This window comes from Callorhinus ursinus, unplaced genomic scaffold, assembly GCF_003265705.2.
Source record: "Callorhinus ursinus isolate GAN/ISIS: 27379988/994484 unplaced genomic scaffold, GSC_fseal_2.0 scaffold13, whole genome shotgun sequence".
Taxonomy (NCBI): domain Eukaryota; kingdom Metazoa; phylum Chordata; class Mammalia; order Carnivora; family Otariidae; genus Callorhinus; species Callorhinus ursinus.
In genome coordinates, this window is record NW_027397075.1 from 26,008,892 (window position 1) to 26,297,249 (window position 288,358).

Here is a 288,358-nt window from a genome sequence, read left to right on the forward strand (position 1 = left end):
CGGAGTTCTTGTGTCCACTCTGTTAGTTTTTCCCTCTTGCGTGGTTATCGGTTGTCAATAGATACTTCTTGCTTCTCTTGAGGAGACAGTGTCTAGGAATCTACTTTAAACTCATCATCCTTTTAATCTGATATTTAATCTGCTTTGGATCTAGAAGTCACATGACTCTTATAAACATTGTCTCTTAAAAAAGCAAAAAAAAAAAAAATTGCCTTCTGACACAGGGTCGGAAAGGTTTGCCTAAGAATGAAGTGCAAGTCGTTAAGATAGTCATTTTGTCTATTTGGAGGCATTTTGATTTAACTTTTGGTCTTGTTTGTATTGCCCCAAATTGAAGTTACCAGGTAAGGGAAGTGGTTTTAGTGTACATATAATTGAGATCCTGGGGAGATGGTAACAGATGATGGTAACCCACCATCTTACCCTGAGCAACATTATCCTCTTTATTTTATGGAAATTGTAGTTAATATTCGGAATTAATTAGATTGTACAATCACTTCCAAAAACATAGTGCAGTGGTGTATAAAATTTAATAATGCATAAAACTTGTTATGGAAATTTAAAATTTTTGGGCCTAGATGAAATTCAAACATGAATTTTGTATGAAGAAATGAAGCAAAAGAGTTTTGTTAGAGTAATTTGTCTTATTACAAGGGAGAACATCCACAGCATCATTTAAATACTATACCATTCATCACATGCAATGCTTCCCAGCAAACTAATTTAAGATAGACTCCAGACTTGATAAATATCAAAAGGGCGTATTACTGTCCTGCCTCTGCCTGTTTTTCTTTTGAAGATCAGCAGGCTTAGTAAAAACAGATTTTTTAAAATAGGCATTATCATATACAGAGAAGACTGGAAATCATAAATGATGTGAGCAACTTCCCTTGATTATGACAGGAAGCCTGCATATGTAATCTTTGTAGCGAATAAACATCTTCAATTTCTAGTATTATATCATCCAATTCCAGGAAAACATTATCATAATATGAAATAGATGAGAAAGTAAATAGCAATCAGAACTATCTGGCAATGAGAAATACTAGGTTTTTCTCTCTTCTGAGTTGGGGCAGCCTGGCTTAATAAGAAAAGCTGATATAAGGTGGTCCTGGGTTCAAATCTCAATGCCTGTGTGACTTTGGGCAAGTTTCTAAATTTCTCTCAACCTTAGTCCCTCTGAGCATCATGCAGTGGAAATGATCTTTCCTTCACAAGGATGGATAACATTTGAATGAGATAGCATACATTTAGCACTTTCCTCCACCCTACATCCCCTCGGTTGGGGAAACTTGTCTTACACCATTGGTGTACTTACTGGTCCTCACCTCCAAACCCAGCTCCCCTCTTGTATGGATTATCTTTGTAGGGGCCTCCAGCCACCCAGCCAGGAAGCTAGTGGTTGTCCCCTCCCTCCCCTTCCTCCCACTGGTTCCGAATGACTCCCTGCCCCCAATTCTTGTTTGAGTTGGGAGTCAGATGTATCTACTTCGAGATTGCTTGATCTACGCATACTACAAAGTGTGTACTTAACCCACACTGGTGAATGCTCTATAACCTAAAATTTTCTCGAGGGAAGGAATTGTAGTTTTTATCTCTGGAGATGATATCTATGGAACTGAAATAAAATAAAAGAGAAATAGCTCAAAAAAAAAAATCCCTATTTGCTCTCTCCCTATTCCTGCTTATGCTCAAGATGCTGAGCATCGTGTGTGGCTCTGGTGTCACCGGCCTTGCCCCGCCAAGCCATGCAGGTCTGATCTCCGAGGGAATTTCTGGGAGCCTTGTGGGTCTGTCCCCAGCTCCTACTACCACCTGCAGTGACAGCAGCACTGAGAGAGCACTATGACCCCCAGGGCATTCAAGTCTTCTGCCTGCGGTCAAATGGTGAGGGGAGAGGCAGAATGGGATGGATCTCAGATCTAGCTGATGCCAGAACTCACTCACCTTCTCACTGTATTTTCTCCTTTAATACATCTGATCAGGGGGCGCCTGGGTGGCTCAGTCGGTTAAGCATCTGACTCTTGGTTTTGGCTCAGGTCGTGATCCCAGGGTCCTGGGATGGAGCCCTGCGCCAGGCTCCCTGCTCAGAGGGGAGTCTGCCTGTCCCTCCATCTCTCCCCCCTGCTTGTGCTCTCTCCCTCTCTTTCAAATAAATAAATAAAATCTTTTAGAAAATACGTCTGATCAGTTACCCATGGCATCCCCCATTTTATACCCTTTTGTTTACTTAAGCTTCCCTCTCCAAGCACTGCTATTGTTTTTGGTTGGTGCCTGCTAGTCCAGTTCCACACTGAGGTTTTTAATTTGCCAGAGTTGGGCAGAATTCTCACTCTCTCCTGCGTTAAACTTGATCAGAGGAGCACCAGAGCTCCTTGTGTCTCAGTGTCCTATAGAAAGTGTCATAAAATCATCTTTATAGAAAAGGCTGAAAAGAACTTATCAAACTCAACACCCAAAGAACAAATAATCCAATGAAGAAATGGGCAGAAGACATGAACAAACATTTCTCCAAAGAAGACATCCAAATGGCCAACAGGCACATGAAAAAGTGCTCAACATCGCTCGGCATCAGGGAAATCCAAATCAAAACCTCAATGAGATACCACCTCACACCCGTCAGAATGGCTAAAATTAACAAGTCAGGGAACGACAGATGTTGGCGGGGATGTGGAGAAAGGGGAACCCTCCTACACTGTTGGTGGGAATGCAAGCTGGTGCAACCACTCTGGAAAACAGTATGGAGGTTCCTCAAACAGTTGAAATTAGAGCTACCGTTCGATCCAGCAATTGCATTACTGGGTATTTACCACAAAGATACAAATGTAGGGACCCGAAGGGGTACGTGTACCCCAATGTTTATAGCAGCAATGTCCACAATCGCCAAACCGTGGAAAGAGCCAAGATGCCCATCGACAGATGAATGGATAAAGAAGAGGTGGTATATATACACAATGGAATATTATGCAGCCATCAAAAGGAATGAGATCTTGCCATTTGCAATGACGTGGATGGAACTGGAGGGTGTTATGCTGAGTGAAATAAGTCAATCAGAGAAAGACATGTATCACATGACCTCACTGATATGAGGAATTCTTAATCTCAGGAAACAAACTGAGTGTTACTGGAGTGGTTGGGGGTGGGAGGGATGGGATGGCTGGGTGATAGACATTGGGGAGGGTATGTGCTACGGTGAGCGCTGTGAATTGTGCAAGACTGTTGAATCACAGATCTGTACTTCTGAAACAAATAACGCAACATATTTTAAGAAAAAAGAAAAAGAAGAAGATAACAGGAGAGGAAGAAAAGGGGAGTATGTCAGAGGGGGAGACGAACCATGAGAGATGATGGACTCTGAAAAACAAACTGAGGGTTCTAGAGGGGAGGAGGGTAGGGGGATGGGTTAGCCTGGTGATGGGTATTGAGGAGGGCACGTTCTGCATGGAGCACTGGGTGTTATGAACAAACAATGAATCATGGAACACTGCATCAAAAACTAATGATGTAATATATGGGGATTAACATAACAATAAAAAAAATAAAAAAATAAATAAATAAAAAAAGAAAAGGCTGAAATTCATTAGGTATGCCCTAGTAAGTCATGGGGCAGGGCTGGTATCTGCTCTGATGGGTTGCTTGTCTGTTCTGTTTGGTCAGTGATTGAACCAAACTGTGTGTAAGTATATTTAATATCCCCTCTGCTTCCAGCGCTACCTCTCCACAGGAATCTGCAGATGAGTGCTCATGGGAGTCTGAAGCCAGAAGTTTAATCAAATCTTGTTGCCTTTCCCCTTGAAAGACCAAGATGGACTTGGATGTATAGTCAAGCCATCAGTACCAGAGTCATTGAGGATAGTTTTTCTCCCAGACGTTTCCTTAGACCTTTAAGCAAACAGGTGTCTGCTGATCCATCTCACTCTGCTAGATATGTCCAGACACGGCTAAACATGAATGGTATGCAGTCTGGGCTCAGTCTGAAGGGTCCAAATCACTTGATTGTAATGAGAGGGGAATTGGCATCATGGTTACTTTACATTTCTGGTTAAGTAGTAATAGGGAGAAACTCCTTTTGTATTAAAAATCTTCTATGCTTATGATCTTGTCAGGCTTTGTCATTTAGTTTTTATTTTATATATTTCAAGGTAGGTCACTAGTTGCATACAAATTCATAATTGTTATAGCTTCTTAATGGATTAGCCTTCTCTTATCACGTATATTTATTCCTTTTGCCTTGAATTCCAGTTTTTGTGATAACAATATTGCTAAATAGCTTTCTTATAAAAGACTTCATTCATGTTTTCTTCTAGAATTTTTATTTTTATTTTTTACATTTAAATCTTTGAACCATTGAGAGTTGATTCTGGTCAAGGTCTGAGGTACAGACCCAATTTTATATGTAATATATATTAATGCATACACACATGTATTTTGACTTTTTTTTAAAGATTTTATTTATTTATTTGACAGAGAGAGAGACAGCGAGAGAGGGAAAACAAGCAGGGGGAGTGGGAGAGGGAGAAGCGGGCTTCCCGCGGAGTAGGGAGCCCGATGTGGGGCTCGATCCCAGGTTGCTGGGATCATGACGTGAGCCAAAGGCAGATGCTTAACGACTGAGCCACTCAGGCGCCCCTGTATTTTGCTTTTGAAATATATATATCTGTACACATACATATGTACAGATTGTTATGAAGTCTCTTTCCCTCTCTCTTTTGCTGTTTAGTAGTTTTGTGGTTACCATACCCTACCTGCCAGGTCTCTAGTCCACACCTGGGTCTTCTGATGGTGGTTAGGGGTACCTGCCAACATTAGAGAAATCCAGGGAGCAGATCTGTTTACTTCCGGGTTGCCAGGTTGTGTCTTGGTCTTCCTATTTGGCGAATCCTCAACATCCTAAAAAGCCATAGCCTCAGGCAGCAGGCAGGAAGCAATTCTATTCAGCCTCCATTCACAAAGGTGTGTGGGAGTGTGAAATGACACAGGTAGAAGGTTGCTCGTTGTGATTTGTGAGTAGTAGGGAACTTTGTAAATGGCTTGTCCAGAAAGAGAGGAGGAGGGGCGCCTGGGTGGCTCAGTCGTTAAGCGTCTGCCTTCGGCTCAGGTCATGGTCCCAGGGTCCTGGGATCGAGCCCCGCATCGGGCTCCCTGCTCAGTTGGAAGCCTGCTTCTCCCTCTCCCACTCCCCCTGCTTGTGTTCCCTCTCTCGCTGTGTCTCTCTCTGTCAAATAAATAAATAAAATCTTAAAAAAAAAAAAAAGAAAAGAAAGAGAGGAGGACTGGTTGAGTAAACCACAGTTCACACACACGATGAAGTACACACGGTTATAAAAAAGATGAGTAAAATCTCCATGTCCTGACAGGGATGATACAGGTAGGTAAAAAAAAGCAAGGTACAGAACAGTAGAGATGGTATGCTATCTTTTGTGAAAGAGAAGGAGAGAAATAAGAATTTAAATAGTTGTAAGAAGAGATGGATAAGGATAAGCAACAAATTAATATAAATGGTTTCCTAAAGAGGAGGAGAAGTGGGGACTGGGGCAAACATGGGAATTCTCTGTATCACAAAATGCTGTAGTTTTGAATTGTGATTTTTGTAAGATGTATCTGTATAAGATGATTTATGTAAGATAAAATTATAACAAAGCCCCACCAGATGCAAAAGTTGTGTGTGTGTGTGTGTGTGTGTGTGTGTGTTCTGGTTCTTCCTCTCTGCGGCACTAAAACTCCAGGCACGGCCACAGACTCACTCCTGGTTGGTATTTCTGTGCCCTTCCTGATTCACGGAAATGATAACTGCCTTTGAATGCATTTCTTTTTGGTTTTCAGTTTTGTATTTTATCTATCATTGCTGGATATCTATAGCAGAGGAGATGCTTGGATGTGTGAACCTTCTATGGCCATGGAGATCTTTTTCTTCTTGTTTTAACCCTTATGATTGAGAATTCCTTTAAAATACTTCTTTTCCTGCCATAGAAAGTCTAGTATACTCAGAATAATTAAATATTTCTTGGATGATGAACCATATTAGAATGGAGTTTTTAAACCATAAGTTTAAATGTAAAAACCATATTTCATAGAATTTAAAATGCCATCGATTGTAAGATATGCCATTATTTTATGTACCATTAAAAAATGCTGCCAATTAAACTATGATGCAATGTTTTGTTACACATCCTTTGTAAGATGCATCTTGATTTCAAAGATATTAAAATGTGAAAAAATGTGCATCTTAGGGTAGATAAAATATAGAGTTATAAATATAGACTTGAAAGATAAAAAGGTCGAATTAAATGTATACTCATCTCATAGAAAATATGGGTTGGGGCACTTGGGTGGCTCAGTCGTTAAGCGTCTGGCTTCGGCTCAGGTCATGATCCCAGGGTCCTGGCATCGAGCCCCGCATCAGGCTATCTGCTCCGCGGGAAGCCTGCTTCTCCTCCCACTCCCCCTGCTTGTGTTCCCTCTCTCACTGTGTCTCTCTCTGTCAAATAAATAAATAAAATCTTTAAAAAAAAATGGTTGGGGCGCCTGGGTGGCTCAGTCGTTAAGCGTCTGCCTTCGGCTCAGGTCATGATCCAGGGGTCCTGGGATCGAGCCCCGCATCGGGCTCCGTGCTCCGCAGGGGGCCTGCTTCTCCCTCTCCCACTCCCCCTGCTTGTGTTCCCTCTCTCGCTGTGTCTCTCTCTGTCAAATAAATAAATAAAATCTTTAAAAAATTTTTTAAAAATAGACTATGCCCAGCCCCTGAGCTATAACCTTAAGCATAAAAAGATGACAAAAAATAATGAGGACAAGACGGACCACCCCTTGAATAGTTTATACTCTAGTGAGAGAGACAAATGTAACAAACATAGTCTGACATTGGCGGGGAAAGTGGGACGGAAGGTGTAGATTTGGGGGTTGTCTTCAGAGAGTTTCAGAGAACAGCGGAAATTGTGGGGCTAGATAATGACATGAGCCAGGCTTGCAGTAATGAGGGGAGGGACAAGGGCAAATCCTTGGAGAGTACCTATATTAGATGCGAAGAAAAAGAGGGTCCAATGAGGAAAACCAAGACATGTTTAGAGAGATAAGAGGAGAAATTGGAGAGCAATTTGTCCCTGAAGCCAGAGTTAGAGAGATGGTTGTAAGAAACAAGGAACAATCACCATTGTCAAATTGCAGAGAGATGGGGCAGGATGAGGAGTGAAGATGTTATCAGATTTGGCAGTTAGGAGGTCATCAGTGACTTCCAATAAAGTAATTTCAGGAAAATGATTGGAGCAGATGTCAGACTATAATGAGTTGATGAGTAAATGCAGGATGAGTTTATCTTGAAAAGCTTTTGAGAAGGGATAGGAAGAGGCAGGAAAAAACAGGAAGGGCAGAAATGGAATCCATGAATGCAGAAAAAAAATAGGCACCCAAACTCATGGAAACAAAGCAAAGGGCTGAATGTCTAGATGTTGGCTGAATGTCAGGATGGGGAAGCAGATGGCCGCCAAGGCAGAGAGCAAATGTGGGGGCCTAGAGAGGAAAGGCAGAGAGGACAAGGGATCAGGCAATCTTTGGTTCAACTCCTAGCTCTGTCTCTTACTGTATGAACTTGGGCAAGTTACTTAACCTCTGCCCTTCACATATTAAGAAAGAATACCCAGAAAGAAGACAGACACTCCAAAAACACTCCTACAGTAAATATGATACATTTCTCAGAGTTTTTTTTCTTCTTATGATTTTAATGTAGGCTGATGACATAAGTCCAAAGCATAATTCTAGGAAAGAAGACTACAAGGGGACAAAATGATGTATTTCAAGTGCACAGCTTTCTGACAGTTCAGCTTTTAAGAGTATCTAGTCTAGGGTTGGAATTACAAATGGATTTCATCTTGCATGCCAGTGCTGATGAGATGCCAATGACTGCCCGAAGCCCTGGTTGGGCAGAATCGTGTTTGAGTAAGAGTCTAGGCTCAGCATAAGAAAGGCCTATGGATTAAAGTTGGAAAGAGGCTTGGAAGGAATGGTAGTAAGAGTAGCATCACGAATTTGCTGACCCTGAACCAGAGGGGGAAAATGGGCTATGTATCCATCAGATAGTTTTCCATCAATGATATTGAGCTTTTTGATAAGTATTGACTTGTTAAAAACTTCAGTGTACGTTCTCTGAGGAGTACAAATACTCTACGTTATACATTAAGAGTAGAAACATAAATTGCAGCAGTCAGCTTCGGCCAGTAAGTTTGACATCCTCTTATGAACGTTAATATATGTGATCGGAATATATTCATTCATTTAATAGAAGCCCTCTCCACCTGTTCAAGGTAGAAGACCATGGAGGTATCAGAAGCAAGATCAAAATCTTCCCTGGCAAAACTCCTGGGTATGAAGTAAGACATGGAGGAAATGGAGCTTAAGCTCCTGGTGCTTCATATACAATGGCCATAGATCATTTTATTTTGAGAACTTTTTGTAAAAGTTACTGTTGCCAAGCTTGCTTTACTTCAATGAAGTATCCATAGCACATGCATCTTTAAGCAACGAAGCAGTAAATTTCATATGTGTATATAACCAAAAGCAGCGATACCATGTTTTCAAATGAAACCTTGTCGTAAACTCCAATATAGGTAAAGCAGAGCCTTCCTGGCTAAAGAGGAGGTAGAGGGTTGGTTTTCATCCCACTTTAAGGGGCATGGAAGCCTCTGCTATAAGATCAATTAGTTATGAAACGCACCCCCAGGTCACTAAAGGCATTAATTTGCTCTATTAGAATGATAATCTTTATGAACAGCAAAATGTTGGAGCTGTTCATAAAAAAAATGACAATTTTTAATTTAGTCACCTAGCATAGTTACAATCATTAAAACACATCCCCCAGAGCCTGGATTCTTCAGTCTTTTAACATAGCAGCACCAAGACTTAACTTCAGTACAAGGAAGGCGTGCCAGGCCCGGGTCTAGGCTTCTCTTCAGCCCGTGAAGAGGATTGGACTTGTTTCTTGCTCCCCACATGGCCTGATCTCTTGAGAACAACATCACTCTACAGCCCAGAAACCCTGGAGGAATTTCGATCTTGGCATCTATGTTCCAGACAACAGGAGGGGAAAAAACGGAGAAAAGAAGAAGGAACTTGCTTCTTGTAAGAGCTCTTCCAGAAATCCTATCCAGCAATTCCTTAAACTCAGTAGCCAAAATTTAGTCACATGGTCACACCTAGCTGCAGAGGCTTATGTGGTGCACTTAGCAAGATGGACTGACATCTTCCCATTCACACATCACTACTGTTAATAAGGAACATCCAGTAGGAGTAACACTTTGGCAGACTTACTATCATACCCTTGACTACTTCTATACCTTGTGTGTGTATACATATGAATAAAACCCCATGTATAGATTTTTGTTACCACCAGCACAATCAGGATACAGACCAATTCCATTACCCAAAAAGTCCTCTCATGTGCCTATCCCTTATAGTTGCACCTTCTCCCACCATTACCTCCTGGCAACCACTGATCTATTTTCCATCACTGTAGTTTTGTGATTTCAAGAAGGTCATATAAATGGAATCACAATAGTAGGATTCCTTTGGGACTGCCTTCTTTCACTCAGCATAATGCCTTTGAGATTCATTGAAGTTGTTGTACATGTCCGTAGTTCATTCCTTTTTATTGCTGAATAGTATTCCACAGCATGAACGTACCCCTGTTTGTTTATTCATTCACCTGTGGAAGGACATTTGGATTGTTTCTAGTTTTTGGCGATTGTAATAGAGCTGCCATTTATGTATGTTTTTGTGTGAACATGTTTTTATATATTTTTATTATGATGAGATTACATACAAGGACATTATTTGTTAATATAGTCTCTTCCCACGCTGAAATATATGAACCTGCAGGATTTTGCCTGATCCAAAGCCAGCAGCAGACTATCACAGTTAAGAGTAAGCTCCTTACCTGTATATGACTCGCAGCTCTCCTGTTTAATAGTGGTGTGGCTTTAGGCAAGTTACTTCACATCTCTATGCCTCAATTTTCCCCATCCTGAAAAAGTGAAACACCTGGCAGTATCCCCACATTGGTTCCCTGCCCTGTGGACTGAGGGCTATTAGAGTGGGAAAGGCCACATGGAAGCCACTAGATCTGCCTCTGTCAAGGAAAATAATACACCCAAAGCAACACTGCATATTGGAGGGATTGCAGAGATCAGGGCCACCGTCAAAGATCTGGAAGATGCAGGGGTGGTCGTTCCCACCACATCCCCATTTAACTCTCCTATGTGGCTTGTACAGAAGACAGATGGATCTTGGAGAATGACAGTGGATTATTGTCAAGCTGAACTAGGTGGTGATTCCACTTGCAGCTGCTGTACCAGACGTGGTTTCGCTGCTTGAGCAAATTAACACATCCCCTGGAAACCGATATGCAACTCTTGGGCTGGCAAATGCCTTTTTCTCCATCCCTGTCAGTGAGAACCACCAGAAGCAGTTTGCTTTCAGCTGGCAAGGCCAGCATGACACCTTCCCTGTCCCACCTCAGAGGTGTATCAACTTCCCAGCTCTACGTCATAATTTAATTCATAGGCATCTTGATCTCCTTTCTCTTCCACAGGCTATCACACTGATCCATTACACTGATGATATCATGCTGATTGGACCCAGCGAGCAAGAGGTAGTAACCACTTTAGACTTACTGGTAAGACCTTGGTGTGTCAGAAGATGGGAAAAAAATCTGGCACAAATTCAGGGGCCTTCTATCTCAGTGAAATTTTTAGGGGTCCCGTGGTGTGAGCATGTCAACTTATCCCTTCTAAGGTAATGGGTAAGTTGTTACATCTGGCCTCTCTTACAACCAAAAAAGAGACACAATGCTGAGGGGGCCTCTTTGGATTTTGGAGGCAACATATTCCATTTGGGTGTATTATTCCAAACCATACCCCAAGTGACTCAAAAAGCTGTTGAATAAGAAGACTCTGCAATATGTCCAGAGTGCTGCACAAGCTTCTCTGCCATTTGGGCCATAGGGTCCAGCAGATCCAACGGTGCTCAAAGTGTCAGTGGCAGGTAAGGATGCTACTAGGAGTCTTTGGCAGGTCCCAACAGGTGACTTGCAGCTCAGACTCTTAGGATTTTAGAACAAAGACTGACATCCTCTATGGATAACTCTTCTCCTTTTGAGAAATAGCTCTTGGCCTGCTACTAGACCTTGGTAAGGACCTAATGCTTAACCATGGGCCATCAAATTACCATGAGACCTGAGCTGCTCATCACCTGACTCATGAGGACGGACGCCACACTCCAAAAGAACGATGTGAGTTTTCTAATTTATACAGACAGAAATCTAGGGACCATGTGTGGGAATGGATATTAAAGGTACAGGATAATGGTGGAAGGAACACAAAGTGACTTCTCAACCTCCAAAACTGTATAAGCGAATTCCTCATAACAAATCTCTTTCATATATACAGTTGCTCCTTGAATAACATGGGTTGGAAGTGTGCAGGTTCACTTATACATGGATTTTTTACCATATACTACTGTAAATGTATTTTTTCTTCCTTATGATTTTAATGGCATTTTTTCTCTAGCTTACTTTATTATAAGAATACAGTAATACAATATATAACATACATATACAAAATGTGTTATTTTATATTTATTTATAATACATATACATATAACATACAAAAAAAAAGTGTTAATCGACTGCTGGACTATTTATGTTATTGGTAAGGCTTCCCCGGTCAATGGTAGTCTGTTACATTTTTGAGGGATTAAAAGCTATACTTGGGCTTTCGCCTGCGTGGGGGGTCAGCAATCCTAAACCCTGCCTTGTTCAAGTATCAACTGCAAAATGAAAATCACATATATATCTCCTACTGGTTTCATTCCTCTGGAGAACCCTAATACAGGCAAGTTATGCAACATCCCTACGTCTCGATTTCCTCATGCTGGAAAACTGGGATAAACACTTTCTACCTCCCAGAGTTGTGAGGATTAAAAAAAAGAATTGATACACGGAGTTTGCTGAGGTCAAAGCAGTGTTTTATACATTTTTGTATTTTTATCACCTAGTAAAGTTTCTGGCAGAATGCAGATGCTCATAAATATTTGTTGAATAAATGACTTTATCAATTTTTAAAATAATCCTAACAAATATAACTGTATTATTCATTATTTTTTATTCAGCAAATATTTATGAATACCTACTATGCCCAGGCATAAATATTTTCATTAAGAGGAAAATGAATCATTGATACAGACTATTTTAAACTATTTTTTTCCTCACAGAGCTATTCTTCCTTAAATAAAAATTCATTCCATGAAAATTTCTTTTTATGGAAATGAGATAAAGAATGAATAGCACATGCATTAGCTCCAATTACTTTCTGAAAGTCATATTAATTTACTTTTTGAACTAAAGAGCAAAACAAAGATTAAATAGAAGATAGGAATTTAAGTAAAAGTATTCAGGTTCCTTTTCTTAGTGGAGGTAATTTCAAATTCCTTGTCCTCAGAGCAGGGGCAGGTAATTAGCTGTGTTTCAAATAGGTTGATGATTTTGAAACTTCCTCCATGGTAATGCCGGTGAATCTAACTTAGGCTATATTTCCGGATTAAATGCAACATGATTGAAATTTGCATTTCCTTAATGGAGGGTGGTGTGGCTTGAAATAATTAGATTATATGGTGGCCCAATTATTTGGTTTGAACAGTCCTGCACACACCCTAAGGCTTAATTACCATGAATAAATCAATCCCACCCCAAATTCATTGGCTGTCACTGACAATAGCTTCAACTGTACTTACACAGGGTAAGGAATTCAATGAGGAGGCTAAGACCCGTGATTAAAACTCTAGCCGTTAGAATAACCGCTGACTCTCTTAGAGATCCGTTTTTCTTCAATGTAGAATCTGCAATTCTCAATTTAAACTTTACAGTCATTTCTCTCTTCAAGACAGACTATCTAGGATTGACTTTCTTTTTTATTAAAGAAATATATTTAGGTAAGCTCTACACACGAGGTGGGGTTTGAACTCAGGACGCTGAAACTGGCGTCACATACTCTACCCACTCTGCCACCCAGGCGCCTCCTTTCTTTTTTTCTAACTTTGCTTATGAGATAGGCTTTTCTTTTCACACTTAAAAAAAAAACTGGAAAAATTTTAGGTTTTTTTTTTAAAGAATTCGTAAAGTAATTAGAACTGGGTCTTGTTCAGAGAAATTTACCATTAAAGAAACCTTAGAACACGACTGAAATAAAGATATTTACAATAGAAACGCCTACTATTATATTTGCTCTGAGAAACACAGCAAAGTAAAATTCTGGATGAAGCTACTGCTGATTTCGATGTTTTTATTTATTAGGTCATCAGTTTCCAGTCGCTTTTAAGTATGTTCCTAAGCCAAAGGAAGGGGAGCGTGCCTATCCATGGACGAGGGAATCGGCTCTTCGTTTCGATCGGGTGAGCGGCAATCCAGGAGCAAGAAAACCCCAGGGAGGGTAGGGGCGGAAATTAGCAACTTAAACGCCCAGCTCCGGAGAAGGCGGCCGGGTATTAGAAACAAGTAGAGCAGAAGAGATTTGGGGCTAATTAAAACCAGCACAAGACACTCCCCCTCACGTTAGCCGGGCCGGGTCTCCAGCATTTGCAGAGTTGGGGGCGTGGACTAGTTAGGATTCAAATTTAAAGCGGGACGCCCGCGCAGAGCTCAGCAGGTGCCTCCAGCCCTGCTCTCCTCGGCGGGCGTTTCCGCCCCTACCTGCCCACCGGGCCGGAAATTACCTAGCAGGGGAGCTGCCCCTCCTTTGTTGTCAGCGGTTCCACAGCGCGGAAAGCCTTAAAAAGTGCGCAGCGGAGGAGACGCGGGGACTGGTCCGCCCACGAGAACTCTACGCGTTTCCACGCTCTTGGCCGCCGTGTCCCCTGCCCTTCCTTTAAAATGCCACTGTCCACTGGGGGGACGTCGGAGTAAAGCTGGCAGGGCAGTGAGGCGGGAAGAGAGGGAGGATTGTAAGAAGGGACGAGCACTTAACGTACTACACGGGCTACGCTTCAACAAGGAGCCCAGGGGAGGTAACGCATGCGCCGCCTGCATTTCAGGCGCGTGGAGAAAGTTGCGCATGTGCAGAGCCGAGAGAAAAAAATGCAGGGAAGGGGTGACTGGCAGGTTGAGGGCGCTTTAGCTACTGAAGAGCCACAGCGGCCAGGAGGCGCGTGCGCAGAGCGCCCGAAGGGGTGGGGCTCCTCCAAGGGGTCGGCCTCGCGCGCCCCCTGGCGCGCGCCCGGGGAGAAGAAGGAGCGGGAGGGGGCGGAGAGGAGGGAGGAGGCACGGAGGGCGGGAGGGGGGAGGGGAGCCGGAGCGAGGGAGGGTTTATCGACCGGGCGATTTTGGTTAAAATATTCAAAATGGCGGACGGAGGAGCAGCGAGTCAAGATGAGAGTTCAGCCGCGGCGGCAGCAGCAGCAGGTAATCATTACAGCATTTTACATATTCATATTCATACTCAACCCCGGCTCCCGCTGCCCCCCCCGCGACTTAGCATAATTTATTAGTACTCAGGATTATTATAATTAACGGCGGGGAGATGGGGGGCCGGGGAGCACGGAGCCCCCGCCGGGCGCCGAGCGGAGGGGGAAAGAGGCTCGGAGCGGCCAGGCGGAGGGGGAAGACAAGGGGTAAAGGGGGCTGCGATCCACCGCCCTCCTCCTGCCCCCGGCCCACCCCGCCGCCGCTGCTCGCCCGCCCGCCCGCCGGCACCGGCCCTCCTCCTCCGCCGGCCGCCGCCGCCTCCTCGCCGCGGTGCCCGAACCCGAGCGGGTCCGCGGCGGGGCCGCGGGGCCGGGGCACAGGGAGAGGACAATAAAGACATTTTACATATTCATAGCCGCCGGGCCGGCGGGGCGCGGGCGGGCGACCCGGCCGGGCGGGCGCGGGGTTGGGGGGGGCGTGGAGGGGGATGGAGGTGGTGGAAAGCACAATGCCGGGGAGGCGGCGGGGCCGGAGCGGACCCCGGCGGCCGGACAGCCAGACGTGCCCCCCCCCCCCCGCCCCGGGACAGGGCCCGGGCGGGGGAGGGGGGCGCCCGGGGAGAGCGTCCTGCCGGCGCCCGCGCCCCGCAGCCGCACGGGGGTCGGAGCGGGGCTGAGCCCGGGGGTCACGGCCCCGGGCACCTCGGCCGCGCCCCGCCTGTCCCCCGTGTGGCGGCCTGACCTGAGCCAGGCCTGCGCTCTAGGTGGGTAGGGGTGAGCGGTCGTGGGCGCTGTGAGGTGGCCTCGGGGCGGCGGGGTTGGGGAGCCCGCGCAGGGGTCCGCTTCGCCCCCTCCGGGGCGGACAGGGTTGAAAGGCGGCCCTCGTGGAAAGTTCCCCTCGGAGGGGGATGTCCTCTGGGGCAGCCCCATGTGCTCTGGACCATCGGTCAGCAGTCCCTGTAGGTCCTGGAAAAGACCCCTCTCCCTCGTGGGTCGTACTTTTCTCCGGGGAGTTGGGTTGGAGGTGCCTGGCGTGGTCTGATCTTCCTCGCCGCCCTGCCCCTCCCCGCGCCCCCGCCTCTGCGCGCGACCCGGACGGACGCGGCCGGGGGCCCTCGGGGGCCTCTGGCTCCCAGGCCCCAGAAGCACCCGGAGGCCTCTCAAGAACTAGGGTGTAGGGGGCTGCCCTCTTGCCCCTGCCCCAGAAGCGGCCGGCCTGACAAGTTGATAATATTCTAGATTTCCCCTCTCCTGTTGGGAGTTAGGTAAGGGCGGGGATCCCCCTCCCCGGTTCTGTGGTGGTGGTTTCTTGCTGGGTGCTGGGTCCTCTTTACTCTCTGCTTAGCCGAACCTCTCTCATTTGAATAATGTCTAATTCGGGGAGGTTTATATTATTGAAATGGCCGCCTGGCTTTCCCCGCCTCTCATGTTTAGTAATTCAGACCTTTAATAACAGCCACTCACAGCCCAACGCCGTGTTTATATTTTACATTCGCCCCATGTGCTTTTGTGGTTCGATATGATTCTTTTTTTTTTTTTTTCCTTGGCAATCCACGGGGCTCTGAGATCAAACCCAGGCTGTGCTGGGAAGAGCAGGGGGAGAGCTAGGCCTTGGCTCCTCTAGCAGTTGCCTAGGCCTCATTCTCTGCCGCTTGATTTATTTACTAATAACCAAAATGACTTTCCCCCACCAACTTCCATACACATACCCGTCCTCCGCGGGCAAAACAAACCCTCCTGGGGCCTTAACCAGCATTAAAGCAGCTCCTAGCTAAGCTTCAACTCTGTCGTGTTTTGTTTTCCCTTAAAAAGACTTTCTTATAGTTTGCAGTAATGTTAGGCCTAAGGAAAAAAATTTTTCTCATTTTCAGAGGCGAATGAAACCTATTTTGATTTAATACAAATAAATCACTTTAGTGATAGTTCTCCCCTGCCCCTTGGCTTCTACCTCCAAGTTAAACGCTTTCAGGCTTTGTAAAGGTCTGCAGTATTTGTAAAACCAGTAGGCTTTTTTTTTCTTTCCTAGGAGTTGTAGAGTAAGTGTTTTAGAAATTCCAATTAACAGCACTTTCAGAATGTCTCAGTGCTGCATTTCCTTTTCAGCTTCTTCATTCTGATTTAAAATAGGGCTGATATTAATTTTGTGCTATACCTGTCAAGGTTTGCTTATTTTACCAGTAGCGCTCCTAAAGACAGAAAATGGGATTGTGTTTTGAGTGTTTGTGTCATGGTTAAATGAGGGAACATAGAAGAATAAACATAGGCATTATGTCTACCCTGATCTTGGAACTTATTCTCCTCCCAGCACACCCACCTCTCTTGAAGTTGTCAGAATTGATTTTATGTTTTATGTAGAATTAGGACAGTTGGTCTATGAAAGTTAGGCTAACTTTTATTATTTAGAAGAAACAGTAATTTTCGTTTTTTGGTCTTTCCCTTCCTTGGTAAACTTTTCTTTCCTTTTTATTTTATATAGTTTTAGTGTGTTTTTTAAAAACATAGTGTTGTTTCTCATTGGTGTTTTTTTTTGTTTGTTTGTTTTTTACCCCTGCTAGTAAAGTACCAGAGAAGTGTTATTTAGCAGGGATGTGTTAAACCGCTGAAATTAAAAGGCACTTTATGGTCAGTTGCTAGGTACATATTTTGGGAGACATTAGTCTTCAGTTTAATTTGTAACAAAATTGTAGATTTGATGGGCTAACAGCAAGCCAGTTTCACATTACCATTTCTCATCATTTTTCCTCTTTCACCTCCAGTAGGCAGGCCCTGAATGCAGCAGGAAAAAAATGTGTAGCTTTCATGTGAATGTTCAGGTGAATGACTGCTTTGGAGACCTGAAGCATGAGGTCGAATGGACACAAAGCAGTAATAAGATTTCATGCCTTAAATAGCATATGTTTTTGCACCCGATTCCCAAGATGTGGTCAAACTGATGATGTCATTGGACAGAGGACAAGGTGCAGTTAATTTGATTTATTGTCCTGAGGTGAAGTGTAGCAGTGAAACCTTCTCATAGGGAAACCATTTATCTCGGGACGATTTCCTTTATAGCTGCAATTTAACCACTACCGAGGCTGTAGATATTTTATCCAAGATGATAAAATGTACACTGCATTTTATAAACAAAATTCCACTGTTAGAATTTTTGTAATAGAGAAAAGGATGAGTATTGTTAACTAGCCTTATATTTTGGTTGGCATTCCGTGCTATTGTAAAAATTCATTTCCTCAAATTCTCAGAAAAAGATTATGGGTTTTAAATAAGTATAATCATGGAAGGGATCAATATAAATGCTTATTTTAGAGAGGTCCTTTGTGACCTCCCAAACTCAAGTAAGAAGCTGCCAGGCTAAAGAAGGGGAGAGATCATTTGCCTTAGAACCTATTTCAATGAGTAAAGTGAAGTTGAAGAGAATGAAGGCTATATATTCTTTTAGGTTGAAATTATAGTGTTTAAAATAAGGTAGATGCTCATAAGAAAGCATGTGTTTTGCAAACAGTTTTTTAAAAATAAATCGAACTTCTTTTTGGACAGATTTGTGTATTTACTTTGTTTTTGATTAGTGATTTTTAGAATTATGTTGTGAGGTAATGATTCCACCTATGATTTCTGACAGAAGACTCCTTTTAGACATTTTTCATCGTAGTTTTTCCCAGTTTATCTTAAAAGTGCTGATTAAAATGCTCTGGGAATGTTGTAGGATACTGTGCTTTATCCCTAAGTCTTCCAAGCTTGATACAGAATTTTAGATTACTTTTAAGCCTTAGTAAGTTTATAATCTGCCTGTCTCCTTAGGCATCTGTCAGGCGGTTTCTCACAAGTTTTCAGAAGATCCATTGTCACTTCCTTCTTAACTTGCCCCACCTATTAATTATAATGGTACTTTTGAGTTTAGGTCTTGAAAATTCATGTGACAGCTGACCAAATGTTTTTAATATCTGAAAGGACCATTCTGCTGCCAAGCTATCATTGTAAAGTAACTTTTAACATCTTTCCCCAACTAATTTCTAATTCCTTTCATTTTGTCATTGTCAAAAATCCCGGTAGTCAAGGAAAAGCAAACTGTTACTCAGGTTTAAATTGTATAGTATTCTGCCATATTTTTAATTTACTATTCTCTGCATCGATAGGCAGCATAAAGCAGAAGAAATAAATGTGTTTTATTGCTGCCTAGATTGAAGTAATTGTTAATCTGTTATTCATCTGGTCATTGGATTTTGGAATAAGTCTAGGGCTCAGAATGTTAAATTGCTCTTACCAGGCCACCAAAGATGTGTAAAGGAGCCTTGAATATCTTAGGCCAGTGCTTCTAACATGATAGAACTAGAAATTTGAATGTTATCTTTCATATGTATTTTGCATTAAAAATGAAATATTTGAAGTTTCTTGAATCTGAATTATTTGATCTTGGATTTAATTGTGAGTGTCTGTGTGTGTTTAAGTTGTTTTTAAAATCGGTCACTCACTTTCGTGAATGTGTTTTCTTTGTACTAGGAAGACTATAATATTATGTAGTGGTGATTGCCTTATTAATGGTTTTTTTTTGTTTTGTTTTTTGTTGAAAATCCACAGCTCTAGTCTTTGCATATAAGTCTTTCAAGCACTATTAAAAATAATTTTCTTTTAAAATAATGGTATATGGCTGTCATTAACTTCCTTTTATACAACAGTATTTGTTCAATTACACAGTTTTTGTGATTAGTAAATACTTACTAAGAAAGTGCAGTTTTAAGCAGGATGTGTTTTCCCAATGGAAGTGATTATGTTTAGAACTATTTAAATAATTGTTGTTTCCTGAACGGAACAAGTCACAGACAAAACATGCTCCTTTTGGGTCATTTATGTTCTTGTTTCTGTTTGTCTTTTAATGTTAAATGCCTGAGCGAACATGCTTATTACTTATTTCTTCAAGGAAATCCAATGCTAGGTGTTAGAGTCCGGATTTGGTTATTATATTTCTGTCTTACTTGAGTGTCTGTATCCCTTCTGAATGAATTCTTCCGTCCTCCCCCTCCTCTCTCTTTTAGGAAACTCTTTGGGCAGGGATTTTGCTTAATTCTTTTATTGTATTGCTTAAATAAGATAAATATCTTTTTGAGGGGAATCAGAGTTGAAAGAGGTAATGATTACAGATCATAGAGAAAAGCAGTTTCCTTATCCATCTTCTGCTCAACATTTTTGCACATTATTGACATTTTGTGAATAAAGATAATAATTTTGTGGATTTATATTTCTTCTTAGGTTATTTACACTGATGTGTTATCTAATTGTATCCATGGAAAGAGGCAAGCTTAGGATGCTCCTGCTCCGCCATCTTCCCAGCCTCCGTCCTATATTTCTTTTTAGGAATAAATCTGTTTTATTTTGTACTGCAATATTTCTACGTTCTAAACTGGCTGTGAGCCCTTATACACTCTTTCAGCAGTAATAACAGTGGGACAAAATAGCATGAGTGGAGCCATCGCCTGACTTTCTGATCCATTTACAATATATTTAGAATTTGGAATATGAGAATTATCTTAAGTTTCAGATACTCTGATTTAAAGAAGCTCTTTACGTAGTGTGCGTGTGTGTTTTTACTAGAGGGTGTTACTGAGCATTTGATAGGGTTGTCTTGTTTGTGCTCCCTGGCTGATACAGCTTCTTTGTTTTTTGTTTTCCAATTAAGCAAATACTTAAGTTTTCACTGTTGCCTAGATTTTGCTGACAAGGCTATTAATGAGCAAAAGAAGAATCAGTAAACCTTTAGATTTATCAGATTTTTTTTTAAGTACGGTCCAGGAAACGATATTCATCCAGAAAAGGATACATAATATTAATTAAAAAAAAAAAGACAATGTGAAAAGCACAAAACTAAGCTCAATAAGAGTATTGGTAGTAGCTTTACTTAGTCTGCAATGCTGAAAGGCATTGCAAGTACAGTTTAATTTGTCACATGATTTATTTCATAATTCTCTGTAACTTTATTAGTTTTTATGTTGGAATCATAACTGTAGTATATAAAAAATCAGTAAAATAAAAATTATGGTAGTTTTTTTTTGGACTAGTCAGCTTTCTCTTTGCAATAGAAGATATAAACAGGAATGGCTGGGAAATGAACATTATGTTTTTTGTTTAATGTGGTCACAAATAATGGAGTTGTGCTGACTGGCTTTGTAACTTATGGACTGAATATACTTTTTTAGAGAAAAGTGACTTACCTATTTTCTTGTTTTAGTACACTTATTTTAATGGTCTGCTTAATGAAAAAAAAGGCTTTTTTTTTGCTGATTCATACTGCAGCAAGACAGTATATTATAATCAATCTTTTAAAAACAGTTATTTAATTGCTTACAAAATATATCTGCTGTGTACCCAGTCTTATGCCAGTTGTCTTTGGGGATAACAAGGGAAATATAAGACTCTGTTGTGGAGGAGTTGGTATGTTTTCTTAGCAGGGAAAATTAAAAAACAGTGTATGTAATTATATATTAAAATATGTAGCAGATAAAAATGTTCAGAGTAGAGATCAGGGTGTGTCCAAATTTGTAGGAACCAAAGCATCCTAGAGCCGTTATGGCTGGAAGGCAGTGTAGATACTATCTATCCTAAAGCCTTTATAGATGAGGAAATGCTGTCACGGTGGTGTAGTGTCTTGCCTTCAGTCTTAACTCTTGAGTTAGGCATCAGAACACAAGACTTCGGACTTTCTAGACTCCTCCTCCCTACACCCCCAGTCTCTCCCTCTATACTACATTACTGCCAGTCAGAGAAGACTTTAAGTAGAAGATGAGTCTTAAAGCTGAGCTTAAGAAAGGCAAAAAGAATTTGGAGGAATGGGAAGACAGGGAAGCACATTGCTGGGGAAACGTTCAGGATTGTAGATAAAGAATGAGGCATTTTTTCTATGTGCAGGGAGGCTTTTGGAAGTTTTTGAAGTAAGGAATCCTGTGATAAAAGTGATATTTTAGGATTAATATGGTGGTGTGCAAGGTGGTTGGAAATAGGAAGCAGAGACCATCCATGGAAACCAGTATATAAAAATTGAGGCATGTGGTTTGTTGACTAATTGCTCTACACACTGTTAGAGATACAAACAGGACAGTTACCTGGCCTCAACAGGCTTTCAGTCTAATAATGATATTATAAAATAGGGAATCCACAGTACATATGTTGAGGATGTTGTCCAGTTAATCAAACAGAATAAGGACCTTTAGAAGAAATTCTTGCCAGGTCTTTATATTAGGAACTATTTTATTTCTGACCAATGGTTTTGTTTTTAGTCTTTTGGACACTGGATTGTCTAATTGACGTAGTTTCCTTTTAATCAGCTGCAGCGTTTAGACCGAGTTATTAACCTGAAAGGTGAGATGGGTAATTATGGTATGCGTTTTTCTTAGCCTCCTCATGCCCAGTTCCATTTTGTGTCCTTTTTTTTTTTTTTTTAAAGATTTTATTTATTTATTTGAGAGAGCGAGAATGAGAGAGAGAGAGCACATGAGAGGGGGGAGGGTCAGAGGGAGAAGCAGACTCCCTGCTGAGCAGGGAGCCCGATGTGGGACTCGATCCCGGGACTCCAGGATCATGACCTGAGCCGAAGGCAGTCGCTTAACCAACTGAGCCACCCAGGCGCCCCCATTTTGTGTCCTTAACTTTTGTTTTATATTTCTTTTATTGCTTCTGTCTTTAAACTCTTGTTATTTTGTGTTTCATGTAGGCTGCCTTTATGTCCTTTCTGGAGCAAGGCAGGTGTAAATAAAATAAAATTACCATCACCATGACATAATGATAATGTCTGTATTTTTATAGTACTTTAAAGTTTATAGCAGCACTCTCATTTTCATTACCTCAGTTGGTCCTTTCAGGCAAGTATTATTACACCCATTTTATAGTTGAGTAAAATAAAGCCTAGATTAAGTAACTTTCACAAGGTCATGTGCTCAGTAAGTACAGTGTTTGGGGAACAGCAGGACTTCCAGGTTAGTTGTTCCTTAGGCTGTACAGTGGGGAGTGGTGGAAGGTAGTTTGGGACTGTTCTGGAGTGCTCTGAATACTCAGCTTTGGTGGTGTAGGAGTTTGGATTTCTTCTGCTAGGCAGTAGGAAGCCATTGAATTTTTTTTGTTCTGGACTAGCCATGATAAAAGCCCTTAATTTTAAGTGTTTAGCAGCTAGTTAGAGTCAAGAGGGATGCTAAGGTTTTGAACTTAGATTACCAAGAGCAGTGCCAAATGAACAGAGGTAGGGAGGTTGGAAGAGGGAGCCATTTGGAGAATAGGCAATGAATTCAATTTTGGAAATGTCATTTGAGACATGATTGGGTGGATATTATTAGGTTACAAATTCATTGTGAAGATCAGAACAGTTTTACTGAACTAAATGTGTAATAAACATACAAATACTAGGATTGAGATTTGTGCTCATGCCACTATGTGTGTGGACTGAGCACTGAGTCTGAGCATTGTAAATCTAGACCTCTCATTTTGACTTTGCCACTGACTTCTGTGGTTGTTTCTCTCAACAATAAGATGGTGATAATACCAGTGTTAGAGCGATGCTGTGGGGAGTAACAAATTGATAGCAGAAGCATTTTTAAAGTACTGTAAGAGTTTTTCTTACAGGAGCACAAGAGTAAAATCAGTGATTTTATTACTTGTGTTGCTGTAGAGAAGGAGAAGCTTTAGCTTTAGATTGATTCTGTGGGGCACCTTACTGCAGGTTGTACGCTTCCTTGTGCAGCCAACACCCTGGGAGAGGGAATACACTCCCCTGCTACTCTTCTGAAAGTTTGGAGGTGGAGGTGTTGCATTGTAGCAAACATAAACTTCTGTTATCTAGCCCCCATCCCTGCCTATGCATTCTTATCTTATGCTACTTCCTTACAGAGCATGACTCAACAGTTCCACCCAGGAAGTCCGCTTATATAGGCCCACCACAAACACAGTTTCTTTTAGCAGATTTAATTAAATATTTTTAAAAATCTACCTGAAACTTTGTGTTGAAAAGCTGTTCTGGGAGGGTGGCTGTATTTTAGTCTCATGCTTGTTTTGGCTTTTTTTCATCCTCCCTCCTCACCCCCTATGCTCCTGCTCCACAGTCCCCATCCCAGTTTGAAAGTAAACCCACCAGGGCGCCTGCGTGGCTCAGTGGGTTAAGCATCTGCCTTCGGCTCAGGTCATGATCCCAGGACGAACCCCTTATCAGGGAGAGCCTGCTTCTCCCTCTCCCTCTGCCTGTCGCTCCCCCTGCTTACATACTCACTCACTCACTCTGTCAAATAATTAATTAATTAATTAATTAATAAACAAACCAACCAACCAACCAACCCACCCCACTGTTTTGGTCAGGCTGGCATTTGGGATGCTCCACGAGACTGTCTGCTCACACTGTCCCCTCCTTTGTAATATCAGTGTGATGTGGTATAGTGAGTTGACAGATGTGGGTTCTAGATCACTAATTAGCTTTGGGACTTTGAGACAAGTTACTTCACTGATTTTTTTCCCCCTTCATATTTGTAAATAAGAGAGTTTTCACACTTTTATTTATTTATTTATTTTAAAGATTTTATTTCTTTATTTGACAGAGAGACACAGCGAGAGCAGGAACACAAGCAGGGGGAGTGGGAGAGGGAGAAGCGGACTTCCCGCTGAGCAGGGAGCCGGATGTGGGACTTGATCCCAGGACCCTGGGATCATGACCTGAGCCGAAGGCAGCCGCTTAACGACTGAGCCAGCCAGGCGCCCCTAGTTTTCACACTTTTAAAAGTCATTGGAGTTCTTTTTTTTTTTTAATTCTTTTTAAAATGAATTTTAGGCAGAAGCTTATTGTACAAAAGGTAAGAGTGGAGCTCTTCTGATTGAAATAGTTGTCAGGGGCAGGAAAAGCAAGCATCCTCCCTCTGTTTTCCATTGTGGCCCTTAAGGCACTTCCACAGGATCCTTGAGGACTCCTGCTGAGCACACTGTTTGAAATCTCTTGTCCTTGTTTATCATAAAGGACCTATCTGTTATTCTGTCTCCAAAAATAGCTGATCTCTCAAGCCTTTGCTACTGTCCTAGTTTCTCTGAGTTTAGCACTTAATTTGTGTTCATTTAGCTAATTCAGCACTTCATTATACACAGTCTTACTTTCTTCTCTAATTGAGTTATATAAGTAAATCTTGTCTCCTCTAAGAGCTTTGAGAGCAAGAACACATTGCTAGGGACAGAGTAGACATTTAGCAGATAATGCTTGATTGATTAAATTAGGAGTTCTCAGTCTTTGCTGGGATAAGAATCACCCTTGGAACTTTCTCAACATGCAAAGGCTCAGGCCTTACTCCAGGGTTTTTAATACAGTAGAGATCTGGCCATACCTAGTTTAAAAAAGCTTTACAAATGATTCAGTAGCACTGAATGATTAGGATAATTTAAATTAGGATGGTTGCATTCCAAGACTATTGCTTAGACTGTTTTGAACCAGCGGTTCTCAATGTACCAAAAAGGCTCTATAGTGGAAAGACAAACAGAACTAGGAAACCTAGGTTCGGGGTTCCTGGGTGGCTCAGTTGGTTAAGCGGCTGCCTTGGGCTCAGGGCATGATCCTGGGGTCCTGGGATCAAACCCCACGTCAGCGGGGGCTTCTCCTTCTCCCTCTGCCTCTGCCCCCTGATTGCGTGCGCTCTTGCTCTCTCAAATAAATAAAATCTTTAAAAAAAAATGGAGGAAGTTGAAGTCTTCTTTCAATACCAAAATTTAAAACAAAAAACACCTAGGTCCTTATTCTGTTTGTAGCACGTGTAGCTTTCTGATGTCTAACTTTTCTGGCCCGTAAGATTCTCATGGATAAATTATGGATTGTTTTCATACTTTTTTTTTCTTTTTAAGCTATGGAATTCTTCAGTACTATCTTTTGGGTGAAGACCAGTAAACACAGATACTTTGAGTAGCTTGGCTTTCATCTAGATACCATTTTAATATATATACTACGTATATAGACTGATGGGGTGCTTTGGTGGCTCAGTTGGTTAAGCATCTGCCTTGTCATGATCCCAGGGTCCTGGGATCGAGCCTTGCATCGGGCTCCCTGCTCAGCAGGGAGTCTGCTTCTCCCCTGCCTCTCCCCTGGCTTGTGCTCTCTCTCTTGCTTACTCTCTCTCTCAAATAAAATCTTTAAAAAATACATAGACTGATAAATTATTGAACACTACATCTGAAACTAGTGATGTACAGTAAGTTGGCTAATTGAATTTAAATTAAAAAAACAAACAAAAAACCCCAAACAAAAAAAGAATATAGAGCATGATAGACTTGATCCTATCTTAGCAATAGAGCTCACATGAGAGAGGTAGTCCAGAAAGGTGGTATTTAGATTTTAAACTTGAAACGTCTTATTAGGATGTGAATGAACAAGGATAGTAAGCTTATCAGGAACTGTAATAGTTCTCAATGTGAGCATGAATTGGATTATAATTAACCAACCTGACTGGTCCTTCTGCATTCACTTAATTCAGTAAATATTTATAGAGCGTCTTTTATTCCTTGCCATTTACCCAATACTGGAAATAGAATAGCCAGTAAGATGGATACAGTTTTTGCCTTCAAAGTTTATAATCTGTTGGGCAAGTCATACATTAAATAACACTGTTCCTACTTAATTGAATAAAATATGGGAAATCCAGAGTACTCTGAGTAAGATACAGCCAGAAGCATAAGATATCTTATGGAAACACCTAATCTGGACAAGAGGATTTGGGAAGGGTTCCCTAAGGAAGTGATGTTTACACTGAGACATGAAGGATGAATGAAAGTTAATCAGTCCAAGGCCAAGTAGGAAGTAGGATTGCAAATGTTCTAAGCAAAGGGCACAGTATATATACATTACTCTTGAAACTGGTGAAAACACAGCACTTTCAAGGAACTCAAGTTTGGTCTGTCTAGTCTAGGAAGACTAAGATTTAGCTGAAGAGCTGAAGATGATTTTATTATAAGGCTATTTTTATATGATCTTTGTCCTTTTTAATGGCCAAATACACAGGCAAAATCTGTGGAAGAGATTTCATACCCTCCACCAAGTGTATTAATTTCCAGTGACCATAATAACATTTATTAAGTCTTTGTGCCAGTTACAAAATGCTTTATATGCATTTTTGCATTAATCTTCACCATGGCCCATGAGGTGTGTGTGGTTGTCATCCTCATCTTTCACGTGAGAAAACTGTAGTTTAAAGAGGGTAAGTGGCGCATCTAGGTCTCTGACCTGTTTTGATTGTGGCAGTAGGCAATTAAGAGAATTATCATGCTCTTAACCAGTAAATTCTGTTTCGAGTCACTTGGATGATGAAGTATGTACCAACTGTTTATCCTTAGTGCACTTACACCGTTTCCAAGCCCAAATTGTATGGTCTAGAGCCAATTTTATATTCATCTCTAGCTTGCTATTTGGAGAGATGGACACCTGATTACTATATCTATTGTTAACTTAGCTTTCAGGTATCTCCAGACGTTGATTATTAAAAATATTTTGCAGGGTGCCTGGGTGGCTCAGTCAGTTAAGCATCCAGCTCTGTGCTCAGTGCAGAGTCAGCTTGTCCATCTCTCTACTCCTCCCCCTGCTCTCTCTTTTTCTCTAAAATAATAAATAAAATCTTTAAAAAAATATTTTGAAACTGTACAGACTGCTGAATCCGGTAACCCATAAATTCTGAACAATTTGGATTTCTGTTAAGAATTTAAAACTGAAGCTATTTGCAGATGTTAACATTCAGATAATTTTTATTTGGGGAATTGTTTATTTTATATTTTTTCATGACCCAGTTTGCTACTTAGGAAATTAGGACTTACACTGTTGCTTATTATTTTGATTAACATGTCTTTAAAATATTTTACAGAGAGGGAGGCAAACCATAAGAAACTCTTGACTTTAGAGAACAAACTGAGGGTTGCTGGAGGGGAGGTGGTTAGTGGGGATGGGCTAAATGGGTGATGGGCATAAAAGAGGGCACTTATTATAATGAGCACTGGGTATTATATGTAAGTGATGAATCACTAAATTCTACTCCTGAAAATACTACACTATATGTTAACTAACTTGAATTTAAATAAAATCTTGGAAGAAAATATAAATAAAATATTTTAACATTTAATGAGTTGTGACTTAAAATTGATGTACAGGGAAATACCATGCATTTGTTTACCATTCCCTTTACCCCTTGCCAAGCTGTTACTAAACCAGGGGTGTAGCTTTCAGTTGAGGAAACATGGTGGTTGATCATTGTTTCTGATAAGTTAGTCATTTAATAGTATTGGTGTTCTCAACCATATATACCCTGTTTAGTCTTGTCCAGTGTCACCCTGTTTAATTGTTATGCTGTTTGTATCTGAAATATTTTTCTTTACACTGCCTTGCTGAGAGCCACTCTCCCCCACCCCCACTCCCCTGGTGCTTTCTCATGCAGTCAGCCGAGAATGCTGTTCAGGAAGACTAATATATATATACTTACATACCAATCAGTTAGAAAGGAATTGGTGAAAATCCTTTGATATTATGATAGACATTGTAAACATCACTATAGCCTGGGAAGACAAATTAATAATTTAATGAGTATTGCTGTAAGAAATCATGTTGTGAATTCAGGAACTTAGGCTATAGTGTCAGAGCCATTGCCAGCTCATGATGCTGGAATCTTGTCTTATCAGTAATGTACTGCTATAAGGACCAGTATGATGTTGGTTCAGTTATTGAGCCCCTTTCCGGAATGTGCTCGTGAGTATGTGCAGACACATACCCATTGGTGCATAGTGCATCACCCTGAATGTGCCTGACCCCTCATGTCTGTGCACATAATTTTAAAAAGGAATCGTAGTGTACATCTGTTACGTAACCTCCCCCCCTCCTCTTTTCTTAAATTTTTGGAAGGCTCCCTATTTAGGATTTTTTCAGGCCAGTAAAATAAACAGTTTTTTTTTTTTTTTTGCTAGGTGTAACTTTGGGTAATTTCAAGGCTAACTTTCTTTCTCCCCCCCCCTTTTTTTTTTAAGATGTCTCAACTTTATTTATTTAGTTGAATAACTTCTAGGGGCATAAATAACAAATGACAAATTAATTGTTGAATTATGACTCAGGGTGGCCGTAGCTGATCAAGGGTGATTCTTAGGTTAAACGGAGAGGCGCAGTGAAGTCAGCAAAGGGGCAATTTTTACCTTGTCTTATAAAACTAGAAAATACTGACATGGCTTCAGGTTTCAGTTCTTCAAAACTAATATAACCTGCCATTTTTTTTTTTAAGAGGTTTTATTTATTCATTTGAGAGAGAAAGAGTGCGGGGGGGGGGGGAACGGGAGAGGAAGAGAGAGAAGCAGACTCCCCACTGAGTACGGAGCCCTGACATGTGGGGCTTCATCCCAGGATCCTGAGATCACGATCTGAACCTAAATCAAAAGTCAGACAGTCAGCTGACTGAGCCACCCAGACGCACCATAACCTGCCTTTTTTATCTAACAGTTGTTCATGAGTATTCTTCCACATCTCCCCTCATCCTTTTCAGTGGTTACGCAGTATTTTATTGTATAGGTGGACCAACTAATTTACTTGATCCTTTTGATATGTTAGATTTTTTCCCCATAGATATAAGCATCCATCTATAATGGTGTTTTTTTTTTAAAGATTTTACCCAACATGGGGCTCAAACTCACAACCCCGATTGAGGTGCATGCTCCACCCACTGAGCCAGCCAGGCGTCCCTATAATGTTTTCTTTTTTAAAAATAAATTCTTAGGAATAAGAATTGTAGGATAAAAAAATCATGGCTTTAAAAATTTTAGCTATGGGGACGCCTGGGTGGCTCAGTTGTTAAGCGTCTGCCTTCGGCTCAGGTCATGATCCCAGGGTCCTGGGATCGAGCCCTGCATCAGGCTCTCTACTCAGCGGGGAGCCTGCTTCTCCCTCTCCCACTCCGCCTGCTTGTGTTCCCTCTCTCATTGTCTCTCTCTGTCAAATAAGTAAATAAAAATAAATAATAAAATTAAAATTTTAGCTATGTTGTCATTGTATATTTTTACCTACAATATATATTTTATCTGCAGCATTTAATAGTACCAGTTTCCCCACAAGCTCTTTTAAATTTTTGCTATGTTGATAGATGAAAAGTATTAACATATTTTCATTTTCATATTTTACTGTAAGTTGGGCATCTCTTTAAATTTTTTTTATTTTTCTGTATATTTTTCAAATGTAAAACTGATTTTTTTTTCCTTGTTGTATTGCCCTGGTTCCAGCCTTTCAGAATACTTGTGGTTTTCCTGAAAATTTATAATTTAAATATTCTCTTTCCATGAGTACCTCCCCGTTCTTCCATCTAATTAATTCTTACCCATCTTTTGAGAAGTAGTTTAGGGATGAGAGAAGAGATTGGGTCACCTACTGGGAACTCTTCAACTTCCCTACTCCCTTCCCCATTTCCAAGTCCGAGTCAAGAGTTAGAGACCTTTTCTCTGTTTCTATACATCCTATTCAGCCATCTATGGTAGCACTTTTATTTTTTTTTTTTAAAGATTTTATTTATTTATTTGAGAGAGAATGAGAGATAGAGAGCACGAGAGGGAAGAGGGTCAGAGGGAGAAGCAGACTCCCTGCTGGGCAGGGAGCCCGATGTGGGACTCGATCCCGGGACTCCAGGATCACGACCTGAGCCGAAGGCAGTCGCTTAACCAACTGAGCCACCCAGGCGCCCCTATGGTAGCACTTTTAATTACTGGTGAACTTGTTTCTCTTTTCCAGAATAACCTAAGCTCTGTGAGGTTAAGGACTGCATTTTGTCCCTGACATTTAACTCATGCTTCCTATGTATTTGGTGCCTAACAGGGATGTGTTTATTTGCTTTTTGCTTTTACAAAATTAATTTTACATCTGTTACACCAAACAGCATTTTATTTTTTTATTTTATTTTTTTTTTAAGATTTTATTTATTTGACAGAGAGAGACACAGCGAGAGAAGGAACGCAAGCATGGGGAGTGGGAGAGGGAGAAGCAGGCCTCCCGCGGAGCAGGAAGCCCGATGCGGGGCTTAGTCCCAGGACCCCGGGATCATGACCTTAGCCGAAGGCAGACGCTTAACCACTGAGCCAACCGGGCGCCCCACCAAACAGCATTTTAAACACTGACCTATATAAACTCCCCTAGTAAGATAAAGCAAAGACAAAAGTATCATCTTAGAAACAACACCATCACTTAACAGACTTCAAGCATTATTGCAGTTTAACTTTCATAATTTTGACAACGTAGACAGCTAGTTTTAACAAAGAACACTTAAGCAGATATGACTGCTTTATTAGGTAAGAATTTTACCGACGTTACCTGTATTACGGTGGAGCTGATCTTCCCCAGGCTGTACAGTGCGGAGAAACCTGTGGCCCTTTCCGCTGCCTTTGCACGTGTCAGCCCTGGCATCTCCCGGTCCTGGGGGACTGGTTTGGTGATGCACGGGGGTGGGGGGGTGGGGCAGGATTTCTTCTGAGAGCTTTACGGCGTGGACCAGTGAAGGATAACCTCTGAGATTTTGTATGTGGAATCCTCACCAACCCTGTAAGACCTGGGGACTCTCAGACCCGTGTAGCGGGGTCCAGCTCGCTCCTGGGCAACCCCGAAGGCTTCGAGCAGACGGGCTGGTTTACACCGCGCTGGCCAGGCCTGCCGTGGGTGGTGCCTTAGGAACTGGGCGTCTGCGGCCGCGGTGCCCCGGAACCGCCCGTGTGACCCGGTCTGGCCGGGTGGGCGGGGTCGGGAGCGCGGAGCGGCGGGCCGCCTACCCGCCCCCCCCCCCGATCTCCCCCCCCCCCTTCCCGGCCCGCAGAGCCAAACCTCCTGTGCGTTTGGGAGTGCCCATGGCTTCGTTTCAGTGGATGGCCGCTGCCAGCCGGGGAGGGTCAACAAGTGTTGATGGAGTGGTGTTTTGATTTTCACATTTTCTTCTATTAGTGTATTTCTAGTGGAAGAGGAGAATGAACTTGTATCCTTAAGAGAGCCTGGGGTTATCACAAAATGAAAAAATGTCATGGCCCATGTAATCTAAAATTGGTAATTATGAAGTCTTCTTTTTCGTAACACATTGGTGTTTGTTTTAGATACCAAATATTTAAAATTATACAACTTTGAGTAAAATTTACTTTCTAAGGAGATCTAGCATGTTTATCCTGTGCCTTCGACTACTCTCTCAGTGAACCTTGTTATATTGATCTGCCATGATAAGAAGCACATAGGGAAGTGAAAAGAGCTCTATCTCTGGAACTGGACAGATCTGGGTTGGAATCTTGGCTTTGCCATTTACTGGTTGTGGGCCAATGGGCTAGTTATTTAGCCTCTTTGTAGTATTCTACAGAATAATTTATTTTGTTTAACAAGTTTATGCATAGCATATATTTTCTGAATGCTTAGCGTTTACAAGGCACTCTTCTGAGTTTGTGTTGGTAACCGCCATAGTGCTTGCCTTTATGGAGTATCCCATGTGCCAAGGTTCTCTTCTCTGTGGCTGTTAACACATTTGCTCTCTTTCCTTGGATCTGTAGCTAATTTCCCTTCCACTTAGCAGAGCTTCAGTGACAGCCAAGTCTTACTAATCTGGAACGAGCTTGTATGCAGACTAACCATTGTTTAAAGGAAATAGTGCATTTTTGAAAGAATAAAAAACGATCGGCAGAAACATCTACGTATTCTAAGTGATCTCTCATTGACCCTGTATGGTAATCAATAAATGCTGGCTGTATTTATCATCTTGGTAGTCAGATGCTTTCTTTTTCTAGCCATCTATTAGCTGTGCAGTCAGAGAGAGGGGACAGTTTGTAGTCTGGGTAGGGACTGGTCAGCTCTGGCACTGTGATCTTGGAGAGCAGAATCATACCTCATCCTTGTACAATATGTTCCTTTTAGCACAGGGAGAGTAGTAGAGTGAGCATAAATTTTTACTCTGTGTGCTCTTAAGACAGTTTAATTTTTTGCTCAAATATTTGGGAGGGGAAGGGTAAAGGAGGACTGGAAGGATAATGCTGTTTGGGCAGTCTAGGAGTTTATTTAGACTTGATATACTTGATGGAACTCAACCTAAAATCTTTCCAGTGCTGGATTGAACAGGGGTCTAACCTTCAAGCAAACATGGGGTTCCCTGAGGCATGGGGAACAAGAAATATAAAGAAGCTGACAATAAGGAATAGAATTTAACTTCTGAATAGAGATGGCTCAATAGTGTTATGTGTGAACCAGAGTTGACATAGAGCCATGACAGCATTGTAAAGTCTCTTGGTGGCTAGGAATGATGACAGCAACCTTGAAGGAGAGGTTACCCAGCAGAAACATGATCATGCTTGTTGTGGAGTTTAAATATCTATCTAGATCGCGCTGGGTTAGTTAGAAAGCTGAGTGGTCAGTAGTCTCAGATTGTTGCAAAGCGTAGGGTTTTTCCTAGTATTTGCGGGGTGGGCGGATGCGGGGAAGGGCTCAGATAAGACACAGCTCATGGTAACAATCTGTTTTTCCAGGTAGTACCCTTTTGGACATTTTTATCAAACAGTTTTTATGTTTTCTTTGTCAACTTTAACATTTTTACAGTGTTGAGTGATACCTGTGGAATAATAAACATTTCTAAGAATGGTATATAACCTTAATTATGCAGTAAGTTTGGTTAAGTTTACACATTTTTTTAATTTGCCTCATTTCATTTGTCTAATTTATATAAATAAATAAATAATTTGGGATATTCCCTCATCTTTTCTCTGTACCCCTTCTTAATTTCCCTTCCCTCTTTCCCCAGTTAATTGAGAGTTGGCTGGATTTTATTTTTTCAATCCATACATCCTATTTTCCAAATCCTTCCTCCCCCTTGACTTCTCATGTGACTTTTTAACTGACCCCTTAAATTTAAAAAGACAGTTGTTCTTATGATGCATTAATGCAGACTCTCCATTTGTTTCATTTTGTCCCCTCCCCCCAAATTTAAGGTGTTTTTTAAAGATTCATAAACTAGCAAGAAATGCAGAATAAAGATGTAAAATAAAATGAAAGGCCTAATATAAAAATCTAATATTTGCTTTCAGTGGAGCATAAATATTTCTCTAAACTTCATATTAGATGGTGCAAAAAAAAAAAAACTAGTCCATTTATGCCCATAACATTTAAAAGCAAACACACTTTTGTTTTAAGAAGAGCGCAGTTCCTTGACACTAAGATTAGAAGGAAATTTCTCCTCTGAGGCCCTATAAACAGGACCCCATGTTGTGGAATGATCAGTGGCCTCATTGTAGCCTACTATGGATGCACCAGCAAATTTCGTAATGTCCCTCTATAGGCCAAACATAATCAGAGGACCTCAAATAAAGGCATTTATGTGGTGGAGAGGTGAGGATAATTCAGAACAGAGTCTGAGCTAAAAGAGGAAGAGATTTTGGAATAATTAGAAGGATAGAGGTAGTGCGTATCCTTTAGTCAATCTTCTATAGATATTCCTTTTCTGAACTTTATGTTGAGGAAGGAAGTGTATCTCTTTTCACATTAGTACAGGAGTACTGGCAGTAAGAAGTTTTTTCAGAATAAATATCGGGCTGCACTGGGTTTGAAATTCTGTCTGTTCGTACTTATTATTGAAGGTGTAGAGAGAGAAGGCGGTCTTGTTCAGGAAGACTAGTCGGCTGTTCAGGTGGCCCCTCAAAGGGGTGTTACCACATTGGCAGGCTTATTGGCAGGCCTCCTTCTAACCAAATACAGGATCAGACAGAAATAGAAACAATGCTTGCTGGTGTTAACCTATCATGAGAAATATACTTGCGTGGTGGACTAGAATTGTTGGCCATTCAACAGTGTGTAATCTTGCTTTAGGAGAAGCCAAATTATAATCAGAAGAGTTGCTTAATAACTCTTCCTTGGTCAAGGCCAAGGAAATTAATTAATTATGCTAATGGTCAGGACATACCTTTTCTGCTGGCTAAGGTATATTTTGCCCTGAACGGTGCTGGGCACATCCTGAAAATTTTTCTTTTCTAGGCTTCCTTTTCCTATTGTCAATCCAGGCACTGTCCTCTAAAAACATTGTTTGCCACTGACAGAGAAAACTTGGTTAAATAGTCTACTTAAAAGGTGTTATAAATAAGGGAAAAGGTTGATACTTGATATTTGGATTACGTGTTCAACTCCTCATGTTGTCCTTGTTTGCCAAGCTGTTAAGGCATAGTTAGCTCTCAGTTCTAATAAGTATGTTTATGTTGCATAGTTTTTACTGCTTTGCCACAGTAAAAGAACATAGCTAAAAGTGCTGCCCATAGGCAGCAGTTCAGGGGGTAATTTTAATGCATATGACAGGTGTACACATGCCTCATAAACTGCTCTGGTGGCTTGTATTTTGGCATTGTAGCCAAATTTGATACTCCCATCCCACCTTTTCCTTTTATTTTCATTCCAGCAGGTGCTGGGAATGCTAGAAGCAGATTACATAGCCGCTTGAACAATATGCTTTGAAAAGTGATCACTTTAATGCAGACATGGAAGTTTCCTCTCAGCATTAAACCAGAGTTTAGGAGCCTGGAATGATTGAAATTGACATTAGGTAGAGGGACAGGGTGGCATTAGGGCAGTTGGCTGTCTGTTTGAAAAAAGAATTTGTGTGTCAGGGTCATTCCTTATGCCATACACAAAAATGAGTTCTGGAGAGATTAAAGATTTAAATGTTTAAAGAAAAACTCAGAAAAGTACTAGGACAAAATTAGGGATAATTTTAGTTTAGTTTTGGGAATGGAAAGCCTTTTTGACATGACACACAACTCATAAAAAGATTTGATAGATTTAATTGTGTAAAATATGTAAGGTTCTACCTGCCAAAAGAATCCACAGATATGTATATAATGTGTGGAGAAAATATTAGTAGCCTATATGATAGAGTTAATTTTTTCTTTTTTTTTTAGAAGATTTTATTTATTTATTTGACAGAGAGAGATACAGCGAGAGAGGGAACACAAGCAGGGGGAGTGGGGGAGGGAGAAGCAGGCTTCCCACTGAGCGGGGAGTCCAATGCAGGGCTCAATCCCAGGACCCTAAGATCACGACCTGAGCCGAAGGCAGATGCTTAACGACTGAGCCAGCCAGGTGCCCCTAGAGTTAATTTTTTTCTTAATGTATTAAATGGTCTTAGACATCCAAAATAAATGACAAATACCTCAAGAGAAAAATGGACAAAATGTATGAGTAGCCAGTTCACTTAGGAGTATAAATGTTTCAGTCCTGATTCTCAGCTGCAAAGACAGAAAGATAAAAAATGACTCTTCAAGTCAGAAAGATAAAAAAATGAAAGGATGAAGAAATTGCAAGATGTGTGCTTTGGGTGGGGTAGTGGGGAAATTAACAAGGTAGGGGAAAGAATAGAGTTGAAATGAATTCTGGCAATTATGTAGAGGTAATTTATGAGTGGTTTTATATACTTGGTAACTTTATTGCTTTAAAGGAGGAGAAAAATATTTAAAATCAGGCAGTAGTTAAGTAGTGAAGGGATTCCTGCCATTTCGGACTTATGTGGGACAACAGATAAGTGACTTGGGTTTATGCCTTGCCTGAGCTTGTGCAGTAATTGTTAATTTGTTCCAAGAAAAGTGTCTCACAGATAATTGAAAGTCATCTGTTGTTTTAACTCACTTTTTCTTGTGCTGCTGCACAGACATCTTTAATAAATGCTTCCAGTGTCCTGATGAAGGTACTGTTTTTGTGGTGGTTTGAAGCCCTACCCGAGTTTTTCAACATTATGTTTATGGGAATTTGCATTCTGATTCAGAACTCCACTCTGGAACTTTTGAGTTAGGGGACCCCTTGTTTTGTAATGAACTTGTCACCAGGAGATGGGAGTTAACCAGCAGCCCTCCTTCTCTCCTCGTTCTCACCGGCCAGTATAAAGCAGTAACCTTAGCACAGCATCTCTTCTGTTGTGACCTACTTGTCTTCTCCAGGCAGGGCTCCAAATGGTCTACAGAAGCTTTTTTCTAGTGCCAGCTGAAATAACTCCTTTAAAGAGGAGTCAGAAATCTCCTTGCTTCTAGGTACTGCTGGGTTGTAAACATAGTAATATCAGCAAAGTTAATTGAGCAGATGCAGTGATGCTGTTCTAAGAATTTTAAAGCAAAATTTGCTATAAGTAGATAAGTTAGCAGCAAGTTTTGTTGCTTGAGCTGAAAAATTAATGAACAATTTCAGTTGGCGGTATTAGCTTAAGATGAAATGGTTCTGTGTTATATAAAATAATGTATCAGGTTTGTTTTTAGCTCATGTGCCAGTCACTGTTTTTGTTTTTTGCCTCATTTGATCCTCACCTCAGCACTATGATGTACTTAATGTTATCTGTGTTTTATAGATGTGGAAACTGAAGCACAGGGAAGTTATGTAATTTTCCAGTGTTAATGAGGAATTGATGAACTTAAATTTAAAATAATTTAATAAGAGTATTGCTTCCAGGTTCCAGCTAACTTTAGTTGACTTCCTTATTTGATTGGTTAGGGAAGATATTAACAGCAGAAAATCTGTTATTGTCAATTGCTTTTTTCAAAGATTTGGAAATGAAGTTGTCTGTTGAGTGTTTTTTAGGAATAATTATGCATTTAAGTGCTGCTTACTCCTTTGCACTTGTATAAAGTATTGTGGACATTAATTGTGGATGAAGTAAGAAGCACCAGCTTTAATACTTTTTGTTTGGGGCATTGAGGTATCAATTCTGAGTTGTTCAGCTTATCTAGTGACAAAGTAAATGCCATGAATGCAACTTTCAGCACTAAAACAGTGATAGAAGAGAAACAGTAGGACATGGACATCTTTAAAACGTATGTGTGTGCCAAGCTTTATGTCTGGACCTCTTGGAAGAGCTGTTTGCCCTTGATAATTCTGAAAGACTGTTAAAACTGGTATTTGAAAAACAGAATGAAAAGCTCATGGTGTAAGAACCCAAATCACAGAACTTTCTTACACTGGTGACATGTCAAAACAGTAAATGCTTGAGTCTATCTCAAAAGATGGTCTGAGCTATAGAATTGACTGGATTTTGTCCTGAGATAGATGAGAAAAACAAATGGATGCTTTTTTCCCATAGCTTAACTTTTACTTATGTACCCTTTATGTAAAATTACTCCAAATCAGGAACCACAACGTAACTGATGTATGTGGACCCAACTTTTCATATTTGGAATTGTTACTTGTTTTTATTATCATAGTAAGAAAAAATGAAGAACCTTCATGAGTTTGTACTAATTGTTTTGCTGTGAATTGAAACTTTAGATATAGTAATATATTTATGATATCTGCTTTTGATAGGATAAATATCTCTACATGAATAATCAATTAAGAAAATGGTCTATCAGTCATATTTATTAATGTGCAAACATAATCTCTCTCTTTCTCTCTCGTTCCTTAGTATCCCAAAATGAATTCTTTCTTTATTTGTGTTGAATTTTGAGGAATTGTCTCTGAGTTGAGAAAAGATCTGTTATTCTTTAGTGCTTCTATATAACTTACGTTTGCCTGCTGCTGCTTTCATCTCTACTTTATTTTTTAACTTGGGGCATTACTGCATGGTAATTAAGAATACTAGCCCAGGAATCTGACAAATTGATGTTTGAATACCTGACCAGTACCTTTCTTCCTTCAGCAAATATTTCAATGCTTACTATGTGTCAGACATTATTTTAGGCACTTAAAAAAAAAAAAAAGAAAGAAAGAAACTAGGCTCTGAGAATTTACCTGTAAAAATCCTTCCTTACATAGTTATGTTTAGGACTAAATGTGGTAATAATGTACATAAATTGCTAAGCACGTTGCCTGGAAATTGGAATCCAAAAATTTTTCCTGCCCCAGAACTTGTAATTTATATAAGCTCTTTCTTATTATTTTCAGATCTTTTGATGACTTGGAACCTCATGGTAAAAACGCAAGTGTAAACAAGTGCTGTAGTTTTTAATGTGTCATACAAAGTTACAAACGTACAAAGCAAATGATTATCCATATTTAAAAAGGATCCTTTGATTTTAAAATGTTGTCAATAGATAAGCAGTAAACTGTAGAAGGCAAAATTTTCTGATATCAAATAAGACAATAAAGTCAACACCATGTTTAGTGTTATATAACTTTTATTCTTTGCAAAGTAGATTTTATTTTTCATTTTTTTTTTTAAAGATTTATTCCAGGGCACCTGGAGAGAAAAGAAAAATGTTAAGAAAATCATAAGGAAGAGAAAACACATTTACAGTACTGTACAGATATTTATTGAGAAAAAATCCCCATATAGGTGGGCCGGGCCAGGACAGGAGTGGGGGGCCTGGCTGGGGAATAGCCATGTTCTGCAGCCTGGTGGCCTTGGCTCAGCAGGGGCAGCTGCAGGGTGGCCTGAGGCAACAGCAGCTACTGACCTCCAGAGTGGGGTACCGCACCTTGCAGGGATCCTAATATTACATATTTATTACATAGCCGTTTCCCAGCAGCATCTTTAAGGAAATGACACAAACATAACAGGAAGAATAGCAAATGTTATAAAAGCGAAAACATCTCTGAAATTTATCATAGCTGCTGTGAGAACACAAAGCACAATTTTATCGCAGTCATTGAAACTTCATGTCATTAGTAGGAGGAAAGAATGCAGGTACTCAGGGTACTTGATTGACAGATGGAAAAATAGAATCTAACTAACATTGCATTATCCTTGTAGGACCTGAGAAGCCAGAATGCTTGGTTTCTTGTCCAAATTTTGGAAAAGTTTCCACTACCCATTTTGCCACTGTTACTTCCGTGGTCTTAATCTCTATGGGCAAAAATTTCCTTATCTGGTAAATGGGGCCATGATGAAGAAGGTTCTGTCTATCTTCAGAATGTCTTAAGATGCCCTGCATTGGGGTAGAAAGAAAATGAATGACCAAAGCTATGCTAAATCTTGCCATTCAAAAAAGAATGGATATGAAAATTTCATTTTCTCTTCCCAACTTTTCCCTCTTTCAGATCTCTTCCTCTTTCCCTCTTTTGTGTATTGTTTCAAATTTTCTGAAAATATTACATCCCCAGTTGACTTTCAGTTTTGAGCTATATAGTACTTATGAGGCTTCTGTTTTCTTAGTAGCTGGGAACATGGGATTTTGTAAGTTCTCTTTTTTCCTACCCCTAATATGATAATCTAGGATACATACTCTACCATACAGTTAACTTGTGGTTAGGAATTCTGTTGTTGGTCAGTAATGTAAGTATGATAAATCTTTATGACTTATTGGACAAGAAAAGGAAAAATAGCTTGGCTTTGATACATGTTTTACATACATATGTTGAAAAGATGTGCTTAAAAAGTTAGCTTAAACAAAAAGTGCAGGTGCAATAATTACAGCACACAAACCATTCATATTTTGAATGTTGTTTAAATTTTTCTGCCTTCAGGGGTTTTTTTGAGGTTTATGCAGAGAGAGAACAATGGACACTTGTCAGTTTCTGATCACCAGTGAGGGTGAAGTATCAATTTCTGGTATTAGAATGCACTATGGTTTATGGAAGGTTGTGTGGTTGGAAGTTGTATATTTTGCTTTCCAAAGTATGTAACAGTTTTACTTCTTTTAAACCATTATCAGATTTATTTTGGAAAGACTTAGTTGTTTGAGTAATATGTGTGTAAGTTGTTTGAGTAATGTGCTTGTATATTCTGAATTTAGAAATATTGCGGAAATTTGTGTGTGGTAATTCTTTGGAGTGCAGTGCTCTTTAAGGACTTGGGGTAGTTATATCTTCTTAAGAGTTTTAACTGTAGCACATTTTATAAATGATAGACATTAAGTTAGTAGATGAACTTGTTTGCTCTCTTGCGGAACACAATCCTCTAAGACTAGAATAGCTGATTTATTCATTTATTTTAATAAATTTATTTATTTTAATTCATTGTTACCCATTGAATACAATGTTATACTGATTTACATACATCACTTACTCTTAAACCCCCTGAACTTTAATTAGAAAAGGCAGCTCCCATCCTGGAAGAACTCACAATTCAGTTTGGGGGAGGGGGAAGACAGATGTATCAATGGAAATTATAATACCCTGATAGATACTGTGAGAAAGTAAACCCAGTGTGCTCTGGACAAATAGAGATTCACTTAACCCAGTTGTTTAGCAGGGAGGAGGGAGAGGAAGAGCCAGGGGAGATGCATCAAAGAAGACCCAGAAGGCTAATAGAAATTAGGTTGGAGATATGGGGGTCAGGGAAGTCCACTACATTCTCTGTAGTGCACTGGGCACAAGAATATCTAAATAGTATTTTAAGTTTTTAGCTAGAAGAATAGCTAACATTCCATATGCTGCTTATGTGCCAGTCACCATTCCAAGTATGTTCTGTGTATTAACTTGTTTCATTTTCACACCACCCTGTTACATGGGTATTATAAATATCCCCATTTTACAGATGAGGAAACTGAGGCACAGAAAGATGCAATAACTTGTCTAGGAAATAACATGGCTAGGAATTGAAGAGCTGGAAATCAAACCCAGGCTGTCTGATTTCAGAGTTTGGGCTTTTACTATGCAAGAAGTTAAACTATGGGTTGCATTGGAGATAAACCCCTTTTAATTAACTTGTATTTCTGAAGCAAATATATTATTTTCGTAAAGCGTGAAGCAATGGATCCTATCCATTTCTTTCTACTTCTGGAGGAATGTTGGACATCTTTATCTTCTCCTTGCCTCCAAACTTGCCCCAGTTACCAGCCCTCTTAAACCTCAGCGTGATCCAACTTTATTTCGGCTCCCTTGCATAGCAGCCTTTTCCTTCTTTTCTTTCCTTTTCTCCAAGCTTCTTTGAATATAATGTAAACTCAAAACTCTCTTCATCTGCTATATGCCTTTAATTCCCTCCTCCACCCATTGAAATATGGGTTCTAAAGAAAGATTCATGAGGACACTTACTGGATTGTGGAGGACCAGCCTGTAGGGCTGTGCCTTCTATTTTTAATTTTGCTAATAGTGCTTGGAAGCCCAAAGTGTATAAGTGAAGGCAGTCAGATGGAATCTGCCAGGACTGGGAGCTTTGTTGGAATGTACAGCAGAAGGACAAGGAAGCAAAGGAGTGGAAAATATTGACAAGAAAGTCATTAATGGACCTTGTGGTCTCCATGGAATTGAGATGGAAGTGAAGAAAGGAGCAAATTAATGGTCTCAGGGAACATGGAGGGCAGGAGGTCTGCCTAACTGACTTGTTGAGTTGGAGAATAGTAGGTCTTTAATGGGATTGAGGGAGTGACAGATCCAGGAGGAGTGGGGTTGCATTGAGAGAGTTTAAGGTGTTAGAGGAAGAAGAGTTCTGGGTGGTGATGGGGTTCAAGATTTGGCCATAGGTGTGAGTGACAGGATACTGATTCCCTAGGGTGTGGGGGGGCCTTGTGTGTGCAGTGAGCACTGTGATGAGCCAGGAAAGAATGAATGCAGAATTTGCAAAAATGCTCTTTATTATCTCTGCCCCTTGCTAGCTGTTAGATGGAAGATACTCATTTTATTAATGGGGATGTGTTTACTTTTGTAATTGACATTTTATTTTTGTTTGCATAGAATAATACAAAGGCTTCAGTGACAAGGAACATTATTTGTTTGATCAGATTGTTGTGCCTTCTTTTTGGTATATTTCCTAGCGTAACTACTCATGTTAGCAGTATTTTGACCTTATCTGTCATTCTGGGCATCTGTTCTGGCATTTTCTTTCCAAAAATCAAAGAAGAGAAAAGGATATGAGATGAAGATGTGGATGGACACTCATCTTTAGTTCAGAGTGTTTGAATTATGCTGATAGGTTTGGGGAATGTTCACCTGGATCAGGTAGAAAGAAAGCAGTAATCACGGCTGGGGAAATACTGTTTCCTTTTTGTTGTTCTTGTATGTAGATTCTTATCAAAATTTGAATTATGGTGTTTAAATTTAGTAAAAATGGAAAATGATGCTTAATAGTACTTTTATTTTTGAGGATGTCACCACAGGAACATCAGGAAAAAATGTAATCCTATGTTTGAGAGAATTAGTTTATTGTTAGCCTCCCCCCGAAAGGATAGTACTTTGGGATTAAACATTGATGTACATAAGCAACAAAGGTTATGTACACTCTGTTGGTTTTCTATGAGCTTTGGGCGTAACTGTACTTTTAGTGGACTCTGGAAGCCCCCCCCTTTTTTATTTAAATCAACAGAATGCATCAAACCGACTCTAAAAAATGGTTTCTAGTAATCTCACAGAGGAACTGTAAGTGCCTGGAATATATTACATACTTCAGTTTTCTGGTGTACTAGAGCATTATTTTAAAAATATATCTTAACACCCTGTCTACTTTTATTGTAAGTTATTTTATTTCTTCAAATTTTGTTACCTTTCCTACTTAGGTTTAGATTAGATTAAAAATGAATACACAGACTTTATTTTGCTAGGATTCTATAAAAATAAATTACTGTGTTATTTTAGTAGTTTCAGAATTGTGTTCCTCAGGAGATCAGTAAAGATTTAACCAACAACAGTTTCAGATAATAGTGAGATTGATGGGTGTGTGTGAAAGAGAGAGAGGTATTATAAGAAAATCTCATGAGCAGACTATGAGGTTTTTAGCTTTAAAACTAATCTTGAATTCATTTGTACCTCAGAAAATTAGAGACAGTATTTATCAATATTTTCCTGAGTATGGAGAGAAACAGAATTTAGAGAGAGAATTTTAATTAATGCTAGTGGGAAATTTTAATTTTGATTTTCTTTCATGTTCTCTCCATATCAGGTACTAGGAAAATAGCATTTTTCCATTAAAAGGTCATACTTAGAAATTCTCCTGGTTTGACAGCCTGAGCTTGTTGTTCTGACTGTAGGGTGTTTCCTGCTTGACATAATAGGCCTTGCAAAGTGAGTGAAGACATCATACCATTTTTTGTCATCACTGAATATATGGTGTGACAAGCCTCATGATGTATAATGTAAAATACTTTTCTGTATTTTGTCATTAAGAGACAAGTGTGAGAAAATAGATATGACCTAAGTAATATTAAACTTTTCCTGTTTCTTCTTGATACATTGATTATTTAAGTCAAAATGTATTTCTTTTCTAAGGGTTGGCAGTTTTCTCCACGTTTTTAAATGTGCTTTCTTATCTTTTTATGTCATAACAAGATCCCTCTAGATGCTTCTACAAATAAAGGCCATCCTATTTGCTATTAGGATTATCTGAACAGACACCTCTGGAGAGACTATATTTAGAACCAGTAGTTCAGGTTTCATGTGTTAATGTCTTTGCAAATGAGGAGAAGCACAGATGTTTGCAGTTTCTTTGTAGAATATACCTGCAAAACAGCAGTCCGCACGAGTTCCTCCCTGAAAGACTTGAGGAATTCAAGTGTGCTTTTCCAAAGTGCTATCCAAACTTAATTCCTGTGTAGTTTTCCATATTGAAGAAGCCCATGCAGGAATTGCTAATACGAAATTTTGTAGGGGGACCTAAGATTCCCAAATCTGTTTTCAGTGTTAATTTTTTCTCACCATGAAGGGGAACTAGCCCCATAATAATCTCCATTGTTGATAATTTGAGAGCACAAACCAGATAATTATCTGTGTTCTGTATAATTGTGTAGTAATGAAGTTACAGCTTTTATTAGGTTTGGTTTTTTACTTTTTTTGCAAACTCCAAATGCAAGAATGTTCATAACTGAGCCACAAGTGGCCAAATGAATAGTATTTCTGGCCAGTAGAAAAGGTTAAAAAAATTCAGAGTGTAACTGCATTTGATAGTTTTCTTGCTCACAGCAGCGTCACGATAACGTGGATGACTAGTTTATAGTTTTCATTCTGATATGTGTTGACACTAGAAAAAAAAAAGCACATATCCCTCTAGGATGGCATTTCTAATATTTCTTATGCCAAAGACTGCTGGCTGGCATTTTGCCAGGAGCTTTGGGTATTGACTGATTTATGTATATATTTAATTCAAATTTACATAATCTAGTTGGGCCTTCGGGTTTTTAAAAAATGGCCTTGTTTTATTGCAGTACAGTTTTCATTACAATGCATATTTTTAAATGGACTGGCCCAAAGAGCCCGTTATGATGAGTTTGCTAATGAAATATGTCTGAAACTTGGACAAACTTGATCATCAAGGGACAAGTTCACTTATGAGGCCAAGAGTTGCACTTCAAAAGGGAACCTATAGTACTTACTTTTAATGGTTTGAATTATGCTTTTATCTCTCATCAGCCCAAGAGTTTGTATTTGAGGGTCAGAGACACAACTTTTAGCCTCTGAGAATTTACTCTCTGTACAACAAGGTGTCATTTTTTTCCCCCACTAACATGTTTCATCCTTTATTTTTCTAGGTTTTTTTTACCCCAGAGTGAAACTTGGAACTATATTAAGGATTTTTTTAAAAGATTTTATTTATTTATTTTAGAGAGAGAGAGAGCGCATGTGGGTATGAGCGAGTGTGAGCAGGGGGAGCAGAAGAAGGGGGCAAGCAGACTCTGCACTGAGAGCGGAGCCAGATGTGGGCCTTAATCCTGAGATCATGACCTGAGCCAAAATCAAGAGTCTGTTGCTTAACAGACTGAGCCACCTAGGCACCCCTATATTAAGGATTTTTTATTTTAACGAAATACATTTCCTCCTGGATTTTTTTTTTTTAACTTGGTGCTAGGTTTGTTTGTCTCAGTGTTTCTGGAAAAGAATAAAACATATTGGCTGAAGGAAATTTTAATGTCTTTGCTGTTACTATTTCATTTTTTCCTATTTGCTCTCTGCTTTTATGATGCAACTAGAAAAAAAAAATAAGGCAACTTTTTTTTTTTTCAAGAGGAAAACTTTGGATAATCCACCTCAAACCAGGAAAATGCCTTAGTGTTCTTTAAAAACATTTTATAAGAGGGGCACCTGGGTGGCTCAGCTGTTAAGCGTCTGCCTTCGGCTCAGGTCATGGTCCTAGGGTCCTGGGATCAAGCCCCACATCGGGCTCCCTGCTCCGCGGGAGGCCTGCTTCTCCCTCTCCCACTCCCCCTGCTTGTGTTCCCTCTCTCGCTGTCTCTCTCTCTGTCAAATAAATAAATAAAATCTTTACAAAATTTTTTTATAAGAATATTAATCTAACTTAAAGGTTATAATGGAATACAGATAAAACTTTTAGTAGTCTCCATTCTCTTTAATGAAACTTTGAGCACCACTGCTAATGTTCTTTAGCGGCAGTGTACCTGAGTCTCAGCTTCCTGAGGGCAGCCACTCTCCTTACTAATATACCCTAAACTAGTGTTTGGCCCTGAAAGTAGGCAGAAAATATTTTTTAAATGGGATTTGACATAGGGGGTAATTCTGGTTCTTTGGGTATTGCCTAATTGTAATTCATAGTAGAAGCTGTGTTCCACATGTATCTTGATTCTTGCTGCATAGAAAGCTAATTCAGAAGACAGTATTAATTTTATTCATCTTTAAAAAGCAGCAAGTACTCCTAATCATAGAGGACCTTGGAGCTAAAGTCAGAAACATTGGTCCTTGGTTTCAGCAGTTGAGCATACAGGATAACATTCTGTTCTTGATTATCAGAGAAAAAGGTGATTCAGGTAATTTCTTCATCTCTCTCTTTCCCCCTCCCCCTCACCCAGTGTATGAAAATTTGTATAAAAATTTTTATTTAGTTGGATGCCTGAAAATGATATGTTATGGTAATTTTCTTCCATTGGGTGATTTTTGGTAACTGTAATTCACAGCAGTGTGTAAGACTTACATTCTATAACATTCCATAACATTTATTGTTTCCCTACTGTCAGGAACAATTTGAAGAACTGGATATATTTAATAGGAAGTGTTTTCCTCAATAGATTATCATGTGTAAGTGGTTTTTGCCTGGAGAGATGGGGGCACGTAACATTAACTGCTTCACTTGAAGCTTTTTCGTAAGTATACAAGCCTGGGCCCTAATTCTGGTTTGGTATGTTTAGTGTGGTGTAGATTCAGGCATCTGTTTTTTAGAGCTTTTCAGATGATCCTAAGGCATGTTTGCTTTTGAGAACTATATTTACCTGCAAATAGGTGAGTGCAATAAGTTGTTATAGGTGCTGTATTGGGTATAGTGAGGGCACAAAGAAAGAAGAGCAGGTACCTCAGGAAAGGTTTCAAAAAAGTAGAAACACCTTAGCTGAATCTTGTTCTCCCAGGTGTTTTAGAGTAGGGGGAATGCCTTGAAGCCACAGAGTAGCCCAGGCAAATTCCAGTCTGGAGAGCACTGTGAGCAGAAGGGCTGGTAAGAAACAACTGATTAAATTTTGGAAATTGCAGTAATTGGCATGATTAAACTATAAGGTGAAGATGGTAAAAAAAAATAAGATAGTTTTTGTACTGCCAGAAACAAGGAGACATTAAAAAGTATTAAAAAAAAAAGAAACCCCAAACAAAGTATAAAGAAGGGAGAATAAGACTTAGACTTGAACTTTGGAAAGATACAGGTGACAGTATGGAGCATGGATATTGGGGCAGTGGAGACTGGAGGTGGGGTGATGGGTTAGGTACAGTCACAGCAATTGGGCCAGAGTGATGGGAGAGAGGCCTGTGTTAAGGGAAGGGGGTTGTAAGCAGCTGGGAAGGAAGAGGATTGGAGAAAAGAAGCTAAGGAGGTGGAATCTTTGACAATTTGTGGCTGATTAGATTTAGGAGATGAGGAAAAGAAAGTGATTTCTCACTTAGATGGAGAGTATGGATGATGTGCCAGATATCAAGGGGAAGGTTTAAAGGGCTCATTACGTTTTGGAAGAAGATAATGGGGTGGGGATATAGCCAATGGGAGGGGGGAGAGAAACGGCAATGGAGCCTCAGTGGAGGGATTTACCTTGGGTAGGAGAAGGTGTAAAGAACATCTGTTTTGTGTGGAGGGTCTTACTCCTTCCCACTTTTAGTCCCTCCCTGATGGGTGGTGCCAACTCTGCTTTGGCATTTAGGGTTGTGTTCTCCCAGGCAAGTGATCAGTTCAGGTGGATGGTTTCTCAAGTAAAGTCAACCGCAGCTTCTGTTTTTTGCTGCAGCAAAATGGGAGGAAGTATCCTTGCTGAACCTAAACCCAGGCTGATGAAAGGCAAGAGGGCTGTAGTTCGTTGCTACCATGTGACGCCCAAGAATAAAGTCCAAATAAGAAGAGAGACAAATTGGGGGAGGGGGAGGGAAAGAAAGAGAGGGAGAGGGAGAAATCAGGTCTTGAAGATGCTGCTTGAGGGTCGGTAATAACGGTCTGCTTCTGGCTGTTCCAGTTACTTGGGGTACCCCCCCTTTTTTTACTCATCTGTTTGTGTTGATAGGATCCTTAACTGATAGAGAAATGATAATGATTTGTTGTTGTTTTTGAGACAGGAGAATAAATGGTGGAAATAGCAGGAATTTTTAGCTGAAAAATTTTTGAACATATTCACACCAAATAACTTTGAGTTCCTAAGTTGAAAACAACTGAAATTAAGTGACTTGTTAAAGATCAAGCATCTGACAAGTAATAGCTGAGACTAGAATTCAGATCTTGGACTTCCAGCTCAGTGATTTTTATACCATATTATCTTACTTATGCTAACAGAAGAGTTAAAAAAAAATGATGGTCTTTTGATGAGCTGCCTGTGGATAAAGGGAGAGATGACTTTTTTTTTTTCCTTTTGGTGATGGTATTTGAAAAACTCTTTGGGATATAGCAGTACAATGATTTTCCTGCTCTGAAGAGCCTCAGTGCATATCTATTGATATATTAGGGTCTGGATACACTGGTTATAGCTACACAAATCTTTATTTTGAGGCAGTCATAATTTTGAGTTGCTTCAGGGAGAGAGATACTTATAAAGCAGTAAAATCCAGTTTGAATGTGGCAGTGCCTTTTCACTGTCTGGATTGCTTGTGGAAAATGTCTCCCTAGGACCTTTAATTTTGTTCCTAAATTTATAACAGAGCCACTTCTTGATGCTATCTATTGCTCAAGGTACTTTTGGTGATAAGATTGTTATTAAGTTGGGTAGGTGAGCTGTAGACTGTGTCCTGCAGGGAGCCATTTATTGTTTTGTACAAGAATAGGTAGTGCTGAGGTATCATGTCTCATTTTGGGCATCAAATGGTCTCTCACTTTAAAATCTGACATTGGCACTACTTTTTCTTTGATTTAAACAGGAAAACCAGCAAATGCTCATATGAGCAGCAGAAAGATAACTTAAAAACAACCTCTTTTGAGGCAGGGGCTCTATTTTATTTGTTCTATGGAAAATAAAAACGAGGAAGAACACTACAGTAACATATATACCTATGTCCAACTGATGAGAAGTAGATGGCAGTTCGGTCCAATGTCAGTTACTATAATTCTTTCCCCTAGAAAAATATCTTTCTTTTGAGCCCCAATATCGATTTTTTGGTTGGAAGCGTTAGAAATATATAGGGCTAAGAATATATATAGTAGCTTCAAATCTAAAGAAATTTGCTGAGAAATAAAATAAAAGCCTTATTAAACACTTTTTGAGACAGAAGAGTATTGGAGAAAATGGAAAATATAGACTATAAATGATTGGCTTTGTAGGAAATATTAAGGGATCCATTTAGACAAGACTTTGGCAACTGGTTGTAATAATGCCATCATTTATTGATCACTCTGCTTAACTCTGTTATCTTATTCAATACACAGGAGTCTTAGAATGCAGATGGTGTTTTTAACCATCATTTTACGGAAGAGAAATCCTGAAATTTAGATTAAATACCTTACCCACCTAAAGCTAAGCTATAAATCTTAGAACTGAGATTTGAACATCGGCATGTTGATTCTCATGCCCCACTTTTAACCAGTATGCTCTGCTGCCCCCAGTCGTATTGTAGCTCCAAAAGTAACCACAGATAAAATTTACCTCATTTCTTTTAAAGATTTTATTTTCTTTTTTGAGAGAGAAAGAGAGAGAAAGCACGAGAGGGGGGAGGTTTAGAGGGAGAAGCAGAATCCCCAATGAGCAGGGATCTCAGTGCGGGGCTCTGTCGTGGGACTCTGGGATTATGAACAGCCGAAGACAGACGCTTCACCGACTGAGCTACCCAGGTGCCCCAAAATTTACCTCATTTTTTGCTATTTCTCATGCCTTGGGTACATCTCCATCTTTTGGGGGCAGTGACTTAAGGGGACAAGAATCAGCAACTCCTCCCCATCATATTTCCTTCGTATTTATTCCTTTTCTGAATGGGATCCTTAGGCACTTTTTGGCATCCTGGTTATTATCTGTCTCTATCCTTTATTTCCTTCATAGCATTTACTGTAAATTGCAAATCATTATATAATTGCATTTTCTTTGTTTACTTTTTGTTTTTTTCCTCACTAATAATAATATCCTCTGTTTATTGAGCCTTTCCTAAGTGGTCAGGTGTGTTCTGTATATTTTACTTCTATTATTATTTCTAACAACTCTTTGAAGTAGATAACAGATAAGGAAACGAAAACACCAGAAGTTTAAGAACTTGCCTCAATGTACACAGGATTCTAAATGGTTGTTGCTCTTACTTGGAGGCTGGCAAACTTCTTCTGTCAAGGGCCAGATGCTGAATCTTTTAAGCTCATTTTGAGGCATTTCAAAAATATGATATAGATACTTTTTTTTGATGTAGATACTCCAATAACAAGAGAAAAAACAAATTTCCGTGCATTTCTAGTTACTGAAATTCAAAACACAGTAATTGAGTAAAAATTTTTGTGACATAGGTCTATTTTTTTTTTTAAGATATTATTTATTTGTCACAGAGAGAGTGCACAAGCAGGGGGAGTGGGAGAGGGAGAAGCAGGCTCCCCAGTGAGCGAGGAGCAGATGCTGGACTCAACCCCAAGAGCCTGGGATCATGACCAGGCATCCCTGATGTAGGTCTGTTAATGAGAATAATAGGATTATTTGGGTGGGGGGATAACATTTCACTTAATTGGGGTTCAAAGTTAGTGTTCCCTGTTATCAAATCAGTTGAAATGTTCTTCTGTAAAAACTATTCTTAGCCTGTGGACCATATAAAACAGGTAGCAGGCCAGATTTTGCCTGCAGTCTATAGTTTGCCAACTCCTGTCCTTAACTTTTACCATGGCACTAACTCTTACCAAGGTGGTGATTCTCGGTCTAGGGTGGGCATTTTAGTTACCTAGGAGCCTTAAATTAAAGGGCTCCAGTCATTATTCTGGGAGCTACAAACACAGTACGAATCCCTGTTTTTATGGAATTAGCTGATTTTAAGTGCTAAGTAGAAAAATAAAGCAGAGTAGGGAATATAGGACAGAGTGTATTGGGAGGATTGTGATTTTAGGGAAGGTCTCTATGGGAAGCTTGAAGCCCCTGTGTACCTCTCCCCAGTGGCATCTTCCTTTCTCCAAACCTGCAGGTAACCATCATTCTTCATACATATATAGTATAACTCTAAACAATGCTTTTAAAACATATATATATATATAGGCACCTGGGTGGATCAGATGGTTAAGCTGCCTTCGGCTCAGGTCATGATCCCAGGGTCCTGGGATCGAGTCCCGTGTCGGGCTCCCTGCTGGGCGGGGAGCCTACTTCTCCCTCTGCCTCTCTCTCTCTCTCTCTGACTCTCATGAATAAATAAATAAAACAAAAAAATAAAACATATATATATGATAAGATATTTTGTGCAGCTTTTTACATGTAATATTATTTATCAAATTTATTCAAATTAATATGTATCACTTTAATCCCTTTATGTATCTGTTATCTGTCACTTTGTAGCAAACCCCCAAGCTTACTGACTTAAAATAACAACCCTTCAATATTGCTCATGAGACTGTGGGTCAGCTGGGTGACTTGCCCATCATGACTAGGCTTGCTCATGTGTGTGTGGCTAGCCACTGGGGCTGGCGCAGGTTTGGATAGGTCAGGGTGCTTTGGTGGAGACAGCTTGTTTCTGCTTCACATGTTTTATCCTGCAGAAGGTTAGCCCAATGTTGTTCACCAGGCAACTGAGCAGGGTAATAGGAAAGGAGAAGGAAGTGTGCAAGGCCTGGAGGCTGAGGCTAGGAACTGGCACATTCTTTTATTAATGCACGTGTCTACTGTTTTCAGTTCTTGGCACTTAGAAGCAATGCTGCTGGGTACATGTGCTGCAAGAGTTTCACTAATGTGTGTATGTGTGTGAGAGAGAGTATGCATGTGCAAATGTGTATGTTCATATGTAAACTGGAAGTGAAATTGTTGTGTTGTAGAGTATGCCCATTTTTAGTTTGACTAGATATTGCCAGAGTGACTGGATCAATTTACATTCCTACTGGTAGTGTAGTTCTCCCTGTTCCACATCTTTGCCAAGAAGTTTTCATTTTTGGCAGTCCCAGTGGCTGTGAAATGGCATAGAGGGTTTAATTTGTATTTTCTTTATTATTAATGAGATAAGCACCTTTTCATATGCTTATTGGTCATTGTGTCTCTTCTGTGAATTGCGAATTAACGTATCTTACCCATTTTTAATTGGATTGTTTTGTCTTTCATGATTTGTAGGAATTTTTTGGATTCCAATCCTTTGTTGGTTTTATGTGTTATAACATCCTTCCCCAGTCTGTGGTTTGTCTTTGCATTTTTAAAAATTTTTAAATTTTTATTTATTTTTATTTATTTTTTGAAAAGATTTTATTGATTTATTTGAGAGAGAAGGAGAGGAGAGGAGCAGAGAGGGAGGGAGCGGGACAAGCAGACTCTGCGCAGAGCACACAGTGCAGAGCCAGAAGTGGGGCTCAGTCCCATGACCCTGAGATCTTGACCTGAGTAGAAAACTAGAGTCAGAAGCTTAACTGACTGCCACCCAGGCGCCCCTGCCTTTGCATTTCTTCAGTGGACTCGTGATTAACAAAAAGGTTTTAATTTTAATACTGTTGGATTTTCAGCCTTTTTTATGCCTTATTAAAAAAACATTTCTTTCGTTCTCCATGTTCAAAATCTTATCTTTTCTTGAAGTTATAAAGTTTGTTTTTTCACGTTTTGGTCATAAATCAACTTGGAATTTATTTTTGTGTATGGTGTGAGGTCAGGACATTTATATGGATTTACAGCTCTTCCAATGCTATTTGTTGAATTCTTTTTCCTCTCCTCTGCTTTTATGCAATGTCAGTTCTGTCATACATTGAGTTTCTATGTGTACATAGGTTCTGCATTTCCTTTAATGTGAATTTCATATATAGTGTCAGGGAAGAAGACCTCCCTCTGGGTCCTTTAAGCTAGACTTAGAATCAAATTGACATGAGACAGATTAACAGTAGAAAATCAAATTTAATAGATGTACGTATGGGGAATCCACAGAGATAGGAAATTCTGAAGGCAGTGAGGCAACAGGAAGTTTCTAGGAGCTAAGGAAGAAGGGAGGGGCCTGAGAAAACTCCTTAGCAAAAAGGTGAATGGATTTGTTGGGAAAATCAAGATTGTTCTGTTACGCAGATGAATGAGTTCCTTGGGTAAAGGGGGCCTCTGTTAATGCTTCTCTTCCTGTTGCAGGCTCTCCTTTCCAATGTAAATCTAGGCAGTTATGGAGAAGGCAGAGTCTTTCCTGCATCTGCTGGGTTTTTATTACTTTTAACTCGAAATAATCTTTATGCCAAAGGGGCGCATTTTGGGGCAGCCTACCCTGGGCCCCTACACAGTAGAAATGCCTAGCTTTCACTTTTGAAGCTGATACTTTTTGTTTACTATGGTAATCCGCCCTCATTTGTGGTTTTGCTTTGCGTGGTTTCAGTCACCCACAGTCAGCCATGGTCCCCAAGCAGATGATCCGCCTTCTGACTTTGTCAGAAGGTCTGTAGTAGCCTAATGCTACATCACAGTGCCTACGTCATTCCCCTAACTTTATCTCATCACGTAGGCATTTTATCATATGGCCTCATCACAGAAGGGTGAGTATAGTACAGTAAGATACTTTGAGAGAGTACATTCATATAACTTTTATTGCAGTATGTTGTTATAATTGTTATATTTTGCTATTAGTTATTGTTAAGCTGTTACTGTGCCTAGTTCTTAAACTTTATCATAGTTATGTATGTATGTAAAAAAAAAACATATCGGGATTCTGTACTACTTGAGGTTTCAGGCATCTGGTGGAAGTGGTGGAAAGTATCCACCAGGGATAAGGGGGGACTGTTAAAATGTATTATTGCCTATGTAGTCCTGACTGAGTTAGTGAGTTAGTGTCCTTAATTCCTTTGGATAATAATAATAGTAGGTAGGTCTTTTGGTTGTTTACTATGTGCTAGATTACTATACTTAGTGCTTTAATGCATTAGTTTATTTGGTCTCATAACCATACAATGAGTTAGCTGTTTTTTGTTCTCATTTTAGAGATGAATGAACTGAGGCACAGAGGAAGCCTGGTTAGCTGAGATTATGAACCCAGGCCAGCTGGCCTGAGGGTCTGAACTTTAAACCACTAGCTCTCTCTCATTTGAATGCGTTTAAAAAGTGACTCTTCTAATCTGAAACATTTGAACAGTGACTTCAAGTCAACTAATTACTGATGTTTAAGGAGGTACTTTTTAGAATGAGTCAGACTGGGGCCATAAAATTTATTGTAGTTTGTTTTTAAATTTTAATTTGGCTTCTAGAGGGGAGGGGGGCTGGGGGGATGGCCTAGCCCGGTGATGGGTATTAAGGAGGGCACTTATTGAATGGAGCACTGGGTGTTATACGCAAACAATGAACCATGGAACACTACATAAAAAAAAAATTAATTAATTAAAAAATATATATATTGAACACTTTTACAGATAACTTTTTATTATTTTCATGGAACAAACTCTCAAAATGTAATTGTTAGCTCTAAAATAAAGAACATTTTTATGATTCTTTAAAAAAAATTTTAATTTGGCTTCCTAAAATGGCCCTCTTTGAGCTTTCCCTCTTTCCCTTCACATTGCATGTGAGGAAAATGTAGAACATTATTTTTTTCTGTTTTGGAAAATGTGTTTTCAAATTTCTGAATTTTACATCTGAGGGCTAGTAGAGGACTTCTGTGTGAAGTGAATGGGACCAGTGAGCATGTACAGTTTTAGGTCAGAGACCCGGTGCTCTTCATGGGTTATTATTATTTTTTAAACCAAAATGTGGGAGGATATGACTGTTGGAGCAACCCGAGGGAACACATCGTTTTGGGTAGTCTTGCCTCTCCTTGCCTGTCTAGCTAAGCCTCTCAGAAGCATTCTTCGTCGGGGCTAGCCAGCCTGCGGTCCCTCCATCCTAGACTCCCATGGCACCTGTTATCCATTCCAGCTCTTTGGAAATTCATAGTTTAGAATTTAATTGTTTGATAGCACTTTTATTATTTTTCTGATTGCTGCGGAAATTGTCTTATGTTCCTAACAATATTGTAATAAGCTTCTTAGGACAGGGCTGGTATTTTATAGTTATTTGTAATCGTCTGCACTGTCTCTTAGCACAGTAGCTAACTACACTGCAGGTGCTTAATAATTGTGTGTGTGTGTATGTGTTTAGAGACAGGGCGTGGGGGAGGGCCCGAGGAACAGGGAGAGAGAGAATCCCTCGCAGCCCAACAGAAGCTTGATCTCACAACCCTGAGATATGACCTGAGCTGAAATCAAGAGTCGGATGCTTAAATGACTGAGTCACCCAGGTGCCCCTGTTCTTTCTTTTAATGTGGCTCAGTGAATAAGACCTGAGTGAGAAAGGGCAAATTTATATTCAACTTAAAATTTTTAAGTTTTATTCAACAAAGATATTTAAATACACGCTTCGTTCAAAGAATTGCAAGAAACAAAAGATAAATCAGAAACAGTTCCTGCCCTCAAAAGGAATAGGCTCTTAGAACAGTTTACAACTTGTAAATACAGTTGTTAATTTTGTGTACATAAGTACCCATCTTTCTTTCACAAAAGGAAGGGGCTAGAAATTATTTATGATTTAATCAGGAAGATCAAACATACAAGGAAAAAATCATTCAATATAAGAATGTAGTAAGTTACAAAGCACTGGGGCTATGGGTGTCTGTAGAAGGAGAAGTCATGTCGTACTTGAGGGGGGCTGGAGAGAGACTAGCAGTAGCACGTGAGCTGGGTCCTTAAATAGGAAGGTAGGATTTTGACAGGTGGATTAGGAGTGGGAGGTGGAATTGCGTTTTGGAAAGATGGAACAATGTAAACCAAGATCTGGTAGAGGCAGAAGCAGCTGGCTGTGTTGGAGCAAAAGTAGTTCAATTTGGCTAGGCTATAGGGGAGTAAAAGCAAATAAGTTGGGGCCAGTTTGTATAGGGTCTTAAATACCAGGCCAAGGTGTTTGGACTTATTTCAGTAGACAGTGGGGAGCCACTAAAGTTTTTTGAGTAATAGGATATGAGCCATGCTTTTGGAAGATTAATCTGGTTGCATTGTAAGTAATGAATGAACGGGAAAATGAAAGTATTTTCCATTGTTGGCCCCTTTTTGTTTTCTGTATAAAATATAATTAAACGTAAGCTTAATTTAGTCATTAAATAATAATGCTAGGAATCTTAATATGTAAGGAGAAATATATATTTGTGTTCTTATATTCAACTACCTTTTAAAACTATGGATTCTAATTAAAAAAAATTTTTTTTTAATGACTGGCATTTCTTTGGGGGCTTCCCCACTGTCAGAAGTAGTTGTTGCATTTGTTTTGTTTTAACGAAAATAGAAGAGAACAAATCTACACCTTTATTTACTTTTCAGTCAGTTTAAATCCTTGAGGGGTACAGCATCACAGGGACCCTGTGGCCAATGGCTTTAGCAGGGAGGTTGCTTCGGAATTTGGCAGGGACCATGCCACTCTTTCCATGAGCACGCGTTCCATTTCCCCAGATTATTCTGGTTTTGTTCAGTTTGCCACCAACAGTCACTTGTGTTGTGCTTTGCTTTGTACACATAAGCACGTCTCTTGCCTTAGATAGAATTCAGTTTCATCTCGAGCATAAACACCTTCAATTTTAAGAAGAGCTGCGTGTTCCCTCTTGTTCTGGAGACCCCACTTATCACCAGCAAAAATGGCCTTGGACCATAGCCTTTCAGACATATTTGTCATTTTAGAAGCTCTATTCCCAACAGGCCTCCACAGGCTCCAAGATGGCAGAAAGAGCAGAAGTACTTGTTGCATTTAGATTCTAATTAAATTTTTGCATTCAGATTCTTCTTCAGTTACTTATACACCACAGAGAGCTTAATCTTCCAAATATACTGTTCTGCTTGTAGCGTGGTAAAGCTCAAAAAGCCTTCAACACCCCTTCATTTGGCCACTGAATAAAGTCTGAACTTAATAACCCAACAGTCAAGGCCCTCCCTTGTCTCTCTCCTACTCCCTGACCACTTCAGAAAAACTGTTCTTAAAACTTTTGTGATTTCCTATTTCTTTGTCTCATTTACTCTAGTTTCTATGACTTTCTTATAGTCGTAAGATTAAAAAAGGGGAAAAGTATGTTGAGGCCCTGAGGACTTAAGTGATTAGATTATATCTGGCAGAGCTGGGATGAAAGCGCTATCATTTGTTCAAAAATTATTTTTTGTACTTGCTAGGTATGAGGTGTTGTGTCACACCTTGAGAATGTGATGGTAAATGAAACAGAAGTGGTCTCTGCTCTCCATAGCCCAGTCTTGAGAGACAAACATTAACCATTAAGTATAATTAAACCAGTGTTATCATTACTAACCAGGGTGGGCCCTATAAAGGAAAAGCCCTTTGGGGTACTGGAGAGAATATAATGGGGGAAAGGGGTAAAGCTAATTCAGAGTGACATGTTGGGGAAGATCTCTTCAAGGAAGTGAATTTTCTAAGCTGAGAATTGAAATGTGAGAGCCCCGGGGATCATGCAAACAAGGCCATGAGTGGGAAGGGCATTTCAGGCTGAGAGAACAGTATGCACGAAGCCCTGCCCCATGGAAAAGAATTTGGGGTAGTAGAGAACCTGAAAGGTCAGTATGGCCAGAATGGATTTTGATTACCGAGAAGTGAGATGAAGCTAGAAAGTTAGGCAGAGACCAGATCTTACAGAGCTGTTTAGGCCATATTAAGGATTTTTCATTTACATGAAGTGCAGTGGGAAGAAAGGGCAGTTGAAGGGCTTTTGAGTTGAGGAATGGCACAGCCCCATTTATGTTGTAAAAATACCAATTTGCGATTAATAATACATCCCAAATTCAACCATTTTTTTTTAAGATTTTATTTATTTATTTGACAGAGAGAGACACAGCGAGAGCAGGAACACAAGCAGGGGGAGTGAGGGAGGGAGAAGCAGGCTTCCTGCAGAGCAGGGAGCCTGATATAAGGCTTGATCCCAGGACCCTGGGATCATGACCTGAGCCGAAGGCAGATGCTTTAACGACTGAGCCACCCAGCCGCCCCGAAATCCAACCATTTTTAACCTTCACTACCCCATTCTGGTCTAAATCTCGTATAAAGTAACTGGTCTCTGCTTCTGCCCTTGTAGCCCTACAGCCTATTCTTGACATAGTCGCCAGTGTTTTCCTTTAAAATATTAGAGCACGGTTCTCCTCTGCTCCAGGTCTTCTAGTGGTATCCCATTTCATGCACAGTAAAAGGCAGAGGAATGCGCCCACCTCAGGGCCTTTGTACTTGCTCTTCTCTTTGCCTAGGATACCTTCCCCCATATCCACATGATTCACTTCCTAACCTTCTTCAGGTCTTCATACAACTGGTGAATCTATCCCTGGCCACTATATGTAAAACCAGATGCCACCCGTGCCCATCCTTCCCTACCTCCTCTTTCTTCAAAACATTTACTGCCTTTCACATATTTTATATTAGAATTTTAAGTTTCCCTAGGTAGAAGATTTTGTAAGAAAATTTTGTGCACTGAGGTATTCTCCGTGCACGGAGTGCCTGGCATATAGCAGACATTCAGTAAATATTAGTTGAATGAATGAATGGAAGGAAGGAAGGAAGGAAGGAGAATGGGTTGGAAGAGTCTAGAGTAAAAGCTGAGTAGAAGCTGAGAGAACAATTAAAGGCTCTTTGGATGAGAGATGATGTTGGCTGAGATGAAGGTTGTGAAAGATGCAGAGAAATGATGGATTCAAGATATATTTTGGATGTGCATTGGATTCAAGATATATATCTGGATAGTTCACAGTTCATAGTTCACTTAACAAATTTAGTATTCTTTCCATTAAACCACATGAAACATAATTGTTAGCTAGTAATAGGTTAGTAACCAGATGAGTCTTTGTCTTTTTTTTAAAGTCTGTGTCCTCTGGTGCTGTCATATTCACTGGTCACTGTAGAATGTGGTGTGAAGATTAATAAGAATTTGATAAATATTTCAAGTGCTTAACGTATTTGTTAATTTTAAAATTGAACATGTGAGGGGCACCTGGGTGGCTCAGTCGTTGTCTGCCCTCGGCTCCAAGTCATGATCCCAGAGTCCTGGGATCGAGCCTCGCATCGTCTCCGGCTCCCTGCTCAGTGGGAAGCCTGCTTCTCCCTCTCCCACTCCCCCCTGCTTGTGTTCCCTCTCTCGCTGTGTCTCTCTCTGTCAAATAAATAAAATCTTTTAAAAAAAATAAAAAATTGAACGTGTGAGACCATGCATACAGAAGTAAAATTAGCATGTGATAGTTGTTTTAGATAGCCTAGGGTAGTGGTTCTCAAATGGGGATGATTTTGCCCTCAGGGGAGCATTTGACAATGTTTGGAGACATTTTTGGTCGTCATAACTTGTAGGGTGGTGCTAATGGCACTAGTCATTGGAGGCCAGGTATGTTGCTAAACACCTACAATGCGCAGATTAGCCCTCCTCCCCCAACAGATTTATCTGGTCCAGAACGGTGGTAGTGCCGAGGTTGAGAAATCCTGCCTGGGGGATTAAAACTTCACTTTTTATGTCAGTGCCAAACCTACAGTTAGTCTGTTACATCCATAGGCTGATACAACTTCTTGTCCATGCAGGGTATAATTAGAATGGTTGTTCTTAACTTTTAAGCGAATGTACTATAACTGACACGCATGCGCGTGTACTTAAATCCAGTTGAAAGCTACGTCTTCAAAATAGTTCCCTTGAAAAGGTTATATGTTTGTTTATGTGATCCTGCCTTTCTTACAGTTGCTTTCGAGGAAATTCTTTAAATCTCCTTATTGGTACCACATTTTCTTCTGAGGGTGAATTTGGAAATAATCCAGTGCTTTCTGAACATACTTTGATGAATAATGAGGTTGTGTAGTAATTTTATTGTAAGATGAAATTGAAATATGACTATAAAATAATCGGTTCTAATGATAGTTTATTTTTATTTATTTATTTGAGAGAGAGTGGGATGAGGGGCAGAGGAAGAAGCAGACTCCCCGATGAGCAGGGAACCCGACCTGCCCTCCAGGATCATGACCTGAGCCAAAGACAGATGCTTAACCGACTGAGCCACCCAGACACCCCTCAATATAGTTTAAAAGTAATGTTTCTTCTAACAGAATATTTTCATCATCAGCATAAACGTATATATTCTCAATTTGAAGAAGAGTAGTTATGTGTGAAAGTTCTAAAATGATTTAAAACAAAAGCTCTGTTTATTAGAATGTCAAATACTAAAAAGATTGCTGTCTAGGATCATGGGAAACAAACATTCTCACATCATATTAGGAAGACAACTTGGCAAGACTTTTGGACAGCAGTTTGGTCATACTATTAATTTTTAAAATGTTTGTATCCTTTCACTTAGGAATTCTACCTTCTAGCCATTAATTTATTGAAACATTCAGACCAGTAAGCAGAGGAACACTTTTATAGTGCTATTTCTTAAAACTTTGCTTCTAAATTAGAAGAAATAGAAACAGCCAAAATATATAGTAACAGCACATTGGTCATTAATCCTTAGTATGTCCTTCCATTGGATTACTACTATACACTACCAAAAAATTTTGATATGGGGACTGACATGAAAGGAGGTACAAAATTATTAAATTGGGGCAGAGGTGTGTAAAAACAGCATTTCCAAACTAGTATGTATGGCATACAATACAAAATTATATATGTAAGATATACATGGGAGAAAGACCTGGAAGAAAAAATACTAGATCTACTAGTGGGAGTAGGGTGGCTTCCAGTATTTCAGACTTAACTGATTGTTCTTTGATGAGTATAGTGTTTTACAATCAGAAAAAAATAAATCTATTTTTTAAAAAGATTTTATTTACTTATTTGAGAGAGAGCGAGAGCGCGAGGGGAGAAGCAGAGGGAAAGGATAGCAGACTCCCTGCTGAGCTCAGAGCCCGATGTGGGGCTCCGTCTCACAACCCCAAGACCATGACCTGAGCCGAAACCAAGAGTCGGATGCCCAGCTGACTGAGCCACCCAGGCGCCCCAAATAAACCAGTTTTAAAGCCGTGATCTCTTACTGTTTTGAAGCAACCTTTTGTATAGCTAAGGATCTTTGAGTCCTGTATTTATATTCATGAATACCTAAAATTGGCCAAAGGTTCCATCTGAACCATTTGTTCTCCATCTGAAGTTATTCACTGGCTTTTAAAAATTTTTTTTAGTTCTTAACTTTAAAGTGAAAGTGTCAGGGGCACGTGGGTGGCTCAGTCGGTTAAGCATCTGCCTTCAGTTTGGGTCATGATCCCAGGGCCCTGGAATGAAGCCCTGGGTCAGACTGCCTGCTCAGGAGGGAGCCTGCTTCTTCCTCTCCCTCCGTTGCTCCTCGCTCGTGTTCTCTCTCTCTCTCTCAAAAAAAAAAAGTGTCAAAGATTAATGTGACTGTTTTGTTTTTTAAAAAAAATCTTAGGTTTTGAAATGTTGTAGAATGCTCATCTGTGTTTATCCTGCAGGTGGTGCTGGTGGTTTTGCAGTGTTTTTGGTACTGTTTATTACTCAAGTAAAATTCCCCTAAACTGGAAAATTATTTAATTACTGGTTCTGCTTGTAGAATGCTGTCTTTCTTGTAATTGTTGAAAATCAACAATTTTATTACTGTTATTTCAAGAACTGTGGTGTAGCAGAAAAAAAATTGTAACAGGTTCTAAGGACATAATTCACTTTGTTCCTTATTTATCTAGGTTATTTTCGTTACAATCTCTGGGAAAATTAAATTTATTTCAACCCTGAATGATATTCTCTAACTCCTTTACAGTTCCAAAACTTCATCAAAATTGGCAAGAGAACTAATTTTTTCAAATGAATTCCTTTTGAAGTTCCCCCTTTCTCTTCTCTTTGTGTGTCCAACTCCCCCGCGCTCTTCTCCCTCTCTTTCTCTCAGTCTGTCAAGTTCAAGAGCAGCTCAGATGCCATGAATTAGGTGAAACACAAAAGGGGGAAAGGAGACCCTTTTGAAGAACAAAGGCCTCCCATTAGGCTGCCATGTTCTTTTTTGACCAAACGTGCCCCCTACATGGTTTCTATTGTTGTCCACATGCCCTGCACATAAGGTAAATACAGTAGATCCTCATTACCTCACGTTTTCCTCCTCTTCCTCCTATGCCACACACAACCAGTGAAGCTTTCGGGCTTTGATGTCTTTAGGCATTCTTATACAGTTGCTTTATCTCCTTTAAAAAACTACAGGGGTAGAAATGGAAGTGGAGAGCAATGCACACCAAGTAAAACCCCACACGGAGAGAAAATTAGCTGATAGAGAAGCTGCAACCCAAGAATCCAGGGCAGGTGGAAGGAACCAAAGATTTTACTGCTATTATTCTTCCACTCTGTGCCTTTAATATCCTGTATTTTTAAGATAATAATTTTGATTTACACTCCCTATAGATTGGTGAGTTAGTTTTTGCTTTCTTTGTCTATATAACAAAACACAAGTGAGAATAAATTTAATTGCTGAGAACAGTTCTTGAAATAATGAGAAGTTCTTGCTAATCTGCTCCTCCTCCTTTTTGGATATTTGCTCTTTGGTGTCATGTAGATGGCTTCACTGTAGGTTTGTTGTCTTAACAGTACTTTTCATTGGGAGGGAACTGAGAAATAATGATTTTTAAAAAGCTTTAAATAGAAAATAACAAAAGGGGTAACCTATGTAGAAGAAACTTAAAATTTCAGAGAAAATTATTGAAATTTCATGTTCTACATACTTGAAATTTAGCCTCCTTATGATCAGGTTGTTTTAATGTTGCTGGCAAAGGTCAGTTGCTTTTGCAAGAAGTATATGATTCTAGATACTTGCCTACTGTTAATCATTGAGAAAAACATTATCAGGTTAGCAGGTCTTTAGGAATGGCCTTAATTCACTGCAAAGATGAAGTATCGGATGTTTAGAGTTTTAGACTATGGTTTGATTTATTTTTATTCTTTCAAAGAAATTTGATAGTAAGTGCTGTGTGGTAGGGTTTAGGGGGCTGACAAAAAGAGATGGAAGAGGAGAACGACGATGGGGAAAGAAAGAATAGTATTTCCCATTTTTTGTATTTTTGAATTAAAAATTGCAATATAGTGAAGAGCAAGGTTAGAACTTCTGACACTGTGTTTTATCTGATGTTGAACTAATGGCGGGCAACTTGTGACAACATATAGTTGAGGGTGTTGTCTTTTAGGATTATAGAAGTCATTCAGTGGAGTAAAAAGAATATTAAAGAAATAATTCCTTTGTAGGGGTGATAGTGCCATTTTATTTTGAAAATTTCATGAGGAAATTTTTAGTATTTGTTTCTTTCCCCACATGCATTCAAATAAAAATACATAGTACAATTAACCCTCCCCCCCTTTTTTTTGGTCCTAAGGATTTCTTTTAAAATACTAAAACCTAATGCACTTGAAGTAAAAAAAACAAAAATTAAATGTGTTAACTACCTGAGGAAATGTTTTGACCTTTAATGGACCCTGGATATTGCTTTTCAGGAACTGTATCCCTTGGTTTCTTGTTTTGGGGGTACAGTAGTTTGCAAGAAATCCTCTGGTTTATATAGTTGACAGCAGAATGAAAGGGAAAGAGCTTCTTGCTTTGTACTGTGTAGGAAATTACCATTTCTGTTGTCTGTGCAGGATGTTCTAAAGATGTAGCCAGGGAGTCTCAGGAGAGAGAGAGAGACTTGCAGTTCTAATCTTTTCTTGCTTTTGCCTCTGGTCATAGGATGGATTGTTTTTCTGCTTTTGTTCCTTGGGGTGGCATCTGTCTTCAGGAGAAATCACTTCACAGGCAAACACAGATTGCTGAACTGTGGCATTTTTGCTGTTAATGTTACGCTGAATTCACTGGGAACCGTTTTAATATAGGTGCATTTAAACACTTGTTATTTATGAATGGGGAGAGGTGGAGAGTGAAATCTCATTCTTTATTGAATGCTTCATCTCCTGCCCGTCACCTTTCAAGAACACAGTTCTGCCCTAGCACATGGCTTTTCACTAATGCCTGAATATTTATGCTAATCTGAAAGATCTGCATCAGGGACTACACATTTACACCCTTTCCACATAGAGAGACACTTAGGAAACTGATCATTTCTTGACACTTTCCAGTTTATGATTGTACCTTTCCAAGTTAGTATTGATTTTAACTTATTTCAAATATTATACTTTGATGTATACTTATAATGTTTCAATTCTTTAAGTAATTTAAGATTTTAGGACTTTGCGGCTTTAAATGTAAAGAGATGCAGGTTTTTAACGTATTATGAAACATTGCCCTAATAGTGATGTTATTCTAACGATAATAATAGTGATTAGAAAAATAATCAAGTAAATAATTTTAAAAATAGAAAAGAATACTTAACCAGGAAAGTGGAGACAGAGCATTTTAAAGTAGTAGATCATCTCTTTTCTTGAGATGCCATTTGAAGAGTTACTGGCAAGATTTTAAACATTAAATATATTTGTGACTAAAACCTGCCTTCTAAAGAATGCAGCCAAGCTGCCACAACCTCACAGGGGTCTCATTGTATAGAACCAGACTTAAATGATGGCTGAAAGAGACAGGGCATAATAAGATTGGTCAAATCTATATTTATTGAAAGATTGAGCATGAAAAGATTTGGAGCTTTACAGTAATTCAATGAAGTAGGATTTATAAAAAATTGCGATGAGTGACTTTTTTTTTCTTCCCCCTGATAAGGGTAGATTTTGATTTAAAAACATCCAAGGGACTGGCAAGCTGTACCCTGGGGAGAGGGATGTGCAAGGAGGGAAGGAATCTGATGAGCTAGGACTTTAGAAAGTTACTGTGGAAGGCTTGGAACTGGGAATGGAGAAAAGAAATTAAATATCAAGAAATAAAATATTTTTATAGACATTTGTAAATTTTTATTTCTGCAAATATTGATAAAAATAACAGGGATGGCATAAAATGGTCCTCTGGCTAAGAATGAGTTTTACATTTTTTGCATTTTTAAATGGAAAAAAATAAGGCCTAATATTTTATGACACATGAACATTATATGAAATGGACATTTCTGGATCCATAAATAAAGTTTCATTGGGGCACAACCACACCCGTACATTTAGTATCACCTGGGTAGTATTCGTGCCTGCACCACTTGGGCTACAGTGACACAGGTGGGTAACTGCGAAGAGACTGGCTCATAAAGACTAATATGTTTGCTTCCTGGCCCTTTCCAGAACATGTTTGCTATAACAAAGGATTGCCTGCAGAATGTTAGAGTGAAGAGTGTAGACTTTTTGCTGAGGTTAGGTATATGTTTGCCATTTGTGTTTGTTTTCTTTGTTCTTGTATGTATTCATCAAGAATCAGTGCTTTTTTTAGTGCGTTGTTTTGTTAATTCTGCAGAATGCCAAAATAGTAAATACAACTCTTGCGGGGGGGGGGGGGGGCTTGATAATACTCCTTATTTGGGAGGGTGTTCTTACTCAGGTTCATTAAGTATGTTCCCTACTCACTAAGATTTCAGAAGATCAAGCCATATTGAGAACTCAGTCTAAACTTCTAAAGTCTGCTGAGAGTTTTGTTGTTCTCTCTTCTTTGGAGCATGGGAGATTCCATTGTTTGAACACCAGGAGAGCTGTTTACTGCTGTTACAAAATAAAATTCAGCCAAGGAAATTTTAAAGCTATTGAAGGATTCATGAATTAGATAGCATCCCATGTAGGGGAACTCTCAGTAGTTGTACAAAAATGGAAGGTTTTTATGGGAAGGAGGATGGGGCAAGAAAGTTATTAACGAAAGGATTGTTCCAGGCAAGGTCACTTTTCCTTAGGGGAAGGAGCAGGTTGTCTTATCATGTAGACTACATTTTCCTTTGGGGGATGGGGAGGAGGACCCTTGTGCCAGATTACCTCACCAGCACTGATCAGAAAATTCCTGACTGACCAGTTATGAGTACATTTCTGGGGGAGGTTGAAACTGCAGTCAGATTAGGTTTTGAGCCTCGACTTGGTGACTTGGCCTAAGTGATGCCATTTTGGGCCTGTTGTTTTTGACACTGCTGTTTATGAAAGTTTGAGATCTTAGATTTACGTACACGAATTTTGCCCCATTTGAGCCAACTACACTGAAATGAGCAATTAATCTTTCTTGAAAGCATTAGGCCTTCCAAAATTTGTAAATCAGGCATTTTAAAATGCATTTAAAGAATTGCACTGTAGACTTATTCATTAAACAGTTGATTTTTCTGGGGCCTGGCTGGCTCAATCTGTAGAGCTGGTGACTCTTGATCTCTGGTGTCCGGGGTAGAGTTTACTTAAAATAAAATAAAATAAAATAAAATTTTAAAATAATAAAATTAAAAATAAAATAAAGCATTGATTTTCCTTTCTCTTGTCCTCTGGACCAGTAACTTCTGTGCTTCCCCTATTATACCTGCTAGGAGGATGGCCCTTGTTGGGGAAGTAACTGGGAGCTCTCCTGGGCTTCTATAGGAAAAGCTAGGGTGACCCATATTATGATCTACTGATTTGCCTGGGTAGAGGGAGTAGTGCAGACAAGAATTTGAACTTGTAGTCCATTTTCTCTGATCCTTCTGCCTTCCTCCCTCCTATCAGCTTCACATGCGTAGGAGAATAAAATTAGAGATTTTGAAATGTCACAGTGAAATAAATTATTGGGTTTAACAAAATTATAAAAGTCGTAGTTAAAAAGAAGTTATTTAATTTTCTTGTATTTCTTCTCTTAAATAATTGAGCCTGAACCATAAGCACATTGTTTATGACTAATCTCTCTGTTAAAACAAAACAAAACAAAACAAAGGTAGTAATTGTAGATCAAAACTCCTGATTTATTCTGAATGACCACCAGCTGCAAATTAAGTTTTCCCCCAACTAGGTTTCTTTTTCTAATCATATCTAAACAGTGACAAGGTTGATATTTTCTTTTTTACTTCTTTTGGTTCATGTTGTATTACACTATGCAGGATTTTAAAAAATACTTTTAAGTTATTGTGCATCTTTTTCCTCATTTATTAGAGCTGTAATCTCTAGCAGGTAATATTTTGCAGTTAATCCAGTGCTTTTGTCTCCTAGTCGTTCCCCCAGCCCCTTTTAGGTAAAGTTTAAGGAGTTTTATAATAATGTGCCTGGATAGAGAATGAAGCTGTCAAAAATCCATATGGCTTATAGAACTATTAATAGTACTCAGTTTGATTATTTTATTTGATTATTTTTTTAAAGATTTTATTTATTTATTTGACAGAGGGTGTGCACAAGCAGGGGTAGCAGCAGAGGGAGTGGGAGAAGCAGACTCCCCGCTGAGCAGGGAGCCTATTATGGGACTTGACATGGGGCTGGATCCCAGGACCCCAGGATCATGACCTGAGCCGAAGGCAGACGCTTAACAGACTGAGCCACCCAGGCGCCCCAGTTTGATTATTTTAGATCAATCCTTTCCCTAATTTTTTTTTCTTGTCCTTCTAGTTCTAACTATTGCCTGAAATAATACCTTTTTTGGTAAATTTGTATAGGAGATGTGGCAGTATTGAAGAGGCAGATTTGATTTTAAATAAGTTACCTATTCATGTTATTTTATTGGACTTGCTTTTTAAAGAGTTTGCTATATGTATTTGGTGCTATGCTCTGCATGAGAAAACTTTTTAATATTTACTTACTACCTTGAGTTTTAACATAGTTAATACATTTGGTAATTAGGATTAACTCTCTATAGACTCAACTGTGCCATCAAAAAGATTGGGGAGTTAAAGTAGTTTGGTTCTTATTTGTTAATAAGTTCAGTTGTGTGTATAAACCATGAATTTTGGTAAAGTTAGTCTTTTTTTACAAATCAGTTTTTGTAAGAATTCTTGTCACTTTTCATTAATGCCAACAACTCCATCTAAGAATATTGGCACTCCTCCCACTTTCCTTTGCAGTCCTTTCTTGTTTTTAGCCTTTTTTCTTGTCTTTTTGAAGATACTCATTTAGAACATGCTGTTTTTAGCCCTCAGATTTGCTGCTGCTGAATTCCAGGGTTAAATTAACTTTAGTCAAATGAATGTAATAATTATAGATGGTAGAAGCACTGTGATGAGACCAATAGTGTTTTCTTTCTTTCTTTTTATTTTTTTTTTTCCTTTTGGAAGTACTTGTACATATTGCAGCAGGAGAGTAAGGTAGGTAGCAGTAAGGAGCATTATCAATTTGTGTAACAGAGGAGTTACAGTATTTTTGTGAGGAGTATAGAGGAATGGTTTAATTTTTATTTTATTTTGTTCTTGCAGTGATTGTCTTGGTTTGTTTGTTTCCTATAAATTATTAGGAGTTTCATTTTACTGTTTGATAACTTCCCTTGATATGTCTGTGATAAAGAAATAGGACTGATTAAACCACACAAGAAATCCAGTCTCATTATTTAATAGCTTCATTTCCTTTTTAATTAATTTTTCTCCTTAACATTTATGTTTATGTGTATTTTTTAAAAGTCATGGTTTCCCCTACTGGAATGTATGCTCTGTGAGGGCACAGGTATTGGCATGTTCTCTGTGCTATCCCCAGCACCTCAACAGTGAACAGAGCTTAGTAGGTGCTCAGAACACTTGTTGAATAAATGCATCTGTGTACATACATCAGAGGCCGTGGTTGGGGGTGGAGGATGCTCTTGTCTCGGAGTAGCTTGGTGAGGAGAGACCATGCTCCCACCAGTAAAGGTTTCTTAACACCAACACCAGGTCAAAGACCTAGGAGTCATTCCCAATAGCCCCTCATGCTCACATGCAAAGTCCTTATTATAGCAAAGTTTGTGTATTTTATATTCTTTAGTAATTCCCAAATCTGCCCATTTGTCCGGCCATGGTCTCTGCGGCCCCCTTCTAAAGAGCAGCAGCTTCTCTGTCTTGCAGTATAATACCAGTCCCCCCAGTCTTCCTTTAACTGATTCTCTACCCTGAAGCTGGGATGATCGCTTGAAAATACAAACCCAGTCATATCATTCTCCTGCTGAAAATTATTTCCCACTGCTCTTAGGATAAAGCCTGACATATCACATGTCTGCTTCTCCAGCCTTCCCTCCTTGCCTACTGCCCTCCCTCTTAGTACTTTAGCCACCAGGTAGGTCCCATGCTCTGACCTTCCACATCCCCTTTTGCCCAGTCAATTCCATTCCATTCTTCAGATCTCAACACAAAGAGAGTTTCCATAGAAAAGCTGCTTCTTGATATATATGTTTTCCTTTTATAGCATTTATCATAATTTATCATTTATGTCTGTGATGAGACTGAAAACTCCCAAGAGGGATGGAACTTTGTCTGTTTTATTCATTGCTGAACTCCCAGTATCTCCAGCACCTGGCACCTGGTAGGTAATTAATAAATAGTGGTTAAATGGGGCGCCTGGGTGGCTCAGTCGGTTGAGCATCTGCCTTCTGCTCGGGTCATGATCCTGGCCGGCGTCCTGGGATCAAGTCCCGCATCGGGGGAAGCGAGCTGCGTCTCCTTCTCCCTCTGCTGCTCCCCCTGCTTGTGCTCTCTCTGTCAAACAAATAAATAAAATCTTTAATAAATAAATAGTGGTTAAATGACTAAAGTCTGTCTTTTCTATAGATTTAAGGTATCCATCCCTGGTCCATAAATTTTACTTTCAAGAAATCTTAGGGCACAGCATAATCTTTTTAGGCCTCAAAGTTAAGGATAATATTATGTTTATCATTCAACCGCAAGGTAGAAACTACCGATCTAGTAAAATCAGCCAATTTCTGAGCTGGACTTGAATCTATTCAGATTGTCTGGGAACTCCATTTTGCCTGTCCTGATGTGTTTCCTAAAAGAAGATATGCCACCTTAGGGATTTTGCTTTAATTTGGCAAACATTTGAGGGCCTATATTATGCCAGACACTTTGCAGACTTTAATCAGATATTTCCCCTTCATTTGTCTTTCTGTGATAATGGAATTTAAAATAATTTTAAACTTAGATTTGGTTTTCAAGACCTCTGTTTCACATGGTTATCTATTTGGGTCTTTGAGTGTGATTCTTTAAACAATGCACTTTATAAATAAAATGTTCACTTGAAAGCTGTTTTTTCACTTGACTGATTAGTTAAATAAGTGTTCTTTAGTTTATACATAATTATGCATGTTAAAGGTATTCAAATACTGTTGGAATAAGGTTTGTGTCCCCAAGTTTTTCTCTTTCCCCTGATCATGATGGTACTCAACCCTTACAGCATAAGCCTGACAGTATTCAATGATCACACATTATATGTAGAATACTGCCCAGGTATTTGGTAGAGGTTGGCAATATGTAACAAATGCCATTAATGGATGAGACTTAGCAAACATAATTGGGGAAAGAAAAAAAAGATTTAACATTGATGAAGAAATTCAGTCCCTTGTTTTACAAATATAATACAACTGCCTTGTGCTCCAAGATGCAGACCAAGAGCTGTTACAAGTTTTCAAATGTAGGTTTATGCTGAACCCTTTCTTTTTCTTGTAGATGTCTTCCCAGCCATGATAGAAGATATATACCAGAGTTAAGGGAATAACCTGTGACCTACCCTTGCAACTCAGATAACTATTGAAATACTTGATAAATTAGTTATAAGAGCTTGAGGAATACTTAAAAGATGAGAAGAGATATGATTCAGAGTTGGGGCAGAAATGCAATTCTTGGTAGAAGGAACTACAGCGTAAATGCTCCAAAGGGAACAAACCAATATTGGTTGCAGTTGGGCAGCGATGAACGGGATCAAGTAGAAGGCTTAGCAAGCAGGTTTCTTGTGTAGGGGAGGAAAAATTTTTCCTCTACCTTTCTAGGTTCTTTTGACTATTACTTAAATTTACATAAGACAGATTAACAGGTTTCCTCTACCTTTCTAGGTTCTTTTGACTCTTAATTAAATTTACATAAGACAGATTAACAGGAGAGAGGCTCCAAAAAGCCAGTGGAGCCTTATATGCATCCTGGCCTAGGGAGATGGGGGTAGGGGTCTGGGGCCTCAAAGCATAGGAAGACAGTTTTGCAGGAAGATGAGAAGAGCAAATGTTTGGTAAACAAATGTTTGTCGTCGGATACCATGGGACACAGAGACGAAGCTGAACGAACAAGCCCCACAAACACCCCCCAGCTTACCATGCCTAGCCCATGCTCTTTGTGGTTGTCCCTAGTGGTAGCTCTCTTCCTGGACCATGCCCTGTACCTTAGAGGCAGTTACAGGGGAGGTAAACAAACAAAACTCTTTCTGAATCTTAAGGGCTTTTCATCTTCAGCTCAAGATAATCCACATGTCAAAGTGACACATTTTGGGGAGGCTCTTTCTGAACCCCTTCACTTGTGTAGAATGAGAAAAAGGTGGTGATTAGTTGGAATTATGATTGGAAACATAGGCTAAGAATTTGGACTTAATAAAATGATTTGTATTTAAAAATATAGTATAAATTTATGATGTTAGAAATAAAACTTCCTCGGTTGGTCTTGTGAAAATAAAAGTGGACATGATAGGTAGCAAAGGTGTTTGACATTTGAGCTTGATTTTTGTTTGTTTTGTTTTGTTTTTGAGATTTTATAGCTGGTCTATTCATTTGGAGAATGTGGAAAAATAACCCTGAACACTTCCCATTAGTGAACATGTTGTTAGGCTCTCAACAAAACAATTTCTGCAGTCATTTATTCTGTGCCAGTATCCGCCAAAATCACTTAAAGGTATTGTTGGGGAGGAAGAATTTCTTCTGCCCATCCAGGTCCTTGTAGCTGGACTAAGAATCAAGTTGACATGAGATAGATTAACAGGAGAAAATAAAATTTAATAGCATATGTATGGGGAATCCACATAGACATGAAATTCCAAAGACAGTGAGGCTTATTGGAGCTAGGGAGAGGAGTAGGGGCCTGAGGGCACAAAAGGGAGAAAATGCATTAATAGGAAGGTGAGGAGATGTTTAGGAAACAAAGGTGTTGCCCTATTGCTCAGATTGCAAAGAAGAATCTTTGTTAATAGCTTTCATGTTGGTAAAACAGACAGTTTTGAGGAGCAGGTAAAGAGCTTTTCCTGAATCTGCTGGGTTTGGATTACTTTTAACTTGAAATAATGTTCATGCCAAAGTGCGCCATCTTGGGCAGCTTGCTTTTGGCCTCTACAGTATGAATAGTAGTACTATGATAGTTACCTTTACAAAGATAGTTGACATTAGGTTTTTACATGACCCTTTCTTTTTCTTGAAGGTGAGTATCAAAGTGTGTTATAAACCAGTTTTGCTTTTCTTTAAAATTATTTTAATTTAGACTTTTGTGAATGTTTGACTTTCCTTCCCTTTTCATTGAGATGGTTTCCTTTGCATGTTCTTTCCAGTCTTAACCTTTATTTTTCAGCCCCAGCTAAGCATAAAAAGGATGATCTTTCTTCTAACTCCTTCCCTGAAATTAACTGTGCTGGATTACCAGCTTCTTAGATATCAAGCAGTCCTCAAGCTAAAGACATTTATTAAGTGTCCATATGTGCTTGCTACTATGCTAAGTGTTGTAGTAATAAAGTAGGAACTCTTGGGACTCACATCTATTAAGTGCTTTTAAAGTGCCAGGTAACACTAATGCAAATCATATTATCAAAGGCATTCATATAAATAGTGTCCCTCTGCCTCCATCCCACCAAGCTAAGTGCCTTAAATGCTTTAAGATTGCATCCCCATAGGAGGAGGGTGGAGTGTTTAGTTTTCATTTGGGTCTGGTTTAGATGAAGAAATGTAAGTTATACAGTTCTCCAGAGGTCCATTTATAGACTAGTCTTACTTAAAATGTACATAAAGTATTTGGGAATACTCCCCCAGTAGCAAAATGCCTAAGATTGCAATTGTCTGAATAAGGAATAGTGGCAAAAGAGCTTATGGTGTGCAAGTTTAAAATAATGTGTTTGGGGAAAATATTCTAGTTAACACTTGTAAGATTATGGTTTTCAAGCTATTGCTAGGGAAGAAAATTGAAAAGTTATTGTTTATTATTATTGCAAATAGCAGATTGATGTACTGTGACCAAAAGACTAGTTCTGGATTCCAAAAGAAAGGTTATTGGAAACACACAAAATCTTTTTCTACTCTTACACCAAAATGATCTCTGTATGTTATATATAGATTTGGACACATTGCTTTGGCAAAGAAGTAAGGTCCAGAAGAGGGATGATTAAGGACCAGAAAGAATAATTGGCAACACTTCAATCTGGATTATTATAAAAATTTAGGATGTTTAGGCATTCATTCAAGCAGTTATTGAGGAAGGACTGTGTTCTACGCCTTGTGCTGGGCTCACAAAAATGTTCTTTGTTGCCTTTGTCAGACAGGTCTGTGCGAACTGTGTCTCACTAATTGTTTTTCTTATGCTGCTATGGGAAAACAAAAGAACAAGAAATACAACACAAATAAAACCTTGAGATTGTATATGATCACAGGTTATAAAATCTTGAATAGGTGGAATAAAGAGATGCAGAGGTGTTTTTTTTTTTTTTTTTTTAAATCAACATTTGGGACACAGGGTAGAGTAGGGTTTGAGAAATGGGCTTCTAGAGTCAGTCTATCTGCATTTGAGTCTTGGGCTCCCTTCCTCTGTGTCTCGGCTGCCTCATCTAAAAACTCGGCTCTTTGGAGGATAATGTATGCAAAGTGTTTAGAACCGTTATTGAACCAGAGTAAGGGCTCAATAAATGGTAGCTATTAATTTGAAGAACACTAGAACTTCGTAAGGATTTGGAGAACTATATATTGGACAAATGAAAAATAAAAAGCACCCCCACGATTTATCAGCCTGTCCTTAAACAAATTTACTGGCAAACTGAAGATCAGATCCAGTGGAGAATGCCTTCCAGGAGAATGTAAATATTCATGTTTTTAGAATCCTGGGATATAATTATGGTGCTTGAGATTTATTAAAAGGGGGTTTTAAGGGTTGTTTGAATAACAAAAGATTGGCCTGCTGAATGTGGAAGAGCATTCCAGGAGTCGGGATTAGTTTAAGAGGAGAGATCAGAGCTGGAAAGGGAAGCACAGAAGAGGACCTTCAGTCTGTTTGTATGGGTCTAGATCAGTGTTCTCAAACGTGGGCACCTTGTCTCTCCGGAGACGTTTGACTGGAGGACATTTTTTATTGCATTGCCCCAAGCTGGGGGGAGAAGGGCACCACTGGCATCTAGTGGTTAGAGGCCTGGGGTGCAGTTAAACATCCTACAATGCACATGGTAGTTCCCATAGGAAAGACTTGCCAAAATGTCAGTAGCGCTGGGGTTGAGAAACAAAGTTCTAGCACAAAGTGTAATAAAGGCCACCTGGTAATAGAAACCTACATTTATAATCCTATCCCCACCCCTTCCTCTGTAAAACAGATAGGAACACAGATTCAGCTCAGGTTAATCTAATTCACCATGATGCATACAAACATCCCTAAAGTGACCACCCTGCTGTCAATATTATCTTTTTTTTTTTCAGTAGATCACTTTATTCCCATTGGAAGACAGTAATAAATTTAGATTAAACATATCAGGGATCTAATCCCAGTTTTTCCATTAATTTCCCATGTGACATCAAGCAAATTATCTTGCTTTTCTGAGCACCCCCATCCCAATTTCTTCACCTATAAAATGAGTATAATAAGAGTTACATCCAGAGTTGATAGAGGGATTCAGTGAGTCAAGGGCAGAAACTCAAATGGAAACAAATTGGCCTCTGTGGTGGGGGATCCCTGGAAAAGGCCTCACAAGATGGGTTTTGTTATCATAGCTTTTATGTCAAAGTTCAAGATTTAGTCTCCAGCCTGACAGGTTCAGAACCCCATTTATCAGTACATGTCTTTAGATAGGACTCTTATAAGCCAGGCTCAAGAATGCCAGTTTGTAGCTTCAAATTGTTTCCATTGCTTGAATCTTCCTCAATCTTCCTGACCCCTAAATGTTAGAGTGCCCAGGACTCACAACCAAACCTTTTCTCTCTTCTTCCTACTCTCATTCCCTGGGTATGTTCCTGGCTGCAGATACCATCTGCAATTTAACTCTCAAATTTATATGTCCTGCTCTTGTCTTCTCCCTTGATTTCAAGTATTTTGGTTTGTTTGTTTTTTAACAGCTAGTAACTTACTGAAATTTCCATAATGCCAGATGCTGGCTAAGTGTTCTGCATACTTTTTTTTTTTTTAATCACAGTATAGTTAACATACAGTGTTATCTTAGTTTCAGGTGTGCAATATAGTAATTCAACAAATCTATATATTATTCAGTGCTCATCGTAAGTGTACTATTATTCTTAAGCCCCTTCACCTGTTTCACCCCCCCCACCTCCCCTCTGGGAACCACCAGTTTGCTCTCTATATTTAAGAGTCTGTTTTTTTGTTATTTTTAAAGATTTTATTTATTTATTTGACAGAGAGAGACACAGCGAGAGAGGGAACATAAGCAGGGGCAGTGGGAGAGGGAGAAGCAGGCTTCCTGCTGAGCAGGGAGCCCGATGTGGGGCTCAATCCCAGGACCCTGGGATCATGACCTGAGCCAAAGGCAGCCGCTTAACCAACTGAGCCACCCAGGTGCCCCAAGAGTCTGTTTTTTTTTTGTCTTTTTTAAAAAATTCAATTAGCCAACATATAGTACATCACTAGTTTCAGATGTACAGTTCAATAATTCACCAGTTTTATATTGTTTGTCTTTTTTTTCTTTTTTCATTTGTTTCGTTTCTTATTCCATATATGAGCGAAATCATATAGTATTTGTCTTTCTCTGGCTGCCTTATTTCATTTAGCATGATACCCTCTAGATCCCTCTGTGTTGTTGCGAATGGCAAGATTCCATTCTTTTTTATGGCCGAGTAATATTCCAGTGTGTGTGTGTGTGTGTGTGTGTGTGTGTGTGTGTGTGTGCGCGCGCGCGCGCGCACGCGCGCGTGCGCGCATATATATGTATATATCACATCTTTATCCATTCATCTATGGATGGACACTTCGTTTTAGTTGCTTCCATAATTTGGCTATTGTAAATAATGCTGTAGTAAACATAGGGGTGCTCTTTATTCCAGACTCGTAAATTCAACTGTTTGCTAAAACTCTGCCATAGGCACATCAACTTAAACATATTCAAACTCCTTCTTTTCCCCTTCACTCCCACATTTTCCCTTCTTGTGCTCCTTTTCCTCTGTAGCACCACCACCTACCTACTCAGGGCTCCAGCTTGACACTGGCAATCACTCTGCTCATCTCCTTCACTTAACTATTAGGATAGTACCAAACCTTCTGTCTTACCATTGTTCATACCTGTTTCTTATCCATTCTCTTGGCTGCTACCTTAGTTCTAGCTTCCATTCTTGCCTTGGGTTCATGTGTTGGTTCAGTTTTCAGATTTAGCCCCTATAACCTGTATTCATACAGCTACCAAGTAAACTATCAAAAAATGGGCTTTTAAAATTATTATTATATTACTCTTGCTTAAAACCCATACAGCTTTAAGGACAAGATTTAAACTTTAAGTTGAGCTGAAAGTTCAGTGTGAGGAACTTGATGATATTGTCCTTGGCCACCTTCCTGCCCTCGTCTCCTGACACCTGTTCACCCTTCACTCTGACCATCTCGTAGATTTGCCATTTCCTGGACTTGTCATGCCTGTCACTCCTCTTTTCCTTCCTGTGTTTGACATTTTCTTTTTTCCTTTATTTTTAGTTGGAGTGTAGTCGAAATGTTCTGCTTTTTCTGTGCTTGTCTACCCCAGTATTCTTTGCTTCAGTTGTTTCTACTTCTTAAGGAAGCCTGCTCCAACTTTGTTCTTGGATTCAGATGTTGCATCTCTTCTCTGCCCCTTTAGCATCCTAGTAGAGAGGCTAAATGCAGGGTTTGCTCCAGAGGCAGACCATCCAGGTTCAAAACAGCCCTGCTGTTTGCTGATTAGGTCTCCTTGGGCAATTTACTAAATATCTGTATCATTCCGTTTTCTCGTGTAAAATAGGAGTAATAATAGAACTTACCTTTTAGGCTTGTTCTTGTGAGAGTAAAGTAGTTCATATGTCAAACATGTGGAATAGCGTACCTGGCACACGTTAACACTTAACTGAGCACTAATCTGTTGTTACCTTCGCATACCTCATTTGTAGCAGATGTTACTGGCACTGAATCACTAGTTTACATGTTCCCTTTTCCACTGCATTGTGAGCTTTTTTGAGGAAGGGACTAAATTGTACTCAGCTTAAGTTTTATTAAAAAATACTTATTGGGCATCCACTAAGTCAGGGATAGTTGGCCAAGTCCAAACTGTGGCCTGTTTTTGTAAGGCCCTTGAGGTATAAGAATGGTTTTTACATTTTAAAAGGGTTATTTAGGGGAAAAAGAAAACAAAACAGATAAAAGTATATAAACAGAGATCACGGGCCCACAAAGCCTAAAATATTTACTACCTCTGATATATTTATTCACAGAAAACGTTTGCTGATGTCTGAGCTGTATGCCAGAAATAGTGATGCTTACATGGGATCGTTGGCTAGATAGGTATATGAGTAGGTTATAAAGATCAGAATTGTGGGTATTTGTGAGAAGAAATGGCAGCAATATTGTGAAAATATGAAAGTCAATGGAGAGGGGCGCCTGGGTGGGCGGCTCAGTTGGTTAAGTGTACAACTATTGATTTCAGCTCAGGTCATGATCTCAGGGTGGTGAGATTGAGCCCGTGCGTTGGGCTCTGAGCTGGGCTTGGAGCCTGCTGAAGATTCTCTCTCTCACCCTCTGCGCCCCACCCGCCCAAAAAAGGAAAGTCAATGGAGAGTCCAAAATAGTTGCTTTCTTATTTGGTAACATGGGATTAGACTGTCTGTTCTTTGATTGTAGAGACATTTTCAGGTCCTCCATTTTTCTATTGTGTTTGAAAAGTTGGATACAAGAATGCTGTTCAAATGCCTAGGTATCAACATGGGATAAAAGACAAGAATTTGCTAGCTCCTATAGGTTGTAAGGATGAAAAGTTACAAGTAGTCTGTGTTTTCCATGAGGCATTCCTGAGCATCCATGCTAGTAAACAAAGAGTACATACTGACTTTGAGTTTAACTGGCTTCATGTATTTTGCTTGTATAGATTTGTAGAAATAGAGCAGGCTGAGTAATAGTAAATTTAAGCCAGATTCTTTAATATTTATTTTCACCATTCTTAGGGACTTTGGCCAAAGCAGTTTACCCTCTATCTTATTTTCTATTTATGGCATTGAAACAAGTTCTTTTCCATTTTATTTCCTTAATGATTCAACTTTCTATTTGCTCTAAATCATGTATGTCTTAAAGCTAATGTCCAATTATAATAAATATTGATTTTTAAAATTAATTTTTTTAAGTTAATTGGCAACCATTTGCGTATTTCTAATCTGAAAGTACCAAAATGTATTTCACAGATTGGTCAATTGCTTTAAATCACACGGTACGTAGTAGTATAGTGAGAGCTAGAAGCCCAGTGCTTTGGCTTCCACACTTTTTGCTCTCTGGTAGACTGCACTGCATCTCCTGCTGTCCTAGCTTAATGGATGTTCTTTGATGGAACTAAGATTGATGCATTTTAATATATGTAGTTCTCACCTCCGTATTCTGATTTGGAGGAAAAACCCTGCTCTAGAACACTGCTTTGTGGAAAAGACTTTACGTCAATATTAGGTTACGTTTTTCTCTTAAAAGGGATTTTTCTTTTTTAACCTAAAATAGGGAATAACTGGATGTTGTTTCATCTTCACTGTTAAGCTATAAAATTTTCCTCCGTGCTACCATGAGCTTTAATACTTACAATGGTATATTCTCTGTTTTAATATTTTTCTTAGACTTTTTCTTTTAGAATTCTGTTAATGCCTTCCACAATAAATATGTGTTGAATTGAACCTGCTGAGTAGATGAATTGATTTGCTTTGCTGAAACACAAATTATGTTGCAAGTATAAAAGAATAACTTGTGGCTCTTTGCTATCTATACTGGGTTCAGTCCTGTCTATGATATTTTCACTGTATTTTTTCTTACTTATTTAGATGTGGAAATTAAATGATACTCTAAATCATTTGTCAGCTGTGATGCTAGTATAAGAGCAGTAAGCTTGAAATTGGAAGGTCAAGTTTGTGCCTTGATTCTGGCACTTTTGGATAGCATTTGTATTAGGACAGTCTGCACAGATTTCCTCATCTGTAAAAGAAAGAAGAGAATAAGGCTTCATAGAGTTTTGTTAGGATTAAATGGGATCACATTTAAGCCTACCTACCACAGTATCTGGTACATGAATAGTGGATGATAAATATTTACCGAATTAAAAAACAAACAGTGCTTCAGGTATATCTTAAGACTATTTTACTAGAGTTTTTATAGAATCACAAAACCTTAGAATTAGAGGGGCTATCAGAGTTCAAGCCCAAGCCTCCCTTATAAGAACTTAATTCCTTCTCTAGTATCCTTGTCAAGTGTTAATTTCTCAGCCACTAAGTTTCTTCTTCAGACAGGACACTGTTGGTAGATTTTCAGGAAGCTGCAGAGTTGAATAAGGCACAGATAATCTTCTCAAGGAGATTGTTCAGGGCAGGCTTCACTGAAGACCTGGCAGTGGGGCTAGCCAGCTCTTGAAAGATGGGTAGAATCCAAATATTTAGAGGGGTTTCTGACTACAGGAGTAGAGGAACAAAGGAAAGGATATAGGGCAGCCACAGAAAATCATGAATCTGAGTAATTCCATTTAATAAGAGATTAGGGGAAGGTAAAAGGATAGTGAAAGGAAAGATTGGAAAAGATTGTGGCCAGATAGTAGAATCCTCGATGCACTGCTTCAGTTGGGCCTCCTCGTGCCCATCAAATGCAATACAGAGAAAACTTTAACTGGAAGTGATATACTCAGATTGATTCCATTTTTAAATAAATGTTCTGATTTTTAAATAGTTCTCCCTTAATATTAACTTGAAATATGTTCCCTTTTCGTTACTTTCATCTCTTTTTTCTAGTTCATTCTCTGTAGCCTTACAGAGGCGATACCTTTCTCATCCCTCATCAAATCCGACACCTGGATTTGGATCTACCTCTAAACTACATATAGGATCTGTCCCTTTTGCTACCATCTGAGCTTAAGCCACCATCATCTCTTCTCTAGATTACTGTCATACGTGGCCCAGAATCAACCAGTAATTTCCATTCCTGCTGTCGTGTTTAGAGCATTTGTCAAAACCTTTGTAGTCCTTCATTCTCAAAAAACTGCAGAGAGCAAGTGCGAATCATGTCACTGCCCTTGATCCTTATTTGCAAAGTTATAGTGAAGATAAAGAAACACTCTGCTTATTCATACTTTCCTGTAGCCAAAGCAAAAATTGCTGAGGTATTGTCATTTTTCACGTGTTCCCTTTGGTTGCTGAATACTCGGAGTGTCTGTTGAAACCAGGGCAGGGAGGAGATGGTCAACCACACGGCAGGTGGGGTAAAAAAGAGCCCTGGCAGTGTGCTCTGGGCTGTGGAAATGCAGAGGAGCAGACAAAACTCACTTAAAGCTCGCTTGTAAAGATTGAAATTGCTTGTTTTAGCAATTAAAACTCTCAGAGACTTCTGGCACTACACTAGGTTATTCTGAAGTATTCTGCAAAATTCCTGCAAATGCCTGTGATATATCCCTTTAACGTTTTCTTGCAAGATTAAGGATATAGGGGATTTCCCCAGGGCCAGTGAAGAAGAGAGGGTATGATCATCTAGCTACTATAGGGGCCTCTGCCCAAGCCACATTCGAGAGCCTTCTGTTTGAATGTCTGAAGACTAGACCCTTCAGGGTGGTGAAATGGAGCAGAGATCACTTCATGAAGTTGTAAGTCTTGAATACCTATACCCATAGCAAAGGGGTAGGCTAGGAAAAAATCCACCCACTGGCAAACTATAGCAATGAAGTATTTTTTAACTTTAGATCTAGGGAGATGTCTTCCTGAGAATTCATACCAGAGCTCTTTTTAAAATACAAATTCCAAGTCTGAATTTATGCCACCTGGGTGGTCTGGGAAACCCAGGAATAAGAAATAAAAGTGATCTTGGGGTAGAAGTGACTCAGTGGGGTAGAGGCAAATATATGGTCTTTTTGAAGGAACGTACTTTCAATCCAGGCTTCTCAGACTCCTCCTCCAGAGCCTGTATCCCCAAATTATAGAACCTAGGAAGGAACAAGCCAACAAAAGAACCAACAATAGAGGTAGACTCTCCCCATCTCCAAGGACCTCAGATTATTGGAATTAATCAGATTTATTATCATTCAAATTAATTTACAAATGTTTTAATAATAAAAAGGGATTGCAAACCTGGGCAAGAAACAAAGTAAAAAATGACAATGCAGATTTGGCAAAGAAACAATTTCTAGAAAGGAAAAAACTAACTGAAATTTAGAAACTCAGTGGACAAGTTAATGGTGGATTACAAACTTTTTTTAAAGAGTGAATTAATGATAGAGCTCAGGAGATTAACCAGATGTAGTACTAGTAGTTACCGATGAAAGACAGGAATGGGAAGGTAAGAGATCTGGAGGATAGGATGAGAAGGTTTAAAATGAATCTAATTTTGGAGTTCAGAGAGAATAGAAGTAGTTCTCAGCTATTATCAACTCAAATACTACATACTGGCTGAGAATTCTCTAGAATTGATGAAAGGCATGAATTCTCAGCTTTAGGAAGCACAATGAAACCCTAAGTAGGATAGATAAAAATTCTATCCCTAGATAAATTATAGTGAAACTGCAGAAGATGAAATATAAAGAGAGAATCTTTAATAGGCGACAGGAAGAATAGATCATTGCTCATTAAGAGCCAGATTTCACAGTACTCAATAGCAGCAATGGAAATTATAAAATGCTGAGAGAAAATAACTATCAACCTTAAAATTTTTACCCAGCTAAACTTTTATTTGAGAATAAAGATGAATTGACATTTTTGAACAAATAAAAACTGAATTCACTCCCATCATACCTTCACTAAAGGAACTTTTAGATGATGTACTTAAAGAAGGAAATTGAACTCAGATGGAAAGACCGAGATTCAAGAGGGAATGAATGGTACGCAAAGATGCTGGTAACTTTACACAACTGTTTTAAGACCTTGGTACATAGTAGATGCTTGATTGACAGATAATTGGTCCATCAGTTTTCCTGAAATAGTGTGCTCTCTTGTTCCTCCATGGCAAAGAGAGGAATTGACTTCTTAATTCAGAATTTTTTAAGAGAAGCTGGAATTTCAACAGAACTCCCAACATGATTAGTCTTATTTTACGAAGTTAGGAGGCGCATTCAGTCTCTTGGATGTGATTTGGAATGGCTGAATTTCTTGAAAGATTTCTGTTAATTAGTTGCAGAGCAAATTTTAATTTAGGTATCAGCTGACTTTACCCTGTGTTTACCAAGATCCTAAATGTCACTCTTGATTTATATTTGAATCTGGAATTTCTACTCAAAATGTTTTCAGATTTTACATCCATTATTTAGAAGACAGTTCCAAATTTATTGTTTCTGAGAACCCATGCTAATCCAGGGAAATCATTAAACATAACAAATAAAATAGAACTTGATACTCTTTAACTGGCCAAGAACATCACAACCAGAAACTACTCTTTCTCCCTTATGGTCCTGACTTTATTTTTTATTTTATTTTTTTTAAGACAAAGTATTTATTTTTTAAGATTTTATTTATTTATTTGAGAGAGAGAATGAGATAGAGCATGAGAGGAGGGAAGGTCCGAGGGAGAAGCAGACTCCCTGCTGAGCAGGGAGCCCGATGCGGGACTCGATCCCGGGACTCCAGGATCATGACCTGAGCCGAAGGCAGTTGCTTAACCAACTGAGCCACCCAGGCGTCCCCTTATGGTCCTGACTTTTAAAAAGTATTTGCGGCACCAAATTTTTTCTAACTGTTGAAATTCAACGCTATCAGTAGTACGGTAGGATTTTGTTAGGAGGGCCAAAATCAATAGATGAATTCTCTCAGCACAGATTTTTCTGTATTTTTGAATTAGTTTCTTTTAAGGAGTTTTGTGGACTTAAGTTGATATCCTTAATCTATTTATTAGACTTTCTAGGCACCATTTATTTATTTAATAAATATTTTTGAGCACCTGTCAGGTTCTCTCCTGCACTAAGGGTGCTGTAGTGAACAAGATGAATAAGGTGCCTGTGCTCAGGAAGCTTGCCTTCTAGTGGGACAAGTAGATGAGTTTTAAAATTATCAAAAGAACATAGGAGCGCCCAGATGGATCAGTCGTTAAGCGTCTGCTTTCGGCTCAGGTCATGATCCCAGGGTCCTGGGATCGAGCCCCGCATCAGGCTCCCTGCTCAGCAGAAGCCTGCTTCTCCCTCTCCCACTCCCCCTGCCTGTGTTCCCTCTCTCACTGTGTCTCTCTCTGTCAAATAAATAAATAAAATCTTTAAAAAAAAATTGACCTTACATTGTGTAGAAATTGATTTTATAATGGTATGAAAATCACACTAGATTGTCATAACTTAAATTCATATCTTTTACTGACACAAGTGTTGTTGCTATAATTTTTACTCTGTTCTGTTTTCAGCCAGTGAACTCAGTAACATTTGGTTGGAAATGTTTGATTTATTTGCCTGCATGTGGTCTGTCTGTTCTCATTTGGGCAATTTTTAGTGACCCCACTGTAATATAAAAACATTAAAATATTTGCTAAACTTAGTTGAAGTATACATCTAGTTTTTTTTACATAGGGAGACAAGAGAGAATGACAAATGATCATAGTCTCTTACACATGGAAGAAACTTTAAAGGCAGTACCCAAAACCTCAAATTATGCTATAGAATTTAAGCATTTAGTCTGTTTTCTTTAGAATAAACTTTATTTCATAAATATCTAGCTATTTAGTTATTCTACATAAATAAGAAACCCTTAAAATCACAGGAAAACTACGTTTTCTCTTTTATGTTGAAATATGCATATATTTGTACCCTTTTGTGAAAAAGTAAAAAACTTTTTTAGCTATTACTCTAATTATAAAGTTCTGATCTCTGGTCCCATGGAGCAGAGTACAGGGCCTTACACATAATAATCTCTTAAAATTATTTGAGTGCCTGAATGAATGAATGAATGGACATTTATTCTGAAGTTAATCTTTGGAGAATAATTACCAATAATCAGTATACTTAAAAAGATAGACATTGATCACTTTTTAAAAAGTGCCTTTATAATATTGTTGGAAAATTTAAGCATTTCTGAAGGGGAGATGGCCAGTGTGAAGAACACTCATATGGACTAAGAATTAGAAAATGGATCTGAATTTAAGCTGTGCCATCACTCACAGAGTATTCTGAAATAAATCATGCAACCTTGCACATAATTTCCTTGTTTGTACAGTGAAGGGATTAAATTGATTGTTGCTAACATTTCTCGTGCTCTAAAACCCTATGATTATTATCCTTTGCTATTTGCAAGAGCCAGGAGAGATAAAGGTTGCCTTTTATGTTAGATTTGATTCTAAATCTAATGATACAGGACAGTGGTGCTTAAACTATTTTTGTTAAATGGTAAGGAAACACTGAAAAAGGTTCAGTGGTGGTATGACTACACACTGTGCTATGTTATGATTAACTGTCACTTTTATTTTCTTTAATGGCCTATACTCTTCATCCTACTATCTAATTTTTCTTAGTATTGAGATTAGTTTAGAACAAACAAGTAGTGTGTTTGTAAGAAGGGGCCCAGCCAGTATGGTAAAATGTCTGGATAGTTTAAAAAAAAAAAAAGATGTCTGAATAGTTGATGGTTTCTAAGTACGGGCTGGTCTACAGTACAGTACATTTTTTTTAAGGTCTTATTTTGTAAGGGTGGGAGGAGGTGCTAGGTTTCTCTCTTTCAAATTAAGCATAACATTCTCTTTCATAGCATGTTAGCATATTGTTGAAGTTTTCTAAAGTGAAAATCTAATCTTTAATAGCATATTCAAGTTTAGAATAGAGAATTTTTGTTTAAGATTTTATTTTTAAGCAATCTCTGTAACCCAACATGGGGCTCGAACACACAACCCCAAGAACAGTAGTCACACGCTGTACCAACTGAGCCAGCCAGATGCCCCAGAATAGAGAATTTTAATAGCCTCATTTTGTCTCCCCAATAGCGTGAGATAGTAGACAATTATTTGAGTGACATTACTGTAGGTGCTCTGGTTTCTTCCTTTGTGGTGGGTAGACTGAAGTCTGGCTGCCCTGGGGAAGGGCCACTGGCATGGGGCTCCTCCAATCTGGCACGCCTGTCACCCTGTCCTAACTTGTTTTCTTTCCAATTCATGTTAGAAAATGCACTCACAAATATTTGTTACCTTATAATTATCTCTTCTCGGTGCTTCTGAACTGGAGAGACAGAGCTAGTGAGGCTTCTCACAGGTAGATTATGCTTTTTTCTATCTTTTTAGTCTCTTCTGTAACAATATTATATGAGAAGGAGGAATGACAATATGGACTAAATCCTAACTCAAGACAGGTTCTTGATCTAATTTAGCTAAAATGTTCCCTATTTATTGATCCTTTTGCTAATAATTGTTAACCATTCCTCATTATTTGGAATTTTTATCTTGACTTTCCACTTTGAAAGTTATTGGCAATTCTAACGTATTTTGGCTTTACTGTCTGGAGGGAGCACTGAGTAAACGGGGTTATAGAATCATCTGCCATTAGGTTAATGCCTTTAGGATTTTCATCTAGGGCTTTAGAAATTCCTGCCATCATTTTTGTGGAGTATAAACATTACCTCAGGGGCCAAAATTATAATACAATGTTTTTTTAATGGCATTCTGTGGAACCAGTTGCTTGGTGGTTGTCATAACCAATGTAATGTGCATGGGTTGTAGAAGGTCTTTCTCTCTACCACGTTGACCAGAAGCCCTTTCTGTCTACCACTTGAACCCCTTAAGGGTCATTGTTAATTTTTTGTTGTAGTTTTCTGATGAATGGCTCAACTATGAAATAAGTAGAACCTATACTAGAGGTATGTTCTAGAGGTACTGCTTTCTACTAAAGAGAGTGTAGAAAGGGTCTGCAGTGGCTGTCATAGTATTAAAAAACCATTAACATTTTTATTTTGTCTCAAAACTGTACAAGTAAAAAATTTGTTTACTTGTACAGTTGAGTCATGAGTTGACAAAGAATTTACCCTACTATTGTATGAGGTTCAGAGCAGAGACAGCATTTTGAAAGTTCATCCAATTAGCTTTTTTGCATTTAGGTAAAATGGGATCTAAATTTGGGCCATATGTAGAGATGGTTAAAAAAAATGCAGTTTTATATTATTCCTGGGCAACCTGAGCTTTGTATCTGGAAAATCTTCCTTTGTATTTGTTTGTTTCCTCTTAATTACAGAACTTTCTCATATTATAACAAATCTTTATATTTAAAACCAGTATCATCAAATGCTTTAAGAAAGTAAATACCTTAAAACATGTTTAATAATAAAGCAATATTACAAAAACTGTATCAGTTGAAACGAAAAAACAGAGATGTATATGCTAAATATTAACCATTTGGTATAAATCTGTACATATATATGTGCCTGTAGGTACAGATAAAAGTGGAATCATGCATATAACTCATCTAACATACTCCTGTTTATATGCGAAGCACTTTACTGTGAAATATGGAAACTCTTTGAACATTACTGACTTCTATCATGAAGGCTATTTTTTTGAAGTATAAGTTAGAAATGTTGACACAAACATGCAAATATATAACTAAATTGATGTACTAAATAGGAAAGAATAATTGAGACTGAAAACCTGTAACTTAATATTGATCATGCACAATGAACAAGACCAAATTTTGGAAATTCCAACTTGTATGTTATATGCATGTACATTAGGAGGTTTGCAGAGTTACCTCTGACATAGGTGGCAACCACATTTCTTAGCAGACTCTGATAACTAATCTAATTATAATTGACGAGCACCAAATTAGTAACTCTTAATAACTTACGTATATGTTATTTGTAGGTTACTTTTAACTTCAGATAGTGGAAACTGAATCTGGCTTCCACACTAGGGAATTGGCTTGGCTCACAGGAGAGACCTGAAGCTGCAAGGACAGCAGGACTGAAGGCTCTCTGTGTTGCTTTGCCCTTAGGTTCTTGCCCTGGTGGTTGCAAAACAACTGCTAGCAGCGGCCAGGGAAATAGGCTTCCTTGTTATAACCTAGAGAAGGGAAAGTAGCCACTTACTTTCTATTAAAAGTGAGAATAACTGTCCCAGAAAGGTCCAGGAGCTCTGTCCTTGATTTCGGCTAGAATTGAGTAATGCTCTGGATTACGGTCTATTCCTGAACAAGTCAGTAGCTAAGGGGATGGGATTGATCATTCAGATTTTTCCCTTGAGCTGAGGTCATTTGCTAAACAGCATTGCCCTTCTCCAAACGGGGAGAGTCGGAGTGGGAACCAGCATGTACTATTAATGTAGTCCAAAGTGAAACCTCAAAATGAATGGAATTAGCAACCGCTGTGAAAAACAGTGGTGAGGTTCCTCAAAAAATTAAAAATAGAAATACTGTATGATTCAGTAATTCCACAACTAGGTATTTACCCAGAGAAACTGAAAACACTAATTAGAAAAGATATATGCACCCCTTTGTTGCAGCATTATTTACAGTGGCCAAGATTAACGTGTAACCCTAAAGTGTCCCATCTTTATCTGCTCATAATGAATGGTTAGAGAAGATGTGATTACACACACACACACAAACACGCACACACACACACACACACACAGAGGAATATTATTCAGCCATTAAAAGAAATCTTGCCCTTTGTGACAACATGGATGGTATTATGCTAAGTGAAATAAATCAGAGAAAGACAAATACTGTATGATTTCACTTATATGTGAAATCTTAAACAAACGAAACAAAGGAACAAACATTCATAAATACACAGAACGAATTGGTGGTTGCCAGAGGGGAGGGAGATGTGGGGATGGGCAAAATAGGTGAAAGGGATTGAGAGGTACAAACTTCAGTTATGAAATAAATAAATCATGGGGACGAAAAGTACAGCATAAGGATTATAGCCAATAATAGCATAATAACGTTGTATGGTGGTGGGTGGGAACCACACTTCTCATGGTGAGCATTGTGTAATGTATAGGATCGTCCATCGCTGTGTTGTACACTGAAACATAACATTGCATGTCAGCTATACTTCAATAATGAAAATTAAAAAAAAATTTTTTTTTAAGTGGGATCAGTTCTGGCCCACTAGTAGCACAAAGACAATACAATACTTTGGCCATCACTGGTGTAGTGAGAGTGGACTGAGGACAGACCCAGGCAGCACCAACATTTAGCAAATAGAGAATGAGGAGCCTGCGAATCAGTCTTCTACTTAAATTTATTTTGTCTTTATTTTTAATTATGAGCTACAGAAAGCTATTCATTTGGCCTTATTTCATTAGTTCTAACAGCATATTTCATATTTGATTTACGTGCTGCCCATTATCTTAAAGGAAATAGGGAAGGAATTATAAATGGTGTACTGAAGTTAAAGGGAAAATGAAAAGTGTATTTTGTAGTACCTGAAGTGTCTAATGAGTTAGATACTAAGGAAGAACTGCATTCTTGTATGCTTTTTTTTTTTTAAGTTCTTACAAGAAGTGAACTATTAACTTTAAGTTCTTACAAGTAGACACTTCAGACTTACCCCTACTTACATGTTTGGTATCTTGGAAAAATTATTATTCTTTACCCTGTGTCTGAAGATCTCAGTGATTAGAAATGGGTTGTGATTGGTAATGGGCTATGAATGGTAGTGGATTGAGTATCTTATGTGCAAGGACCCTCCCCTCCTTGAGTAATCATGAGCAGACACTGTAATTTTTTTTTTCTTGTGCTTGGCAGGTGTAGGAAAGAGACATGATGAACCACTGCTAATCTCTGCATATTTTTTAGGCAATGAGTTAGTAGCCAACAGTCTCAATTCAGGAGCCAGTGAGTTCTCCTTTACATTTTAGTACTATGCCTCACTTAGTTTCAAGGAGTGGGATAAAGCACTGCATTTTCTATTTCATATATCAGTCTTCTCTGAGGTTTGACACTGTAAATCAGTGGTTCTTGAGCTTTACCGTGCATCAGAATCTTCTGGAGGGTTTGTGAAAAAACCAATTGCTGGGCCTCCAACCCCCAAAGTTTCTGATTCAGTAGGTCTGGGGTGGGGCCTGAGAATTTACATTTCTAATAATTTCCCAGATGATACTGATGATGCTGATCCAGGTACTGCCCTTTGAGAATCACTGTTGTGAAAACATTTACGTTTAATAAAAGCAGGGCACAGTCATACTGAATTTATTTAAGAAAGAGATACATGGTATTTACTACTGTTTAGATTAGACTTTATTGTTTTTCTCTCTCTGGTCGTTGGCTATTACATTAGTGACCCACAGGGAATACTCTCTTTCTTTAGTAAAAGAGTAGTTACCTTTTGGTAATTGACATCTCTTAACTTTCCACAGACGCACAGATTATTGCTGCTGGGCTGAAAGCCACTTTTGGACTAGACGAAAATAGTTCGCATTATTTTGCTTGATGATCCCAAAGACAGGATTTTTTTTTCTATTTGTTCTTTCCTAAGATAGCATAATTGTTGCACTCGGTGAGTATTGAAATTTTAAGTGGGTCTGAGGCCAGTACAACGCCTTTGCTCTTGCCAGCTGTTCATGTTTCTATGGAAACTCAGTAGGGGCTAGTAGGATTACTGCTGTAAGGACCACACCTGGCTTATCTGCATCCAATTTAAGTTGGGGAAATTTCAGAAGAATAAAAGGTCTGTAGATGTGACAGTGAACAGCCAGAAAGAGCTTGTCGTTTGTAACCATCATATTGGTCTAAAGAGGAAGAGTTGGGTGGGTATTATAGTTCATGTTTCTGGAGGACTTTGGTGGGTATGCTAAGGTTTATATTTGTTTTGTGTATTTATTTGTCTCATTGTGTTTTGTTTTTGTTTTAGGGATATCCTTTTAAATATCCTAATTTATATCCTTAATTAAATATCCTAACTTTATGATTTTAAAATTCTCTTAAAGAATTTGGAGTACATGTAGGTCAGACTCCTTTTCAAGAAGAAAGAATTTAGTTTCTTTCCAGTTGTATACTGTAATAAAATGTCTTAGTTTTTGACCACCGTTGCAGAATTATGGCAGAATTTTGTGTTGATCTCTACTTTCAAGTGTTATGAGCTACTATAAACCCCTTCTCTCACAAAAGAAGGCAGTTTGTGAACTATTTACATATTTGATTTTGTTGGCACCACTGAACTTAAGCCTTGTCTCAGAGCTTCATAAATGGTTAGGACCATCACTGAATGTATAGGAAAAAAATTACATGGACATGAGCACAGAGTTACAGAGACCTCAGTTACATAAAACTTAGGTGCTTTTCATTAGTAAATTATACCCCTCAGTCAGTTGTACTAGTTTATACTAGTGCTAATTAGTTATGCTAATTCAAACATAGCTACATAGTACAGGTATATGGCAAATAAGAGTCAGTGCATGGACCAACTCCTCTTCCTCGGCTAAGGCTGCTCGAACTTTCTGCCGGTCAGGATGCTAACATTTTCTGGCAAAGAGTGTGCTGGTCAACCAGTGATGGTGAATTTCCATGCTTGTGTATGCCAAGTATTTCTTGTTTTCTAGAGACAAAATGTAATCCTGTACCTTTTTTCAGAATATTTTACAGTGAAAGTAATATATATTGATCTGTCACCTATGAACATATATGTGTGTATATGTGTATGCATATGTATATGTATATATGGTATGTGGATATGTGTATATATAAAGCCAGGTGAAGTAGGTACTTGTAAATTTGGAAGGAGGTGACATATTAGATTTGGGTTTTTTTTTTTATTATTAGTGAAATATACTCTTTAAAGAAAAAAAAGTAGGCTATTTTATTCAGCTTTATGGAAGAGTAGCACCTTATAATACATGTTCCAAGAATTTTCTAATTTACCTCCATGTTCCGAAGTGAGGGCAGGTGCTAACATCCCTATTTTGTAGATGAGGAAATAGGCACAAGAGTGGTGCCTGCCTCCAATCAGTTTATGTTTAGGCAGCTAAACACACCTTGATGGGTAGTCCAGGGTTCCCCACTGTGTGTGATTGTTCCCCCGTAAAGTGTGAGGTTATTTTATACAGCTTACTCAGTCTTGCCTTTTTCTCTTTTTGTATTCATAGACTGGAAAAGTAAGAAGAGCTTTCCTGCCTTTTTAATTACCAAACTACTCTCAGTTTTCAATGAATCAATTCAAAGAAAGAATGCAGTCTTTCTATACCTGGTAAATATTTTCTGCTCATAAAAGCTATTAATTTAGTAGCCTCTGATAAATCCAGGTGTTTATGATGATTGCCTTTGATTCTGTGGAATGACTATAAAAATGACTTATCATATATATATGATATTAACTCTGAAATTTGTTTGATATTTATTGATATGATGGAGTGATGCTTAGAATGCCTGTGCCCTAGCCAGCAACAGAAAATAGTTTAGGATTGGCCCTAGTACTAGATTAGGTTCTGTTGGGTGTGGTTTGTTTTGTTTTGTCTTTTTTTTTTTTTTTTGTCTGTTTGTTTTTGGAAAAAGTTGTGAAGTTAATGCAAATAAGGTACATACATATATTATTAAGTATTCTCTTTATTTGGATAATATTAGCAATAATCCCTATGTGGCAGTTTAATAGTACTTTGTAAATAATAGTTTTACAGAATTAATCTAGTAATCAGAATATTACCTACCTACATTTTTCTATTTTACAGATAACCTAAGTGAAGATTAGAGAGATCAAGTAACTTGCTTAAGAAAGTTCAGCTAGCCAGTGTAGAGTTGAGGTCAGAATTTAGATCAGAGGCTACATATTTTGATTCCTACTCTAGTGCCTTTTAAAGATTCTTATTTTTTAAGTACCTTAAATAAGAATTAACATGCCTAAGACAGTAAACAAACCATAATGACATTTCATATCGGTCTTTGGTATAATTTAAAATGATAATTGTAGGAACAGAGAAGACAAAATGGATTTATATATGCCACATAAAATACTTTATTAACAACAGTATTAACAGCCATTAATTAGCTACCAGGTACCGATATACTTCATTTAAGCCTGAGGTGAACCCTTGGGCGTATTTTGGACCTGTTTTGCAGAAGAGGAAACTGAGGCTTTCAAAGAGAGTGCTAATAGTTTAGGATGTTAGAAGTGGAGTTTAAAACCCAGTTCTCTCTGATTTCAAAGTGCATTAGTAAGCTGTGAAGCCTGTTGATTTTTGGAATTAAAACTTAATCATAAATCCATCCTATCACATGTTAACTGTTACTGATTATGGAATAATTTCCCTTCATAATTCACTCATCCAAAAATCTGAGCATTTTAGATACATATTGAGGTAATGCAGAGAAACCATGTCTTCCTCTATAATGATTTTAACTATAGGAATCATATTAGCTCTTTTTATAATGTGATTTAAAGGTATAGGTCTTATACCCCCTCTAAAAAAGAAAGGTGTTTTTTTTTTCATGTGTCTGTTGGCCAAAATATAAAAATAAAAATAAAAAAAAGAAAGGTGTTTATAAAATATTTGTATATTCTAAACATATGCTTAAACTAAACTAACTAGAGCAAGTCTAAAGATATATTTCCTGTGAGAACATTTGTCTCCGTGTTTTTACTTACTGTAGCTGATCAACAAGCAATGATTATTTTTCTAAAGTATTTTTAAGACAGACGTTTTAAAATTAGTTAAATCTTAATGAAAGAAATCAATGTTACAGCAAGGAGTATCATTCAAAAATTAATACATTTCAAGTGTCTGACTGGCTTGGGATAAATACTTAACTGAAATGAAACTGTAATGATGAAAGTACAAAGAAAATTCCTTTTTTTTTTAAAGATTTATTTATTTATTTATTTATTTATTTATTGGACAGAGACAGCGAGAGAGGGAACACAAGCAAGGGGAGTGAGAGAGGGAGAAGCAGGCTCTCCGCGCGGAACAGGGAGCCCGATGCAGGGCTCGATACCAGGACCCTGGGATCATGACCCGAGCTGAAGGCAGACGCGTAACAACTGAGCCATCCAGGCGCCCCGAAAATTCCTTCTTCTTTAGTAAAGTACCCAGAGTTACCCGAGTTTGCCCAGACCAGGTGTATCTTTGCCTTGAAACCTGACTTATCCCCTGAAACTCACCTTTCCCCACGAATCTTCCACTGATTTACCACCATCATCTGCCTGGCCAAAAGAGGGTGGGAATGCATAGAATGTAGGCAATGAAATACTAAAAATATATTTTATTAGCAGCTCATGTCAGGTAACTTTTATTTCTGGTAATGTGGAGAACTTACAGCAAAGAAATGTAATTTATGTGCATTTTAATCTGTACCATTCAAAATGAGAATTGTACATTAGATTGCCTGGTATCTTTCTATTTTGGGCAGCATATGTTAGGACTCTGTAAAAAGTGAGATACATTGACAAATTTTACTATGTTTTTAGTTAAATTCTTTCTAACTAACTGGAGCTTGCAAAGATGATATGAAACTTATTGATACTATGACATTTTGTGAAGATTACAAAGTCACTTACCTACCTTTATATTACCTGTAGCTACTCCTCATCTGAGTAGAAGGGAAGGAGGTGAGGCGGGGCTGGGGCAGCTAATGTGTATTGAGTTCCTACTCTGTTGGGCATCTGCTAGGCACATTTTGAGAAGTGTAAGAACTACAGGAAGTCGAGCAAAGAGAAGTACTAGGTACAGAATTGGGCCTGGCTTTTGTTTGCATGATCAGTTTGGTAATCCGCCATATTCTTTCATCATCTGCTTTTGGCAGCACCAAATGCTCTTCCTTGGTTTTTTCCAGTGCTCTGAATCACAACTACCTGGGATTGCTGGTTTAGTGCTTATGTGACCAGAAGGGCATCAGTTTTCTGGGGGTTTTGTTTGGTTTTGGTTTTGGTGGGGGGGGGGGGTCAAGTTTTAAATTTTCAGAAAACTATAGTTAACAATACTGTAATCCTTAAAAATTTGCATAGAGGGTAGATCTTAGGTTAAGTGCTCTTGCCTCACACAAAAGTTTTTGATGAAGAAAAAGGAGGGGAGGAAACTTTTGGAGGTGACGGACAAGTTTATGGCTTTGTTTGTACTCAGAGGAGTTTACTTACCTCTAAACTTATCAAGTGGTATACATTAAATATGTACAGCTTTTTGTATGTCAGTTATAACTCAATAAAGTGTTATTTCAAAAAGGATTTCAAAAGAGAAAAATTATACTTCTTAAGTGTTATTTAAGGATTAAAGCATGAGGAAAAATTCAGAAATCAGCCATGTTCAGATAATTGTAACATTACTAAGTTTCTGTTCTTATCATGCACAGCAAAGGTGATTTTGGGGCCTGTGGATTAAAAGTCAGTTAAAAAACATAGAAATGAGGGGCGCCCGGGTGGCTCAGTCGTTGGGCATCTTGGGTCATGATCTCGGGGTCCTGGGATCAAGCCCCGCATTGGGCTCCCTGCTCAGCGGGGAGCCTGCTTCTCCCTCTCCCACTCCCCCTGCTTGTGTTCCCTCTCTCTCTGTGTCTCTCTCTGTCAAATAAATAAGTAAAATCTTTAAAGAAAAACAACATAGAAATGAAAAACAAAAAAAAATGAGAGAGAGTGCTAGCACGAGGAGTGTGACGTGAGGCTTGATCCCAGGACCCTGAGATGACCTGAGCTGAAGTCAGACACTTAACCGACTGAGCCACCCAGGCACCCCAGTAATGGTTACAATTTATTATTTTTATTTATTTTGTTCATACTGCCCAAAATTTGGTCAGTGGGGGGCCTTTCAAACTTCTGTGTCTTTTCCACATATTCCCATAATTCTTAAAGCGCTTCCACTACTAATTTCTTCACCAAAACAGTAAAAGGCAGGAAAGGAAAAATAAAATATAAAGTCTCAGCCTAGAAACAAAAAGCCTCCATAAAGATATAGAAAATATAAAGAACTAAATGGAAGTTTTAGAAGTGAAAACAACAGTAACTGAAATAAAAACTCACTGGATGGGCTCACAGCAGAATAGAGGGGACAGAGTGAACTGGAACACAGAACAGTAGAAATTACCCAATCTGAACAAGAAGGAGAAAATAGAACAATAAATGAACAGAGCCACAGGGACCTGTGGGACTATGACAGAAAGACCACAGAGGAGGAGAGGAGAAAGGGGGCTGGGCTGAAAAGTCCTTGCAGAAAGACTGGCTGAAAACTTCCCAAACTTCTCAGAAGACACAAACCTACGGATTCCAGAATCTGAACAAGTTCCAAACAATGTAAACCCAAAGAAATAAAAATAAAATGTTGGTAAACTCAAAGACAAAGGAAAAATCCTGAAAACAGAGAGAAATGACATCTTTCCCTATGGAGAAAAACAGTTCCAGTGATAATGGATTTCTCCTCAGAAACCATGGAGGCCAAGAGGCAGTGGCATAATATTTTTCAAGTATTGAGAAGGAGCTAAAAATACCAACTTCTGTATTCACCAAAAACATCCTTCAGGAATGAAGGGGAAATCAAGACATTCTTAGATGAAGGAAAACAAAGCATTCGTCTCCAGTAGACCTACCCTAAAAGAATGGCTAAAGAAATGAAAGATGTAGTTTTAAATCAACAGAATATATTTAGGACTTGTGTACCAAAGACTACAAAATGCTGGTGGGAGAAATCAAGGAATATACAGAGCAATGGAGAGATAATACTGTGTTTGTGTGTTAGAAGACTCAACATAGGAAAGATCACTTCTCCCCAAATTGATACACAGGTTTAATGCAATTCCTGTGAGAATCCCCCTATGATTTTTAATAGATAAGATTATCCTAAAATTAATACGGGAATGCAAAGGAATTAGAATAGCAAAATTTTGAAAAAGAAGAAAGTAGAAAAAATCAGTTTCTCTAATTTCAAGACTTATTATATAGTTGTAGCAGTCAAGCCTGAGGATATTGGTGGAGAAACTGACACATTAATCTTTGGAACAGAATACAAAACCCAAAAATAGGTCTGCGCAGGTATAACTGACTAATTTGTGACTAAGGTACAGAAACAGTTGGAGCAAACAGAGGAAGGAAAATCTTTTTGACAAATGATTAAAAACAAAAACAAAAAACCTTTAATCTTCACACTAGGAAAAAACATAGAAGAAAACCTTTAGGACATAGGACTTGGAGCCTAGTCTTAAACATGACACCAGAGGGGCAATTGGCTGCTTTAGCCAGTAGAGCATGTGACTCTTGATCTTGGGGTTGTAAGTTCAAACCCCATTTTGGGAGTAGAGATGACTTAAAAATAAAAATCTTAAAAAAAAAAAAACCAAAAACATAATACCAGAAACATAGCCTACAGAAGAAAAAGATTGATAAATTAGACTTTCCTCAAAATTAAAATATTTTGCTGTGTGCATTAAGAGGAGGAAAAGGCAAGCTCCACAGTGGGAGAAAATATTTCCAAAGCACATATCTGATAAAGGGCTGTTATAGTCAGTATATAAAGAGCTCTCAAAACTCAGCCCTGTGGAGAAAAAGGAACCCTCATACACTCTTGGTGGGAATGTAAATTGGTGCAGCCACTGCAGAAATCAGTATGGAGGTTCCTCAAAAATTAAAAATATAATTACCATATTATCTAGTAATACCATTACTATGTATTTACCCAAAGAAAACAAAAACACTAATTCAAAAAGATACATGAATCCCTATATTTATTGCAGCATTATTTATAATCCTAAAAATCTAAACAGTCCATTAGAAAAGGGAGATTTTTGGGTTTTTAGAAAAATCCAAGAGAATGAAATAGACATGTCACTGAAAAGGATATACAAATGGTAAGTTAAGCATATGAAGATAATGTATTACTAGCCATTAGGGAAATGCAGATTGACACCATTGTGAGATGTCACTACACACCTATTAGAACAGCTACAATGAAAAGTAATAACAATATCAAATGCTGGTATAGATTTAGAGAAACTGGATCTCTCATACATTGTGGGAATCTAAAAATGGTACAGCCATTCTGGAAAATATTTGGAAATTCTTTAAATATATACTTACCATGTGACCCAGCAATATCACTTCTGTACATTTATCCCAGAGAAATAAAAATTTGTTCACATAAAAATATATACACGAATATGCTTTACATATTATAGATGAGAGTCATTTACCAGACATGTCCTTTGCAAGTATTTTCTCCCAGTGTGGAGCTTGTGATCCGTTGTACATCCCAGATACGAATGTTTGCAGCACCTTTTTTGGTAATAACTCCAACCTGGAAACAACTGAAAGTCTCTCAATAGGTGAATGGTTAAACAAATTATGGTACATCCATACTATGGAATATTCTTTTTTTTAAAAAAAGATTTTATTTATTTATCAGAGAGAGAAACAGCAGGAGCGGGGAGAGGGTCAGAGGGAGAAGCAGGCTCGGTGTGGGACTAGATCCCAGGACTTGGGGATCATGACCTGAGCCGAAGGTAGTCACTCAACCAACTGAGCCACCCAGGCACCCCTCTTTTCAGCAGTAAAAAGAAATGAACTGTTGATACACAGAACAACTTGATTAGATCTTAAGGGTATTATGTTGAATAAAATATGCCAACCTGAAATGGTCATATACTATATGATTCCATTTGTATAATATTTTCAAAATGACAAAATTATAAAGATGATGGCAGATTAGTGGTCATCAAGGATTCAGAATAGCCAGAAGGGGAGGAATGGTTACACCTATAATGGGGTAGCAGGAGGGAATTCTTTGTGATGAAATAGTTCTGTCTTATGATTGCAGTGGTGGTTATGTGATCTACCTAAACATGTCACAGTAAAATGACATAGAACTATACATACCCTTTATACCAATGTCATTTGCCTGGATTTGATAGCATATTGTAAGATGTAACCAGTGGGGAAACTGGGTGAAGCCTTTACAAATTCTTATGAATTTCTAACTATTTCAAACAAAAGAGAGAGATTACTGTCATTGCTATAGGATTTCAGAGAAACAAATAGTTGCCTGACAAGGAGGGGAATAGAGGAAGATCTGAGGTCATAACTTTTGAACCTGTCTTTATAAGATAGATAGGTAGACTTTTCATTAGTTGATCCAGGGAGGAAAGATATTGTAGACAGATTGACAGTCAGTAAATGTTTATGAAATGACTGCTACTATACCCTTAATATTATTAAAACGTATTGGTAATGTCTGATTAGTCAGAAGAACATTTTAATTAGTTGAGTGGAGGAATGTGTCTTTAAATTTAGGTAGACTCTAGGATACTTGTTACCCTTGTATTTTCACACAAATTTATGAAACCTGAGAGTAAGAGAGACCTAGAAAGAGAGGACACAAATCACCAATAACATAGATGAAACCTAATGGTTCAAAGGGACGGATGGGAATCATTAAAGCAGCATGTGGTTTCAAATAAAACATAATAAAATAAAAGCCTGTATTTCATGGGTTTAAGAAGTGGAATCAGAAAAAGTCACATTGCAGTTGTTAGAGTAGGAGAACTCTAATATTAGCCAAAGATGTCAAGACAAATTACAGGCTTGTGTTAAAGCTGTGTAGTCACCTTGTTCTTTTACGCCATGGAATTTTCATACTTGATGATTGTGTTTGGATGATTGTTTAATATTTCTTTCTGTTCAGTTGTAAGCATTCTGTAGCTCAGCATTGTGTCCTCAGTTCCTATCCCACTGCCCGGCAGCACCTAGTAAATATTTGTTGAATGTGCTCGTGCATGAAATCAGTGACTTTGCAGAACTCTTTAAACTAGAACAAAGAAAAGACAGTTATAGAAGTAAAGAAACAGGATGATAAGATAGACTAGGGACATGTAGTATGGTGGTAAAACTTTAGTAGAGCTATGTGAAATTTAAACTTTACAACTAAGAAATTCAGGATTGAATTCTATAATGATATGTATACTAAAGGATGCCATAGTGTTAGATTGAGCAGTCGGTGAGCTCTGTACAGCTGTAGTAACGTATGTTGGCAGAAGTTAAGGAAAAGAGCAGAAGTACCAGCCACTTCACTTCATACTAGCTGCTCTCTAGGACTCGTAAGGTTAACTGCTTAAAACACACTGTCTGATGCCCCGCAGTGTGCTGAATGCACTCTTCAGTCTGTGTGTGTCTGCAGCTACTAGGAGACCGGGATGGTCAACAGGATCATTCCTTGTTTGTGCTCCCAAGCCTGTACCATCAGGTTGTACTTCTTATTTTAGTTATACCATTTAAATCATTATCATATAAAGTAAGGAAAAGAACAGGAGGAGATGACGTTTCTGTGAAAACTTAAGTTGAATGTTTTGAAAAGAGTAGATGAAGGATAATTACTAAAAATACTGCTGAATTAGATGTGAAAAAAGAGCTGTAAAATATTAGGGATAAATTATTCTTTAAAAAAGAAAGAAAAAGATTCTGTACTCAGAGTGCTTGATGTGTCTTTTAAGTTCTTGCCCTTTTCTTTTAAAGATTTATTTATTTATTTTCAAGAGAGAGAAAGTGTATACGCAAGGGGGTGGAGGAGCAAAGGGAGAGGGAGAGAGAATCCTCAAGCAGACTCTCAACTGAGTGTGGAGAACAATGCAGGACTCAATACCAGGACCCTGAGATCATTACCTGAGATGAAACCAAGAGTCGGCTGCTTAACTGACTGAGCCACCAGGCGCCCCGAGTTCTTGTCTTACTTTCAAAGCAGTTTTTCAGTCTGTGGGTCATGAAGTCAATTTAGTAGGTTGAAATCAGCAATTAAAAAAAAATAGATTGTATTACATCTAGGAAGGAGCATTGTTTCATGAAATTCTTCTTGAGTTTTTTATATTCTTAATATATATGTAAAATGTGAAAGGCTTGAAAAACAAAGCTTAAGAAATTGAAACTGGAAATATTAGAGTAAGTATTAAGGATATGATTTACCCAGAAGAGGAAACTCAAATTAGTGGATTCAAATATTAAAGCAAAGGCTTTGGTGCACCATCAAAAGATTGGTAAATAAATGCATATTTACGTACTTTCTGTTAACATGAAATGTTTAAGTTATGTATATAATGGTTTTATGATATTTATTTTAAGTTGACCTTTTTAATTGATCAACCAACTACAAATCTCCGTGTCATGGGTAAGAGTTTCAGCATATTTTACTTTACTGATTTTCCTCTCACGCCTCCTTGTTATGTCTCCCCCCCCCCGCCGCTTTCTCTGCCACTCAGTAGTGTGACCTAAGAGCCATTCTCTAGGCCTCACTTTGGTTTTAGGAAATAAAATTATCCCTCAGATCTCTTGTTATTTGGCAGTGCTTATTTGCCAGAATGATAAAATAGATTCTGTCTTGGGTGTTTGCCCACCTAAGATTTTTCGTAAATAGCAGACATTCTGTTTTCTTAGATCTATTCTTCTTAAGCACTGAAATCCCATACTGCAGCCTTAGGGGGCATCATTCACATATCCTGTGATATTCAGTGCATAAGAATAGTGGCAGTGCTAATACCCATCACTTGATTCTGGATCTAAGACATTTCCAGATCCTGGAATATTCTTTCATATTTGAGCATTAGTGCATTATTTTAGACTGTGGGTGATGAGTTTGGGGATGCGTTTTTTTGTAAGGTAACAATTTATAATTCTTGAGCTAATAAAGCATTTTTATTACTGAGAATCTGCCAAAGCAGTGTCATTGTTTTCTGTAAAGAAGCTGGTAAGGAGACTAAAGTCGTGGTAGATTTTGAGAAGAGGTGAAGATTGAAAAGGATACTGGTGTGCAATTGAGATTGCCTAGGAGTGAAAGCAGTGGAGCTAGGAGATGAGAAATCCTACCAAGAGGCAGACAGGAGGTGTGGGGAACAGTTGCTGAGCTGTACCTTCCCGCCCACTGGACTACCTATGGACCAGCTCTACAGGTAGTCCAAGGGGAGCATGTACAGATGGCTGTGCATCTGGCGTGTGACCAGGTTGGAATTTGATAATTTAGGTAGGTAGAGTACAGGCCTACCTCAGTTTGCTCATACACAAAAGATGTATTTTACAAATCTAGTTTGTAATTGACTTGTTATTGTCCTCAGTTGCCTTTCTAATGAGACCTAGACTAGCCCATACAATCACGAGTGAAAGATTACTCTAATACAGAGAGTGTTAGCCATGAAATCTAGATCCTGGAAGGGCATTTCTTCCCCTTTTTAAAGGAAACGTTCAGAGGTGCCTGGCTTGCTCAGTTGGAGGGGCATGCAACTCTTGATCTCAGGATCATGAGTTCAAGCCCCACACTGGGTGTAGAAATTACTAAAATAAGCATAATTTTGAAATGTGTGATTTTTAACTTTGCCTTTCAGCTCCTTTTTATACTTCCATACACTACTATTTCCTACTTTCTGCTTTCTATGAACCCTTCCCCCCGTCCCCCGAGTACAGGTCAACTAAACAGCATTTATTTTATAAGCGTATTTACTGGCCTTGGGGTGCCAGGGTGGTTCAGTCGTTAAGTGTCTGCCTTCGGCTCAGGTCATGATCTCAGGATCCTGGGATCAAGCCCCATATCAGGCTCCCTGCTCAGTGGGAAGCCTGCTTCTCCCTCTCCCACTCTCCCTGCTTGTGTTCCCTCTCTCGCTGTGTCTCTCTCTGTCAAATAAATAAATAAAATCTTAAAAAAAAAAAAGTATTTCCTGGCCTTTTTCCAATGGGAACAATTATTACTACTACACTAATCAACTCCTCAATGAGGTGTTAAAGGAAAGCAGTTGAATTGGATTAATTTATGCCAAAGTGTGAATGACTGACAGCCCTACAAAACTTTCCAGAAATTATTTTCTTTTTCTAAAAGGGTATTCTTTTTAGGTTACATTTTAATCTGATATTTCAGACAGAGGGCCAAATAAAGTGAACGCTTAAGCTTTGTGGGGAAAGCTCTCTGCTCCCTTCTTTTGGATCTAACTTTGCCATGGTTGGGGGAGTACAGGGGAGAGATAGATGGCAGTCAGCCTCCCACAATCCATCTGTAGAGGCCTAGACAGCCTTCCAGTATTTAAACCTGTCTTTTAGAATGTGCAGAGTACCTACATCGAGGGGGCCAAGGAAGGACAAGAAAACTTGTAATCAAGTATGGTAATAAAGTCCGCTGCATGGGTGAGGCTTCCTGTCACTCTGGATAGCTGCATCTCAGCACTGCCTTCTTTTGCCCCTCTTCCTGTTCCTGGAGGGAAGATAATGAATGACTTTTGCAGTAGAGAGGACAGGGGTCCCTCTCTGGATAGCAGCCTATGTGAGTTGGTGAGCTATAGGCCCCCTGCTGTGCAGAGGCCCTGTGGGACTCTCTTGGCTTGAGGGGGGTGGTTATTACACTACCAAGGTCCTGCCCCTGAAAGGGTACCTTCCAGCAAACACTTCTTAGTGGGCTGTGATTGCCTGGCTGCCCCTTCAAGTCATACTTAGCTATTTGTGAAAGGCCAGATTGGTCTAAGAAAGGTAGTTTAGAGGTGTCCACTGCATACAGCATAAAAAGTAGACGGTGAGTTGCAGAGATTGTCTATAATAAGTACAGGCAGTAAATGTAAAATTTTATGAAGGCAAAAGAGGAGGGAAAGAAACATATATTGATATCCACTATATACCAGTCACAGTCATCATTGCTTCTAATATTTTCTCACCAAGTACAACTTGTATAGTCCAAGGCATTCAGAACTCAATTGAATTGTGTATTTTGTCATATAATATAGTCTTGATTGTTTTACTACAAGTGTTGTGAATAAAATTGGTGCTCTTGAAAGAGGTAGCTTGTTTATCCCATGTCGTGGTACCTCCCCTGGCATAGCTGCCTTAGGCTGCATGCTACGGTCGAGTTGGAGAGGCACAGGCACATTGATCCTCCCAGCAGCCTCGAGAGAAAGATATTACCATCTTACAGGTGAGAAAATTAGGGTTCAAAAAGGGAAGGAACTTGGTCTCACCGGTACAGAGTGGCAGCGTAAAATTTCTCCCCTAAACTCTCTCCTCATATGGATTTTGTGATTCTGAACAGCGGAAAAACTAGCAATATAAATAGAGAGCTTATGTAAAACTTAAGAAAGGTTTTTGGTTCTGTTCCTACCTAATTTATTGACTTGCAAAGAAATCTTTTTAAAGGTCCGTTATAGAAGTTTTGTCTTCTATTTCCACATATGCATGTTGAGTTTAATTTCAACCTTAATGTTGGAAAAAAGTACATACATATTTTGGGGACACGTGGGTGGCTCAGTCGGTTGAGCACCTGCTGTCGCCTCAAGTCATGATCCCGGGGTCCTGGGATCCAGTCCCACGTTGGGCTCCTTGCTCAGCAGGGAGCCTGCTTCTCCCTCTGCCTGCCGCTTCCCCTTCTTGTGCTCGCTTGCTCTCTTCCTCTGACAAATAAATGAATAAAAATCTTTTTAAAAAATACATATTTTTTAATAATTAGACACTTGGCATGCTTGAAGACTAGTTCTAAATAAAAAGTTATTAATGGGATAATACCCTGGAGAACTCCCCTTGATTCTAGTGCACCCTTCTGTGTATCTGTACATACTTGACTTTTAAACACAAAATCTTTGTCACCAATTATTAGTGTCCTCACTACACTGAAAACAAGCTGTTTTAATCTGCCTTATTTAAACCCCCCATGCCTAACTACTTCCATAAGTGTACAACTGGGCCACAATGTGTAATAATAGGTAAGAGCTCAGATTTTGGTATCAGCAAAATCTGATTTTAAATCCTGACTCCAAATTATTAGTGTCACATTGAGTAAAGTGCGTTAGCTCACTGTGCCTGTTTCCTTTTTTCCTTTTTTTTTTTTTTTACAAAGAAGGTAGTAAAACCCACTGTGTGGGATTTTTATACGTCTTCTCCTGAGTTGTCTATGGTGATTACAGTGGAATGTCCTAGCATAATGCCTAAAAAGCTTTGGACTGATGTTTTACCTTGTAAATTTACTTTAAATTGAATAGATATATTCTTTAGTAAAGACTACATGTATTTTTTCATATACATTAGCTGAAATTTACTTGAAAATATTAAGTCCATAATTTTTATATGACCCATTTTTTTGATGATTTTTTTTTTTAAAGATTTTATTTATTTAACAGAGAGAGACAGCAAGAGAGGGAACACAGCAGGGGGAGTGGGAGAGGGAGGAGCAGGCTTCCCGCCGAGCAGGGAGCCCGATGTGGGGCTCGATCCCAGGACCCTGGGATCATGACCTGAGCTGAAGGCAGATGCTTAACGACTGAGCCACCCAGGCGCCCCTGATGATTGATATTGTAAATAACAAACTGTCTCCTACTTTAGATTGATTTTGATGGGGTAAGGATACTGGATAATATATGGCATTCAACTAATCTGTTGTTAATTTAGTAGTATGAAAAGATTTATAGATGATGAATTTCCATACTCTTGAAAGTAATTTTATAGCTCTTGCACTGCTTCTGGGTTTATATTGTTGCCTTGTTTTAAAGTAGGACTTTCCCCAGATAGTGTATGTTAATATTTGGAAAATTCCCTATCAGTAGGCTAGCACCATCTTGACAGCCCTGTGTTCTGCTTCTACCTTGCTAATTGTTTCCTTGGGATTATTTGGATTGTGTAGAAAGCTTTTTGCAAATCCTCTTATTACTGAAGTCATTGTTGCCAGCAGGAATAAGATTAAAGGTGCTTAAGTCTGTAGAGTTGTTTCTAATTTGTACGTGTCATTTCAGTGCCATTTTAACAGAACTCTGTCTCCTGTCTTCTCCCTTCTCCCCCGGTACTATCTCAAGTTAGGTCCGAGAAGCCAGGCCATTGGAAGAAATCTCATTTTATCCTCCTAATTATTATGCTGGCACTCAGGAGATAATTTTTCCCTTCATGCACTGCCAATTAATATGCAAATGGGCTGATAAATATTTATGTAATGATTTAAATTATGCAGGGCGTGCTTTCAGTGTGTTCTGTAAATGAATTGTTCGTGGACTTCAAAGTGCTGGCTGCTGTGCTAACGAGGAGAGATTTGCATAAGGCCCTAATCACACGCATACTGATTAAGCTTCATTATGGAAACTGCCAGCTGCAATCTTTGTTTCTATTTTATTACAAAAAGGGGAACTTTTCATGCTTCAGTTGCCTTGACAATGTCAGTCCTGGCTTGGTAGGAGAGGCTAAAACTCCTCTGAGCAACTGAAGTTTCCTTATTCCGTTGAAGATTGCTATGGTGTAACTGAAGTTGTATTTTGCTTCTCCCCCTAATCCACTTTCCACCTCCCACCTTGTTCTCTTAAGAACATAGCACAGATTTGTTAGAACTAGTAGTACCTTCTTTCCCCCACCCCAAACTGCTACCTGTCTCTTCCTTGCTCTGGATTGTCTGAACCTCTAGAAGATTTCACAGCAATGCTGGACTGCAGTGACTATGTTCTAGGTGGGTACCAGCGCAGTTCTTTCTTAGAAGCTTTAATATGGAAATGGCGTGTGTGGGGTTGACTATGCATAAATGCTTAATCGCATATGCAACCAACTCGGGGAGGAAGGAGGGGGGAGAGGTGGATTGAGCAGAGAAGGAGGAAAGCATTTGCAAGGCACGAGCATACTTGAATTTGCAGTAGGTCCCTCCCTACCACTAGCTCTTCTGGTTCCGAGGACATGTTCAGTAAATAGTGTGCATTTTGGAATTCAACTTAGAGTACATTTTTGCTTTTTGGAAATACCTATTGGGCGCATTTCATGTAGTTCTAAAAACACTCTAAATCTGAAACAAGGTATAAAGTGTACCTAAATAATGTTGTACATATTAATCAAAATGTTTTGCATACCTAATGTGAATGTCTTATATAAAAACCAAAAGTGCATAGTGAAAAATAAGGTTGGAGCCATACTGCAGAATGGCTCCCATAAATATTAATGCCGAGGGTAATTGCAGTGGTTACTGATCAGTTTCCAGATTGGAGAAACTATCAACTTTTCCCAAATTTTGGCCGATATTAGCCTTTTTTATTTAAAAAAAAATCAACTTCTGTTCTTCAGAAAACAATTTTAAGTGCTGGAAAGCCTATTTTTAGAGTTCTCTCTATAGAACAACAAACCTTTTAGGAGAGAGGGGTGTGAGGCTTGATTATATAAACTGTCTTTGGTAACTGAGATTTAAAATAGACTGAGACACACTGTGACTCATGGTGGCTCTATTTTGTGTTGATATTTGTCTGTTTGTATGCAAAATTCTTGAAACCTCTTTAGGTTACTCTGGTCACCTGGAGAGTCAGATGATATAAACTCCAGGACTTTGATACTTTAGGTTGAAAACCTTTGCAAGTGATTTTTTCTTCCTATATGTCACTTTTCTTGCTTGAAAATTTGAGGCTTGACCGCTCCCCTCTCCTTCACTGTTGCTAAGGATAAAATTAAATGATAGTTCTGAAAATGTTCACATTGTTAGAAGGAATGACCTAAACTCAAGGCAGTTAGTAATATTTGTATGGCACTATAAAAACCACAATTAAAACAACAAACTGGTGTCAAGAATTCAATCCAAGAACAGTTTGTAGACTGTGTATTAGACTCACATACAGTAAGTTCAGTGTGCCCAGAGAGAAGAAGAACTTCAGATATCAAAAGAGAACTTACTTGTATTTACTCTTTTACATCTGCTATGTTGGGAACTCAGGAAAGAAAAACACCTTTTTAAGTATTTTTAGCATTATATTTTAGAATTAGAAATTGATCTCTGTTATTTGTAATTAACAGTAACTCATTTGAATGGTCTTCACGTTGTTGGAGAGTTAGAATTTTGTTTTATTTACATGTGTATGTATGTGTGAAGTAATTTTGTTAAATGATGTCTCCAAAGCTCGACAATTTAATAGAAAATGCTTAGAAGATTCACACAATATCTGTGACATAATTTTTAATTTAGATGTGTGGAAACTAGGATATGAGTTGCACAAGCACAGGCTCATGACTTGTTAAGAATTATTCCTACTTCTTTGTATAAAAGATATGTTACCCTTTTTATGAATATTAAGAAGTGGTTCATATTTTTCCCACTTTCTTTTAACATTCTAAAGGAAGCATTGAGCAGAATGTATGTTTAATGGTATATTAACATTTGTTGTGATCTTTGTGGACTTTCGTAAGATTTTGGTTAAGTCATTCAGAAAGCTGATTTTCTCTTAAGTTGTTGTACACCTGTTCCTTTCAAACCTTAGTACGCTTTCAGTGACATTTTAATTTTTCTGTACAGTAGACGCAAGGAAGTTGTAGAACTACTCTCATTTATGACCACAGAAAAACAAATTTGAATCCTTCGAACATCTGAAGAACAAACCAAAGATATGATAAAACTGCTTAAGACCATAAGACAAGCATCTGTTTCAAAACCTCTGTTAAAAAAGCTATTATACAGCTTCCAGGTTGGAAATGAAATTTATGGGAGGAGGACTCTTGATTCTCTCTCATCACTTGTGCATTTGGATAAAGCAACTATGGACACCACGGTTGGGACTGATGATTGTTTTGGCTTCCTAGTTAAACATTGAAGCACGTGACAAAATGTACTCTTCGGTGAAAAATCAAATATAATACAGTTTACTTATTCTCAACTAATAATTATAGTTAAATGGTTCTTAATCCAGTGGGGGAAAAGTGGGAAACTTGCTTGATAGTAAACTTGATTACAAATATGCTAAGTTTGGGGTTACAGTAGAAGTAGAATGAAGTATGTATTAAATGTAAATTTAGGTTTTACCCTATTATAAAGGTGGAAGAAAAACCAGACTTGTTCTTGTCTCTTGTATATCTTCTGGGATACCTGATACTGCTTGATGAAAACTTTTTACAATGAAAACTTTCGTTAAAGAGATAACCCTTAAGGAGATAAACCCACGTCTGGAGGTTCTTAGTGGGGTATCAGATAGGTAGTATGTTAGGTGGGTGTGGTTCTGGTTCAATTTGGAGATGATTAGACATATCTGTTATGCCTTGTGGTGCAACTTGTGTACTGGTTTATGATTGAGGTATGAATTTGACATATTCTCACTTTGACACATAGTTTGGGCAGGGAGTAATAAATAAGGAGATTTTTTCTTAGACATGCTTTCTTTTTATTCTGTTAGGTTGAGTTACTGTCCAGTCTTTTAGGAAGATTACCAGTGAATTGTTTTGGTTAGAACTAACCCAGTACCTTTGCTTATGAAAAAAAGAAACTTTATTTGAGAGTAACATGTTTTACTTTGTAAGGTGCTTGGCCCCAGCTTTGTTTCTTTAAAGTATTTTATGCTTCATATTATATTTACTCCATTTACGTGTTAGACTCTATGATAATTTTTTTCAGGTTAGAGTTCAGTTATCTTTGTGAGAAGAACGTTAAAATTCTTTGGAAAGACAGTTTATGTGTGGATCACTTCAGGGTTAAGGGAATCCCGAATTTCTTTCAGATAAACTTTTATTACAATTTCCAATGTTTTAGGGTTGACACTGTCTTTGAACTGTAGAACTGTAACATTGGTCAGTATTCTTAAGCCTTGCCTTTTCCACAATTTTGCCTCCCTAACCACATCCCCAATTTTTAAAAAACCTCATTCACCTCTCATTCATTGCAGACTCAAGAATGAACAATCCGTCAGAAACCAGTAAACCATCTATGGAGAGTGCGGATGGCAACACAGGTAAGAGATGATTCCCAGGCTAGCTTTTTAACTAGCTCTAATCGGGCTAACGGAAGGAACTTTCCATTCAGCTGTGACTTCTGTTTGGCAAATAAGGACCGATTGGAGTGTTGAGTTGTCAAATATAATTTAGTGCTTGCAGGAACTGGTATTGTATTTGTTTAAGATGATTTAGTTTCTTCTGCAGACTACTTCATCTTTTTGTTGCTGTTTATCAGAGAAACTCTAAAGTAGTTGAGAGAATAGTCCTTTAGGGTCAGGTAGTTCTGGGTATGAATTAGGAATTTGTTACTAGCTTTGGACTTTAGGCAGTTTCCCCAATCTTTTGAGACTTTATTCACCTATAAAATGGGGTAATATATTTCATAGGTCATTGTGAGTATTAAAGGAAATGGATTAAGCACAGTACCCCGCTACACAGTTAACCATTCAGTAAAACGTTGCCCTTGTTACAGGTGTTAACCAAAATAGTAAATGTTATCCACCCCCCGCCCCCATTCAGTATAAGTTGTATTGAAGTTATGATGGTGTCAGGAGATAGTTAAAAACACACACCTATTTCTAATATGTTCTTTTATTTGGTAATTTTTTAAAACTTATACTTGATTTAACTATTTATCAGGAGAAAATTAATATCATATAAATGAGAAAACTGAGGCCTCATGAGAGAAAGGTAAATCCATAAAGGATAGAATGTCTCTACAACCCATACTCGTAATTCATTACATTGCTCAGAGGACATTTAACCATGTGTCTTTATCATCTGCCAGAGATGGTGCAGGGACTTCCCCAGTTTCTGGGGAAGAGGCATAAATTAAAATACTCAACTGTGTAAGAAGGGAATTATGGGCAGGGATACCCAGAAAGTAATGGTTTCTAAAGTAAACTCGGTCTTTGACTTGCAGAGAGGGTTGTGTCTGTGACCCATCATTTTAAAATTGGCTAAAAATGGAAGATGGTAAGAATGAGAGTCACTCCTGGAAACAATCTTTGTTTTTCACCTCTACTGGCCACAACATCTTTTTATTTTAAGTAGATGAGTTGAACCAATGTAGCAGTTCCTGCCTACCTATCTTTCCATTTGAAATTGTTCTCTACCTGGAGATATTTTTTAATCTTTTAATCTCTAAAGTGTACCTGTCTCTTTATGTGAAACTGAGCTATGGGGCATCCTGTTGTACTGAACAGGTCACTCAGAACACTCTGAGGCTAGCCAGGTAGACTGCTCTAGTACCTCCTGGGGAGGAGAAAGGCAGCATTCTCTTCTGTCTGGATTGTCAGCTGCAGTCTCATTTTTGTTGTTTCTCTGTCCCCTGTCTGGGCCCTGTCTTGCATTATTTTGTAGCACTGGTCCATCTGCCAGTGCTTTGGCCATCTAGCTTAGGTGTGGGACTTGTTTGCAAAGAGAAACAGGGCAGTAAGTCCCGTCAGACGTTTGGGGAGAATGTGCAGGATGCTTGTGCCCTAGGAACCATTTCAAAGGAGAGGCATGTATTTCTCAGGGAAGAGAAACAGATGATTGAGCGAACACTGAAACTGTCTCTACACCAGACTCCTTGAGAAACCCCTAATAATAGACGTTTCAGTAGCTACCATTTATTGAGCACCTACATTTAATAATCCCCCGATGACATGTTTTTAAAAATCTTAAGCACTGTACCCATTACCTGATTTCAGTTTGAGTTCTTAATGACAGCCCTGTAAGTTAGGTATTATTATTTCAAGGAATAGGAAATCAAGGCACAAAACCAGCCAGGAAATAAAGGCAGAATGAGGGTTTATATCCTGCATACGATTTCTCCCATGAATTGCAATAAAATAAAACGGAAAATTTAAGCAATACTTAATTTCAGGTCTAAAACTATTTTCAAAGCTATATATAAGAGAAATTCTAGCTGAACCACTTGCTAAAACAGTCTTGTGAATTTCTTGACTTGTTTTAATTCGCAGTGCGTGGTGGACTCATAGAACTAAGCAGTATCAATGTAGATTTTTACTTTTTAATGTCTCTAAACTTTAATACTTTTAAAGGCATTTGTTGCCTTTGTAAAATTACAAATTGCTTCCATGTTACAGACCTTTACAATGCACTTGAGGATAACTAAAACCTTGAATGTCAGTTTCTGAAATGTTAAGGGCCTATCACTATGTTCTTAGCATCCCCCACTGATGTCAGTTTGTTAGTTTAGGAATATAAAAATAACTTTGAGTTCCAGTTTGCCTATTAAATTACAATGCTCAGTATATCAGATAGAGAATTACAGTTTGTTCAGACAATTACATGCTTACAAATTGGTTTTTATTTAAAAATAAAACAAACAGACCTGCAGATTGTTTAATTGTAAAGGGTTCTTAATTTCTGCTAGTTGAATAACACGTAAAAGTTTTCAGTAGAAAGAACCCTTAGCGTTGTTTAAAAACTAAAGTCTCACCTTTTCTTGGATTTGGAATACTTTTGTATAGATTACTAAAATTTTTAAATATTTCTGGAAAAATAACTTTGATTCATGACATTTTATGGGGAGTAATACTGTAAAATTATTTAAGATTGTGTTTGATATGCTTCTTCTTTGCCTTTCTCCTGCTAGAGCGATCTATTTGAGTTAAGCAGATAAATCTGATGATGCAGTTTTGTCAGATAGCCCTTATGTGTTCACAGAAAATCAATAGTTTAGGTTTGTCAATTTATTTATTCCTTAAGTGCCTGTCATATGTAAAATATTGTATGTGGTGTTATTACAAGATGCTAGTACAAATAAATGAGATTCCCTCAGTCTTTGAAGAGTTACCAGTCCATTGAGAAAACAGATATACAGGTAAGAGATTCAGGGTAGATTATGGTAATTCAAGAAGAGGTATAGAAAAATATCATAGTGATGTTTCTTTGAGGAAATTTGAGTATTTTTTTCTTGAGATATAATTGACATATAACATTATATTAGTTTCAGGTAGACAACATGATGATTGAATATTTGTATATACTATAAAATGACCACTAAGCCTAGTTTCCCCTGTTGCCATATAAAGTTACATAATATGCAATACAGTATTTTTGAATATGGTTATCATGCTTTAATTGCATCCCCATGACTTACTATTTTATGACCGGAAGTTTGTACCCACTGACCCCCTTTTCCCTTTTTGCCCACCCCCCCAGTCACCCTTCCCTTCTGGCAACCACCAGTCTGTTCTCTGCATTTATGAGTTTTGTTTTGTTTGTTTTGCTTTTTAGATTCCACATAGAGTGAGATCATATGGTATTTGTCATTCTCTGACTTATTTTACTCAGCATAGCTTCAAGATCCATCCATGTTATCATAAATGGCAAGACTTCATTCTCTGTTACGGCCGAGTAGCATTCCATCGTGTACACACACCACATCTTCTTCATCCATTCATCCATGGATGGACGCTTTGGTTGTCTCATCTCTTAGCTATTGTGAATAATGCTACAGTGGACCTGCACATGCATATATTTTTTCTAATTAGTGTTTTTGTTTTGTTTTGGTTTTTGGATAAATACCCAGATGGGGAATTGCTGGTAGTTCTGTTTTTAGTTTTTTGAGGATCCTCCACACTGTTTTCCGTTGTGGCTGTACCAGTTTGCGTTCCCGCCAACAACGTACTAAGGTTCCCTTTTCTGCACATCCTCACCGATACCTGTTACTTCTTGTCTTTTTGATAATAGCCATTCTGACAGATGTGAGGTGATATCTCATTGTGGTTTTCATTTGCATTTCCCTGATGGTTAATGCAGTTGAGTATCTTTTCATGTGCCTGTTAGCCATCTGTGCGTCTTCTTTGGGAAAATTGCCCATTTTTTATCAGATTGGTTTTGTTCGTTTTTGAATTGTGTGAGTTCTTTATATATTTTGTCATAAATTGACCATATGTGCACGGGTTTATTTCTGGACTCTGTGCTGTTCCATTGATCTGTGTGTCTGTTTTTATACCAATACCGTACTGTTTAGATTATTATAGCTTTGTAATATAGTTTGAAGTCAGGCATTATGATGACTCCAGCTATATCCTTCTTTTAAAAAAAAAAGATTGATTGGTTTATTTTAGAGGAAGAGAGCGAGCAAGCGGGGAGTCGGGGGGGAGCAAGAGATAGAAAAACCCAAAGCCGACTTCCCACTGAGCACAGAGCCTGATGCAGGGCTCGATCCCAGGACCTGAGATCGCAACCAGAGCCGAAACCAAGAGTCAGCCTGGGTGGCTTAGTCTGTTAAGTGTCTGACTTTGGCTCAGGTCATGATCTCTGGGTCCTGGGATGGAGCCCTGCAGTCACAGAGCCCTGTATAGCCCTGTGATGGGCTCTCCGCTCAGTGGGGGGGGGGGCAGGGGGGGTTCTGTTGTCTCCCTCTCCCTCTTCCTTCGCCCTCCCCCACTCATGCACAGGCATGCGCTCTGTCTCAAATAAATAAAATCTTTAAAAAAAAAGGAAGATGTACCCCTTTTTCTACAACTGGGGAGAAGGTAGGGTTGAAGAATGACAAAATTGAGGTGGAAATAAAAAGGAAAATGAGGAATAATTCATGTTAGATTTTATTTTTTTCATTTATCATTAAAGTAGTTATCATTTAGGAGGAAAACAAGGATAATAATAACAGCAGTTAAAATGTGTTGAAATGTTACTAGGTATGCATGTCTAGTAGCTTTATTAGGTATGCTTTATATCATAATTGTTAAAATACTCCCATAAGGTAAGTAGTGTTATACCTGTTTTACAGATAAGGGAACTAATTATTCAGAACTGGATAGTAATTTGTGATTGTAAAGACCATGAGTCTTTTCATTACTTTTCATTATCTTACACTGCTTCAAAGATTGAATGAAATGGATTTGGGAGCTTGAGTCGAGTGAATGAGTTTTCCTTAGCTACCTTTAAGGAACAGATATAAATAAATACATAAATAAGATGAATAAGCTTTTTTTGAGGGTCTGGCTCAGTTTAAAGAAAACAAATATGTAGCTCATCTAGCCAATAGGGTATGTGACCGTTTCATAGCCTAGCTTGAAAAGTCCAAGATCACAAGTGAAGAAATGGAAGATTGGATTATTTTTCCAAAATAATTTCCTTCCAACAAAATTATCCATCTGGATAATAGAATAGTAATGATTATTTCTTACAGTTTTTTGGGCAAGGATGCTGCCAAGGATATTGCCCCAAGGGGAAGCAGTAACTCCATTTCCTCCTCCTCCCAGCCCTCGGTAACCTCTGATCTATGTTCTGTCTCTGTGAATTTGCCTGTTGTAGATACTTTATGTAAGCAGAATCATACAATATTTTTTCTTTTGTGTCTGACTTATATCATTTAGCATATTTTCAAGGTTCATCTACGTTATAGCATGTATAACTGAATCATATTCCAGTGTATGTATATACCACATTTTATTTATCCATTCATCTGTTGATGGACAGCTGGGTTGTTTTCACCTTTTAGCTATAACTACAGTGAGCCTGGTGCACAAGTATCTTAGAGTCACTGTTTTCAGTTCTTTGGGCTTCTATGAAAATAACTAGTAGTGAAATTGCTGGGTAAATCAACACAAATTTATTATCTTTACAGTTCTGGAGGTTAGACGTTCTAAAATTAGGATGTTGTAAGGCTTGCATTCCTTCAGGAGCCTCTCTGGAGAATCCATTTCCTTCTCTTTTCTAGCTTCCATAGATCACCTGCATTCCTTGGTTTATGGCCTCTTCCTGTATCTTCAAAGCCAGAAGTGAGGTGTCTTCAGGGCTGTCATTCTGTCTGTCTGACTCCGGCTTCCATCGTCCCATCTTCTTTGACTCTCCTTGCCTCCCTCTTCCTCTTATAGGAACCATTGTGATTACAGTGGGTCCACCCAGATACTGGAGCATAATCTCCCTATCTTGAGCTTCTTAATGTAATCAGATCTGCAGAATCCTTTTGCTGTGTGAAGTAACTATTCACAGCTTCTGGGGGTTGGGATATAGACATCTTTGGCCATTGTTTTGCCTACTACACTACTTTATCCTAAATTAAATCTCATCAGCTGTATTGCAGATAACAATTGGAAGAGTAAAAAAGTTTTATAAACATCAGTAGGAACAACCAAAGCACTTTTTTTATGTTAGAAATATTGGACAAATTTTAAAGTCTTGCTCACTTTTAATCAAAGGGCAGACTTCTTTCATCAGTACTTCTGACAAAGGGTCGTCCACCCTGTGCCTGGGCTCGCGCACTGACAGGGAGTCGTAGTTCTTGGTGCATCTTCTTCTGTTGTCCTACAGCCCTGCTCTCTGTAGTCTGGAATTCTGCCCCTTCGGAGGTCACAGATCGAAATGACTTTCCCTAGCGTTTACAAAATGAAAGCTCTTCTGGAAGTCATTGCAGTATTTTAAGTCTTCTCCATTTACTTGACGTTTATTTTCAAATGCTGATTCATTATGAAATAATTTATTATAGAGTAATAATTAGACTGTAATAATAGTGGCTGTCATTAAGTATTTACTAGGTGTGTTAAGCACTTTGTATAGACTATCTCAGTTAATCCTTGTGACAACCCTATGAGGCACTATTTTTCTCTTTTTATGGATCAGGGAATTGAGGCTCAGAGACGTTTGGTCACTTTTCAAAGGTCACACACATATCTATAAAAGTGAACAGAGCTGTTCTCTTGTCCTTTGACAAATATTTGACAATGTTCCTTAATGTCTTGTTTTCCATGTGCAAGATACTGTACTGAGATCGATCACTAAAGTTGAATCAAATACTGATTTTGTTCTCAGGAAACTTACCTTACAGAGAAAATATGTTGGAAATATAATAGAAGATTCATAAAAAGTATACAGAGGTCCGTGAGACTTCAGTGTGGGGGTACTTGTTTCTAGCTGGGAGGGTGCGGGAAGTCTTTGTAGAAGGTGGAGCTGCAGCTGGACTGAGGGGCCTGACAGGATTTCAGTGTGACTGAGGCCACGTTTATGCTCAGCATGAAGAAGCAGTTAAGCTAAGATGGGAGAAAGACATCTGCCCTAACGTTCTCTGATCCCTTCCACCTCTTCCATCAGGCCCTATGATTTCTCGATCCTTTGTCGTTCTGTCATCCTCAGAATCAGACTTCAGTGCAACCGTTACCATCACCATTAGCTTATTGTTATTTTTGAAAACTTAACCATTGGCTTATTGTAATTATTTTTTATAATTAAGATAAAAATGATATTAGATTTAAATTTTTAAAATACAAAATGTTTTTTTCTGATAATATTTAATTGTTTTGAAATATTAAAACTTATTTCAAAGCAACTGTGACTCACTTATTGATTCATTGGTTTGTGGTCAATTAGCTATAAGTCTTTTTTTCACCTGAATTATGATAGTGCTAAAGCTCCTCCCCATATTCATGATTTTTGATTCTGATGATTTTTTTCCCCAGGATGATGTTAAGATCTTTTCGCAGTTGAAAAGACCAAATAAATTTATTAATGCAACCCAATGTGCATCTATGAAATTGCATTCCAAAAATATTTTATCAGAAGTTTCTAGCAACCAAGGGTATTTGTCCTGTGAGATTTATTAGTGCTGTGGCTGATTTTAGCAAATTATATTAGTAAGAAAGCTTGAGCAGACATCATTTTCTCCAAGAGAAAGAGAAAAGATCCTGAAAGACCAGGGCATCAGTGACTATACCTGCTATTCTTCATTTGAATTAAGATTATATCTTTATTAAATGAATGAAGGAGTGAGTGATCCTTTTGCCAGGAGTAGCCCAATAACAAATACAGAATTTTAAAAGTATCTTATTTCATTTTTTTCATTACCAATAGAAATTTGGAACATTAATAAAAGAAGATTTATTGCTGAAAGGCCACTTATTAAGTACAGATTGTGAGATTATCTATAATTTTCTCCTTTCTCCCTTAGAGGGCAGTTTTGTTTCCTGTCATGTTAATTTTTTGTGGGTTTTTTTTTCCCCAACAAGTATAAAAGAATTTTCTAGCTGTGTTAAACTTTACATTTTACTTGAAGCAAAAGAACTAACCTCATTACTCTTTCAGTTAGATCCATTATATGGTACTCTGGCTTAGAGCAGTGGCAGTGGAAACCAGGGGTCAGATTTCATGAGCATTTGTGGGGAGAGGAGAGGAGATTGAGAAGGGAGTAAACAAACAAGGGAAGAGAGTAATCTAAACTGAGTGCCTGTATTTGGCTTGGGACCGGGATAGATGGAGTGCCGTTCTCTGACCAGGGACTGCCTGAGCTGCAAGTAGACTCAACAACGAGTGATCCACGAAGTTCTGAAAATGCTGCATTGGAGGTGCCTCGTGGTGCCTTGCAGGTGAAGAAGTGAGCAGTTGAAGACGGAGCTGTGTTCATGAGGACAGAAGCCTGGCTGCTTATATAGGAGTGGAAGTACTTAGCAGGGAGGTGCCGCTGGGAAGAGAGTGGAAGAAGCCGGGAAGAGAACCAAGGACAGACCTCTTCCACAGCACTGACGGGCTGGCAGAGGAAGAGGGTCCATGGAGGAGCCCTGCACCATCTGGGAGGTTGGCCACAGGCTGCATTGGCTGTTAACATTCAAGTTAAGTTACAAATTCCATCGTGCTGGCCACACTTGTAGTGCTTCGTAGCCACGTGTGGTTAGAGGCCACCATACTGGGTAGCACATACATGTGACCGATCCAGCACTACAGAAATTTCCACTGGACAGTGCTTGAGTAGACTAAAGAGCAACCATGGAGATGAGAAGTGAATCAGCGACGTTCGTGGAGTTAGTGTCCAGGGTAGTCAGGTCCTGCAGAGAGGTCAAGACATAGGAAGCTTAAACTGTGACCTCTATATTTGACAGTTAGTAGTTACTAGGGGTCTTTTAAATGGTTTTAGGTAAGTGGTAGAGAAAGAAATTGCTGCGGATAGAGAAGTGAATGATTGAGGAAGGGGAATGGTATACGTAGGCAGCTCTCATAACAGAAACTGTGAGAGGCTGTATAGCATAGTGGTTAAGAGCTCAGGCCCTGGAACCAAACCACCTGGATTCAGATCCCTTTCCTTCACTTACCAGTTATGTTACTTTGGGCATATTACTCCTTTCTGTGCCACAGTTATCCTTAGCTGCAAAATGGGAGATAAATAATAATAAATCGTTACATAAAAGTGATATATACATGAAAGCAAGTAGATGTAGATGTATGACTCAGTAAGTGCTCAGTAATTATTCTGAATATGACGATGATGATAGTGATTATATTTTAAATAAAGGAAAGGAAAGAATAGGAGAGAGGAGGTCAAGTATATTTTGTATGTGAAGGAGAGGAACCAGTAGGCGGGAGTGGTACAAAAAGGATGGATGATTGAGGAATCAGGAGTTCCCAAGGAGAAGGGAAGCGTTAGGTTTCTGAACACTGGTAAATGAAGTAGCTTAGAATAGAAGAAGGTCCCCTCCCCTCCATTTTAAGGTAGAGAAATGGGAGAGTGAAGGAGTTAAAGATAGATGCAGATAACACTACAGATAAGTTTGTAGGTAGAAGGGAAGGTAAGAAAGCACTCTAGATTAGGGTTAGGAACAGAGGATGTCCTTGTGATGTTGGGAAAAGGAAACCAGGGAACAGAATGAAAATGCATTTGCAAATGCAAAATAGTCTGGGAGTAGATAGTTCATCCAGATAAATAAAAAATACAAGAAGGATTGAGAGCACAGGGTCCTAATTCAAGCTGGGAACCTTGACATCAGATAAAATCCGAGGACCAGGACTTTCACTGCAGCTTCTCAGGCACTTTGTGTTTCTAAAGAAGGCAGGAAACTACCACCGTTTCGCTAACTCGCAGGTTGAAAATGAGTAAGGAACATTTGACTAGGTGAGGGGGTAGGAGAAAGATGGAGTAGAGTAAATGTTTGGTAAATTTTTCTTTGTCAACAAAACTATTAGCATGCTATTACAATTTTAGAATAAGGACTTTATTTCTGGTTTTCTTGGCCCTCAAAGTATTCCCGTTAGGTGACATGTTTAAGTTATTTGAAAAAGACTTGGTCTGAATAGTTGGTAGGTCATAAGTCATTCATTTTTCTACAATTAAGAATAAAGTCTGTTTCAGTAATACCTTTCATCCAGATAGACTTTGTAACAATTCGACAAACTAACCATTTATGGAAATCTTGTCGTGCATCACTGACGTGCAGTCATCTATAAGGTAGTATATAAAAACAATTAAAAAAATAAAACATATACCATTACTTAGGAAATGAAGAATATACAGTATAATAGCAGTGGACATTTTTAGTAGATATGTAATAGTCATCCATCCTGTAGATGATCTGTAGCATCATTTCTGATTATGCTTCTTGCTTTTGTAGTAGCATAGAACTTTTCCATAGACTTAAGTGGTTTTCTTTCCGAATTTCCATTATCCCAGATTCTTCCCGTTTTTATGATGACTCATGAGGAAGAAACCACCCACCCCCCAAACACACACACACACACACAAATGAACATAAGCTAAGTTTTTCTTGAAGATCTTTTAGCTGTTATTGATGTTAGTTATGTCGCACAGTTACATGACTTTCTGTAAACCTTGTTTAGAATTTGTGCTTGCTCGTTAGGGCGATGTAGTAGCAGGCACAGACATTGTTACTATTTCCTTGTAGGGCATCTGAAGTTCAAGCTATTATTATTGGTAAATTTCACTTTGACTGCCTTAAATTTACTGACAAACCGACAAATTCCACCAGGGTGGCCTCACATTACTTGGGTCTATGGCATAGTTTAAGTAGCCAGTCGGGCCAGTGAGGCTGGGTGTTACAGGCAGGCAAACCCAGAGGGCAGTCAGATTTGTTCTGAGCTGCAGATCGCTTTTTGTTTTTGTTTAACTGAAGTGAATGTATTTAACATAAAATTAAGCATTTAAGGTGAACAGCTCAGTGACATTTAGTACATTCACAGTTTGTGTAGCCACTGCCTCTGTCTAGTTCTGACGTGTTTCCATCATCCCAAAAGGAAACCTTGACTCATTAAGTAGTTGCCCTCCATTTCCCTCTCCCTGCAGCCCGCAACTCTATAGATTTACCTATTCTGGATATTTCATATAAATGGAATCATAGGCTATGTGACCTGTTTTGTGTCCGGCTTCCTTCACTTAGCATAATGTTTTCGAGGTTCATCTGTGTTGTAGTTTGTATAATACTTCATTCCTTTTACTGGCTGAATACTATTCCATTGTATGTACATAATAAAACAACTTGTTTATCCAGTCATCTGTTGATGGACATTTGGATTGTTTCTACTTTTTGGCTATTGTGAGTAGTGCTGCTATGAATATTCATGTCCAAGGATTTCTTTGAGTACCTGTTTTCACTTCTTTTGGGTGTATTCCTAGCAGTGGAGTGGATGGGTCATACAGTAATTCTATGTTTAACTTTTTAAAAAACCACCAAACTCTTTTCCACAGCAGCTGAACCATTTTACATTTCCACAGCCAAGGTAGAAGGATTCCAGTTTCTCCACATTCTTGCCAACACTTGTTATTTCCCTTTTTTTTCCCCTGTTAATAGGTATCCTAATGGGTTGAATAATATACTTTTATTTATTTTTTTAAAATAATGTACCCCACACTTTTTTTTCCAGTAGTGTCTTTGTGCAGCTCCATCTGTATTATGGTCAGAATGTCTTGTAGTAATGAGATGAGCATTGGCTAGTAATAAACTGTGCTTACATCTGAACCATTGAATTTTCGCTTTTCATACTTTGGCGGTTCAGGCCTCACTCTGTAACCCCAGCCCACCTTTCTATCCTAATCTCCCCCTCCTTCTTAGCCATGCTGGAACTCACAGCACTTTGTACCTTTCTTTGAGCAAATACCATATTCTGCCTTGCTTTGTTTGAGGACGGTGACTGTACTTTATTCGTGTTTGTGTTCTACCTTCTGCCATCTTTCTGTAGAGAACTTCTTTATAGAGTGCTAGTGTTTCACATTATAATTATTCATGTTCTTGTCTGGCACCCAGAGCTAACAGTGAGCAACTTTTGGTTATGGCAGTATGACTTGTTTATCTTTGTAAACCAAGGACCTAATAGAATATCTAAAATTATTCGTTTGGATTCCTGGATATTAAACTTGTGTTATAATGTCTTCTACTTCTGGTAGAGAAATGCTTGACGTTTTCCTTCTTCAAATAGCCATTTCCTGTTAATTCCATCTCATCCTCTTTAAGATTCAACCAAAATGTTGCCTCTGAGAAGTTTTCCCTAGCATCACCTTTTCCCTTCCTCCTTAAGGGCCCCTGATGTGTCCCGGTCCCAGCCTGTGTCTGTCTGCTTGCTGTTGGGCCCTTGCCGTGTTGTGCGTACCTTCTTAACGAAACTGGAACCACAGTTGTTACCCCTGCACCCCCACCAGACTCCCTAACCCTTTTTCCTCTCTATTTTTTCATAGCACTTACTTCTATCTAATGTTCAATATTTTTTTCATTTTTATTGTCTCTTTCCCCACACTAAAATGTAAGCTCTATGAAGACATGGTTTCTATCCCTCTTCTCTCCTGTCCTAGCTCGTGCATCTAGAACCGCGTCTGCCACGTAGATACTCGGTGAGGTTTCTTTAACGAGTGAGTTAATAGGCCTGAGAGCTACTTAAGAACAAGGACTGTGTCGTTTTCTTCTTGATAGAACCTCAGCACTTGGCACTCCAGTGCACAGTAAATGTTGAATGTAGCGTTTATTCTTACAGCAGGATCTTTCTTCTACATGATATATTCTTGGTTCTCTTTTGTTGTTTATACCTAAATATATAAAAGCAGAAAATGCACATAAGCAGAAAGAATAGTCTCAGTGCAAATGGGAGATGATTCAGTCATAAATTTCATGTATATAGCCATAACAATAGGTTTATCAAAAAGTATTCCCTATAAAGGTAAAACTGTTCATTTCTTTTGAATTGTAAAGATGGACAATCCTGTTGGTTAAGAAGTTAATCATTTAGGAAACAGCCAAATAATCTCTATGTCAGTATTCCAAAGTAGTCACTATTGAAATAGATTAAAAATAATAAAGGTAGTATAGAGTTGCAGATGGACCAGATTTATAAGAGGAGATCCCATACACTGCAGATTAGATTAAGTTACCAGTTTAATGAGCCAATGATATCAACTATTGGAAACAGTAGAGTAGCTTCAGCACAGGTGTAGTATATTTAATTTAATCCCCTTGTCCCCAACATTCTTAATTGGGTGGGGGTAAGCAGCTGCCTATGACAGTCTCTCCTTACAAGTAGGATTTGAGAAGAAAAAGGGTACCTTGCCCATTTATATATTCAGGGTTTAGGTCTCCACTCAGTAAATAATTTTTGATTCTCCTTTGAAATCCGGGAATATTTACAAATATTTTCAGGGATTCCAGAAATCTCAATCCTCTGTAATCAATCTTTACTCTGATTTAATTCTGTTTGGTGATATGAGTGATTCTGATACTTGGTCTGAGCACCACTGTAACAAATCTATTTCCATGCATTTAGCAAAAGAATCTGAGGCCACTGACATTAGAAAAGAGATTTTTTTTTCCTTTTTAAAATATGACTTCCTTTAGACATAGCTGTATCCTGAAGAGATTACGAAAATATGTTACTATAAGTTTTTAATTTCTGGCCTTAAAGGGTTGATCTGTTTGAAAAATACTAATGTTATGTCTTAAGTAAGGATTAAGTGTCCTAAGTTAAAAACTGGGCTGTATGGGCATTAAGATTTGGGAAAGATTGGCATGCCCGGGTGGCTCAGTTGGTTGAGCATTCTGCTTGATAACAGCTCAGGTCATGATCTCAGGGTCCTGAAATCGAGCCCTGCGTTGGGCTCTGAGCTGGGCTTAGGGTTTGGAGCCTGCTTAGGATTCCCTCTCTCCCTCTCCCTCTGCTCCTCCCCTCCTAAAAAAAAAAAAAAAAGATCGGGAAAGATTTCCAGTTAGATTGGCCCTTAAAGAGGGTAGATTCCAGGCTGCATGTTGAACAATACCTGGGACTTTGAGACATAGAGAAGATGGTGGAGGGCATCTGCATTTGGATCCTACTGTGAGGGTGTCACCTTAGCTTACTCTGTCTCCTCCTTCCTCCCCTCATTCTTCTCCTATCTCTGGCCTTCCCGGCCTCCTATGTTGTGTTTCCTGTCCCATTTATACATTTTAACATTAACATTCAGAGGGTATAGATTTCCATTCTCGTTTATGGAGAAATAACCATAGAAATAGCGTAAATGAGCAAACTGCTCCCCCTAGTTCAGAACTTTTCTGCTTTTTTTTAAAGATTTTATTTATTTATTTGAGAGAGAGAGAGAATGAGAGATAGAGAGCATGAGAGGGAAGAGGGTCAGAGGGAGAAGCAGACTCCCTGCTGAGCAGGGAGCCCGATGTGGGACTCGATCCCGGGACTCCAGGATCATGACCTGAGCCGAAGGCAGTCGCTTAACCAACTGAGCCACCCAGGCGCCCCAAGAACTTTTCTGCTTTCTTTCTGTCTTGCTATTTTTGTTTTCTGAAAATGACTACCTTTTGATTACTGAGAAGATTGTACTATCTGATTTGAGCCCGCCACCTCCCTCTGCTTTATATGTTTTTCTTTCACCCGTCTTCTCCTTTTCATTTGCATTTAGGAAATCACCTTTTCCATTATTATGATCCTCCACTTTTCACTCTTAATTCTGTGTCTTCTCATTTCTTTCCAGTTCCTACCCCATGTTGTTCTTACATCCTCAGTGTATTCCTTCCCACAGACTCTTTCCTCACAGTCTTGAGATACGCATGGGTTTATCAGCCCGCAGACCCTCACCCCGCCCGAAGTCTGTACACCTTTCAACGACCACCCCCTCTCCCTCCCACCACTGCCAGACTTCCTAAAGGAAGGAGCCCCGCCTGCTCACTACTTTGGCTGCATTGCCACCTGCTTTTTCCTTTGCTCCTTGCCATTTGGATGTGTCCTTGAAATTTTACTGCAACTATTCTGTCATTGTGGATGTTTTATTGTTTTAATGTAAATGTAATAATCTTAGAAACCTGTATGTAAACATGTATGTATAGTTTAAGTACTCTTGTGTCTACCACTCTACGAAACAGAATGTTACCATGTCCCAGGAGGCCACTGTAGGTCCATCCTGGTCATCCCTTCTTCCACCACAGAGGTAACAATCATCCTAAATTCAGTGTTAATGGTCACATTGCTTTTCTTTCCAATTTTTTTTCATCTGTATATTTACTATCCTCAAATAATACTTAGATTCATCTGTTGCCGTTATATAAATTGAATCATACTATATTCTGACTGGTTTCTTTTGTTCAACATTATGTTTTTGAGATTCATCCAAGTTAGGCATATGTTTATAATTCACTTTCACTGGATATAATATCCCATTATATGAACATATCACAAGTTTTCTATCCATTCTATTATTGATGGACATTTGGGTTATTTTTAGGCTTTTGTTGCTATAAAGTAATTTTGTACTTACCTCTTATGCATATGCATGAAAGTCTCCAGAGTTTACTTAGTGGTGTAATTGCTCAACTTATTCCAGTGTTACTCAGTACTGCCAGCAAGTTTTCCAAAGTATTTATACTGGTTTATATCACTACCAACAGCAGATAAGAATTTCACAGTCTGGCCAAAACTTGATATTAACCAATTTTATAATTTTAGCCTAAAAAACTTAGTGGCTGTAAAATGGTATTGTATTGGGATTTTAATTTGCATTTCCCTAGTTTCCAAGGAGGCTGAACATCTTTTCTAGTGTTCGTGCACCATTTATGTTTCTTCTTTTGTGAAATTCCTGTTCATTTGTTTTTTTCTATTGGTTTGACTTTTTTTATTGATTGATAGGCGTTCTCTGTGTGTTCTGAATACTGATCCTTTGTTGTTTGTTTGTATTACAAATATTTTCTCCTTTTCATTCTCTTTATGTAGCGCTTTGATGAACAAAGCTTTTAATTTTGAAGTAGTTAAACTTACGTCTTTTCATTTTTTGGATCTTGGCAAAGAAATCGTTTTCCCAAGGTTATAATGATGTACTCTTAGTTTGTACTTCTGAAAATGTAATAAGTTTGTACTTTACATTTAGGCCTTTAATCTTTCTGAAACTTTCCTTCCGTCCTTCCTCTCTTTCTTTTATATGGTATGAATTGTTCTAATTTCATTTTTTTCCCAAATGGATACCCAGTTATCCTTTTATTGAAAACTCCATCCTTTCCTTACTGATGTGCCAGTACTACCTATCACGTTGCAAGTGTCTAAAGATATGTGTGGCTTCCAGACTCTAACCTGGTCTGTTTGTTATTATACTCTAATTATTGTTGCTCTATGATAAGTCTTAATATCTTAATAGTACAGGTCCCTCAACTTGGTTTTTTTTTTTTTTTTTTTTTGGAAAAGCATTTGACCCTTTGCCCTTCTAGTTAAATTTTAGAATCATGGCGCATCTAGCTGGCTCAGTTGGAAGAGCATGTGACTCTTGATCTTGGGATCATGAATTCAAGCCCCACACTGGGTACAGAGGTTACTGGAAAAAAAAAAAAACTTTAAAATAAATAATTCTAGAATCTATCTGTCAATTACACACACACACCCCAACCCTGAGAAAGAGAAGGAAGGAAAAAGAGAAAGAAAATAACTTGTTGAGATTTTGATACGGAATTGCTTTGAATCCATAGTCCAGTTTGGAAAGAACTGATTGATATCTTTACAATGTTGAGTCTGTAAATGAGCATTTATTTATGTCTTCTTTATAATTTTTAAAAATAAGGTTTTATAGTTTTCCACTGATAAGGACTTGCTATAGTTTCATAGATTTATTCCCAGGATTTTATTTTGAAGTGTTAAAAATAAAATTTTTAAAAAATATTTTCATTTGGTGTATAAAAGCAATTTTCAAATAGACTTTGTGTGCTGTAACCTTATTAAATTCTTTTTTTTATTAACATATAACGTATTATTGGTTTCAGAGGTACAGGTCTGTGATTCATCAGTCTTACATGATAACCAGTTGCACATTACCTCACATGCCCTCCTTAATGTCTGTCACCCAGTTACCCCATCCCTCTATCCCCCTCCCTTCCAGCAACCCTCAATTTGTTTCTGGTGATTGAGAGTCTCTTATGGTTTGTCTCTGTCTCTGGTTTCGTCTTGTTTTATTTTTTCCTCTCTTCCCCTATGATCCTCTGTTTTGTTTCTTAAATTCCACATATCCGTGAGATCGTATGATAATTGTCTTTCTTTGATTGACTCATTTCGCTTAACATAATACCCTCCAGTTCCATCCATGTTGTTGCAAATGGCAATATTTCATTTTTTATGGCTGCGTAATATTCCATTGTATTTATATACCACATCTTTTTTATCCATTCATCTGTTGATGGACATCTAGGCTCTTTCCATAGTTTGGCTATTGTGGACATTGCTGCTATAAACATTGGGGTTCACGTGCCCCTTTGGATCACTACATTTGTATCTTTGGGGTAAATACCCAGTAGTGCAATTGCTGGGTCGTAGAGAAGCTCTATTTTCAACTTTTTGAGGAACCTCCATACTGTTTTCCAGAGTGGCTGCACCAGCTTGCATTCCCACCAACAGTGTAGGAGGGTTCCCCTTTCTCCATATCCTCACCAACATCTGTTATTTCCTGACTTGTTAATTTTAGCCATTCTGGCTGGTGTAAGGTGGTATCTCATTGTGGTTTTGCTTTGTATTTCCCTGATGCTGAGTGATATTGAGCATTTTTTCATGTGTCTGTTGGCCATTTGGATGTCTTCTTTGGAAAAATGTCTGTTATGTCTTCTGCCCATTTCTTGATTGGATCATTTCTTCTTTGGGTGTTGAGTTTGATAAGTTCTTTATAGATTTTGGATACTAGCCCTTTATCTGATATGTCATTTGCAAATATCTTTTCCCATTCTGTCAGCTATCTTTTGGTTTTGTCGACTGTTTCCTTTATCTTGATGAAGTCCCAATAGTTCATTTTTCCTGTTTCCCTTGCCTTTGGAGATGTGTCTAGCAAGAAGTTGCTGCGGCCGAGGTCAAAGAGGTTGCTGCTTGTGTTCTCCTCTAGGATTTTGATGGATTCCTGTCTCACATTTAGGTCTTTTCATTCATTTTGAGTCTTATTTTTGTGTGTGGTTTAAGGAAATGGTGCAGTTTCATTCTTCTGCATGTGGCTGTCCAATTTTCGCAGTACCATTTGTTGAAGAGACTGTCCTTTTTCCATTGGATATTCTTTCCTGCTGTGTCAAAAATTAGTTAACCAGAGTTGAGGGTCCATTTCTTGGTTCTCTCTTCTGTTCCATTGATATATGTGTCTGTTTTTAAGCCAGTATCATACTCTCTTGATTACAGCTTTGTAATAGAGCTTGAAGTCCAGAATTGTGATGCCACCAGTTTTAGTTTTCTTTTTCTACATTCCTGTGGCTATTCGGGGTCTTTTCTGGTTCCATACAAATTCTAGGATTGTTTGTTCCAGCTCTGTGAAAAATGTTGATGGTGTTTTGATAGAGATTGCATTGAATGTGTAAATTGCTTTAGGTAGCATAGACCTTTTAACAATATTTGTTCTTCCAGTCCATGAGCCTGGAATGTTTTTCCATTTCTTTGTGTCTTCCTCAATTTCTTTCATAAATGTTCAAGAGTTTTCAGATCCTTTAGTTCTTTGGTTAGGTTTATTCGTAGGTATCTTATATTTTTTGGTGTAATTGTAAATGGGATTGATTCCTTAATTTCTATTTCTTCTGTCTCATTGTCAGTGTATAGAAATGCAACTGATTTCTTTTTTTTTAAGATTTTATTTATTTGAGAGAGAAAGAATGAGACAGAGAGAGCATGAGAGGGGGGAGGGTCAGAGGGAGAAGCAGACTCCCCGCTGAGCAGGGAGTCCAATGCGAGACTTGATCCCAGGACTCAAGGATCATGACCTGAGCTGAAGGCAGTCGCTTAACCAGCTGAGCCACCCAGGCGCCCAAAATGCAACTGATTTCTGTGCATTGATTTTAATTCTGCCACTTTGCTGAATTCCTGTATGAGTTTTAGCAATTTGGGGGTGGAGTCTTTTTTTTTCTTAAGACTTATTTATTTATTTGTCAGAGAGAGGGGGGAGAGAACACAGGGGGAGGGGCACGCAGAGGGAGAAGCAGGCTCCCCGCTGAGCAAGGAACCTGATGCGGGACTCAATCCTAGGACCCTGGGATCATGACCTGAGCCTAAGGCAGATGCCTAAATGACTGAGCCACCCAGGCTTCCCTGGGGTGAAGTCTTTTGGGTTTTCCCCATAGACTATCATGTCATTTGTGAAGAGTGAGAGTTTGACTTCTTCTTTGACAATTTGGATGCCTTTTATTTCTTTCTGTTGTCTGATTGCTGATTGGTAGTGGACATCCCTGCTGTGTTCCTGACCTTAGGGGAAAAACTCTGAGTTTTTCTCCACTGAGAATGATAATTGCTTTGGGGGTTTGTAGATGGCTTTTATGATATTGAGGTATGTTCCCTCTATCCCTACACTGTGAGGAGTTTTAATCAAGAAAGGATGCTGTACTTTGTCAAATGCTTTTTCTGCCTCTATTGAGAGGATCATATGGTTCTTGTCCCTTCTTTTATTTATGTATTGTATCGCATTGATTGCTTTGCGGATGTTGAACCAACCTTGCAGCCAAGGAATACATCCCACTTGGTCGAGGTAAATAGTCCTTTGTTTTTGAAAAGAATTTTTTTTTATGAGAGCAGTTTTTTTTTTTTTTAAGATTTTATTTATTTGACAGAGAGATAGAGAGAGTACAAGCAGGGGGAGCGGCAGAGGGAGAGGTAGAAGCAGGCTCCCCGCTGAGCAGAGAGCATGATGTGGGGCTCAATCCCAGGACCCTGGGATCATGACCTGAGCTGAAGGCAGACGCTTAAGCAACTGAGCCACCCAGGCGCCCCTGAATAGTCCTTTTAATGTACTGTTGGATCCTATTGGCTAGTATTTTGGTGAGAATTTTGGCATCCATGTTCATCAGGGATATTGGTCTGTAATTCTCCTTTTTTGGTGGGGTCTTTGTCTGGTTTTGGGATCAAGGTAATGCTGGCCTCATAATAGAGTTTGGAAGTTTTCCTTCCATTTCTATTTTTTGAAAGAGCTGCAGAAGAATAGATACTAATTCTTTAAATGTTTGGTAGAATTCCCCTGGGAAGCCATCTGGCCCTGGGCTCTTATTTGTTGGGAGATTTTGATTACTGCTTCAATTTCCTTGCTGGTTATGGGTCTGTTCAGGTTTTCTATTTCTTCCTGGTTTAGTTTTGGTAGTTTATACGTCTCTAGGAATGCATCCATTTCTTCCAGACTATCTAATTTGTTGGCATTATAGTTGCTCATAATACGTTCTTATAATTTTTTGTATTTCTTTGCTGTTGGTTGTGATCTCTCCTCTTTCATTCATGGTTTTATTTATTTGGGTCATTTCTCTTTTATTTTGATAAATCTGGCCAGGTGTTTATAATCTTATTAATTCTTTTTTTTTTAAGATTTTATTTATTTATTTGACAGAGAGAGACACAGTGAGAGAGGGAACACAAGCAGGGGGAGTGGGAGAGGGAGAAGCAGGCTTCCTGCGGAGCAGGGAGCCCAATGCGGGGCTCGATTCCAGGACCCTGGGATCAAGACCTGAGCTGAAGGCAGACACTTAACGACAACTGAGCCACCCAGGCGCCCCTTATTAATTCTTTCAAAGAACTAGCTTCTAGTTTCATTGATCTGTTCTACTGTTCTTTTGGTTTCTATTTAATTGATTTCTGCTCTAATCTTTATTACTTCTCTTCTCCTGCTTGGTTTAGGCTTTTTTTGCTGTTCTTTCTCCAGCTCCTTTAGGCGTAAGGTTTGTTTGTGTTTTTGAGACCTTATTTGTTTCGTGAGAAGGGCTTGTAGTGCTATATACTTCCCTCTTAGGACTGCCTTTGCTACATCCCAAAGATTTTGAACAGTTGTCATTTTCATTTGTTTCTATGAATTTTTTTAATTCTTCTTTAATTTCCTGGTTTACCCATTCCTTCTTTAGTAGGACGCTCTTTAGCCTCCATGTATATGAGTTCTTTCCAAATTTCCTCTTGTGATTGAGTTCCAGTTTCAAAGCATTGTGGTCTGAAAATATGCAAGTAATGATCCCAGTCTTTTGGTATCAGTTGAGACCTGATTTGTGATCCATTATGTGATCTATTCTGGAGAATGTTCCATGTGCACTGGAGAAGAATGTGTATTCTGTTGCTTTAGGATGTAATGTTTTGAATATATCTGTGAAGTCCATCTTGTCCAGTGTGTCATTCAAAGCCCTTATTTCCTTGTTGACCTTCTGCTTAGGTGATCTGTCCATTGCAGTGAGGGGGGGGGTGTTAACGTCCCCTACTATTGATTGTATTATTATTGATGTGTTTCTTTAGTTTTGTTATTAATTGACTTATGTAATTGGCTGCTCTCGTGTTAGGGGCATAAGTATTTATAATTGTTAGAACTTCTAATTATAATACGTTTCTTATTACAGTCTTTGGTTTAAAATCTAATTTTCTGATATAGGAATTGCCTCCCCAGCTTTCTTTTGATGTCCATTAGCATGATAAATGGTTTTCCACCCCCTCACTTTCAATCTGGTGGTGTCTTTGGGTCTAAAATGAGTCTCTTGCAGACAGCATATAGATGGGTCTTGGTTTTTTATCCAATCTGATACTCTGTGTCTTTTGATTGGGGCATTTAGCCCATTTACATTCAGAGTAATTATTGAAAGATACGAATTCAATGCCATTGTATTACTTGTAAAGTGACTGTCTCTGTTCCTTTCTGGTCTATGTTACTTTCGGGCTCTCTCTTTGCTTAGAAGATCCTTTTAATATTTCTCGTAGGGCTGGTTTGGTGATCACAAGTTCTTTTAGTTTCTGTTTGTCCTGGAAGCTTCTTATCTCTCCTATTTTGAATGACATCCTAGCTGGTTAAAGTATTCTTGGCTGCATCTTTTTCTCACTTAGCGCCCTGAATATATCATGCCAGTCCTTTCTGGCCTGCCAGGTCTCCGTGGATAGGTCTGCTACCAATCTAATGTTTCTATCTTTGTAGGTTACAGATCTCTGTCCCAAGCTGCTTTCAGGATTTTCTCTTTGTCTCTGAGATTTGTAAGTTTCACCATTATATGTTGGGATGTTGACCTATTTTTACTGATTTTGAGGGGGGGTTCTCTCTGCCTCCTGGATTTTGATGCCAGTTTCCTTCCCCAGATTAGGGAAGTTCTCTGCTATAATTTGCTCCAATATACCTTCTGCCTCTCTCTCTCTCTCTTCTGGTATCCCAATTATTCTAACACTGTTTCACTCCATGGTATCTCTCAAATTCTCCTCTCATGGTCCAGTAGTTGTTTATCTCTCTTTTTCTCAGCTTCTTTATTCTCTGTCATTTGGTCTTCTATATCACTAATTCTCTCTTCTGCCTCATTTATCCTAGGAGTTAGAGCCTCCATTTTTTACTGCATCTCATTAATAGCCTTTTTTATTTCAACTTCATTAGATTTTAGTTCTTTTAATTTTCCAGAAAGGGATTCTGTAGTGTCTTCTTTGCTCTTTTCAAGCCCAGCTAGTATCTTTATAATCATTATTCTGAATTCCAGTTCCAACATCTTACTTATGTCCAAATTGATTAGATCCCCTTATTAAACTCTCTTATTCTAGAAATAGATCATTAGATTCCTTAGGATACTCTATATACATTATCACATCATCTGAAAAGAAAGTTTTGTTTCTTTTCCCAACTGGTGTATTTTCTTTTCTTGTTGTCTGAGCCTTCCAGTAGCTGGCATCCTTATCTTATTCTTAATCTTAAAGGGAATGCTTTTAATGTTACTCTTTATCAAGTTAAGGAAGTTTCTTTATGTTCCTATGCCTAGAATTTTTATCATAAGTGGATATTGAATGTTATCTAAGTATTTTCTTCATCCTTTGAGTCAATTATATGATTTCTCCCCTTTAATGAATGTGGTGAATCACAGTGATTTTTTTTTTAACCTCAAAACCCCAAATATTTTACCTTATAGGATTATTTTTTCTAGTACTATTTAGGATATTTTTATGTATATTTGTGAGTTAAACTGGCATGTATTTTTTTTCCTTTTTTATACTCATCTTTGTCAGGTTTTGGTAGTGAGTTTATGCTGACCTCATAAAATGAGTTAGGAATTGTTTCCCCATTTTCCCCATACTCTGGGAAAGTTGTGTAAGATTGGAATTACTTGTCCCTTGGATTTCTGGAAGCAAACAGAGTAAAATTTTCTAGGTTTTCATTTTTCCTTTTGGGAAGATTTTTACGTACAAATTAAATTTCTTCAAATGCTGTAGGACCCTTGGGATTTTCTATTTTTTCTTGAGTCAGTCTTGATATTTTCTAGAGAGTAGTCCATTTCTAAGTTTTAATTTAATTGGCATATATTTTATTGGTTCATGATATCCTCTTTTTAGTATCCACAACATTTTTTGATTATGTCCTTCTTTCTGTTATCCTTAAATTATTTGCTCCTTCTCTTTTATTTTTTTCTTCAATCTTACTGGAAGTTTGTAAGCTATATGATTCTTTTGAAAGAACCAAGTTGGTGTTTCTATTATGTGTTTTTTTTTCCTATTTCATTAAGTTTTGGCCTTCCTTTATTACTGCCTTTCATCAATTCTCTTTGGATTAATTTCTTTTCCAGTATTTTGTCCTATTCTGTGCCACTTGACAGTAGTAAACTACCCCATCCTTGTAGCTTTCTTTTGCCTGGCTCCTGAAGCACACTAGTCCTGAGGGATTTTTTTTTTCCCCCTCCCTGTTTTCTAACTGCTTCCTCTCTGGTTCTCTTTGTCTTTACATCTCCTAATGTGGGTGCCCTCTTATCTTCAGGCTTCTTTTCTCTATATCCACTCTTAATTGATTGACGTTTTTACTCCCAATTTCAGCTATCACTTCTCTGTGAGTAATTACACAGAATCAGGGGACCCCATCCTTGTATTGGCTCTTCCACTAACTAGCTATGACATTTTGAACAAGTCACTTCAGTTTCCTTAATCAGTTTCTTCACCAATAAAATAAGGAGGTTGGATTCAGGATCTCTGAGGTTCACCTCAGTAACACTGTTCTTGTGGCAACCTTATAGAATCTTTAGCTCTGGCCTTTGTTATTTCTAAATGCCTTCGGGATCACTTTTTTTTTTTTTTTTTTTAGATTTTATTTATTTAACTGACAGAGACAGCAAGAGAGGTAACACAAGCAGGGGGAGTGGGAGAGGGAGAAGCAGGCTTCCCACCGAGCAGGGAGCCCAATGCGGGGCTCGATCCCAGGACCCTGGGATCATGACCTGAGCCGAAGGCAGTCGCTTAACCAACTGAGCCACCCAGGCACCCCTGGATCACTTTTCTTACATGTTTTGGGGTTTCTCAAATTCTGTATGTGTTACTTTAATCTTCTTACATCATTCACCTTCTCTCCCATCCTGTTAATTCTCCCATTTCCTTATTTGGATGTTCTGTTTTCTCTGACACACATTTGGTTTTGGCTCACAGCAACCTTATCTCCCTGTACTGGCTTCAAACTCAAGTCAGATGTGTGCATATGTGTGTGTGTGTGTGTCTGTCTGTCTGTCTGTCTGTTCCCCTCTTGTTTCCTTTTAGCCCAGTTTAGGTCTTTATAATTTACAAGAATGATTTCTATGTGATAGATCCTTTCTTCCATCCCTGACCTTGTGGAGCCTCAGAATTTTACTTAAATAAGTACCTGCTTTTGCATCTTAAATCTCTGTTTATCTGAATTGTTGTCGAGGAATGTTCTTTTACTTTACTAGCTTTGGGTACTATGCATTTATGCATCTCCCCAAGATGGGAGAGCCAGGGCACTTAAATAGTATTACCTGTAGGCCACTATAGTAGACTCTCTACCAGGGATAGAAATCAGTCAGTCTTGTTATAGTGTTTTGTGAGTTACAAGGGGTATATCATTTTTGTGGCAACTTGAAAGTGGAACCAATGTGTAGAATTTTCATGGTCTCCATGAGAGTGAAATATTTGGTTCTGGAAGACTTCCTGTATTGGTGATGTGTTAATCTCTAAGTGCTTGTCTCTGTTTTTCAAAATCTCATCTTCATTTAGCCTTGTGGATTTATGTAATATATATTGAGCATAATTCTCTAAGGATGCACAATTTTAAAATCAACCTAAGTAATGATTTTCTACATAGAAATAGAGAGCAGCTAATGACAAAACATGTAACTTTAAAATAATGAAGCTTCTATATGTGGCCTATGAAAGTGACCCTAATTTAAATTTTATTTCATACTAGTTTCTCATTACCTGACACAACTGTATACCCTTTTAATTTCATTAAATGTATATGTCTAGATAGTTCTTTCATTTTCTATTTATGGGAAGCTAGGAAAAAACCATAAAAGAACAATCACTATGAGGTTTTAAGCAGGTGAAATGTATAGACACTCCTTTTATAATTATCTCAAGGAAACCTTAAATAGTTCTTTTGAGTCATGTAATCTACCTCATTATTCTTATTAAAATGATACATTTGCTAGAAGTTAGTTAGGATATATAATGGCAGAAGTGAGTAGCCATTTAGAAATACTACCTTAAGGTTCTGGCTTATCCTGTCCTGACTGGTGTGCTCCATGTGTGTACACACAGGAGTGAGGATGGGCAGATGGGTTGTTTGGGTGGTAGGAAATGGAAGTTCAGTACCACATTCATGCGCCTCAGTGGTTCTTGCAGGTTCCTGTAGTCTGTTACATTTTATTGAGTACAAGGAATTCTGGTAATTTCTAAATAATATCTGGATATTTTAGTTTGTAAACAATGTATTATATCCTTAAAAAATATTTCTGAATATTAGGATAATATGTCTTTCCATAAATTGGTCCTATTTCTAGCATCAGATTGCAGCATAAGTGGCTAAAACACACAGGCATAACATTTGGAAGATTGTAATTACAGCAGGGCTCTTGCTAATTAGATATATGCTTTAGGATTCAAGAAATTAGTAAAACTATTTTGTTTATCATGTAAATGGTTGTTTTTGCCATCAGATTGTCATATATTAAAAGTATAAGTTAAGAATAAATCATCTTGCAAAGTCACTAGTGAATTTCATGGGCAGAAGAAATCTTGAGAAGGGGGAGACCAGAAGAGAGCTTCAGTTCCTCCTTGGAAGTCTGTCTATACCATTCTTTACATAGTAGTAGTGATAATAATCTCTTCCTTAATGCTTGTAAAGTGCCATGCTTATTCTGACCCCAATCACTGCATCACTTCTGAATTCTGTAACACCGTCTTATGATTAGAAGTCATTATTTATATTTTTGTTTGTTTCTTAAGCTTTGTGTTCATTTACTTGCCCTACAGTCCTCCCTTCAGAGGAGAAAACATTTTACTGTATCTTAGCTTTCTTTTAAATCCCTCTCATCCATGGAGGTACTTAAGAAAGTACTTATACAAAATAGATATCTGATAAATGCTCATGACTGAAGTCGAGTTTGTTTTTAATAGTTACATGCTTTTGCTTGCTTTCTAGGCACACAAACCAATGGTCTGGACTTTCAGAAGCAGCCTGTGCCTGTTGGAGGAGCAATTTCAACAGCCCAGGCCCAGGCTTTCCTTGGACATCTCCATCAGGTAGATGCTCTGCTCAACCATAAGGGAGAGTAAAAACTGGAGGCATGGAATGTTAAGGCCTGGGGAAGTTATTTCAGTATGTGGGACTTTTTAAAATGATTAAAGCCTGGTGCTGATCACATCTGATTGTGTCCTTTTGAATGGTTAGTCTGGATTCTTAGTTTAATTGACTCTATAGCTATTGACCTCACAGCTTTGTGAAAAAAAGAATTCTTTGTTATGAATGGAATGCACTTAACTGGGTTACTGTTTTTGTCACTGTGGGTCTGTGATGGCTCACTGAAGGTAGTAGATTACAGAGTCATCCAAAAGGATGTAGCCACCATTGCCCAAGACCTATGTAAGGCTCTGAGTTCAGAATATGTCTTCATAAAATGTGTCTTCATATGTCTTCTGAGCTCATAAATTCTGTCTTTAGACGACCTGAACTTTATATAAAAGAAGCACCTGCACATGAAATAGGTACAATTTTAGAAAGGTCCTCTAAAGCCCAATTATTCACAAATTCAAAGGATTACTATGCAGGCAGCAATTAGCATCTCCTATACTGGAGTGAGGCCCTAGCTGTGACACACTTTTGCTCAGGTGCGTGACTTTGTGTTTTTCAAAGTAGAGAAACTTCTATATGAAACTTCTAGATAAAATATTAAGATGATTTAGCATCTAAAATAATTTAAGAATATATTATAGAAAACCAAAAATGTTATTTTCATGTCGATTTTCTTCTAAAAACATTTGTTAGGGTCACCTGGGTGGCTCAGTTTGTTAAGCATCTGCCTTTAGCTCAGGTCATGATCTCAGGGTCCTGGGATTGAGCCCCACATCAGGCTCTCTGCTCAGCAGGGAGTTTCTTCTCCCTCTCACTCTGTGCACTCTCTCTCTCTCTCAAATAAATAAATAATCTTTAAAAAACAAAATTAAAATTAAAAAATAAAAACATTTACAGCCTCCAACAAGTTTTCTGGTTTCTTAGAGGAATAACATTTTTGTTAGTCAATGTATGTGGTACATATTAAGCCCCTATCTGGCTTAAATTTGTGATGGTCAAAACGTATTAAAAAATCCCCAAAGGTACATAGATGATATGCAGTCTTTTCTCCATTGGATCCGAATTCTAAGAGTACAACTCTTACTCAGCTCCAAGGCCTCCAGCTGATTACCAAAATCATTGAATCTTCAATATCCCCTAAACCAAAGGACTTTAAATCAGTGAATTTGATATGAAATCATGACATCACTGAATTCTCCATCAAGATGTCAGTCCCCTCAGAATTGCTCACCATCTGATTAGACACATAATTAACATGAATGTGACACTTACCTTCTATTTCTAGCCCTCTTATTGACCAGGTTCACACTCTGACCTTTTCCTTAAAATAATTATAAATGTGTGTACACATATACAAAGTAGATGACCTTAGATCTGTCACCCCATAAGTTCCATGAAAATGGGAACCTTTTCTTATTTATCTTTATCCTAGCATTTTGCAAAGAGCGCAAATTATAATAGATGTTAAGTAATTATTTACTGAATAAGTGAATGGTAAAGTTGTATTGGAATAGAGAGGTAGAAATAATTAGCTCAACCTGTATAATCTCTAAGACATTTATCATAGAGAGGATGACTTTTGAGCTAAGTTTTGAAGGATGTTGGGAGGTAGCTAAATGAAGTGGTAAAAGGATGCTCTCACTTTTTATTTTCAACTTTCTATTTTGAAAATTTTCAAATCTATAGAAAAGTTATAACTATAGAACAGTTTTCAATTGAAAGCCCTTCACTTAGAATCACCAACTATTACTGTTTACTGTCTTTGCTCTGTGTGTGTGTGTGTGTGCATGTGGGTGTACAAACACACATATAAAAAAATGTATATACAGGGGCGCCTGGGTGGCTCAGTCATTAAGCTGAAGCTCAGACCTTCAGCTTAGGTCATGGTCCCAGGGTCCTGGGATCGAGCCCCACATCAGGCTCCCTGCTCTGCGGGAAGCCTGCTTCTCCCTCTCCCACCCCCCCTGCTTGTGTTCCCTCTCTCGTTGTGTCTCTCTCTCTGTCAAATAAATAAACAAAATCTTCTAAAAATATATATATATACATATTTTTTAAATCATTTTAGAGTAAGTTGCAGTCACTGTGACCTTCTACTTCTAAATACTTCATCACATTTTTCCTAAAAACAGCATTCTTTTATACAACTATAGTATAAATTTCAAATTCCAGAAATAATCCATGAGGAGCTACTTTAAGACCTGTAACTGTCCTCTTCCTCAACAAACGTCTCCCCAGAAACAGCATGATTTAAATAAAATCACATAGAAACTTTATCTCCTTTAAATCTTTGTACCCAAAACTCTTTCCTCTGGCTCTTTGGTGGAATTTTTAGCCTTTGGGTCTTATAATTTTTTTTTAAGATTTTATTTATTTGACAGAGACACAGCGAGAGAGGGAACACAATTCGGGGAGAGGGAGAAGCAGGCTTCCTGCTGAGCAGGGAGTCCGATGCAGAGGCTCGATCCCAGGACCCTGAGATCATGACCTGAGCCAAAGGCAGACGCCTAACCGACTGAGCCACCCAGGCACCCCTAGCCTTTGGGTCTTAAACATACTGTCTTTTCAGATAATCCTCCCTTGATTACACTGCATCTAAAATATGTTCTCTGCAAATGTCTAGGTTTGTTTCTGAGGGCTCTTATCTACTAACAGGACTATTAGTTTTAAATAAAGGGCACCATTCTGTTCACTTTAGCTCTGAACTCTATCCTGAGCTCCATATCAACACTTATATTTAACTTTAGGAAACCTTGATGCTGTGTGGTATATCCAAAATGGAACTTATTGGCTTCCTGTCAATGACACTACCATTTTTCCAATCTCTCAGATTTGAACCCTGGAATAATTCATGACTTTTTTCTTTATGTATATCCATTCATTTGCCAGGATCCTATGTAGTACCTTGGAATGCCTCTCATGTTAACTACTTTTTATGCTGACTGCTGCCATTCTAATTTAGGTTTCCATTTATTCTACCCTAGTTTATATTCTTTCTCTCTCAACATAGTCTTTCTTTGTTTTCAAGACATTGACATTTTTGAAGAATACAGACTAGTTATTTTGTATAGTGTTGCTCAGTTTGGGTTTGGGGAGGAATACAACATAAGTAATGCTGTGTTCTTAGTGGATCATACCAGAAGGCACATGTGTCTTTTAATTACCTTTTGTAATTAGTAAATATCTATGGAGAGAGAGTTGACAATATGTAACTATCATGTTATTCCTCAGATTTCACCCATTAGAGCATCACCCATTGATGACACTTGCCAGAATCAGTTATAATTAACATGGTTGTCAAATAATGATTCTTATTCTACTATAATCATGGTTTTAGCTTTCTGAATGCATGAAATGTATTAAATAAATATTATGACACTTTCATGTGTGGTTTATAAGACAGATTCTTTATTTCAGCTATCAGTTTTGAATTATGACTATAGATGTTTTAAAAACTTGACTGTGTATATATATGTAAGGTTTTTACTCTGATATGTACATGAAAATTTTGAAATTAGAATGAGTAAATTATTCTTATTGTTTATAATGATAAAAATAATGTATTAAGTAGCTTGTTCTTATGTGTTCTTTAATACAATGGAAGATGAATTAAGTTTTTAGAATCTAAATGTCCAGTGAACACAAACAGGATGTTATATAAGGAATGCCTAAGATAGTATGGCATGTCTGATGATGCTAGTTTAGTGTGGGAAAACATTTTTAGAAAAGAAATGTTAACAGCATTTTCTGGTGGGAGGTAGAGGAACTGTGAGCTTGTCCATAAAGTTTTAACCCTGTAAGATAGGCCTCTTTGTGTTCTCAGCTCTAACTCAGTGACATGCACGTAGTAGAGATTCTTGAAATACTTGTTGATGTCAACTTATAATGATGGATGTCAACAGTATCAGACTAGAACTTTACCTGATTACTTTTAGGTCCAGCTCGCTGGAACAAGTTTACAGGCTGCTGCTCAGTCTTTAAATGTACAGGTAAGCTGGGTCATGGGATTATGGATCAGTTTTACATGTTTTTACCATATTTTTTGGATTTTTTATAATGAGCATGCAATAATTTTATAATAGGAAATATTTAGAAGTAATTACCTTTTTTTATTACCTGATGTCATTAAGTTCCAAATAATGATAATCATTGACATTAATGAAAATTCAGTTCATATTATGCTACTGTGAATGACAAAAGGTGAACAAGAAAAGTGTACTTTTAGAGGTGGATACGTAAGTTTAGTAAACTGTTTCTAAGTTATACAGTGATAACACATACCTAAACACAAAGCCAGATAAATCTTAATGCCCTTTTTGTTTCCAGATGTCTTTTATTTGTCATTTTATAGTGTAGAGGAAAGAACACTGGACTGAGATACAAAGGTCTTAGGTTTACATTCTCACTCTGCCACTAACTAGCTGTGTGACCTTTAGCAAGTCACTTAACCTCCTGGGGTTCCTTTTCTCTTACATTTATTTAGGTAGGGACGTTTAGAAGCTTGCCAAGGTTCCTCTGTGCTCTAAAATGCTATGATTCTAAGGTTTGTAACTAAACCTGTTATAGTCATTGATGGGCTTCATACAAAATTTTAAAAACAAAATTTAAATCTGGCTACTTTGCTGATACAAACCATATGGTAAAACATGCAAAGTTCAGTTATTACCATAGTTCAGTCAATCTGCTGCTTCCTTTCGTTATAGTGTTTGGGTTACTAACAGTCAAGAGGAGAAAACCCTATTCTAGAAGATTGATTTCAGTGTTGCTAATGACTAAAGACCTTGGGTTGAGCATTCCATGAAACCCAGTGGAATATGGACCTAGTAACACATGGAAGGGAGAAGAGAAGAGAAAAGGAGAAAATGTGACCTTCCTTTCTGAGGGAGAGGAGGCAGAAAATTGCCTTGGTTGCCATGGTAAACTTCCATCCCTTAGAGAGATGTTGGCAAACAGACTGTGTCTCCAGTACGGCGTGTTTACAGTCCTGCCCTGTAATTCTCTCTCAGTGACTGGCAGAATTAATCAGAGCCTTTATGTTAATTAGCCTTGCTGCGGTCCCCAAAACAGGTGGTGGGAAGTATGCAAATCTATGCAGAATTTTAATGTTCTGCATAACCAGTTTTAATTACCATAAAATTTCCCCTTAGTGTCCCTTTTAGGACTGTGTCCTCTTTCCCTCTTGACTGCAGCATTTTCCCTCTAAATTTGTGTGTTACTTGATGGGAGATGCTAAATTTACAGTTATCTTAAATATTAGATGAAAAGTTCTGTAGGTCAAGTAACCAGTCTCTGAGATGATATATAAGGAAGTTTCAGGCTGACCACCAGAATGCATCTCAGAATGTTGGGATGGAGGGTCTAATGTAGAGATGGATTGAGAATGTGCTCTTCCCTTTCTCCTTATTTCCAAAGTTGAGGATTGGGGTTTCTAAACAATCCGGTTGATTTGTGGAGGACCCAATTATTTTTTCTTCTTAAAAGTTGTAATTGCAGCTTCGCTGGCATTGGAACAAAAAGTCTGCACCAAAAACTTGTATTGTGGATAATTTTTCTATTTTATTTTCTACTTTTATGTGTTCCATATTTGATCATTTCTTTTATAGTTAGAAAACAACAAATAATAAATGTGATTTTTAAAGGAAAAAAAGTCTAAAAACTTACTGTGTTAAAATTAGGAAAATACAGAGATGAATAGGAAAGGAAAAGAATGAAACCAGAAAACTCATGACTAGATAAATCCATGTTGTAAATAATTCTTAAAATATGGAGTTATAAGTATAGGTTTTTTAATCAATTATTTGAAATTTCTTATTCCTTCCCACCACCACCCACCCACCTCAGTCTAAATCTAATGAAGAATCGGGGGACTCCCAGCAGCCCAGCCAGCCCTCCCAGCAGCCTTCAGTGCAAGCAGCCATCCCCCAGACCCAGCTCATGCTGGCCGGAGGACAGATAACTGGGGTGAGTCTTCACTGGGAGAATTCTAGTAAGCTTTCTTTGTGTCACAACGGCCACTGGCCAATGCTTCGGTTAGAACAGTTTGCTGTGCCTGGCACTGTTTTCTTTAAGGCATTTTCTATACTGTAGGCAGCTCTGAAAAAGGAATTATCTTTGTCATTCGTTTTCAGGGTATCTTTTCTTACTTTTGCAGATGCTCTAGATAAGCTAAAGACTTCTTTAAACTCCTATTTGGAGTTTAGCTGCTGCTTCATCATGCAGTGGAGTCATCCTGTGATTGAGACCATTACAGTGATGAAATTAGAATGAGATCGGTTTGGAGTTCCGATACTGCTGCAGAGTAGAAGTTAAAGAAAGGACTAGTACCTACAAAAGAAAAACATTTTGTTTAAGTTACTGTGGAATGTTCTCAAACGAAACCTCTGGTCTCCTATCCTGGCTCTGCAGTTTGCTGTATGGGCTAATTACTTCATCTCCCTGTGCCTCAGTTTTCCTTCTGTGAAATGGAGATGTTATCCATGTAAGATGCTATTTCACAATATCATTACAAAGATTAACAATATTTGTAAAACTCAAAGAACGAACGGTGCATGGCACATAACAGTTGATCAGTGTCATTTACTATTATTGGTAATAAATTGGCCTTTATGAATATATTAACTTTTAACTTTTCAGCTCTCTTTGCTCTAAGACACCAAAAATATTTTCCAGTGTTAAACATTTGTTGTTACGTTATTTAGTGGGTAGAAAGGCTAGGAGAGTGGTAAGGAAGAGTTATTTGTTAATTGTTCAATTCACATCACATTAACCCACACAAATTTTTATTTCCTTTATTTTAGTTAAGTATGTCTTGGTAGTGGAAAGGCTCTTTTAAGAATTGTCGCAAAACTATTTTAGAAATCCCCTCAATAGAAACAAACTATAAGAGACTCTTAATCATCGGAAACAAACTGAAGGTTGCTGGAGGGCGGTGGGGGAGGATGGGGTAACTGGGCGATGGGCATTAAGGAGGGCACGTGATGTAATGAGCACTGGGTGTTATATGCAACTGATGAGTCACTGAGCTCTACCTCTGAAACTAATAATATACTATATGTTAATTAATAGAATTTAAGTAAAATTTAAAATAAGTAAAAATAAAAATCCCCTCAATAAAGATTAGTATGTTTATATATTATATAAAATATTTATAATCAAATATACCTTGATAGGTATTAAGTTTTTGAATGGTTTGATTTTGATTCTTATGCCTCCAATGCGCGAATTGTATTGGACCCTTTTAGAAGGAGAGTTGTGCCACTAAGTGAATGCACTTAATATATTCCAAGGTGGGGCACCTGGCTGGCTCAGTTGGAAGAGCATGTGAATCTTGATCTCAGGGTAGTGAGTTCAAGCCCCATGTGGGGTATAGAGATTACCAAAAAAAGAGAAGCTTAACAAAAGAGGGAGAGAGAGTCTAGGATTCCTTCTTGTCTGATCAGATCATGCCACCAAAAGGTAGGCAAAACACACTTACTACTTCGTGTTTGAAATAAGTTGCGTTATGAAAGCAAGTTTAAATCTGCTCTAAATACATCTCCTGTTTTACTCTTTGGGTTTGTTTTGGGTGATAAGTGTCTACAATAGTAAGAGCCATTTGGGATTCCAGGTTCATGTGGCTGGAGCTTCTCTGAAACCTGGGCATTAGGATTCATGTGCATGTAAAGAGAGTGGCTATCACCACCTGTTTCACTGAGATAATGTGTTGGAAAGGGGACGTAAAGTTGCAGAGACCCAGTGCTTTCAATAACAGAAAAGACTGGGTTAGGGAGGGGCTGTAGGGAGCCTTGGAAAAGAAACAAATGGAGCTCATATTCTTTAGTCATATCTTCGGACATAATGGAAATGATGGAATATGGCAGAGATTCATGCTAATGGGAAGCAGCTGGGCCTTATCAGTTCTTTCCGTGGTCAGATCCAGCGTCCTTGTTCCTCATTCATCTGACTAATCACTTGCTGTTCTGTTGGGTGTAAATTTCTTTTCATATCCTGTCAGCACTGATTTCCTTTTTTTTCCTGCTTACTAGTTAATTACTTTTTTGCCTGAACCCTGGGGCCCTGGACAAGCTTGAATGATGAAGTCCAGAGTGAGGACCACCATTTTAATGTAACCGTTCTGCTAGTAATGGCAGCTTGATTGCTGATGAACGTTCTAGTCTCATGCTACCCACATGAAGTTGGGCAGCTAAGGTCTTATACTGCTTGGCTTGTATTAGGGGCCCTTCTCCTTCACATCTTCCCAATTGTTTGTTGTACTTTTGTTCAGCTTACTTTGACGCCAGCCCAGCAGCAGTTGCTGCTCCAGCAGGCCCAGGCCCAGGCCCAGCTGCTGGCTGCAGCCGTGCAGCAGCATTCCGCCAGCCAACAGCACAGTGCTGCTGGGGCCACCATCTCAGCCTCCGCCGCCACGCCCATGACGCAGATCCCCCTGTCTCAGCCCATACAGATCGCACAGGTGAGTCTCTCCTGGGGCTTGGGCACGAAGGGGAGGCAGAAAACGGCAGGTTTCCTTTAGTATAAAATTTACTTCCTGATTGTTAGTGTGGGCCCTTAAAGACCTGAGAAGCTCTAGATCGGGGAAGTATGTGGTAGCCTTCCTTACCACTGCACTAGAAATAATACATTTGTTTGCTTATTTGAGTTGATATTATAAACACATAACTGATTATTTGAATAACTGACTTTATATTAAGTGACAATTCTTGAATAATTAGTTGGCATATTTCTGAAGCAGGGGATTACTGTATTTATTTTAATTAGCTAATTGTGGCGGGCATGGGTTCTTTCATGTGCTCTGCAGTGAATGTTGCCACTCGTGTGAGAGAGGTGGCACGTCATCTCTGCTACAGAGTGATTAACTCCGTGCAGAACTGCATTAGAATGTTGTTTGGTTTCAGTGTTCACATTTTAGGGCAAAGTATCCACAGATGATAAAAAGTTATTTAAGAGGCATAGACAATACTACCAAGGAAGAAAGGTAAATGAAATCCTTTATCTCAAGGAGAGGAAAAAAGTACCAGTAGTCCTATCAGTATGTCATACAAAGAATTCTTACGAGTCTAGTGCTAGACGATGATCTCTGTCCCCCTAGAGAAGACTCAGAAGCGCAGAAGTCAATTTACATCGTAGCTAGAGTTTGACTAGACATTGAAAAAGAGCCAGTTAACTATATGAATAAAGAATAGATGTCAGACTGGGGTGCCTGGGTGGCTCAGTTTGTTAAGCATCTGCCTTCGGCTCAGGTCATGATCCCAAGATCCTGGGATCGAGCCCCACATCGGGCTCCCTGCTCCACCGGAAGCCTGCTTCTCCCCTCTCGCTCCCCCTGCTTGTGTTCCCTCTCTTGCTGTGTCTCTCTCTGTCAAATAAATAAATAAAATCTTAAAAAAAAAAAGATGTCAGACTAATTTTTATGACCATTATATGCAAGCTTTATCAAGATAATGTTTAATTTTGGCCACTTTCTTCATCACCAAATACAATGTTTTTAGTGTGTAAGATTTGAGAACCCTATGTTGATATTATTCTCATAAGATAATGTGCCATGGAAACACACTGAAAATTATGAAACGCTAAGCCAAGATAAGCAAGTTTAGTATGCTATGACTCGGATTTTTATGTGGATATCTATTTTTACACTGATTTCTCAGTTGAGTTAGACTGGTGCTAAATTTAATGAATCGTTATAGATATTTTAATTTATTGATGCAAATTCAAACAGCGCTCTCAATTTTTACTTAAGAGAAAAATCAATTGAATATTTAAAAACTCAACATATTCTTTTCTCGTTTGATTTTTAAAACCCATATTGGTCTTTACATGTTACAACACTCAGCTGTAACCATTTGTTCTGAGGAAATTTGAAACAACTATTGGAAATCAGGTTTGGCCTAAGTCATGACGCAGTAGCTACCCACAGAAATTGTCAGTCCTTATGGCCGCTCCGGGTTTCTTCTTTGTTTCTTCTTTGGGAACATACCCAGGCACACCCTGTTCCAAAGAATGGAAGACTAAAATATTGACTCTTTTTTATTTGGATGCCACAGTTCATCATCTGGGAACCGTATGATTGAGGGAGTTTTGATTTCAGGATCTCTAATCTGTGGTTTAATTCTGGTTTTTAGGATCTGCAGCAGCTGCAGCAGCTTCAGCAGCAGAATCTCAACCTGCAGCAGTTTGTGTTGGTGCATCCGACCACCAACCTGCAACCAGCGCAATTCATCATCTCCCAGACGCCCCAGGGCCAGCAGGGTGAGTGCCTCCCCCGCACCTGCCCACCGTACATGGGGCTATCCTGTGGGGGCTCCTACATCCACTGTTGTCGTTCTGGCCCTAGAACTGTCCGTCAGCACAGTGTTTTTACTACATTTATTCTTAACTTCAAACTCAGTATCATGTTAAGAAAACTACATTTTTTGGTCACACATACCACATGTTGAAGTCGTCCTTTACTGCCTTTCATCTGTTTAGTCACTAGGGGGGAACCAAGAGTTTGGCCAACAATCTAAATGAAATCCTTCAACATAAATTACTTCTAGTATTTTGATAATTTTTCTTGAGAATGTATTTAAAAAGGTGGGCTGGGCATTAAAAGCATATGCTTCTAACAATCATTTGTTTATTCTTAAAGTTTGAGAAGGGATAGGATGTTATATTAGAAGTCGCAGATTTTTGAGTTATAAAAAAAGTTCAAGGCCTTTTAGTGGTAAATATTATGTCACTTCTGTATCAGACAGTTAAGTTCAATCATGTTTGTAAGATTGGTTAATGGAGTCAGTGTAGAGCGATTCAGGGTATCAAGGCTTCATCCCAAGAAACACTAGTGCATCTCTACCAATTCCTCATTATTTCTGTCCTTTAGCCTTCTTCTGCTTGATGGTGCATTCTAAAATCTTTCATTATGTAAATACCTATTCCACTTAATAGATAGCCTGCTCCTTTCATGAACCAGACAATTCTCTGGTCCAACACCTACTGGACAGTTTCTAATGGATTCTGGGTTAAGAAGGTGAGCTCTTTTTAGAGTTTCAAGCTGCTTCTGTATAGAGTACTTCTTCATTTTCATCCATTCCTTACTAAAAGGATTGGCTGATCAGAGAGATTGTCAGACGCAGTATCAAATACATACATCAGTTTTAGTTTAATGTTCCATGTCTTCTGCCCAGTTTGTATTTAACAAGATTGAATTTTAGGCAAATAACATTAAGAGTTTTAAGACTGATAAAACTATCAAGAGATCAGTTGGAAAATTTCACTTCACTTTCTTATTCTCTATTTTGCCATATGTTCAAAGTAATCTTTAGTGTTTCTGACATGACACGTTTTTGTTTTACAGGTCTCCTGCAAGCGCAAAATCTTTTAACGCAACTACCTCAGCAAAGCCAAGCCAACCTCCTACAGTCGCAGCCAAGCATCACCCTCACCTCCCAGGTCAGTTTTCTCCCATTGAGGGTTGCTTTCTCTTGCCTTGATGTTTTGAGGGATTCTTGGACTTTGTTAAATTATAAAAACACAGCAAAACCCCATAATACCCTAATAAAAATAATCCAGATAGTTTTCACAAAGTGATCAAAGATTCAAAACAGGTCTTACCAGCTTGATAAAGCGTTGCTACCAAATTGATGTAGTCTTTGAAAATCTTCAGGGAGTTCCTATTTTTTTATATGTTTATAAAGAATAACTTTGTTAGTGACAAATGAGTAATGAGTTCTGGCTGTTTGACCATACTCTCCTCTTCCCTGACCCCTCCCCGTAGTTGGCAGTAGAGATTACCACTTGCATTAGAAACCTAGTGCCTCAATTAAAACACATCATTGTCCTTTCGCTTTCTCAGAAATTGCAAAGAAGTTCTGATCCTTGTGTTTTCTTTCCTCTCACCTCTAAGATGTTGCTTTAGCTCATTTCTACTAGAGTTAAACTATAAAAAAATGCATATGTGTAGGCATCTTGAGATTTAAGCATTAGATCTAGTTTGTTTTGTAACCAGCTGTGACTTTGAGCATGTCATTTCACCTCTGTGGACCTTCATTTCTTCTTCTGTAAATTAGGTGATTGAACTGACTGGTCCTGAATCCCCCTTCCATTTCAGATTTTCTTTGTCTATAATCTTGGAAGTTATCATTAACACATTGCCAGATTTGACAAAATTCAACATCTGTTTATGATAAAAACTCTTGCAAACTAGGAATAGTTTTCAAACCTTACTAAAGCATCTACCAAAAAAAAAAAAAAAAAGGCCTACGTCATACTTTCCCATTAAGATCAGAAGTAAGGCAAGGATGTCCACTGTTACCACTTATCTGGCTTGTACTCTAGGTCCTAGCAGTGCAATAACACAAGAAAAAGAAATAAAGGACATGTAGATTAGAAAGGAAGATGTAAACCTATCTTAATTGGTAGAGGACATGATTGTCTATGTAGAAAATCCCAAAGAATCTACAGAAAGCTGCTGGAATTAATAAGTGAGTTTAGCAAGAATGTAGGATTAGATTCTTGTAATCAGTATTAAGAAGGATTGCTTGGAAGTTGAAATTAAGAGGAAAAATATTTACAGATAAATTTAACAAAACATTTGTAAGACTTACACATTGAAAACTAGAAAATATTGCTGAGTAAAGTTAAAGAAGACCTAAACAAATGGAGAGGTATAATATGTTCATGAATCAGAAGACTTATGTTGTTAAAATGTGAATTCTTTTCCAAATTGATCTATGGATTCAACACAATTCCAGTCAGTATCCAACAGGCTTTTTTAAATAGAAATTTGCATGCGATTTCTAACATGTGGAATTGTAGAGGACATAGAGTAATCAAACAATTTTGAAAAGTAAAAAAGTTGAAAGACTACCTCATGTCAAGAATTGTTGTAAAGCTATAGTAATGAAGATAGCATGATAATGGCACGTGGATAGAAATGAAACAGAAGGGTAAGTAGACCTACATGTCTATGGCCAACTGATTTTCCACAAAAATGCCAAAGGATTTCAGTGAGAAAAGGAAAGCCTTTGGTTATCCATAGACGCCCCCCCCAAAAAAAGAACCTTGATTTTATTTTACACAATTTACAGGGATTAATTTGAAATGGGTTATGGACCTAACCTTCTAGAAGAAAACTTAGGGAAAAATCTTTGTGTCCCTGGAAAGAAAATGATTTCTCTCTCTCTCTTTTTTTTTAAGATTTTATTTATTTATTTATTTATTTATTTATTTATTTAAGAGAGAGAGAGAGAGAGAGAGAGAGAGAGAGAACATGAGCAGGAGGAGGGGCAGGGGGAAAGGGAGAAGCAGACTGCCCACTGAGCAGGGAGCCCGTTGCCCGGCTCGATCCTAAGACCCTGGGATCATGACCCAAGGGGAAGGTAGATGCTTGACCAGCTGAGCCACCCAAGCGCCCCAAGGTAATGATTTCTTAAATAGGACACAAAAAGGGGTGTCTGGGTGGCTCAGTCGGTTGAGCGTCTGACTCTTGATTTCAGCTCAGGTCATGATCTCAGGGTGGTGGGTCAAGCCCCAGTTTGGGCTTCGCGCTCAGCAGGGAGTCTGCTTCTTTCCTTTTCCCTCTTCCTCTGCCCCTCCTCTGGCTCTCACTTGTGTGTTCTCTCTCTAAAATAAATAAATCCTTTTTTTTTTTAAATAGGACACAAAAAGCACTAATCATAAAAGAAAAAATTAATTTTATAAAAATTATAAATAATTTTATAATTTTATAAAAATATAATTTTATAAAAATATAATTTTATAAAAATTAAAAATTTTTTATTAAAAGAATATAAAGAAAAGGCACAGACTGGAAAAAATATTCAAATTTATATCTGATAAGACTTGTTTTCAGAATTTATAATAAATTCACACAACTCAATAATATTTAAAAAGGGGATATGTGCAAAATATTTGAAAATACTTCACCAAAGAAGAAGGTATGCAAATGCCCAGTAACCATATAAAAAGATGCTCAAAATCATTAGTTATCTGGGAACTGCAAATGAAATATCACTACGCACCCACTAGAATGGGCAAAATTAAAAAGACTATGACAATACCAAGTGTAAAGCAACTGGGTTCTTTTATGTATTGTTAGTGGGGTTGCAGGTTGGTGCAAACACCTTGGAAAATAGTTTGGCAGTTCCTTATAAAGTTAAATATGCATGTACCTTATCACCCAGCACTTCTGCTCCTAGAAATGAAAGCATATGTCCACACAGAGACCTGTATATAAATGTTCAAAGCAGTTTTATTCATCATCACCCCAAACTGAAAATAACCTAAATGTCCAACAGCTAGTGAATAGGTAACATAATTTTTGGCATGTCCATATGATGGAATACTACTCAGCAATAGAAAGAAATATACTTCTGAAACATTCACCAACATGTATAAATTTTGGAAGCATTATGTTAAGTGAAAGAAGCCAAACATAGGGGTGCCTGGGTGGCTCAGTTGGTTAAGCGACTGCCTTCGGCTCAGGTCATGATCCTGGAGTCCCAGGATCGAGTCCCGCATCGGGCTCCCTGCTCAGCAGGGAGTCTGGGGCTTCTCCCTCTGACCTTCCCTCTCATGCTCTCTCTCTACCATTCTCTTTCTCTCTTCATAAATAAATAAAAATCTTTAAAAAAAAAAAAAAAGCCAAACATAAATGACAGCATACTGTATGATTCAGTGTGGATGGTGTTTTAGAAGACAAAACTATAGGGACAGAAATCCTATCAGTGCTTGCCGGGGGCTGGGGGCTAAGGGTAGAGATTGGTGGCAAAGAGCACAAAGGAACTTGTCTGGGGATAGAAATGTTCTGTATCTTAATTGTCGCAGCAGTTCTATGACTATATACAGTTGTCAAAACATCAAACTGTACACTTAAATTTGCATTTAATTGTGACTGTGCTGCATATAAAAATCAGGTTGGAGTTTTGAAAAAAGCCTGTACCAGCAATTCCTTCCTGGCCTCCACGCTGTGCACACAGTGGCAGGGCTGTGTAGCTTCATCCTGACTCCTGCTCACTGAATTCTACTCTACCATTTCTAGATCTGGCCCAGTCCAGCCTGAGGTTTCTGGAGTTGGGGTAACTTATCTGTAACCACCCCACCGAAAGGTACCCAAGCTATTTTTAGTCCTTTATTATTTGAGAGCGGGGTTACTTCAAGCCTGGAGATGAAGTAACAGTGTGATAGTTGAGATTCACCTCTCCCTATCAACCAGTTTCACTGGGAAGCGTACAGCTGCACAGGATTCTAACATGGTTGGCGCTGGTTTGGGCTCCTCTAAAATGGTCAGGTTGAACATTACTCAGTGTCAACAACATTTAATAGAGATGAACTTGGTTGTCTTCATTGAAACAGGATGATAGAGAGGAGCTTACTCCAGTTGTAGGCCTGTGTCATGTCTATTGTGTAGTTTTCTGGACCGGTTGGTTCAGTTGGAAAGAGCATATTACTCTCCAGGTCGAAGTTTGGGGTATATGAAGCATTTAAATTACAAGAAAACTCACAGCCACAGACTCCATCTGTAACCCTGGCCTGTAAGCTCTCACCTGGGCTACTTCACAGGAAGGGTCAACTCAGCAATGATGTTGCAGGTGGCGGTGGGGGTAGGGTGGGGGGGTGGGCGGTGTAGCACCTTCCACTAACAAATACTCACAAGGGCAGATTCCACTCGGCTTGTGAGCAAAACAGAGTAGCCTTGTGTTTGTGTAATAAGGAAATTTAAAATTTTCTTTAAAAGATTATACTACTTCATGTCCCTAAATAAACTTCAGATAGATTTAGATAAATATTTAAAAATATATAGAGGAAGCTAGCAGACTATTAAAAGGAATTTTATCTGAGTTAGAAATAAGTGAAAGCTTTCTCAGATTTGAAGCAATAAGATGTTAGAAAGAAAAAAATAGTTCACCCAAATGACAATTTAAAACCTGTATACACTGAAGAATAAAAGGAAAAAACAGATTGGGAAATCTGTTTGTACTGATACCAAAGATAAAGCCTTAATCTGTAACATCTGGTGAGCTCAGTAAGGATGAGAATAAGGACACCATTAATAGATATATTGGCTATGGATATAAATCTACTGTTAAAGAAATACAGGTAATTATTGACACATGGGAAAAATTTTACTTTGAGTAATAAGAGAAATTCAAATTAAGGCAATAGTGAATGAAGTTCCACACACTCCTTTAATTAGCAAAACATTTTTAAAAACTGCTAACATAATCACGTGGAAGAAACTAGCATTTTATAGTGAGAACCAACATGATGTGTATTTATGGTGTACCCTTTATCCAGTTATAGAAAATCACTTCTGAATGTAGTTCAAAGAACTAATTACAAAGGTGGGAAAAAGAACCATATGTACAAGATATTTCATTATGGTGTTAACTGTCTTAGTGAAAACATAAATGAAAAAAAATGTCTAGCAATGAAGAAATTGTTAAATTAATTATGATAATATCGCCTCAGTCAGCCTTTGAAAATGATAATTATGAAGCAGAGCATAAAATTATATATACTATAATTACAGTTAAAGTTAAGAATGTAGATCCAAGGGAGGGAAGAACCTTTTAGGGGCAGTGAATAAGTTTAGGGCATTGTGTACGGTGACAGTATATATTCATGAATGTATACTTATCTTCAGATTCATCAAGAGGTATACATTAAATATATGCAGCTTTTTTTTATGTCAATCATACCTGAGTAAAAACAAAGTTTGCTGTTTTGATTTTGTGCCCTGTGGCCCCTTCCAGTGTCTTAATCGTATCATAAAAGTTACTCTGATCGGTGAGATGCATGACTTGTTACTGAAGATTTGAAAATTACTTATAACTTGTGAGAGAAACATTTAGAGATTAAATAAACCTAGTGCAACAAATTAAAAACAGGATAAAAGAAAGAAATGTAGGTCTATGGAAAGAAATACACAAAAAAGCTATTAAGTTACTTAAACTGTAGGTGATTTACTTTCCCCTTAAAATCATTTTAATCTTACTATTTTTATAATACTGTGTCATAAGTTGGAGATATAGTGCAAACACATAAACAAGATAGATATGGTCCCTGCTGTTTTGAAACTTACAGATTAAGTGGCATATTTGTGAAATAGATTCTTTAAAATAAAGTCTAATTCATTATGTATGCTCTGAACAAATGTATCTTATGCATATATATATTTGAAAACCCAGATATAATGGTTTCATTTTTGAGTATTTAAGTTTTTTCATGGACTTACATGTTTTTAACCTTAACCGTAATTATAGTCCACACAATTTCACACTCTGCTTTTCTCACTGAGCATCATGTTGTATCTTTCACAATGTTACATGGTCTTCATAATTCTTGATGAATATAGCCACTTCTTTAAGCTGCTCACGTGGGATACGTCCCAATGTATCATTTTGCATGCTTGTTCTCTTCTCCTTCTGTTCCTCGTAACAGCCAGCAACCCCAACACGCACAATAGCAGCAACCCCAATTCAGACACTTCCACAGAGCCAGTCAACACCAAAGCGAATTGACACTCCCAGCTTGGAGGAGCCCAGTGACCTTGAGGAGCTTGAGCAGTTTGCCAAGACCTTCAAACAAAGACGAATCAAACTTGGATTCACTCAGGTAGGATGAACTTAGATGTATCTTAACTTAGATGTATCTCCTTGACTGGGTCCAGATCTGTGCTTTACGTGTCCAGAGAAGCTTCTGAGGTGCAGAAGGCTCCTTGGCCTTGTTGTCACTTAGTTTTAGACTGCAACTTGTTCTTAGCCATTTTCTGCATTTATAAATTTAGACTGTTAATCATATATTCAATTATAAGTTTATGATTTAATGTTAGGTTAAAATCTTTAAGATTTCTCTCAGAACACAGGCCTTTGAAATCATAATTAGACCAATAAAAGTGAGAGTTTAAAAGATTATCTTTGGGGATACTGTAACTATAGTGAGGGTTTTATTTGTAGAACATCTGGTTCTAGGCCTTAGTGCTCTGTCTGTAAGATTCAAAGAGTAAAGATTGCAGGGGGAAAAGTTTGAAAGACTTGTTTAAAAACAGATTTTTGGGAGAGAGATGGGGGCCAGTGGACACACACACACACACACACACACACAAAATAAGCCCAAACTGAAAGTAATTAAACAAATAGGCTGAAAAGCCCAAATTAATCAAAATTCAAATTAATTTTTTTAATGTCACCTAGCAGAGGGCTTTTAATGTGGAATAAGTTTAATGGTTTAAACAGGCATCTGGGTATATAGCGTTCTTGTTCCAAGCACTACCACTGATAACTCTTTGAGTAACCTGTCACAAATAATACTTTTAAAGCAGGAAAAGAATTAAACTGAGTAACATTTATGTAAAATGATATGAGATCATTAGATGAGAAGTAGTTATGGAAGTATAGATTGGATTGGGTGTTTTTATGGAATCAGGAAAAGCCTGATGTTTTCTTAGAATATAATTACTGTTTGAAGATTAAGCCGCTACTTAAACACTATCCAAATTACTTTCAGTTGAAAGTAAAGTAATGCACTACTGTGGTAGATCAAAAACCAGGGATGATATCCCTCTTTTCTCTGTGTTCTTAAGAACAGACTTTAATTCCTTATATTTCTCTGGTAACTTATTTTTGCTCAAAGAAACTAATTACATATTAGGAACATGAAGTGATTTTTTAAGTAGGTAAAATTTTAGAGAAAATGCAGTTATCTTTATGAGGAGTTTCAGTTGTGAAGAAACAAATTACAGTTCATAAAGAGTTCAGTACTTTGAAACATCTCAACGATCTGGCTTGTTTTTGAAAAAGAAAGCTAAAGTTACAACTGGAATGATAGGGTAAGTTAAGCTTGAGTAAGTGTAAGGCTGGTTAGTAAGCAGCTCTTCGGCTTTCAGGCTATTAGCACAGCATACTCTGAGGTTCCCTAGGAGACTGTTGCCTCAGTGAAATGCCAGGGATATTAAGGCTTTTAAAAATCTTTAACTTCTACCCAAATAGTGTTTAGCCTTTCTGTGGCATTTGACTCAACATACTGCTAGTGTTGTTTCTCCTTCTCTCACTTTCTCTTTTATGTAAAGGAGCTTCCTTATGGTCTAGTGCCTTGTGGTTTTACCCTATTATTTGGCATGACTCTTCCTTATTTTTCAGAATGACTTTGACATACCAGTGGCAACATTTTGCAAAATTTAACTGTGTGGATTAAAGCACATATTACTGGTGGAGGACGGGAAAATCAACCTTTGTTTTTAAGTCACCTACCCCTGTTGTAGTTTTCCAAAGGTTGCTTTGTATCCTGTTTATTTATATACACACACAGGGGAAGATAGACATTGAAGTTGTTTAAACAAACAAAAATCCCTGTTCTCTGAGTAAATGTACATGTTAGTAGATGTTTTAAACAGTATTTTTCTCTCTCTCTCTCTTTTTTTTTTTTTTTAGATTTCATTTATTTGAGAGAAAGCGAGAGAGAGCATAAAGGGAGGGGAGGGGCAGAAGGAGAAGCAGGCTCCCCTCAGAGCAGGGAGCCTGACAAGGGGCTCGATTCCAGGACCCTGGGATCATGACCTGAGCCGAAGGCAGACGCTTAACGACTGAACCACCCAGGAACCCCCTAAACTGTAATTTCCTGATTACTTAATTGGTTAAAAGATTGCTACAGATTGTCACTACATAATTGGGAGGCATACCATAGTATAACACTTTTATCACATGTGGTACATTCATTATTTCCTAATTCCAGTCTTTGTTCCTTTTTTCCTTTTGCTCTTTTAAAAAATATCAGGGGCTCCTGGGTGGCTCAGTCAGTTCAGTGTCTGATTTCAGCTCAGGTCATGGTCTCAGGGTCCGGGATTGAGCCCTGCGTCAGGCTTCCCACTTGGTGGGGAGTCTGCTTGTGTCTCTACCTCTGCCCTTCCTCCTGCTCTCTCCCTCTCTCTCCCTCTCTCAAATAAGTAAATAAAATCTTATCAAAGAAAAACATACCAGAAATATTCTATATAGTTCAGATAATGTATGAGGCCACTGCTTAAAACAGTTACTTTCGTGAGGAAGAACCTAACATGGTAGTAACAAGAGCACTAAACTGAGCATATATCAAATTAATGAGAATTAGTATATTAACTGAGGGGCCTGTTGCTTTTTATTCATTTAAATAATTTAGGGGCGCCTGGGTGGCACAGTGGGGTAAGTGCCCAACTCTTGGTTTTGGCTCAGGTCATGATCTCAGGGTCATGAGATCAGGCCCTGTGTCGGGCTCTGCACTCAAGTGTGGAGTCTGCTTAGGATTCTCTCTCCGTCTGCTCCACTCCCCCTCCCCCCGCCTCACTTGCTCTCTCTCAAATAAATAAATAAATCTTAAAAAACAATTTTTTAGATATGAAGTAAAATTGTATTATAAATCTCACATGGATCTGTCATAGTTGTAGTGAGTTGATGGCATGGCTTTATGTCTAGCCACCATTTAAGGCATTGTTTATTTTCATAATGCTGTGATTTTTGATGTGTTATTTTTGTGTACTTACCAATATTGTTAACTTTTCCTAGATATTACAGAAGTTTTTGAGAAATTCTTAGCAAATTATGCAGATACGATGTAAGAAGACATTTATTTTCATCTATTACAGCAGGTCTTATACTCAAAGAATTGCAAGGTTTAGTTGGCCCAGCTTTCTAAAGCTATAATCCAGACAAAGTGGCCAAGACATGAATATAAGTGACAAACAAAGCATGTTTAGTGCCTGCACTTAGTGAATATTTTTTGATTGAATGAAGTAAGATTTAACAAATGTATAGAGATGTCGATATAGATAAACCTGTATCTACAGATTTATTTGTATATAAATATAACGTGTAGTATTTATGCACCGTTCACACTATCCTGGTTCTTTCAGTTTTACTGTAATTGGAGGGAAATCAGTAAGCCGTCTATTCCTGTTCTTCTTAGAGATTGTGTATTCAAAGCTGTCAGTGACACTTTCTGTGACAGTGCGAATGTTCTGCATCTGTGTGTGCAGTACAGTGGCCGCTACCCATGTGTGGCTCCTGAGCACTTGAAGGACGGCTAGTGGTGTTAATAAGGAACGGAGTTTTTAATTTATTTGATTTGAATTAATTTAAGTTTAAATAGCCACATCAATTGAAGTTCTGATATTCTCTGTACCTCATTTTATCATATAGTTTGAACATTTAAACCTATACCTCTGTTAAACTTTAAACTTTTTATCAGAAGTTGCGCACCAGTAAGAAAATGGAAGTTTCTTAAGGATGTTTTTTCCTGGGGCGCCCGGGTGGCTCAGTCGGTTAAGCGTCTGCCTTGGGCTCAGGTCGTGATCCCGGGGGCCTGGGATCGAGCCCCACATCACATCTTCATCTCTGCATCTCTGCGTCAGGCTCTCTGCCCAGCAGGGAACCTGCGCCTCCCTCTCCCTCTGCCGCCCCGCCTGCTGTGCTGTGTCTTAAAAAAAAAAAAAAAAGTGTTTTCCTTTCCTTAACTACCACCTAACGCAGGCGCTAATAAATGTAGTCCCCATCTAAAGGTGGGTGTGGGGTCGGAGAGAGTCAAAGGACTGGGGTAATCCCACTTCAAAGTGAGTGTTGCTGCACTTGTTGGAGGTGGCTGTCGCGTAGTCGCATTGGCTGTGTAGTTCTTGGGACTAGAAATGTTGCCTTTCTGTCCTGCCACTAAGCTAATTGAAGGGAGAGCATGAATCATTTAAACTCCATGAGTTTCTATTACCTGTATAAAATAACTATTAAGATGGGGCTTTTTTCAGCTTTAACAAGAGAGATTCAGCTGGAAGAAAAGCACTGTATACATTTCAAAGGTTGTAGGCTTATAAAGAAAGACATCTTTTGTAATATATTCAGGGGATCATTGTTCTATTGCTATAGGGTTACCAAGTTTCCAGTGCCCATGAAGGTTTAACTAAGTGGGTCAAACCTCTCTACTGTGAATTTCTATCTCTATAATGGTTACAAAAGTAGTCTTTTAGGATACCTGTTTTTGTAACCAACTTTGAAATCCAAACGAAGGGTGGAAATTGATTTTTTTCACTGCTTCCAGAAATACTTTATGGGGGGCAGGAGGAGGGTGCGGGGAGAGTGAGGCATTATTTCTAAATTTTAAAGTGATTTATAGGAAGTTTGGCTGGTTCAGAAATACCTACCTGAAGTTATCTAAACATTTAACATCTATTAACCCTGTAGGTGATACAGGTAACTGCTTTTAAGGATTATTTAAATCATTGTGGTTGCATCAGTTAAGGGGCTTGTTGGGATATCAGCACTATCTTTTGAAACTTAGAAATATTTGATGATTGTTACATGAGGTAGCAAGAAGAGACTCAAAATGGAGAGAACATGGGAGTTAAGAATTTTGTCATAATCAAGGCCTAACTAACAGTCCTCACTGAATGCTGTGCTCAGCTTAAGGCTGGATGTTTTGTGGGACCCAATAAATGGAATGAATGTTGAGTCTTTAGAACAGTTATGGAGCAGCACCCTAGAGTGAAGACTTTGGACATTAGTGAGACAAATCTCTTCTCTCTTCCTCTCCCCCTCCTGCTCTGTATTACTGTGCAGGGCGATGTTGGGCTCGCTATGGGTAAACTATATGGAAATGACTTCAGCCAAACTACCATCTCTCGCTTTGAAGCCTTGAACCTCAGCTTTAAGAACATGTGCAAGCTAAAGCCACTTTTGGAGAAGTGGCTAAATGATGCAGGTGAGTGGATACGTAAGACACTTCCTCACTGTCCAGTGGAGTTTTACCGGAACGTTGTTTACACTTGGGGTTATGTTTCCTATTGCATTATTGGTCCTTCAGAGCATTGAAACTCACTAATGTTGGGAGGATCAATATAAATTATGACTCCATAAATTAGAGAGTAATTCACCCAAATCTAGTAATGACAGTGTACACAATGAGCAATAATTTTTAGCCTTGGAATATTTCTTGTATTTGAGCCAGGGTTAGGGATAGTTGAAGGAAGAGAATAAGAAGTCCTGTGTATTTAGATATACTTAAAAAACAAATTTATAGGTTCTTCCTTGATGAATTATCATAAACTTATTGATCATATTTCTGCTTTTGTTATTAAAAATGACCACATATTTCATACATAAAAAGTTTAGCTGCTAGTTTTAACTTAGGTCTTTTGTACTGAGATATCCTTTTGGAAAATTTGGATTTTGAATCACAGAATCATAGGCTGTGAGAGCTGTAAGGAACCACAGAGATCTCCTAGACTGTGGTTCTCATTGTAGATGGGAACAAAAGTCAGGTCTTTGGAAAAGACAAACCTCTCATACCCACCCTTGGACAGTCTGCTTCCATAGCTCTGGATGAGGCCTCAGCATCTGTAATCTTACTGAGTTCCACAGGTGAGAACATCTCATTTTACATAGAATGCAAAGAAACGCAGAGATGTCTATGACGTGACCAGGGTCATTAGACTATTAAATGACTGAACCTTGTTTAAACTTTAAAGAATTTAAAAAGATATGTGGTAGTGTAAAAAAATGCTGTTTTAATGTAGGTTATGAAAATCCTTCCATGCTTGCTTTTAACTTAACATATTTTGGTCAGTTTTGTTGTCGTTAATATATATATCATATGCATGAATCGTGCTCCACTAACTTGATTTCTGTGTTTTCTTCCTTCTTACAGAGAACCTCTCATCTGATTCAGGTCTCTCCAGCCCAAGTGCCCTGAATTCTCCAGGGCTGGGAATGGAAGGCTTGAACCGTAGGAGGAAGAAACGCACCAGCATAGAGACCAACATCCGTGTGGCCTTAGAGAAGAGTTTCTTGGAGGTTAGTCAAGTTTTTATTTTTCATGTACATGTGATTGTGTAATATTAGGTGCTGTAGGTGATAAAAGATGGACTTGCCAGCCTCAGTCCTTACAGATGCTTATAACATAGTGGAGAACAGTAGACAAAGCCAGTTACTGAACCTCAGAAACAGACCCAGAGTATTGCAGGGTTCAGGAGAGTCCACGCTCACATCCATGTGAGCCCCAGTGTGACAAGCAGCGCCTGCCCTGGGGGACATGGGAACAGGCCGGGAGAAGTGGGAGGAAAACACTGGAAGCAGAGGAAATGCACAAGCAAGGGCATCCAGGGAGGAAAAACCAGGAGGTAGATCTGGCGACACACAAATAGTTTGGTTTGACTAAATTCTAGTGTCTGTGTGCCTAGAATAGTCGTTTGCGACTAGAACACTACAGGCTTTGGAGGTCTAACAGCTGTTTGGCCTCTTGTTTGTTATTGCCCCGGGAAGATCACAGTCAGAGCTTCCAGTAAAATTTTGACTTCTCTAATTTAGAAAAGACTTGAGCACAGTGGAAGGAACATGGAATCAGGAATCTTTATCCATTCTACCACTTTTATTAACTGTGTGGTTGGACAAGTTACTTGATTTCTTATGCTGAAGTTCCTTCACCTGCTATTCCTGCCCCATCGGCTTGTTGCCTACCTCACTGTCCTAGGGAAAGCATGTGCATGGAGCACTGAGAAACTCTTACATTCCTACCAATATATAAAGTTACATTGATTATTAATTTTATCTGAGATTAATAGCCCTTAAGGAAAAAAATAAATATTCAAGAATAACTTATTCTTGGGGCGCCTGGGTGGCTCAGTCGGTTAAGCGTCTGCCTTCGGCTCAGGTCATGATCCCAGGGTCCTGGGATCGAGTCCCGCATCAGGCTCCTTGCTTAGTGGGGAGCCTGCTTCTTCCTCTGCTGCTCCCCCTGCTTGTACTCTCCCTCTCTCTCTGACAAATAAAATTGTTTAAAAAAAAAGAATAACTTATTCTTAGTATGAATAAGTTAATAAATATATGTTCGTTAGAATGATTATCTATAGAAGTTCTTTGTTAAAAGCGGGCCAATATGGTCATATATATCCCAACTTCATTCTCTGATTTATCCCTCCCCATTTGTATATTTATGCCAGTAGTTTAAAAAGTTAAGCCCCCCCCAAAAATTTTTTTTAATTAAAATAATAAAAAGGTATTTCAAAAGATGATTTTTTTCCCCCTTTAGAATCAAAAGCCTACCTCGGAAGAGATCACCATGATTGCTGATCAGCTCAGTATGGAAAAGGAGGTGATTCGTGTTTGGTTTTGTAATCGCCGCCAGAAAGAAAAAAGAATCAACCCACCAAGCAGTGGTGGGACCAGCAGTTCACCTATCAAAGCAATTTTCCCCAGTCCAACCTCGCTGGTAAGGATAAAAAGTGGAGGATGCAAGCTCAAGGACTAATTTTTATAATTTTACAAATGATCTATAAAATAGACTTATTTCATAATTGTAATTTACTGTATATATATATTCATGTTGAGTAAGTATGTATAAATTTGTATTTTAAATGTTACTAAAGTGGGACGCCTGGGTGACTCAGTTGGTTAAGCATCTGCCTTCGGCTCAGGTCATGATTAAGTCGCGCATCAGATCCCCTGCTCAGCAGGGAGCCTGCTTCTCCCCTGCTTGTGTTCTCTCTCTCTCTCTGACAAATAAATAAATAAAAACTAAAAAAAAGATGGTTTAAAAAAAATAAATGTTATTAAAGTAATCTCATGTCATTAAGAACTTACTGATCTTTCTTTTTTAAAGTGAACAATTTTAATTCTTTCCTGTTTCATGGTGGCTCCATTATTCTCTTCTTTGATGTAGTTTATTAGGTTACTCTGTAACTATGGGAGCAGATTTGCTAGATTCCAGTCACCTAAAAAAAATCCTTAGTTGCTTTTTATTCATGTTGGGTTTTTGGGTTTTTTGTTGTTGTTTTGTTTGTTTTGTTTTGTTTGGGGAGGTTGAGGATGAGGGAGAGAATTCAAGCAGACTCCCCACTCAGCACGGATCCGATGCAGGGCTCAGTCTCACAACCCTGAGATCATGACCTGAGCCAAAATCAAGAGTCGGACGCTTAACTGGCTAAGCCACCCAGGTGTCCCTGTGTTCATGTTGGGCTTTAAAGCCCAGTTTATTAAACTTACATGAGGAAGTGACAGTAAATTCCCAGATAACCTTTAGCTCTGAACTTGTATGAATTCAGCCATCTCACATCTTCACTCGCAAACATTATGTGGGACCTTTCATTAATAACCTCATTGAGTAACCTCCACCCATTGCTTTGGAATAGTATTCTAGACTGAGGGGACATGCAGTGGTAATGTACTCCCTTGATCTTAAGGATGATGGCAAATGTGACACTGTATTTCCAGCCAGGATTCCACAGGTGATGAGATTATTGGGTTTGCATTTCTGATCTTTCCTTGTTAATTTGTTTTTATTGTATTTTAATATCATTCTATACTGGGATGCTTTTTAAACTAAAATCACGTTAAGAGCACGTACTGGTTGTTAAGGGAAGGCTGTGGTTGTTGAATGGTTGGGCTTTAATCCTGAAGTTCACGACATAGTAGTTATGAAAAAGACAGTCATTAGATCCGGTTCTGTTTTATGTAGGTGGCTATTTTGTGTTTTGGATTTATTTGTACTAAAAGGAGAAAAAAAGTATTTCTTACAAAACTGTAGAAGTATTTTGTTATTTCAAAAAGAAACTGTCAGCTCTTTAAAATTTTGCTTCACATTCTTTCCATATCATTCATTAAAAACAAAAGCAAGATAGTCATGTCCCCCACATGACCAAAAATAAAAGCAATCCAAGAATCCCTGATTCTCTGATCCTATTGAATAGTTTTCTTGTGTAGATTACGTTGATAATTAGTATAATATTCCTTACTTACTTGGAGTCTATCTTACTCAACAGCATTGAAATTTAGGAATGTTTTTTATTATTTCTTTTTAAAACCTGGGCAAAGCCATTTCTCCTATCAGAGAAAAACCATCTTCTGATAGCAGCCTTTGAACGTATGTCTATTTTCTCAATTCCAAGATCAAAAGATGATTATAAAATTAGTTCCTCTTAGGCCCTTTTAATTCTGTTGTATCTGGAATTTAAAAATTTTTATAGGGAAAATACATCTTCAGTATTGATTTGAATTTTTTAAAAAATGCTTTCGCGTATTTTCATTTCTGACCTCTAGGTGGCACCCACGCCAAGCCTTGTGACGAGCAGTGCGGCCACGACCCTCACGGTCAGTCCGGTCCTCCCGCTGAGCAGCGCTGCGGTGACCAACCTCTCTGTTACGGGTAAGCGGCCGCTGGGCCTCGCAGCTGGCCTGCAGATGGTAGGCGCATGACACGTCTCTCTGAGAATTGTGAATTAAATTGCAAACGAAGGCTCTAAACTAGAAATATGTATTGCTTTTCTTGCAAAGTCGTATATGAAAACCTGAACTCCAGAAAACAGGCATAATTAACTTGGTCAGAAAGAATACTTTCACATAAAGGTTTTCTTACCTGCTTTGTTCTTTCCCACCTAACTCTTACCTTCTGCATTGTTCCCAGACTTACCTTTCAAGTAACTCCTTCCAAACCTTCAGTGGCTACAGCTTTTTGTATTCAGGAAAGCATCCAGATTCATCATCAGTTCCTAGAAGGTTATTAATCTGGATCTAACCTCCCACTAGTCTTTTCTCCCTTCCATCCTCAGCACGCAGGAAGAGTCCATCCATGCCTTTGTAAATATCCCCACTGCACTTCTTTCCGATAGCAATGAAACGACTCCAGCACAGGCATCAGTTCTTTCTAGAAATATTCTTTAGCTTTCCCAGGATACTGTTCATTTCCACCTGCCTGTATTATAAACGATTATATTTGTATACTTTTGTCTTTCCAGTAGATTTTGCACTTCTCAAAAGGTCTGAATATTCTTTTTGCAATCTCAGTGTCTGGTGCCTGACACATTCACTATAAAATGAACAATTTTTTTTTCCTTTGGCCTCCTTTAAACTAGCACATTTCCCAATAGCACATTTAAAATAACTCAGTGTTGTCATCAGAAACTTTTTAGTGATATATGATGAATAAGGCATTCTGTAATTATTCACCAGGTTGATTATGTGCTAGTAAACCCGCAAATGGATTTATGATATTTCACAGTCAAGCTTGAATTTAACCTAAAGTTGAGGAATTTGATTGTCCTCTCATGTTTTCAGTTTGTATAACACTTCTTTGATTCTGTGATCTAACTGAATGGCTTTATATAGTTCTTAAATTTCTAAGTTGTTAGGAAATCTCATGATTTTGTTGATTTATTTAGAGTAGCACATTTTTTTTTTTTTTTTTTTTTTTTTTTAATGTAGGCTTAAAGTAGAGCCCAGTGTAGGGCTTGAACTCACTACCCTGAGATCAAGACCTGAGCTGAGATCAAGAGTCAGGTGCTTAACCAACTGAGCCACCTAGGCACTCCTAGAATAGTGCTTTTCGACCTTTTTGGGTTTTAGAGCTCCTGGAAAATTTGATAAAAGCTTTAAATTTTCCCTTCACAAAACAGACATACCCACAGTTTTTAGTAAAATATAGGGAGGTTCATAAAGGACAACTCCCATCCGTCTCTACCTCACTGGGGACATTTTTGGATGCCTTAGGAATAGAGATCGTAAGTTAAGAACGCCCATGTTTGAGAGTATATAGTATTTAGCACTTCAGCATAGTACGCAAACTGTTGGTGATTGGTTGCTGTTGTTTTGGGCACTAGAAAGTGAAAATCCGGCCTTTAAGGAACTCACCGTCCTCCCTGCCTGCCATCATCTGTTAAATTATAAACTAAACTTTTCCTTCCCAACAAATTATAAGTCATATTATATTAGGCCTAAAGATAACCATCTTTTGCAGAACAATTCCTTATAGTTCAAATAGAACTTAATAGAATGGGTAGCTTTGCAAATTTTCTAAAAATGTGGCAAAAATCTGAAACAGAAGGTAATTTTTAGGAGATACACATACTCAAAACTAGCTAAAAATTTTCAGTTTTTGATGGTCCTAATTGACAAGTGACATTTTCCTGAACTCAGTTGCTCAGCCCATTTATGTGCATTTAATTATAACTGTTTTCTAAAATGTTGGTAACTGGGGTGCTTTGGTGGGTCAGACGGTTAAGCAATTGACTCTTAATCTCAGCTCAGGGGGTTTTTTTGTTTGTTTGTTTTAAAGATTTTATTTATTTGACAGAGAGATAGCAAGAGCAAGAACACAAGCAGGGGGAGTGGGAGAGGGAGAAGCAGGCTTCCCACCGAGCAGGGAGCCCGACGCAGGGCTCAATCCCAGGACCCTGGGATCATGACCTGAGCTGAAGGCAGACGCTTAATGACTGAGCTACCCAGGCGCCCCTCAGCTCAGGTCTTGATCTCAGAGTTGTGAGTTCAAGCCTCCTGTGGAGCCTACTTAAAAACAATAAATAAAAAATAAAAATTGAAGTGTTGGTAACTTTTTTGAAATGAATTTTTTCTTCGGTTCTTAAAAAAATTGAACATTATCAGAAACTCAAATAAGAAAAGTAATCACAATGAGCTATTTTTATTTTGCCTTTAGATCTTTTATATATAGTACAATTCTAATAGTGTTTAGTGTGTCCCACTTTTTTTTTTACTTCTTATTTTATAAGTGTCATCCCGTGTTATAGTTTTCACATTTCTACTTTTGATTTGACCTTATTGTATTGAATGGTTGTATCAGAATTTTGTAAACATTTCCATATAGTGCCATCATGGCTCAGTTTTACCTAGAATGACAAGCTTTTTCAGTTTGAGTCCTGCAAATCTTACATCCCAAGAAACCCCTCAGTCTCTGAACCACATAACTGGTCTTGCTTGTTCAATATTGTATCTTTCATGTCTAGCACACCTCCTAGAATGTAAGATACTCAGTAACTAATTATTAAAGGAATGAAGTTTTCACTATTATAAATAATACTGTAATGAGGACCTTTGTACATACTTATTTTTTTAATTCTTTATTTTTATGTAATTTCAGATTTACAGAAAATTTATAAGAATAGTTCAGAGAAATCCCACATCTCTTCCCTTAGATTCTCCAAATGAGAAAATCTTATGTATTTGCTTTTTCTCTCCTTTTTCTCTTTCTGTTTCCCTTTCTGTATATGTGATGTTTTTCTGAACAGTTTTAAGAGCAAGTTGTGGACATGCTACTTTATCCCTACATCACTGTGTATTTTCTAAAGAACAAGAAATTACCACATATAGCCAGAATACAGTTATCGAAAATCAGGAAATTAACATTGACTCAGTCCTAATATTTAGTAAAAATTCACATTCATATTTTCCCAGATGTGCCAATAATGTCTCTTATAGCAAAAGAAAATCTTAAATCATGCATTGCATTCAGTTACTGTGTCTCTTTAGTCTTCTTAAATTGGGGACAATATGAGTCTTGCTTTGTATTTTAGGACATTGATTTTCTGAGGAATGTAGCTATTTATTTTGTAGATGTGTTGTCTGACGTTTACTCATGATTAGATTTGGATTATGCACTTTGGGCAAGAAGACCACAGAAGTGCGTTGAGTCCTCCTTTGTGCATGATATGGACACACATGCTATTGATTAGTCCCACTACTGGTGGAATTAACTTTGATAATTTTATTAAGGTGGTATATGTCAGGGTTTTTCATTGAGTAGTTATTATTTTACTCTTCAGTAAATGGGGAATTTGAGACTATACAGATATCCTGGGTTGTTTTTTTTTTTTTCCAAACCTTTGCCCACTAGTGTCCATTGATGATTTTTGTATGGATCTATTACTATGATTCTCAAATAATTCTTTCATTTCTTCTACTTTTATTAGTTGCCTTTCAACTGTAAGGATGCACTTTTCCTTTTCCCCTATTTATCTGTCTATATTAGTATGGACTCAGACATTCTTTCTATATTTAGTAAGTTAGAATCCTACTATTACTTTTTATTTTAATGTTCAAATTGTTCTTCATTTTGCCAGTGGGAGCCCCTTGGTGGTGGCTCCTGTGCTTTTTCGACATGTCCCTTACATTCTTTGAGTGCTTCCTTATTTTTTGGCACAAGATGTTCAACCTCATCTTAAATTTTCTCTGCTCCAGGCCTGGAATCAGCCATTTCTTCAAGAATCCCTAGTTCTTTTTAGTGAGGAAAGGTATGTAGACACCAAGATCTAGATGCATTTATTGATACTGTTGTCATTGATGCTAGAACATCTCGATAGAAATATACATAATACATTAGTATGTGTGTTTGGATAGACACATGTAAATTTATTGTTATTGCATATCTATATGCATTTTTCTTTATCTTCTTTTATTTAATATCAGTGAGTTCATACTGATATCTCCAATTCCGGCCCAGCACCCTATAGTTTATTCTTTTCTACCCATACCTTTTTCCATGTTAACTCCCTTCACAGTGACAGTGAGCAACCTGGCTCCTATTATCAACAATATCGTTACTTAATTGCTCAATCCTATAGTAAAAACAAAGTGGTTTCAAAATTGCTAACCCATGCCTCTAAACAGAAAAGGTCTACCAATTTGAGTTCCATATTTGTTTAGAGTTCTTGTCTTTAACCTGAAGGCATAAAGTCCAAATTCTGTGTTCAGAAGTTGTTTGGATTAGTTATTTCTCTATCCTCTTCAGTGTAGTTACATTATTCATTTGAAATTCAGTTTGTTTTACTTGTATTCAGTATTAGTGTTCTTCCTCTCATCCTTGTGATTTTTTTTTAAATATATGAGATAATAGCGTATCATCAAACATTGGTTTCAAAAGTCAGAACTGTACAGAAAGTTCTCTTCAGAATAATGTCATTCCCTTCTGTTGTAATTCTCTTTCAATGACAACTCTAAGCTTGGAATCTCCTCAGGGCTCTGTTGAGGTGAGTAATTCTCACTTCTGTCATAGTTGTCTACTGTGCCCTGCTGGACTCAAGTTGGTTTCCCTACCACCAAATTTCAACCTGTTTCTCATTTCTGCAAGTCTGTCAAAATCTCAAGTCCTCTGGTATCTGTCCCCAGAGCTCTTACTTCCTTTTTTCTTTACCATCATTTGGAATAGGATTTTAGAAATGAAGAGGAAAAAACCATATCCTCAGTTTACCATCTTCTAAGAGAAATCTTGTCTTATTGACACAGTTGCTTTTATTTTCCAGTATTTAGCACAGTGCTTGGCACATTATAGCTCCCTGGTAAGCTTTCCTAGAATAGATATAAGAATGATCATGACTATACTACTCCAGAAAGATATGTGTTCTGATGTGTCTCAAAGACAAAAATTCAACAGCCTTTAATAATCTCAACTAAACATGCTCTGCCCCAATCTTTTTCCCCAAAACATTGTTTCATAATGAACCATATGCAACCCCATACCCATTAGCAATCCCTCCCCTTTGATTCCTCACCCTACTCCTGGCTGGTCTACTCTGTCTCTATGGATATGCTTGTTTTGGACATTTCATACAGATAGAATAATAAATTATATGGTCTTCTGTGTCTGGCTTCTTTCATTTAGTATAACATTTCCCAAGGTTTATCCATCTTGCAGAATATATCAGTACTTCATTCCTTATTTATGGTTGTATGATATTTAAAACACATTTTGTTCATCATGGACATTTGAGTTGCTTTCAGTTTTTGGCCATTTTGAATATTACTGCTGTGAGCATTTGTGTGTAGGTTTTTATGTGGACACGTTTTCAGTTCTTTTGGGTATATATTTAAGAATGGAACTGGCGCATTATGTGGCATACTGGAGTATTATGAACAACTTTATACCCAAAAAAATAAGGCAATTTAGATGAAATGGATAAATTCTGAGAAAGACACAGATTATCCAAACTCACTCAAAAAAAGAAAACTTAAATAGACTTAAAGCAAGCAAAATAAATGAACCATTAATGTAAAGCTTTTCCAAAAAGAAAAGCTTAGGCCCAGATGGCTTTAGCAGTGAATTATATCAGATACTTAAAGAGGAAATAAAGTTAATCTTCAGCTCTCTCTTCCAGAAGGTAAAGGACAGCTCGTTGTATGAAGCCCATATTACCTTGATACTAAAGCCAGACAAAGATACCACACACATACAAAAAAAATTATAGGCCCATATCCCTTATGAAGATACACACAAAAACACTCAGCAAATTTTAGCAAATTAAATCCAGTAACATACAGAAAAGATTATACATCACCACCAAGGGGGACTTATCCCAGGAATGTAAGGGTGGTTTAATAATAACTGAACATCGGGTAATGTAATACACCACAGCAATAGAAGAAAGGACCAGAACCACAGGATCATCTCAGTAGATACAGGAAAAGCATTTGACAAAATCAACACCCATTCATAATAAAAACCTAGAAAAGAAGAGAACTTCCTCACCAGATAAAGAATAAAGGGCTTCTATTAAAAACCTACAGCTAACGGCATACTTCATGGTGAAAGACTGAATGCTTTCCCCCTAAAATTGGGAACAAAGCAAGCTCTTGTAGACGAATTAACATTGTACTAGAGGTTATAGCCAGTTAAAGGGGAAAAATGAAAAACATCCAATTTGAAAGGGGAGAAGTTAAACTCCTTATTTGCATTATTCTGTATATATAAAAATCCCAAGGAATCTGCATAGCAACAAAACTACTAGGACTAATAAATGAATTTAGTGTTGTTGCAGGATACAAGGTCAACATATAAAATCAATTGCATATATACTATTAGTGAGCAGTCCAAAAATGAAATTACAAAAATAATTTTATTCACAATAGCTTCAAAAAGAATAAAGTACTCGGAAATAAATCAAACAAAAGAAGTGCAAGACTTAAACAGTGAAAACTGCAGTTTGCTAAGAGAAATTAAAGAAAGTCTGAATAAATGGAGATAGTCCATGTTCATGGTTTAGAAGACTCCGTATTTTTAAGATGACAGTATTCTCTGAATTGATCTATAGATTCAGTACAATTATAGTAAAAATTCTAGCAAATTTTTTGCAGTAATTATCATGATAAACTCATTCTAAAATATATATGGAAGGGACCCAGAATAGCCAAAACAGTTTTGAAAAAGAATGAAGGTGGAGGGCTTAGATACCCTGATTTCAGAGCATGGTGTAAAGCTAGGTGGTAAAAAGTGTGCTGCCAGCATGAGGACAGACAGTAGTTAATGGAACAGAGTCAAGAGTCCAGAAACACACCTTTAAACTTACACTCTGTTGACTTTTGACAGAGGTACCAAAGCAATTCAGTAGCAAAAAGATACTCTTCACCAAATGGTTCTGAGACAATTGGATGTTCATATTCATGAAGATGAATTTAGAGCCTTTCCTGATACCATGCACAAAACCTAGGATGGGATCAAGGGCCTAAATGTAAGAAATAAAATGTTTAGAAAACATAGAAAATCTTTATGATCTCGGGTTAGGCCAAGAGTTTGTAGATACAACACCAAACACAATCTATAGAAGAAAAAAAATGATAAATTGGAATTTATCAAAAGCAGAATCTTTTGTACTTTGGGAGACAAGAAAATGAAAAGACACCCACAGACTTGGAGAAAACATTATAAATCATATATCTGATAAAGGAACTGTGTCTAGAGCATATAAATAACTCTTACAATTAAATAGTAAAAATAGGGGCGCCTGGGTGGCTCAGTCGTTAAGCGTCTGCCTTCGGCTCAGGTCATGATCCCAGGGTCCTGAGATCGAGCCCCACATCGAGCTCCCTGCTCGGCGGAGAGCCTGCTTCTCCCTCTCCTGCTCCCCCTGCTTGTGTTTCCTCTCTCGCTGTGTCTCTCTCTCTGTCAAATAAATAAAAAATCTTAAAAAAAAAAAAATGTGATTCACTAGGGTCCCTGGGTGGCTCAGTCAGTTAGGCGTCTTTTCTGCCTTCAGCTCAGGTCATGATCCCAGCGTCCTGGGATCCAGGCCCACGTCAGGCTCCCTGCTCAGCAGGGAGTCGTCTTCTCTCTCTCCCTCTGCCTGCCACTCCTCCTGCTTGTGCGCTTGCTTGCACTCTCAAATAAATAAAACCTTACTTTATTTTATTTTTTTTAAAGATTGTATTGATTTATTTGACAGAGAGAGAGAGACAGTGAGAGAGGGAACACAAGCAGGGGGAGTGGAAGAGGGAGAAGCAGGCTTCCTGCTGAGCAGGGAGCCCAACGTGGGGCTCGATCCCAGGACCCTGGGATCATGACCTGAGCCGAAGGCAGACGCTTAACGACTGAGCCACCCAGGCGCCCCAATAAATAAAACCTTTAAAAATAAAATAAAATATGATTCACTAGCTAGGAGAATTTATTTGAAAATTGCTAGTGCTCACATGACATAGTCTATTGAAAAACACCTGGAATGTGGTTGAAGGATGACAACCAGAAAAAACACCTGGGAGTGGTTTCTGGAGTCATATCCTAACCCAGGTTTACTTTACTGCTGAGGATTACTGGGACTTTCTTTGTATATATAGGGGATTTTAAGAGAGTGACACTGAATGGTCTGTCCGAAAGCAGTGGCGGTGGAGAGTGAAAAAAAGCCTATTTTAAATAAGTCTTTGACCTCAAGATAAGGGGTCTTATGGAAATGGACAGTTTCAGAACTTTGAAAGGGAAGTAGTGCCCATAGATAAAATCAGGGTAGATAAGGTGAGAAATTAGGCAAGAAAAGATTGAAAGTACATTGAAATTTCTTAGCAATACAAGAGAAATAAGAAAAGACATTTGCCTTTCTAGATAGAACGAGAGTTCTTACAGGTGTCAAAGTGGAAGAGTGAATCTATCCAACACAGGACGCAGCACAGCATCAGGGGCTCAGAGATACAGAGTGATCCGGTAGATTTAGAACTGAAAGAATAGTGCAGCCGTGACTAATGATACCCACACAGGTGTAGTTGTACTTAGGGACAACAGCAATCAAGAGGGAATTTTATCTGTTTTTGAGAAGGGAGAAAAAGGAGTAAGTGGTCCCTTTTTGATTAGCAGTAAGAAAGATATGTTTGTGGAATTCACTTTGTGCAGCAGTATGGGGGCAGGAAGAGTGGAGTCAGTACTGAAACAGATGATGTCTGATGCTCTCCCAGCTCCATGATGTGAAAGAAACACTTCCTTAGAGTGAAAATGAGAAGAGAGTTGAATTCTAGATGTTCTTAGTATAGACCAAAATGCTCGAAAATAGATTTTAGGAAGACGAAACAATTTTTTAAGAGAGAGTCGTCTTCAGCTTAGTGATAGATTTTATCACCAAAAAAGTTATCTCTTACGTAAGGTCTTTGTTCCAATGTGTTTATGGGTTTGAAATGTTTATTTTGATTGGTCTAGTTCTTCTGTAATGTACCAAGTCTTTTATGCCTCACAGAAGTATTATACTGAAAATTTATAGATGCTTTTTGTCTTTTTGAGTTCTCTGTCCTTAGAAAATACCACTTAGGTTCTGCTTTATATGTATATATGGTTGGTGATACCCTAGAACGTAGTGAGTTTCAGTAAATTAAGTTCCAGCTGGTGCAGGCAAGCCTGCGTTTGTGTTCTCAGGCGTTGACTGAGAACTGACTGGAGAGCCGGTACCATACTGCCTTCTGTAAATAGCGTCAGAACTATGGCTCCCGGGGACAGCTGAATTCTGCTTTATGGCAGGTGCTCTGTCCTCTGCCTGCCTTATGAGTCGTTTCTACTTTGGGCAAAGACACTACATTCTTTTCGTCAGGCTTCCCTTCGTGACTCAACAGGCCTAACCTCTAGACCTGTGCTGGGCACCATGTGGCAGGCAGTAGCTACCTGTGCTTTTTAAGTACATACAACTGGGCCAGTGCAAAGTGAGATGTGCTGTTAAGTGTAAACTATACACCATTTTCAAAGACTCAGTATGAAAAAAAAATACTTTTTTGAGACTGATTGCATGTTAAAATGATAATCCTGTGGAAATAATTTAACCTATTTCTTTTTAATATTTTCAGTAGGACCACTAGAAAATTTTAAATCACGTATTTATTATGTTTCTGTTGGACAACATTGATCTCGAATATTAAATAATTCCAGTGAATGTGTTTTAGTTTTCAGCAGTGATATTTATAATGTCAATTAGTTGTTTGTAAACAAACATTTGTTGTTCTCCTTACAACAAAAAGAAGTTTAGGCATCTTGTTTTTTTTTTTTTTAAGGTCTCTGAAATAACAATTTCCTAGAGCTTCATTTCTTTTCATGCTTTTGTGAGTTTCATGATATCCTTGTCTGTTATTATTTCCATGAATAAGAAAATGTTTACAATAGGCTTTTTGAGAGCTGATTTTCATTACAGAATGGCTACTTAAATTTTTCAATGCAAGGGCATCTAGACATAGGCCCATAGTTATTTTCGTACTATTTCGTACTATTTCTGCAACTATTATTGACATGTTAACTTTAGAAAAATATGTTAACTTTTAGTTTTTCTTGCCTTCATTGTTTTGTTTTGATTTTTCTATAGAGACTACTAAAATTTCTGATTGAAAATGCTTTTCAGAAGCAAGGATTGTTTTGCTTTATGTTTCTTCCCCAGACCAGTTGTATTCCATAGTTAGAGCTTCTGTGATTCTTTTATTTTTTGAGTAGGAAACTGGAAATAGAAAACTGTGTTCTCTCTTTCTTCCCTGGCTGCTTTATTGTGCTTGCCTCTTAAAGCAGGGTTCATGGTTTGGGTTCTAAAATGTTCATTTCCATAGGATCGCTAAACTAGGTTAATAAAAGGACACATGTAGAGGTTATTGGATGGTAGATGACTTCGTCACCATTGAGTCTTAGAGTGTGGCTGAAGAAAGCCACGGTTCCGGTAGAGACACCCCCCCCCCCCCCCCCCCCCCCCCCCCCCCGCACCACCACCAAAGGTCACGTTCTCCTCTGGTTCTCCCTTCAGGCACCACAGACAGCACGTCCAGCAACACTGCCACGGTCATTTCCACGGCGCCGCCAGCTTCCTCAGCCGTCACCTCCCCCTCGCTGAGTCCCTCCCCGTCTGCCTCAGCCTCCACCTCCGAGGCATCTGGTGCCAGTGAGACCAGCACAACACAGACCACCTCCACTTTGTCCTCTCCTCTTGGGACCAGCCAGGTGATGGTGACAGCGTCAGGCTTGCAGACAGCGGCGGCCGCCGCCCTCCAAGGAGCTGCACAGCTGCCGGCGAACGCTGGTCTCGCTGCCATGGCCGCCGCCGCGGGACTGAGCCCGGGCCTGATGGCGCCCTCGCAGTTCGCAGCTGGGTAAGGAGCCTCTCGCCCTGGTCACCTGAGCAACAGCTAGGAGCCCTCCCTGGAGCTACTCGTCGGGGACACTTGACCACCCTCTTAAGTGCCCCCCTCCCCCCGAAAAAAATCTCTTTAAAGCCTTCATCCGTTTGGCACAGGGAGCTCTGTGGTAGCCCCGGGGCCTTGGTCATAGCTGGACTTAAGTCTCTTACTAGTATTTCCAGATGAAGACGCAGAGCTGATCTTCCTGAGTTGTGGGGCCAGGAAGAAAGCCCAGAATTCTCCATTTAAACTCTCTCAGCTGTCTGCTTTCTAATTCTCAGACACAGACAAGAAATAGAGTAGTTAGATCCCCAGTTTTATATTATCAAACATACAAGGATTACTTTGTAAATACATTCCTTTTGCTGGCATTCTTTTGTTTTGGAAAAGAAGAGAATGACGTAATTCAAAGAAGAGTCAGCATGATTGTGCAGGTTTTAGGTTCTGTGTGGATCATACCCTTATTTTGCTTCGTACAAGAAAGCAGTAAGAAACCTTATTCTCATAAGGAGAATAACAAATATTTCCTTATACTGCCCCAGCCGTATTTTCCTTTCTCTTGTCCTTTTGTGGGTATATTGTCAAACTCACAGATGTGCCTACATTGTAACAAAGTGACTGCTCTTTTGGACTTGCAGAGGTGCCTTACTCAGTCTCAATCCAGGGACCCTGGGCGGTGCCCTCAGCCCAGCTCTCATGAGCAACAGTACACTGGCAACTATTCAAGGTCAGTAGAATTTTTCCCCTTACTTAGCTCTTTTTTTTTCTTTCTTTTTAATGAGGGAAGTTTGCTTTGCTAGAGGTGAAGATGGTGGGGAGAGAGAGTTGAATTGATAATGCTAACTGGAGGACCAAGAAAATGTCCTTGTAAAAAAGCTTTCTACAAGCAGTATAGGTGTTCGTTTGTAAGAACAGGAAATATGCTTAGTGTGTAGTATGGTAAAAAAAAAAAAAAAAAACAGGACTCTATGCTGATACTTACCTTATGTGAATAGACTTGGAGGCAGAATTTCCCCCTGATAAATATACCTAAGTAGACATCCAAGACCCATCTCCAGGTAAACTTGACCAAGAAAAAATTGCCAGTCCCCATCCCCACCCCTAAGAGACACATATATGAGAAGGTCCCATAATGAGTTAACCTTGAAGCACATTATGCAGACTTCAGCAATACTTGTCATTGTTAGGTTCTGCCCTTTGTATATCCCCATCAGTATAGAACATATATTCTCTTGGATTGTCTCTTTTCCGAGCCCAGATGGGTCTCTTTTGTCTTTAGCATGCTATCCAGTCTAAATCCACTCATTCTATGTAGGGAAGGGTTTGCCTTGTTTGGCTTCTAAGCTTTGTGTCTAAAGATGCTATGTTATGTGATTCAGGAAGACAATTTGAGACATCACTATACTAATCAGAGAACTTTTTTTCTTAAAATTTAAATGGTTTGTACTTATATGAGAGTTCCTGGAGCCAAAAATAAGCTATTAGCCAACCTCAATTAAGCTGAGTGTTTCATGAATGATAATCTCTACAGTATACTATAGAGAAATGAGTTATAAATCTAATTGATGGTAGGGCTGTAAACCTTTTGTGATACAGGGATTTCTTTTTGGCATAAGATTTGTGATAAATCACTTTTTCTCTTGTGTGAGGGTGTACCTCTGGGCTGTAGTGAGGCTACAAAGGCAGATGCCTTCCCAGGGCACAGCTGACATTAGAACGAGTATTGTCTGGGAAGCTCTACAACTATTCCATGACAGGAAGTCTAGAATCTCAGAAAACGTCAAGCTGCACCAAGTCTCGCTGATCTGTGCTCTTTGTATGACCAGATCCGAAGTCAGAGACCTTCCCTTCAGTCCCCCTTGCTTTCTTTATATATTATGTAAGAAATTAACCACATTTTTAATGCCATTAGAAAACCCCTCAAATCTTCATGTGAAAATATGGTTATATGGGTGGGAGGAGCTTGGAGGGGTTGTCAGAGAACAGAAGAAGGTACTCAGTGAGAGTGCCTGATTATTTACAAAGTTCACCGATAGCTTCTGTGGAGCTTCGACAGACGGCGTCACGGAGAGACTCACTCAGGAGAGCAAGTCCCAACCTTAGCGAGCCCCTTGGGCTGCCTGCTGTCTTCCTCCCTCCCCTCCCCCTCCCCCCTCCCCTCCTCCCCTCCCCCCCCCCTCCTCTGTGTAAGTTGTAGGAATCAAATGTGATGCTTCAGCAAGTGACATAGTAACCACACCTTACACTTTATTTGGTAATATATAATGATTTTAGAACTGAAGCCATTTTGAAAGCTGGTTTTCATCTTGTACATCCTACTTTTTAAAAAGTGCTCAAATTTATGAATAATGCCAGTTAGTTGGCAAAAAGCTAACTGTATTTTTTTTTAATAATATTGTTTAGTAAACTGGTGGACATCAGATTTTCTTTTTAAAGATTTTATTTATTTATTTGACACAGAGAGAGAGAGAGAACAAGTAGGCAGAGAGGCAGGGAGAGGGAGAAGCAGGCTCTCCGCCGAGCAGGGAGCCTGACGCGGGACTCAATCCCAGGACCCCGGGACCATGACCTGAGCCAAAGGCAGCCGCCTAACCGGCTGAGCCACCCAGGCGCCCAAAAAGCTAACTGTATTTTAGTGTCCCAGTCACTATACCTAGTTTGCCTTTTGAATGAATGTGTAAAATCAGCAATCTTCATTAAAAACAAACTGATCGGACTTAGTAAATACTCCTGGGAGGATGAAGTTCTCTGGGAAGTTGAGGCCCCAGGATGCAGCGTGGCTTCCCCCACCTGTAGTGCTTGTGCTCGTTAACTTCATTAGAATACAGCTGTTCAGGCTCTTCCAAAATTATCAGTACACTTCAATTGGTGACAGGCGAGCGCTGGGATTAAGATAAGTCAGTTAAGGGCTGCACTTTTTCCACCTGGGTTGTAGGAAAACAGTACATTTGATGTGCTACTTGGCTTCTCTAGGATGGTTTTAACATTCTCCTTTCTGCCTGTCTGTGGGGCGTTTTGTCTGTAGCTCTTGCCTCTGGTGGCTCTCTTCCAATAACGTCACTGGATGCAACTGGGAACCTGGTCTTTGCCAATGCAGGAGGAGCCCCCAACATCGTGACTGCCCCCCTGTTCCTGAACCCTCAGAACCTCTCTCTGCTCACCAGCAACCCAGTGAGCTTGGTCTCTGCCGCTGCGGCCTCCGCAGGGAACTCTGGACCTGTAGCCAGCCTTCACGCCACCTCCACCTCCGCTGAGTCCATCCAGAACTCTCTCTTCACAGTGGCCTCTGCCAGTGGGGCCGCCTCCACCACCACCACCGCCTCCAAGGCACAGTGAGCTGGGCTGCACGGGGCTGCCACTGGCCTTTTCCACTCGCGGCATGATCGGGCTGCCAGCCAGGCTGAGACTGAAAAATGTGATTGGCTTCCTCTTGCCATGTTTCAACAGCAGGGGAAAGAAGGGAGAGAAGGAAAAGAACACATACCAGAAAAAAAAAAGGATGGAGACAGGACAACATTTGCCTAATTTTGTAATAAAACACTGTCTTTTCAGGATTGCTTCATGGAATGGAAAACTTTCAAACCAAAAATTAAAAAAAAAAAAAAAAAAGCAGAAACAAAAAGTCAAAAACAAACAAACAAAAAAAGAAGTGAAAGGACTACTTATCATTTCCAGCAGTCATGATGACAAGTTAAGGTGGGTTACCAATTCCAATATAGGAAGGAGATTTCTTGTTTGTCTAAATTTCTTTTTTTCTTAAAAAAAAATCATTTTTATGGGTCTGTTGTACAGGCCATTAAGTCATAACAAGGTGTTTATAATCGTATCAATTGTGTTGGGGGTTCCTTTCTTAACTGGTACAATTTAGGCAGGCCTGTATTACTGTATCTCTGTTATTATTGTTGTTGTTATTGTTTTTTTATATATATATATATATATATATATATATATAGTTTGGACATGTTTATCTCTTGCTCCTGGATCCTATTTCAGTGAGCTCCCACACTGTGGGGAGGGAGGGTTTGGGGGTAAGGGGAGACTTAACGTTCTTAACTGCGGGGAATGTTCTTGCTGGTTTCCTTATCCTTGATGACTCTTACAGAGGTGCTAGAAAATTATTTTCTTTTGCCACTTATGCAAGAGGCTTGGTGCAGAAGCTGAAGGCAGTGTGTGCAAACACTCCCACCCCACACACGCCCCCTCCCCCCATCAGGTGGTGCCTTTGGAGCACTTTTGTGTAGGAAGGAATTCCTGCTGAACTGTAGCTCTCACCCCAGATCATTGAATGACCCTGAGGCCCAGACCCTGCGGTGCCCCGGTGCTGCCTCTGCGACTTCCCATGGGGACGGCCGTGCGCGCGGCAGGGCAGGATCTGGGCCCGAAGAGCAAAAGACTACTGCAGACACCTGACTTGGTGGTTCTCCTGATTTCTTATCTCCTGAAAAATGCTCCTACTGTTGGTGTGTTTGTTTGTTTGTTTCCATTTTGTGGAAGTTTTTCATCCAAACTTCCTTTCATTTACTTGGCAAAGAGCGAATTGACTTACGGAAATTGGGAAACTCCGCCCTTCTTTTGTTTTCTGAAGGAACTCCACTAGACTATTGCCATCGATTCTGTATTCCCAAAGAGGTGTGATGAGAAGAGTCTGAGGCTACCACCTTTTCCTCTGGCCACAGGCTTCCTTTTCACTGGACGGCGCGTAAACTCCTCTAACCCTGAGACGCTCCTTGCTTCCCTGACTGGAGAATGCACTTACTAGCTGGGCATGGGGTCTTGAGAAAACCTTTGAAGGACTTTGAGCAGGAACTTTGCACACACCTCAAGTGTCTCCTTGGTTTGTTAGTGATGCTCCAGCTAGGTAGGTCACAATGGCAATACCCGTCTCGCTATACAATGTAGAAAGTGATTAGCTTCTGGAATTGTTTTCAGGGTGTTTCTAGACTATGTAAATGAGCCCATGGAAAGGAAGAGTTTATGGAAGTAGATGAAGAGGAAGGAGGGTAACTTGGAAATTCAGTTCCCCTTTCTGTCAGCATAGTATGATTACAATATCTGTACCAGAACATTTCCCAGAAGACTGGATCTCTGCAGTGTGGCTCATCTGAGCTCCCCTTCGTCTTGGAGGTCAAGGTTCCCATTTGGTGTCTGTGGGTGCTTGCTTTTGTCTCTGGAGGCCCAAGACTGCACTTGCCCCCCCCCCCTCCTTTCGAGCTGGGGTCTGAGAGAGGGTGTACAGGTCATTTTCATTCTGATTGCTCTGCTTGTGTCCTGGAAGGGAGCTGGGAATCTGTATTTGTCTCTTCACAGTGTTGGGAAAGGCAGTGATACAGACACAGTGTGTATGTTTCTTTGTGATCATCCAGGTGGGAGACAGGCACCTTCATATTAAAAGGCCAGAAACATTTTTAGTCCCTTTGTTAGTTTTTCTTTGTTGCTTCTGTCTTCCTGTTTTATTTCACGTTGTATTTAATTATCAACCTAAATTTCCTCTTCTCACCGTTCACCTTCTCTAAAATCCCTCCAAAATCAGTGAACTGCAAGCAGGGAAACTAACAAATGTCCATCCACCTTTTTTATGTGTGGTGTGTTTTTTTTATGTTGTTGTTGTTGTTGTTGTTTTAACTAAGCTTGAACCAAAGTCAATTTTTAGCAAGCTGCTGTACTAATGGACTAGTTTATAACGTGCATTTCAGACACATTGAGGAGATAGATGCTACTGACAATTTCTTTTTTTCATTTGTCTTTATTAATTTTATATAAAAGTTGCTGCTTGTTTTAATCGTTTATGTTGGTAAATTGTAATATCCTCTGGGCGGACATTACCTTGATTTTAACTAGTTTATGTAGTTGGGTGTGTAAATAGAATGGTAGTGTCAGTTACGAGTTTCTCTCCTCTCCATATGGCTATTTCTCTAATGTAGTTAAGTTTAATCTTTTATCCTGACTTGACATCTCTAACTTTAGTGTGTGCAAATGGTTTTAGGGCCATCAGTAATACTCTGGCTGCCCATTGGAACGAGTCCCTCCCCTGGGAGTGGTAAGTTAGGAGGAAGGATTCAGGGAGGGAAATGCTGAGACCCACCATCCTGGATTAGAGGTTATAGCATTAATTTCCCAAAATTGCTACCAAAGGAAGTATAGAGTCCTCAGGGACTCAAACCCAGTGGATCAAAAGGAAGGGCAAGGAAAGGCTGTGCTTGTTGGTTTGTTTTCCTGTGTGGTTCAGAAGATGCTCCCTCTCCCAAATCAGATTCACCGACGGAATTCAATATTTTAAAAGATATTAAGCTTTAAATGTCAGTATGATGGTCTTCTATTCCCTGCCCTGTCTGTATTCTCTAGTCAATCTGGGATAAGGGGATTCTGCCTTTTTGTGTGTGTGGATCACTTTATGAGGATAAACCTTAAACCAGCATAAAAATATGTGTTTAAAAGAAATAAATCCTTAGACAAAGGTAACTTTTAAAAATTTTTCTCATTTTTTTCTTATTTAAAGACAAACTGTAAAATGAAAGGTACATTTGTACATGTACACATGAAACACTAAAACACTTTGCTGATGGGTGTTTAGCTTAAAATCACCTCCCCATCACCACCCCTAGATAGTCTGCTGATCCTACTGCTTCATGACCCAACTTTTAGTCCTTTTTTTACTTTATATTTTTTTATCATCTCAAGAAATGCTTTTTGAATTGAGTGAGTTTCCTAAGCTGAGGTGCTCAGACTTAACTTTTAACCCCCTTATATGGGAGAGTCTAGAAATTAAGGGGGCCATTTGATCAAAAAGTGGTGTTTGGTAGAGTTTCTGCGTTTCTAAGCGGATGGGCCACATAGGTCATCATAATTCATTGTACATTCTTTTCCCCCCCCAATGATTATGCAAATTTTATTTCATCCCCCTGAATTTGGTGAATACATATTAAACCAAAGACTAATTCTGAATGCATTTATGGTGATACTATATTTGCCCATGGTAATGGGCCCTCCCTAGGGAGTGGTGAATGTAATTGAATTCTGCTTATCACAAGCAGTGCAGTTTGGTCATGAACTTTATTTTATACCCTGTGTGAATCTGAAGGACAGAGCAGAAAGACCTAGAAAAGGGCTTCTCATAGGAACAGTAGTAATTGTTCCTAATTTAAGAAATAAGTTGAGTGCTATATTAGTTTAAATGTTTCTGAAATTATATAGGCAGCTTTTTAGAATTAAAAAAAATGTTCATCTCCATTACCTGACACAGTACATACTTCCTTTTATTTATTTGATAAAGACCAATACCATCCCAATTTACTCATCTTATTACTTAAGAAACGGAACCAAAGGAATCCCACTTTCATTTTGTGTAGGACCATACCTATCTGTACTTCATGGTGGCATTATTAGAAATTAACAATCCTTTTTTTTGTTTTAAAGGGAAAATAAGGTTATAATTAAAAGATTTTTAGTGAGATTATCATGCCATTTTGTTCTACATAATTCATTCATTGTTGGGGGAAAAAAGCACAATTATACCTCTTTTTTATATTATTTTGTCTGTTCTCTCTCGTGTAAATGGGAAGGTGGGGGAAACCTAGTCTAGATTATCCAGAAGCACAGACATTGCTTGGCGCAATATTTAAGGTCAGTCCAGTCTTTAACGTTAAATTTTCTATTTAAATTGCTGGGAAAGCTGGGTACATTTGCAGATACAGGAAATCATTGCAGATTTTTAAAGTTCTAACCCTCGAGAGTAAATATTGCAATTAGTGTATAACAAACACTTGGCTTACAGAGGAAACTCTTTGAAGTTCACAGTCTAAAGTTGTTCCCGTCCCTTGTCATCCTCACAAAACTTTCTTCGCCAAGAAAAAAAATAAATCCGTTGAGAGAGGAAGAAAAGGGAGGAGGGCTGGTGGGGAGAAGTCCCCAGCACCAGGGCTGGCGGTGACCTGGACGGTGAGGTGCACCCCTCAGCCTCCTGCTGGCAGTACACTTGGGGCTCAGACCCCTAAGGGGCACCCCACACGTCAGTCCGCAGCTTGGTAACCTCAGTTAAAGAAGAGCCACAATGATTCAGTATGAGATTTTGGCCAAATACTTTCTCATTAAATCAGCATTTAAATCGATGAATTTAAAGTTTATTTATTCCTCAAACCATGATTATTGGAGCTGAAAATGTTAAGAGACCATCAGTGCTAACGGAGAAAATGACCAAAGTCCTGAAATTTAAAGTGATTCCAATGGACAAGAATTGATGGATGACTTTGATCATCACCATTGTGAGTGCATTTGTGTGTGTGTGTGTGTGTGTGAGAGAGAGAGAGAGAGAGAGAAGCCTGTCATGTGTGACATGTTCACGTAGTCATAGCCCTGGCCATTTTGAAGTCATTTTCCATCTTAAAACATATTTGACGACGACACTATAAAATGGTAAATCTTTCTTAGCATTTACCTTCATTTTTGAGAAGGAAAAAGAATCTTTTGCCATTCTTTAAGAAAAATGACTTAAGATCCGCTATTGTGTAGGTTTGCATCATGGCGGACACAGCAAATGTGAGCCTGGACAGGAATAGGATAACCAGACTGCTTTTATCATTTAAGAGCTCATACTAATCCTCTTCTGCCTCGGTCTTTTCTTAATCCAAAGAGATTAAATGGGACACCCCTGAGATTTCCAGGAAGATCTTTGAAAGGATTTCATTAGGAGGGCAGGGAAATAGGTTTTTTCTCAGATTTGTCCAGTTTACACCCAGATTTCCATATGGTTTTTAAGCTGTTGCTTTCTTTGGATCGTCCTTATCCGTGAAGCACTTAGTTCCTTGTTGTGGCTTTTCTACTCTTGGCTCTTTCTAAAAGCAGTAACTTGGGTGAATCTTACTTTGATTCTGTGACCTGGAGCTCCTTTCCCTCTTCCTTCTTTTCCTTTTCCTTTTGAATGGTGATACCTTAATCTGTGAGGGTAATGCTGGTGGGTAACAGCTAGCTTCTGGCACCTTCATAAAATACCTCAGTATAGCTTAGCATTGTTGCAGACCTGGTTTTAATCTGAAAACCAAATAAATAAAAAGAAGAAAACTTTATAAATAGTGGAAATAATCCTAGCTGTAGCATTTAGTTGAACTGATGTTTATTATGATTGATAAACATGATCGATGCTGTATGTATTTGGGATCCTGTTTATAGGTTACAATTTATAGGGTTAGGGAGGGTTGGGGTGGGGAGAGGAGAAGTTGATTATGTTAGAAGGAAAATGTTGCTCATGTGTGTTTGTTTTTCCTTATATCTGTCTTGCCAAAGGAAACTTAATTATCCCTGGGATGGGTTTGGGATTCATTGGCCTCTCTGTGGTTAGACCTGCATTGCAGTGTGTGGTGGTGGCTTGCAGGTCACACATGGGTTGTCCTGGAGGTTCAGGGTCCCCTGAGACATTTACATCCCTTCCTGTGGTCGCCCTTGCCCCCAGACCCTGCCATCCTCTCCTAAGGATTCATTACCTCTTTATGTAGCAAGAGCTTAGGCAAAGGATGAATGTGTGGACATCTGGGTGTGTGGTTGAGAGATAGAGGCAGAAGTAGACATGCGCCATTTAATTTGGAGAGGAAAGATGAGTGCATGATGCATCTTAATCGAGGGAAATTAAAGTAAAACAGTTTCTTTTTGTCACCCTCTGTCATGCTATTGAATGTTGTGCTTGTAGCCCAACATTTTAAAACCCTACTTCCTTTTTTCATACCAAGGCTAATTCTGTGTAGACCAAAAAATGCAAACAGAAGTAAAACCAAACCAAGCAGTTGAAAGCCAACCTGCTTGCTTCACACGTGTGCTAAGGTGTGACCTTTAGGGACTGGTAGGTTGCTGAGATTGAGGAGAGTGTTGTTCTTGGTGGGAATGTGAATGAGAAATGATGCCGGTGTAGGAGAAATTGAAGAGCCCTTTCTGCCCAGACAGACTGTCTTGGCTCCCCATGTTCAGATAAAGACTATATCTCCAAAAAGGTTATTTTTTAAATAAACCATCTATCTCACAGAACTTGAGTGGGATTTGGTTTGGATACCAAAGACACTGCTATGTCACTGTTTATTCTTAGGTTTTCAAAATAGGCAGAGAGAATAGGAGTTAAAGGCTGAAATTTGGAAAAAGCTGTACCTATGTCTCTTTCCTTTTCCTCTCCCCTTTCTCTCCTCCCTTACCCCCTTTTTGAAGGAAGTCTTGTTGGTTATCCTGGCTTTGGAAAAGAGATTGATTTAGTTTCACTCTGCTGGCTCTGTAAAGAAGGATAGAGTTGCTCAGCGCGGCCGTGATGTTCTTAGAATTGCTGGCAAACTGGGAGGAGGGCAAAAGATGGGGGGTAGAATTTTTTTCTTCATTTCCCTTTATCTAACACTTATAAATAGAACCAGTACAGCTTGTTTGAGTTCAGATGATACCTAGACGTGCTATCTCTGTTCTGTCACTTGTAAGGGATAAGCATTTTCAAGAGCAGGATTACATGGAAAACCAAAAGACTTTCCTTTACTCTCCCTTGGAGCTGTATCTTTCCAAAATGGTTTTATACATGAGTTCTAGGGAGTTCAGAAGTTTGTTGTATTGGTGGGACACAGAAAGATGGGTCATTTATTGCTCTCTTGATACTCTGTCAAGAAATGATCAGATTACAGAACTTCATGAAAGCTTTACTAATAATCTAATTATTCTGACGTTACGTAAAAGTGGTATTAATCTTGTGTGACTTTTCAGAGCGCTAGATAGGTTTGTAAGTAGGTGATAGGGATAGTGAAGATAAGAGCACTCACAGACGTTACGGAAAACAAGGTGTGCGTGAGGGAACACCACTTGGAGTGTGGAAGTGAGCCTCCCCAGGCTGGGGAGGGAAGGTGTCCCTGCATCTGCCCGCTCTGCACAGGGCTTTGTCACCTGGCACCACCTTCTGGTTCAAACCCAGGACACTGTCAGCAAGTTCAGACCCCAGAAGTAATTGACTGTAAAAAAAAAATTGAGGTCTGCTGCAAAGTTCCCCCGTGTCTTCTCAGTTTACTGGTTCATCCTTGTTTTAAGTCAGCCACAACCTTACGAAAGCAGCTTTTCAGGCTTCTTTCCTAACCTGGCAGCAGCACTGAGCTCCAACATTAGACCCCGAAGTCCGCAGGCGGGCAGCCGGAGAGAGTGCTGTGTGAAAACAGGGCACATCCAGACACTTCTTTTCACATTGGAATCTCCTTCGAGTGAAATAGTGAGAAAGGACAGAGCCCAGTAGGGGAAAGGTGCTTCCCCCGAGCCCTGCCAGGGTCTTGGAGACTGACCGTACAGCAGGAAAGGAGATGCACTGTCAGAGGCTAACGTGCAGGCGGTTCTGTCAGGAAAGGCCGTGTTGCAGGGGCGTGGGGGGCCGCGTCTCTGGCTCCGGGCTTGCCCAGGTCTGCAGGAGGAGGCCCGGACTTCCCTAACAGTTGAGTGGACTGATCCCAGCCTGGGTGTATTGGAAACCGCCAGCGGGGGGGGGGGGGGGGGGGGGGGGGGGGGGGGGGGGGGGGGCGGGCCGGGGGGGGCCGGAAGGAGCAGAAGACTTGGTGGTCATACTACAGGTTGGTTCTCTGCAGCATCCATGGTGGGCTGCCCCTGAGGCAGAGGCAGAGGCACGGGGGACTTCTTCCAGCTCCTCGCCTCTGCCTGAGGGAGCGCATGTGCAGTACTCAGTCCCCAGGAGGGGGGGGGTCTCCCTCTCCCAAGGGAACAAAGGTCGCCTCCCGCATGGGACCGTAGTTCCGGGTCCTTCCTCTCTGGTAGTGGCTAAGGCTAGGTGAGCAGGTGTGGGGCTGCGGCCCACCTCAAGTCCCGCAGCTGTCATATACCTCATTTCGAACTCATGATTGAGTAACTTGCTTTAACTTCGCTAAAGCCTACAGAGTTGCCAGGTCTGCCCTCCCTCTAAGTAATGTTGAACTCTGGCCTATAGCATCACGGGACCTGTAGCCTAGGGTGGGACCTCCTCCAGCCTCTGAATGTCGCTGCTGAAAAGCTACTGCAAACCGAGGGCAAATTGCAATCTTCTATTTCTTTTTGTTGCAAGGGGTCTTCACAGGTCTCTTAACATCGGCTTTCCCCGTCACCCTGCCTTCAGGGGCTGGCCCTCTCTCCACGCCCCCACCCCGCCCCACAGGTCAGATTTCCCTGGTGGGGTGGAGGCCGTCCCCTTCCTCTCCGAGGCCTCAGGGTTCTGCTTATTTTCAGGACTTTGGGTGGAAGGGAAAAAGACACCAAAGGCTCCTTTAAGCTGACTGCTGCATACACATTTCACTTTTTTTCCTTTGACATGACCAAAAAAAAAAAAAAAATCCAAATATTTAAGTTTTTATTGTTATTAATATTATTATTATTTGACAATCTTGTATCCAGTGGGCTCTCTAGAAGCTGCATCCCCAGCCCTTTCACCTTTTCTTTGAATGTAGTTCCCAACCTTCGATTCCCACCCCCAATGTTGAAAGAAAGCTTTGCCAGGTCTTAATACTGCTGCTATAAGCCAGGGGAGGGTGGTTTCTTTGTTTTGTTTTGTTTTGTTTTTTAAATTTCCAGCCAAAACCAAAGATTCCTTGATGATTGTATAAACTCAAAACAAACAAAAAAACCAAAGAAAAGGGAAGTCTTCAGCATCAATCCAGTCTGTGGCGTCCTGGCATTTAGAGGAGTGAGGCTAGGGGTGGGGGTGGGGCCTCTGACCCACGGGAAGGGCAGGGGGCTCTTTTTTCCATGTTTTGGGGTTCGCAGAGGTGCATCCTCAGTAGCTTTGGCTCTGGCCAACTTGTGAATGTGCCGTGGAACAAATTGGCATTTCAGATTTTCCAGTAGACAAAATGCCGTCACCGTGCTTATCTACCGGACAGCAAACCACGGTACCGCGGGGGCTTAGCACAGGGACTGGGGGGCTGGGGGCTGCCGCTGGACCGCTGGACCCACAGAGTGGGGGGAAGTTGAAGACACTGGTGCAGGCCTGGCTGCTCTGCTGGGTGCTTGGACCTCTGGGGTCATGACAGTGAGTACACGCCAAGGTGCCCTTCTGAGCCTTTTCTCTTTTCCTTGACTGGAACTGCTTGGAAGTGGCTGCCCTGTTTGTGAGAAAACATGTAGAAGGGTTACCACGCTTTTCATTTCTCCTTGCTGTAGTTCGTTTCCTTTGGCAGCACCACTGTGCAACTATGCATTGTATCTCACAACCTTTGTGCTAGGTAGATGCCTGTGACTTTTTAACTTGGGGGTGGGGGTGGGGGGATTGCAAATGAAGGAACTTTTTACATGGATCTTTTTAATCTCAGTTGATTGGGGGAGGGGGGTATTTGGTTCTAGGGTCATACAAGCTCTATCCCAAAGCAAAATCCAAATGTTAATAATATTAGCCTGATGCAGATACCAAAGATGATTTCTTTCCTGCAGAACCTTAGACTTGTGTATTAAGTACGATTACCCAGCACTTGCATTAGTCTAACCTCAGTAATTCCAAAGCTTAGATGTATATTTTGGTATATTTCTGGGATATTAAAAAAAAAATGTCGTTTAACTTCTTGTTTGTTTCAGTGTAATGCTCTTAAAGTCATAGCATGAAAATAACTGAACTGTCCTATTCTTAGTAGTTTGAAATAATAGTATTTTTGTATGTTTTGGGTGTGTCTATGTATGTATTAACATAACAGTTTTCACTGCCTAGGTGTTCATAATAAAAAAGAAAATGAAAAAGTTCTGAGTGTACATAATATTCAGTAATAAACTTCCACCAGGTTCAATTTGGATTGCATATTTGCTGATTACTGTTCCCAACGAGGATTTTGTTTTGTTTTAAAGAGACAGTGATCTTGTTTTCCTAAAGACTTTTCTCTCTCTCTCTCTCTCTCTCTGTCTTTAAATATCTTAACTCCTCCTCCCCCTCTTTTTCTTTTCTTCCTTTTTTTTTTTTAAATATTGATTCAGGGGTGTTTTTCCACTGTTGTCAAGGGAGAGTCATAAGGGGTATTGGCCCCTTGGCCTCCTGAAACTTTTTGTTTTATGTACTTAAGTTTAAAATGTGAGTTTGAGTTCTCTTTTGTGGAAACTTAAGATGTGGTGTAAATGATTCTTTCCAAAATCGTCCAGCAGCTTTAACGAGGCAGTGACAGTTTCTAAGTAGTTGGTTGGGCGTCCTTTTACGTTTCTCCTTAGATCACTTTGCAGTCTGGGTGGCTGTTGTATAGCCTGCCCCAGAGCGCCTGCTTAGCCATTTCCCCTCTGATAGGGGTGTTTTATAAGAATCTGCTGATAACTTGGAGTTTGGGGGACCTTGTTATCTGGTCCCCTGGGAAACACACGTTTTCTTGATTTCAAAAACCCAAAACACAAGCAACTTTACATTTTGGGGAATTAGCTGATGTGCCTCCCAGAGGCCTGAGGGAGGCGGTGGGGAATATGAGCGGTGCTGTCTCTTTAAAAGTGCCCTTTATATGATTCCCCCTCCTGGGGCCTCCTGCAGGGGCTGTAGGCTTGGGAGATTGGGTAGGTGACAGTGAATCAGAACGAAATGGTAGATTTTGTGTAGATGCATTTGTCTGCTGTAATTTTTATATATATATTAAACTTACTGTAACTGTACAGTTCGTTTCTGTTGTAAAACATCATTAAACCATTTTCCAAGTGTTTTCACATTGTTGGAGTTTCCTTGAAATTGTTGTGTTGGTGTTCTGGATGCTTCCCGCACAGGGGGTCACGGAAGCCTTCCAGTTTGTCTTTTCCAGCAGGAGCTCCCAGGAGCCCCAGGCCCCCTGATCATCTCGGTTCCTAGCCCACGCCCACCCTGGGTCCTACGGTGCGTTTCCTCCTGTGCCTCTGGGGGGCGCTGTGACTAGCACACCTCTCCCTCCCCAGACCCTCAGGGCTTAGGGGGGGCCCTGATTCAAGTAGCAGTAGTCTCCTTCACACCCCCTGGGCTTTGTGTGACCAGACACACGGGCCCTTGACTAGTCCTGCAAGAGAACTCTCCAGAGCTCCCATTTCACTTGAGTCTTTGAAGGCAGACCTGGCATTGAACTTGACTTTTCCACATTTACTGTTTACGCTCCTGTGCCCCTCCAGCCTTCCCTGCCACATCCTGAACACCCACTCTCTGGAGTTCTCTGAAAGAGACTAGTCCTGGACTTGGTGTCTGGTTCTCCTGTCGGAGAGAACACATCTTGGCTTAGCTTAGCTCCCTACGGCTTAGACTAGTTCACATTTCATGTCATAATGCAACCTGTTGTCTGAACATTTGAATCTTAAAGTGAATTCTCCACAGAGAGCAAACTTCAGCTTGTTGAAGAGCTTTCGGAGGCATTCCTGTCTTAACTGCGCTGAACCTGTGCCCCGCAAAGGAGGAGACAGCTGTTGTCTCCAAGGCGCTGGCCGTCCCCTACAGGGCCCAGAGTGGGAAGGCAATACCGGCTCTTCTCTCCCCTGCTCCTGCCTCCAAGAGCTCCTCCTCCATTACCATCCACCCCTTCTTGTATTTATAGCTTGTGTGTAAGTTTGGGGGCTTATTTTTAATAGAAATCCTCTGGTAGAGACAGTGGCACACTCACTAGCATGGGAAAGACTTGAGAAAGCAAAACCCATTTGTCAGCCCTAAAGAACAGGGATATAAAGTACTGATTAGATCATTACCCTGCAGTCCTTTTCTAACCCAATTCCTATTGGCATCTGCCAAGCTGAATCACCTACAAGGTGATATGAATAACATCTCTTATTGTTGCCTTTTCTTCTCCAAAAACTAGGGCTTGAAGTTGTAGGACATAAATCTGTAGTTAGACCTCATAGGTTCACAGAAATATCCAGGGCCAGGCCACCAAAATGCATGAGTTATTCATGGACAGAACAAGATTTACAGCTAAACGGCCGTAACCGAACGCCCAGGCCCTGAGTCCTCTTTGGAGCTATCCTCTTAGCCTGAATGGATCATCTGCCCTTTTTGTACCTGCCACACCTGGGCTTCAGTGACTATTCTGTTTGTAAACCAGGAGCCTTGAGTTCTATTCCAGGAAGAAGAAAAATTGATCAGAATTATCCACATTGACTTTAGTGACGTCAAAGTCCTGACAGTTTTGAAACATACTTTGGAAGCTTCCATTTTAATTTACGTACACACATAAAATGTTTTGGTTCCTCAATGCAAGTGAAATGCCATACTTCCTTGGTCCTAAAACACATCTTCATATTTTAACTTTTACGAAATAGGGCTGCATCTTACAATGGATGTTTCTATTAAGAGTGGTTTTTTGTTTGTTTGTTTGTACTTAAAAGTAAGTTGATAGCACATCTTCTACAATCAGTAATTTCCTGGGATGGAAGGAATCCAGTTGTGCTTTGAAGGGAGGACTCCCAGACCCGAGGAAGGGCAGGGACTGGGCAGCCCTAGGGCTGCCTCCCCTCCGCCCCTGCTTCGTTCCCCCAGCTGGCTGCTCTGTGTGGCTGTCTTGCCTGTGATCCAGTAAGTGTCCTCACTCCCCCACCTAGGTTAGCTGCAGCACCCACAGCTCGTTGCTAGCTTTCCTCCCTGTCTTTTGGGTCAGATTCTTGACGGAACTGGGTCCAACTCTTATTTGAAAGCCAGCCATACAGGTCACGCAGCCTGTGGGGTAACTCAGTAGACCTTGACTAGGTCTGAAGTATGAGGCTCACTCACTTTGACTAACAGATGAACCCAACCTCAGGTTTTAAAAAACCCAGTGAGTAGAAGCCAAAGGAGTAGCAACCCAAAAGGGGACATCTGTTGTCTTGGAATGAAGGCAGCTAAAGCTGCTTGCTGTCATTTTCCCATTCCATTGCCTGGTGACCAGGTTGCCTAATTAGGGCCGGCAGGCATTAGAGGTCTTCCTCGCATGAAACCTGCCCTGCTTCCCAGCCCCTTGCTGGACTCTGTCTGCACCCCTTCCCTGGCGGCTCCCCCTCCCGCCTGCCGCCTTGTGGGTCATGATGCGACCTGCGGTGCTTTTTCCATGGTGCGGCCGGAATCCAATGGCAAAATTTTAAGTCCCGAACGCTGTGGTGGCTCTTCTCTGCCCTCCCTGGTAGCTTGCAAAATGCTGGGCACAGAAATAGGTAGGTGCGGGGTAAATATTTGTTGAATGGCATTGCATTCCCCCGATGAGGCCAGGTTTCCAATCGAACGCCTTCTCTTCGAGAGGAGCTACATGTACGCCTAGCAGAGATTCGAGTCACTCCTGCTGGAATCCCAGATGCTCCAAGTCGGCCCCATATTAATTGGGAGCTTGACGAGTTGGGGCCTTTTTTACGGCCACCACATTTACAGACACCCTGACCTAAAGAGACCTCTCACGCTCCAGCCCTCCCCAAACCCTGCAGCCTGAGGGTTTGTGCCGTGGCATCAGCAGCCTGTCGCAACTCCCAGACACCCTCTGCTGCCAGGGGCTGCTCCGTGGCCCTCCTCTGCCGCGTGCCCGTCCTCCCCAAGCTGGCCACGGGACTGGGAGCCCTGCACTCCGGCTGCTTCCCCGGGCCCTTCCCGCAGGTCCCTCCCTGGCCTGGCCCAGCCTGATGCCCGCTTGGCCCCAAGGCCTGGCCGCCAGCCCGGACGGCAGCACTCCCGGCCCCTGGATGCACCTGTGCCCACCTGCATGGCCCAAGGAAACATCGTGCCCTCTGGGAGTCAGCGGTTTCGGCCCATGGCAAGGGCACCAGATGGGTCGCCCCCGACTGAATCACCATTACCTGCTGGACTGCCGAAATAAAGCTCACAGTAAAAGCTGTTTCACCAAATCGTTTATTATGCAGGAGAGTAAGTAAGACTTTAACAAACCCGTATAAATTAAAACCAAGCGGAGCAGAGACGGTCACACATGACACCTTACACAGTACTGTTCCCGGAAGTCGGCCGAGGTGACCCCGGAAGTCAGCTGAGGCGACCCCGGAAGTCAGCCGAGGCGACCCCAGAAGCCAGCCGAGGCGATCCCGGACGCCCTCCAAGGCGACCCTGGCCCGCCACAGCCCTCGGGTCTCTGCAGGTCTGCGAGGGGCCGTGCCTCCTGGGGAGGCCTTCACAGGGACGCTGTCTTTCACTCGGAGTGTGAGGTGAACAAGTGCCTGGAAAGAGTGTGCACTTGCCCCCTTCCCTCGCCCCCACTGTTCGCGCTCTGCAATGGCCCTTACTACGTGCTTTGAGGGCTGTCTGTTCACAACTCGCGTCCCCTGCGAGAGTGTGAGCTCTGTGAGGACAAGCACAGGCTTGTTCATCGTCCGCTCCCCAGAGTGCCCAGCCCACAAACGCTAAGTTCTATGAAGGGGAATGTACGCTCGATTGAAAGAGGGCCCCTTCCTGTCTGCCCCGCACCCCGCCCCGTGCTCTAGCTGAGCCTCCATCACCCTTCCCCTGCTCCCCTGCTTCAGCCGCCCCTGGCTGGGGCTGTCACAGACTTGCACGGCTCTCCCCACCCCCACCCGCCCAGACCTTGCACGGGGAGGCACAACAAACCCCTTTGCCCCAGTGACAAGTGACCTTGAAAAGAGGGCGCAGGTTGACAACAGAAGCCAAATTTACAGCAGGAGCAAAGACACTGAAATACTGACGGAACAATGAAGACTAGTGGATATGTGCTAACATTTGGGATTTCTCTGGGGGCTTGACAAAACACGGACAGAACACGGCTGTGAGAGGAGTATGTACCCGTCTCCCAGGTAAGAGCCCGGGGCCTCCAGGAGAGGGGCCTGTCCACAGTCTCCGAGGAACCACAAGACCCCCAGAAGCCCCGAGAACGGGTGGCACTCACAAAGGACTCCTCGAGGACAGGGCCATAACCCTGGCAGAGCCCCCCTCCCCTCCAGAGTCCGGGGATGTTGGTTTGGAGTTGGGTATGACCAAATGTTAAAATGCAAAGCATCCAATTCATAAGAGGGAATACTTTGGTGGTGGAGAAATAGAAGTGACCTGGGTTATAAATGCTTTATCCTTTGTCTTTAACAATCTGGGCAGGTCTGGCCCGTGAAATGGGTGGTGAAATGCCTGGGGCTGTTAGCGAGGAGGCAGGGTCTGCATGTGGAGGGCATCATAGGTGTCCTTGGTGGCAGTGCTGAGCCCCTGTGAAAGCAAATCAGAAAAGAAAAGTGGGTCAGGAACTCCGTGTGGGCACGAGCCTACCTAGAGGTCAACAAGTGGAACGAGCCCCTCACGCCGCAGGTGGGGGCCTGGACCCCAGAGGGCTGCAGGAGAGATGCACTCTCTGCCCTGCCGGAGGTGGCCTTGGAGCAATTCCTTTCCAGCTAAATTCTTGCCAAATACTGAGCCCTGCTGTGCGTGGGCCTAGAAGAACTTCCGTTTGGACCCAAGAGGAAGGGGAGCACCCTCATCCCTGAACACTGAGCTGGGATCAGGTTTGCTCCAGAGAGTTTGCTGTCCCTGATACCTGGGCCTCCAGGAAGCCAGGACTTGTCACAGGGAGATGGTGGCTCCCTGACCTCAGCCCTCCTTCCCCAGCCTCCTTCCCAGGTCACCCTACTACAGGTATGTTCTTTGTCGGGGAGCAGGCAAGCTGGTCCCAGTCCCACTGGAACATCTCTCCCTGATCCAGAAGACAGATCAAAGCAGCCACACACAGGAACATTCTGGGGGCCCTTTTGACATCATTCTGAACTCGGGCAAGCTGGGCAGCCTGACACGTTGGAGTCAGTCAAGCAAGCTGTGAAGAGCCCAGGGGAGCCAGAAGTAGCCAAATAAGAACCCGCTGGGGATTATATTTTAGAGAAGTAGGCTGGGGATCCTTGGTTTGCATAATTTCTCACACTTATTTGCATACACCAGGCACGTGACTGACTATAACAGCATATCCTTTTTAAAGTTATTGTTTCTCTTGATTTTTTTTCCCTTCAATTTTCCCACCCAGCCACCCATCTTATTAGGTCTGAGGATACAGGGCAGAGCAAGGCTTCTTGCAAGGGCCCAGAGCTGTGGAGGAAGAGGCAGGAAATTGCTTGTGTGGTGTCCTTTGCCTACATCAGCCCTCTGGGCAGTGGCTGCTTATCTGTGGCCAGTGCCTGGGGGCTCCCATGGTCTCCTGGTTGGAGCCAAGTCACGTGCTTGGATGGCTGAATCCCAGGCATGCCCCAAGGCCTTCCTGGCAGAGGTGGCACTGGGACCTCATTTGAGGCCTGGGCTTTTAGCCCTGCCCAGCTGATGGCAAGATCTGGGTGCCACCAAGCAAGCAAAATGGGGGAGTCTAGACTTGATCCCGATTAGATGGCACCACGCAGGGAGGGAAGTCCTGCAGCACAGACCAGAGGCACCGCCTCATCTCTTACCTGGTAAAGGCCATCGTGCCCCTTCCCTCGCCGACGCTGGTTCTGTGGGAAGGAGACAAAAGGGCAGAGAGACATTCAGCAGCGGCTCCTGCTCAAGGCCCTTACTCTAGGGGCCCCCAGAGAGTCGGAGGTGACCGTCTCCCAGCCCGCACCCTTGCCCCTGGGAAAGAAGGGTCTTCAGGCCACTGGTCAGACCTCACTCTGCAGAGAAAGTGAGGACTGGCTTCGATGCGGCCCAGGATTGCTCTGCCCCGCTCATATGCTCAGAGACACCAGAGTCCTAGAATCTGGGCCGCATGGGAGCTGGCCATGTTGCCTGCTGCTTGGAATAAATGGGCCTCCCTGTTGCTCCCGGACTTCCTGGCTACTCCTCAATGCTCACCGGGAATGGCAACCACATAGTGGTAGCGGCTCTGGCTACAGAGTCCACGCACATCTGGGCTCCCCTGTTTACTAGCTAGGCGACCTTGGGCAAGTCACTTCACCTCCTGTGCCTTGCAGGGCACATATTTCTCACTGGGTTATTGTGGGGATGACGTGAGACTACCTACCCAGTAAAGCACTGACCAGGCCTGCTTTGGGGACACGTGACCTACGCAGCCCCTGCCCAGGAGGGGTCAATGCTCTGCTCTCACCATTTGGAAATTCTTAATCTTTTAGAAACAAGGGGCCCTGCACTTCCATTTTGCCCCAGAGTCTTGACACAGCATGGCACACAGTAAGCACTTAGTAATTACTGCTGGTGACAGATTCGACTTGCTTTTTACAAAGCTTAGTGTGTCTTAGAACCTAGACTTGGTTCCTGAAAGAACATCACCTTTCCTCTCTGTCTTAGGTGCTGTCAAGTGGGGAAGAGCTGGGTTACCGTTTGCCCCTGGCAGCTACCACAGGGCCCTCTGTCAGTGATGCAAGGAACAGCTGCAAATGGACGGGACGGAGGCCTATGCAGCAGGCGCGTCTAGAAGGTGAGGGGGGCCTCCCTGGAGCATCCCCACCCTGACCCAATCCTTGGGAATCAGCACTCACCTCGCCTTTTATCCCAATCTCACTGTAGGCCTCCGCCATCTTGTCTTTCTGCAGCGCCTGGAAAAGCAGAGGGCGTGGGACACGGAGTTTACTAATTAATGCAGAAAACTGTGGGCTTCCACACAAGAGGAAGGAGGAAGCCTCTCGACTTCCTAGCTGGCAGGGAGCTCCCACAGTCAGAGTTCCAGTCCTTATTCACACAAGCATCTCTGCCCACAACCAGCTCCAGCCTTACCCTTCTCCTCAGCCCCTTGGAACATTCTCTGAGCTGCCAGCCCTGTGCACTGAGCTGAGAAGCTCAAGTTAGGTTGGGAGATAAAATGTGGAATTCTTAGCCGAAGCACATGAATGTGGACAATGCAAGGGCTCACCTGCGGTCCCCAGAACCACTTACTTGAGCAACTTGTCTCCTTATAGGGCCAATGCCATGGGCTGTGGATCAGCCAGTTGCAGGAAGGAAGAAGAGGTGGCTCTCCTCACAGGAGGTTACCACCTGCAACGGTCCCCTTCAGGGCCGCCCCAGATCAACAGTCTGGAAACCACAACCAGATCCGCACCCAGGCAGTGAGGCTGACCTCCCAGGGGCTTGCCACCCTATTCTCCCCTGACCTTGCTGTCCCCCAGCGCCGTCTACAGGGAACGCCAACAGCGGCCCCGGGGACCGAGGAGGGGGGAAGGCAAGCGAAGGGGCAGTCCTCCGAACAGCCAGCCAGCAGCCCGCCGCTGCAGGCAGCAAGACCGTGAGCCAAGTGGCGCAGGAAGGTGAAAGTCAAGTCAGGCAAAGACTCGGGGCAAGGAGCAATGCCTTCACCCCGAGCCCAGCTCCAGCCTCCCAAGCCCCCTCCCGTACTCACGTTGTACACGACTTCTGGAGGGTTCCTCTTCCTCTGCTGGGAAAGACGAGGGGCAGGTGAGAGGTGGCGAAACAGGGCTCCAGGCCAGGAGAGTTGTAGCACCCTCCCCGCCGCCCCCCTCCTCACAGCTCTACTGTGGCTCCTACTTCTTAGTGCACACGGGCACGCTCCCTGGCACACTGGCCTCACCCCCGCAGGGCCTCCTCAGCCCAGCCTTGCCCGGGGCAGGCCTTGGGGTATCTGCTGATAGCTGGTCCATGTCCCCTGGCAGATACAGCGCCACACGTGTCACGTGGCATTTCTGGCTGAAAACGAAAGGTACCGAGTACCCTCACTTAGAGCAGGGCCAGCCACTGCCTAGCAAGCCCTAGTGACCCCTCCGTCCCCACCCCTCTTCACCCCTCCTAGTCCAAGTAAGAAGAGGAGAGGAGAGCTGAGGCTGGAGGGCGAGGGGCCAAGGAAATGTGCCCAGCACAGGGCTCAGTGTGGAGGGGGGCTGTGGGGGCAGGTGTGACCAGAAACATCAAGGGCCACTGGGCACTGTCAGGAAGCACTGCCCTAAAACCTGGGCAGCCTGGGCCTTTGGGCTGGACCCTACCCTTTTTTTTTTTTTTTTAAGATTTTGTTTATTTATTTGAGAGAGATGGAGAGAGCACAAGCCGGGGGTAGGAGCAGAGGGAGAGGGACAGGCAGACTCCCCGCTGACTGGGGAGCCCGAGATCATGACCTGAACCAAAGTCAGATGCTTAACTGTCTGAGCCAGCCAGGCGCCCCTGAACCCTCTTTATGAGAGAACCCTGCCCTGGCCTCCTCCAGCCTCCTCTCCCCCCCCCCCCCCCAGGCTGCGGAGTTTACAGCCAAGAGAACAGAGCCACTAGGAGCCCGGAGCCAGACCATGCTCCAAGGGGTACCTGGGACCCAGAATTCCTTATCCAATGGCCTTGGGCCCTTCCTATATGGACCTCTTCACCAGATATGTCCTTTTGGGGAGCACACAGCCCCATTGCGTGTGCATCTCAGGGTGGCCAAGCAGTTTAAGGGGAGGTGAGTGGAGCTTGGTCAGGAGGGCCAGAGTGCCACATTCATGTCTGGGGGGTCCCTTGCAATGCAGAATGGAGCCCAGGGGGAAGGAAGAGAAGGGGGTGGAAGGAATGGGGACTCCCGACTGTCCTCAGGCCCCAGGTGCCTTGCATGTCAGGACGGAGTGTGCTGGTGGAGTGGCTGGCTCTGAGGAGCCGTCTCCTGGCTGTCCTGCTGAGCACGCCCACACTCCCACACACCGGCAGAGAGACAGATACCCTACCTGTTTTCCTCCCATCTCAGGGTCCAGGCCTCGTCTCTTATCCAAAACCTCATACTCCTCTCTTCCTCTTAGATTGAGCTCCTAAAACAGACAGGAAAGCGTCAGAGAGGGCTGGGAGGACAGGAGGACTGCGCCAGCTGGACTGGGAGCCCCCTCTGGGCGGTGGCTCTCAAGGAAAGGGGCAGGGACTGGGGTTAGAGTGAAAACTGGTCCATGTCGGTAAAGCATCTCAGAGAACATGCATTACCATGACTCGTGTCTGTGTGTGTGTGTGTGTGTGTGTGTGTGTCTGTGTGTGTGTGTGTGTGTAAATAGATTCGGCCCAAGTCCCATTGCACAGGGAGAGTGAAATCTCTTCCCTGCTGCCCTGCAGGCCGACTGACCCCCCTCCCACCCGCAGCGGGGCCCCTGCCAAGTGCGGGTGGGAGGGGCTCACCGGCCAGGGCACGCTCGCAGCGTCCCTGCGCGGCGGGGACAATCACAGGCCCCATGTGCGTGCCAGAAAACGAAGCCCTGGGGACGTTCGACAACGGGCCGCAGTCCGGCCTGCAGCCAGGACCCTGCCGTCAGCCCCTTGGCGGGCTGCAGGAGGGCAGACTTACGTTGTAGAGCTGGTTGGGGTCCTGCTGGCCTTGGGGGGCGGCCGCGCTCCTGCTGAACTGGAAGAGAGGGTGGGGCGGTTAGAGCCCCGCTCCCCCACCTGTGCGCTGGGCCCATGCGGCCCCCCCCCGCCCCGGCCCCCCAACCCGGGCGGCCACTCCGAGGGGGACGGTGGCTGCACAAGGTCCCAGCTCCTGTCGTGGCCTCGTGCGTCACTGCGTCGCACTAGCTTAGTGCCCTGGAGGACCTGCCCAAGGCGCACACAGCCTCGCTCTTGGCGCTCTTCTCTCCGCCGGAGCCGAGAGAAACGGCAGGATCGTACAGGGGCACAGCATTGGAAACCACCTGAGAGATCATCTAGGACAGCTCTGTTCAAACTTTTAAAAAGGAAATCAGTAAGTAAGACTGTTTTACAAATGAAATCTTTGTGCCAAAGCCTACCATCCAAAAGAGCAATAGGTGGGAGGACTGAAGTGATAACAAGGACCAAGCCGCCTTCCACCCTCTGCTGGCACGGCGACCACCCCCGGCCCCAGCCCTTGCAAGAAATCCAGACTCTGTGAGGCACCAGCTGAAAACCCGTGCTCTGGGCCCACCCTCACGTGCACTGATAGGGACCCTGAAGTTCCCGGAGACAGGCTGGTTCTGCCTCAGTCAGCAGCGGGACAGCAGAGCCTGGGAAGACACCACAGGTCCCCCACCTCCCGCTCTTAGTTGCCTGAAGCTTAAGCTCCTTTCCGGCCAGCGGTAGCCCTGCCCTGGGATGCTGCGATGTTTGCTCATCTGTATGGCTCCTCAGGAGGACACCCAGCATCACACCCTCCCACTCTGCAGGGCTCCGTCAGACACCACCCCGCCACCCAAGGTGCATGTTTGGCTGGCCCCTGCTCTGCCATGGACACCAGGCTCCAGGCACCACCCATGCTTGAGACTTTCCAAGATTAAGGCCCTTCTGAACATCCACCAAGTAGGGGAGCCCGCGCCTTCTCCCCAAGGCCCATGGCACCCACCTTTGCTCTCAGGAACAGGGCAGTGAGAATGATGCCATAGATGAAGAGGATCCCATCCAGCAGGTAGCACAGTTTGGGATCCAGCAGGCCAAAGCTCTGTGCGCCTGTGCCAGGAGATGAGACCGATCAGCCAGGCCCAGGGTGACAGAACATATCCCCACCATCCCAGGGTGGCCGCATGACTGACTGGTCCAGGAAATCATGACAAGGGGGGCTGGATCCATTCCCCACACCCCATCTGACCACAACTTCCCTCCCCATACCCTTGGACCAGCTCTGGGAAAAACCTGCCCTCCCCCAACAGCCTGACATGACACTTGGTGGGGCCACAGATCCTAGGAAGACCGGAAGGAAGCAGAAACTAGGTGGGAAGGTGAAGCTGTCCAGTGGGCACAGGACTGCTGCCTCAGGCCCACTGAACCCAGCTGTGTGTGAACTCCCATATGAACCACGCATTCTGGAAGTCTCTGTAATAAAATACCCGTGTCTGGATGAATGGCACCACCTGAATTAGGGCATGTAGCTCCCTAAGGCCTCCTCGCAGGGAGAGAACAGGATTGAGGTTTGAATGAGATCAGTAATTGGGACTGTGAGAATTTGGGTTAACTCTCCCTCCCTGACTCCCAGTTTCCTCAGTGCCAGGCGCTGAGCAGCGTCTCCCACTCAGGGCAGTGGGGCGTGGGGCTGGGCTTCCCTCCCCGCCCCAAGGGGTCTCACGAGCAATAGACAAAGGTACAGTTGGGGAGCCCCCTCCCAGCTGGAACCTGGCAATCTCCCTACTCACCGGTCCCAGCTCCGTGGCCTCAGCTTCATCTGGCCCTGTCCCCCTTCCTTCCCTCCCCCCCCACACTTATAATTCCCGGGACACACCTTGCTCTTCCAGACTCTGCCTCTGTGCCTTTGCATGCACTGTTCCCTCTACATAGTCTCCCCCTGCAACCCTGTCATCTGGTAAAGTCTGATGCATCCTACGAAATGTGGCTCAGAACTCTGTCTAGCCTGTTCCACCCCAAGTTGCAGGTGAACCCCTAGTCCTCACTGCCATATTACCCTCTGTCAAACTAGTAGTGCACATTTAGCCAGCACTGGCATTTTCGTACAACGGGATTGGGCAAGGAGGTATGGTAAATATTCTGGTTAAATAAAAACATTTTTATATGAAAGCTCACTGCACTGCGAGTGAGAAGACATGGATTTTAGACTACTCCCTACTAGGTATGCGTGCAGCAACTCAGCCTGCATAACGGGCCTAGCCCCTGCCTCCACCCCTGCGCGGAAATGCCGCGCGTGGCCCACAGTGCTTCTCCCAAGGCCAGAGTGCCCCCTGGTGGCCGCCTGCAGCCCTCTATCGGGGCTGTGGGAGTGGATGCCAGGCGCTTGTGCCCTGTCAGCCTTACCAGTGGGTTGACCTGGGGCAAGGTATTCACCCTCTTTCAGCTGCCTCTTCCATTCAATAGGATGAGAACTAACATTTCTTCGGTGTTTACTATGTGCCAGACACCCCTTTAATGCAATACCTTATCTGATCCAACAGCCCCACATAGAAACACAGAGAACTTCAGCTTAGCCAGCAGCAAGCAAGAAGCTGCCCCAGGTTGGTGCCAGGCAGTGAGTCCCCCCTCGCTTCGCTCTCCTGCCCTGGGCCCGGCTCTGCCCACCCTTGTCCAGGAGCGGTGTTTGGGTGTCTCCCCTGCACTATGGAAGCAGGTGATTCCAGGCTGCCCCGGGGTTCCGACTCTAACGGCCCTGAATCCCAATCTCAAACCTTTGACTACCAGCCTGATCCAGGACCCCTTAGGCCCCGGGCGGCTGATCTCTTTGTAAGCTTCCCACAGGCCCTGCTCAGAAACTGCTGATGACCCCGTCACTCAGAGCAAATCCAAACTCCTCATCAAGCTGGGCTCTGGCCTGACCCACCAGCCCAGGCCCAGCTCCCTGATGCCTTCCCCACACCTCCTCTCCTGCTCCTCCTTGAGCGCCCCAGAACTTTCCTGAGCTTGCTCCTCTCCCAGCCTGCAATTGCTAGCACATTCCCTCCACTCAGCATGAGACTCCTAGCCCCCGACCTTTGCCCCTGGGAATTCAATGGCTGATTCTCTGCCCCCCAACAAAACACCCCCCCCCAACACACATAACTCATCAGGTTCTGAGAGTCCCCTCCTCCTAGGCTGTAAGCGCTAGAGACCAATGGCTGCATTTTTTGCCTTTTCCCTTCACCTTCAACAGCAGAGCACAGGGGTGCAGGGGAGACGTTCATTAGATATTGTGTGGTTTTCAGGGAAGATGCTGGGGCCAAAGTTGTCCTGCCCTCTGGCCCTGAGGCAAAGCCACAAGCCCTGCACTGACCACAGGTAAGGGTCCGAAGCCCTCTAGGAGGTAAGCCATCCCCCAACAAAGGCCACCAACGCTGGGGTGATTTTTTTCTTTTAGGACTGGAGAGGAGGTGTCAGCAGCGATTTATTGGGGTGGTTGAAATTCAGGAAAGGGGCTGGGAGAAAATCGCTCAGCTGCCTGTCACATAAAATGAGGACAGAAAAATTACTGGACAGTAAATTTAGAACAAATGAGAAGAAATATTTCTTCCTGTTGTGCAGAGCCAGCACGGGGGGGAGGGGAATTGGTCGCCTCCCCCAGAGATAAGTAACAAGGACAGGTTTTCTTTCTTTCTTTTTAAAGAGCAGCATGATTTTATGGCCCATGACAAGTATGTTGTGTGTGGTTTGGCCAAGGACAGGATATTAACCGCAACACGTTTCCCGGGGTAGGGATCCTCCCTCCACCCGGTCCAGCTGGGCTTGTGCTGAGAGCGAGGGGCCTGAGGAAGTCGGTGATAGCACGGAAAGTTCCACGAGGGGACCCAGGGTCTAATTCAATTAGGTAACTGATTGATGACTATTTCTTGGGCATCTGCTCAATGCCAGGGAAGGCTGACATAGCAGGAGCCCTGGATTGGGTGTCAGGTGGATTCTAGTCCTTCCCTTGCCACTAAGTAGCTGTGTCGGACAAGTCACCTCACCTCTCTGGGCCTCAGTTTCTTCATCTGTAAAATGGTTGGTAATCAGATCTACTTTAAGGATGTAGTGAAAATAAAGTAAAAAAAATGTATCGGTAGATGTTTTTGTAAATTTCTTCCATAAGAACAGTGATGTCGAACAGGCGGGTAAGGTCTTCTGAGTCCCTGCCCTCATGGGGCTAAGGCTACAGCTTACCCTGGGTCCAGAGACTTCCCTTGAACAGCAGATACTTTTCCAGGATGCCAACTCAAAGGCATGAGGCAGAGACACTCGCTCCCTGGTTCCAGCTTCTTCCTTGCACCCTCATCCCCAAGGCAGAGACCTGTTTGCATCCTTCCCCGAGCCACTTGCACACCTTCTCGTATCGCCATCACCTTCAGTCCCAAAGGGAGGTGGGTATTTAACACGCTGGATGGTGGCTGTTTTCCTATATAACTGCAGCTGTTTTCTCTGAGTTCCAGTCCTCAGCCCCAGTCCATAGCACCCAAGAGAACCCAGGGTCTGAGCAAGTGTCCAGAAACACTGAGGGTCTCCCTTAGCCTCTCAGTCCTGGCTGCCCAGTCCCGTCTGCCTCCCGGCTTCTCACTGACTAGGTCTGGGCTGGAGCCTGGGCCAGGGCATGGCCGGGGTGGAGACTCAGTGTGGCAAGAGCATACACGTGCAGCCTTGCACACACGTCCCCTACAACAAAGACGAATATCACAGCCAGACGGACGTGCAGAACGAAAGTAAGGCCTCAGTCCTTAGACACTGTAATTTCTGTGAACTTCTCAACTGTGTGCTACTCAACTGCCTTAAGCCTTGGTTCCCTCATCTGTAAACTGGACACACTACTCCGTATCTCACTAGGTGGCCGTGAGGATTATCTGTTGCAGGTGCCCGACCCGGTGTGTCATAAGTGCTCCGGGTCAGCTGTTGTCACCGTAATTGTTTTTTCCCCCAAAATCACCAACACATTTTTTTTGAGGAAGAAAAGGTCAAATTGTATCAAGACCTTTTCAACTGGGTAGGACGAGAGACACTGATGTGTCTAACCTCTGGGTATTCACAGCTGCACAGCTAACCAGATCCTGGCCTCCCCATTAAACCAACGGGCATTTGATGAGGGGGATGTATTCTGAGCAGTCACATGATTTCCCATTTAGAAAATGCTGCCTTCATATCAGAGAAGTTGTGCTGAGGAGAACAAAGCAACCTAACAATAGCCTCCCAGTGCAGGCCTAGATGTGACAGTCGCCAGGCGGAAGGGGACAGGTCCTATTTGCAAAGCAGGAGCGCTGGGGTAGGATCTGACCCCCTGAGCATTTTTTCATCCAACCTGGACCTCCCCAGGCCATTCTCTGGGCCCCTGCCCAAGGCACACTCAGCAAATCTGGAAATTTATGGGATTTGGCCCCGATTTCCATCCCCACCCTACCCTACCTCACCCAGGTCTAACAGGGGACCCGCCGCGCCACACCCTTGCATCTGGACGGACGTCCGGCAAATATGGAAACTGAAGTCCAGGTGGGCTGGAGCACAGAGAGGTGTTACGTCAGGCAAGCTCCCAGACGATCAGGCCTTACGCATGGGGGCCGGGCTGATGGTGGACAGCAGTATTTTAGGTGATTCCAGTTATCCCAGGGCAAAACACCACCCCGATGACACCTGGCAGAAAAGCAAGCTAAAGCCTCGGAAGAACTGGCCTTGCTCACTCACGTACTCCCAGTCCTGGATACAAGATTAGAACACTGAGGAACAAATGGGGGAGCCTGGCCTGCAGCCTGGCCTTGTCCACAGCCATGAGGACACTGCCCGGCGTGCTTATGGCAAGCCCCATCACAAACACGACATAGCTCAGGACGGCCAGGGCCTGGCTGAAGTGCGAACCTGGGCTCTGGTCCCTTCCCGGCCCCTGCATCACACTGGGAAGTGCCAGGCAGGCACTGATCAAATGGGCCAGTGGGCTACCATCCCAGAAGAAAGCCGCATCTCCCGGCAAGGGAGGGAGAAGGCAGAGAATCCCAGCGGCCCCTCCTCCTCGAAAAATCTTCTCAGTGGAGCTCAGCACATGGCTGGACTTGGCCTCCCGTCCCACAAATGAGACCCTGGGACTCATGGAGAGGACCTGTGGTGGGCGGCCAACATGTGGAGTGGTGTCGGTCATCATCCATGGGAGTTCTCCTTCTCTTCAGAGGGGTCTTCATATCATCCTCGTCAGAAACCTGCTTGATCTCTCCTGGAGGGAAAACCTTCCCAGGGGCCTTGGTCGTCACGGAGTCCTGGTGGGGTGAGGAAGCTCAGCAGACCCCTCAGTCCCAGTGGATCATGATCCACCTGGATGAATGGCCTTCGGTAGGGTGGTGTCTAGTGCTCACGCCCAGTGTAACGAAAAGCACCTCCCCAACAGGCACCTCGGTGACCCGGGCCCCCGCACACCCACTGTCTGCCCGCGAGCCACGTGCAGTGAGTGGACAATGTACCTGAGCCCTGGCCCCAAGCCCCTACCCCCCCGCCAGGCCCCCACTGCTTCACTGGGAGCTCAGGGAGCAGCTTCTTGCTCTGAAGCCCCCCCCCAACCCCCATGTTGCCACCTGGTTTTTCCATGATGCATAATAAGCCAGAGCCTGCCTGCCTGCCAAGTAGTGGGGTACCTGGAACAGGCCACATGAGACGCCCAGAGGAGACTCCATGGCAACCGGAGATGGATCACAGAGTCTCTACCCCTATAGCTCACTGCATCGAGAAAGGTTACAAGTCTCATTAGTGAGAGTAAGCCCAGTCGTCCCTATACACCCTGTTGTCTCTACAAAAGCCCTGAGTTCAGGAAGTTTCCTGGCACTGACCATTCACAGGAATATTTGGCGGGGAGCCCAGAGGGCAGCCTGGGGGAGGCACTTGTTTACAGAGTCTAATTTCTTTGAATGAGGTGTGTTTGAATTGTACTGTTTGTCTCTTGGCCAGACCACAAGCTTCTGGGAACAGGGAAAGCAGGTCTCATCCACCTGGTCCAGCCACGAGGAAGCTGCGAACATACACCAGTGGTCGGCCCCCCTCGAGCCAGCCCCTGCCCCCCGCACACGATCCTTACCAACTGGTAAGGATCCCTTGCACTTGAACCCCAACTTGTACTTTTTAAAATTACTTCCTGTGCCTGATTGAGCTCGATTCTATGAGAGTCCAGAAGGTAGGCAAGGCTCTATCTATTATTGGGTCCAACACAACTCAGTTATAAACCAAGACCAGAGGAGAAAAGTAACTGGCTTGAGGACAGCCGCAGGCTAGGGGCAGCCCTGGGGGGCGTTCCTGGGCCTCCTGCCTCCGGGGGCCCCTCACCTGTGGGTGCAGGGCACAGAGTGGTCACGTAGCCCTGAACTCACAGCCCTTACTGTTTGCCAGGTTTTAACAGGTAGTCCCGGCAGCTTATGGGCTTTTCATGTCTGGTGTCCTCTCCGGAGCAAGCCCTGGAAAGCACAAGCGATACATTTTGGTTTCACTTGCTTATTTCCCCTCCTCACGAGGCGACGTGAGAAGAGAAAGACATAGGCCTTAGAGCCAGAAAGACTAAGATTCGAGTTCTGAATCTGCCTCCTCCTGGCTCTGTGTTCAGGGACTGCTTTGTTAACCTCTCTGAATTTCAGTTCCCTCATCTGCAAAAGGGCTTTAATGAGACTGACTCCAGCGGGTAGTTATGCAGATGCCCGCAAGAACGGGGCGTGGGGGGGGGTGCCCTGCACTGGCAGGTGGCAGGCACTGAACTGAGGTCTCAGGTGGCCTTCTCTGCCACCACAATGGCCTCTTAGGTCGAAGCAGCAGCAGGAGTGGACCAGGGCTCCCCGCCCCTCACTCTTGCCAAGGTGGGGGGACGGAACCTGATCGGCTCCCCAGCTCAACATGGAGATACCCACCTTTCGAGTGTATGAGGATAAAATCAGTTAATGAAGATTCATGAAGTACCTCCTGGCTTCAGGAAAGGGTAACAACATAACTCACATCTGACCCAGCGTACAGAGTAGAGAACTCTTCGCCCTTGCATTATCTGATTAAATCCTCAAAACAACTTTTTTTTTTTTGAGATTTTATTTATTTATTTGACAAAGAGAGAGAGAGATCACAAGTAGGCAGGCGGGGAGGCAGAGGGAGAGGGAGAAGCAGGCTCCCCGCTGAGCAGGGAGCCCGATGTGGGGCTTGAATCCCAGGACCCTGGCATCATGACCTGAGCCGAAGGCAGACGCTTAACTGACTGAAGCCACTCAGGCGCCCCCTCAAAACAACTCTTTATGACATGGGCAGAATTACTACCGATTCTATTTTGCAGACAAGGGAACTGAAGCTCAGAAGGGTCACTCGGCAGGAAAGTTCCCAAGCGCATCTGACGCTAATCCCCTTGTCTTTCCACTTTATCCTGGTGCTTCTGGAGTTCATGTTCTCCAGAGAGCCTCCCACCTTCTGTAGGCATTTCTTCTCTGATACCTTCAGCCTCTGCTTGAATACCCTGGGTGACAGGGAGCTCACCACTCATCAATCACTGGTGGAGAGTTCTCATTTTCAGCGTTGTTAAAAAACAGCTGTGGGGGCACCTGGGTGGCTCAGCGGTTAAGTGTCTACCTTTGGCTCAGGTCGTGATCCCCGGGTCCTGGGATCGAGCCCCGCATCAGGCTCCCTGCTCAGTGGAGAGCCTGCTTCTCCCTCTCCCTCTGCTGCTCCCCCTGCTTGTGCTCTCTGTGTCTGTCTGTCTCTCTCTCTCTCTCTGTCAAATAAATAAATAAATCTTTAAAAAAAAAAATCCAAAAAACAAAACAGCTTTGGTCTTAGTTCTGCCTTCAGAAGCACAAAGAACACAGATTCTCCTACTCCTATAAGGCAGCCTTTAAAAATCTCACCCGTATCCAGCTGGTCTCCCCCTTAATAGGAAAGACTTAGGCATCACAGCAAGAGCCAATCCTTCGGAGGTAGAGGACTTGAGTAGGAGCCTTGGCTCTGGCACTTAACCCTCTGTGGAAGCATTCCATAGCTCTCTCACAGGGTAAGCTCTCAGTACATAGGCGCTCACAACATCCATATTCATCACAAAGACCTCAGTTCAGGTAGGACCAGCCCGATTCCCAGCCGCCTGACTGCCTTTTGCAGCCCTAACCTTGAGCCCTCAGGGCTTCGGCGGCCCAGCCCCACCCCCAGACTCAGACCGGACTGACGATGACATTGCAGGCTGAGAGTTTAGAAAACAGGAAGTCATGTGTGTTCAGGAAGGCAGTGGTAACAGTTTTGGGGTGTCTGCACGGGGGCTAATGCCCAGCTCATGGACCACAGCACCAGGGGCACCCAGACCTCCCCTGCAAGGGGGTTTGCTCCCTTTCATGAAACAACTAGCTTTCACTGCAGCAGGAAAGACAGACACATTGGGTAATGATGATAACCACCAGTAGAAGCAGATGTGAGTTTTCTCATTCAGTCCTTACAGTGACAGTGACTTTGCAGCTGGGGAAACCGAGGCTCAGAGAGGTTCACACCATGCCAAAGGTCTAGAGCCAGGGTTGAGCTCAGGCCTCTCTAGAGCTGTAGTCCAGACACCATCTGGTCCAGAATCCTAGCCACCACTTGGACCACTTACTGACCTTGAGCCACCTCCTGGTCCTCAGGGCTGGGGCAGAGGGGTTCCTTTCAAGGCTGTGGATGGAGTCCTTCCTTCTCTGAGGGTCACACCCCATTAGCAGGTGTGTCTCTGACCCCACACTTGGCCTTCTTTCTTTGAGGGGGCAGGATGCTGAGAGGCCTACAGGATTAACAGGGACAGATGGCCCGCTACCATATGTGAGGCTACGCCGGCCAATCCTGTGGAGGCTGACCCACCTGGAGACAGCCTTGACCTGCAGAATGAGTTTACATAATATATTGGAACCACATAATTTCTTGCTACTCACTTTAATTTGGCACAGCCTCCTCAGCCCCCCTCCCCCTCAAATGTTGAATTTCAAATAGTCATGTTTCACTGTGAAGCTAAATATCCGGTCCTAACTACCTACAGATTTTATAATCCCATAGGCTAGGATTCCAAGGCAAAGGGGAAGAAAGGGAGTTGTTTGATTTCTTAGAAGTAACAGGATTCTGGGAGAATATTTCCCTGCTGCTATTACTACTTCCATGACATTTGTTATGATTCATGCAATAGTTTTTAAAATTTACCTACGATCACTTTTGTTTTTATTTTCAAGTAAATCAACTCATTGTGAAAGTGCAAGAAAGTACAAGATAATCGGAATCACCCATAATACCACATTCAAACACAGCCACTCTTCACCTGATGGCAGATTGCCTTCCAAGGTGTTTGTTATTTATAAATTATAATTATTCTACATAAAAAATTTTTCCCTGAGAAAACCTCTATTTTTTTCCTGTTAGTATTATAATTTAACATTATATTTTCATGTTATTGCACATATTTATATTTCACATTTCCTGCTATTTCATAGGTTTACTGAATTTCCTTTTTAACTGTTGCATAACAATTCTTCCACTACTTATTTACCATTTCTGCATTGAAGGCTGTTTCCAATTTTTCATCAGTGTAAATAACTCTGTGATGAACAGTTTCACTCCTAAAGCTTTCTACAGGTTTAGAATTCAATCAATAAAATTTTGAAAAATGAAAGCTAAGATAACTAACCCAAGAGAAAATTCAGCAAAAGATATAAACAGGTAATCCTTAGAGGCAGAAAAACAAACTGCTGAGAGCATATAAAAAGACCCTCAGTCTCGCTGCTGGTTACCCACTCCTAAAAGTACAAAAGGACAGAGAGAAGGACCCCATTGTTCACGGAGAATCAGAAGGCCTCAGCTGTGAAGATATGTGAAGGAAGCCCCTCCCCCCCACCGCCCCGGCAGAGGACGAGAAGGTGCAAAGGTCCTGTGGTGGCTCCAGGCCTGGTGTCTCTGAACAGCAAGGAGGTAGATGTGGCCAGGGTGGCAGGAAAGAGGGAGAGTGCTAGCAGATGAGGTCAGAGGGTAGGAGGGTGGGGGGAATTAGTTAGAACCTTCTCAGTCAGTGGATTTTACTCCGAATGAGATGGCGAGCAATTGCAGGGTTTTCTCTTTTTACAACAAACACACATTATTTTTGTAGTTTTGAGAATGTGAATAAAATTTAAAAGAAAAAATTAGCCAATTGGAATAAATCCAGTTCATGGTTGCCTTTACCCAGGCACGCCTGCAGGACAGGCCTAAAATCCAGGCTCTGCCGCCAGGATGCCGACTGCCCTGTAAAAACCATCCACAGTCTGTGTTCACCTGAATATAGCAATCTTTATCTCTTCCTGCCCTTGCCCCATAAACCGAGCTATGGTTTGCCCACAGAACGTGGTTTATTTCTACTGAACAGATGCAAATCCCTTCATTCTTGCGCTCTTTCATCATTCAGTAACACATATTCATCACCAGGCTCTTTGAGATGGGCTGAATTGTGTCCCCCCCCCAAAAAAAAATCCATATGTTGAAGTCCTAACCTTCAGTGCCTCAGGATGTGACCGTATTTAGAAAGAGGCCTTCACAGAGGTAATTCAGTTAAAATGATGACCTAGGGTGGGCCCTGAGCCAAGGTGACTGGTTGATCTGGGCAGATCTTATTTATTCCACTTTGCAGATAAAGACACTGAAGGTCAGGGAGGTCCTGAGGTGTATATGTAGCAGAGCCTGGATAAGAGGCCAGGTCTTGCCAGGCCTTTGTTCTTCCTCACACAGCACACAGAACCCACATTATGCTCTTGAACATTAGCACTACTTAAAAGAAATCCACTCTATCAAACCCCCCCATGTCAAAATTCCAGGCATGATTTTGCCATTTCTCTGAGACTTTAATTTATTCTGCAGATAAACCTTCATAGTACGCGCATGTAAACACACACACACACACACACACACACACACACACAGAGACACGGATGTTTATTACCTAATTATCTGCGGGAGCAAAAAAAGAAAAAAAGGAAACAACAAACATCCACCAGCTATGCACTTAATTAGTAAATGTTGGCATATTCATGCTTAGCAGTTTAAAAAACCAAAAACAAAGGGGCGCCTGGGTGGCTCAGTTGTTAAGTGTCTGCCTTCAGCTCAGGTCATGATCCCAGGGTCCTGGGTTCAAGCCCCCCATCAGACTCCCTGCTCAGCGGGGAGCCTGCTTCTCCCTCTCCCACTCCCCCTGCTTGTGTTCCCTCTCTCGCGCTCTCTCTCTCTCTGGAATAAATAAATAAAATCTTTAAAAAAAGGAAAAGAGAAAAAGATATATATAGGCTGTGTACATATAATAATACAGAAATCTCTATCTGGTCAGAGATTTTGTTTGGGATGATGAAAAAGTTCTGGAAATGGATAGTGGTAATAATGATTGCACAACAACTTTATGCCACTGAATTGTACACTTAAAAATGGTTAAAATGGTAAAATTATATTTTTGTACACTTGAGGCATGGGGACTCATCCACCCAGCAAAGCACCTTCAACTAGGCTGCGGCTCAGTGCATTTCTGGTGATTTACTGGGGTTTTGCAAGTATCTCCAATATATAGAAATTATCACTATAATGGTGTTGGGGGAATATGGTTCCATTTCTGTATGAACATGAAAACAATTACGGCTGGCAAACAGCATGATTATTCCTGATGCTATTATGACCCAGAGCTGCAGGAATGAGAGGCCAAATCCCTTCCTTCCCCGTCACCCACACGAGCACCAGCCCAGTCTGGCAGGTCGAATGAGATGAAAATAGCTCTGGCCACGGCCTTCCCCAGCCAGGGCCACTGCCCTCGGGGAGCTGGGCCCCCCAGAGACCAAGCCGGTTTCTGGACCAACCGCAGCTGAGCTGCCTGGCCAACTGAAGGAAGGCCATGAGGCGGGGGGCGCTGTACAGGCCCCAGGCCCCTGAAGGTGGGTCCTCAGGGCTCCCCTAGCACCCGGAGCAGAAACCTGCTTGCCTGATGCCGCCTTCAGCCAGGGGCTTCCTGAGCCCGGACCGTACCTTGTCCCCCTCTTGGGTCCCTGCGCCCCTCACTCCGCAGGATCCTGTGGCCGGCTGGGCGCCCGCGCAGGAGGCAGCCCCGGGGAGCAGCTTCCCACTGCACCAAGCTTCTCAGAGGTCGGGGTGGGGAGGAAATGCCACTTTGATTCTAAACCAGACACCAATACCTCATGGGCCAGAGTAAACAACTCCCTGGGATTTTAAAGAGGCGAGCCTGGCCCTCCCAGGCGGTGCTCGCTGCCCTGCGGTGGGTGCTGGGCTCCCTCGTGGAAAGGGGAAGGAAAAGAACGAGGGGCTCCGGAGGCTTCTCCAGAGGTGGCCGCGTTCACACTCGCTGCCCAGCCCCAACAGCCGCGGTCTGAGCGGGGGCCACTCCTGCTCGGGCCCGTCAAAGGCTCCCCCCAGGCGCGCTCAGGTGCTTCCCTGCAGCCACACCCAAAGCCCCGGTGCGCCGGGCCCCAGCCCCGAAGTCACCGACCAAATTCCTCAATGACAGCCTTGGCCAAGAGGGGGAGAAAACCTGGGACCAGGGAAAGGGCGCGGGGGGCCCTTGCTCCGCACGCGGCCGGGGCGGGCTCCCCCGCGGCGCGTCCCCCCCCCCCCAGGCTCTCGGTGCGGTTACAGGGAGCAGCCCCGCCCCTCCTGCCCGCAGCCGCTCCTCCTCGAGGTTTCCTGTTGAGCTGCCATCCAGGGCCTGGGTTATCGCCCGTGATCTCCCATCTAAGCTGCTCACACGCTCAGGCGCCCGCCCCCACTCGCGGTCCCTTTCCCCCCGAACCGCACCGCCCCAGCCCTCTGCGCTAAGAAGTCGCCCGGGGCCCCGGGAGCTCTCGGGCGGCGGGGGCTGGGGTCGGGGGGCTGGTTCCCAGGCGTCGGAGAGAGCGCTGCGGGGGGTCTCCCCTGGGGGGCGGGGACGGCGACTGGGAGAAGGCCCCGCTCGGGCTCACCCAGCAAATGCTCACACGTGTCCGCCCTTGTGCCCGATCTGAAGGCGCGAGACACGCGCGGCAACCGGCCGGGGCTGGGCCTCTGCCGGCAACACGCCTCCCCCGGCTCAGAACGGCGAGGAAGCCCGGGGGTCTCTCTGCTCTCATACAGGGGGACTCCAGATGTCGTCAAGCTGCCACGCTCAGAATCGACAGCGGCTTTCCTTTTGGAGCCCCGCGAGCATTCAGTTTCCGGGCTTTGGGGGCAGGCCGGCCCAGCAGGTGCCGAGCTGGGGATGGGATCGCCCCCCGCCCCACGACAGGCCGCTGCTCGCGGAGCACCGAGAACACTCGAGAACACTCAATACTCGCGGGGGCTGCCCGCGTGCTGGGCGCTGTTGTCTCCCGCGCCACGGCTGCTGTGAGGAGCCACGCTGGGGTGGCCCGGGCCCGAGCAGTTAGTGAATGCTGGCTTTTTCCGCTTTTCTCTGACTATAGCTGCCCAGGTCCCGTGACAAGGTATTTATGAAAAGTACAGATGCAGAGAATTTTGACTTAGGAAGACAGGAAAAGTCAGTTGAGCTAGTTCCTGGGCAAAGAAGGGCTGCTTTACTCCTCTTGGCTTGTAGCAGAGTCCTCTGCCGTGCTCCCCGGTTTGGTCTGGGGCCTGCGTCAGAATCACCCTGAGGCCGCTGAATCAGAGTCTCCGGGATCTGTGTTTTAACACGCTCCCCCCGTGTTCTCATGTACACCATGCTTTGGGGACCCCTGCTCTCTGGGTTGGCTGGCTGTGGAAGATTCTGCGAATGTATCCGCCCCACAGGCTGCTCTCCGAGGGAGGGCAGCCCGAGACCTCTCTGTGGTAGACACCGAACCACCGACCAGCACTCACACACTTCCTCTCTCATCGGAGGGACCCCTGAGGGAACGACGGCTTTCACATGGCCCATCCATCTTGTGTTCATCCCCCACATTTACCGGCGCCCATGTGTAATCTCGTGTGGACATCACGCGGTACCTAAGAGTGTTTGAAATACACTAAGGAGGACAGTCCTGGGATTTCTCTTGCTCCGTCTGCCCTGCCTTCTTCACATCCAGGTGTTTGCTGTGGACCAGCTTGCTGGGGGCCCGCCAGGAAGACCTCGCAGCCACCTGGGTCTTGGGAGACGGCGGTGGGCTGGTGTGAGATGCTGGCCTGGGCAGGCCCCAGGGGGCTGGGCTGGGCGGCTCCCGCTGTACCAGCGCCGTCTCAGACGTGTTCTGTGCCCCTGGCTGGGAGCCATAAGCTGCTCTGGGTCATTCAGGGACTCTGACTTTTCCTCAGGGCTGTGTAAATGGGATGGGGGTGACTGGGCACCCCACTGCATGCTTGAGCCCCCTCGCAGGGCTAGTCACAGAGAACAAGTCCAATTTCCAAACAGTCCAGAATGACCAGCGAAGAAGGAAAGAACAAAGAAATGTTGCAGCCAAAATGGAGCCGGCATCTGGCCCCTGTACATCCTTCACTGGTTTATGCTGGATGGAGAAGGGACAAAATCAGCCACCAAGCCCGGAAGGTGAGAAGTGCCGGAGCATGGGCGCCAGCACAGCCTGGCCTGCTAGTGAGCACGCTTGAGTTTTCCCAAATGTTGCCCACGGCGCTCCATCCCGGGGCTGCCTTTCTCTGCCCCTCCGATGAGCCCCTCCAAGCCTTTCTCAACCATCACCATCCCCCCTGGCTTCCTTCTACCAGAGCTCCAGCCCACACCAACTTTGGCTGCAACAATTGTTTTTAGTGCGAAGAGCACTTTATTGCATCTAACGGGTCCTTTCCTACTCAGCTAGATTGCGGGTTGCTCAAGGTCAAAGACCATGGCTTCTAGCTCTTTTGTTTCTGCTGCTGTGGGAAGCCCAGTGGTAGGCATCACCGGACTCAGTAATTACGGAATTGCTTGGGTAAATGAGACGCTGACTGGTGAACTGATTGAGTAGTGGTCATCAATGCAGTAAAATGAATGAATTTTGCCCCTTACACATCAAAGAACCTACGAGTTGGAAGAGGCCTGCGAGCCCATTTTTCTGGGCACCTTGGCTAATGCTATCACCCAACGTGTGTGTGTCCTCAGGGAAGTTACTTCCCTCTGGTTTCCTTGCCTCCAAAATGAGAGCACTAATTTAACGATCTCTGTGGTTCCTTGCAGCTATAATCAGTGCTCAAGCTAGTCATCAGGAAGACAACTACTTAAGATTTCATAATGAGGAGCCATGACAAAGTGTCAGGTTCCCAAACAGGCTCTCTGCCTTCCCCCCTGTCCGTCTGCGAGCGTGTGAGATGGAGATGTTGCCGCTCCTGAGCCCTGAGCCCTGGAGGGAGGAAGGTGGGAAGGCATTTTCTCGTGGGTGGACCCGAGGTGAGCAGGCCCCCTGCCACGCGGGGCAGCGTCCTGCTGACACCTGAACACAGAGCAGGCCAGCCTCCTGGAAGAGCCGACCCCCCACTTCCAGGTCACCTGTGCTTCACTCATCCTTCCACTGGACTCTCCAGCTCCGCAAAATTTTACTCATCGTTCAAGGCCCAGCTCAGATGTTACCCCCCTTGGGAAAACTTCTGTGCTTGTTTCGGGCAGAACTGATCTCCCTTCAGTGGGTACCTGCTTCTATTCTATTATTCATGGGTTAAATTTACTGTTAAACAGAATATTAGTTACATTTTCAAATAATACATTCGATATGTTTTCCTCCAACCTTCAGTTACCTGTTCGGATGAAGTCCCTCTAAGGAAAGGGATCCAAAATTCTTAACCTTGTTTGAAAAAAAAAAAAAAAAGGTACAAGAAATACAGAACTTTCTCTGTGTTTCCAGGCGGTAGTGTATTTCTTGTCCTTTTTCACATTAACGACTGGACTCATTGCTTTAAATTTAAAAGAACTTCCTGATGAGGTGTCTAGGGGGTTGAAGAAAACCATACTGAGCATAATTGCTTGAAAATGTAATTAATGTTCTGTTTAAAGATAAGTACTATTTAATATGCCAATAGTTCTGACTTTTCAGACACTGTAGCCCTTGACACATGTTTCACTAATTATTCAATGATAGGTCTGTCCCCATTAAAAAGTAAACTCCACAACATCTGGAATAGATTTCATTCTTCTTTGACTCTCCAATCCCTAGCTTGGGCCAGCAAGAGGTAGGTAATCGTAAGGGTTTGATGAATGAATAAACGATAAAGTCTGGTAGGTTTTACTCGAACCCTTACTGTAAGGCTGAGCCCAGAGTGGGCTGCCTCCCTCATCCCTGTGTTTTCAGCTCTCTCTCCTTAATCCCTCCAAAAGTTTGCCAAGAAGAAATAAGTTTAAGACTAAGAGCTTTCTGTCTTCGATGTTGAGGAATCAGCAGCCCCTGTGTGCAGGCAGATGCCGGAGCAAGACCACTTTCTCACCCAGCCAGGCTGCTGACAGGTCTTGCAGCCTGGGGCAAGCTGTTTCTGAGCTCCTCTGAGTCTGAGCGGAGGGGCCAGCCCGGAGGAGGGCTGCCTATTTTTCCGAGTCTCCCCTGCAGGTCTTTTGTGAGACGGCGGGCTGCTGGCTGAACGACAGAAGCCCTGCGAGAGTGGGAAGGCTTTCCTGGAGTGTGTTTGTCAGTTTGGCAACCCTCGGTGTGCCCAGCAGCCCACGCCCCCTAGCACCCGCCTGTGACGTACTTCGTTTGCATGGATCAAAGGCCCCACAAAGGCTGCCGCCCCTGCAGCTGGGAGGTGCTGGGGGACGTGGGCGAAGGTGGGCTGACAGCCGACTGGGCTGCCACCTCTCTCCCTGGGGCCTCCAAACCCAGCCCGGGCCTTCCCCCTTCTGGGAGGGGGGATATAGGATGGGGGGTGAGCCTTGGGCCTGTCACCCCCCCCTTGCTCTCTCAGTTACCCCACAGTTTGGTCCTTAGGACGTCTCCCCGGGACCACCAGAGAGCAGGGCTGACGGTCGCACCTGCAGCACCCTGTAGTCATTCCTGTCTAACTCTACATCTAGATGTAGAGGTACAGAGTCCGACGTGCCTATAGAGAAGCGACTGGAAGGAAATACAGCAGAAGCGTCAACCGGTTTCATCTCTGGTTTGGGAAATTGCGGGTGATTGAAACCTTTTTTATGCCTTTCCCTGTTGTCCAAGTCCTCCAATACATTTAAGAATATAAAATTTTGAAATAAGAGAAAATAGTCAAAGTCCATTTTTGATGCCTATCTTAACCACCCCTCTCTTCATCCTTAGCCACAATTTAGGTCAATGAACATCTAAATTACTGGGCAATAAATAAATACATAAATAAACAAATAAAATAAATTACTGGGCATTCTTCACTTAAACACCAGCGGGAGCTAGGTAGCGGGACACTTAGCGTAAGCCCCCTGGGATGCAGCCGCCGTGGCCAGCCGAGCAGGGCTGAGCCAGTGGGGAGCCCAGGAAGCCAATGGGAGCACATCTGCCTCCTGGTCCCACTCAGGGCCTGACAGTCCCCGCTCACGTCCCAGGGCGAGGACCAAGCTGGGGTTTGGGTTTGCTCTGGCCACACGGGCCAGTGTTCCCGGGACCCGTCCCAAACCGGACGGAGGAAGAGGCCCTTGTGTGCAACTCCGCTGTGGGCCCACTGAGCAGGAGGCGCTATTTAGCATCAAGGTCACACTGTCCACTCGAGTAGAGGGAATTGCAGTCCAGTCTGGACAGGACCTATGACCCGGGCCAGCGAGCCTTTCTTACTCCCCAGACAAGCCAGGTACAGACAGCGAACTCGGAAACCCGCGGTGACATGGGCCGCCCTTTATAGCAGCGCGCCAGGATGCATCCAATTAGTAGTGCTCACTCCTGCCTCCCACCTGACTTCAAATACCCGAAGCCCTCCCTGTCTGGAAGCAGAGACCTGAAAAAGTCATCATTTCTTGTTTTCAAAGGAGAAGGGCAAAAGGGAGGGTAACGCACATGCACTAATTCACACGCACAAAAATGAAAGTCGTTTTCATGGAGGGAGTCTGCTGGGATATGTCGAATCTGGGTTTCTAACTTGCATCTCTTTCCTCTTGATCCTGCACGTCAGCCTCCAATTTAGTGGGGACTGGAACTAAATTTGTGCTAATTTATTAGTTGAACAGCAAATTCAAAGTCATCGTTTTTTTTTTAACAAAATCGAACTTTTAAACTTAAAAAAACAGACCTCATGGAAAATGAATCGTTGGAATTCGATCTGAGTCTACGTCAGTTTATTTCCTAAGATTATTAAACGAAGGAGAATGCCAACCTTTTGCCTGAATTAACACCAGCGATTCATTTCAGCTAAATTAAGTTTTCTTTTTCTGGAAATACTAGGTCCTACAACTGTAAAGCGGGGGGTGGTCAGGGAAATGGTGAAGAAAAGCTTTGTCTTTAACGTTTTGTTCGCTGGCTTAAGAAGCACACAACCCGGGAGATGGCCTCCTTGTTCCGTGAGTCAACAAAACACCCCAGAAATCGTGACTCTGGCTAACAAGACACAGTTTAATAACTGCCTCAAAAAGAGACTTGAGTGTCATGTGTTTGCCTGAACACTGTTTTTCTCCAGAATGTGCCCATCGTGGAAGGCAGCAATTGCCTTCTCTTTGGGCGATAATAAAACTGTTTTTAAGTTCCCTTCCTTTGATAAGCTTAAATTACGAACGGAAATAATAAGCTTATAATCTCCCCCCAAGCAGATGCCACTCTTCTGGAACAAAATCACCCCGGGGATTGCAGTGAAGCCCAACATGGAGCCCCAGTTTCTGCATCCCTGTTTGTGATGTATTGAAGGCAGCTGATTGGTTTCCCCAGCCTGCATTTCTGGCTGGCTTTTTATAAACACTTAGCTCCAAATACAGAGGATGCCTCCTGGCCGGGAGTTGTATGTTGGGTTCCTAAACACCCCTGTTTTTCTTCTGGGGAGGAGGAATGGGGTTTCGGTTCTGAACATCCCTAGGGGTCGCATCCCCCAGGAGTGGCTCCGAAATTGTCCCCTTAGCAAACTCCCTGAGGCTGCCTCCTGCTTTGGGCTCAGGTGCAGCTCCTGAAGCAGGGAGAGGGCCCCAGGACCTGGAGCTCGTTTTCTCAGCCCCCCACCCCCTTTCTGAAATAGAAAGCCGCACAAGCCAGATGAGTGCAGGAAGGTGGGGAAAGGGGGAGAATTCTGCCTGTGGTCTTTCTAGCTCCGAGACACCTGGAAACAGTGACAGGGCTAACCTGAAACTTCAGCCGTCTCTGTTTGAAAGGCAAAAATTGTCAAGTTAATGAGCAAAAATTGCCAAGTTAATGTACAAAAAGCAAAGAGAAAGAGCAAGAGAAGTGCAGTTACCAAAAAGGCTTCAAGACCGCACTGTTTATCTGCAGTGTGTGTTCCGTAAAAAAAAAAAAAGTGCCCGTTCCTCTAAGCTCCCCAGCAGTCATCTCTCTTTACTCCTTTCCTCTCTCCTCCGTCCCTCTCCCTCTCTCCCCATCTTCTGTTTCTCTCCTTTTTTGCTGATTTCACTGTCTCCTGCCTTTCTCTTCTCTCCTCCCAGCCTCAGTCTCCTGCTCCCTCTATCCTCTTCCGCCCTCCCTCCCTTTTCCTCCTTCCTTTCCTGTCGCCTTCCTTCCCTTCCGCAGACCTGTTTACAAGCCTCACATTCAGAGTTCTGGCAGCTCCCGCGCCGCGGCCCCACCTGGCGACCTCCCTGGGGCCGCCAGCCGCGCCCCACGCGGAGGGCAGGGAGCCTGAAAGCAGCAGGTAGGTTCCCCACCTGTCTTTGCCCAGAGCATCAAAGCACTGGTTTCCCTGAAGTATTTCAGGGACTTTATTTATTTCACAGCAGGAATTACTTATCTAGCCCAGGCTGCCAGAAAATTCTGAGCGTCTCGTCATTTGGAGGTCACTGATGACCGGCCGTGCCCCCTCCCGTGTTTCTCTGGCTACAGTTAAAGCATCTTGGAGCAGTCAGGCGGGTGGTAGTAACTCACTAGCTTGCTTCTTTGCTCACGTGAGCGCTCAGATGGTACGTGGCCCGGCACAAACACACTCCCAAATAGCAACTGCCGGGGAACATTGCCTTTTTGGACTTTGACACCAGCTCCAACTTCGAGAGGAATTTCAGTGATATTTACTGCATAGAAATTCCTCGCTGGAGCTCTGCTCTTCTGGCTTTGCCTGCTGACAACATGTTAGATGTATTCTGGCATCACCTAGCCTGAGACTCAAACTTAATTCACTTCACTGGGGGTTTGGTGCTGCTTTGGAGTTGGCAGCTCAGTGCAGACCTCATGATGGGAACCAATCCCCATGCTCAGGAGTACCTCACGTCAGACTAGTTAACGAGAAGCACCCTCTCCCTTGCACACTTGTCTGGCCACCTGCCAGGTTAACTCTGACCTCCTTTAGGGGGAAAAAAAAATCAGTTTGTCTTTGGACTACTGGGGCCAGGTGGTTTTGCGTATTACATTTGAGTCCATCTTTATATTGTACCACGTTGGTTGGGGTTCTTAAAATTATTATAATTGGGGACTAATGTTTTACACTTTGGGGGAAATATTATAATTGGGGACTAATGTTTTACACTTTGGGGGAAATATTATAATTGGGGACTAATGTTTTTGGGGAAACTTACACTAGTGTTTTTTGGGGAAATGGACACTTAATCTAAAGAATAATTATTTCCCTGCCCTGACCTTTTAACCCCAACTTTCCTCAGTTTTAAGAGTCACTCGAATGCCGAAAATAAATCCTAATTCAATTTCATATATGAGGAAGAGAGTGTGTTTATACGTGTAAATGTACACATAGGTACACAGGTATATCATCCATGTACGTATATATGCGTATATGTATATGAGAATGTATATAATGTACGCCATGCATCAGTTTCAGTGTTCAGAGGAAGGGATTGTTAAGAAGCCAGGTGAGTGATAACCAGGGAGCATGAGCCTGACAGGTTGGAGCACCCTGATTAGCTAGTTAATGGAAAAAGGCATTGGAAGTCCTGTTTCTTGTTCCAAAAGTACTTCATTCTTTTTAGCTTCCAGGCCTGAACCGGGAGGCATCCAAAGATTTATTATGAATGCTTACTGTGGTGTGCTCTCAGTTTTAAACATTTATTGTGGACTCCAGGCTTGTTAACGAAGATTCACTATTTGCTCCTGGCTAATTCCTAGGTGAAAATAATTTGATTTTCAGCGGCCCCTCGTACAAACAAAGAGTCACAAAGTCCCCAGTGGAGGGCCCCAGGGCATGAATTGTGCCTGGCTATTTTCTACCTTTTTTGTTTTGTTTTGTTTTAAGCACCTGAAAACTCCCCTCTCCCATTTGGAATGTTCAGAGACTCGAATTCTAGAGGGGACTTTTCTGTTCGAGAAATAATTGTGTTGTATTGGGTTATTACAGGCATCCAGCCTGCTTCTCTGCCTCGGTGACTCAGAACACGGCACTTTGCCGATAAATAGGAAAGGCAGTAAAGGTTTACGCTCCCTCCCGGGGGAACCCTGGAGGAGGTTGGTGCTTGCTCTAATTGTTGCTAGGGGTGTACAGCACAGACCTCAGTGCTGGGGGCTGCTTGTTGTGACTCGTTCTCCTTGGGCTTGCTTAGTTTTCACTCATTGTTCCGGCCAGGCCTGGGGTTCTGCTTTGTTCTCAGATTTATGTGACTGCCGGTCCATCCCCCAGCACTGTCTGCCCCCACCCCCAACCCACTCAGATGAGCGCCAGTAGACTCGCTCACACGCCGGTGACCTAGGGCCTCTGTCTGGTTGGTTTAATATCTGTATGGTATGTCTGTGGGCTATTTCCCACCCTGGACACTTCCTCATTCCAGACATTTGGTAACAAATCGAAATTGCCGAGCCATATTACACGCCACAGGTCTCCAATCCCCGTAGCCAATTCATAATTGACTTTTAAATCATTTAGGTGCAAAAGCAAATAATAATAGCCCCACTGTTCAGTAGCTAATAAATTCTAGCTCATGAAAACTGAGGCAGAAGGCTTAGACCATAAAAATTAAATATTTATATAGATACTATATCCACATAGACATATAAGTGCACATTCACACACGTTTTAGACATCACTGTTCATTTTTAATTTCTTATGTGATATTGAATAAGAGATTTCTAGTGGAAAAAAAAAGAAAGGAAGATTTATTGCTTCCAAATTAATATAAGAAAACACCTCTGTAAGAGCAGCCTTCTCCCCCAGTAAAAGAAAAAAAAAAGGATACACAAATATTGAATTGACAAAATTATCTTTTCTCTATTGTGAGAATGATGAGTTAATATCCATAAAGAACTTAGAGCTCCCTCGGTTGAAGGATGCTCTATAAATACAAAGCATCATTATAATTTATTACTGAACAGAGTCAATTTTTTCATCCGAGCCATTTTTCAAACCTCTCATAGCTCAGGCCTGTCTGATGGGGGCTCTGACACGGAGCCAAAACACCTCCTAGACACGGAGAGGACATCAATCAGTTTAGTGTGAAGGCTTCTCCAAGTCCGCCTCTGGGGGCCCCACGGGACTCCGTGGGCCGCCTGCCTGCAGTTCAGCCCTGCGACTTACACTCTGAGCCCACATCCCCCGGCCCAGTCCTGGGGAGGGACCTGTCTTTCTACCCTGGCCACCTTACTCCCAAGATTGGAAACTCAGCCTAGGGAACCTCGTTTTTCTCTTCCCACTGCCACTGTCAGACCTGCCTTCTGCTAAATTGTAACCAACACATCTACAGGGGCCAACACCTCTGTTCCCAGTGAACCGGCCACTCCTTAGACAGAAGTCCTCCAGCTGGCTGACGGGTCATGGGTGAAGGGGATAGGGAAATACAATGTTGTCTTTCCTTCCAAGCATTGGAAGGAAGAAGCTACACTCCTGAGCATGGAATATAAGCAAACTTCACTCAAAAACAGAAGTTCCTAAAACAGAAAAATTTGATCTGGTTTCACAATAAATCTTGTGAAAACTTTGCAAGTGAGATTTACCCTTATGTGGGACTGAGCCCATTTAACGTGCTGGACCTAAAGCAGAGGCCCCCAGGACTGATGTGTTCACCTGGAGGCTGGAGTCCCATGTGGTTTTCAGCTGTAAGATCCAACTGCACTTTGGATCATGGGATTCACTGGAGAAGGGTCCGCACCACCCTCCAGTACTGATTACCTCCCAGTACATGGAAGTGCTTATTGTTGATTTGGATACACTTACACGCTAAGATGGTCACAAACATTGAATCAGCATTTTTAAAGATTTTATTTATTTATTTATTTATTTATTTATTTAAGTAGACTCTACACCCAACATGGGGCTCAAACTCGCAACCCCAAGATCAGATGTCCCATGTTCTATGTACGGACTGAGCCAGCCAGGTGCCCCAGAATCAGCATTTTTTCACCTGACAGTTTTGTTATCCAGCCATAATTTTATTCTCAAGAACATTGCATGCCCCCTCTCCCTTTTTTTTTTTTCGAGAATCGGGTCTGAAAGAAGAGACATAAAGGAAAATGGGCAGGCAAATGATGTGAGGTTTGAGAAGAAATCCGTCCCATGGGTTCGTTTCGCTTGTTCCTTTAGTCACTGCAGACCTGTGACTAAGCCCTGAAGACGGGTCCCTGGGCCCGTCTCCCCTGCTAATTAATGCCTCTCTGTCTCTCCCAGATGTCTTGGAGGGACCCTCGTGTCCCTCCAAGTCTTTGGATCTCTTTTCTGATCTTAAACTCTGTTTTTGTGACCTCATCCATTCATTCCTGGGACTTCGAAATACCTGCCTATGCTGTTGACCCCAACAGTTACCCCAGCAGCTCTATGGCTCCCCTGAAATCCAGACTTGGCCGTGCGCCCGACGTCTGGTGGACAATGTAGCTTTCCTTGTCCTACTTCCTGTCCAAGTCCGCTCTTTCGGGGGTCACCGGGTAACATGAGGATGAATTTGATTTCTCAATTCAAAACTGGAGGAAATAATTTTATATTCTCTATTACCTTGCTGATTACAGGAGTAAAAATGTTAATTATAGAAATATTGGAAATTATAGAAAAGCATGAATAAGAAAGTTAAAATTACCCACAACCCCCACACTCAAACGTAATCTCTGCTAACATTTTGCTGTATTTTCTTCCGATGTTTATTCTAATATTTTTTTTTCAAGACTGGGGCTGTATCCGTAGGGTTTTTGTTGTTTATTTCTTACTTAGGACTACCTAGTTTTTGACTGTTTTTAGGTATTGTTATGTATAATTACTTCGCAACCCCCCATATTGTGAGAAGTATGCGTTCTTATTGATTTTTGAGTATTATGGTGTTGCAATGAATATCCTTGAACATACTTTTATCCCTCTGATTATTTCTTAAGAAATAAATGAAGACACACGGAAATGTGTAACCGAAGGGAATAAATATTTTTGAGCCTCTTTCAGCTTAGGGCTGAATTATTTTCCAGGAAGACAGTGCCAGCTTACACTCAGCAATTTTTGAGAGACTCCAATTCATTTGTACTTGTCAATGCTGTGTATTATCATTAAATAAAAACCAAAATGACCTACCCAGTAAACATAAAACAGAATCTAATTTAAAAATCTGCATGTCTCTGATTACTAGTGATGTTGAACATTTTTTGTGTGCACTTTCTTCACCATGTCTGTTTCTTGTTTTATGAATTGTGTGGTGGTTACTATTTTTTTGGATGTGCCTTCTTAAGAAGTGATTTCTAAAAGCGCGTTACTAGAGATACTCACCCTTTTCATATCATATGTATTGTGAGTATTTTCCCACTTTGTCATCTACCTTTCACCTGGTGTCTTTGACGCATAGAAATTGAAATTTAAGTAGTCAAATATTTTGCTTTTACTTATACGCTTAGAAAATATTTCCTCATTTTGAGATCAAATGCATATTCACTTATATTTTCTTGAAGGTTCTGTTTCCAATGATGTTCCGAAAAGCATTCACAATAAAAAATTAAGCGGTGTCTTTGGCGGCAGCCAGGTTGGCAAATTATATCTATTGTTAAACGTGTTTGTCCACACTCACACACACAGTGTGTGCACAAGGGGAAAGCAAGTCCAGCAAAAGTGACTTTTTCTATTTAAATGCAGCAAAATGAAGAAGGCACAGTTGTGGGTTTTTCAAGGGGACAACGACAACAGAGGTGAGATCCCTTTCTTACAGCCACGTTAGGGATGGTGTCATGATACTTCTGTTAGGATTTTGCCAACACGAAACTCGGGTCCCTTTGCAGCTTATTTAACTTATCACAGTTTCTTTAAAGAAATAAAACTCAAAGGGACAGAGGCATCTGTAGGCAATGCTGTATGTATCACGCGGCTGCCTATCTCGTGTCTGATCAAGCCCCCGTATTTGTCTGGCTTGGTGGTCCCGTGGGCTAGTGACTTCAAGTCCCAGAGAGGGAACCTTTTTGCCTGGTCTACACCCTGGGCATCCTGTGTCTGTGAGTATCTGTGTTTTATCTCAATTTATCTTGTGCTTTCATCAGCAAGACGCACCCTAAGGTATCAGAAAGACCAAAGAGAGGTTAGTTTTTGAATCCGGGAATGCCCAAAAATGTTTCCGCACACATTAATGGTAATTGCTTTTTTGCTTTATGCCCTTTTGGCTTACGAAAGTTTTCGTGGAAGCTTTTGAGATAGCGGGGGAAACCTGGGTTGGCGTGCTTGGGCCTGGAAGGATGTCAGGTATCAACTCCTCAGGCTGCCACTGTTTGCTTTGTCTACGTTCACACACACACACACACACACACACACACACACACACACACCTATAGTCTTAGAGAGACCTAGTCTAAGACCTTTCCTTGAAAAGCAGTAGATCCATATTCAGCCTCACTATTAGGGCCTCTGGGTGATTCTAGACCCTGACATGACCAGCTGTCCCCAAAGTCTGCATCCATTGTGCAGAGGCCATCTTGGCTTCTCCCTTTCCCAAGACGCTCGCCATCTGCCTCTGGGCCTTTCCAGCATCCAACGTCCATCAGGGCTGCTTCAGCCTGGACGCTGTTTTGAAAACAGCTGTGGTTGTTTCTTAATCGGGTGCAGAGTCCCCGTGCTCACAGGGTCAGGGAAGAGAAGTGAGGCTCACTTAGTCGTACTCACACCCAGTGATTCATGGGCCTTCCCAGCTCACCGACTCCCTCACCCTCCACAGCAGCCTTGAGGATGAGGTGTGATTATGATCCCCATGGTAAGAAAAAAATAAGGAAGGAACTGAGCAGACCAAGTTCACACAGTGGGTGCGTCCAACTGTGAGCCCTGGGCCTCTTCTCTGCCACGTGCAAATTCATGCTCTCTCTGTGAGCCTGTGCCCAGTGGCCACAGTGGAACCCCCTCCCCAAACATTCCTGACTAGAGATCTTCCAGTCCACTGTGAAGGGGGACTCCTTGCTTTGTGTAGCAGCCCCTCGCTCCATTACTGGGTGGTTTTCCTCCTCACCAGCCTCCTCGTCACGCTGCCCCACAGAGTCTAGCTGGGTCCTTGGAAGCTAACCAAGACGCTCTTCCTCTGGCTTGCTGGTGCTCACAGAGCTGACGCCTTTGGTCTTCTGTGCCCTTTTTGTCTTACACTTGTCTCGGGGCGGGGGGGGACAGCTCTGCCTACTGTGCAAACCCCTCTACCCCCACCCCCCAGCAAATGAAATAAAGCTACACGAACCCAAGGTACCCCACTACCTCCCCCTTGAGTGTTTCTCTCTGATTTGGCTTGCAAGATAAATCTGCCTAAATATAGATAGATGGAGATAGCGAATATTCTCACTGCCCTCCTTTCCTTCTCCCTGGTTCTGAGTCTGGGGGTGGAGCTGCGCTGGGGAGGGGGAGCCAGCCTCAAGCAAGTTACTGCCTGAGCCTTTAAAGTCAGATTTTAATCTCCTTTCCCCTCCACCCACCTCCCAGCGCCGTCAACGTCTTGAGACACCTGCTTGGGTGGGGGTGGGAGGGTAGCGGTAGAGGAGTAGAGGGTGACAGAGGCACACTTGCTTGGCGTGTGGGGAGGAAAATTCTGCTCCTGGCCATAGAGTCTAACTGGAGCCTCAAAGAGATCTTTTTAGGTAACAGCGCCCAGGCACAAGAAAGACCCTTAGCGAGAGACAGCATCCCTACCTTGGAAAAATGTCCCAGGTCCGTGAGGGAAACGTACGACACACATAGGACTCTTGTCATATTGTAAGCAAGGACCCGATCAAAGACCACTGGACCGATGTCAAAAGGACCTTAGAGGAGCCAACTTGAAGACAGTTCCATTAGCCAATGACAGAACCAGTTAAATGTCAATAAGAGGACAACTGCAACGGATCAAAACACTTAAGTAGGTTGAAGTACGTGCGGACGTCATGATGCTAAAACCAGCCAACACATTTATTGCTCACCTTTGGAGGATGCCAGGGAACTCAACCATTACTTACTTTTTTACTGAAAAAAAAAAACTCCTTTTTGTTATAAACTGTACCAAACATGCGTAAAAGTAGAATAGTAGAAGGAACCTCTGTGCACCTGTTACTCTCAGCTCAATAGGCATCAGCCCGAAGCTCTTCTTCTAGATGCCTACCCTCCCCCTTCCCAGGATTATGTGGAATCAAACCACAAGCATTATATCTGTCATTTCATCTAACAGTAGCAAATCATTGTAAATAAGGGGAAGGAATCAAGCATTTATCCCGGGTATTTATCAGGATCGCCAAATAGTTGACAAAGGGAAGTTTGTCTTTATGGAAATATTCCACCAAATAAATGAAAGAAGAGCTAACCCCTGCTGAAATAGCCACTCTGGGCAGTGATCATCCATGGTTCTAGCATCTCCCAAAGAAAGACCTCGGGACATCCTGAGCTTCCTGATGAAAACACACCAAACCGCCTTGAAGTATTCTCGCTCCATCATCAGACTGGAATCTTCCAGTTTATAAATGTACCACAGGCCGAGGAACAGGGCGCGGGACGCCACGGGGATGCAACCAGGGCAGTTCAGATTGTGGGAAATTCTCTGGGACAAACAACCTGGCTTCCTCAACAAGTGCAGCTCAAGGAAATAAAGGGCTGGGGGGAGGGGAGGAAACTCGAACTACAAAAGAGACTAAGCAACATGTAAGCCAGTGGGCTCCTAATTCAAACAAACGGAAAAGTTTTTAAAAAAAGGAGATGGTGGGAGAAGTTTAAACACAGAGTAGATGTTTGATGATATTAAGGAATCATCATACATTGTGTAAGTAGGATGATGGCATTGCGGTTATGTTAAAAAAAAAAAGTCCCATCTTTTAGAGATACATACTGAAATATGTACGCGCTATTCGTTCTATTATTTTCTTTGCTTTTATACGTATTTAAAATGGAAAGAGCCACCCCGTTTCCCCTTCAGAAGTCAGAGTTGCTTAGAAGTGAAGCTTCACTGGTCACTGCGACAGTCCCGAGCTGCCAACACTTTCTCGGGGGTTCTGGTGAGCCTGCCAAGGGTGGGCTGCACGGCCTGGGCTTCTCCTGCGCCCCCGGGGGCCCCAGGCCCGCCGGTCCCTCCCCTGCAGGCTCTCCCTACGCCCCTGCCCTGCCGAGCAAAGGGCCCAATCCTCTCGGAGAACGATCACTTGCTCTCGCAATCCCCTTCTTTTATCTATGGAACGGGAGCAATAATATGGAATTCACAGGGTTGTCACGAGGATAAAATGGCAGAGCGCATGGGAACCGGCTCTCCAGCCAGAAAGAAAATTCACAGGGCCAACAAGGGCCCCCAGTACTCAGGGCTGACTGCGTTCTGGTTGGATTCTAAAGGGCTTCAGGGGCATCCGCTCACGTAGTTCATTCTCGTCAGCCCCTGGGAGGCGCGCCCGTCACTGGCCTCGCCTCCCCGTGGGGACGAGCAGGCATGGGTGGAAAAGGTGCCCCGTCGGTTGCAGTCTTTGCCCTTATTGTGCCGAGACGGAGAAGAGCGTCGGCCACCCCGTTGGCCCGTGGGAAGTGGAGGGACAACAGGGAACTCCCCCTCTGGAAATAGCTTTCGACGGAGGCATATGGGTATCTAAGAAGTCTCTGTTAAAATAGAAATCACCCTGCGAGGGTGACGCAGGGAGCACCACGAGCGCCTTAATACGACACTGTTTACCAGATTCCTCTCCCTCCTGTATCAGGACCCTGAAAAAGAGGACCAGTCAGGCCACGTATTGAGGATAAAAGCCCGTGACCTTGTCAATCTTACCTGGAGCCTGCCCTGACCCCAACCTGAAGTGATCAGTGCCGAGGATGGGCAAACAAAGCTGGACCCGGGGGAGCGAGAGGCCCCCAGTGGATGTGCTGTCTGTGTGGTTCCACCAGTTCCCCTGCAGGTCTTCCTTACTGGCCGCTCCCACCCACTCAGACTCGTCCAGATTGGCTCTTGTGCCTGCTGATGACTTCTTGGTTAAAAGACCAGGTGCAAAACTTGGAAGCCATCTGGAGAACGGCCAGATTCTGGGTCTCCCCTCCTGCCTGAATGACCCAGGCAGGCAAGATGCTGCCATTTTGATCCCCAACAAGATGTCATGAAAGTTCTCCACGCAAAGGCCCCTGGAAACTCTTACCTTCCCTTCTTCTGGACTGTGCTTTGTAGAACCAGGCAAAGCGTCCAAAGGCTGGACGAGCCAGGCCATGGACCAGTGAGGGAGCAAGGGACTTGGGAAAAGCACTCTTTGCTCATTGCCGTCCAGCTGTTATTCGTAAAAGCCAATGCACTTCTGGCAACACTGATGGAATCTGGTGTCCAGCACACACAGGTGGAGAGGCTGCTTGCAATCTTCCTTGGGCAAGAATCCCCACAGCTGTGCTTTTGTTTCTAGCTGCCCCGTGAAAGGAACACAGAAGACCCAGGCCTGCCTGAGTGAAGGCCAGCAAGGAAAAGGGCCTCCCAGCCACGTGCAACGGCTGAGATGAGACTGGTAAGCCTGGAAAAGGCAAGACTCGGGCCTCAGAGATGCTTCCAGGATTTGAAAGCCTGTCTCATGAAGAAAGCCGAGTGTGTGCCCGTGTGCATGTGTGTGAGTGCGTGTGTATACTGGAGATCAGGAGAAGCTTCACGAAGAACCGGCTGGGGAGTATGGTAGATAGCAACGCAGGCTCTGGGGTTCAAATGTCTAGCTTCAAACTGCACCTTCTGTGCCTTAGTCATCTTGTCTATGAAATGGGAATAAGAAAATAGTTCTTCTCGCCAAGGGCTGTTGGAACATGAGTTGGTGTATGTGAAATGCTTCAAATGGCCCGACTTGTACTAAGTAACCAGTGTTAGGTTAGTATAGTGTCCACAGCTGTCAGAAAAGGGAAGCTTCTATTATAGGATAAATGAAGACAGCGTGATCAAAAGTGTGTGTCGTATGATTCCAGCTTTGTTTTGTTTTCTCTTTTTAAAGCTTTTATTTATTTATTTGACAGAGAGACAGCGAGAGAGGGAACACAAGCAGGGGGAGTGGGAGAGGGAGAAGCAGACTCCCCACTGAGAGTGAGCCCCCGATGTGGGGCTCGATCCCAGGGCCCTGGGATCATGACCTGAGCCGAAGGCAGACGCTTAACCAACTGAGTCACCCAGGTGCCCCTCCAGTTTTGTTTTTAAAGTACACAGTTTTGGAAGAATATTAGAAGAAAGTACCACAAAAGATTAGGTGATTTCTGGACAAGAGGGTTATGGATGATTTAAGTTTTTATATTTTTGAATATTGCCTACCTTCTGAGTAACCACATCCTACTTCACGAATGAAAAAAAGCCCCATTTTTAGTGCTCTATTTTAGAAAAGGATAATAATATGCTTTAAAAGGTGGTAAGATCCTGGGGCGCCTGGGTGGCTCAGTTGGTTGGGCGACTGCCTTCGGCTCGGATCATGATCCTGGAGTCCCGGGATCGAGTCCCTCATCGGGCTCCCTGCTCGGCGGGGAGTCTGCTTCCCCCTCTGACCCTCTTCCCTCTCGTGCTCTCTATCTCTCATTCTCTCTCTCTCAAATAAATAAATAAAATCTTTAAAAAAAAAAAAAAAGGTGGTAAGATCCTGGTCACTAAACTACCCCGTCACTAAAAATATTCAAGCCCACATGGTTCAGGGACAGTTGGGTTACTTAGTTTAATCCCAACCCCGTAAAGAGGCCAGCGCATGAGCATAAAGACTGCGAAGGGACAGGCGACCCCAGCAGCTGCTCAGAAGAGACGGATGGTGGGAATGGCTTGTTGGTGACTTTCCTCTTTTCTATAGTCCTAAAATTTTCTAAATTAAATGTGCATGACTTTGAAAACAGAGGGGGGCATTAACTGGACTAAAAACTAAACAGAAATCCAGAGGAAGATCAGTCTGCATTAGCTCAAGGGCCCCCAGAGGCCTGCTGATCTAGTTACCATGACCATGCTTCTGTGACCACAAGATGGTGGCAATGACATCACACGACACGTCCTGCACCAGCCACCGCACACTGCAGCCTGACGGTGGCCATGGCCCCCACCTTCAAACAAACCGCCTGGGAGTTCCGGTTTGTTTTTGTGTCACAGGGCAAACCCTTGCTCACCATGCAGCTTCAGCCCCTCACACTCTGGTCACACAACTTTCCACTTACGTTCCCTGTCCACGTCTCTCCCGCTTGGCCAGGTCTGCGTCCGTGGGGCCTCTCTCACATCTGCCCGGCCCGTGCCTCGACTGCCCCCGGTGCCCCACCTGGGGCCCCCCTCCCTCCTGTGCATCCAGGCTCCACCCATCAGCCAAGGTCACTGCTTCCCCTCCAGGTGCATGGAGCATCTCCTTTCCTACACCAAACTATCACGGCCGTGTTCTTTACTGCTTCCTGACCCTAAGTCTTGCCTCTCCCATTTGGGGGTGAGCTTCTTGACTGTGGAGCCACATTTTCTACTTCTCTTTTATCTCCCATGTCCCCAGCCAAAACATCCAGCTCCATGCTGAAGGGGTCCCCAGAATCCAAAATCCCCTTGTCACTCAATGGCCACTGCCCCTGGGTCTGGCACCCCAGTCTCAGCAGAGGCCAGGACCCAGTCGGGCAGACCCAGATCTGAAAAGGCAGTGGGCCTGCAGGTTAAAGGGTAGTTCTGCAGTTAAAACACAGTCCTGCCCCTGAGTCCTGCTCTCCTCCGACCAGGCTAGAGTTCCTCAACGCGTGCCCAATGGAGAGGGACCAGAAAGTTCCCGGTGGACTCATGAAAAAGGGAAGAGCTTGGGAAGTGGGGTACAAAGTCAACAGAATAGTACTCATCTAGCTGGAGAAAGAGGGGACACTGGTGTCTAACATGCAGAGAAAAGTATGGCAGCCGTATGTGCTCCTGGCACCACCTCCCCTCCCAGAGATCACCCCTCTCCCCCGCGGGCTCGTGCAGCTCAACCAGCCACGGAACCACTGTGAGACCTCTCCCCGCTCCCAGAGTTCAGTGTAGAGCCTCCTACACCCCAGACTGTAGTTTCTGGGGCAGGTAAACAAGGGCGATTCTGGGTACCCTTTCAGGTGATTTTAAAGAAAATAGAGATCTATTTTAAAGGATGGCTTAAATAGGACCTTTTTAGACCTTTTACCTCTTTGAGCCACCCTACTTTAAATCAAATGGGAAGGTGCATGCACATTCCACATAAAATATATAGCCCTTTTACTATAAAAAAATATAATATTTTTATAGTCTTGATTTAGACATTATTTGGTTATAAATAACTCGTTTAATTTGTAATTGGCTAGGATTTCTTGGCTTTTATCATGCCTCCTGGGGAATTTTCACCATGTGACTCTAACAATTTGTTTTCACATGTAAGATCCATGTGACCCTTTAAGGCAACAGGTCAGGCTGACATAGAGCACAATTACAATCTCGCCTGAGACTCAGGGTCTTGTGTGTCGGTTCTCAAGCACATCCCAATAGGAAGTTTTGCAAGCAAATTTTTATTCATAATAGAATACAAAAACTTGAAAATAACTTACTCTATTAAAAAATTTAAAATAAATAAAAGCTATACCTATGCTAAAATCCTGTTCCCTCATTTGCTTCCCAAAAGCTTTCTTTTTTTTCTTTTTAAGATTTTATTTATTTATTCATGAGAGACACACAGAGAGAGAGAGAGAGGCAGAGGGAGAAGCAGGCTCCCCAAGGAGCAGGGAGCCCGATGAGGGGCTCGATCCCAGGACCCTGAGATCATGACCTGAGCCGAAGGCAGACGCTTAACCATCTGAGCCACCTAGGTGCCCCCGAAAGCTTTCTTGATGGGGGAGAAATTTGTAAGTAGGGCAAGGGTGGAATGTCGTACGTAAGCACACGGGGAACACACATTTGGGTGCCATCCATGTGGGGCAGAGGTTGAAGGAACGATTCCGAATTACTGCTCTGATCCTTTTGGGTAGATGTCTTATTTCTTTTCGAAACCAGAAGATTCTTGAAGATAGATGCGCTAAGTTCCTGATTCGATCTAGTGTGGAGCCCCAGAGGCTTAAGAAATAGTTTGTTGAGTTGATTGATATGTAATTTCCAGGTGGAGCCATGTTCCAAATGGGGCCCAACTGTCTCCTGGAAAAGCAGAGGGGATCACGGGACCCTCGCTTTATTTAGTCCTGTGAGAGGGTCAGGAATTCCTGCTGGCCCATGTTGCCGGGGGCCAGGGCAGGTGCGGCTGGAGCTGAGAAGGACCCCAGGCCTCTGGGGAGGTTGGTTTCAGGCCTTCTGCAGAGGTGCCTGTCTGTACCGTTGGCTGGGTGTGATCCCTGCCTAAGCAACCGGCCCCCTCCCTTCCCTGCCACCTAACCAAGACTTCCTGGGGACCTGCTCATCACCTACTGAACAACTCTTTGAAGGAGACTCCACCCTCTGAAACTCTCTCAGCAGGAATCCCTCAGTCTGGTGGAAAGTCCCACAGCTGCTTCAGCCCCCTCCCTGCCCAGCTAGGGACAGCCCTGGCCCCCACCATTCTAGGATGAAGGGGTCAAAAGCACCTGTCCTTCTCACCTTTGGGTCCTTTCATCTCCCTAGTGCTCACAGAATGTTTGAATTCCTGCAGATACTAATGATAAAGAAAGAAGGTGTGCGGAACCTGCCCACTGACAGCCAAGAGGCCGCACGATAGTCAAGCTCAGACTCTGCGGTCCTGGAGGGTTTGTTTTGAATCTCATCTCGCCTCGGAGGGGCTGGGGTTGAGTGAGCCTTCCTCCTCTCCCAGTGTCTCTCAAGAACAACCCCCTTCCCTCCCTCTGCCTGTATCCCTCTCCCATCCCTCACCCTTCTAGCAGCCGGGCCAGGTGCTGACCTTGAGGAGCACGTGGCTGGTCCCAGATGATGCAGGAAACCCGGCTGCCAGGAAGGCCTGGGCCCCGGGTCTCTGAGCCCTGCAGCGGGCTGCAGTGACTCTCAGAAATCCTTCTGGACTCATGTCCCCAGGGCCTCGTGTCTCTTCCCTTGGAAGAGAGCCTTGAGCTGCCCCACCCTGAGTGGGGGCGTGGAGGGCGGAGAGTTTATCCTGAACATGCTGCCACAGTCCATTGGGACGGAGGCCAAGTTTGCTTCAAGGGGGGTGAGGAACTAAAATGGAGGGAGGGAGAGGTCTGGGCCAGCCCTTGTTCGGCTCCTGGTTTGGGCCCTTCCTGAGCCGCCTAATCTGATCCAGGAGCCCCACAGCTGTGCCCACCGAGCAGCTAACCTTCTAATACCTTTAGCTTATAAATTATAGTGCCCAGCGGAGAAAATCAAGCCCCTCTCAGGGATTTGGTGCTCAGACCCTAAAAACGGCCACCCTCTGGCTCCTACTCTGCTTTTTCACCAACCTTGGGTATCCTCGTGCCCTTTAAAACATTCATGCTAGTTTTTCCCCACCAGGGAAATGTGTTCCCAGCACTGGTTATAGATGTTTATCTCCTTTAATCCTCAGAGACTGCTCAGGGAGATGGGGCAGAGTCTCCCCATTGTACAGATAGGAGGCAGGGGCTCCGAGAGGTTAAGTTACCTGCCCAAGGTCGCACAGTGAGTAGGTAAAGGAGCTGTTCTGGGACGAAGGCCCCCATCACCTGCAGCACAACAGCGGCTTCCGGACGCCAGCTTGGGGGCGGGGCATGATGCGCCCCATCAGGACGGCGACCGTGACAATGATAATGTAAGTATGTCACATCTGCACCGCACTTGACAGCAGTGTCCCTCGGCTCTGAATTCGGGGCATGAACCAGGTCCCAGAAGAAGAGCTGTTCCCCGTCTCTCCTCCGGCACCAAAATCACCTCGGCCTCAGCCTCTTCCCGAGGGACTCAAGACACGGTTTGCCCCCTGGGCTGGCTCCAGGGACAGCAGGGGGGCTCCCCGGGTGGAGGCCCCCCAGAGTGCCCCCAGCACGCGGCCCGCGGTCCTGCCATGTGTATGAGGCGGGGCCCGGGCAGAGGACCTTCGGTACCGGCTCTGCCGAGTGGCAGCCACACATCGGGGCAGAGTTTGTGACGTCCGAGGTGGGGCTACCCTGGGCCCCCCCCCCTCCAGCGGCCGCGGCTCTGCTCGGTGTCATTCCTTGTGCTCCAGTACAGAGGCCAGTGGCCCCCTTTTGTCTTCTCCTTATTTCTCTGGGAGCAACCTGGCCTTCGGGAGACGGATTCCTCTACCTCCGATGGCCAGACCGATGCTCCCGCCCACCACGCCCTGCCTGTTTTCTCCCCTTGCTCCCCAGCTGCCGTGGGTCACGGAGTGTCCTGCGGCTCCACCTCAGTCATGGGGACAGCCGACCGGCCTCCTGGCTCCCCACAGCCCCCTGTTCCTTGCTCCTTGACCTCCAGGGGCCCAGTGGCTCTGGTGGAGGTCCCAGGGGGCGGGGGGCGGTCTGGAGCCCTCTGGCCAGAGCATCCTGAGTGCTGGTCCTACAGGGAGCCCCTGCCTTTGCCGCTAGGGGAACATGAGGCCAGCCAGGGGCCGGGTGGGGCCGGGACACCGCTCGCCTGGGCAGACCCCCGGCTGGCGGCACTGTGAGGGTGGGCCCCCCCCACCTGACCTTGCAGGGTGGCAGCCTACAGCCAGCAGGATGATCCACAGTGCAGGTGCTGCTGAGTCGCAGTCCAGGCGCGCACTCTGGAGGCTCAAGGAAGGGATCTGTGTGCACACCTGCCTCTCCCGCATCCCCACGGGGCCCCCTGGGACCTGCACCCTGGCTGCCGGCCCTTGGCACAGGGAAGGAGCGGCCTGCCAGGCAGGGTTTCCTTGGCAGGTGACCCTGGGGCGGGGGCGGGGGAAACCCTCCTTTCAAGGCCTTCTCCAGCCCCAAGTCCCCAACACCCTTTAGGCGGGTTTGGCTCATCTTAACTATTCCCCATGGAGAACAATATGGATTTTACCCTCTGCTTCCCTCTGGACCAGAACGGCCATAGGGTGGGGATGGGGAAAGAAGCCGTGGAGCTTGCCAGAAGGTCAAACAACCAAGTCATTAACCAACAAAAAAGTGACCTGGGGGCTGGGGCGGGGAGGGGTACAATTTGTTGTTGGCCACCTTCCAGAAAACTCCCTCCCCTTCCCTCCCTGTCCGCACTGCCCCTGGGACCCCTTCAAGGACACACCCTCCAGCTCAGAGCTCTGCTCTCCTAAGAGGCGGCGAGAGAAGAGGTATTGTCAGGCCAAAGAAACGAGCGACGTGGAAAAGTCAGTGGAAAGAAAACATGTTTTCATCACAGCAAAATCAAGAAACTGATTTGGTTCTTGCACCAACCCCCTCATTTTTCATATGAGAAATCAAATTCGGAAGGGACGCAGGACACCGCGGCTGGTGAGAGACAGCTCAGGGAGGTGGCAGGTGCCCTGGCCTTGGAGGCAGAAGAGCTGTGGACCCACAGGCAAGTCCCTGACCCTCTCTGAGCGTCGGAGCACGACAAGGAGGCACCAGCTCAAGGGGCCGCCGGCAGGAACAACAGAGATCGCTGCTGTGAAAATACCTTGTAAACTGAAAAATCGGAGTGGAAGGCAAGGGGTCAGTGGCAGACCTGGGACGAGAGCCCGGACCCCCACAGCCCCCAGCCCCGCCCCGCCCTGAACCCCACTCCACTCGCGGCAGAGCGTGCAGCCCAGCAGCCTCGCCGCCGAGGGCATGCAACTGTTCCCACGCTACAGAGGCCAGTCTCTGCTACCACATCCTCTCTCTCTGGCTTGTGGGGCCTGCTGCCTGCCGAGAGGGTCAGCACAGACTCGCCCCCTCCTACCCTGTGAAAGACTCGGACCACTAATGCAGGGCCTACACCTTTGTGCAAAGTAGAAACAGACATCTCTGCGGATGTCAGGCCTAGGCATGGCCAAGCCACTCCTCCAAGTGGGTTTTCCTGGGCCTGCACTTCGGGGCCGCGGGGGTGGGGGGGCACTGCCAGGACCCACTGGCAGCCTCAGCCTCGTGCCTTTGTCCAGCGCTCAGACTGATACCCATACTTTCCCATACTGACCGAACTGGTCCCCGATCTCCCTGCTGAGGGTCCGACCCACCATTCTCCCAACAACGCCGTATCGAGTGTCTTTTTTGTGACAAGGCAGCGTGTTTTTTGTGACTAGAGTGAGTACTGGGCTGGGAGTTAGAAGATGGGGGTCCTGGTCCCACAGTATCCCACAGTATTACTTTCTAGCCGCGTTCCCTTGAGGAACTCACTCAGCCTCCCCAAACCTCAGTTTCCCCGTCTGCCAGATGGGAGTGACAATCATTCTTTCAAAGGGTTTAGGATTAGGCACAAAGGAGAGGAGAAGATGAGAAAGCTTTGTAAAGTGGAAACCAGAAATATGGCCACGTTATTATATATTCCAACAAAATCTGAAAAATAATTTTATTGGTAAGATGACATAAAATTAAAACTTTCTTTAAAATTAGGGGGGAAAACCCCTATCTGATGGAGCAAATAAATATTTCCCTTTCTGCCTGTGCATGCATGTTTTTATGCCACATTCTTAAAGTTCAAGGGGCTCTCAATGAAAACTCAGGAAAGTGAGAAGACAATGGGTCCTGAGTGTCTCCCGCAGGAACGGCCGTCTTTGGGCCAAGGGCAGCTGCTTCGCCCGCCACCTTGGGGAGAGGCAACTGGAAAGGCAGGGCCAAGGAGCACATAATGGATTTGGGAGGTCTCAATACCTGGCAACCTACAAAGACTAATAAAAACCCAGGGCAGGATTTTCCCAAGAAGCATGTGTCACTGTGGAATACAAATGGAAGACCTGAAGGAAGTTCCTAGAAGGATTGTCCCCCCGTACCTCTGTGTTTATAGGGACGGATCTTGTGTTCCTGGGAGCCAGTTTCAGATATCCACGATGTTAAATGAGCTCGCCAGTAACAAAAAGAAAAGCGCTCCCACTTCACCTCCTTTGAAAATACGTATCAAGGGCGCCTGGGTGGCTCAGTTGGTTAAGCGACTGCCTTCGGCTCAGGTCATGGTCCCGGAGTCCCGGGATCGAGTCCCGCATTGGGCTCCCTGCTCGGCGGGGAGTCTGCTTCTCCCTCTGACCCTCTTCCTTCTCGTGCTCTCTATCTCTCATTCTCTCTCTCTCTCTCAAATAAATAAATAAAATCTTAAGAAAAATACGTATCAAATGGGCTGCCATGTTATCACGGGCTTCTGTGCCTGGAAAGAGGGTTGATGACACCTTTCTTGCCTGCCTGCAAGTAGATGACATTCCTGCTGCTACTTGTGGGAGATGCCCTGTCAACTCTGTTCACTTTCCTTCCGTTCATTTGGTTCAGTTGTGGAATTCCACGGAAGTGTGAGCCTGCACAGGGAAGGGAAGCAAACCGCGGCTGTTCCCCCAGAGGCCGTGTTTGCCGGAACGACACCGCAGAGACGCAGAGCGACACGGGACAGGGACTTGGGCCCTCTCTCCTGAGACCTGTGAAACATGCCCTGACGGGCCCCCGGGAGGGAAGCCTTGGGGTTCCTGCCCGTTGCTTTACAAAGGGCCCAAGCCCAGCCTTGCAGGAGCCCGGCTTTGTTTGCTGGAAGCCCAGGGCGGCCCCTCTCGGCCCCCAGCTTCCCCCCCACCCCAAGGAAAGAATCGGGATGCACTTGCTCCTTCGAAGTGCACAAAACACGAGACTGAATGCCCAGCTCGCCCTGCAACTGTGCTAAGGTATCGGAGGTTTCCGACAGCCAGGCCCAGGGATGAGGCAGAGCTGGGTCAGCTACCAGGTCAGCCGGACCTCCGGGCCCAGGTAAGGAAAGTGGCTTGCCCATTTCTGTGTCCCTCCCAGCGCAGAGATACACTGTAGGAAGCCATCAACGTCCCTCCAGCAAATACACACACACAGCGGACCTGCGGGGGGAGGGGGAGGGTTGGCGAGCATCAGAGGGCCAGTGGCCTCAAAATTCCCGACGCCCCCTCAGAGCCTCTTCCCCTCGGCTTTTCCTCCCACTCTTCCTATAGCCCCCTCTCCTCCCTTTCCTCCTTTCGACATCTCTGAAGGGACTTACGGGAGCCGTTATTATATTCTGATGTGTGTGTTCCAATCGTTACTTTGTGAAATTCCTTCGTCACATCTAAAATAGTGTATGTTATTCTCTATAACTTCTGAGATCGTAGGGTGGTCGTTTCCTCCTTTTGAACAGAATTTCTCGACCACTTCCCCTCTATCACAGGGGTTTTTATCAAGAAACAGACAAGGCCAGGCACTGGCGAGGACGTGGAGAAAGCGGAGCCCTGGCACACTGTTGGCGGGAAACCGGGACGCAGCATGGGGCTTCCCCGGGGGTTTAAAAATAGTCCGCCACGGGATCCCGCAATGCCACCTCCGGGGACTCACCCAGGAGCATCGGGAACAGAGTCGAGAACAGATCGTTGCACACCCATGTTTCCAAGAGCATGATTCACGCTAGCACTGAAGACATGGCTGAGCACACAGCCCCCCCCCCCCCCCCCCCCCACCCCGCTCCGCGCAGGGGCACATGGCTCAGCCACAAAGGGAAGGAATTGTGACCCAGGCGACGGTGTGGATGATCCCGGAGGACATTCCGCCAAGTGAAATCAGCCAGATACGAAAGGACCCGTATTTTATATTTCCACTCGCAGAGGTACCAGGAGGAGTTAAATTCATCGAGACAGAAAGTGGAACGGTGGTCAGGGGCTGGGGGAGTTTCACGAGTCCAGAGTTTCAGTTTTGCAAGATGAAAAGAGCTCTGTAGCAGGATGGTGGCGGCAGTTGCATAATATAAATGTGCTTAATGCCACGAAGCATACACTTGAACCTGATCAAGGTGGTAAATTCTATGTGCATTTTTACCACAATAAAAACATTGGCGGGGGGGACATTAAAATTATAGTTTGCTATTACAACTGTGTTAGGCACGAAGTCTGTCTTGTCAGTATCCCGCCAAGCTCACGATCTGCATTTGCCAGGGGAGAGGACAGACAAGACAGGTGAGCAAGGTTAGGAGTTGAAGCAGGCTGCTCGCGGAGGGAAAGGTTTGACCCTTGCAGCACCAGGTAAAGCGGAGACCTTACCTCTATCTGTGACTTTTATTATTCCCCAGTTGGCCATCACTGACTTTTGTGGGTCCCACATTTTCCCCTGCTTTCGGAGATAAAAGATAAAAGTAAGCAATAGCTTAAAAAATTCAGAAGCTTATGTGTGCACAAAGAGAAAAAAAAAGAAGAGAGAGAAAACAACATGTTGGTGAGGTCTGTGAAGCCTCATACCTAGCAAGGAGGGGAATTTTCCTCTCCGGCATAGGCTGTTGTCTTCAGTTTCAAATCACAAACAACCTCCCCAGCCAGGGTTAGCCCCAGGTGGGGGACACCCTGCTCCCCCAAAGCTCTTTCTTGAACAGATTCCCCTAGTAGGAGGTGAGAAACCACTCAGATCCATGTCAAAGGGACCCCTCCGGTGGGTGGGATGCCCAGGGGGGGTGTCAGCCTGGAGGAGGGTGCCCCACAGTTATAGAAGGCTTCATTCCCGGGGTGCCCGAGGGTCTGCCGGGGGCACAGAGGAAGGCACTGGGGGGATGTTCGGGAGTCCATACATATCGTTCCACTCCTGGGCGGGTGAAAATGATTCCACTGTCACCCACGAACATTTCCTACCTCCTCCTCCACCCTCCCTGGTCATACTTTGTTTTTTCTCCTTTCTGTCCGTGTCTCCCCACAGAGCAAGCCTGCGCATACACGAAACAGCTGTGACTTAGTTGAGCCCTCTCTCAGGGTCAAGGGCACCGTGGGTTGTATGACAGTACCAATTCGAGATAGGTGTTCTTGTGCCCACTTTACAGATGGAGATGCTAAGGCTTAGAGAGGTTAGGTAAGCTGTCCAAGGTCACACAGCTAGAGCGCGGCAGAGCAGAGATTTGAATGGGACGGTCTGCCTTCGGAGCTCAGACTCCTCATCGTGTTGCTGTATTTTTTGCAAATTCTCTTCCCTCCTTTTCTTATTCTCTTCCACTGATTCTTTTTCCCATAGTTTCCCTTAAGGCAGTAAGTCTGATGATAATGGTGTCAGCAGGGAATGGGGGAGAAGTTTGATGGAGAAGGACAGAAGGCAGCCAGGCTCAAGCTAGGTCATGAGAGGAATGTAGCTTTATTTCCTGCCTGCCTTTTCCAGAGTAGCCGAATTCTGGTGCTGCAAGGAAACTCACTCATTACCTCTGTCCAAACCTTCCACAGCATGCAGAAGAAAATAGGATCAGGGCGCCTGGGTGGCTCAGATGGTTAAGCATCTGCCTTCGGCTCAGGTCATGATCCCGGGGTCCTGGGATCGAGTCCCGTATCGGGCTCCCTGCTCCTTGGGAGCCTGCTTCTCCCTCTGCTTCTCTCTCTCTCTCTCCCTCTGTCTCTCATGAATAAATAAATAAAATCTTAAAAAAAAAAAAAAAGAAAAAAAAAGAAAATAGGATCAGAGACATCAAGTGAAAGGCTTAAGATCGCCCAGCTGGGTAGTGGCAGAGCCCACACGTGGAAGCTGGCCGCCTAATGCCAAGACTCTGTTCTAGAGGCCTTCTCCATAGATGGCTGTCTGCTGGGTTTACTTGTCTGGAATCATTAACTCATCCAGGATGTATTTACTAAGCATTTATCCCGGTCCGGCCTAGAATCAGTAAACCCTACCACAGACCTAGAACACCTGTTGTGCTCTTACTTTTGTTGGATCTGTGTCTGCAGGTACAGCCTCGAGGACCCTGGACATTCTTTCTGGGGCTCAGCTCCGGGAGCCTGTAGGTGCTGCAAAATGAGGACGTGGTTTTAGGGCTATCATAGGGTGAGCTGGGCTGAGTCTCCCCGGAGTTATTAGGGGAGCAGGACAAGCAGGGAGATATCACTGGGTCAGGGGCAACTTGTGGAGGATGGAAGGGGTGGGAGTGCTGAGTAAAACATGCTTTCTAAAGAACCGTTTGCTGAATATGTTTCTTGTGTATGCCAGTCATCAAGCCGGAATCCCTGGAGACCCGTGCAGCAAAGCCTGTGCCAAAAAATTAGGGCTTGGTTTCATCTTTTCCAAAAGGATCAGATGTTCTCCTTCTACATGGGCAATGGCCAGGTACTTGGAATATTCTAGAGACTGTTGGATTGGCTGAAAGAGAAATACAGTGGAGAAATCATGCAGCACACCGGGCTGCAGTTCACCCACCTGTGACATGGGAACACCTTCCTCACCTGTTCACTTCTCAGGTCTGCTGTGAGGGTCAGAGGAGCAAACAGGTGGGAGGTAGAGCTGGGAAAAGCACTCTTCAGTGGTGTGGTGTTCTCACTGCTGCGTTGCCCTAGTTTTATCTTGCACTGTGGCTCTACATCACCCACATCACTGGATTGTTACAAGGGCCAGATAAGATCATGAATCATGTGTTCCTCGGAGGACAGGAGGTTTGCCCTGCATTTTGTATACCCTAGGAGGCCAGGTACAGAGAAATGTTTATTAAAGCAATGGGTGTTGAGTGTGATGGTCTCATCAAAAAATCAAATGTGTGGGACAAGGCAATGATCACATCAGATCTTCTAGTTATCAGATTCTAGAGCTAGAAGGAGGGTTAGAGACCTATTCCAGGGCCTTATCCTAGAGCAAAGAAGTCTAGGGTCAGAGAGGGTGAACAGCTTGCCCCAGTGGGGCTGGAACTCCCTTCTCACCCACTTGGTTCTTGGGTCCCTGAATAGTGTGTGGTACCCTCCAGTCCGACACAGGAGGAGAGAAGGACTGGGGTCCAGGCGGCCCCCTGAAGGATCTCAGTGGACTTCTCATGCTGTTTTAGAGACACTTGCAAAGTCCAGTGTGAGAAAAAGTTTCCAACCACGCCATAGGGGTTAGGATTGCAGGCTTGGAGTGGGATAGTCCCCTGTTAGATCCAGGTTGGCTAGTTCCTAGCTGTGTGGGCTCTCCGAACCAAAGTCTCTCCATCTGTACAATGGGGAGATCAGGGACTTTTACTTCACAGGTTTTTGAGAGGAATGATGTAATAACGGATGGGGTGTGCCCAGCCTGGATCTCAACACTGGCTAAGGGCTCATTCAATGACTGAAGTGGGGACAGTTGTGATATGGACCCATGGGAGGGAGGAGAGTTTGCTGCCTGGTGTATCCTCAGCACCTAGCTCTATGTTTGGCATACAGGAGCTCAATAAACATTTGTTGAACAAATAACCCTGTTTAAGTGAGACTTCTGTCCTCATTCCCCCTCAGTAAATTCCGGCCCAGCTGCTAGAGGGAAGGTGTTAAAACATAAGATTGCGCTAATGGTGGGTTTTGCTTTTGTCTTGCACGGCAAGAGTTATGGAATAAGGCAGAAAGTAGGAAGGTAGTGAGTTGTTCATCACATAAGTGTTCCCGACCATCTGGATTCCCACCCACCCAAGGCTCTGTTGAGTGATAGCTCTGTTGGGAAAAGAGCTTGGACTTGTTGGCCTCGAAGTCACCTCCCACTCTGCGAGCGCTGCGCCTCTCTGGGTCTGCATGTGCTGCAGCAGGACCACGGGAACCCTGCGCGCCACCCCAACCCCCACCCTGAGCCCTCGTCCTGTGGTCAGCACGGGGGTCTGCTTGGCCAAGAAGCTGCTCAAAAGCAATAGCTCACCACAGAATCCCGAAGCCTGCTCCATCCTGGGCAGGGTCTGCCTCTCTCCGTGGAGTAGGGCGGGGTAGGAAGAAGGGGTCTGGAAGGAGGCAGCTGGAGCTCGGGGGTGCTGGGCTAAGAGAGAAATTAACCAGACCAGCGACACGCAGGGCTTCCTGAGTGGGGCTGAGAGGTGGACACAGCATGGCAGGAAGAGAAAGCACAACCGGAGATACTCTCAGGCAAGAGAAGAGTCTAAACAGGGACCGAGCTGGTTGGAAGGTTGAGATATGGGGGACTGTTTCTAAAGGACCTCTCTGCATTTCCTGAGAGATGTCTTTGCACGAGAGCACTGTGTCCACAGCGGTCCTCAGCCACCATCATAAATGCCTGGGAGGGATGACACAATTCTTGGCCTTGACCATCATGACCAAAAATGGTCATCAGCTCCATGCTTTGGGAGCAACCAGGAGGGGTATGATATGTACCATGTCTCACGCGAGACCTCCATCAGATGGAATTCAGGAAGCTTCCTGAGGAAGATGGGGCGCGTAAAGTTTGGGCCCATGAAGGCACCGGAGGTGGGCCCCAGGGAGCAGGGGCATTGGCAGTGAGAGAAGACCTAACATTTCCACTGCCAAGATAACCCCAACCGTGGACACCAATAAATGCACAGGAGTGTCCACAGCGGCACTGCTCACAATGTGTCAAAATGGGAAGCCATCTAACTGTCCGACAATAGGAGGTGGCAGAATTAAATGTGACATTCTGTAGGCACTAACATTGATGGAGAGAAATATTTAATCGCAGCAAAAGATGGCCATGATGTATTGCTCAATGAGAAACACAGTTACAAAACTAACTGCAGTATTCAAACCTCGAAGGATAGTCACCAACATACTAATGAGTCTTGGTGGCAAATTTGTAAAAAATGATTTTTGTTTTTTCTTTGTCCTTTTCCATATTTCCCAAGCTTTCCACAGTAAGTGTGCTTTGACCTTGTAAACATTGAACTACGAAAAATATTTTCTTTTCAAGTGTGTGTGTTTTAGGTTCTAAAAGCAAAAATTAAATCCATCCAATTTTAAATAGGAATAAGCAGGGGCATGGCTGATTTCCAGGTCATGTTTTGCTTATTTCTCATTTTCTTTAGGCTTCTAGGGCAGGGGAAACCTTCTTAGTGGTTAATTGCTACTTTTAGGAGCAGCATGAAATAAATAAGGACAAGAAGATTGTAAGTGTTGCTGGTATTTGTTTTGGAAACAATCCTGATCTCTTTGAATACCTGTTATCTTGGAATTTAGAATTAAAATAAGACACGGGGGCTGAGTGAGGGAGCCCGGCATAGCGCGAGCACTGGGCTGAGGGCCAGTCCTGGGTTGCAGATCTAGAATCACAAACTCTCAACACACTCAGAAATCCCAGTTTAAGGGGTGCCCACCTCCATCCATGAGCTGACTTCACCTGCAACATCTTGCTGGCTCAGCCCCCGGCTTCAGGACGGCCACCTCCTTTCTCAGTGAGATATTGATTGGGACCTAGGACATCCTTTACCAAGCAGAGGTTCTATGATGCAGAAGGGGAAGAGAGGTGGTGCCAGAAAAGCCTTCTTCACCATTTTACCCAGGACTGTCCTGGCCAATAGTCTACTGAAGCCTCGGCCCTTTCTGCTCGGTGCCTAGTAGAGACCCCGTTGCAGATGGGTGACAGGTCCCAGACCCTTAGCCTTGGGTGTCCTGGCCTGTGCAGCTCACTGCCTTCCCTCCTGTCCTCTAGCCTCTCCTCCAGCCCTTGCCAAAGAGCTGCCTTCTCCTCCACCCATCTGTTCACACTTTGATCACTCTGTGGCTCCTAACCTTGGCTGGTTACGCCACAAGACCGATTAGCTGCTAAGCTAACGATGCTTTGGCATCTTCCTACATGAGTCCGTGTCTTCCCAATCCTCCATTTTGGAATGTTCAGGTCCCCCAAGGTTCAGGGGAGCAGGGACATTGGGGTGAGGCCAGGTGCAGAGGGCCTTGAGGCCTTTTCTGTTCAGGCCTTCTTTTTTTTAAATTTATAATAACAGAAAACATTTATTACACTGCTCCTATGTGCCTAGCTCAATCTGGGCCCTTTACACACATTATCTCCAATTCTCCCAGCCACTCTTCAAGGTAGGTAGAGTTATCTTCATTTTATAAAAGACAAGATAGTTTCAGAGAGGTAGGATCACTCGCCTAAAGTCACGTAGCTAGGTAGTGCTAAAGCCAGAATTTCAGTTTGGGGCTGGTTGCCTCAAAAATCTCTCCTCTTCCCTCTTCCTACTGAAACTGACCTCCCTCGATCCCACCATCTAGATGGAAACGCAGGTGGAAGATGAAGGAGTCACTTACCAACTGTGGACACCCAACGTCAAGTGACCGCTTTCCATGCCTTATGGCTGTCCCCCATGGCCATTCCAAAAGCCATGCTCACAGGGCATCCCTGAAGCCATCATTTCAACTAATGGTGGGAAAGTGATTAGCAATGGATTAATTGCTAACCACCTATGCTGGTCAATTTAATGGCCAAAACGAAGTCAGATTGGATTGTCCATCATAGCCTAACCCATCACTGAGTGATTACAAATAAAAATTATGACTTCAGTCACTGGTCTCAACCAGGGGGAGATTTTGCCCCCTGGGATATTGGCAATGTCTGAAGATATTTTGGGTTGTCACAACTTGGAGGTTCTATGGGGATCTAGTGGGTAGAGATCCAGGATTCTGTTAAAGATCCTACCATGCACAGGACAGCCCCCCCCAACAGCAAAGACTCATCTGACCCCAAATGTCATAGCGCAGAAGTCGAGAAACCCTGCGGCAAGCACTCAATCCAAAGGGATTTGATGCCACTGGAGATTAATTCAATATCAGAAAGAGCAGCTATTTTATTCCTGGGAATTTGTCTGTGGGGTTAGCTGTGATCAAGGGTGTCCATATCCTATTAGACTAGTCAGTGGGCATTGTGTGTTTTATCCAGTTTGTCTTACTCAAGAGTGGTCCATCTTACTTAGTGTTTCTTTGGGTTAAAATCAAGAATGGAAAATTTAACCTCTAGGAGGAAAAGAAACAGAAAATGAAAAATATGTGTAATAATGGAAGTTCATGTGCAAATTTTAGTAGCATGTGTTCTTCTCTATAAGGTTACTCGCCCCCTGCACACCACCTATCTGGGCCACAGGTATGTACATCACCCACCCACGTGCAACTCGTAGGAGGAGAGCTTGGGTTTGGATCCAGAAGAATGGATTTCAGATTCTTAATCTACCAATAACTGATCTTGAACAAATCACCTTCTTTAAGCTTTAGCTTCTCTACCAGTAGGAGGGGCTCTGCTTGAGAGATGTCTTTGCACAAGAGCACTGTGGATTTTTCACAAAGTAATTTACATAAAAGCACTTGACAAAACTACAAAGTATGATTTAATCGTTTGCATGATGATGATCACGCACACACAGAAGGCTTCTCCTTCATGGAGCGGGTGGATTCTCTGTATCCGATTTTCTCACATGATCACTGCCTATGTTAGTTTCTCTTGGGTGATTCTCCTATTTCTTATGCTACACTGGAGAGATAATCTGTATAGCATGAAATGAAACATTGAATTCAACTTATTTTAATCATGTCCCAAAGGGGATTACTGCTTCTGAGAGGACAGTACCTCCTATTACAACAAGAAGGCTAGGATGATCAGGCAGACAATATTTATGACACAGCTTTCTGGTTTCCAAGTGATGAAGTCTTTTTTTTTTCCTTTTTATTAACATAGAATGTATTATTTGTTTCAGGGGTACAGGTCCGTGATTCATCAGTCTTACACAATTCACAGCGCTCAGCATAGCACATAGCCTCCCCAGTGTCCATCACCCAGCCCCCCCATGCCTCCCACCCCCCCCTCCACTCCAGCGACCCTCCGTTTGTCTCCTGAGATTCAGAGTCTCTTATGGTTTGTCTCCCTCTCTGGTTGCGTCTTGTTTCATTTTCCCCTCCCTTCCCCTATGAACCTCTGCTCACCGTTTCTCAAATCCCACGTATCAGTGAGATCCGACGATACTTGTCTTTCTCTGGTTGACTTATTCCAAGGGACAAGTCTTGACATCACCCTATGTTTTCTTGTCCTACAGTAAGTCTTCCCACTTTGAGCCAAGCTCTTTAATTTTTGTCTGCTTTTGTCTTTCCTTAACTGACAGGATGCTGGATTTTTGCTTTCAAAATCAACACAATTTCAAGGGTTATTAAAAAATTTAAAAAAGCACATGTCACCCTTTCCTTACAACCCAGTTTCTGCTGTGAATTAGAGAAGTGGCCAGTATGTGGTCATAACGAACTTTCCTCTGATGATCTCGAAGCACTTGTAGTGATTCTGACACACATGGTTTCTCATAATTGCTCCCCTTTCTTGCCTGTAAAGTCTTGTTATGCAGAGGAGAATTATTTTGAGAATGAATGACTATCATTCGTGATGTGCTTGCTGTGAGTTCCTGAGAATAGAAACTTCTATGACTAAACTCTCCGTGAACAGAGCAAACCAGAGAAGAATAACAATCGCTTTTATTACTTGGACCGGCCGAATCACTCCGGGTTTTCCATTTCACCTCAGTCAGAGGGCATCGGCCTTGAAGACGTGTGCCATTTTTGTTTTTAGCTTGGCACCTGTGCTTGCTGCTCCCTGAAGCCGGCCACCCACTTCAGTTGTGTGGCTGCCTAAGGAGGCCACCCCAGGTGTCTCCCTGGTGCTAGGGGAGGGGCACATGCAGAGGTGGGCACACCCTTCTTGATGGGGTCTCCTTTCGACCCCAGAGGTGGAAAACTGGGCATAAGAAGTAGTGAAGGTTGGACGCCTGGGTGGCTCAGTCGGTTAAATGTCTGCCTTCGGCTCAGGTCATGATCCCAGGGTCCTGGGATCGAGTCCAACATCAGGCTCCTCGCTGAGCAAGGAGCCTGCTTCTCCCTCTGCCTGCCTCTGTCTCTCTCACTCTGATAAATAAATAAAATCTTTAAAAAAAAAAAAAGAAGTAGTGAAGGTAGGTTTGCACCCAAGCATCTGACTTCTGATCATTGCTCTTAACAAGGATTGGCGAAGTATGGCCTGTGGCCAGAACTGAGTGGCTGCATGTTTTGTAAATAGTTTTCTTAGAACATCACCAAGCTCCTTGGTTTACAGACTGGGCGCTTTCGTGCTACACCAGCAGAGTGGAGTAGTCGCGGAAAAGACCATATGGCCTGTAAAGCCTAAAATGTTTACTATCTGGTCCTCTGGAGAAAAAGTTTGCTAACCACCGCCTAACCACTGGGTTTCATCTGGGGGAGCCCAATGGTAAATACTTTAGGCATATAGGGAACACAGAGGAACAAACGTCAGAATCCCTGCCTCAAGAATCTTTCCGTTGGAAAAGCAAAGCGTATCTACATGAGAAGTTAATTAATAACACAAGAGTCAGATGATGACATGAGTCAGGAATCAAGGATAACACAGGGCGATGATCTTATAAGCTGGCGTTTATCAAGCACTTAGGTCCTGGGCACCAAGCCCAGCACTTTTCATGCATTACAGGGGTTGTTCCTCACAAAACCCCTCTGAGGTAAATATTATTACCCACATCACAGAGATGACGAGCGCCAGATCCAGAGAGCCTTTAGGTGTCCCAAAGACATACTGCTAAAAATCACTGAAGGTAGAGTTTGAACCCAGCAATGCGACGTCAGAACCCATGCTCCTCACCATCCGTGGAGTAGGCAGACGGTGAGTGCCTCGGGAGGCTGAGGAAGGACAGGGTGACTGCGGTCTAGGGTGGGCTGCAAAGGCTTCAAAGCAGAGGTGGGTCTAAGCAAGGCCAAGAAGAAGGGAGGAGAGTCTGAGAAACAGTCCCCCCTCCATGTGAGGGAAGACCTTGTCACACATTGTAACAAAATGAGAAATGGTTGCTAACAAAAAGAGGAAAGGAATCATGAGAGTATATTTCTCTCTCATGAATATCCTTTTACTACATCTTCCTGTACCTTCCCTGACTCCTAACTGCCCACCCCTGCCCCCCTCATTCTCTCACATGTGCACACACACACTCAGTCACTCTTCTTGCAACAGCAGAGAAAATCAAGGTCATCCCCAGTCCCGGCCTATACACCTGTGCCGTAAACAAACAGGTCTCACTAGAATGAAAACTTACTCTTGACTAAAACACATTCTCATAGCCTTTCCTTGCAAGTCAGGGCTGGACCTTCACCCACTTTCTCAAATGCTCATAGACTGAAGAAAGCTACAGAGAGAAAGGGCCTGTTCCTAGGGACTCTTCCCAAGGAGAAGAGGTTCAAAGCATTTCTTGACTCAGAACAAAACCAGGACCACCCTGCCTCACAGCGGAGGCCCCCTGGCAGCTGTGACCTGTAAACACAACTGTTTGTTCTCGCCGCTTCCTTCCCCCACCCCGCCCGCCCCCCGCCCCACTACCAGCAAGTCCCTCGGCTAGTTGAGACCCCCGCGGCCGTGGCGCTGACACATCAGAGCTGGAGCAGGGAAGAGGAGGTCCGGGAGCAGGCAGAACTGTCTAAAATCCAGAACAAACCCCGATGCTCGAATTACCATTCAGATTCATTTCGAGATTGCAGAATGTGCTGGCGATGTTTTTCTAAAGGGCAACCCCGGAGCTCCCGAGATGGGAGGCACCCTCCCTTCTGACATACTTATTCCATTTTCCGGAGGTGGGGAGGGGACAGAGCTGGCTCAGCAACCCCATAATCTGTATCTGTGCCACCCGTTTCGGCAGGGGCTTGATAGCCACCGCGCTTGGAAATGAATGTTTATGTCTTAGGCTGGGAGTATCCTTCCCTTAATGATGCTGATGGCGAAGCCCCTTGTGCCTTTCTTGGGTGTTCACATGCCTCTCTTTCCTCGCTGAGCCACATCATGGTGAATGGCAATCAGTGTGCAAAGCAAGTAAATTGAGCCATCATAGAGAGAACTTGGGAGACGCCGCAGGCTCTCCGCCCCAGGACCCACCCCGAGGGTGCGGAGTGAGGGTCCCGGGATTGCAGTGGGGGGGGGGGGGACTGAGAGCACTCACTGGTGAGTTTGCTGGTTTCCTCGGGTGGGGACACTGTGTTCTGTCCAACCAGGTCTGTCCTTTGCAACTGCCCTCTCCACGTGGCAAACAAACCTCCGGTCCCGCCCCCCCGCCCTGAAGTTCATGAGAAATGTCAGGTTTATCCCCCACCCAGAAGCAACATGGTTCGTGGCAGGGGCAGGCTGCCTGGGCCCAAAGCACAGCCCGTGTATGTGCTAGCCACACACCGCGGCTTCAGTTCCCCACCTACAAAATGAGGACACCAGTAAAAGGGCCACAAGATTAGACGACCTAACACATGTGAACGACACACGAAGCAAGTTCCTCTCCACAAGGGTTAGCTGTCCCTGCAGCTCGTGTCACTTTACTAAACCAGTCAGACCCAGCCCTGAGCCCCTGAAATGTGTGAGTTCTAGGAGCGCAGCAGCTGGGACTTATCACATGCAGCATCTGACATGTCCTCGTGCTGCTCAAATACATTCAGGATGAATTAAGTTATGGCTATGCTCTGAATTTTCTCTCTATCGCTGATAATGTCTCCAACAATGAAATATATTGTTAAAACACACTCTCTTCACTAATAGGAAAATTACTTGAGTATTTACTTGAATTACTCTTTCGCTTTAATCTTCTCTCCCCAACTAGATGCACCTAACAGATGCCCTATCACGATCAGAGGCAAGTTCGGCTGCCAGAATCTTCGATCACTGGGTCCCTGTCCTTGTGGTCACCATGGTCCTGGACAATCTCAGCAGATAAGCTGGAGATGCCATTGATTACCCACACGAAGGCATTTGCCTTTCCCTCCTGAATGGGGTGACAGGCAGGAGGCTGCGGATCCCAGGTGAGATGGCATCACAGAAAACCCTGGGAGGGAAATCCTTCCAAGTCCTAGGAATCACTCCTGCCCACACTAGGGAGGTGAACAACCGAAAGGAAAATCTGGGCATGTCTCTCTTTAAGAAAATTAAACATGTATGTTCATTCTATGCAAATTCAACAAGTGAAAAATTATACAAATGAAAATGGCTAAATAAGAAAAGAAATCCTGGCGCGCCTGGGTAGCTCAGTCGGTTAAGCGTCTGCCTTCGGCTCAGGTCATGATCTCAGGGTCGTGGGGTCGAGCCCCGCATCGGGCTCCCTGCTCGGCGGGAGCCTGCTTCTCCCTCTCCTCCCTGCTCGTGCTCTCTCTGTCACTATCTCTGTTCCTCTCTCAAATAAATAAATAAGATCTTAAAAATAATAAAAATAAAATTGAAAAATAGAAAATAAACCCTTACATTAGTAAACAATTCAACCAACACTCTCCCAAGTATATTTCCGGCTCACGGAGGCGGCCAGTTTGCCATCCATCATCGGGACCTCACGGGCAGGCTGAGCTAACAGCACCCAGCTACCTGAGCTCCCTTGTGGTTGCTATTCCAACGTGCCATGCCTATTTCTAGGCCCCTCAGACCCAAGTGGCCAGCTCAGGAAGCACCATTTCCTTACAGCTGGGCAACCTGCTGGCCCAGAGGACTCAAAGCCCGAGCAAGAATCCAAAAGTCCTTGGTTCAAGTACTGACCCTGTCACTTGCTGCCTATGTGACATTCAACTGGTTTATTGGTTTCTTGGGCAAGCATTCCTCCCTGGTAAAATCTGGAAGTGGATCTTGAAGATCTCTATCCTCCCCAGTTCAAATACCCTGTGATTCGGCCACATCAGGCCACCCCCACTTTGATCATAGAAAATCTTCCCAGAGAGACTCCATGTCCTCTTCCAGTCGCTGAAGGTAAAATTCACTGGCAGCATCGCGGCTCCCACCCTGACCTTACCAGGGGACGACCACAAGCCACTTCTGATAACAAGGGAGTTCCGCAAAGTGAGAGGTGCATTCCCGGCGACTTTGCAAAATTAATTTCTCGTAGGAATGATTGTTAAATCAGAGTCACATTATTTTTAAGAGCGCACGCAAATGGAAACATTAATTTTTTGTATTGCATTATTTTGAACTTGCATAATTCAAAATCCTATTACACGTGACTTGTGTATTCTCTCTGATTTTTTAAACCTTCAAGAGAGGGAATGGAGGTGGTAGGAGAGATAGATGATGACACAGGGTCAGACTTGATGGAGAAAGACCCGGGGTTTGAAGGAAGCCTGCGGGAGGAGCATCCGAGACCATAGAGAGGATGCCCTAGAGCACAGTCCTGGCTTCCTTGGGTGCTCACTCTGTACTGCATTTGAGATGACTAGCCAATATGGAAGTTAGATTTCTTCTTCTTTTTTTAAATTGAAATCACTCCTGGCTTAAATGCTGCTAGAAAATGTTCAACCCCCAAATGAAAAATGCCTAAATAGCCAAACCCTCTCTTTATCCTTTGGCCCGGAGGAGCCATTTTATGCTCTTCAAAATGGCTGACAGGAATTTTCTGAGGAAGCTACGGTCTGAAAACAAACCAGGGATTAGATCAGCTCCAAGTCTGAAACCTTGTGTTTAGAGCCATAGCTAGAAGCTAACGGATGTGTTTTTTCCAAACCAATGAAATCAAGAAATAGCCATGAAGATAAAAAAACTGTTCTCTAAATCTCCCCTTCCACATCCTCCCCGCTGGTCCCTTTAGATTGCAGGAGTTTGTGATTATAACTTTATTCACAACCCATTTCTGGTTTTCAAGTAGCTCCCTCCCCAAGATGAGATTACAAAGCTTTGAAAATTAGAGGCACTCCTCCCCTCACCCCAAAGAGCTATCCTTGACAAGGTGCTCTGTTGAAATGGAAGGAATTTGCTTTATAGCAGCCTCCCTTGTGGAATTATGTATGGGGACATTTAACAATACAGCATTTGCCGTGGGCAGGTGAGAGCTGGCCAAGTTTTTAAAGGGGATTTCACAGACCAGGTCAGCAGGGAGATGGTTGGGTGAGCTGCAGCCGATACAATTATTTGACTTTCTGAGCTGTTCTTTTGAAGCCTCTACACTTAATAGAAAGAAAAAGAATAATCCTCTTTGCCAACCTTTTGTAGCTCAATCTTTATTGTTCCCACTAAAATCCAAAGAAAACGGACAAGATTCATTTTGTCCAGAAAGCATTTGTGTATTTTATATAGGTCTGAGCTTTGAAGCGTTGATATTTAAGTGGGAGAAAAGACAAAGATTTCTCTCTAATCTGAGGAAATCAAAGGGGGAATTTCTGAAGCTCTCTGGCCTAACTCAAAACAGTCCTGGGTGGTAGCTCCAGATACACACCGCCTTTGCTACTAAACTCAGCATGGAAATTAGCACAGGCTCACAAAATGATGAAAATTAGGCCAGACCATAAAGCAACAAGCCTGTAGGCAAATTAAGACTTTTTCATAAAACCTGAGAACATGACCTACAGGACCAGGGAAGCTTTCTTTTACTCATAGGCTCTCAATCACTCAACATGCATCTTCAAGATACTGGTCTGGTCAACGGGCCGCTTGGCCAACCGTCTGCAGGATTTTTATTTGACTTGGGGTGTATGAGAGGTGCTTGGTTAATATTTACTCACTGATATGTCCAGAAGCTGCCCAGATGGTTTGAATAGTTGGATGTTAAAAATAACTATCAGTCTGACAAAACCAACTCTTGATGGCCAAAGTAGGTCACTAGAAACCACCTTACTGGACTGCTTGCCATTCTGTTCTCAGGGCAGAAACAAAGAAAAGGCGTCACATGCATTTTGACTGTTTTCGTCAGAATTCATAAGATGGCCACTGTGGAAAGAATGGGTGAGAATTTGGGGAAGCTGGCAACATTTTCTGCTGATGGGTAAGTGTTCCTGAAACTATTTGTGTGCGGGGCTTCCACTATGAGAAAGGCTCACTGTAGGGAACTATTTGTGTTGGGTTTTTAATTCTGAGTTCTAAGAACAACAGATTTTCCACCTTCTTTTGTCACCTTAATGCAGATAACAATGTTAACAGTGGGCCCAGGAGAACCACACACATCTGGGCTGGATTGTAAGGGGGCAGACAGGATTTCTACAGGCGGCCGTGAGATAGTCCGCATTCTCAGTAGAGAGAGCTGGGAGGAAGAAAGAATGAAGGAAAGACAGCAGGCTTACTTGGGAGATGGGAAAGTCCTGAGGGAAGTTGGGGGACCTGGAGATTCTGCATCTATAAGGGGGCCACCCCCACCTCTCCAGGATCCTGGAGATTCTACTTTGAACAGAAGTTTTCTTGTCTCCCTTCTGCACAGAATCCATAGAATGTGCTCAGTGACATCTCAGCCCTATCATTCACCTCCCCAGATGGCTAGCTGTGAGTTCAACCAACGTTTGCCCTTCCTTCTTCAGAGCTGTCCTGCTGCCGCCGACCTCCTTAAATGTACATGCCATACACACAAAATCACTGATTGCTGCCAAACAAAAACACGTATCTGCAGACACAAGACCTGTCCATCAGCATACAGACGAGCACATGCATGCACTAGGCGCAGCAGTGTGTGAATGCTGGGCGCCAAAGCATGCACACACACACACACACACACACTGGAACACACCAGGACACATACACAAATGGCGTCTCCCACCCGAGCATGCACCCTAGGGCACAGACCCCTGCACTTCTCCTCTCCCCACCCCACCCCCGAGCTCTTGGGTCAACACACACGGGCACGGATTTTTGCCAGCACCCACCCTGGGCCATCACCCGTAGGACCGGGCTTGGGCACAGGTGGCTTCACTTGGCTCAGCTGCCTTCTCCCTGGAGCAGCTTGCTCTGGTGATTCTGCCTCCTATTGCAACAGGTTGCAACCTCCACCCCCAGGTTGTCTTTTCTATTCTTTCCCCTATAACACCTCTTCTCTCCAATTCTCCACCGTCCCTCTCAGCCCGCATGATGAAAGGGCAGTTCTAACTCAGGGCCGTCATGCACATTATGTCTTAGAACCAGTACAGTATCCCGTGGAGGGGACCTGGGGAAACACAGAAGCGCACAGCTGAGCTTCTAGAATCTACAGCAACAGAGAGAAGGAGCAATTTGTCATATCCTACACGGTGGTGGAGGCTTACATTCTGGGCTGTCCTCCCCAACCCTAAGATTTGCAAAGGCAACCCACTCTTAGCCCAGCGCCCTATACATGTCCTGCAGAAGCTCCTGAGTGCTCCTTTCCCCAGCACTCCTCCCAGGCAACTTTGGGAAGGTAACAGATAGTCACATATTTGGTTCTTTAATGCTTCACATATTTTGCTCTGCTTCGGATTTCTTATCTTGGTTTGTTTTGCACCAGTCAACAGCGAAAGGGTTTGCCCTTCCTGAGCTCAGATCAAGCAGATGCAAGTGGACTCGAGGCTAAGATCCGACAAAAATAATTGAAAACTGATTACAGACATTTGTCATTCAAAGGCCATCCTCCCACTCCTTGAGGATTTCATTAAAAAAAAAATCTCAACTTAGTCTATGTGTAATGGGGCTCTGTTCCTTTAGAAAACCTCACACATACAAAGCCTCATACCTTGTATGAAGATATATTCTTATCAGACAGATCAATTACAGGCTATTACTTAGAATCAAAACCTCTCAAATATGATTTAATGTAATTTTGCTTTATCCATTTGATTTTCATACACAGGGAGGGCAGTGGCGGAGACAGGGCACACACGGAAACGGGTTGATTGCACACGGGTGGCCATCCCTCCCGAGACAAGCTCCAAAATAGATATATCTATTAAGAGTAAAACAGATAAGATGGATTTTCCCAGATTTGTGGGAAAATGTGAGTTTAGAATTATAGTAACATGCCAGAGAAAAACGTAATTCCATATTAACAACCAAATATTTCAAAGTCAGCCGAAAAATCCATATTACATGAGGATAGTCAGCATCAAAATAGCTATTTCTTCAAAAATTGAGAGGGAAATAGGAATAAGTGCTTACTGAAGGCAATACCTTCAGAAGTCTGCCTCAGAGCTTAGTTACAGGGCACATGACATTGCAAATTGACGAGCGAGGACGTGGGAGAGGGCTGCATAGAATGTTCGAGAATGCATAGCCTGAACAAGGGATCAGAGAAACTGTTTGGGGCCTGGTTCCACTCTTAGGCAAGCCATCAAACTTCTGAGCCTCATTTTCTTTGTTTATGAAAAGAGAATCCTACTCTTTTATCTGCCACCTGCCATAGGATGGTGATGAGGATCAAGTAAGTGAAGGCGTAGGAAGGCACTTTATAAATATAAAGGTCTGACTACATTAAGAGACCGATGGTCTGGACGGGGCAAGGATCCTGCCTGTCCTTGTTCTAATGCTTTCTATTTATTTTTTTCCCCTTGAGCCTGAAAATTAGTTGCTGAGTAGCACAAATCATAACAGGCAAGCAAAGTGGACAGTGGACGCTCCTAACATTTCCCCCACTGCAAATTTGGCTGCTTTAGACAGCAACCTGCTTTCTCTTCAAGTCAGTCCTTACCAACAAAGTCCTTGGGTGGCCCCCGATAAATCTGCAGTCAATGGACAAGCATAAGGGACAAGCCAGAAAATGTTGGACTTTGTCCTTGGATTTTTCACAACAGAGGCTCCCGCTAGAGAGTTAAAAATACTGTGACAAGGTGGCGGTCCAGATTAAAAAAAAAAAAAAAAAGTATTTGGAGCTGCAGGGAATCATGAAGTTTAGTTTCCTAATTCTGTGAGCCAATACCAAGAAGGTGGGGGCTGATAAGTAAATGTCCTTAAAAACTTCATAATTTCAAGAACACGTGCAATTCATTTTGTAGGTGAAAGGGATGTTCAGCTCTCTCCTGTCTCATCTCACAGATGAGAAACCAAAGCCCAGAGAGGGCTGTGTGCCCAAGTTTGCATGGCTATTTAGCAACAAAGGAAAAGAAAGATATCAGTACCAGTGTTCCCAGCTATCGCGTTGGGAAAATGACCTTTTGTCTCTTTTGCAGGTTGGGAGACTCAGGCCCCCACGGTATTGGCTACTGCTTTTCGAGCACCTTCTGCGTGCAGCACTTCTGAGTGGCATTTCTGCTCCACCATCCTCTGCAGGAGGTAGACATCACTGCCACCATCTTACAGAGGAAGAGCGGGCTCTGAGGGCCGGCAGCTCCCCTCAGTGAAAGCCTGGGGAAGGAACTGCCACTTGAATTCAGATCTTTCCAGTTCTATGGTCCTCTCTTTCCCTCCCCATGTTGCTGCTCTAGAGAAGACCGAAACAATTGCAGACGGTCAGAGAGTTAGGAAAAAATTCTCTTTCCTTGACAATTGTTTTCAACAGAAGCCTAAAGTATCCTGCGAAATGTTCTTCTACTTTAACCGATTCCTTTCATTGTCAATCCTGGAGAAATTAGCCCAAGGAAGGAATTCAAAAGAAATTTTAAAAGCTACGAATGTAAAGATTTTCTTGCAGGATTAGCTATAATAACAAAAATTAGAAACAGTCCAAATGTCCAACAATAAAGGAGTAGGAAAATACAATGCATAAACTATGGAAATTTACATAGTAATTAAAAACAATCGTGGGGCGCCTGGGTGGCTCAGATGGATAAGCGTCTGCCTTCGGCTCAGGTCATGATCCCAGGGTCCTGGGATCGAGCCCCACATCGGGCTCCCTTCTCGGTGGGAAGCCTGCTTCTCCCTCTGCCTCTGCCTCTCGCCCTGCTCATGCTCTCTCTCTCTCTGTATCTCTGTGTCTCAAATGAGTAAATAAAATCTTTAAAAAAAAATCGTGAAGGCTAGGCATAAAAAATGCTCATGATGGGGTGCCTGAGTGGCTCAGTCAGTTAAGAGTCTACCTTCAGCTCAGGTCATGATCCCAGGGCCCTGGGATCGAGCCCCGCATTGGGCTCCCTGCCCAGCGGAAAGCCTGCTTCTCCCTCTCCCTCTGCCTGCCACTCTGCCTATCTGTGCTCTCTATCCCTCTGTCAAATAAATAAATAAAATCTTTTAAAAAAATGCTCACGATGGATTACTAAGAGAAAACAGCACACGGAAATGTTTTTATGATGGCAACTACATAAAGATATGTATACACTTATAAAAAATATTGGAGTGGAACACAAAGAAGTCAAAATGAAAAGTTATTGGGCTAGCTTGTGAGATTATGGATTTAAACAATGTATAATTTCCTCAAATGAGTTTATGATATTTTTATTAAAATACCTCAAATTAAGAAAGGGGAAAACAGCGAGAGCTACTTGGAACATTTAGTTAGCAACCTAGACCAAATCAGACTACACTGGTTAGGAAACCTGCTTTTTTCTTCTTTCCATATTTTGAGGTAATTGGATACTGTGATTTTTGCCATAATCCACAAAATTATTTTTCTCCTGGTATCTCTCATTAATTAGTTTTTTTAAAGTTTATTGGTCAACATTCTCCAACAGTTGATAGCCTTGTTTATTTTCTGCTCTTTCCCTAGGGTTTAAGCCAAGTCAGAAAAATGAACGTTTTTCGCCTATCGATTTATTTTTGAGATATAATATTATTTGAAGCATATGAAATTATCTTGTTCATAGGTCCAAAACAAACAAATACCGGAAATTTTATATCAAAAATTTTAATAACAGCAGATTTTATCTTAAACCATCCTCACAACTCATTTTGAATCATTTTGCTCACTCACACTGCCCTGTCCCCTCCACCAGCTTAACGTCTGTTTTTTTGTTTGGTTTAGATTTAAACGCTAAGTTCTCTGGAAGAAACGTCCAAATAATGCCATGCCAATGTATTCTCTACCCAATAAACCATTAAAGTTAATCACATGGAAACATCTAGATTTCTTTCATTCATCCACTTTTGAATTCATTCAACAAGCATGTATTGTGTGTGGACTCTGCTCCCAGCAGTGGGTTAAGCACCGCACACCTCTCCGAGCAAGACTGAGGCTCCCCCTCCCTCGGGGAACATAGACTCATTTTGTTTAAGCTGGAAGGAACGGCTCAGTACCACAGGACAAAACGGTTTGTTTCAACTAATGTGTCAAGTGACTGGTGTGATGATTTTTTAACCAAATTGACTGAATGTTTGCTCCAATTGATTAAATCTACCATCAGCTCAGTGTTAATAAGAACTAACGTTGGCCCACGCAGAGAAGAAGTCTATGTTGACCGATCCCTACTGTTTACTTGATCCATTAACTGACCACAGGTAAAGACGGCTCAGGAGAAAAAGGATCCCCGAAGTGCATGTTTGGACAGTTCTAATGCAAAACAGTTCCCGAGTCAGTGCCTTAACCCTTCTAAATAAAACACGAGACACGATGTCTGGGGACTCTGGAAAGTAAAAGCGTAGATCCAGTAAACATTAAGTCTGATTTTTTAAAGACAAAGGCAAACAGAAAAAGAATCTTACATACACACAGCAGTGGTCATTCACCGAAGCAAGAGCTTCCCAGGACGGGGGGACATCCCACACAGCCACGGCTGTGGTCTCTAAGCCAGCAAGTGTGAGAAATGCCAAGGGAGAAAATGTTAGTCGCTCGTCTGGATGGGCAGAGACAGGTGACAATGCCAATGAGGCAAACCTTGTCCTCTTGCTCTGCATCACTTAGAAGCTCCCCTCACATCCAGCTCCGAGCGGTTTAAGCAACGATCTGGTGTTCGGGAAGTTTACATTTAGCTATCCCATCACTGGGCACGCACACCAAGCGTTCAGCTTCAAAATCCGGGTGGCCATCCTGACCAGGGACGACCTGCTGGATTTTGTCTCACATTTCCTCCCCCTAACTATTTATATTATATATTTTGGAGCATGTTCTCCCTTTGGGGGAACAGCCCCTACAGAGTAAGTTGTCTTAGAAAATAAAAATGGCCGTTCTAACCCTCATCTTGTGGCCTGTCAAAGCTTCGACCTTGCTCACGAATGGGCCCACCGCTCTGCCGGGTCACCACTATGCTCCTGTGCTAGAATGAGTATGCTCAGAACTCGGAAGGAGGATGAGTTGGATTTCGACCAATGGAGAGAATGGCCATGGCCAGTGCTGTTTACCACACAGTTGAGAGCAAATTAAGAATTCTAACCATGGCTTTCCATTTCCTGTTGCTAGTTATCAAGAACAAGAAAACAGACCATGATGTAATAATAGTAATAATTAATACTACTTCCATGTTCTGGCTGTCTGCTATGTATCAAGCACATTACATTCATTTCTCATCTTTACAGCCCTGCAAGGAAAGTTACCCTTACTTTAGAGGGGAGAAAACTAAGGCCCAGAGAGGTTAAGCAACTTGTCTAAGGTTGCACAGCTTGGAAAGTGGCAGCACTGGGATTCCGTGTTTGACCTGACTTTTGCCGCCACATCCAGCTGCCTCCCTAAAAGTAGAGCATGGGAGCCTGCACTCCCCAAGATTTTGTGTCATAGCTGCATGTCCTTGCGACAATGGCCACGCCAACCACAGGGTGCGTTCTTGGCCACCGTAGGGTAGGGCGTTATAAGGACTGAGCAGGTGACAACTCTGCAGGCAACAGTGTGCCTGTGCCGTTAAGCACACCGCCTTTGTCGCTTCCAGCCGCGGACGCCGGTGACCGCCTGGGCAGACTCTCACCCAGGGGCACCTCCTCATGTAGACGGACTAGGTCATTATTTGCTTTCATTCTCATGATCTGGGCATTTCCGTAAAAGGCAAATGGAAAAATCTTATTAAAAAGTGGATTTTTAAAAAACGTTTGGAGATGGGTGACTGAGCAAGAAAAGAGAGATGACCTCAATTCAAATTCTGTCAGCAGCCTTTCTGCCCAGCGAAGTTGTAAAGGCAACGTGGAGCCATTTGCAGCCCTCAGGGCTAAAGGCCCAAGTCTCCCCTCACTCCCCTCAACTGGGTGAGACACTTGGAAGAACTTTCACCCAGAAGCCTACTCTAAGAGTAGCTGAAATGTCCATCTCCACCCCCACAAAGCGAGGGGCATGGAAAGATGAAAAATCCAGCCAATCTAACTTTTTCCTCCTGTGCCGCCATTTGTGGAAATGGGCATGGCCCCCGTCTAGTCTGCCGGGTGGGGTTTGGTTTGCCGCTCTCGGCAGCCACCACCCCCCAAGCAGCTTCTCTTTTTCTCCTCTAACCCTACTTTGCTGCTACCTTGGCCCCAAGGCCAACACAAACGGCCTGGTGAGGAAACTCTGCGCAGCAGAATTATCTCTGTGGCCTGAAGCCCACGGTCTGAGGCTGTTGCCGTCAGCTGTACCCCTGAAATCAGGGAATTCACAGACTTCTGTGATCCTCTTGTCTCCTGCACACAGGATGGGCTGCCTGGGGCTTGCTCTGGAGCCCTCACCCCACAGCGCCATGTGACTTATACCCAACAAAGGCTTTTCTGAGAAGAAAGCTGCGATCTTACAGAAAACCCCACGATTACTTAGAACCCCTGAGGCACCAAGCTGAGGCTGTGCCATGTTCCCTGTCAGGAGCAGAAGCGCCAGGGTCCTCTCCTGCCCTCCCACCATTGTCGCTAAACGCTCTCCCACGCTGAAGCAACCTGTGAGGTGGGGGAAGGTCGTTTGCCTGTGACCACCCTCCCTGTTTCTTCAGACTCAAATACGGCTGGTCCCATTCCTTGTAAAAATGCCGTGGCCCCAATCCCCCGAGACAGTCTGTTTTGTCTTCTTTTCACATGTTCTCCTCATTACCTGGCCTAGAAAACATGGTGGGAGTGAAAGAATTCTAGAAAAGCCAAGCTCCCATGAACCAAACGAGGTGAGGAGGAAGTTCTCTTGCTGGTTGGTTGGTGGTGATTAACAGGTCACATCCTCTCATCTGTCCCTAAGTCTGTCAGCATCTCTAGCTTTTTGGCCGCAGATGGAGAGCCCCTTGCAGTGAGGGGCGGTGGGTGAGTCACTAAGCCTGCGATGGGTGTGTCACAGGGCCGCCCTGGGCCGTGGGGTGAGGGGGCAGCCATGACAGAGCTGTGTTGTGACATGGACCCTGAAGAAGACCCCTTCCCTCCTTCGTTGACCCCACTGCTTAGTCCCTGCCCCATCCAAGTGCTGTGACCCTGGTTGACCAACAAGAGAAGTTTTTTGTTGGAAAAGGAAGAAGGAAAGGGGCTGAGGGATGGAGCCAGCAAGGGGGTAAAAGAAGATGCCCGGACGAGCAAGATGGCCTGGCTGACATTTTTTCATCTCATCCAGCGTCTGTTAAATGCTCCCTCTCCTTTTCTCCACACTGGGCCTGCCTCCGTGGCTCTTCTGCCTCCTTCCTCCCCATCCTTCCGCGCTGTGGACTTTTCTCTCTCCTTTTATCACCGGAAAAACCTGGCCTTGGGGCAGGTGTGTGTTCAGACTGCTGGCTCTGACTCGATGCCCCGCTCGGCTGTGAGGAACCGATGCCGGCATCGAGCCCGATCCTCCCTGCTCAGCCGCCCCTCGATTTGAGGAGAACAGGGTTCAAAAGACACACCAGTTCCTCACTAGGCCTCCACCATTCCCCCCCAACCCACCCAACACACACACGCACAAAGAGTTTCTAGAAGCTCCTTGCCACCGAGATGTCCGGCCTTACCTGTAACCGGGAGCTGTGCCTGCAGCAAGGCCACCATAACCAGCACCTTCCACGCCATCTTGTCCTTTCCCCCAGGATGGTGCCAGGATGCCGAGGCTGTGGCAGCCATGGCTGGGACACAGAAGAGCAAAGGAGTCTTCTGGCTTTGTTCTGCTGCTGCCTCCTCAGGAAGTGGAAGACTATGGGGCCTTTAAGAAGACTCACACCTGCCACCCGGGCCAAGAAACTCACACTCCCCCTTTCGGTTCATAGGCAGGAAGCTCTGGAGGTTTGAGGGTTTGAGGTGTGTGTGTGTCTAAATTTTTGCTTTTTCTCTCATTTAACCATTGTTTTACTCTCCTTTTTTCCCCTAACTTTTGTCAAATTTTTATCTCATTCCTCTCTTGATTGGTGAAGTCAGTCCCTAAGCAAATAGGAGTTCACAATGCATGTGAGAACATTTGCCGTATTTTATGGAGGTTGGTAAGATGGCAGAGCTCTGGATCCAGAGTCAGAATAAACACAGAGACAGAATACCTGGGCTTTAGTGCTTATCCCTGCTACCTACGTGCTGTGTGGTCTTGACAAAGTCACTCAACATCTCTAGGCATCTGCGTCCTTCCCTGTAAAGCAAATTGCTGGGGTAGATCTGAGGCTGCAGATCAAAACTTGGCCTGAATTTGAACCACATAGTTTTTCAAATGCCTTTTTTGGTTGTCAATATTGAACCATTGGAGTAATTTACAATAATAAAAAGATAAATAACTAGAAATAAACATAATAAGAAGTGTAAGATCTATATGAAATAAACTTTAAAACGTTACTGAAGAATGCAGAAAGGACCTGGGTATATGGAAAAGCATATAGTCTTTGATAATCTTAAGAAGACCACAGTTCTCTGTAAACGAATCAATCCATCCCACTAAAAACACCAACACATAAATACAACTCAACAATAAGAAAACCATTGTCCTAAAAATTAGCCAAAATCAAAATAGATATTTCTCCGAAGAAGATATACTAATGGCCATAAGCACATGAAAAGAAGCTCAATATCACTAATCATCAGGAAGTTGCAAATTAAAACCTTAGTGAGATATCACCAAACACCTGTCAGAATGGCTAAAATTAAAAACTCAAGAAACAAGTGTTGGCAAGGACGTGAAGAAAAAGTAATCCTGTGCACTGTTGGTGGGAATGTAAACTGATGCAGCCACTGTGGAAAACAGTATGGAGGTCCCTCAAAAAATTATAAATAGAATTACCATGTGATTCAGTAATTCCACTACTGAGCATTTACCCAAAGAAAACTAAAACGCTATTTCAAAAAGAAATATGCATCCCTACGTTTACTGCAGCATTATTTACAATAGCCAAGATATGGGAGCAACCCAAGTGTCCATCCATACGTGAATGGATAAAGAAGATGTATATAATAGAATATTACTCAGCCATAAAAAAATGAGATCTTACCATTTGCAACAACATGGATGGACCTGGAGGGTATTATGCTAAGGGAAATAAGTCAGACAGAGAAAGATAAATACCAGATGATTTCACTCATATGTGGAATTTAAGAAACAAAACAAATGAACAAACAAAAAGAAAAAGAGACAAACGGAGTCTTTGATACAGAGAACAAACTGGTGGTTGCCAGAGGGGAGGTGAGTGGGGGGATGGGTAAAGGGAAAAAAGAAAGAAAAAAAAAACTATAGTGAGATACTACATCACACCCACTAGGGTGACTAAAATAAAAAAGATAAACAATTCGTGTTGGTGAGGATGTAGAGAAATTGGAACCCTCATACACTGCTGGTGAAAATATAAAATGATGAAGCCCTTTTGGAAAACAGTTTGAGGGGCGCCTGGGGGCTCAGTTGGTTGAGCATCTGACTCTTGATATTGGCTCAGGTCTTGATCTCAAGGTCGTGAGTTCAAGCCCCATGTTGGGCTCCGTGCTGGGTGTAGAGCCTACTTAAAAAAAAAAAAAAAGAGGAAAAAGAAAACAGTTTGACAGTTCCTCACAAAGTTAAACAGAGTTATCATATGACACAGCAATTCTACCTCTAGGCATATACCCAAGAGAATTGATAACAGATGTCCACACAAAGTTGTGTATCTTAATGTTCATTGCAACATTATTCATCATAGCCCTAAATTGGAAACAAGCCAACTGAGGAATGGTAAACAAATGTGGTATATCCCCAAAATGGAATGTGATTCAAGCATAAAAAGGGATGAAGTATTGTTACCTATTACAAAATGGAGGGACCTTGAAAACATTGTGTTAAGTGAGAGAAGCCAAACAAAAGAACACATATTATAGACAGAAAGTAGATTAGTGGTTGCCAGGAGATGGGGAAGAGAGGAAATTCAGACTAACTGCATATAGGCAAGAAGTTTCTTTTTGGGTTGACAGAAACATTCTAGCATTAGATGGTAGTGATAGTGTACAACACAGTGAATATAGCAAATACCATTGAGATTACACATTAAAATGGTGAATTTTATGGTATGTGAATTATATCTCAAAACAAAAATAATGCTAAAACAAACAATATTAATTTTGTGCTTGCAAGTAATTTCTCACCATCTATGGCTTCCTTTTTCATTTTCTTAATGGTATTTTTTAATGAAAATGTTTTAATTTTGATGATATCCAATTTATCAATTTTTTTCTCATGGTTTGTGTTTCTTATATTTTATACCCGATTCATTCGGAGATTTTATCATGAAAAAGAATGCTGCATTTTGTTGAAAGCTTTTTCTGCATCTATTGAGATGATTTTATGACCTTTTCTTTCATTCTATTAATGTGGTGTATTGTATTTATGGATTTGCATGTGTCAAACCATCCTTGCATGCCAAGGAGAAACCCCACTTGATCATTGTGCACTATTCTTTGAAGTGCTGTTGAATTTGGTTTGTTAATATTTTTATTGAAAATGTTTTGTGACACCTGAAACTAAAATAACACTGTACGTTAACTACACTGGAATTAAAACAACTTCCTTAAAAAAAGAAAGAAAATTTTTGTGTCTATATTTATCAGGGATATTGACCTATGGTTTTCTTTTCTTGTAATATCATTTTTTTTTTGCCTTTGGTGTCAGAGTAATGCTGGCCTTGTAAAATGAGTTAAGGAGGGTTCCCTCCTCTCCAATTTTTTGGAAGAGTTTGAGGACTGGTGACAATTCTTTAAACGTTTGGTAGAATTCCCCAGTGAGAACATTTGCTTCTGGGCTTTTCTTTGTTGGGAGACTTTTGATTACTGATTCAATCTCATTTCTGATTTTATTTATTTGATTCTTCTCTCTTTTTTTCTTGGTAGGTCTAGTTAAAGGTTTGTCATTGTGTTTTTGTTAAAATATAGCTATCAGTTCCATTGGTCTTTCCTCTTATTTATCTGGTCTCTTTATTTCTTCTCTGACCTTTATTATTTTCTTCCAACTGCTTTGGGCTTAGTTTGTTCTTCTTCTGCTTTCTTGAAGTGTAAAATTAGGCTGTTTATTTGACATCTTTCTTGTTTCTTAATGTGGGGTATTTATTACTATAAACTTTCCCCTTAGAACTGCTTTTGTGGCATCCCATAAGTTTTGTTATATTGTGTTTCCATTTTTGTTTCTTCGAAGACGTTGATAATTTTTTTTCTAGGACCCATTGGTAGTCCAGGAGTATGTTGTTAAGTTTCCACATATTTGTGAATTTTCCAGTTTTCTTCTTCTACTTGATGTTTCGTTTTATACCACTGTGGTCAGAAAAGACACTTGGTATGATTTTGACCTTAAGTTTGCTAAGACTTGTTTTGTAACCTATCATAAGATCTATCCCGGAGAATGTTCTGCATGCACTTGAGAGGAATGTGTGTTCTGCTGCTGGATGGACTGTTCTGCATATGTCTGACAGGATCATTTGGTCAAAAGTGTGGTTCAAGTCCAACATTTCCTTATGGATTTTCTGTCTGGATGATCTGTCCATTGTTGAAAGTGGGGTATTGACGATTACTCTTACTGTCTTGTTGCCTATTTCTCCCTTCAGATCTGTTAGTATTTGCTTAATATAGTCAGATGCTCTGCTGTTGGATGTATGTATATTTATGACTGTTATATCCTCTTGAAGAAATGACCCCTTTATTACTATATAATGATCTTCTTTGTATTTGTTACAGTTTTTGACATAAAGTCTATTTTGTCCGATATAAGTGTAACTACCCTGGCTCTCTTTGGGTTTTGACTTGCATGGAACATCTTTTTCCATCCCTTCACATTAAGCCTGTATATGCCCTTAAAACTGAAGTGAGTCTGTTATAAGCAGCATAGAGTTGGGTCTTGTTTTTTGTTTGTTTGTTTGTTTGTTTGTTTTTTATTCATCCAGCCACTCTGTTTTCTGACTGAAGAATTAAATCCATTTACATTTAGAATAATTATCGATAAGTAAGGACTTACTAATGTCATCTTATTAATTGTTTATTGGCTGTTGTGTTTTTTCCTTGTTCTTTCCTCTCTCTCTTGCTTCCTTCCTTTTGTGAACTGATGGTTTTCTGTAGTGGTAAGCTTTGATTCCCTTCTCCTTACCTTCTGTGAATCTACTCTAGATTTTGGCTTTGTGTTTACCATGACATTTACTTAAAACATCTTTTAGCTATAACAGTCTAATTTACATTAGTAACAACTTCAATCATATACAAAAACTCTACCCTTGTGCTCTCCCCTTTTATGTTTTTGATGTCACAATTTACCTATTTTTATGTTGTATATTAAAAATTATTATAGCTATAGTTATTTTTACTACTCTTGTCCTTTAACTCTTATACTAGAATTAAGTGGTTAACATAGCACCATAATACGGTATTAGGGTATTCCGAATTTGACTATACATTTACCTTAACTAGTGTGCTGTATATTTTCCTATGTTTCACATTACTAATTAGCAGCCTTTCATTCAACTTGGAGGACTCCTTTCAGCATCTCTTGTAAGGGAGGTCTCCTGGTGGTGAACTCCCTTAGCTTTTGTTTGGGGAAATCTTTATTTCTCCTTCATTTCTGAAAGTTAACTTTGCTGGATAGAGTATTGTTGGTTGGCAGTTTTTTCTCTCAGCATTTTGAATATATCATCCTACTCTCTCCCTGCCCATGAGGTCTCTGCTGATAAACTTATAAGTTTATCCTCTATAAGTTACAAGCTTCTTTTCTCTTGTTGTTTTGAGATTCTCTGTCTTTTATTTTTAACAGTTTTATTGTAATGTGTCTCAGAGAAGATCTCTTTGAGTTTGTTTTGTGACCTATGAGCTTCATAGACTTGGATATCCAAATCTCTCTCCGGATTTGGAAAGTTCTTGGCTACTATTTCTTTAAGTAAGCTTTCTGCCCCCCTCTCCCTCTCTTCTTCTGGGACTCCAATAATTCACAATTTTATTTTTATTTTTATTTTATTTATTTATTTATTTATTTATTTTTGTTGGTATCCCATAGATTGCATAGGCTTTCTCCACTTTTTTCGTTTTTTTTCTTTGTTCTCTGACTGGGTAATTTCAAAGTTCCTGTCTTCCAACACACAGATTCTCTTTTCTGCTTGATCTATTTTGCTGTTGATGTTCTTTACTGTATTTTCCATTCATTGTATTCCTCAGCTCCAGAATTTGTTTGTTTCTTAAATTTCTCTTTGTTAAACTTCTCATTTTGTTCATTTATCATTTTCCTGATTTCACTGTATCATCTGTGTTTTCATTTTTTTAAAAGATTTTATTTAGTTATTTATTTGAAAGAGTGAGCAAGCAAGAGAGCATGAGCAGGGGGAAGGGAAGGGGCAGAGGGAGGGACAGAAGCAGACTCCCCACTGAGCAGGGAGCTGGTTGTGGGACTCGATCTTGGGACTCCAGGATCATCACCTGAACCGAAGGCACATGCTTAAGCGTTTAAGCGACTGAGCCACCCAGGCGCCTGCTTTCTGTGTTTTCTTGTAGCTTCCTTAAAATATCTATTTTGAATTCTTTATTAGGAAAAACACAAATCTCCAAATCTTGGGAATCAGTTACTGGAAGATTAGTGTAATCCTTTGGCGGCATCGTGTTTCATTGGTTTTCACATTCCTTGGAGTTTTGTGTTGCTGTCTTCACATTTGAAGTAGCAGTGACCTCCTCCAGTCTTTACTAACTGTCTATAGGGTAAAGTATCTTCCATTAGCCCTGCTAGGGATTCTGAGACTTTCTCAAACCTTCTATGGATGTGTCTGTTCCTCACTCCTTGCACCCTCTGTGGCAGAATTCAGAAACTTGTGTGTCTTCTCTCAATCTTGTAACGCCCCGGGCCAAGTGCTGACAGCATCCCTTTTGCTTTCCCAAGGGTGGTGCTAAAGCCCAAGTTTCTGGTGTCTCCCTGGTCCACAGATTCAGGTTGGCTTTCTGTGCATGCTCACTGGACACCTGCCCACACGTGCCCTCGCGGCTGCCATCAGGAGCGCACACAGGGAGCCATGTATGTAGGGAAGCATGCATAGCACTGTGCTGCCTGGGAGCCAATTGGGGGGATCTACAGGCAAGGTATCCCCAGTGGTCATGGGCAGGCTACTTGAGGGAGTCCACAATGCAGTTAGCAGGATCCACATCCCTTTAATGCCCTCCAAGTGTTCTCTCTGCCACTTTCCCAGTCTCTTCCTGCCCCCCAGTCGTGTATCTCATGATTCAGTGCTCTGGATGGAAGGAGAGAGATGTGAGCCTCTGTAGAAGCACCCCACACAGCTGGGGAAGCTGAGTGCTTACTCACGTGCTCTCACTTTCCCCCACAGGAGAAATCACAGTGGCCAAGAGATCTGGGCCCTAAGCTTTGCCATCTCAGGGGAGGGGTGATTGCTGCATAACAGATTGTCACAAACTTGGTGACTGAACACAGCACAAATTTCTTATCTCAGAGTAAAGTTGGTCAGAAATTCAGGCACAGCATGACTAGATTCTCTGCTCCGGTTCCTATGAGGCTGAAATCAAGATAGGTTAGCTGGGGTGGCAGTTCTCATCTGAGGCTCAGGAACCTGTTCTAAAGTCAGTGGTTGTTGGAAAAATTTATTCCCTTACAAATATAGAACTGAGGTCCTAATTTTCTTGCTAATTATTGGCCAAGAATGCTTTCAGATCCTAGAGAACACCTGTAGTTACTTGAATGTGGCCCCATAGACAGTTCACAACATGGAGGTTTGCCTTCTCCTAGGCCAACCAGAGCAGATCTCTGACTTCTGCAACCAGCTGGAGAAAACTCTGCTTTTAAAGGGTTTACCTGATTAGGTTAGGCCCACCCATGATAACATAACATAATCGAGTGATATTTCATCATATTCACAGGTCCTTCCCATAATCAAGGTGATTCTACAGGGCATGTACATCAAAGTGTGGAAATTCTGGGGGCCATCTCATGATGCTGTCTCCCAAAGAAGAAGATGCTCCTTCTTTCTTCCTCTGTGAGGATTAGGTATGCCTGGTATCTTTCTTATCAGATGGAGGAAGCTTGCCTGGGAATGAAGCCAACCCAGAGGAGAGCAAAACAAGAGATGTGTAAAAACAGAACACTTACTGCATTCATTGACAACCTGGATCATGCCATACCTAAAGGCCTGCCCACAGGCTTTTCCATTTCATAAGCCAGTAACTTTTTCTTGAGCTATAGGACTTTGATTCTGTACCTTGCAACTGAAATGGCCTTGACCATCACAGATGCTGAAAATTCATGGCCACTGAAGACGTGCTTGCAAATTTGCAATTTTGCCTGGGTTTTACCTAATGGGCCCTTTTCCATCCCCCAAATCATTCGTCCTGAAGAAAATTAAGTTACAAAATTTAGTTTCTTTAATGAGACATGAGGGAGGAAAACCATGCCTAATATCCAAACACACAAGAAAGAAAGAAATGATGGGAAGACCACATGAGGATATAAAAGATCTTCAAAGGTGGCAAGGGATGGCAGAAACAAGCAGGGATATGGGTCAAATTGAAGAGGTGCTATCATGGGAGGAGATAATTCTAACTGGCTGCATATAGCTGTTGACAAAGAGCCTCCACTACAAACAGAACTTTTTCTGCTTTCATGGGGATGCCTACATTCATGGGTCACTTTCACATATATGTCATATTTAATCTTCACAATGACTCAGTAAGGTAGTCAATATTGGTATACAGTTTCCATTTTATAGTGAAGGAAACTGAGACTCAGAAAAATGAGGTCATTTGCTCAAGGTCACAAGGCCAGTAAGCGGCCGAATCAAGACTACAGCTTGGGTTCTCTGGGTGCCAGTCCCCAGAGGTGGAAGAACATGAGCTGTAGAATCACCAGCCCCAGGTTCAAATTCCAGCCCACCCACTGACTAGCTGGCTGGTCAACAGTAGATGGTTGGAGGAATGAATAAAATGATCTATGTTATGTGCCCGGAATAGAAGGTAGATAGAAGAATCATTCAGGGGACGTGACCGTCCCCACCGTTGCCTAGGGAAAGGACTCCTGGGGGTTGTTAAATGTTTGAGGGCAGATGCTGTGTGCAAAGTCCTTCTAGGAATGACAGAAGCCCAGAGGGAGCGAGAAGGAGAGTTGCTGATGGTGGGGTGATATGGACAAGTCCTCCAGAACGAGGGAGGCCCCCCACCTTAGAGCAGGGCTCCCTGTGTTTCCTTGTTTTGATCTTCGAAGTTCTTCAGCACCAGGTCAGAACTCAATGCATCTTCCTCGTGTGCGTTACACATGGGTGGTTCCTGTTCCCGGGTTGGTGGAGTTGATGAGTTTAGCCACAGAACACCTACCAAGTCCATTCCTGGACATCTGAGCAAACACAGAATCATCATCTGCAATGGGCAAATGACGTGAGACATCAGGGCATCTGAGAGCCCAGTTCATGATTATGTGCTAGCAGTGGATATTCTTAACAAGTTCCTCACCTCTACTGTGGCTTATCCCATCCTGACTCTACCAAATGGTCTTCCCCTCAGTGTGGGGCCACCGAGCACTGCCTCTATGGGAAGGCAGAAACCGAGGAGCTGGTCCCAGCTTTGTTCTTAACTTGCTGTTTGGCCTTGACCAAATTACTTTACCTCTCTCAGGCTTGGTGTCCTCAGCTGTAAGATGAAGGGGTTGAACTTCAAGGTGGATTTTTGTATGATTTGAGACTAAAAAACATCCTGAGAAATAAACAGCAATATTGTGGATTCCTCCATCAGAAAAGCAGCTCTTGAGGGTTGCCTAGTCTCATGAGACCCAGTACAGTACCTTGTACACACTTGAAGTTCAGTAAATATTTGTTAGATAAGAGGTGATTGTCTTTGTTTGTATTTATAATCGAAGCATTAAAAAAATAAAGCACTTTCTTCTTGTCTTAAAAAAAAAAAAGGCCCCCACATGCTATCTTCTAGCTTGAAATTATATTTACAGATAATTGTTCCTACCTCGCCCATGTCCCTCCCCTTTTAGCCCTGCCTGCTGTGATCTACCCCCTGCACCATTCTGACTTTAGGAGCAGCCACGTGACTGCCTTGTGTCCAGCCTTCCCTATGAGGGTGTTAAAAGAAACCACAGGCTCAAAATGGAGTCACTTGTGCTAAACCCACATCACCAGACCAAGGCTTAATATCTAACCTAATTACAGTTTCAACCTTCTCCAGGAATGTAGTCTTAACTGGTCAGTCTGGAATTTTCTGGTCAGCACCAATGAGGTAATCTGCCACATAGCCCCTTTTCTCCCCCAGAGCAAGATGATGTAATCCACTCTTTCCTTGTCTCTTGTCTCCGCCCCCTTCAGCCTGTACAAGCTTCCCATTTTGTAAAGGTCCTGGGAGCTCCCCTCTACTTGCTGGATGAGACGCTGCCTGATTCATGAATCATTCAACAAAGCCAATTAGATCTTCACAATTTACCATCGGTTTGCAGGGCTCTACCCCATCCTATGGCACTGGAGTGGCTCTGACCTCAAGCAGACTGCATTTTGATCATTTGCAAAGGGGAAGGACCAACTGAGCTTGCATGGGATGGAGGCTGCTCATGGCTTGGAAGTACCCTCTCAGCCCTTCCTGGCCCCGGCCGGACTCCCCACCCCCACCCCAATCCAGGCCCGTGTCCTCCTCTGAAGGGAGCCCACTTCTGGGGACTGCCGGGCGGGGACAGGTGGGTCCCTACACTAGACCTTTACAGTTCTGTAAGACAGTCACCAGCTTAGGAGAAAGGTAAGGTAGTTAAAATAGACAAACAGGGCCCCGGAACTCCAGCAGGGCAGCGGGTCTGGCCCTGGCATGGGAGGGCTGAACAGGATTTTCCTGCTCTGGGCGACCTTCCCTGGGCAGTTCAAGGCAGCTCCACAGGGACCTCTAACCACTGTCACGTCAAACTGCGGTCCCCGGGGTCTTCTGGCTGCGAGCCTGCTGGGCCTGACCTCTCACCAGGTTTCACCACAGGACCCCAGAGCTTCCCACGTCCCCTACGTTTGGACATGGCACACACCCAGCACAGGGGGAGGGAGGGTCTCCCCCAATGCCCAGTGGAGACCAGTGACTGACGCATGACAGGTGTGACCTTCTTGCAGGGTTATTACCAAGAAAATGGCTAGTTCTCTGCTCCTCCACAGTGTGACCAGCTAATGGGTGGCCTCAGGCTCTCCCACACCATGACAGGGATTAACTAATGCCAGTGGTCCCCACCCAGCCTACTATCACCAGACTTACAGAGGGGACCTCTAGCAGAGCACTTGCCTAAGGCCACTCGGCTAAGTGCTTGAGCTGGGATTCGAGCTTACATAGCCCTTTGGCTTCAGAGCGTATACCCTTTCCTGTGCTTGACATTGCCTGCCCCAAGAGATCTGGACATTTTTTACATGTGATCTTTGCCATTTCTTCTTTCTTTTCTTTTTTTTTTTTTTAAGATATATTTATTTGAGAGAGAGAGAGACAGACAGAGAAAGAGCATGTGGGGTGGGGGGAAGGGTAAAGGGAGAGGTAAAGAGAGTCTCAAGCAGATTCTGTGCTGAACACAGAATCCAACACAGGTCAATGTCACGACTCTGAGATCACAACCTGAGCTGAAACCAAGAGTCCAACGCTTAACCGACCGTGCCACCCAGGCGACCCGACCTGTGCCATTTCTCTACCACACACCTTTAATATGAGTGGCAAGACAATTCTTCAAAGGACCCCTATGAACCAGCGGCTGAGGGGTCACTGGATTCTTAGAGCTAGATTAAAGGACCCAGTCTGACATGTGACAGTGTGAACGCCCCCACGCTAACCATCTGGGGACTCCAATTCCCTCCCTGAAGGAAGGAAAATAATGTGTGTCCCATCTTCCTCTTGGGCTTGTTGCGAGGATGAGATAAAACACGGTGTATGAACTTATTTTGTAAAATTAAGTCCTATGACAATCGTAACTTTTATTTTTGAGAACACTCAACCCATGGGTTGCCAATTGATATTTGAAGCAAAGGAAAGAAAAGCAGCTAGTATTTGAGTTTTTTAAATGTTCAATGTTAACAGTGACCTAAGAGTTGTCAGTTAAAACAATTCTATCTTTACCTGTTAAATTCAGCACCCTGGGCGTGAACTATCCTATGCTATTTGCAGGACTAATTGACATAAACTCTTAGCAGCAATTTGGAACAAGTACTGACAGCTTTTGTCTCGCTAATTCCACTGCTGGGAATTGAAGGAAATAAACAGAGATATGGAATATGCTCTACGCATAAAGAGCTTTTTCTTAGAGCAGGGTGGAATTGGAAGTCACTTAAATGTACAAAAACTGGAGAAAGTGAAAACAGCACTTAGCTTTTGTCTGTCCCGTGTCCCTTTAGTTAGCCTAACTTTTCCTTTTCTTTCGGAAGCCCTGCTTCAGAGTTCTCCTAGCTCCTGTGGTTCGGAGGGGCGAGGAGCTAAACCCCCAGTCGCAGGGAAGGATACGTGACCCAGCTCAGCCAATGAGGGCGGCCCGTTCCCGGGCACAGCGATTATTCCGGAATAGCTCTCTCGCCGGGAAAGATGGGCCCGCTTTGCTGTAAAGATTAAATTGGCTGCAATTAAAACCAACACAGTGGAAAGAGGAGCCAGGAGATGAAGACAGCTCTAAAGGAATATTTTAAGATCAATGAACTCCTCTTTTTGCTTAAACTACTTTGACTGGGCTTCCTGTCACTAGCAACTGAGCGCTAATACAGACCATTATTGGGGAGCAAGGAGGAGACGGATCTGATGAAATATTCTGCAGCCAGTCTAAGCCATCCTCAAGAGTGGTTTCTGGGAACATAACAAGCCTACGATTAAGTGAAAGAAGTGTGATACACGATCCATATACAGCCTGATCTTGATTCGATTGAAAAATTTCACCGGCACAAAAATTGGAAGCCAACACATCAAAATATTAGCAGCCATGCTGACTGGTGAGATTATGGATTGTTAAACTTTAAAAAATTATCCATACAGATACATATCTTACAATAAATACTAAGGAAAAAACTAAGAAAAAGATAAAAGTTTTGTTGGTTGATTTATACCTCCTTTGATTCCAAAAGGACTTAAGCTATAATGGTCTTCTCAGATGAATATTTTAGAGCATTTGGCTCTGACATGAGTTTGGAATTCCTCTAAAAAATATTGACCTACCAGCTTTGCACAACAGTAGAATGCTAATTTTTTTCATTACTAAAACTGAAAACATGCCCCATGATAGGAAAGCAGGCTCTGCTCTTCCATTACTTTGTGACCTTCAGTCTGAATATCACTAAGAAGAGAAATGTGACATTAACAACCTCAGGTCCGGTTATTTATGCCTTGATTTCATTGAAGCCTGCCTCATTTCACAAAGGATTTTTCTCCACCCCACTCCATGCCTCCAAGGAATCTGACCTGAACTAGAAGACAGAATAAAAACGCTAATTATTGGCAATGGCTTGGTAAAGACAAACAGCCTTGACCTGCTAAGCACAGACCCAAAGCCAATTAAATATCTGCCAAACACAGCCATCTGGGCTCAGTAGTTTCAGGCTCTCCCTTTCTATTTTTAATTTTCTTTTCTTGATCAGGGCCTGCCTTGTTCTCTGTGCCAAAGCCAGACACTCATCCCCTATCTGGGAAACGCTAAGGCTCCGACCGTAGGTGGGCTACAAGGGGCTCTGAAGGAAATGACATGGAGGAAGCGGTAAATCCGTGGAAGCCTAGCAGCAGCAGCACAAGACCGGGCCTCTGGTTTTCCTCTTGCCCCTCCTGGGCTGCCTTTTCCCCAGTGTCATCTCATCAAGGCCATCCACCCCTAACCTGGCCCACCGTGTCATTCTTAGGGACTTGAGCAGCCCTGCGTACAAGACACCAGCATCTCCATAAAAAGTGGTCTACGGCGCTCTCTGGTGGCCAGCTAGAACATAACAGAGACATAATCTCATTCAACTGTTAACGAATCCCCAGCACCTGCTATGAAAAAGTAGGTGACTTTCCAAATGATAACTGGATCCTACCTAAATATACATGTTTTGATATGGTATCAAATGATGAAGATAAAACTCACAATCAGTGAGTAAAGGGAGAAAAACAGATACACACCCTCAATCTCATTTTTTCACAAGGTACCTCGGCACCCCGGGCCCTAAAGGAAGCCAGCCAGTGGTTGATTTAACAGCCTGCTAAAATAAAAATGCAAAAGGGTTTCGACAGCGCGCAATGAAAGTGTAATAAATATTAACATCTATGTTTAAGAAAATAAATCCAACACATTTCATGAAAATAATGCTTTTAATTATTTTGAGTGAAAAACCTATTTTACCAAATTCAATATAAATCGTGTTTCTTAGAAGGCAGCTCTTTGCTGGATTTTAGGTAAGTTTATTTTGTAACTTTAAAACATAACAACTCGTATTCATCTTCCTTTCTTAGCCATTTAAGGATTCAGCAGCTTGGTTCCTGACACCCCTCTTTACGAGGGATCTTCCACCATCTCCTGAAATCACGTATATAGATAGTAAAACGAAACCTTTCTTCTTTTCTGAAGAAATGCGATTTTTTTTAATGCCACCTTTTCCCTCATGACCCAACTTAGGTAGTAACAGCATGGGAGCCATTAAAGACTTAGAGTAGCTGAGGCCACTGCTGAGAGCAGCATTATTTAGAAAGCTAGAGAGTGGCTGGGGGCAGCGGGTTTGGGGCGGGGCTTATGCTGGTCTATGTCCGGTAAACTTTACTCACGAAAGAACACCAGAAACGACTTACACAAAATTCCCTGCATCCTTTTTTGTTTTGCAAGTCCATTTGGGGGCAAAACATAAAATAAAATAATGTGTACATGTATCTCGGCGTGTGTTTTGAGTGCAGGACACAGATTATACAGTGTTCTGTCCACTTTGATGGGGAAATCAAATTCAGGAAAGGTTTATGAACTTCTTCTGTTCCAGGTAATCATCACTTTAGATTTGGGAAAAGTGAAAAAAAAAAAAAATCCCTTTATAAGAAATAGTTTTGCCCTACGTTGGATCAACAACTACCCGAGACCGTCAGGCACGAACGGACCACGCAGAGGAAGTGCCATGAGCATCTCACCAGGGTCTGGCACGACCATGCATGTGCGGGTGCGCGGGCACATAGGCCAGCCCCGCTGCCGGGCTCGGGCAGCTCGGGCACAGGCGCAGGGGACCGAGACCCTCCCCCAGCACGGTGGCTTCCAGGAGGTAAGGACCCATGTTTTTACATCTAAATCTGGCTCCTCTTCAAGGAGCACCACTGGAAAACTATTTGGAACAGATGGAGCAAAACTTCTTGATCATAATGAAAGATATCCCTCTATGAAAATGGCTTCAAATTTGGAGGGAAAAAAAAATTCTAGCAACCAAATCTTCCAAGAAATCCAGGAATAGTGCGACTCTATTTTGTAAAGAAGCAAGCAAGCAAAGCCAACAAGCCGATCTGGGAAATGTTCTACAGAGAAATATTAAGCCCTTCGGGTCTGCATGAGCCTTCCTAAGCAGCCTCCAGGGTGGTGTTAAAGATGCCATATTCTGCTTCACCTAGAGAGGGGAAGAGAGAGGAAGAAGAATTATTTCATTAAACGGAGTTGACAAATCTTATAAGGTCATCATTCTAGGAAATGATTCAAGCAGCTCCTGATCCAGAAGTTTAGGATTTTCAATGAATTTCAGCCACTTGAGAGTACTGAAGAATTGCCTGAGTTTGTGCACATTCCTGAATTCTGGTAGCAACAGGTTTAGGGTCCGGCCTTGGAGACTTCATTTTAGCCAGCACCCCTCCCCTGTGAGTAGGATGCCCACACGCTCTGGTAGAGTCCTCTAGGACGCAGAGCTGATGAACAGCGCAATTTGTCTGAAATGGACAATAGTCAGATGAGTTCTGAAAGGTCAGCTTTAAGATTGCCTCTCCCTAGGATTCCGGTGTCCTGCCTCAGAAGGGGTCACACCCTGGTCTAGACTTTGGTCCTCCTCTCAAAAGGACAGGGAAATGCTCCCTCTTATCTCTGAGCTGCAGAAAAGGCTCACGAGTCTGCATAATAAAATGGGAACCTCAAATTTATCTAGTTTACTCACTTATTCAACATGGACACTTATAGGCAAGCACATTTCTGTTATTAAAGCAAGTATTGCCCTTGGGCATGTTATTTATACAAAAATAACTGTATTTCAGAGATTGTCACATCTTGTAAAAGTAAACTTTAACCTTGCATTGTGGGCCTGTCATCTTACTGGCCATCCTCCTGGATAATTCATTGCCAGGTCATAATGTTGTAATTGTTGCCTCCGTATTCCTATAAAGTAAGGTGGCTTTGTCAGTCCAGAAGAGAATCACTGGCCTCACTCTTCTCCTGTGTGCTCAGAAGCAAAAGAAACACCACGACTGCTGGGTTCCTCATTCAAACAAAGAAGCTGAGAACCTTTGTCTCAAATTATCAGCCTGACAAGTAGCCAGTATTTACTAAGCACCTGCTCTGAGCCATGCGCTGTCCTAGGCCCTGTTTGGGATTAAACAAACAAATAAATAAATAAATAAAACCTGAGCTTTGCTGTGAAGAACTTTACAATGGTGATGGGAACTCAATAGTTCAGTGTGGAACTATGTGGAATGCAGAAAGGCTGAGAATATAAGCCCCCAAGTGAGCTACGGTCTACAGGCCTAACTTCGCCTCATCACCCTGATCTCTGCAAAGAGCCGTCAGTCGTCACAAGTACAAGTGCATCACATGACTGACACGGGGTTGGGAGCCCGGCCAGCTAGTGGACAGGTAACCAGAGAAACAGGTTATCATCATGGTTAGAAGCAAGGTGGGGGCCTCAGAGCTAGAATGCCGGCGTCTTGATCCCAGCACCAACACGTACTGGCTTCAGACTTCAGGCAAGTTTCTTACTTTTCTGTGCGTCGGCGTCGGCTCTCCATCTTACAGCCGAAGAGAAACATGACCTAGTGTCTTGCGGGGAGAATTCAATGTGTAAGGCAGTCGGCACGGCACTGAGCCAGCAGCAAACGCTCACCTCCCACTGGAGGTGGCTTGGAGGACGGCAGCTAGGCCACCAACCTTGTCCCCAGGGAAAAGCCCAGACTTCTGTATTCCTTCATTGGAACCCTGACCTAATTTCAAAGGATCTGATCACACCCTTCTTTCCTGTCCTTTTCCCATCTTCAGGCTATTTTCTTCTTCGTTCTCTCCTGGGTGCCCTCGGGTGTCAACCTACCCCCACCCCAAGTGTCCACTTCCTGGTGGGTGCCCTACAGCACCCCCAGCACTCACAGCACTGGGGCTGATGGGCACAGGGCCACGCGCGCAGACTCAGATGTGGACCATTCACGGTCTAGAAGCACCCAAGTCTCATTCTCATGGGGAAAGGCCATCACAGGTCAGCCAGGGCCCCAGAGCATCGCCTTAGTTCAAGCCTGTAGACAGAGCTCGGGGGCTTGTGAACTTGGATGGAAAATAGACGTTTTCGTTTTCATTAAGCTCTAACTAAAATTTATCATTTCCTTCAATGATGAATGTGCAACAAACCCAAGTGGTGATAGCGTATCTGTGACTGTCACCAACAGAAATAAAGAAATCACAGATACTCTCACATCACGTTAGAGTTGTCGAAAATGCCATAAAATATCCAGTGCTCACTACTCAGAAAGTAATGTTATAGACTCACTATTAAATCTTATTTAATGTGTTCATTAAAAAGCCAACATATTATTACACCACACATTTTAAAAATATTTTTTATAAATGTATTTCAATAGCGTTGTTTCCATTTATTTCCTATGTATTTTATACACCTAAAACTACTATTCTGAGGGGCAGTCATAGGCTTTACCAGCTTGCTAAAAGGGTCGGTTCATGGTACATGAAACGGTTAAGACCCCCCTTGCTTTAAAAGATCAAGGACTGCTAATCAAAGTTGCAGTATTAGAAAGAAGAAAGATGTGTAAATACTTACTGATGAAATGTGACATTATAATATTCTTCAGGTGTCACTATTTTTGGTCCACCAAAGTAGTCCAGGACCCAGATGTTGGTTATGTTCAACTTGGCAAAGAACCAATTATGGCTGGACGGCCAGGTTTTCATCTCAGGATGCCGGACAAATAGGGAATGCTTGGCAAAGTCCATTTCCGTTTGGTTCACCTGAAGGGCATATGTGACATAAACGACTCCTAGCAACCACACCCTGTGATCTCGCCTGCTAAGGATGTGGGGTTCTAGCATTCTACAAATCCTGAAGGGTCTATTTAGTTACAAACCCTGATCTTAAGCTTAAGGAATCAAGAGGAAATGAAGGAAGCATGCAGAAAAGCGGAAAACATCCGAGAATTCAGATGCTGGTGGTACAGATATTGACGTGGGAAACCATCCCGAGTACCGACTTCCATTGCCCGACAGTCATTCCGAGCTATCAGAGTAACCGGCACAGGGCATATGATAACATGCTAGGATGCTCACACCGTGTCACATCGGCACACGTATCCCGTAACAAGCATGTGTTCAACACGGAGATGCAAAGCCACAGAGGATAAAGGTCTCAGGAAGAAGCACAGTGGAACTCAAGAGCATTTGCCGCCCCTCCCCCCTTCTCCTGCTGGTGAAATGCAGCCGCAGAGATGCGTCCACACAGAACTTCCAGACCATTACTCAGACTTGTCTGAGGTAATCATGATGGACAAGGTCAAGAAGCACATCTGCTGGCAAGGCCATCGGATCAGTGCTCAGACACCTTGCCCTCTGCCTTGCAGCGTTCACCCCACTGTCTAAATTCACGTCTGGTATTTAGTAACGGGCACCCCTCTTTCAGCTTCTGTAGTCTGCTCTCTGCCCTAAGCCACTGTTAAAATATGGAGACAAGGAGCCCACACAGGGGAAACACTGTGCAGTGCACAACATGGCCAACGGCAGAGGGCTTTGGTTGAACAGATGTTCCTTACAGAGGAGCTGAGCAGCTGTTACATCTATTCAGCTTCAAAAACTCGTTCATTTTCCGCATAAATATCTTATCAAACACCTATACGAAGTCAACCAATTTAAGCCTTTTGTTTTCATGAAAGTACAGATTAGAATGTATTCTCACTCTGTATCTCAATCATAAATCATTTTCATTTTATTCTTAAGATATCTCTTCTTGGGGCACCTGGGTGGCTCAGTCAATTAAGCGTGTGCCTTTGGCTCAGGCCATAATCTCAGGGTCCTGGGATCGAGTCCCGCAGCAGGCTCTCTGCTCAGAGGGTTCGAACCTGCTTCTCCCTGTCCCTCTGCCTGCCACTCCCCCTGCTTGTGCTCTCTCTCTCCCAAATAAATAAAATCTTAAAAAAAAAAACAAGGTATCTTTTCTTTCATTGTTAATAGCTGATGCTCTTCTAAAACCTGTCTCTGTTCTGGTTAACTACTCACCTTGGTAACAGTTCCTGACAGTATTATGTGAGCACAGAGTGGACTTTGGGGATCAAATCCCTGCTTCCTGCAGAAGTTAGTCTGTGCCAAAGACATGGTCAGCGTAGCATGTGGATTCTCCTGTACAGAGAAAATAAAGATCCTCACACGTGAGATACTGTCTCTGGAGAGGTAATAAACCTCATAAGTCACATACACACTGTCCCTAGAGCTGAGCGTTCTTCCAGGAAACAATGAATTGTAAAATACCACCTACCACTTGAGAAAATTACTAGTTGAGTAGAGTTTGATCTTGACCTTTCCTCTGGAAAAGCAGGGGCTAAGTTCCCATATTTAAGATTAACTGATTCACTCTTTTTTCTTAAACTCTTCATCTGTTTCATATTCACCAGAGAAATTACTATTACAGTATTGCCCAAATACAAGGCTGGTCTAGGGCCTTCACCGAAAGATCTAAAGGGTTAGACTCTAATATGAAACTAGTGTGTAAAAATACACAGTTGTTCACCTAGCTAATCGTATAATTTAAGCAAGAAAGTTGCTGAATCATGTTTTTTGGTTATCTTATGCTAGCAGAAATTGTCTTGTGATCTCAAAATTGGAGAAGTTGTTCATTCCTGTTTTAGCAATAAGAGAAGAATGCTTAGACTCAACAAGTGAAGCAAGCAAAATTCTTCCTTCTTATTCAGAAATCAGCTTCATGAAAGGCACTGTTGAGAGATCACAGCAAAATTCACATGTTGCATTTAGTGCTTTAAACTTCAAGTGGCTTGTGTGGAAAATTCTGCCATCTCATGGTGACCTATCAAAACAATGAGTATAAAGAGAGCTCCTTGAAATCATTTAGCCAAACATTCACTGTCTGTACACTCTTAGGCAAGAGGCCAGAGGAGACAAAAAGGGGGGGGGGGTTCTCCTTTCTCTGTGACTTTATAATCCGGTTGAAAAGTCAGACATTAAATAATGCAAGATGACACAGAAGAGATCAGAAGACAGTATATAACTAATTGTCAAGTGGATGGTACAGTGAAGAGTATTTGAAGTTTAGTATAAGGAGATGTCAACATAGCCTGGAGTAATATGGACCCTATAGAGAGCCTTATAAAATATTCAAAATCAGGACAGAAGTGGGATGATGTATTAAAGGTAATGGGAATTCCAAAAACAGAACTAGGGAGACGTGGCACATGATTTTGAGTTATGAGAAACCCAATCTGCTTGAAAGAGAGGTTTTGTGGTGTGTGGCGGGGGGGATGTGGGAGAGATGGCAGGGGGTGGGGGAGTGAGGGTGGCTCAACTCCAAGCTAAGGAGTCAAGATTGTGCTCTGCAGGCTGGAGTCTGTGCTTTCCAAGAACCACCTGCATGGAGAACTTGTTAAAATGCTGGTTTCTGGGCTCCGTTCCCAGCCCTGGTATTTGTACTTCAACAAACATCCCAAGTGAATCTTATGCAGCTCTAGGCAGCCAGATGCTGTTAAAGGTTTCTGGGCAGAGGGCAATGCTGTGTGGTATTTTGTTCCTGTAAATATGGTGAGTAGGGTGACAGGGGGAAGACAGAGGTCAGAAGGAGGAGGTAGAAACCAACCTGACTGGTTAACTGGCGGAATCAAAGTCAGACTAATTCTGCCGTGGCCACACCTTTTCACTGCCATCACAGAAACCTGAAATCCAGGAGAGGCTCCTTACTCCGTCTCTCTAGACAGGTCAAAGACCTGGGCTGGAGTTCTACCTGGCAGCCATTAGTGGCTCGGCACAGGGGAGTCCCTTCTGAGTCTTAGTTTTCCTCCTTCCTACAAAGCAGATGACCATATCAGCGAGACTTTAAATATAATTATGGATAGCAGTGGTTCTCAATCCCCCTCGCTCATTAGAAGCATCAGGGAGGGACTGGGGAGTTGTGTGTTTTTGTTTTTGTTTTTTTTTTAACAAAATGTGTTTTCAATAAAATACCCAGGTACCGTATTTTTAAAAGTCTTCCCAGATGACTGTGTTTGTAGCCAGGGTTGAGCATCGCTGACTGAGTAGAATGAGCTTGCTTTGGGCAAATACCTGAGAATGGGGTGGGCTGGGAATAAGGAAGGGGTGAACGGAGGTGTGTGTATCTTAAAAAGAGCAGCGGTTTCTGTTTTTTATTCAGAGAATTCAGGTCTCCAGGGGCACAGATCTTCCAAGAAACTAAAAACTTAGATTTGTGGGGCGCCTGGGTGGCTCAGTTGTTATGTGTCTGCCTTCGGCTCAGGTCATGATCCCAAGTGTCCTGGAATCGAGCCCCGCATCAGGCTCCCTGCTCCGTGGGAAGCCTGCTTCTCCCTCTTCCACTCCCCCTGCTTGTGTTCCCTCTCTCGCTGTGTCTCTGTCAAATAAATAAAGAAAATCCTAAAAAAAAAAAAAAAACTTAGATTTGTAATTGAAATCTCAATTTTCGAATGTTGGTAACTACCCTAGCCCCTCCCTCCCCACCCACAAGGAATACAATCCAGGACCCTCTGTGGATGGCTGAAACCTTATATAGACTATGCTTTTCCTATACACACACACACTTGTGATAACGTTTAATTTATAAATCCGTCATAGGAAGAGATTGGCAACAATAACTAGTAATAAAATAGGACAATTATAACAATATACTGTAATAAAAGTTAGGTGAATATGCTCACTCTCTCTCAAAATATCTTATTGTCCCGTACTCACTCATCTAATGATAATGCTGAGAGATGATCAAATGCCTAGGGAACGAGGTGAAGGGGGGGTAGGCTTTGTGACCTGGTGCTAGGCTACTATTATCTGACAATATCTCAGAAGGAGAATCACGTGCTTCTAAAATACAGTTGACTTCAGGTAGATGAAACCACAAAGTGAAACCACGGATGGGGGGGGCGGGAGACTACTGTAATTCAAATTTATTATAAAACCAAACAGACCTCTGTGTAGGCCAAAGAAAACTGGTCTGTGGGACATATTCAGGTCATGTGCCGCCATCCTGTGACCTGTATTTTGAAGGCAGACGGACCTGGCATAGTTGGGCTTTGGGCAAGTCACTCAACCTAAGCTTCTGTATGGCTCTAGCCCCCTCACGCTGTAGAGTTGTGACATCACTTGGGACAGCACGGATCCACCAGAGGGTTCTAAGCCCGGCCCTGCCACAAAAGCCGGGCAAAGGGTGACCACATAGACCTCACATCAGTTCTGCTTCTTAACCAGGGAAGGTAATGTGCACCGGGGGCCTCAACGCTGCCTTAATCACTCACAATGTAGTGTATTAGCCTCTTGCTGCTGAAAGGAAAATTCTTAATTCAGAAGGAAGGGTACGCCCTGTAAGACTTTTAACAGCGCCACGGTGTGCCCCAGGACGACTCACGGGTGTGAAGTCGTCCCCGCCCTCCCCCCCCCCCGCAGGTGCTGCCAGAGAATTCACCCCAGCTGCGGGTGGGCGAGAAATTCCTGCATTTAGTTGCCCAACAGTTGGAATGCTGCAAAGCCAGCGCGGGAGGTAAGAGGCAGGGCTCAGGGCCGCGCGCAAATTCTTCCCCCGAGCTGCCCCGCCCTCCTTCCCCGGCAGAATTTCGGCGACAGTCAAAGGCTGGCCCTGCGGCCTCCGGCTCACCTGCAGGTTGCCCACCGACTGCTGCAGCGGGCTCAGGTAGAAGTAGGGCACGCCGCTGCCCGCGCCCGGGGGCCCGTCGCTGAGCGACAGGACGTCGGCAAACGCCCAGCCGCGCACCGCCTGGTCAGTGGACAGGGTGGCCAGTGCGCCCCAGTCGCAGACGTGCGTCACGAAGCGGGCCACGCGCGCCGCGTCCTCGCGGGGCGGCAGCGGTGGCACCAGCGCGGCGGCGGCCCAGTCCCCGTGATCCCGGCCACCCCGGCCCCACGCCGGCGCCACCAGCAGCGCCACCAGCGCGGGCGCCAGCAGGGAGGCGAGCAGCGCGCGCGCGGACGCGCGGGCTCGGCCGGCCATGACTGTGACTCCAGAGAGAGTCCGCGGCCCCGCTACCGACTGGGGTCGAGGGTTAGCCGGGCGCTCCCGGCCCCGCCCACCGCGGCGCAGGCTGGTCACGCCCCCTCGGGGGGCCAATCGGAGTCCGGGGGGCGGAGGGGGCGGGGCAACTTACTGGGGCCCGACTTGTTTATTCACCTCCCTGCAGTCACCCAGCCGCTTTTTTTATTTATTTATTTTTAATATTTTATTTATTTATTTGAGAGAGAGAGCGAGCGTGCATGGGGGAAGAGCAGAGGGAGAGGAAGAAGCCAACTCCCCGCTAAGCGGAGATACTGGGGTCGGGCTCCATCCCAGCACCCCAAGATCATGACCTCAGCCGAAATCAGACGCTTACCCGGCTGAGCCCCAGGCGCCCTTCCCCGTGGAGATCTTTAAGGACGGTGAAATTGTCCTAAATGTGAAGTTTGCTTTGTTTGGCAGATGGGAAAACGGAGGCTTAGAGAAATTAGGAAACTTGCCTGTGTCATCCTGTTTGGCAAGACTGGCGTGTTCACACGCACACCTTTTTAAAATACTTTTGGATACGGATAGTTGGCGTGTGAAAGAAATGCTGCAATTTCTGTATATGCTCCCCTTTTCTGTTTGCTTCACTATCCGCACCAAAGAGCATCAGGGGTCTCGGTGGTAAAGGAGAGAAGCCCCAAAGTTTAAGACTTTATAAGCTGCTCCTGGGCCAGGAGTCTCTTACCCAGAGACACTAAGGGATTGCTAGTCTACCCTCAGTATTCCATGCACAAATTTGAACTTACTGAAGCCAGTTTGGGACCTGTTAAGTCATCGGAGGAGTCCGTGGTTTCACACATTTCTCATCCTTAGTGACCCTCTCACACCGTGTAAATAGCATTTCTTTTCGCTCCTGCTTAGACTCTTCTTCCAGGAGGAGCATTTTGGGCACTGTTCCCTGTGCCCCACATGCTCTTCCCTCAGCTGTGGGCATGGCTACCTCACTCCCATCCGGACCCATTCTTTCAGGTGTAACTTCTCACTATAATATTACCGGAATTGGTAAATGACCTCAGACCACCTGACCTACATTGTTTTTTTATGTTATGTTAATCACCATACATCACATCATTAGTTTTTGATGTAGTGTTCCATGATTCATTGTTTGCGTATAACACTCAATGCTGAATGCAGAACGTGCCCTCTTTAATACCCATCACCAGGCGAACCCATCCCCCCATGCCCCTCTTATACCTGTAAGCTCTGGTCACATCTCCTTTAAGAGAATCTTACTCTTTTTGGCCGAGCCTCATATCCCCACGTTAATTGTTACAAATGCTGCGTGGTGGTGCTAGGGCAGGCGTTTGTCAGCTTTGAAAATCTGGCTCTGGCAGCTACCTGGCCCTCTGTGGCTGAGTTCAATAGAGATGAAGTAATTTCACTCAGCTGCTGTGGGCCAATCATGTGAGCAGGTGCAGGCAACAGGTGTGTGAGCCAAAGTGCTGCCTCTGCTTTCTGTCTCAAACTCAGCAATATTCAGCTGAGAAGATTCTCAAGCTACTTGGTGAGAACTTGTGTACAGAAAGAAGACTATTTACTCTGAATAGGTGTTTTCAGTTCCCTCTGGTAGCCAAAGGATGTTACACTCCTTGCTTTCACATTCAGGTAAGAGGAGTGTGAGCAACCCTTAATCAAAGTTGGTTTCCTTTTTAACAACTGAATTTGGAGGAGCTTCAAGCTAGGTGGAAAACTAAAGAGGGAGAAATTTGAGAGGAGGAAAATCAGGTTTATAATTTTCCAAAGAAATACAAATAATTTGAGTAACTGCCTTAACCTGTTAAGGAAAGAGTGTACATAATTTCACATTTGGAGTTCTAATCTCAGCCCTGCCACCGTCAAGCCTTGGACCATAGGACTTCCATTTCTCCTTGTTGGGGCTCAGTTTTCTCACCTGAAATGAGAAGTTAGATTAGATGATATCTGACACCTCTGTTGGCTCTATAATCTATTAACATGCAAAATATGGGCCTTTAGTAAGTTTCACAATGACGCTTTTTGCAAGAGGACAAAAAATATCTTTTGTTTATTGCTATACCACCTGTTGCTGGCATACAAAATAACAATAGGTCCTGGTGTAGCTCCATTGCAAAACAGGTGCCTGGAAGTTGGCTCCATGCACTTGAGCTTGAGAATGAGGTCTACAAACCCCCTCCTCGGTGTCTGTCTTTGCACTCACTATTCCCTGTGCCCTGCATGCTCTTCCTCAACTATGGGCATGGCTACCTCACCGTCATCCAGATCTCCACTCAGGTGCACTCCCCAGAGGTGCCTCCTTGACCACTGTTTCTGAGAGGCCTTCTTCACTTACTCTCCAGTGGGCAACACTGTTCATTTCTTTCATAGCAATTATCACACTCTGTAGTAACTGTATTTATTTATATAGTTACTTGTTTAATGGTCTCCCCTGCTAGAACCCAAACTCCAGGGGAGCAGGAATGTTGTTTATCTTATCCACCCCTGTATTCCCAACCCACAGAGTAGGCACTCAATAAATATTTACTGAATGGCTGCCTGACTGAATTAATAATATCCGTTGGAATTCTTTGTACATAGAGCCTTCTAAAATCAACAGCAGGAAGTGAGGTTGACTAAATGGAGATGCTCGAGAGTAACATCAGGTGCTTCATCTCTTAATTAGCAAACCCTCCTCATGGGAGTATTGGGGAAAACCCTTAGCCAGGAGGGGCTGGATCCACCATCCAGATCATGCTGGTCTCATCTGGACTTTCTGTCTTTATTTGAACAGGCTGAGCTGCTCTCCATCCCCCACGGGCCCACCAGGAATTAGTTCTCTTCTCTGGGTTTGACCCTGGTCAGGAACCCCCACTGCGTGTTCCCCCTCTCACACAGTGCTGCCCTGGTCATGTGTCTGGGTCCCTACCCTAGTGCTGCGTGGATGACTCCTCCAGGGGCCAAGGGAATATGGAGGAAGGAGCCCAGGAAGGCTTCATATCAGAGGTAATTCTTGAGGTGAAACTTGAAGGATGAATAGAAGCTTGGCAGACGATGAGAAAGTTGGGGGAGAGGAGGAAAGGGAGAGTTCTACACTGAGGAGGTAGAACGTACGCAGGCAAGACATTGTGTGTTGGGAAAAGCAGTCGTAAGATGAAGGGAGTGTGAAGAACCAATGGTGGGCGATGGGCATATTGGTGCCAGGGACTGGAGTCACCTCCACACTCGGCTGGGACCAGGTCCACAGCTAAGCTCACTCACCGGTAGGATGCAGTCCCTGGTGCGTTCTGGATTGAGGGCCTCGGTTTCTTGCTGGCTGCTGGTTGCAAGCCTCCCCCCACTCCTTGCCCCATGGCCTCTCCATAGGGCAGCTCACATCCCAGCAGCTGGTTTGAAGCAAGTGGTTGAGCGAGAGAGAGAGAGAGAGAGAGAGAGAGCCAGCAAGATGGAAGCCAGAGTCTTTCTATGACTTCGCTAGACTCTCAGAGCAACACCCTATCACTGGAGGGGAGGGGACTGACACAGAACGTGAGTGGGCCGGAGAAGCACACAGGGTTGTTGCAGTCATATGACGGTGGTGTTCAGTTACGAATACAGCCAGGATGACCCCAGAAAAGCATCCGCAATATGCGGTTATTAGTAAGCTATCCGCAATAGCCCCACTCTGTACCCTCCCCCGGTCTCATGCCTTAGTCTAGAAATGGAACATTGCGGAAAGGGGAAGGAGAGACTAAAATACCCTCAACCACATACACTGAAAGTGCCTATGGTGGCACTAATGTTTGGCCACCGTGGAGCCCCCGCCCTGACGGCGCCTGGCACAGATCTGCAGCATCTGGCTCCACGGCGTCCCCAGAAGTGGTTCGACTAAGGGCTCCGACAACAGAGGAAGGGCCCTCATGCCTCTGTGGGTAGTGGTGGCCTCAGCAGCGGAGGGTGAGCTCATTTGTGAGCCCCTATGAGACTCCTCGGTGATGGGAAGGCTTGGAGGAGATGCAGGTCCCGCCGTCATGAGTGGAGGTGAGGACCTCCTCCAGCGTGTT

At 42.4% G+C, this 288,358-nt stretch overlaps 3 protein-coding genes across 16 annotated transcripts; 1 reads left to right on the forward strand and 2 right to left on the reverse strand.

The window, feature by feature from the left end:
- The first annotated feature begins 14,341 nt into the window (after positions 1-14,341).
- On the forward strand, positions 14,342-187,742 carry POU2F1 (POU class 2 homeobox 1). Of its 12 annotated transcripts, XM_073899956.1 has the most exons (20): positions 14,386-14,437; positions 38,297-38,322; positions 89,128-89,267; positions 90,853-90,953; positions 92,600-92,777; positions 108,275-108,340; positions 134,860-134,960; positions 138,942-138,995; positions 140,848-140,967; positions 143,270-143,458; positions 145,128-145,254; positions 146,339-146,433; positions 152,425-152,598; positions 157,554-157,695; positions 158,641-158,786; positions 160,021-160,200; positions 162,027-162,132; positions 172,733-173,075; positions 173,741-173,829; positions 176,128-187,742. In XM_073899956.1, exons 5-20 carry the CDS (start codon positions 92,708-92,710, stop codon positions 176,436-176,438), a joined length of 2,313 nt encoding a protein of 770 aa, XP_073756057.1. In that variant the 5' UTR covers positions 14,386-14,437; positions 38,297-38,322; positions 89,128-89,267; positions 90,853-90,953; positions 92,600-92,707; the 3' UTR covers positions 176,439-187,742. The 12 variants fall into 12 exon arrangements, with proteins under 12 accessions (XP_025733621.1, XP_073756055.1, XP_073756060.1 ...); XM_073899954.1 differs by lacking the exon at positions 89,128-89,267 and having other exon boundaries at positions 14,347-14,437; XM_073899957.1 differs by lacking the exons at positions 14,386-14,437; positions 89,128-89,267 and adding an exon at positions 35,504-36,456.
- Positions 187,743-190,833: 3,091 nt separating this feature from the next.
- CD247 (CD247 molecule) lies at positions 190,834-261,737 on the reverse strand. 3 transcript variants are annotated; one of them, XM_025877855.2, is made up of 9 exons: positions 203,820-204,203; positions 203,294-203,417; positions 198,173-198,276; positions 197,165-197,221; positions 196,563-196,643; positions 195,260-195,295; positions 194,406-194,462; positions 193,380-193,421; positions 190,834-192,162 (listed from the first exon to the last, which is right to left on the reverse strand). In XM_025877855.2, exons 1-9 carry the CDS (start codon positions 203,856-203,858, stop codon positions 192,097-192,099), a joined length of 606 nt encoding a protein of 201 aa, XP_025733640.1. In that variant the 5' UTR covers positions 203,859-204,203; the 3' UTR covers positions 190,834-192,096. The 3 variants fall into 3 exon arrangements, with proteins under 3 accessions (XP_025733640.1, XP_025733641.1, XP_025733642.1); XM_025877856.1 differs by having other exon boundaries at positions 195,260-195,292; positions 203,820-203,873; XM_025877857.2 differs by lacking the exons at positions 203,294-203,417; positions 203,820-204,203 and adding an exon at positions 261,531-261,737.
- Positions 261,738-275,219: 13,482 nt separating this feature from the next.
- Positions 275,220-284,372, reverse strand: CREG1 (cellular repressor of E1A stimulated genes 1). Its single transcript, XM_025877995.2, has 4 exons — positions 283,965-284,372; positions 280,361-280,480; positions 278,916-279,103; positions 275,220-276,503 (listed from the first exon to the last, which is right to left on the reverse strand). The coding sequence occupies exons 1-4, from the start codon at positions 284,316-284,318 to the stop codon at positions 276,500-276,502; spliced, it is 666 nt and encodes a 221-aa protein (XP_025733780.1). The 5' UTR covers positions 284,319-284,372; the 3' UTR covers positions 275,220-276,499.
- Positions 284,373-288,358: the final 3,986 nt, after the last annotated feature.

Coding starts and splice junctions, on each gene's coding strand:
- CD247 (XM_025877855.2), bottom strand. CDS start 203,858: ATGGAGTCTCCTCTGGGCGTCTCATGTGGCCTGTTCCAG. Junction 198,277..203,293: donor ATGTTGGCCGCCCACCACAG/GTCCTCTCCATG, acceptor CTCCTGGCACAG/GCGCACAGAGCTTTGGCCTG. Junction 192,163..193,379: donor GGCACGATGGCCTTTACCAG/GTAAGAGATGAG, acceptor TTGCTTTCACAG/GGGCTCAGCACTGCCACCAA.
- CREG1 (XM_025877995.2), bottom strand. CDS start 284,318: ATGGCCGGCCGAGCCCGCGCGTCCGCGCGCGCGCTGCTCGCCTCCCTG. Junction 280,481..283,964: donor AGTCGGTGGGCAACCTGCAG/GTGAGCCGGAGG, acceptor TTCTCTGTACAG/GAGAATCCACATGCTACGCT. Junction 279,104..280,360: donor TGTCAGGAACTGTTACCAAG/GTGAGTAGTTAA, acceptor TATGCCCTTCAG/GTGAACCAAACGGAAATGGA.
- POU2F1 (XM_073899954.1), top strand. CDS start 92,708: ATGACCCGAGCTGAAGGCAGACGCGTAACAACTGAGCCATCCAGGCGC. Junction 157,696..158,640: donor GAAGTGGCTAAATGATGCAG/GTGAGTGGATAC, acceptor TCCTTCTTACAG/AGAACCTCTCATCTGATTCA. Junction 173,830..176,127: donor TACACTGGCAACTATTCAAG/GTCAGTAGAATT, acceptor TTTTGTCTGTAG/CTCTTGCCTCTGGTGGCTCT.